The sequence below is a fragment of the Melozone crissalis genome, unplaced genomic scaffold (assembly GCF_028551555.1).
Source record: "Melozone crissalis strain CALT ecotype California unplaced genomic scaffold, PUWL_Pcris_2 ptg000045l_1, whole genome shotgun sequence".
In the NCBI taxonomy this organism is placed as follows: domain Eukaryota; kingdom Metazoa; phylum Chordata; class Aves; order Passeriformes; family Passerellidae; genus Melozone; species Melozone crissalis.
Window position 1 is genome coordinate 16,127,301 of NW_026535823.1, and position 256,452 is coordinate 16,383,752.

The 256,452-nt window shown below is 39.1% G+C and overlaps 7 protein-coding genes and 1 non-coding gene across 14 annotated transcripts; 5 read left to right on the forward strand and 3 right to left on the reverse strand.

Annotated features, from left to right (window-relative positions):
* The first annotated feature begins 3,735 nt into the window (after positions 1-3,735).
* On the forward strand, positions 3,736-10,716 carry F3 (coagulation factor III, tissue factor). Its single transcript, XM_054285712.1, has 6 exons — positions 3,736-4,201; positions 5,053-5,167; positions 6,956-7,140; positions 7,540-7,721; positions 7,833-7,992; positions 9,110-10,716. Exons 1-6 carry the CDS (start codon positions 3,736-3,738, stop codon positions 9,256-9,258), a joined length of 1,257 nt encoding a protein of 418 aa, XP_054141687.1. The 3' UTR covers positions 9,259-10,716.
* Positions 10,717-21,776: 11,060 nt separating this feature from the next.
* Positions 21,777-46,568, reverse strand: ABCD3 (ATP binding cassette subfamily D member 3). Of its 2 annotated transcripts, none has more exons than XM_054285825.1 (23): positions 46,414-46,568; positions 36,641-36,677; positions 35,530-35,631; positions 33,984-34,072; positions 33,040-33,109; positions 32,186-32,283; positions 31,483-31,606; positions 30,498-30,554; positions 29,249-29,391; positions 28,850-28,919; positions 28,349-28,418; positions 28,131-28,228; positions 27,961-28,052; positions 27,414-27,502; positions 27,266-27,338; positions 26,487-26,550; positions 26,068-26,145; positions 25,910-25,975; positions 25,718-25,807; positions 25,382-25,501; positions 24,877-24,981; positions 23,497-23,553; positions 21,777-22,772 (listed from the first exon to the last, which is right to left on the reverse strand). In XM_054285825.1, exons 1-23 carry the CDS (start codon positions 46,524-46,526, stop codon positions 22,695-22,697), a joined length of 1,983 nt encoding a protein of 660 aa, XP_054141800.1. In that variant the 5' UTR covers positions 46,527-46,568; the 3' UTR covers positions 21,777-22,694. The 2 variants fall into 2 exon arrangements, with proteins under 2 accessions (XP_054141800.1, XP_054141801.1); XM_054285826.1 differs by lacking the exon at positions 46,414-46,568 and adding an exon at positions 44,341-44,423.
* A 25,866-nt stretch (positions 46,569-72,434) lies between these two features.
* On the forward strand, positions 72,435-117,586 carry ARHGAP29 (Rho GTPase activating protein 29). 5 transcript variants are annotated; one of them, XM_054285761.1, is made up of 22 exons: positions 72,435-72,766; positions 91,331-91,474; positions 98,644-98,740; positions 99,097-99,169; positions 102,934-102,994; positions 103,487-103,624; positions 103,909-103,973; positions 104,422-104,532; positions 104,632-104,712; positions 105,002-105,190; positions 105,427-105,564; positions 106,834-107,024; positions 108,847-109,013; positions 109,525-109,653; positions 109,823-109,921; positions 111,435-111,598; positions 111,830-112,018; positions 112,162-112,299; positions 113,217-113,449; positions 114,210-114,516; positions 114,683-114,791; positions 115,741-117,586. In XM_054285761.1, the coding sequence occupies exons 1-22, from the start codon at positions 72,505-72,507 to the stop codon at positions 116,634-116,636; spliced, it is 3,981 nt and encodes a 1,326-aa protein (XP_054141736.1). In that variant the 5' UTR covers positions 72,435-72,504; the 3' UTR covers positions 116,637-117,586. The 5 variants fall into 5 exon arrangements, with proteins under 5 accessions (XP_054141736.1, XP_054141737.1, XP_054141741.1 ...); XM_054285762.1 differs by having other exon boundaries at positions 114,686-114,791; XM_054285766.1 differs by having other exon boundaries at positions 111,474-111,598.
* A 6,716-nt stretch (positions 117,587-124,302) lies between these two features.
* ABCA4 (ATP binding cassette subfamily A member 4) lies at positions 124,303-184,247 on the forward strand. The gene is made up of 49 exons (XM_054285760.1): positions 124,303-124,368; positions 126,780-126,873; positions 127,391-127,532; positions 129,431-129,570; positions 132,374-132,501; positions 136,610-136,807; positions 139,331-139,420; positions 139,802-140,042; positions 141,500-141,639; positions 142,736-142,852; positions 143,617-143,814; positions 146,957-147,162; positions 147,915-148,091; positions 150,499-150,721; positions 152,448-152,669; positions 154,008-154,212; positions 156,275-156,373; positions 157,327-157,551; positions 159,933-160,110; positions 161,416-161,547; positions 162,155-162,294; positions 163,248-163,385; positions 163,643-163,830; positions 164,772-164,862; positions 165,453-165,658; positions 166,100-166,148; positions 166,669-166,910; positions 167,329-167,453; positions 168,083-168,181; positions 169,195-169,384; positions 170,115-170,209; positions 171,112-171,144; positions 172,302-172,407; positions 172,499-172,573; positions 173,048-173,217; positions 174,149-174,326; positions 175,716-175,831; positions 176,491-176,638; positions 176,958-177,081; positions 177,795-177,924; positions 178,826-178,946; positions 179,112-179,174; positions 179,286-179,392; positions 180,371-180,512; positions 181,079-181,213; positions 182,389-182,492; positions 182,580-182,672; positions 183,004-183,253; positions 184,125-184,247. The coding sequence occupies exons 1-49, from the start codon at positions 124,303-124,305 to the stop codon at positions 184,245-184,247; spliced, it is 7,002 nt and encodes a 2,333-aa protein (XP_054141735.1).
* Positions 184,248-186,595: 2,348 nt separating this feature from the next.
* On the reverse strand, positions 186,596-208,297 carry LOC128943021 (very-long-chain enoyl-CoA reductase-like). 2 transcript variants are annotated; one of them, XM_054285785.1, is made up of 14 exons: positions 208,271-208,297; positions 202,737-202,853; positions 198,944-198,994; positions 198,384-198,435; positions 198,014-198,058; positions 196,623-196,726; positions 194,441-194,556; positions 194,225-194,330; positions 190,037-190,109; positions 189,902-189,945; positions 188,467-188,524; positions 187,866-187,954; positions 186,823-186,868; positions 186,596-186,723 (listed from the first exon to the last, which is right to left on the reverse strand). In XM_054285785.1, exons 1-14 carry the CDS (start codon positions 208,295-208,297, stop codon positions 186,596-186,598), a joined length of 1,056 nt encoding a protein of 351 aa, XP_054141760.1. The 2 variants fall into 2 exon arrangements, with proteins under 2 accessions (XP_054141760.1, XP_054141761.1); XM_054285786.1 differs by lacking the exon at positions 202,737-202,853.
* Positions 208,298-210,402: 2,105 nt separating this feature from the next.
* Positions 210,403-220,107, forward strand: GCLM (glutamate-cysteine ligase modifier subunit). The gene is made up of 7 exons (XM_054285791.1): positions 210,403-210,578; positions 213,120-213,185; positions 213,545-213,629; positions 214,366-214,422; positions 215,611-215,813; positions 216,034-216,148; positions 217,893-220,107. The coding sequence occupies exons 1-7, from the start codon at positions 210,459-210,461 to the stop codon at positions 218,060-218,062; spliced, it is 816 nt and encodes a 271-aa protein (XP_054141766.1). The 5' UTR covers positions 210,403-210,458; the 3' UTR covers positions 218,063-220,107.
* A 135-nt stretch (positions 220,108-220,242) lies between these two features.
* On the forward strand, positions 220,243-228,079 carry DNTTIP2 (deoxynucleotidyltransferase terminal interacting protein 2). The gene is made up of 7 exons (XM_054285776.1): positions 220,243-220,353; positions 221,016-222,742; positions 223,751-223,883; positions 224,552-224,647; positions 225,024-225,188; positions 226,337-226,446; positions 227,814-228,079. The coding sequence occupies exons 1-7, from the start codon at positions 220,243-220,245 to the stop codon at positions 227,905-227,907; spliced, it is 2,436 nt and encodes an 811-aa protein (XP_054141751.1). The 3' UTR covers positions 227,908-228,079.
* A 3,319-nt stretch (positions 228,080-231,398) lies between these two features.
* TRNAR-UCU (transfer RNA arginine (anticodon UCU)) lies at positions 231,399-231,485 on the reverse strand. Its single transcript is given in 2 exon segments — positions 231,399-231,434; positions 231,449-231,485. It is a non-coding gene; the product is annotated as a tRNA-Arg (tRNA).
* Between the last annotated feature and the right edge of the window lie 24,967 nt (positions 231,486-256,452).

The following is a 256,452-nucleotide window of genomic DNA, read 5'->3' on the forward strand; positions in this document are numbered from 1 at the left end:
TGGAGCTAACACCAAAGCAGTGTTGACAAGAATTTTCAGAGTGGAAAAGGCTCGAAGCCTCCCTCCCTGGGATGCCTGTCCTGCCTCCCAAGCAGGCATCATTTCCACCCAGAGCCCATCCAGACCGAAAGACTCCCAGGAGATCTGGTCCTGTGCTAGTGTCTCTTTCTAACATATCCATATGATAAGGAGATGTGAGGCGATGTGTGTATAGCCAACGTGGTAAAAACACACATTTTGAAAGCAGAATATCAGAAAAACATGCAAATATTCACTTCAGGATTTCTACTATCAGCAAGAAATTCATATTGTACCTGTGATTCCCCTGTAAGATATATCTTCTGCTAATTTAAATTTTCTATCAACTTTGTTTATTCATTACTTTTTTCCAACTAGTGAAAAGAAGATCCATTAATGTCAGAACTGGATTTAAAATTTTAACTAGCTCTATCCCAGTGAAACTTGACTGTTTTCTGTTAAGCTACATGTTGTTTTATAAAATCACAAGGTAACTTCAGAATCACAGAATAATTTATAATAGAAAATCAAGGATTCACAAGGAAATCTTGATACTAGGGCTTTCATTGGTATGGAGATTTCAGGGATAAACACAGCTAATTTTAGGTATAAAAAGTTGATTCTTCACTCCATTACCCTGGTTCAATGACTTTACTCACCAAAGGGAGACAATAGTAACTGAGTTGCTGTGCATCAAAAAGGTAATTTAGTAACTAATATTACAACATTTTACAATTCCTCTTAATTACAAATACTGTTTCTCAGAGGTATTTGTTAGTTTGTGAATGCATTTATAACACAGTATTTGATAAAGCAGGTCTGCAAGAGAAATGCTAAGATATTTATGGGAGCAGGTACCAAAATTACAGGTTGATACCTAAACTTCTGGGGTTTCTAATTAAATATAATTAATTGTATAATTACATTATTTACCCAATCATGTTGATCACTAAGACAAATTAAACAAAGATTTCAATTTAAGACAAATATCAGGAGCAATTTCATTGTGGAAAAATTTCTCAGTGATTTCAAATCCTGCTCACACAAATACATTTGACACTATCAGATATGATGATATTGATGATATTGATGTTCATCATGGAGTGATGAACATTTATAGCAGTACAGAATTACAAACCCTTAATAACTATTACAAAATTTTACCTACAGTCTTGCAAAACCTCCAGCGTAAAGAAACCAATCTGTCACTGATGTCACCTGAGGCATTCCAGTTCAATAATTATATATGACTGTACAGAAAACATGATGTGGCAATTGCTTTGCTAAGCAAAGATTTGTAGCTCTCTCTAAGCAAACCAGTTTAGAGACTTGGCAGGTCATACAGTAAAAATAAATGCATGCACCTCTTTAAAAAACAATGGAGTTTCACAGATTTAGTTTTGCTTGCCTCCTCACTTTTCCCATAATCAATTGGTTCCATAGCAAACATATCAAGGAAAGAAAATCTGTAGAACCTGCTTGCCTTCTGGCAAACCCTCCAAATGGGTAACAACCATGATTCCACCCAGTTCACCAGACTGAAGATGTCACAGAGTGGAAGAGGTCATCTAAACTAAATTGTGCAGCCAGGCTTGCACTCTTGCATGTCTCCCACATATTCTAAACAGTCCCAGCAAGATCTTCATCGCCATCAGTAGAAATGCTCCATTTATTTCAGCACTGAAATAGATTCATTTGACTTGCTTTGGCTGCCTATACTAGAAAATATGTACTTCACCTTAGGAATGAGTTTTTTCTCTGATTCTAAATGAGCACAGGATGACTACATGGGTTAGAGACATGTAGAGACGATGCCTACATTTTGGCATTCCACTATAGGAGCCAAGTACTAAGTTTCTAGACAAATTGCCAGAGCTTTACGTCAGCAGAAGGCTCTCCTGCGTGTAACAACAAATGTTTGAAAAAAGACACAATTTTTCTGTGTTAAATGAGCTGTTGAAATCCCATAAAGTGGACAGGAAATGTGACCAGAATGTCACAGTGAAGTCACTGGCTGCTGAGCAGACTTCAGAGGCCTCAGCCCATGTCAGGCTGTGTGAGGTTCCTCTCCTCTCCCACGCTGGTTGGTGCCTGGAGCCAGGCAGGGCTGAGCAGTTCTCATTCTGTGGTCAAGTCTGCTCTTGGCCAAAGAAGAGAAAGAAGACCAGATGTGGCAGCAGCAGCTCCTCACCTCAGTGCTTCTCCCTTTTCCATCACAACCTTGCCATGCCAACCTGATCAGCTCTGGCAAACTGGTGTCCTCCTTCTCTCATGCTGCAGCAAGGAGGAGAACATCTAAGAGCCTAGTGTTAATGAATATTAAATACCTTGCTGGTAACTGGAATAAGATAGCAGTGGTCACACTGGTTTGTCTGGACAAGGTCTGGATGGTTCCTCACCTCTCTCAAGTGTGGGAGCTCTTGACAGAAGATATGTGAATAAGAAGGAATAGTCAGGAGAAGGGCATCCTGAGATTATCTGCATAAAAACTGGAAACCACCACTGACCGACTTCCCATCTTTTGTGACTGAACTACATGAAATTAAGTGAAATTAAAGCCTAAAGGTGATTTAAATATTTAATATAAGCATCTCTTTCTTTAAACATGTGAGTACTGTTTCTTTCTAAAGTCTTTTGAAAATCAGCTGTGATCTTATAAGGTCACCATCCCGAAAAGCTAGAAACCCCACAAGATCTGTATTCCACACCAAGTTAAAAGCAGGAAGTATTTTTGGCTGAGGTAATGTTAGCATACAGCTACATAAAGACAGTCCTGAAATTTGATGAAAAACAAAGCAGGAAAATGAGAAGGTGTATGGCTGGAATTAATGAAGGTATGTCAATAACTTAAAAGTCAAGGGTTTAGGTGTGCCTTAGAATAATATGGATTCTGATGCAGACTCTGGTTGAATTCATATTGTCATTTGTTCCATATGCATTTATTTTGCATTATGAGAGAGAACTGATTGCTTGCAGACAAGTATGTGTCAATCATGAAAATTAAAGGTAATGAAATATTCAGCTTCTCCATTAGTCTTCTTCTCTTACCTACATGTTCCACGTCCATGGTACCAAGTCAGCATCAAAATGCAAATAAGTCAGTCTGAGACTGTAAATGCGTATGTCCCCCTGAATTCTGACACAGTTCTACTGCACGGTCTGTTTCCCACCTTCCTGCGGCAGAGTCCTGAGCTCCTGCGAGCGCAGCTCCCTCTAGAGCTGGAGCATTACACAGAGGCACAGCCCCCGCCCGGGCAAAGGCCCTGGGGGACACCGCGATCGCCACGCACGGCCCAGGAGCCCGAGCCTCAGCAAAGGCTGAGATCCGGAACGCCTTCTGTCAGAAATTCCCTGCTCCTCTGAAAATGGCATACCCTTCCAATGTGACCTTACAGGAAAAGGGTTAAGAGCCCCTGGCTTATAGGAGAGTGAGGTACTAAGCCCTGAACACCTGAAACTTACTTTCTGTATGGTGTGACCGAAGAGCCTTGACAGGGTCCGCTAGGCACGCTGTGAGGGGATGGAGGATGTGGTCTAGCTGAGCAGTTGTGTCCAATGTCCTGTGTGCCATGGGAAGGACTGACATATTTAGCCCTTCAGAATGTACGGGATCAAAGTTAATTAACCCAACATCGCTTCTGCATGACCAGCTGCCCCACAGAGCAGCCACTTCCGAGCTGGGGTGTCCCACGACAGCCAGCTAAATGTTTGCAGAGGATGAAGTTGGCTATCCAGTGGTGTCCAGTTTCACCAGAATTCCAAGAGGAGAAGGGAGGGGTGGTACAAGGGCCCGATGACACCAGCCAGGCAGAGGGACACGGACCGCAGGCATGTCCAGGTGCGCCCTCACGTCCAGCTCGGCCTGCGCCGGGGGATGCGGTGGCGGGGCTGCATCCCGCGGGACACGTCCGTCTCTCAGCGCCCCTCCCTCCCTTTCCTCGAAGATCCCGCGCTGTGTTTGCTCAATCGGGGATGCCCGAGCGCTTCCGCCGCGCTCCGTCCCCTCGCCCCCGCTGCGCGGCCCCGGGGCGCGGCCTGGGTCCCGCCTCTGCGCGGCGCTGCCCCATATATGCGGCGGCGGCGGCCGTCAGCGGCAGCTCCCTCAGCGCGCCCAGGATGCCGCGTGCCGCCGCCCCGCCACGGGCACTGCTGCTCGGCGCGCTGCTCTGGCCCCTGGCCGCCGGTGAGTGACGGCCCGCGGGACGGGACGGGATGGGGCGGGATGATGTGGGAGGGATGGCGCCGGCGATCGGTCCCTCGGAGCCCCGGGACGGGGTGTCCCTGAGGGAGTCCGGGGAGAGCGGCCCCGCGCTGGCGGGCAGGGGACAGGGACGCGGGCCCTCCCTGCACAGCGCTCCGGCGGCCGGGGCCGGGCGCCACTGCGGGCTCCTCACTGGCCGCGGCATTAATGGGAGCGGGGACGGCTTCGGCGGTGGGCTGCTGTAGAGGAGTCGCAAGATTCCTCCCGTTGTTCCCAGCTCCGAGGTTGCGAGGGATTTTCCCATCCGACTTCGTCCTGGGCATTTCCCCGAAGCAGCTGTGGCTGGCCAAAAATGTGCTTGAGGGGGACACGAGCTCATCCCGGGGTGGCCTCTCTCGTATACTGTAGGTGTGTAGGGTAACCACTGATATTTAAAGAGACTTTATCTTTCCTAAATATGGAAATGGGAATCCAGGAGCTAATGCTTTCTGCAGATTCAGCTAGGGATGATTTTGAACTATGCCTCATTTGGAATTATTCACGAGAATGTTCAAGCTTTTGTACCTTCTGTGAAGGTCTTGGATCAAAAAGGAACTCTAAATTACCTCATCAGTTTCAGAGTTACAAGACAGAAAATAATTGTCTTCTCATTCTTCACTTCTACCAGGACACATTCCTTTAGTAAGAGGAGCAGTCCTTTCCTAAGGGCAGGACTGAACCTTTTCCCCCAAGAAAACGTTTCCAAGTTGCAATTAATGGCAACTGACCAATGACTGCAGGGAAACAGGAATTATACATAATATGACTGATGGCACTCTCTTCTGTATTTAAAGGCTACGAGGACCTACCAACAGCAGTCAATATAACTTGGTCTTCAATCAATTTTAAAACTATACTACAGTGGCAACCAAAACCATCAGGCTACTTCTATACTGTAGAAATACATGGGTAAGTAGATAACACCATGATATGTTCATTAATGGCAATTGAAGAAAATGAAAAGAGAGCATGTTTGAATATTTCTGAAAGGGAATGTAACGGGGAAAGTGCTCAAATACTGGGATTTAGGAAAATTGCCTAATACTTCTTAGTGTCCAACTATAAAAATATCAGGTTTAGACTTCTGGTTTTGCCCACTTCGGAAATGGAGAAATGAGCTTTAGATCAGTTCAGCTCCAGTTCTGGGGTTCGGTGCTGCTCGAGAGAGCCAGCCAGGATACTTTGAAGGAGTTGATACTCAACATGACATACCACATATTAGACAGAACTTATGTCTTCCAAGATGTCTGGACCTGTGTCTTCAATCTTGGGAGGTGTCTAATAAATGAGTCTGCATTTTATTCTAATTGGTGAATCACAGTAATTAATAATTTTGTCTTGCTGGGTAATACTAAAAATTACCTTTGTTCATTTCCCTCTGTCAAGATTTCCTCTGATATTGTGTTTTATGTAAGCTGTAAAATATTGTAGATATAAACATAGCCAGCTTATGTGAAGTGGCTAATACCTCTTTCAGAACTGCACAAAACTTGCCATGAAGTTAAGTAATAAATCTGTGCTGGTTTTAGCTCCCATTTTAATACACAGAGCATTATTAAACATGCCCCAAAGGGAAAATGCATCATCAAACTTCCTACATAGTAATGAAAAAGTGGTACTGTAGTCTCTACTGTCTCTGAAAGTGGCACATAAATGAGTGTTCTCTCATGACTAAAAAGTGAAATACCAGTGTAATGGCTAATGCTCTTTTTCATTCTTTAGGCGTGATTAGATTAATGGACTTAAGAGCACACACTTAGCAGAACACATTTTATGATATTTTTGAATCTGGAGTTTCTTTCCAGACTTTTTGCTTGCAAAAACCTGAAATCTGTTTGCCCGAGGTTCAGTATAGAACCAGGTGTAGTTCTGCAGCAGAGGCATCTCTTTTAACTGAAGTTGCTGTTATGGAGGATGTAGGATTAAATGTTTGCTTTCTTGTGCACGTATATTTACAAAGTACATTTGTTTCATCAAAAAGGTCAAACCTCTATCCCTTTTCAGTGCACTTCTTGTGGCACTGTCCCTCACTGATCTGTGACAAAAGAAATCTGATGAAGTGAGAAGGGAGTTCAGCTGACTCTAAACAAGGAAACTTGATCTACTTTGAGAAAAAAACACTTTGTTAATATTCAAACAGGGAGATTCCAGTTGAGATCACACAATTTTTGCTTTCCTTAATTCACCAGCAAAAAGAGGGAAAAGAATTGAAGGATTAATATCTAATCTGTTTTTTTGTTCCTTCTTGTGAGGAAGTAAAATGAGAAATTAACATTTTTCATAGTCTCATTGCTATTTCACAAGTAAATGGACCTTTCTATCATTTAAAAATCAAGAGAAGTGCATGGTTCATACTTTTTGTCAGTGTTTTTAAATTGCAATTCTGCATTGAAATTTGCTGCTACTGTCTGGTTCTTAGTGGCATTTGCATAAAAGCAAAACCAAATGTGTCCTATGGCACATTTCTGTAATTAATATCAATCATACTTGATTTACTGAATTCTGCTTTGAATTGTGAAATACAGCTGTACAGGATAGTGACTTTTGAGCTTTTCTCCTTTTAGCCTGCAAGGCTGTTCTATTGGATGAGGGAAATCTATACACTTTGAGGGGGAAAATGTTTTTTAATGTATCTAAGTATGTAGTACATATATGTCTGGTTCAAAAGTGTTGACATTTCCTTCTTGCTCTTTTCAGACAGACATCTGACGTGAGGAGAAAATGCATACTGACATCAGAAACAGAGTGTGATGTTACTGATGCACTCAGGAATGTAAAGGAGACCTATACAGCACACATACTGTCTGTAAAGCCTGCGGAGATGGATAACTTTGAAGAGCCACCTTTTGAAGTCTCTGAAAAATTTACACCTTATAGCCAGAGTAAGTAGGATTGTCAATTAAATCTTACTATAAATTTATTTTCAAGATTACTTCTGTTGATTTAAACAAGGTTTAGATTGAGCTTAAATGTTTTTTTCTATAGATTCTTATGGTAACCCTGCTGATACCAGAAAAGAAGGTATTCAGGCATAAAGCTTTCCCTATTGTAGGGGAGGGTGAAAGATTTTAGTTTATTTCTCATTTGTTTCTCACTGCACTGAGCAGACCATTTAGTTAATATTGCATACTAAGTGAGGATACTTGTTTACAATCTAGGCCTTCACTGGCTTGGTAAGCTTGTAATAGATTTGAGAAGGGAAGGTAATGGAGGGTGGAAGGAAAAAGAGCGTGTTGTATATAAATGATGTCATTTTTTAAATTCTAAAAATCTTTGTTTAGCTGTTATTGGAAAACCAGAGATAAAGGATTATTCACAAAAAGGTTCCAAACTGAATGTCGTGTTCAAAGATCCGCTTACACCATATATATTTCCTAATGGAAGCTTTATGAGTATTCAAGATATTTTCCAGCATGACCTGGAATACAAACTCTATTACTGGAAAGATCAAAGTTCTGGAAAGGTACGGTCTAACTCTAGTTTTTGTTCTGTAATAATTGTTACATTCTATATAGTTACACCATCTCTGTGTTACCTTCAGAGTTGACACTTGGAATATTTTTTTCCTTTACAGAAAGATGTAACAACAAAAAGCCATAATTTTGAAGTAAGCGTTGACAGTGGAAAGAACTATTGCTTCTATGTCCAGGGAATCATTCCCTCTCGCAGAGAAAATCGTAATGGCCAAGAAAGCAGGGTGCTCTGCACCAGTGTAGGAAGGAATACCTTAGATGGTAAGTATCAGATTAGGTTTGTCACTCAGTTTTTAATAGTCTAACAAAAAATTCCACATCTTTAAATTCTGGTGCCTGCAATGAAATAAACTCTTTACTGTGTAAGTTAGAATGCACAGGTGGAACATGGAAATTCATGGCAAGACCTCACTTTAAGTAAGTGACCTCTTAAGTAAGAGTCCACCATCTTTAGTTAGTTGGAGCTGGTTTTAGGGTTTTGCCCAACTGTTTTGGTTAAAATGTCTCAGTTGATGACTGGTGTCTGAGGTTCCAGATGTCACCACTAGCCTTCAGCTTCATTTTTGTTTCGAATTGTTTTCCTTGGATCCTTCCAATAGCAGGTGCCATAGGAAGTGCTTGAAGGATTAGCTCTAAAACATCAAAGTGTTGGAAACCGACGTATCCATTTACTTGTAGAATGAACTGACCTTTAGTTATGCCAAAAGGAGATGATGAGAAGAAAACTTTTTTCCTGTTAGGAGGTCAGAGGTTGGCAGATAGGCTTCTTTACTGGTAAATAAGTTAGCAAGTGTAGGTGAATCAGCCAGGCATTTGGATAACACTTTCTTCAATATACAGTCATCAATATTACTTAAATAATATCACATTACTGTACTGTATCTTTCTTCTCCCTGAGTAAGAATATTTGCACTCTAGAAAAAAACTCTTCTAAAATGGCAAATGAACTCAAATTAGCTTTCTTATCCAGAGAATTTACCACAAAAGTGATAAATTAAAATTTCATTAAAATTTAAATAGAAAAATCTTCTCTTGGTCTTTTCTAGCTTGTAACCTTGAATAGATTTTCACTTGGACAGAAATAATGTACAGGCAGGGGGAATGGTTTTACTTATCCTTGTGGTGTTAGCATGGTACTTTAGTGCACTAACTAAACTGGATTAAAACCTAGAGTGAGCAAGGTAGAATAAAACATTACTTCAGTTCAACAAATCCATGTTAAAATCTGTTCAGTTCACGCTCATGTGGTGACTCCACTTCTGTGAGACTAACATATAGAAAGCATTTTTTCATTCAGCGGAATGAGTGCTAAGAGTTTGTAGCACTGTGACATTGTGGGTTCTGATAACTCAATCTTGGATTTTTTTTTCCTCCACAGAATATGGAACAGAAGTCTTTATCATCTTAGCAGTGATAGCAGTTGCAGTCATCACTCTCGCCATTGTCCTTCCCGTGGTTCTGTGTAAACGCAAGAAAGCAAAGAGAGCAAGAGCTGAGAGAGAAAAGGAGCTGCTTAATGGTATCTAAGGAAAAAGTACCGCAGACACTAGTGGCAGAGCCAAAGCAGAAAAAACCCCAACTGTAGGAGTGACGGGGGGTAGCACGGTCAGGACAGATGGAGACGAGAGATCTCTGAAGCCAGGTTGTGGAACTTGCAGTTTATTGCAAAGGGCCTGGGTGCAGGGCCCTGCTGGGAGCTGCCAGCTGCAGCTCGGAGCAGGCCCGAGAGAAGAGAGGGGTAGAGAGGATGAGAGGGTGAGAGAGTAAAAGCATAAAAGGGGTAAGAGCTAAGAGGCAAGAGTAAGAGTACAGAAAGTAAGTAAGCAAGTGAAGCTCCCGTTACAATATAATAAATCATCTCCTATGTTGAATATTCTGATTCTCACTAACCAATCTAGTACAATATACAAATCCTATAGCATTTCCATACAACCTATAAGAATCACTACATTACCATATTGGGCTACATTTTAAACCCTAAAAACTACTCTTTGGACGCCTTCTGCCAAGCTGACAGGGTCTGCTCTGACCCTTGGACCTGTCTGCAAGCAGAGGGTCTTGTTTCATCAAAAGGGCATTACCTTCAGTGGCCACACCATTGTTCAGTAACTAAGGGATCTCAAAGCTTGCTTTCATTTCAATCTCGCTTATAGTCTCTATATTCTCAAATATATTCTTTTGCCAGGCAATCATATTTATAAGGCTTTCCTGTTTCATCTTCCCCAACACCCAACAACAAAATTGGGTAATTGAGTGGACCCTTTTAGGCTCTCTGAAACAGGAATTCTGAAGCCCAAACTTTACGTGGATTAAAAAATCCACTAGACAGTACAGACAAAAAATCCAGATATCAGGAAGCCCTGTGTCATTAGAACATTCTGGTGCTCTGTTACAATCATAGAATTATAGAATGTGCTGAGTTGGAAGGGACCCATCAGGATCATCAAGTCCAACTCCTGGCCCAGCACAGCACCATACCCACAAGTCACAGCCTGTACCTGAGAGTGCTCTCTGACAACTTCTTGACCTCTGCCAGGCTGCTGCTGTGACCACTGCCCTGGGGAGCCTGTTCCAGTGCCCAAACACCCTCTGGGTGAAAATCTTTTCCCTGATACTGAACCAAAACCTTCCCTGACTGAGCTTCTTGCTGGATTTTTGAGTCCTGTCACTGCTCACGAGAGTGAAGAGATTGGCACCTGCCCCTCTGCTTCCTTTGGCAAGGTTGTTGAAGCGTCTCCCCTCGGTCTCCTTTTCTCCAGCTGAACAGACCAAGTGACCTCAGCCACTCCTCACACAGCTTCCCTTCTGGAGCCTTCACCATCCCTTGGACCCTCTCTAACAGCTCAATGTCTTTTTTGGATTGTGGCACCCAAAGCCCCCAGCACTCGAGGTGAGGCCGCCCCAGCTCAGAGCAGAGCGGGACAATCCCCTCCCTTGCCTGGCTGGGATGCTGTCCCTGATGTCCCCAGGACAGGGATGTCCTTCCTGGCTGCCAGGGCCCTGCTGGCTCATGTTCAACTTTGCCTTGACCAGGTCCCCCAGGCCCCTTTCCGCTGTGCAGCCTCTCATTCCCCAGCCTGTGTGTACTCCAGGGCTGCCCCATGCCAGGTGCCAAGCCCGGCACTTTCCCTTGTACAACTCCCTATGGCTGGTGATTGGCCATCTCTAAATTGCCAAGGTCTCTTTGCAGAGACATTTTTCATAGACTGTTCCCAAGCTCCTTCTGTTGTCCTGTCAAACAGGATTCTGAACTAGAGGTACTTTTAACTTGATCAGCATGGCCTTATTGAGCTAGAAGATTTACGGTACTTGTGAGGGGAAAAAACACTACTTTTGAAAAATAGATGTCCTTTACCTAACTAAAAGGAATATTTTTCTGTTTCTATGAAACAAACCCTGTATTTATCTGCCTCTTATCAATATTAACTGGTGAAATAATCTGTTAGTTCAGATACGACAAAACTGCTACTATTATTTTTGCACTTCTTGGATAAAATTAACTTGGTCTGTTTATCTTTGGATGCAGACAAAGGTAAACAAACTGAAACTACTGCACTGGCAACTTGTGAGAAACACTATTGAAGCAGGTACTTGCTCTTTGTCTGGAAAATATATCCAGTTACACTACACCTAGAGTTATACAGATGGGATTCTGATAGTTTCAACTAAGTGTTAGAACAAATACTTTGCAGGCTTTGAGCCAACAGTAACTCACTTCAGCAAGCACTGAATAGGTAGCAGTATTTATTGCATTTGAACATCATTTTTAATTAACAGTTGAAGAATGATTTCTGTGGTGTAGATTCAAATCATCTTGGTGATGGGATTTGGAGATACCTGTTGCTTTGACTTTTAGTATTTATAAATGAGAATTTATATATTTATATAAATGTAATTATATATATGATAAATATATATTATATATATAATTATATTTTTATATAATTTTATATATAATTATGTTTATATTATATACTTATATAAATATAATTATATATATAAATATATATAGATATAATTTTTATACTGGTGTTATCTGTATTTATGATTGTAATTTATACTTTTCTAGTAAAATAAAGGTGACTGGAAACATAAGTCTTTCTTTTCCTTTTCAAAACGTTGTACAGTATTCATTCCAGAACTAAATTAAATATACATTCAGGAAACTTATTTTGGGACAGCAGTGTAGCCAAACTGCCACAATCTAACAGTGTATAAAGCAGAATACCAGGGCACCTGCAAGGATAAAACTAGGAGAAGCCACAGTTCACAAATTGGAGGGTTTGAAGAGTCCTGAGTCACATTTCTGCTGTCCACTTACATGAGCAATTAGTCAGGGTTTGCATTCACAGCTTCTCCTTCCCTTCCCACAGTGCTGCCTGTACTTGTGTTACTGATGTTCATTCAAGGCATTATGGGCCTGCCTCAGAGATGAGAACTGCTAATGATGGTGGTCAGCCTACACAAACACAAAAACTCAAGAGAATAGAAAAAATCACCTTGTAGTTGGAACTAACTGGTGTGGATCTCAACACTTTATACATGCCTTAAAAGAAGATACCCCACTGTATTCATGAGAAGGAATACCTTACAAAATTATTATCCCAATCAAACAATTTGTACGGAATTTTATTTTTATTTTTCATCCCTGCTGTACTATAGCTACCATCTGTGTATGTGTCAAAACTCCTGGGAATGTCTAAGTGTGGTTTATGGGGGGTTTTCTTGGGTCTTTAATTCCTCTTTTTACAGAGGGAAGAAAAATACCAAAATTCCCCCCCCAAAACCCTGTTTACTTCGTGTTGAGCAATAAGTGCTTAATGCCTTTTCTGCTGATGTATAAACCTTGTATGGAGAAGGAATCTTACAACAACAATCAAAAACATGAGAGCTCGTGGGAGTCAATTTAAAAACATTCCAAAGTTGTCATCATTACTTCCCTTCCCCAAGGCACTCTGCTTCCTCAGCTTCATTCAGTGCCAGACTCACAAAAGGGAAGAGTTAATAGGAAAAGGAAAGCGTGTAATTACAGCATAGCATTTATTAAATTAGACCATGCAGTTGCTTGTCATAGACAACACAGTATGCTATAAATCATACTTCATTACTTAAAGAGATTCTGTGTTTGTTCTGAATTTGGGTGGGGGGGAAGGAGGGGAGAAGAGACACCCACAGAAATGCAAACAAGTGCCTTAAATGGTAAAAGAGAGACCCCTGACTGGACCAGTTCTGGAAGTCTGAAGCACTTCTGTTTCCTAGCTGCAGTATGTTATCATCCAACAATGCTGAGTAACCAGAGTCACGGGGCCCACAGATCCTATTTCAAAGAGGGTGTTTTCTGTTTGTGGAGACAGTTGAGAAAGGGGCTTCTTAATTGCAAACTTCTGTAAGTTCTAGTTCTTGGGCTGAACCCACGCAAAATGTTTTAGGCAGAGACTTTCTCAGAGTATTGGGTTGGGCAGAAGTTGTCATACCAATAAATGTGTTGTCACTAGGAAGAAAGAATAGGCCCACACATGTGGCCACTCCAGCACTGTATGGATTTAAGATGAAGGCAGACACACAGGGAATGGATATGAGGAAGGGAAGGCTTTTCCTATGCAGCTAAGTTCCCTGGCTCCTCTTCTAAGCAGGTTTCTGTAAGCAAGCATGTTCCTATTGATGCTCCCTATTCCCCTGTTCCACTTAGGTCCATCATCTGAAAAGGTATCCAACTGTTTCAAGTGGATAAACACATTTACATAGCTCCCTCACACAGTATTTGTGTCCTCTCCTTGTGCAAGTGAATGTGTAACACTGCACACTTTAACAAGCCTGCTTTAAAACCACATTTCTTCTTCACACAAGCAAATAAAGGCTGATGCTGTTCTGCTGCTTTTCTGTCAGCCCTAACAGCAAACACAGATAATAAAATTACTGCCATTACTTAAAATGAACAACTGTAGAGAGATTCATAAGTGTATGATGGATATGGCAGCAAACAGCTTAGCTATTTCTAGCAGACTCAGCTTTCCAGTGTGAGAAGGCGGCTGCTGAGAGGCATGTAATGATAAGAACATGATTATGAGCTTAACTTGGATCACTAGTTATGTGGCAACTCAGGACAAAGAGTTTTCTGCACGAAGTGAGAATAAACAACTGTGATAGATTACCCTGTCAGTTCAGTTTTGTAAAGCTGATTTTTTCGCAGGTTAGTAGTGATTGCCACAATTTCAGAAACCTTGTAATATACATTACCAGATCCAAGAGTCAATTGAATAATCTAATTACACAGAATTTATCCACATACAACAAACCATGCTTTCTATAGTCTATGTTTGTCCTGGTGTGCATGTTTGAGAATGACAGGAAAAGAACAACCTGCTGGACAGGACAGAAGCAGGAACTGGTCAGCTGAAAATCTTTCCACAACCCTTAGGTGTGGTGTTACTCACCGTGGCATATGCTCCCTCACAGACTACGCCCAGCCTGTCCCTTACAAACTGCCACAGAGAGCTGCCCTTCCCTTATTTGATGTGTGTGACTTCCAGTGCACCTACAGCAGAACTTTTAGCAAAGCTCAGGACATAAAGATGTGCTACAAGATCTCTTCCTTACTACATATATTGAGAAATCTTCCCACCAAGAGATCCTGCTGCTTCTTCTGGCACAGGCCCTCATTCAACCCACGGAGCCTCTTGCAGCATCCCCCAAAGGACCCAGAAAGAACATCTTTCTTTTTTAAATTAAAAACTCCTCAGCCTCTAACTGTAGCTGAATTAGCCAAGTTCACAGCAAGATTTCCCTCAGGGATGGTTTCTTCCAGAAAAACCTGTCAGTATCTGGTTATAAACAAGCAGCCACCTTGACTGCCCCCAGGGTTTCACTGCCAGGCTGTCTCAGATGTCCAATTGCAGAGGCTGTGCCCGTTTCTCATCTTGTCAAAAGTGACATATTTGTGTGACTGGCTCCTGTAAGAAGCTCGAAATGCTTCTGCTCCTGGCTTCCCCTGGTTCTTTTGTTGATGTTTTCCTTCCTCTCCTCCATCCCCTACTCATTCCCATTACTTATTTTTCACGAGAGATGAACCCTCTGCCTTATTTCTTCAGACAGGTAGGTAGGATCTCTATCATTTTAATCATAATATAGAATCTGAATAAATCTGTGTCTCTTAATCACAAACAGAAACATATTAATAGCATGGAAGCATTATTTTTTTACCTTCTACAGCTCCCCTTGGTCAGTGTTTTTGAGACAGTAACTTTCAGAACATTCACTAGTACTGCTCCAAATACCTCACTGTGCCTAATTAAGTGTAATTTTTTTAGCATCTTGTTTAAAATAGCCATGAAGTTATCAACATGAACTTTACAGTTCCAGATCTCATTTGAACTCCCTGATGCATTTTCTTCTATTTTTATTTTCAAGTTTTCTACCTTATTGCTTCAAGAAATATTTAAGTAGCAAAGTACTGGCATTGTTAAATTTTAAAAAATATTTTATTAAAAGAGGTTTAATTAAAACTCACCTTCCTTTCAACAGAGAAATATTTTCCCAGTGAGATCACATGGTATTTTTAAAATAAGTTATTCAGTAATTACACAACTCAATTAATCAGCTAATGTACTAGAAGAGCTAGAGTGACAAGTGAGATTTTAAAACCTACTCCAATAGGAAGCACTCCTTATTCAAGGGAAAAATGTGGGTTTGTTAGTTGAGTTTTTTAATTTTAAAGAGTGCATCCTTGATTAACAGAAAAAGTTTTCCCTCTGTTGCCTTCATACTTTACCATTCCTTCATCCCAAATACGTACATCTCCACAGAGATAATACTCAGTCTGATTTCCCAGCTCTCCACTTGATTCTTACACGATCACTTGCTTCCAGAGAGCACCGAGGGTGACCACAGCCGTGTGTCAGCGCTGCAGGACCGTCACCCCGCAGCCGCTCCTCCCACCCTGCCTGCCCCCGCAGCCACCCATGGGAGCAGCGCCCCTGCACGTACAGCCTCTACCCTAAGCCATCGCCTCAGCAGGAATTCTGCAGTCTGCGTCTGCTTTCTGTGCTTCGTGAGCCTAGAAAAGGTGACACCAAGTGGTAAAAAGGGGCATAATCAGCGCATTAACAATCCAAATGTTTCTAAATGATTAACACACTGAGATCCAGTTTAAATCCAGAGTTCACCAAAATTTGGAGAAAAAGGGCACGAGAAAATTATTAGATCCTCTCTTTTCTAATAATGAAAAGGAACAGAGAGACTGAACAGCTCAATAAGAGCTGATATTAAGGGCAGGAACATCTCTCTTCTCCTGAACACATTCCATGTCCTGTACAGTGCTTTCCTCTGACAGCTTCTCCAGGAATCCTGGACTACAATGTACCCTGCGCTGTCAATACTCAAACATTGCTGGAAACAAGGCCCAGTTAACAATCCATCAGTACTTACCTATTGTTTCCAAGTTGGTGTTGAAGCCTGCACAAAACCATACTCCCTTCTCCTGACAAACTTCTTTAGTCTCAGAAACTCAGGAATAGCTCAGAATTAGATTTGCATGCTGACTATTAAGCTTCTTACTAGACTTTCTTCCCTCAGTATCCTTGAAACAGAAAACAGAGTCCTCTTACTGCCCTTTTAACTCTTAGAGGAACAGACTAAGAACCTTATAGAAAGAACTGTAGTCTTCTAGAAGTACTGGGAAATGTTTTACTACTGCTGCACATGTCATAAATTGAGATGTAGAAGCCCTGTGAATTATGCTGACATGCAAGCTATGTTTGGAACTGTGATAACACACTATTCCAGTGGCAAGGAAAAGAAAGACACGGGTAGGAATAGCTGGAGGGCAGCTGTGTTTGAAACTGGGGCTATTTTGGGCCAGATGTGCTTTGAGTTCTACTGAGCCTGTCTTGAAAAAGCGACCCCAAAAACACCTTTTGAAAACAATGACTTTCCATTCCACAGCCAGTGATAGGCACAAGAAGCCCAAACAGGTCTCAGCTGAGAGGCTGCTCTTCTGTACCTGTCTCTCAAGCAGGTCCTTACAGAACAAACTCTGAGACAGCAAAATACAGGGTGCTTGCAGGAGCTACTACTGTCTGTTAGACACAGTCCTACTAAAGTTCCAAGACAACTATTTCCATAATTGAAAAAAATTGAAAGGTTTTTTTTTTTCTTAATCTAGTTAGCATTGATGGGCTGCAATTTGACTTTGACCCTTAATTCCCCACTATGCTCCAAAAAGTTTTTGCACATGGTTCCTGGCTTTTCAGAGAAGTCTTGTTGCAATATATAATATTGCATCCAAGTTTGAACAATCCTCTGGCACACATGCTTTGCTTTTTAACCATTATTTTTTCCCAACACATTAATCCCTCTAGAGATACTTCATCTTTCAGTGTTACCACATCTGTCCCATCAGTTACTTCTGACATAACTGTGTTTAGCTGTTGCTTTTGTGCCAACAAATTCCTGCAGTAAAATACTATAAGTATTTTAAGTATAAGTATAAGTAAATTAAGCTAAAGAAACATTAGCTTATTTTGGGGAGCACCTTTACACTTATCATTGTTGTACAGTGATTAAAAGTAGTCAATTGTTTTTTAGGACCTATTCACACTCAACCACTCAGGGTAAGGAGACTGAGGGTATATTTGGCTACATAGAATGCCTCTTCAATTGCACACATGGATTGTCTTTCAAAGCAGCCTCCCCCAAACTTTCAATAATCAGCATTAAAAAATTAGCTTTGATTTGGGCCAAACTCTTAAATCACTTTAACGGAGAAAATTTGCTTAGTCACGTAGGTGGAGTTCCCTATTTCTCCCCAAGTAAACCAGTCTCAGCATTTTTTTGGGTCTAGACAGAAGTGACCTCATTTTTCCAGTTCTGTTCCATTTTGGTTCATCATGTGTTTCCCAAAATGAGAGATGGGTGGGAAATGAAGGATGTTGGTTTGTAGACAAGCAAAGCAGGGAACAGGGCTGGGTATTACAACAAATGTGTCCTTTCACAGTAAAAGCAATTGTGTTCCATCTTTATGGTCCAGACTTGCCAAAGGTCACTAAGAGAGTTTTCTAAGAGAGGTTTCTAAGCAGTGTAAGAGAGACTGTGATTAAGTCTGGTTTGTGAAAGCTATACCCCCACATAAGTAGAGTGTCCAAGTTTCCCTTTTCTCCCATATAAAAATGCCAACTGGATGATTATTCTTGCATTGTAGCATTCATTGCAGGATTACTGGCAAAATGTCTTCAGTTTCCCAAGTCAATCCCCAAGGAATTTGCTTAGGCCTATTATTCCTATTTAATCCCTGAATTTACTCTATTTTCCAAATTACTCCCTTAAAACAGCTTCTGTCTGTGAAGTTCTAGGCTATTTGTCACCTGACTCTGCTTTTGATTTCAAGCAAAGAAAATTATGCAGAAGTTCAAAGAAGGCTTTGAAGATAACATTTTTTCTAAGATTTTTAACGTGAAAGACAAGCTGCTTTCATAATAACCTAACTTGGTTATATTTCTGTTTCAAGAGGAATGATAGAATGGTTTGGGTTGAATAAAACCAGTTTCATCCTCTGAGTACACGTGACAGGATGGATTTCATCAGAACATAAACAAACATAGGGACCTGCAACGTGCACAGCCACTTTAAACTTCCCAGTGAAGTTTCAGGCATCATAACAAAAACCTGACTGTGTCCAGACCTTGAACAACAACATGTGAAGGGAAAGAAAACCAGCCAACCCACCCCTTCCTGGCACAGCTGCACATCCCTGATTAGTAAAATCAAGAAACCTCCCTCCATGCTCAGGAAAGAGACTCGCACAAACCATCTGGCTATGTCCACCTAAGAAAGAAGCAAATAGATTATACATAGAAATAACTGCTTTGAACAGCAGCCTTGTAAGCAGATTTGAACTTGTACACTTGATTTTCTTGACAGATATAAGTTGTGGTTTATTTTCTCTATAAAACCTTGTCAACCTTTTCACCCCACTATTTTTTGCAGTGGGATTTCAGATGGTCATTACCATGGATGTTTCTATGGACATCTCACGGTACCAACGACAGTTAAATTTGAATTTAAATAATGGATTTTAACTTATACCTTAATGTATCTAAAAATAAATTTATGTATTAAACGTCCCCTCCACAACACAGAAATTGCTTTCTTTCCTCCTCTAACTCATCAACCTAATTGAACAACACTTTGATTTGTAAGACTGCGTTCTTGGTTGAGACATTTTCCTTCAAAGGGAGGTCTACCCTTTAAGAATGCTTTACAATACACTTGTTGCACAACTAATCTCAGGTAAGAAAAGAAAAAGATTCATACTTGTTAGTATTAGAAAACACTGATCACTTAAAAATCAGTCAATTCAAGCATGTTTTGGCTGCACTTTTACATTACCGTGTTTCAAGTATCCTGATAGCTGGTATGTCTACCACAACGAAAGAAAACAACTAAAAATTAAAAATACAATAAATGTGGAAAAAGGTGAACTTACTATCCTCAAAATAAAAAGATTAAGGAGCACTCACAAGAATTACATACTGATATTATGTTAATCTTATTCAGGCCCTTCTAAAATCAACAAAGGGAAAAGAAGTGGCCAGGAGACAAAGGAGAGGCCAGGCTCACAGAATACTGTGAGCTGGAAGGGACCCAGAAGGATCAAGTCCAGCTCTTAGGTCAATGGCTCGTACATTATTAGCACCAGGCTACAGCCAACTGAGCCAATCCAGTGCAGACACAGAGCAGTTAATGCACCTATAATCCCACTGCTCTAAGCATATGTCTTCAAGAACTGAGCTCATGTACTTGGTAAAGCCTAAACTGGATGGCATCACCTGGCTGATTCCAGGGCAAATTTCATACAGCACTGCAGCTTTTCAAAGCTGAACACAAAGACAATCGGCTCATTGAGCAACTCAGCATTTGTTGCATATGCATTTACTACAGAATTCCTAATCACATCATTAAGAAACATGAAAAGCCTAGATATATTTTATCTTTAGATTTTTTATTATTATTATTTCAGAGGCACTTAATGTCTTACATTTACATAGCGCCGTTTCCCCCTCCAAAACACTTTACAGTATTTACACACAGGAATGTTTCCCACCGTTGAAATGCAGCCATCTGACTATTTCCAGTACCATCTTCAAAGCACCAGCAATTTGAGACTGAAAGTATGCATCAGTGTGTTGTCTATTAAGGTAGTTCAGAATTCCACTTCATGAGCTTCCAACTTGTGCTATTAAAGAAACATAACTAAAATACAGTATCACAGTGCAATTCTGCAACAGAACTGAGACATCCATCATTTCCATTAGATTTTTTTTACAATCTCTCATTAGATCAAGTCTATCTCAAACACTTTAATGTAAGGCCTTTCAAGAATATAATTCTAAAATATTATTCTTTTTTATATTTTCTTTATAAGCCTCCCTTACAATCAAGCACAGAATATTTTTTTCCCTTCCAGTATATTTAGAAACACCAAGTCCTGGCCCTAAGGAGATATGAGCATCCTCAGTTTCAACCAACTTCATAGCATCTAAAGGCAAACCTATTCCTCCTTGGTTTTGAAGATGGATTTTTTTGTTTGCTTGTTGTTAGTTTTAAAAATAAATACAAGATTACACAAAATTCTGTTACATCCAGTAAAATTGTAAAGTACAATTGGGATTGGCTGCTGGGGGCAATGTAAGTGTGCTGTGTATGGTTTTACTTGTTAGCATTAAAAACACATTAAAGTATCCCAAGTTCGCTACTCCACTGCAAGACTGCCCTAATCACAAAGATCATAGCAACTTTCTCAGTTTAGAGAATTTTTTCTTTGTCTCTCTAAAAGATTACTAAAACATCCCTCTGAAGAGAAGAAGTTGCATTTGTGCTGAGAACTTTGACACAAAAAAACCCCAAACCAAAAAACCATCCTACACCAACCTGTCATCCCTATTTGTCCCTATGGTTACACTTCGAAAAAGACTACAACCTCAGACACAGCATGCTGCTACCTGCTACGTTATGGCTGATGTGAGAACCTGAAGGAACAGAACCAAGAGATTAGTGAAATCAGGCACCTATCTGCCTTCCTGTAAAACAAGCACAAAAGTTATTCTGGTACCTTATTCTCTGGAATATGCTGTACTTGAGAGAGAAGCTTTTGTGATCTTCATTGACACAACATACTCAGATTCCACTGTGGTCACTAGATTCTTGTACCGGGACAGCTGTTGGCATTTGAGTACTTTGAAAGAATACTGACAAGTAGGGGCAAGAACTATGATAAAAGGAAAAATATTAACAGGTAGCAATTTGAACATGAAAGAAATTTCCTAATTAAACTGGGTAAAAATTAAACAGCAGTGCATCCAAGTACATATTCATTTTATAAAAAGTAGGGGTTTTTTAAAATCTAAACCCTTGATAAAAGATGCACAAAGTACAGACGTATTGCATATTTTATGCATGCCTTCATGTAGTGCATTCCTATATTATATCTTACATGGAACACTAAAAAACTACTAGACCTTCACTGTACAACAGGTATTGTAATTTTTTTGTTTTAAAGGCTAAACAGCAATTCAGTTTGAATTACACCTTCCTATTCCCTGATCACAAAAAACACCTTGCTGTATTTATGCTTGTCAAAGTCAAATGACAACCACAGTAATCATTTGTATGGAAAAAACAACTACAGTAAACTATTGTAATGATTTGGTTCCTTTGAGGAGATTTGGAAGCTGGAACAAGAAAACCAGCAAGGACTGGAAATCCTTACAAAACACAGAGAATGATTAGTAAATAATTTGTAACAGAAATCAAGAAACATCATGACAGTCAGAGAATAAACACGAAGAATGAAAGCATTGTTTCAGGCTTCACAGTCCAGAAGACCAAACAGAGAGTACCATTATCATTTGCTTTCAAATTCAGACATGAAGGGCAGCTAAAACTATAGGATCATCAAATTTTTTTGAAGAGGGAGGAAAGGAGGAACTTGGAAAAAGTAACCGCTGTATTACAGGACTGAACACAGGACAACTGCCTGCTATTTCACAGATTAGCATTTTTGAGCTCATTATAACCTCTACTGATTTCATGAAAGACTGGACCCACATTCTTTTCCCTGTTCCCTCTTGTAGGAGTCATTCGTTTCTTCAGAGCTAAAAACATTCACAAGCTTCTTTGATACAAGGATCATCACTTTTCTTTCCCTCCCATTTTTTTCTTGTGGGTCAGTCCTTTCCTCCCTCAGCCTCCTCTCAACTCTTCATTACCACAATATTTCTTTGTCAGAAAAAGGATAGTTGGGCTGGGAGACAGAGGAAGCTTTTGCTAAATTGGGAGAGAATGAGAGCTGAGCTGCAGAGGGAACTGCATGGACAGACAGATGTTAAAGATAAATCCAAATCCCAGAAAAGAACAACCGTAATTTTTTTTTAAACACCAGAAGGAATTAGTTTTGTCTTTTAGTTTCAGTTCATCCTTTTTCAGCAAGGGCACATTGGCTACATCACAAGGCTTGGACAAGGAAAAGGCTCTTTCATTGAACAGGGCACAGATCTGAAGATGGGACAATGTCCTGCACCATGTGAGATCTCTCTGAAACATGCATAGAACAGAGCAAAAATCCAAGACTGCTTTGCAGGAACAAGAGAGGTAGCAACCCTAATTTTAACAGGGCTTTTCACCGAAGGGAAAGAAGGTCTACAAAAGTCAAATCAGCCGATTTCAAATGGTTTGCATCCCAGGATGAATCAGGTTACACTAATTTAAGCCCAATTTAATTTAGGCAGGTTTTTAAACCACAAGAATAAGGACATTCTTAGTACGTATCAATAATTACACCAACATATACACAATTAGCAATATCCTACATAATAGTAAATGCTTAACAAGCTGAGTAATTTTATGGTACATTGTCTGACATTCTACACATTTCCTGTAATCATCAATTTCTAGCAGTTCAGTTCATGTCTTTAAGATCCAAATTCAACTGTGTCTTCGGTTATTTTCTTGAACTCATAGTTTCCTCGGCCATCCATATGCAAGTAGAACTGAAAAAAACCAACATATGTTATTAACTAAAAGTTACCAGCTCCATAAAGACCAAAATAAATGATATTTTAAATATAATTTTAAAATATATATTTTAAATTTATAATATATATACATAAAATTTTAAAATATTATTTATTCACCTCACATGCCATTAAATTCACCTGTCTCTGTAAAAATGTTAAACTGTATTTTTGCATATCATACATCAGTCTGCTAACAGCCATATCTAGACTTAACACTGTTCTCTTGGATTTTGTGGGGCACAGATTCATCCCCATGTATGAATTCAGAATTTTTATCCACAGGTCTGCATAAAAAGAACAGTAAAATCTTAGTTTGCAATAAAAAAGTCCATGTCTTAGAGACATTTTTTAAAGCATAAATGTATTAGATATAATGAAAGCAAAAAAAAAACATGCTGTTTACTGAATTCTAGTTCAAGGATTTTTTTTTTTTTTGAGTCTAAGAAAGAAGACTTAAGCAAGCCTCTCATATTTTATAGATACATTAAAAATTTTTGGATAGCATTCTTTCATAACTAAAAGCATAAGAATATTTCAAAGTGTAAAATGAGGTTTTGAAAAGTAAAATCTTATAAAAACCCGAATGTAACACAACCTATTAGGATGTAAAATGATAAAACCTCAAATCACCAAGTCAATCTCCTACAGTCAGTCAACAAAACCCAGAAATATTCTTAATAAAGCCAAGATCACATACATCATGATGTTTCCAGAGTGACTTCCGGTGAGAAACAGTGAAGAGAGTGATGCCAACCTATATGACAAAAATACCCACAAAACAGTTAATTCTTCTCATGGCTAAGGTGTTAATAACTTTTCAGTATTGTATCAGATGAAGATCTTAAATTCATAACCACAAACTTCCAGGCCATTATTAACACAACACATACATAGCTTTTATTTAAAGATTTTGCTGGGAGGGGGAAGCAATCAGGAGGGATTTATAATTTTTAATTGATTTCACTATTCTTTTGCTCCTAAAGATTGCCAAACATAGAATTAAGTGAGTAAAAGAGGCAAGGCAGGAAGCAGGTAAAACAATAAAGCTGGTGAATAAAGGAATTTTAACAACAACAAAAAATCCAAACCCACAAAAGCAGTAATCAATTACACACTTAGAGTGACAATTTAAAGTCAATAACCTTCCTTTGTTTCCTTTCAACTTAGCCAACTATTCATCACCAACAAGGGATGCAAGGACAAAATGACTCTGATGATAAAGGAAGATAACATTTTTTCTTTTTTGCAAGGACAGCCTAACCAGGAATTCTATTTTTTCAGCAACATGCACTAGCCACTTGGCAAGCACAAATGAATGTTCATGTTTATAGAATAAGAAGCATATGGAAAATAGGCTTTAAAAATCGTCAGGGTATTGATACCAATGTAGTAAAATGAGTTCATGAAGTAATGCTCCTTCTCCTGCCGAGTCCTCACCTAGTGTCCATTCTCTACTGCAGAGGGCTCCTTCAGTTTGAAGCACATATTTCAGTGGCTGCACAGCTTTGCTCCCTTATCATTCTGGAATACTGCTACTCAATAACTAAGGTCATTTCAAGCCCTTTCTTTCCCAGACTAGGGTGTGAAATTGAATCTTACTGATTTCACTATTGATGGCACTACAGAGAGTCTGAAATGGTGAGTTTAAGACAAGGAAACACACAGCTATATAATCATATCTTCCTAGAGTGCTTGGCTTTTCATATCTCAAAACAGATGGAAATGTGACCTTCCCAGTTTCACTTCTGTTGCCCTGGCCAAAAGAAGCCTTTTGAACAAGAAAGCATGCTATAATTTTAGGTTATTCTAAGACTCTATCTATAAAAGTAAGGTTACTTAGCAGCCAGTAAGAGTTCTGTGTACATCATAGAGGCTACATGTGCATCTAAATTATCCTGGGACTGCAAAATGATTACTGAATTCTAGCATGCATGAAGTTGTATGCCCCTCTAAGCTTTTTTCCAGACTTTTTTTTTTAATTTTTAGTCTGCACTAGGCATAAGGAAGAGTGAACCTTGTACCATTTCAGGTTTATTGTTAATATACAGAGAGATAACTCCAGAAACAAAGAGCTCACCTTTCTGCAGTGGCTGTAAATGTAGCCCTCTACATCCACACTAACAGCACTGGTGCACTCATCCAGAATTGCAAACTGGGGCTTATGATAGAACAGCCTTGCCATCTGGAATGCAAGCCAAAAAAAAAAGGATACTAAGGATACTGTGGATACAAAACTACCAGCAATGGTGCAGTGTTAGAAGTTAAACTAAGAATTAGTGTCCAAAAATCTACTATGGAAAGGGAATTAAGTTGCTACCCAGTGAAACCTGAAAATCCAAAAGCTGTACATTATCTAATATTTTTTTTATTCGAGACAATGTTTAAAAGCCAGTATTTCCTTTTAAATTTTGAGTACAAACCCCACTATTGCCAGTTGTTCCTTCAGTATTTAGGTATTTCAAATTTTGGGGGTTTCTTCTAAGTCAAATACTAATATTCAATAAATAAAAATAGCTTACAGTACACATTTATTTTTTACTTATGTTCTGCATTTGTTAAACATTTATGTTTTTGAGACATACTGCCATTCTCTGTTTTTCTCCCCCACTGAGTACATCCATCCAGTCCTGAACACTGTCCCAGCCTCCTTCACGTTCCAAGATCGGACCCAGCTGGACATTATCCAAGTACTCCTTCAGCACCTTTTATGGAAACAGGAATGACAAATAAAGCTTACATGAACTTAAAACACAAGTGGTTGAAAAAGCTAAAAAGGATTATACCATAACATTATCAATCCTGGTAAATATTAAAGTCCTATTAAATGCAGTGCTTTTCATACCAGTTTCAGTATTTCTGAATTGGAAGCATTACTCATCCTGAGCAAGACAAAAGGTTAATGAACTAATTATCATTACCTGGTCAGAAATCCCTTTCTTTTTCTGATCTTCCAAAGTATCTGGATATATAACTTGATCTCTGAGCGTTCCAAGAGTCATGTATGGTCTCTGAGATACAATTAGAGCCAAAAAGATATGTCAAATATTTCCAAACATAGTCAAAGCATAAAGAAAGAGAACACTATTGGCGAGTAAAGTACTTGGTCTCACCTGAGGAACATAGAACAACTTTCCTCTTACAGGTTTTGTTAAACGCCCACCAAACAACGGCCACAACTGCAAAGGGAAAAAGATTAAAATGTGACAAAAAAGTCCAATTATAACCATGCTCTGCATTCTTCCCTGTTTGTTTTATAAAGTTCCCTTACCTCACCAAGAACACGGAACAGAGAGCTCTTCCCACACCCATTTGGCCCACAAATCAGCACATTTGCACCAGATCGAACCTAAAATTGCAAAGCCAACACATAAAAGGGTAGTGAGAAAGTATTGCTGAAAGTTTCTACAATCAATAGGACAATCTGGTATTATCATATGCTTGTTCACAACTTTCTGACATTACAATGAGCAATTTCCAGCAAAAACTAGGTTTTTTCCCCAATTGGTTTAGCACCAACTGCAGCTGGAAGAAAATGAACTTGTAACAATAAAAACTTTTTTGGGTAAAATACCTTATTGTCTTTTTTTTTTAACTAACATGACAATTTGTTTGTACTTTTCTTATAAACAGGATGACTTTTGAAGCTATCATCTTCTATATTGTTTCCTATGATACTAAAAAACTTACCTCAAAGTTAAGATCTTCAATCAAAACATCTCCATTAGGTGTCACCAATGGAACATGATCAAACCTGTATGTATTGCAAAGTTAAAAAAGAAAAAAACAACAGTTGTCTAAAAGAAGCTAATACTGCATGTTTACTTGAGAGATTTAAGGCACTGGGAAACACCTCACCAGTACTTCATTCACTCTCCCACTTTCCAGCTATGAACAGCTAAGGAAGTTCTTGAAACTCTAGCTTTTAAACATCTACATCTACAGGCTTGGTTTTATCCCCTGTATTTGTTTTTTGAATCCTTCTAAGCCTTTGGTCTCCAAAACAGGAGACCATCTTGTGGATATAAACCTACATTTAAGGATGCATGGCATTTTAAACCTAGTAGTGAAGTGTATCTCACTAGTTCTACAACATGCAATGAATGACTTCTCTGCTCACCTCCCTCTTGCCTGTTTGAATAATATAATAGAATAAAATCCATAACTAATATATTTCTAAGAGGAAATAAGATGGTCTGAGAAGTCATATTCTAAAGGACAGTAGGAATGTTACCAAAAACCCCAAGTTCAGAGAGTAGAATATGTATTCTGCTAATATGAGAGGATAGGACTGGCTTACAGAACAGAAATGCTGAGGTGGGATTACTAATAAATAAAGTTCAACAGGAACTGCAAATTGTAATAACAGGTATTCAGCCCTCTATTAATGGTCACAGAGAGAAAGACTTTTAAAAAGTCTACTTTAAAAATACTGAACTATTGAACTTGAGGAAACTTCACAAACATACTTGATAAGGTTATCACTGTTGATAATTTCTCCAGATCCAGGTATCAAAGACAAAGGCTGCTTTTTATCTCCATCTTAAATAAAGAAAAATGTATTAGTGCCTGAAATGCTACACAGAGATGACATATTGAATATTATATCACATCTACCTTTTTCTTGTGATATCATTGTACGCTGATATTTGCCACTGTTCAAGTCCTTGAGAACCTGCATTAATTCCGTGATTCGAGCTGTGAAACTTAAGAAAAAAAAAAATCCACAGAAGGTCTAATAAGCACTCTGTCAAACTGCTAAAATGACAAAGTTATTCAACTCAGCACAGAAGCAGAATGTTTACATTTTAGAGTTGCACCAGGTTGCCTAATATGCACCATATTTTAAAAGCTCCTTTTCCTGTAATAGCCAAATTTTACTTCTTACAATATAAAAAAAAAAGTTTTGCAAATAACAAATACATAATTGACTTAATAGCATTTGACAAGGTTTCAACTATACATTCAAACTGCATGCTAGCACTATCAAGATGTGAAATTTCCAGTGGACATAATAGCACATCTTCAGATGTGTTTTCAGCATAAAATGTTTTTAATTGCTGAAATTTTAGCATGCTGCAAGGAACAAAGCACATAAGTTTATTTGAATTGTAAAATCAGTTTCTGAAACTGAGATGAGAAAGATTCTTACTATTAAACTTACCCAGCCAATCTTGTCATTTCACGGCCTGCTAGGACTATTCTGCCCAGAGCTTGAGACATTCTCAGTAGCATTCTTCCACTTTGGTAGTAATCCTACAGTAGAAGAAAGTTTCTTTATGTGGACTAACAAAATTTAAAATGTAGAGGTTGTTTTAATTCTGGTCTATTTACCTCCAAAAGTTCTGCATGAGTGCTATTCTGATGGCGGGGATCAGACAGGTTCAAAAATGGACGACTAACAACCAGGTAGCCAACCACAGTGGCAAGGTCTGCAGTTTAAGAATAAATATTAAGCTGCACATTAATTGAAACAGTAAAAAAAGACACTTATTATGTAAAAAGTTTGTTTGTTATTTATAGGAATCCATTAGCACTTGAGACATACTTACATTTGGCAATGATAGTATCAATGAAACCCATAGAGAACCGGAACAGGATGAAATTATGCAAGTGTTCCACCTGGCAAGTTACAGAGGAAAGAAGTTCAAACTCTATCACTACTTGTTTTACTATCTTTTATTAGACATTTGGTTCCAAACAATTATTTTTCAGTACCTCAGATAAATTAACATGCCACTAAAGTGTGGTAAGCACAAGAGTCCCTGCTGGCACAGATTTATATTTGTGATCAAAACAACCTACACATGAAACTAAATAGTGAGAAGAGTAATTGTGGTGGGTGACAAGGAGGTAAGTGGCTAAAGAAAGGCCATTCTAACACAAACTTCTGTTCTGCTTATAGTCTACCAGCTAATTTTTTAATCAAATGAAAGTAGCAGCAAAAACATCAAGCCGCTGTAATTCAATTTTTATGAGTACATGTCAGGAATCATCACAATAGAATTAATTAAGTTTTGCTTAAAATGTTTTAAGAAATAAAAGAGGCTTACCAGCTTACGGAAAGTCTTGTGAATAGTCTGTTTTTCTCTCAAGTTTCCATTATAAAAAGCAATTTCCTCACTAAAAAGAAACAAATAAAAATAATGCAACTTCATTTTGTTAAAGACAGTCTTTGAAAAAGCCATAAAATATGGGAATATAGCACTTTCAGTTACTTTATGAAATAAGGGCTTGTACTTTTTCACAACAGAAGAACACAGAATTATTGTACCCCACTCAGTCTTGACTGTGGAATATAATGTACATACAAATTACTTTACAGTACATAAAGATGCAAACACTTGGCTCAAACCTGATAACATCACACTTCCCAAGTATATTTTAACTCACAACTTCCATTTACCCCACAGTACAGTCACTTGTACCTTAGGAGCCAAGCAAGTGTATACCTGTTTGTAATGAGCCGTGAGTTGACATATCTGTACTCCCCTTCATACTTCTGTTCTATAATAGTCATCTTGCCAATTGGTCTCCTTAAACGCGTAAGGAAAAACCCTGAAATAATCAAGTACGCCATCATGCTAGCTGGACCCTGGGAAAATCAAAAAAGAATAAAAGCTTAGGTGGTCTCAAATGACAGTATCTGTATCCAAAGTGCCCAGAAAGCACGAATCCCTTAGTTCTCACCTCCTATGTGCCTACGCTGCCAAGTCAATTACATTTGCAATTCCCATCATACCCCCTTCTTTGGTGTTGTAGATACTACTTTACTAATTTTACTAATTCTCTGTCCCTAGATGTCCTTCCCACCCCAGCCTTCTATTCATGTTTTTATCACCACCCAGTGTGACCTGTCCCCTACTGTCCTAGATTACTTCATTAATGATTTACTGATACCCTCTCATTTCTTCTCCCTCCTTTCTGCCTACTTCTTTCTCTGTACATTTGCTGAAGTGTCACACAGCAGTCAATATTTCAATCCCACTGTCCACTGTTTCCTGGTCTCTCAAGTAGTCCTGGATCCTAAGTTTCCACAGATGAAGGACAGATGATTAAATATCACTGAGGCATGGAATGGCATAAACTGAATTTGGCATAAACTGAACACAACAACTACTACAGAGAGCACAACAAAGATATCTGAGACTGATAGTTACCAAGGTTCAGTTAAGCCTTACTGCAAGACTGTCTCAACAAAACTTGCACCATGTGACCCACAGTTACTCCTTTTCAACTCCTCAACATTTTTGATAATGCATCATTTCACTAATCTGAAGAATTAATTCTGCAATTATTCAGCTCATTGAGTCTTACAGCTCAATGCAAGAAATGGTTCCCCTTCATAGAAACTGCACAGAAACAGAAAACTTATTTTCACCTTTAAATGCAATCCATGCAAGACATAAACAATTAGAAGGGTGTTGTACTAAATAGGATTTCTAAATAAGTACTAGAAGAAAGTAAAGAACTTTCTCGATCCTTCAAACTGCCTGAAAATACTGGTTTTTATTTTGCTTGCCTCAAAATAGAGGGCACTAAAGCACATAAAACATTAAGTGTAATGCCTATTTCCAGTATAGCCCTTCAAATAATGTAGGAATCCACAACTACCACCTAGAGTTTTCCTCAGATTCCAAACAGGTACAAAGAAGGGAAAATGTGCTTATAGTTCTAAAAAAACCCACTTCTTTTATTTACCTGTGCTCCTATTGCACTTGTTAGCTTGAAGATGTACAAAACTATATCCAAGAAGGGCTGCAAGAAGCATAGGAAAAAAGGCTTAGAACACAAAACCAATATAATACTGTTCAGAAGCCATGTACCACCCCAAGAATAGTTACAGCTCTGTACTAAAATACTGGCTAGTCTATTATACAAACTGAAAGCTAAGACAAAAGGATTCTCAGCCACATGACTTTTTCCTGAAAACACTGGCTCTAGAATTGAACATAAAAACATCATGATCTTCAAATAAATACATACCATATGAAAAGAGTACTTTGCTATTTTAGGTCTGTAATGACACTCTGCTCACTTATCAAAGGTGGACTAGAACCCATAATAACTTAACTGAAGTAATTATGAGAAATACAGAATGAAAAGATAAAGCCATATATTTGGCTATGTACCTGATAGGAAGAATATTCCAAAGTTCTATAACCTCCCTTGCAAAGCTAAAACAGCTGAACTACAGGTTTTGTAGTCAGAAGGTTTTGAACAAAGTAAATTGTAGTTTACATATATGCAGCTTGCATGAAATAGATAGCATCAAAAACATTTAGTCTAAAAATGTCAACAGTATTCTTATTCACTACCCAGTCACCTTAAAATTCTCACCAGAAACAGAGAAAAGCTTATTCAACCACTCCTCCCTACACACAAAAATATTTGTGTGTAACTGAGAGCTAGGCATTGCTTTTCTTCTGGAAACTATCTACCTGAGAGAGCAAAGTCATCACTGCTCATCTGCAAAAGAATGCTTTATGTTCTTTAAAAGAAAATTTAATATGAATTATAACAACTCGCAGCAGTGCTTTGGTCATGAAAGCCAAAAAAGAGTATGAAACACTACAGCATTATAAACAATTTTTTTAGTACCATACTCCAAGCAATTGTTGTGAGCTAACATCCCCATCCTAAATGCCTACAGCTACTACTCAAAGTTCTCTCTCAAAAGACTTACCTTGCTAAGGTTTGAGTACAGGTCCACTACACTATTACAGAATTTTTCCACATCCTGTGTAAGGAGTTGATCTGGATTGGCTATTCTGTTGTCCAGATTTCCCATTTTGTAGTATGTATAAGTTCTGAAACAAAGCAATTGCTAAGTGGCAGGAAAAAAAAAAACAACATTACCTGGGATCTGAAATAACTGGAACACCCTTGGTTCATACAGCTGAGACACTTAGTAGGGCAAACATTAAATTACTGTATGGAATCAACGTAGCTTGTGCTTTTACCTGACTAAACCCACATTAAATGCTGCAGGATTGTTTAGGCATTTAGGCTCCAGGATGTCTGAGCTGAAGCTCAGGCTCATGCTGCACTGCTATTGAACTTAGAACACCCTCACACAATCTACTACAGCCCATCTGACAACCAAATTTCAGTCCAGAAGGAGCTGCTCAAGGTCATGGCATCCCATTCAGTCTTCACCATATGAAGGCACCTGAAGTACTTTGGAATCTGACCCAATCATGGAAGCAGTGCAGTGCATTTTGTCCCCCAATTAAGCCAACTTTACTGTCTTTGTATCTATGGCATATGCAACCTGGATAAGCCACTCACCCTCAACTGCAAGTTAATTGCAACCTTGCAATCTTCTTCCTGTGTACTTAAAATTAATTGAATCAACTTATAAAACCTGTAGACAAGGTGTTACTTACTTAAGATATTCTTCATAGAGGTATCTGGTAAGTCTTACTCGGAAGCAGAGTTTCAGTTCATTTAGACCATACTTCAGGAAGTTATTCACTAAAGAGATCTAAAATAAGAGACAATAACATTTAACTAACAAGAGCAAATATGCTTACATTAATTTGCAGCATAAATTGTGTAAACACTTTAAAACAGATCAATTCTCCCCTTAAAATCAATAATGCCATAAACATCCCTAAGACCAATCAGACAGTGTCTACAGGACGACTGCTTAAGTTTCTGTCTCCAGGTCCTAGTGGATCTCACCACTTAGCATAAAATACATTCAATATTACACATTTTCAGCTCTTCTGATAAACTCTAGACAAGAGCAACCATTTTACAACCACTGCCTTAAATCTGTCAACTAGTTTTAAAATTTATTGCAAATCAGATAGCGACAATTATTTCTATCTGGTGCAGATCAGAGATGTCAACAAACTGAAGGAAAGTTAAAGCATGGAAGAAAGCATAACAAAGCTGTGAAAAATGTAAGAAATATAAAAATTAAAATCTAAAAGAAATCTTCATCCTCAATGGTGCCAAAACAATCCCAAACCGATAGTCAAAATTGCCATCAACAAAACTAACCTGAAAACCTGAACATAGCTGTTAAAAAAATAGTTTCTACCAATAAGGAAATATGCTGATAAAATCTCCCCATAGTGGAGCCAGAAAATTAAATGTGTTTTCATACAGACCTGTATGTAAAACAATTAATTTCCATAGGTTTTAAGACACTCATTTGAGACCTTTTCCTCAAAATCTTAATTTACATTTAAAATACGTTCTACTAATAGGTCAGCACAAGAAAAGCACTTACAGCAGGCATTGCAGCAATGAAGTTGAACAAGTATTTCTTGAAATCTTTTCTGCTGCGGCCAATGATAGCACTGCAAATGACCACCAGCTGAGAGTCAGTTACAAGAGAAACAACAAAGTATAAACTTGCATGTCTTAAGTGGATAAACTCTCAAAGGACCACACAGAGAAAACAAAATCATCATGGAAACCTGTAGCATCAGCTGTAGGATCCAGTCTGACACGCTCTAGTAAGCTAAGTGGCAAGTGGCAGACTGAGCAGTTACCTCCTGTCTGCTCCTCTGAAACTGCCCACATTAAGGGCTCAAAAATTCATGGTCACAGAATACCAGTCCTTTCCCTTCTCTGCTTTCACAGATTCTCACAAGAGAAACAAAGCAGTCCTTCCATTCTACAAAGCACCAAATGTCTCTCCTCAAAACACAGTATCATTTTGAATTCACAGTTCAAGACACATTGTGACTTGCTTCAATTAGCAACAAGACCAGCAAGAATAATCAGAAGTCTAAAAACTGCTTTCTAACATATTAAGACCAAAAGCATTGTTTTTATCAACCTAAAGGGCAAACAGCTCAGTGGGAAGAAATGAAAGTCCTAATAGCCACACAACATGTCTAAGTCTATCACATAAAACGACTATTCTGAAGTACCTTCTTGGACATTCAGATCAACAAGATTTAGAGTCTTCAGTGTACAAAATGTTACCAAATGAATATTTAATAAATAGTTTAAAAATATTAACTTAATAAAATAATTTTATTGATGAACAAAAATAATTTAATATATTTATCAAAATATAGTGGTCTGTCCCCAAATTGCAACTACACCAGTTTTCCAACAGTTTTAAACAAGCAAGCTATAAAATGTCCAAATATATATTCTGATAGAAAACTTTCCCTGTTAAACACATGACAGAATGTCTAAAAATAACAAATGTATAGGTACCTTTCAATGACTGTTCCATTTTGAATCATCCAAATGTCACAGTAAGTTCGGACTACCAGCATCACAGCAATAAGCAGCAAATAACCTGTCTGGTACAACCACAGAAATGTAACAGGTAAATAATGGCTAAAATTCACCATTTTTCAGCAAGTCATCTAACTGTATCTAACAGAAAAGTACTGGTGCCCTAGCTAATGTAATATTTACTTACTTTGCTGGAAATACATTAGCATACAGTACCTTAAATAAAGTACTGACTACATTTTTACAGTGAAAGTTTGCCTTTAAAAAAAGCTGTATTTGGTTGATACATGTACTGGACACACATCATAAGATGGAGGATTGCAGGAATAAAAAAGTTACTGCAATTCTAAGACACCTTTCTGCCATAAGGTTGCAAGAGACCTCTGAACATCATCTACTTCAACTCCCTACTTGAAACAGGGCCACTAGTAACCAGTCACCAGTTAGAGCAAGAGTGCAGACAGTTTTCCATGCACTTCACTGTCCACTCATCCAGCCAATTCAGTTTGGCTGTTATGGTATTAAGGGAGACCTGATAGCAAAGTATTCAGTATCCTCTGTTCTTCCCTTATCCACACAGCCAGTTCTCTCATCACTGAAAGTAATCAGGTTAGTAAGGCATGATTTGTCATTGGTAAATCCAGGCTGCTTGCAATCACTTTTTTGTCCCTTTTGTGGCCAGAGTTAGCTTACAGGAAGTTTTGCTCACAGTCTTGCCAGGAATATGATGAGGCTGACCAGTAAACTTGTTTTCAAATATGGGAGCAAGGTTTGAGTTTTTTTGGGATTATCTGTAACCTCCTCTAATGGCCCTGAGCTTTTGAAGCTGATAAAGGCTAGCTCTGTGAGCACTCTCACAGGCATTTCCATCCATGCTTCTACCTTCTGTGCACCTCCTTTTTGTAGTTGGGCTGCTGAAGGCCCCTGGTCTACACTCTGGACATCACAATTCACTGCTCTTGTGCCTGATATATGTTTAAGTTCTTACAGTTCATTGCTGAAGTTCCAAGCTCAACTAAAGCTTTGGATCTTTTTTCTTTTAGAAGTGCCCTGGAAAGCCTGAGAAAGATGGAGGCACTGATTTCTACACTGCATAGCTTTCCTGAAATGATGCTGAAGAGAACTTTTGACAACTTCATTTTCTAATACAGGTTGGCCTGGCTATAAGTTACTAAATCAAAATAATGAATGAACTGCATCTTATTTAAAGGCAGGAAGCTTTTGCACACAGAAGTGTACTGCCTTGTACAAGACAAACCAAGATGCCCTTTTAAAAGTTATGCTACAACAGTAGTTAGCAGCTGACAGTAAATGGCCTATCTTGTAATTGGAAACAGAACCTTTAGTGATATAACAACTGAGCAAAATGTAGACTTTTATATTATTACATTGCTATTTTAAAATACATAGCACAATTTAGTCCAATTTAAGTAATGTATATGCAGTTTAAATTCTGATGTAATTTCAAAAGAGACTTGACTCCAGCTTTATTTCTTTATTTATTAATGCAGGCAATGCTTACCTCTTTGCACAGTGTTCTAGGGACCATTATTTTCAGGATTCGACATATCCGTGCAATAAACACTCTGTCCACCATTGCTCGCTCCTTCTTTCCCTCCTTCTGCTGCACACAGAACAAAACAAGAAAAGTGAGAATTTTTTGTGTTATTGAACTGTTGATGTGATATTTTCCCTACCCAAATAATTTACAGCTATATTGCTTCTGCAGAATTTGCAATATTTCCTGCCAACTTAAGACTTGCTCAGACTAGTTAAATAAGGAATTGGGAGCTATCAAAACAAACTGCAATAGTACAGTACTAGTAGACCTGTACTTCTAGGTGTCTGCTGTATCCTTTCTGTTATCTTTAGTACAGTTTAGTATAGAATTCTTTTATATAATATAGCATCATAAAATAATAAATTAGCCTTCTAAGAACATGGAATCAGATTCATCATTTCCTCCCTTCGTTGGGGGTCTCAGAAAATACAATGTACACCCTTCTATTTATCCAGTGCAAACCCTTCTATTTTTTAAGTTTTCAGTAAAGATATAAGTACATGGAATCTATTCATAGCATTGTAACACCAGAATCACAGACTCTGCCTTTTGGTCTATTTTATTTGACCATGAAACAAAAATCTTAGCTTAAAGGGATTTAGTATATCCCTTTCAAATAACTGAATTAACAGACACACAAAAGATCAGGGAAATGACAAAACTCCTACCAGATGTTTGAAGTAGTTTCTAATTTAGTAACTCTGAGACTTAACATCTTGTTCCATACATTTTTCTTTCACATAAAAAATAAACAGAAGTTATACCAAATCTACACACAGCTGTTTGTTTCTATCTATACAGAAAATCTTACAACACTGGTCCTTACAAATTCATAGGGCAATATGAGATAAAAGAACATTGTGCATATCAAGAATTGATCATTATGGAGTCAAACTTCAGCCTCTTGTGATTACCCTGATTCTTCCATTTGTTTCACCAATGCAAATCTGAAAGTATCATTCAAACTGTACTTGCACCGTAGCAAAGATGAAACTACAGTGATAGGACTTAAAGTTTTAAAAACTCAGGTTTATTTAAAATTATTAAATATTTGACATGAGGAAAGAATTACCTCATTATTCTGCAAAGCTTGTTTTCCACTTCTTTTACTGCAGAGAAAAGAAAAAAAGTATTTATTTGTTATTAACACACTTTTCTTTGTCTTGATCTCTACACATAAAAGACAGAGAGGAAACCTTGGGATTGTGTTGCTACCTATTTCTTTCAGGGCAATACAGCAGGGCTACCTCCAATGCCAATCCTACATGCTGCTGTTATACAGCACATAATGCCAGTGAAACCCCACTCATTCCAGCAACCAGTTTCACATAGGAAAACCAAGTCTCACCCTTTCATCTCCAAGTTCTGCTTTACCTTGACTTTGTATCATGAACTCCAAGAGTTTTTCTGTTTCTCACACATACTTTACAAGCATGGCTACATGGTTCCACTGACCACAAATGAAAACTACAAGAATGCAGATCCAGCAATCCAAGCAAGCCTACTTTGATGTTTCACACTATCTACATAAGCTAACCAGATTTGTTTTGCATTGCATTTTACTTCAAAAATAACACATTTACTACACAGAGAGATTATTTGTTCATAAACATGTGCTACAGGGGAAAAAAAGCCAGCTCCTGTGAAATCAAGTTCCTGCAAAGATGTCCATTAAAAGGGGAGTTATATTTTAGTCTGTTTTCCTTCCTCTGCATTTAACAGAACAGTTAGTAGAGAAATATTTATCAACTGGCGTTAAACAAACATTCAAAAGCACAACACTATTTTTTTGCCTCTACTTTTAAGAAAGAAAAGCTGAACAGTAAGACAGTTATAGTTTGTCTTTCTTCTTTTTGGAGCACTCAAGCATCAGACAAGCACATGAAGCTGTTTGGAGAATTTATGTAGTTTAGAAGAAGACACCAACTATATTAAAGCATAACTTTCTTAACCATGATATTATAACACTGAGAGCAGGCTGCCTTAAAACTGCAACATTCATACACTTTCAAGGCAGAACCTAGGACACTACAAGAAAGCAGAAACTCCTTCAGTCTACAACACCAAAACAGGAGCAGACTGCCACACAACCAGCTATCCCACAACTTCATCAACAGCACCATTTCACACTTGTGTTTTAGAGCTCTGCCAAGAAAATATCTAGAATGAAACTGTGCCTAATTTAATTTATGATGATTAAAAAGATCTATGAATGTCATTGACCAATAAAAAGAAATAACTTAATTACTATGAAAGAGGCAAGGTAGCAGAAGAACATGAGAAAAGAAGGAGGAGGGAAGGAGGAGACCATGAAAGCAAGAAGGGAGATCCACCAGTTCAGCAAGAACTTAATTAAAGGTAACAGAGACGGAAGTCTGAGAGAAGATAAAAATCTTGTAAGACTACTTGTGTAAAAGACAAAACAAAGAATGAATATGAATGGCAGCAGGGGCCAGATTGGGGGAGAAATAATAAAAGTTCAGAAGAGATATAACATTTAATCAGGCTGTGAGGGCAGTAAATCTGTACAAATGGTAACAGAGTGTAAAGTCTAAGAAACAATGTAGTTGGAGACTACATCCTGGTGATGCGAGAGCAATGCATTTCTAGTACAAGAAACTTCTCAATCCATCTTCTAATTTTACAAAACTTGAATATGGATCAGTCCAATCACATTAGGTTTGGCAGTAGGAGGAAAGCAGTATTCTTAAGCATGACTGAGTAGTGATCAAACTATGTGGTTATTTCTCTAGATGATTCATGACTTGTTATAATGTAAGATGAAAGCATGCTGCTCTTCCATATATGTTGTAATGGTTCCTATAAGCTTTACTGCTTCAAGTTCTGCCAGTCTTTGAAGTCACAACACTCCTAATACACAACTATTTCAGCTTTAAAAGGATCAGAAGTGAATATATTAATAGAGTAATCTATTAGGTAGATAAGGCCCAGAATAATTCTGTCAGTTAGTTGAATATTTTTGATGTATTTATTGATATATTTTTCCTACAGTAGCTGTTGAGAGAAACTGAGCAGCCGAAATTACTGACTGAGCTGCAACTGAGTATCCATTAAAGAGAAAGCAGGATTGTTCAGAAATCAAGATCTTACATTTAATAATAAACTCACATTTAATTAGCATTTATAGTTATAAAGTTTAAGATAAAAATAAAGCATTTGTAAATTTAAAATCTAATAAGAAAAGAGCTTTAACAGTGTTCTGTTCTCTTTTTTCTAAAAAAGTTGTGCAAACTCAAAACAAGACTAATACTTGAAAAAGTATGGAAACAATCTTACATATGAAGTCAAGAAGAAAAAAATATTAAATGTGCCTATATAGCTCTCATTTTATTTGCAAATAAAGACTCTGCCATAGTTCTGCCTGGAATAAAACCTTTCCAGTCCAATACCTGTTGGCACTACTCCTGACTCCACTGTACTACTGTAAAACTTTCGGTGGTTGCATTCTCAATGAATTTAAAGACTAAATAACATTCTCAATTAGTCAGCAAGAATACAGCAAGACTATCTGGTTGCAGCAGAGAGCTCTAACACTTGGAATAGATTCAGGCTCTCCATTATTCCAGACCTCTCATTTACATAATGCTGGAGCATCACAAGGCTCGGTGGTGGAGGAAGGTGAGTGCTACATGCTGGCCAAGTTCTCCATTGCAAGTAACTCCCTTTGTTCCTTCACAGACAAGGGGGGATGACAATGAAAAGGTTTTTGAAAAGGGTTATCCAGAAAACATTAGGAAAAAATTAGGAAAAAATATAGCAGTAAAACATTTCTAATAGTGAATCAAAAACAGTGGAACTTCTCACCATATATTTTCAAAATCTAACTGCACAAAGCCCTCCACAAAGCAGTCAAAGCAGTCAATTCAATGTGTAAAATTTTTTTAAGACCATAAAGAGTCTAGAGGTATAATGGAACACATATCCCCTGAAGAAGTTTCAGGAAAAGCAGCATTTCAGATGTAGCCTGCTACCCATTATTTAAATGCACAGGGCTTTTACAGCAAACACAGATATAAAAAGCAAAGAAAGGCATCAGCAGCACCTGGGATGACACAACTACACCAAACTTGTCATTCACACGTGCATGGTAACTGAATAGCAACTCTCTAAAGAGAAGTAAGTAAGTAATTACTCAGTAGGCAGGAGGCAATACAACAAAACACCTTTCTCCTGCAAAATGAGAAACACGATCAGCCCATACCAGCAAGATGCTTTAAAGAAACTAATGGAGTTTTGGGACTCTGTACAGGCATCTGACAGCTGATCCAACTTCAAGGGCAGTATGGAAGCCCAGTGGGGATGGAGAAATCAGGCAATTCCAGTCTCCAAAGAAGGACTGGTCAGAGCACTGGCTCTTGTGACTCTATTTACATACCAGTGAGGCTATTCTCTCCAAAGAAACATGCAATAACACTGGTTACTCGAACAGAATCATTCTCAACACTACTGAAAAAGAAAGTGATTTGAGAAACTGTGAAAAGCCTCCAAGAGGCCTGAGTCTTCTTACTGAAAGGTCTCAGGCACACTAGTTCTGTGGTATTTGCTAGCAAACAGGAAAAAGTTAAAGGTTTGCTGTCTTTAGAAACACCTGTCTCCATCCAGAACAAAGTTCAGAGGAAGCAATCTACACTGAGCTCAGCACAACAGGGAATTGCAGGTGAAGAGGGTGATAAGCAAGACTTGCTGTTTAATGGCACATTATGAGGAAGTAAGGGCTATAAAGTGTTACACTGTCCTTAACTGAAAAAAAACCCTACAGATTTCATTCACGTCATGCTACCTTCCTTCTGTGGAGTTAGGATGACTTGCATCTGCTCAACACAGTGCAAAGAAAGAGTATCTGGTTTAGGATTTAGTGTAGCATTTCAAAGAGTTGTTACCTCTAGGCAACCTTTGTATCCTGCAGACCTTACATGTTGGAATGGCACCGTGAAGTTTTCACAGCTTCCAAAAATCACACAAAATAAACAATTTTGCAATAGTTCATGATTATTTGTGCAGTTTTCAGGTTAATTTTGGAGTCACTAAGGCATTGTAAAGAGAATAAAATTCAAATGGCTAAAGATGCAATGCAACAGTGTGAAGAAATAACTACAGGGAGAAAAGTCTGGTGTAGCTAACTGGCAGGCAGAGTTTCATAGTGCACGTCTCACACAGAGGGGTAGAGAGCAACAGGACAGATATTTCAGGTCAAGGGCAGCAACCCTACTCAGAAGCCTGGGCACAGTCCAAAAGCATGCCCATTTACACAGTACACTCTGAGCACACACAGAAACCAAGAACAGAACTTTCTTGGCTCTAGATTGGTGGCTAGTTGCAGCTTAACCAAAAATAATGTGAGAGGAATGTGTTCAGGCAAGCAAGAAGGGGACTCAGAAGGTCACAGAGCTGTTACTGCAAACAGGAGCTCTGCACTGTTAAAGCTCAAAAGGTTTCTACAAACCTATGAGAAGAAGACAAAGCAGAACTGTTGGAGAGGAAATTCTAAGTTTCAGTAGAAGAATGCATCTCAACAATATATCTTACACACAAGAAAAACCTCAGCACTATTAATTTTGTCTTAAGCTGTGCTTGGGCCTGAGCTGTGGCTGCAGATCTCCTTCATAACAGTGGAAAAAAAATTCTAGCTAGTTTCCTAAAAAAAATTTTAATAATAATTTTTTAAAAAAGTTATACACTGTCATACACACTTATACTACATCTTCCCTTAGACAGCAAGCATTTTATGCAACTTAATTAAGAGAGAAACCACTAATTAGCTAGCCAGGCCCCAAACAAAGGCTGTCTAAATGCTAGGATTAGGGCTGAGTCATCTGGTTTCTTCTGTCTCCATACCCTCCAGCTGAATTCAGGTTTCCTGAGCCCCAGGCAGGTTTTTCTACAAGACTGCATTTTCAGTATATTTTCTAGTAATCCTATTTGCATATTTAGTCCTTTTTTTCCCCCTCAACGCTAGTGCACTTACTGCAAGCAGCAGACTGAACAGTCACATTCACATCTGGAAAAATTTACTCCAATGTAGCTAGCATAAAGTTGTTTTTGTTACCTGCCACCTTTCCTTCAAGTAACACAGGTTCCCTTTAAGGCTTTTACATACACAAAAGCAGTCTATTAATCTGCAGCAATGTAATTTCACCCTTCCTATCAAACAGCCATGACTCAACTAGAACAGGTCCCTCCATTTGAAGTACACTGGCAAAGCCCACCCAAGGACATTCAGAATCTAGAGAAATTACACAAACTAACAAGAGAGAAGAACATTCTAAATATACACAAATGGAATAAAGATGCACCACCTGTTACAAGCTACAACTACCACTTGCTATATCTAAACTCCTATTTTATGTTTGGAAGCACCTCTGAGCATTTGGACGTGTGTCTGTCACCTCTGATTGCAACGCTGTCACTGTCACGCTGTGCAGCTGAGGACACAAGCAGGGACATCTGAGCGAGTGACACGAGTGACACGTGCTGCCACTCTGTCAGCAGACAATGGCTGAGGAGCACAGTGACAGGCAGGAGCACAGGTTAAGTGTCACCCAAGAGGAACTGTGCAAACCCTATTTGATACACACTGTCTGCAACTCGACATCCCTCCACACAATGAGCTTTCCCCTCACTCTAGGCTTGCCTAACCTCTAAGGCCCCAGGCACTATTCTTGCTTTATTCATTTTTTCCCCAGAGGTGGGACACCATCACAGGGGTTTTAGAAGTTCAGTTTATATTAAATTGTGTCCATGTCTTAGCATCTGCTTGGATTCTAATGAATGCAGCTAGGTGAGAGGAAAGGCCCTACAAGCAGATTCTAAAATATTTTGTCACCTTCTCATTCACTACAAATGCCTTCCTATTACTCTAAACTGTTTATTGCCTTTCCCTAACCTTGCAGTTCCAAACTCTTTACCCCAACTACCTTCTATTACCTCTCTCAATCCCTCCTTCCAGCAGAAAGTTGTATGAGTTAAAGATCTTTTTCAAAGTAAGCCAAGCTCATTCTCTACTTGTGTAAGTACTTTATTTTAAACTACACAGATACTCAGGAAAAGTTCTAATTAGAGGAGTAATGAAAAATATCCAGCTCCTTTATGTAACACCCCTTAAGGCTTTAATTCTGAAGCAATCAAATCTTAAGCAAATATTCTGTAACTTCTTGTTTGAAGCAAGATTAGGGAAAGAGAATAAACAGACTTTTTTTTCCTGCATTATAAACCCAGGATAATGTAGTTTTTCAAAGAACTTCTCATTACTCTAAAAAAACCCAAATACTACAATTGAAGTCATAATTGCATTTAGATACCACAACTTTCCCCTTCCAAGAGGACACACAGCTTTTGTAAGGAAACAGACTTTGTGAGAGCAACTTTGAAAAAGAACCAATGTATTTTTCCTCCATGTTTTACTCCAAGGAAGTAAGATTGAAAACTAACAAGTTAAACAAACAGTTCTACATCACTCTACTTCAGAAGATTTCAGAAAAGTGTAGTAATAAGGTGTTGTAAATTGCAAGTGACACCACCTCTCAGTTCTGCAAAATCAATAAGCAGTGTAATACCTCTTACAGAAAACATCTGTGACTAATCCAGGCAGTACTAATTAAGTGATCTTTGACCTAGTAAGGCAGGTTGGCAAAACACACACAGCTTAATTATTCATACATTACTACTTTATATGAGTTGTACTGAACTTTGCCCCTATTGTTTGACAGCAGAAAAGTAGGTTAAAGTTGCTACTTCTCCTTCCTATAAACTGGTTATTTTATATAAAAACAAACACATACAACATGACAGGCCTGTGACATAACTTTCATGTTATACATTCAAACACACCTGATTTGCTAAAAGATGATTTTCTTTTTCTCAATTTGTATGTTATTTTACTTTCCAAGTTTAACCAGCAGCAAACCTATTGCTGACATTCCAGCAAAACTTAAAAAAGCACACAAAAATCAAACAGAAAAATGGCAGGTACTCCAGAAATACATGAAATAATAGGAAAACATGAAACGTTATTTTGAACACAAAGTATGTACAAGAATGTGTTCTGAAACTATGTGAGGAAGGAAGAAGTTTTGCAGGTAAAGTTCACAGTTGCACGAGAACACTACATTGATTCACCTGAATGTTAAGCCCAGCGTTCTGCTGGTTATATTCAGGTCTACAACATTTACCTTTGCCCTTACAAAGCTCAGAACTAGAATTTCACCTTCCAGAATTCAAGAAGTCGAAATTCACCTCACACTGACATGGCACAACATTTCCAGGCATTATACACCAAGGTTAACAAAGGAATTCACACACAGAAAACTAAATCACCTCACGGATTTTAGCCAGTTAACCTCAAGCAGCAGATACACTACCAGTCCTCTTCCAGACTATCTAGATTGCCAAGTGAAATTCTTCACCCTAGGAATAAGTACAAAAATTTAGGACAGCCATGCGTTCCCAACTTCTTCCTCTTCCCAGAGAGTCAGAGATATAAAACACAGATGTTAAAGGACACACTAGGCCCTGCAGATTTCAAAGGTTGTGCACTTGTTACTATAAGTCAGCATCATATACCAGCACAAGAATGCTGAAAACGTAAAGATGTGGCACAAAGACAATCCTTTTCAAAAGTATTCTCTAATTTACATCAGCAACAAAACATGAAGAAATGAATGATACATGAACTAATGAGACTAAAGGAGGATGAGGCGATGGTAATAACCAGATGCTTTTGTCTAGGCTGGTGATATAGGCAATGTAGCTTACCTACTGCCTAGTCTTGATAGGTAGCATTCTGTAAGGCTCCTGGCAAGGTTTGCCTCACAGGGAAACATGGAGAAAAGAACGAAGACCAGTGGGCAAAAACCATCCTCAAAATAGCATTCAAGCAGCAGCACAGCTATTATTGAAACAACCGAATGTTGGATGTTAGAGCTTGGAATCCATGGCCACAATACAGTAGCAGCAGTAAATAAGACCTAAGCTGTGGAGGGACTCAAAAGTGTAAAACAATACATACACACAAGTGAAAAATCAAATTTGTAAGCATGACACTTGCTTTAGCAACCACATTTCTAATAAATTCAAGAATGCAAAATGACTAAAGAGATTACAGAAGTAAAGGACAAGATATCAGAAAGACTGCAGTACAGAGAGAGCAGAAGGGACAGATCAAGTCAGGCTCTCACAAGCTCGTGCATCTGTTGAATTTGCTGGAATGTAATTCATAAGTTATCCTTCTTTCCCAATTCCCACTAATCTTGTAATAATGCTTGGTCCACCTAATATATCTGAATACCTCAGTTTTTTAACACTATACCTAGCAAAATTTGAGATCCACATAGGAAAGACACATTCCAGAGAGTCTTCAGCATTTAGGCTGACACTTTCCATACACTGACCCCCAAACTAATGCATGCATTGCCACTGTCAAGTCCTGCAGACCAAGATCAGAAGACATGAAAGCAAAACAGTTTAATGAGGACAGCACAGGACCCACACAATATCTATTTCAGGTATAGGGAGATTACTCTGGACAAGTTCTAGCCTGTTTCTATCAAATGAATGCTACTAACAGTGGGAAAATATTAAATGCACTTCAAAACTAAACTGGACCTGCATCTGTTTTGAAGATTTGCTCCAATCTGAATGTTTGTGTGCTCCAAGATCATTCCTCAATGAAGGCAAAGTAAGGTAAGTGTGGACAAGTCACATTCACTTTAGACATTCTTGGTCTAAACTTATAACTGCTCCTGGAACATCTGCATGGCCCACTATTTCTTACAACCACCACTATACTAGGCATGAAAATCTGAGCTCATCATTTTGGTGCCCTTCCATACAGCTCTTCTGCTTTTTGAAAGTGGAATTTCACTAACTTAGGCAGAGATATTTGAAAAAATCACTCCTCTCTATGAGTCTGATAGAAGAGCAACTTGCAGCCAGAGCTCAGGATCTTGTTTTAACTCTCATGCAAGAAACAGTTAAGGTAGCAAATGTACGACTTGTCAGCGGGGTATCAATGTCTGCCATGTTGTGTGACAGTTACCCAACTTCATTAAACTCCCACAGATATTGTGCATGAGTGGACTTAGGTAAAATAAAACTGGATCCTTGCTTAATCTCAGGTATGTTATTACTTAAGTCTGTTGAGTAAGTCCGTCTCAGTATTTGGTAGTGCTTACAAGACACCTGTAGGCACTGTAATATCGCAACACATCAGGTCTTAAGCATATAGTTAACAACTTACAATCTCAAATACAGTAAAACCGTGAAAGGGCTGAGCCTGCGATACATTCTTCGACTGCCACACTTTGCAATACCAGTGCTTTGTACGGCATTAACGAATACACACCCTAGAACCATATACCTGTAAGGCAACCTCACAGAGAACATCACCACATTCGGCCGCTTTGAAATCACTGCCCGTGTATCTTATTGTCACACGGCAGCATTCAAACAACAGCTGAGTCCATTAACGGCCTATGCAGACACGGCCATCCCTAGAAGTGTCAATACTCATTCCTAGGCCGGAAAATAGAAAAAGCCAACATAATTTGGGTAACAAGGCGGCGGTGGTTGGACGCTCGCAAGACGGGCACAGACCTCACGCCGGAGAAGGCGTGGGGAGAAGCAGGCTGTCCCTGTGCCCAGGAGCCGCCTCCCGGGCAGATGGCAGCGGTGGCAGCGCCCTGTGTGTGGCACAGGGGCGCGGCTGCCCCTCCGCCGGGTCAGGGCCGTGAGGGCGAGCATTGCTCCCGCTGCCTCGGCCTCCCGGCGCCGGCCCCGCGGCTCGCCCGGCCCCTCCCGCCCCGCGGCCCGGCCCGGCCCCGCGCTCACCCGTGCTGCGCGGCCGCCCGCCGCTTGCTGAGCAGGCAGAGCAGCGCGCAGGCGGCGGCGGCCCCGGCGATGGCGGAGTGCCGCGCGGTGAGGAACTTGCTGTAGGCGGCCATGGCGAGAGCAGCGCGGAGCCGCCGACCGAGCGCAGCCGAGCCCAGCAGCCGAGCGAGGGATGCCGGGAGGAGGCGGCGCCGCCCGGCCCCGCGCCGCCGGCGGGACGGGCCGCGCCGGGAGCGGGTTGTGCAAGGCCGGGGCGGCAATTACCGCTCCCTGGCAGCCCCTGGCAGCGGGCGGACCCCACGGCCAGGGGAGGGCAGGAAGGGGCGTTTCCTCCCGCGCCGGCGGGGCCGGGCCTGTCGCCGGCCGCCCTCGCCCGGAGGTCGGGCTGAGCGGCCGAGCCGAGCCTCCCCCGCGGCCCGCGGGTTAATGTGCCCAGGCACCGCCTCCTGCCCAGCGGGCTCCGGGCATCCACTGTCCCGGGGCTCTCTGTGTGGAGTACAGTGCGATTCCTGAGTGTGTGCTAGAAATGGCTTGTGAATGTGGTAACGACGGAATAAAAATAAAACTAAAAAAAAAGCATAAAACGTTTTAAAAATTCAGAAAAACTTTGATGTGGGTTTTGCAACACCTTGTCTTTTCTCCTTTTTTTTGTTAGTGCAGTGAGAGGAGCTGCCAAGGTTGGCTGACAGGCAGAGGGTGGAATGAGTTGTCACCTGTGTAAGTACAGGAAAATAATGCCTATAAAGAGCAGAGCCATGCCAGGTACAGCAGGAGATACCAGCTAGCTCTGTCCCACAAAAACCAGTTATACCTGCGCCGGTGCTTTCTCCAGCAGACTTAATAACAGATTGGCATGTCGAGCTATACCAGCAAAACACCCATGCCAGCATAACTGTATTTACACTGGATCTTCCCCTGTGGTCATACCCCTCAGAAAGACGCCTGATAATGTATATGAAATGTCTCTACTTTCTGTGGGAACTGGTTGGTTATATAGTGAAAGCCTGTATTGATGCCATGGTTAACACTGAAATGACAAAACTATTTCTCTGATTACACTTAAACGCAGATCAAAATGCAGGTGGAATCAATGTATTTATTTTTAGTCTTGAAAAATGTTCTCATACAGGCTTTTAAAAACATGTGAATACCTGTGAATGTTGTGCTTTTTTTTAGTGTAGCACAAAAGTGTGCACATAGGTTAGTCCATTTATCAGGTACTCCTATTTCTTTCAATTATTCCTGCCTGGAGTAGGAGGTCTGAAGCTGCCGTTTGAGAGGTAATCCCTGGTTCTTCATTCTGAATCACCACATATGCTCTTCTTTCTTGCTCTCTTTCCCTATGCTTGGTATCATCAGGCATTTTAAAGCAAGTTTATGTTGTGTTGTAAAAGCTGAAGTCTCAAACTCTCAAATTGTTAGCATTCTTTTAGAGCATTAGGGTCACAACTGTTGGACTTAGTTCTCTGCCACTTGTTTTGAGACCTTAGACGCATCAGTAATCTCCCTGCTTTAAAATGCATGCTGTACATTGGTGGTTTTGGTGTGGGTGGGAGGAATTGTCAACTATTTGAAGTATTTCAGATCCTCAGTATATAGCAGAATCACCCAGCATTAATTAATTCATGTTTTATAAGGTGAATGTTTGTGAAAATACTTTTGTTTTTAAAATCTTAGATACTTTGAAAGTAGGTGAGTATGAGAACCTAAAAAAGAGGTACTTTTGGCATCAAAATAAACTTCTTATATTAAAATAATTGCAAAAAGGAAAATTCTGTGAATTTTCAGGTTTATGAATCTTTGTAGTACAGTTTTGCTGGTACTTTTAATCTCAATATCAGCACAGAGATCAGGAATGTTATGATAGTGTCTGCTTTTCTTTACAAGTCCTCTTCCCTCTTTAAGCTTAGGTTGGTTGTACTCTTCCACAGAAGTTGCTATCTAGTACAGCCTAACTTTGTTTCCATGAACTGTCCATCAGCTGGGGCCGTGCTGACCTTTGTTGTTTGCATGTCTGTGTGACTGGTGTTCTGCTGTTTGTCTGCTCAGTGTCCTTAGCCCACTTTCTGACACTAGCCAATACCATGACCCAGTACATATTTTATTTCTCCTCTAACTCTTCCTGAAATGATTTCACATGTGCCTATAATTTTCTGAGAAACTTGTCTAATGCATCCAGATCTCCACTTTGTCTTCTGCTGCCTCGACTCCTGAAAGTTGATTTTTTTCAGAATAACTTTTTTAACATGATTGACAAATAGGCACTTAGGTCAAAACATGAGATTTTTATTGATCCATTATTTCATCAGTTTCCAACAGCACTCATGGCTAAGCATATCCTTGATAAAATCATCCACACTGATCAAATGTTTTTGTGACAAAAGCTCCTTTTTTTTCCCCTTCAGTTTGAGATCTGCTGCATTTCAATGCTTTATGCATTGCAGCCATACTGCTTTCTTGATATTCTTGGTACAAGTCAACTGTGAGGGTTTTCTAAAGTAACAAATAAGAGCAATGTTAATTCAAAGATATCTCAAATATAAAAGCTAGAGGTGGAAAGGTAGCTTGGAAGAAACCAAGAGTAGTAGTTCTGTTGCCTGTACTAATAGTACTGTGTCTAGTTTCTCTGATAAAGCAAGGTCAAATTAACAACCATCTTTTTAATACAGTCCATGGTATCATTCAAACTTCTTACTAGCTAAGTAGGAACATCCATAGCAAGCAATTTTAAATATTTAAATGAGAAAGTGTACTCTGGAAGACTGAAGCATGTAGGAAGAAAAATGTATGTTTACTACTGAAATCTTAAATCCTCTAATGGACATTAGGAGACCTCGTAACAGGCAGTGTTAAGCTGGGCTCCTGTGTCTGAAGTGTATCTGCCTAAGCAGTTCTCCTATTTCACAATTTAAAAAACAAAGTCTAATAATAATAATAATCAGTAACAATATTGCTAAACAGTTCAGATTTTCAGTTCATATCCTCAGCTACTCTTGATTTTAGACACCTGAGTTTTAAGAAGTCAAAGTCAGAAATATAAGAGTGAATATTTGTCCCACTAATAGTTATGTGAATACATTTTACTTAATGGAGTCTCGGTGAACAAATAAGAAGATGCTCCCATTTGGTTTCTCCCAGAACAGGAAGAACCTGTATTAATTGCTGTTGGCACTTGGCATACAACACCCAGCTATATTCTGAGAACAACATGTCATCTAATAATTAAATGAAAAATCATGTTGTTTATTGTAGGTCCAATGTTAAATATAAATATCATGGAGTGCACCTTACAAATGTTGTGAAAGGTGGCAGAAAAATGAGATTAATTTATGTAAGCTGAGGTAAACTGTAAGATGCAAACTGAATCATGTAAGTTCATCAAGTTTGAAGGTGATTTGTGTAGTGCTGGACTCTGTTCTGCAGACTTACATTTGCTTAATTTTAAGCAAATGTATATAAATTCAGTAGGATTGTTAACCTTTTAAATTTTAAGTCAAGTCGGTGGTATTGAAAACTTAATAACTAGTGGAGCAAGAAGGAAAGTTCCAGGGATTGATGTGGTCTCTTTTGTGAAATCTGTGTTATCTCCTAGATATATCACTTAGTAGTAGAATCTGGCATGGTTTACAGGGAAATAATTAAACTGTTCTGTTAATGCAGTCATCAGCACTAAGTGATAAAGTTTTGTCCTTCTGCTGAAGTGTTACAACAGGATATTAAGTTGATGTTTCACAGGAGGAGGTTCTACATCTGAAGTTGAGCTACATTATGTCATGTATCAATTCATATATGTGCAAATGGGTGTATATGAATAATTATACAGATTATGCTCAATAATCTTATTAAGTCTTGTATTAATACAATTTATGTCTGCCAGCTGGTATCATTATATGTTTAGTCACTTCTTAGAACTTCAAACTCCAGTGCATGTAAAGTAGGGTAGATCTGGTATCAGCCACTCAAAGCCTGTAAGCCTCCAATGCTGATTATAATGCAGGTTTGATCTTCAGAGTGGGGCCTACAGGGTGAAATTGAAATGGACATAAACTGTCTTTGATCTACAGAGAGAAGACAAGCTTCCATTTCTTGGTACCTCCTATTTTCTCTTCTTGTTCTTGCCCTTTTCTTACCCACCTGCTGCATGCCTCTTAGATGATTGGTGCTACAGGAACTTTAGATGGGAGAAGGTAGTTTTTTTCTGAGCAGTGAGTAAAATCTGGGAGTAGCATGGGCAGAAGAAGATAAGGGGTGTATAGAAAAAAAAAAAAGATGTACAGAGCATTGGCTTTTAAATTGATGCTTGTAGACCTTCTGTGCCGTTACTACTTCACTTTCCCACTTTCCTACTTCACTTTAAATTTGTAAAGTTGTTCAAAAGGGAATCATATCTCTCTCTCTTCTATTTGGTCATAAGGGTACTTTTCTTAATCTTCATTAACTGACATTGTAACCCACAAGTGCTTAATTGCTACACACAAGTCTTAGTGCAATTCCTTGATTTCTGTCTGTAGTTTTGCTTTATATACTTGGATTTTTTTATGTGACTAGCCTCTGTACAAGCAACTTTTGCCTCTGCTTAATAGCTCATGCCTTTCCAATATAAAAGACAGCAGATTTCTTTTTATAAGCAGAGCTCATAAATTTATAAGTCTGGGTGAAAATGTGAAAATACACAGGAATTATTGTTATTATACCAGACTCAGAAATTATCTGGTCCTCTTCTTCACTTCTGTATGTGAATAGTACCAGATACTCTTAGAGACAGTATAGACTCCACATACCTGCTTTCTTAGTGGATTTTACTCTCTTCAAACACACAATTATTTCATTCTAAAGTATGGTGTTTGACATCCATTCTAATTTTTCATGTCAGTAAGCATAATCACTCATTCTGCTGGACCAGGAAACACACTGGTACTGCAGAGAGAGAAAATACCTGATTTGTACTAAGAACTGTTTTATTTTCCTTACTGTTTTTATTTGCTTTTGTTGTTAATTGGCTTCTGACTTCGACATTTACACAAAGATGTCTCAACTAAGCTGTTCACATTGATGCTTAGAATGCTGATATTCCTTTTGTGAGTCAGTTTAATTGGACAATCTGTGTAAAGTACAGAATTAGATTTTCCTCCAAAATACAGTACTCTGCATTTATGAATAGTTTCACTTATGATTTGGAGCTTCTCTTGCCTACCTTGTTAGGACTAGGTGAGTGGGTAGAAAAATAGAAACTGAAACTGGATGTTCCTGTTTAGCTTGTTCTGAAGTGGATCAGTGCTCAGTTTGATATTGATACCTTTTGGTGATCTGAAAGCCAAGGTATTTCACTGCTCAATATTTATTTCTAGCTTATCTCAAATGTTGTATTGTTTTATGTTTTATTAGATACATTATAAATAGAAGACCAGATATCATTGATGTTACCTTCCTTATCATACCTAGAATAATGCTTGGTTTAAAAAGTTTTCGATTTATCATCCGAAAGTGAGAAAACAGAAGAAATTCTTAAGGAACATTTTATGGAAAAGGCATTCATGAACAGTATCGTGGATCTTTGCAAAGTCAAGCTGTCAAGTTTGATGTCTGAATTCAGTAATTTAAAGAAAGGCATTTAAAATATGTTTACAACTAATATCTCTTTCATAGGTAAATCTCTATTTCTTTTATTGAGATTTCCTCATAATTCTCTTATAAACAGTCTTCTCAGCTGATTATATCTTTGTTCTTTAATGTATTTGCTGACTTATAATGATACAAACTGAAAACTTGCATAAATTTTCTGTCTCAGCTTAGATATCAATTTATTTAATAAAAGACATCATGCCAATGTGGTCCCATTATTTCCCAGAATGAAGCAATGGGAAAGTATGGGTTTTTTCAGTATATTAATAGAATATAACAAGCTTTTAGATCATTGTATTTTGTCACCATGGTTTGCAACAGAATTGAGTTTGGCAGAGACTAACTTATATGAAAGCTTTTGGAAAGCTGTGTCATCATCATTGTTTATGTCATGGTTTCTTCTTATTTCAGGTGATGGAGCTTAAATTTGTAAAGTTGTTCAAAAGGGAATTATCTCTCTCTCTCTCTTCTATTTGGTCATACGGTATCAGACATTAGGTTTAAACCATAATAACTTCAGCAGACCCATCTTCCTGTTTTACAGGAGCTAGGACCACAAATACATATCATGATGACATGTTCTTTGAACAAATATAGTTTGTTTTTAACATTGGTAATGTAGAAAGAATGCTAATAGAGAAAGGATTTTAATACATTCTATCTGCAGATCTATTTGCTTAGTATCAGTAGTGAGGGTCCAGTTTTACACTCCACAGAACTCTTCTCCCTACTGGCATATTACTGGAAACTTGTCTCCTACTTCCTCTTATTACAGGAAGTTCCAAACTATTCAGTATTAAGTGCATGACCCCCAGTAAAGTCCTTGGTAAACACAGTAGTCCTTAATCATTATTTTGCATCAGTATAGTTCAGATATTTTTGAGAATTAAAGTAAAATTAAAATTTCTCCTCAGTATGCAATACTTTGCATTTAGTAACACTCAGGCTCAATTACCATATGCTACACACTCAGCAGCTGAAGAAAGGTAGACAAAGAAGGAGCAGTGTCATAACTTGAAATGGATTTCTAAAACTGAAGTCTTGTCTCCACCCATTATTTCACAAGTTGGCAATTATTATAGCAGCCCTTCTGATTAACCATGTCAAGACACTGAACATTCTAGGAGCCTAATGGTCTGTTTTTATACACTAATAACAGGTCACATATGGTATTCATGTAGCATTAATGAGTAAGTTTTCCGTTTGTTCCTTCACACTAACAAATTACTGGCTTTTCAGAAATAGATTTGTGTGCCTTCTGTAACAGTTCTTGGCCTTAGGCTACCAGCAGTGCTGGAGATTCCATCATGTGTTATGTTCATGTCCCTCACAGCTGCCACAGCTCAGCAGCCTGCACCACACTCTAAAGCAACCATGCAGCATCTGTCTCCTCCCAGCTCAGACTGACCAACCTTACAGGTCATGTTATCCACATTTCTGCAACCTTTCTCCACACAGACTGACCAACCTGTTGTTGATCAAGCACTGTGCAGGCTCCAAGGCTTTTTCTGCAAGGGGTTTTTTGTGCCAAAATGCAGCTTGAAATGGTGACTGAGCATAGTAACAGTTTTTGACTTCCAGAATCATCCTACTGAGCTGAATGCAAGCAGATAAAACCACTTTAGTAATGAAAGGAATGCATTAGGATGAGGCAAGACTGAGTGGAAGAGAAAGAAATGGCTTGACAAGAAATCAATGAAGAAGGGGTACAGAAACTGGAGTGATGATATCTAGGAAATGAATCTGAGCCACGTTGGGTTAGGAAGGCAGAGGAAGGAGGGCCTGGAGACCAGTTGGACAAGGAGATTACAGGGGTTGGACAATGATTCTGGCATTGGGAGGGAATTAAATGATTAGAAAAGAAAAGCCGAGTGGATATGGGTTGCAAAACAAGAGGGTGACATTTAGAACTACTGAACAAAACAGAAAGGAGGGATTTAGAGCTAATTGCCTGGAGAAAAAAAAGGGTGAAAGAAGGCAGCTTAATGAGGTGTGAAATGGAGTGGGCTGGACCACTCAAGTGGTACCTGAGCAACCAATTTTTGGTAGAGGAGGTGGGGGAAACATGGTAGAATTATTTGACAGGGAGTTCAAGTTCAGTTCTTGGAATCATAGAACCATTTAGGTTGGAAAAGACCTTTAGGATCAAGTCTGGTTTTACAAATATAAAAAAGAAATGGTGGAAGTTCCTGTAGGTATATGGATATGTGTGCATATGTATATCTATCTATATCTATATCTATATCTATATATCTATCTCTATATCATCTATATATCTATATCTATATCTATATCATCTATATCTATAAAATACAGAGATTCGCAGATACACATATTCCTTTTTTGGTACAGAAAAAAATTAATTTAATAGGAAAATATAAATAGTGAAGTTTTATCTCATTCTAGCAGAAGAAAGAAAAATATTACTCTTCAGCCTTAAGGGATAAAGTTGCATGACTCTAAACAACGTGAGAAAATTCTCTGTTCCTTCCTACAGGGAGCTACACCCTAAGCCACAGCTGAAAGCTCACCCTCTCTGCCTGCCAGCTAAGGCACAGTTTATAAGGTAGAGCAGGATTCTTCACTCCAGCTCAACAGGACTGAACTCAGACAGTCCATCTTAATGCAGAACATATAAATAGAAGATACACAGTTTAAATATGAAGTAAATAATCATCCAAATTACATCATTCCAATTCAAAACTAAGCTGCCAATTGCGCTGTTATCTGAAATGAGAGTGACTTTTTAGGACAAGTAAAAACACATTTCCTTGTTATTATCACAGCTTAGTTAACGTACTGAATGCTCACATGCCAGTTTGTTTCACACTAACTTGGTGGGAATAGCACAGACAGGCAGCAGAAGTAACCAAATACTCTATGGACCAAACCTCTAGCAGTTGAGTATAACTAAGCAAAAAGAAAAATAGACTTCATCCTCCTAATTATTTTGCCAGACTTAGTTGGGCCAAGTATTTGACCTTCATAAACACCTGTGCCCTAATTTTTAAGATTATCATATATTTCCTTTTGTAATCTGGAATTGTAAATCATAGGGTTTGACTCACATTACCTGGGTAAATGAGAAGCAGAGCAATTGTGTTGTCTGGACTGTATTGTTGAAATACCTTCCAGCCCAAGAAATCCTGAGCAAAGGAGAGTGAATAAAATTGCTAAAAGCAGGCAAGAGATCAAGGCATGCAAGTACTGAGTACTCTTACAGGCACATTTTGCAAAGTTTACTTCAGGTATCACTGCAATTGCTCTTTCACCAACAGGCTCATCTTCTGTGCCATATCACAGCTTAACGAAATTGTTCCAGTTGCCGGGGGACCTTCAGATTTTAAGAAACTTGTGTCTCTGGTTTTTCCAAGGCCTTCTCAGTAAGAAAAATAAAGCATTTTTTCATAATGGAAATAAGGGTTATGTCGCACAACCATAGCTGGTACTCTGTCTGCTCTGAGAAGAGAATATCTGTGAGGAAAAGATCACATGCCTGAATCATGTAGGATCTCACGGAAAGCAGAACACTGACTCCTACACTGGGTGAAGGAGGGAAGCAAAGTAGTAATTGAAATCTCAGAAGAGAAAGTTAAAATGCATAACAAGAGTCTGGAGAAGGAGCAAAGAGAAAAAGAAGGAGGTCTACAAATGTAATTTAAGGTCATAATAGTTTTTTCTTGAAAGTTCTAGAGGTGGATATTGGAACCTCCCATACACAGTAGCAAGTCTTGGTCTGCAAGTTTATTTGATTAAATTGTAGTCACATAAGCAGTACCTCACTGGTTCAAAATAATTTAATTCATCTTCCAGTCTTTTTACACAATAATCCAAACTCACCTTAAGGTTCTCCAAAAATTCTAGATTTGTCACCTGCCTTTTGAACACAAAATGCAATTTCACAATGAACATAGTGGCAATATTTTGAGGGTATTTTCACTTGTGCTCTTTGAATTTGCTGCATTTCAGTAAAATAACAAGTCACAAGTGAGCTATTAGAAAAGTGAGGCAAATGTGAGAATAAAGGTTAAAGTGTACTAAGGTTTGCTCAAAGCTACGTAATTTTTATTCTTCAGAAGTATGATGTTATAGTGTGTCCTGTAGAACTTCATTCCGTTTCATGCCTCAATTTCTTGGAATCAACAATTTTTTCTGCATTATATTAATGTTATCTTCTAATTTATTTTGTCAGTAGAGCACTGGTAACATTTGTGTCACATCATTAATGACAACATTGGATTCACCATTAAAAATCATTCTGTACCTGACCACTTTTCCCCAGTTCTTCCCTGTACTATAATCCTTATAAAAAATATCAACTTTCCCAACTTAATTAATAAATTTCTGAGTAGCTCCATGTGTTTTATTAATGTTCACTTCAGTCATATTGTGTGACAACATTGTGTTTGTCTAGAAAATCAAATATAATCTTGCCTACTCTGATTATTCAACACTTTATTATTTGCCCTAAATTATTGCAGACAACTAAATTCAAATTCAGGGGCTTTTCAGACATGAGTAATTTCTGTCCCTTCCCTTCTTTTTACTGTGAGATACTGTATTGCCTGTTCTCAAGTTACATACCACCCTGACTTTTTTGGAAATACTTCCCACCAAACCGATCCCACAGTTTTATTCTAGTTTGTTTCAGAAATTTGGAATTAATATTTTCAGCCTATCTCAGTAGCTCTTCTTCAAATACCCATCTCCCAAATCTATATTTTATTTGTTTATATCATACTAGCTGTAGATTGAGGTGTATATTTGAATCAATTTTAGAATAGTAGGGAAAACTTCCTTCCCTTGAAACCATTTTCCCTAGAACAAGGTGAAACTCTGCTGGAGTAGCCAGTGTGATGCTTAGCCACAGAACGGCCCATGGAACTGAAGCTCCAGGTGTTCTGGTGGAACAGTCAGGGGCAGGGGACGGCTCTGGATGAGCAGCTGGAGCCGTGCAAGTGCCAGGTGTGCCACAGGATGGTGCCACAGCGTCAGCTTTGGCCGGGTGCAGCGCTGTGAAACCCCAGGGCTAGTGGAAATTGTGATACACGCTTTATGGACAGCCATGCCTGCATTGCCTGTGCTCTGGACAGATAATTTAGATTCTACAGGTCGGGTATTTTCTTTATCTGTACACATCTGATCTTCACCCCCAAATCTCATGTACATATCTGGGGGGACTGTGCACTAAGCACAGGCTTTTCACTGGTGAAACAGCAGAGCTCTCTCTGCCTTCCTAACTTTGGTTTTATGTCATGTCTGTAAAATACATTGTGCAGAAATAATTTTAGTAGCCCAACTATTGAGCTAATAATTTATGTATATCTTTTTTTTGGTTTACCAAAGGTGTATTAAATGAGCATATTCTGTTGTCATAGTGGTTAAGCCACTCTAAGTTACTGTTGGTCTACTTTGGGTAACATTTCAGTAGTTAGGGGAGCAGTGGAAAAGCATATTTGTACAAGAGACCTGAGAAACAGATATTCCATTCTTTTCCTGTGGTATGATAAGGTTCTTTAAATGAAGAAAAATAAGTTCCCAAGAATGCATATAAAACTAAGTGGTTGATGTATCTGGAGAGTGATGTGTGAGATACAATCCAAGTGAATTAATATTGTCAGGTGCTTTTTTGTTGTTTATCACAAAAATTTATCTTTTGAGCTTAAGAATAAAATTATATCATTAACTTCTCTCTCGTAACCTCTGTCACTCAGGTGAAAATAGAATTGCTAACAACTCTCTCGCTTATCATCCTGGTTGTGGTATTGCACATTTTTACGTACTTTGTTCATCACGATTTTCAAGCCTTAGAGGCCTTCTTGTCTTGCTGACTCTTTTTTCATTTCTGCAGTAGACATATGAATGATGAGCTATCACTGGTTTGCTCTGACTTTCATTGTAGTCTGTTGAAATCTAGGCAATATTGTGATAAGATGCTGTCTTATCAAAATTCCTGATATTTTATCAGGCTGTCAAAATGTTGTCAGTTAAAACACTGTTTTCAATTCTGTTCCAGAATGACTGTTAATATTTCACTTCACTTGGATAAGAATCAGACAACACAAGTGAGGTTTTAAAGCTTATTACAAAATACTTCATAAAATATGGTCGAATTAGAACAAGTGCATAACAATGGCAAACTGTTGTTTGAGACCATATACTTAAGTATTTTTAATTTTTTAGTCTAATTGTCTAGCTACTCATTTGGAAAAACAGATAAGCTTGTTGTTTTACTACTGATTTAGTAGTACTGATTTGAAACTGGAGACTCCTCTTGACATTCTGTGTGAATGGTAATATGGAAATGAGAAACTATGACCCAGAATACTGCCTGACAACATTTTGTGACAAGAATTATTGTCTCAATAGCTTAGCCAAATGTCAGCTGCCCTGTGGAATAACCCTGCACACCTGATCATGGATTGTTACGGAAATTTCCCTATTTCACCACCAGTGAAAGCAAACCAGCAACATTCCCTTCTCCGTGCAGACCTTTCATTGTAAGGAAGCAATTAAAGATTTCACTCATAGCCACAACTTATTACAATAAACAGTTCCTCATCTTTCTCATATCTGTTCTAAATCTTTAGGGAGGAATTATGTTTGATGACACTTATAGACTCAAACTTCTATGGGCACAGTTACACCCAAGAAACTCATAAATCTTCATATGCAAATGAACCCATGAAACTGCTTATGGCCATGGGGCTGTGTGCTTAACCCACTTTCATCTGAAAGGAATCTCAGTGCCTCACTCCCTGGGTGCTGCATTAACTGACAGGAACTCAGGCAGTGGCCTCCAGGTGAAGACAATTAAGCTATCCTACCAGATCTGGAATGTGTTGGGAGCAATTCAGTGATTGGCTGTAAAGGAAGGAAGAAAGGAATGTGTCCTGTTTTTCCTTGTTAGGGCTTGCTACCACCCTAGGGATAAGAGAACTGTTTATTTTCCTCCTGAAGGGGTTAAAAAAAAGAGTTATGTTACATGAGAAGCAGGTGATCTGAACAGCTTAACCCACTTACTGTATCATATATATTCAACAATATTCCTTTTTACAACGTCTTTCTCTTTTTTTAATTGTGTAGATGAAAAGTAGGAACAATCTGATCTACCTTATCATGCCTATAAGCTTCTGTGTCCATGTTGGAGGCTACAGGAAATCACTGCTTTACCACTGAAATAACAAGGAAAGGGTAATTTAAAAAGAAATGCATTTATGTTATGCATTCCCAGTGCAGAGATACAGGTCCAGAGTGATCACAGATTCTCCCATATTTGGTAACACTGCTGCTGCACACCGAAAATTGAAAACAGAACTTCACAAAGAGGGGAAAAAAAAATCAGTGGAATTTTAACTACAGCCCTGTGCACTCTGGCACCATGGTAAACCACAAAAAGCACACACAAGTGTGCTCTAATGCATTTTGAACATGTCTTCCTGTGGTCATTTTGATGTTCAAGATCATATGGTGCTGCTATTTCCTTCTCTTTTCCAATTCATTTCAGTTGTTGCACAGTGGCATTGATGGAAAATCTGTTCCTGCAGCTTGTTCTGATAAAGCCTGTCTTCCCAGAACAGGTTCTGTGGCAGGAGCCAGATTCACAAACCCAGACTGAATCTCAGTACAGTAGATTTGACTCTCAAATATCAAAACCAGCAAAGAAAATTTTAAAAATTAGTAATTCTTTGCAGTGTCTGTTTGTAAAGCTGGGAACACCGACTGCTACAGAATGTGTTTGCTAAAAATCAAGTTTCTGGAGAGGATTACAGGAGTTCATGGGAGAGGAATTCACTGAGAATTACTAGATACAGAAGTCATGCATGGTTCAGGAAGTTTCTGAGCTGTAAATAGGTGGAAGCTCAGGAAAATATTCCTGTCCAGTGTTTCATATGTTTCTCAAGCATCCATTCACGGCTATTAATAGAAGCAAGACACTGGTTCTACTGCACTCTTGGTCTTACCCAGCCTGGTCATTCCTATTTTGAAGCCTTACCTACATAAATTCTATGTTCTCTGGTTTTACTGCTGAAAAATGCTTGTTTGAGAGATTAAGTACCAGAGATTATTAAAAATCCTTTGTAGTATTGAGATTAATCTATAGCCTAATTTATTTCTTACATTAATGCCTTTACTTTTGAGTATGCTCGGTCCCACACCTTGGAGTCGGTAAGATTAGGACCTGATCTTTAATGTTTGTGTCTTTCACTGTTACACACTTGCTACACATGATAAATAATATTATTAAAAAAGAAATCCTATTCTACAGTACCTTTAGATATGTGAGGATAGAAGAAAAATGTGGGTACCTGTTATTAGTCTCCTTTTGCAGCATTAGCTGTGTATGCCTATATTCTAAGATAGCAATACATCCACTTTGAAGACAAGATAGCTGTTTCTTGTACAGTATGTGTACATGTGACCATAAAAAGCATATTTCTCCCTTTTATTTCCTTTCCAACTTCTACTCATCAGAGAAAATTTTTCTCTATCCGATTTTGACCAGTTTTGTTGAACTTCTGCATATCTCCTACCTTTGAAGTCCCTTAATATTATCTCTGAGGATTTTCTTTTAGCTTTCCAGCTTGAGCCCTGCAAGACCATTCTCTGACATAGCTTTTGATGTTTTAGTAGGTCACTGACATACAGCTTTTACCTGCCACCAGACTTCAAAGCCTGTAATGTTTGGCAGCCAAGCCTGTCTCGGGCATTTTTCTACTGGTTGGGAGAAGTTACTGAAATTAGATGGCAAATGCTCCAGCAACACTGGAGTCACATTCCTATGCTGAAGATTGCCAGTGTGGCTTTGTTGATTATATGCTGCCTCATGGCTGCATCTGGCACTGGAGGCTCTCTGTCTGAAGAGGAGAGTCTCCAAAGCTGTTCCACACAACAGGGTCAGGGTGATGAGGAAGGAACCAGCCCAGGTTTGTGATCTGCCTTTGGTAAAGTCCTCAGGTTCTAGAACAATGGAATTTTCATCTCTGTAGGCTTTTACCTACTGGGACTGCTCTTCCAAGAGCAGCTGTCAGCAGTGTCTGCCAAAGCACAAGGACTCTACCTGCAGTCATCCTGCCCTGACACAAGGGCTGTCTCCTCACAGAGGCATCCCATCTTCAGTGGGACCCCATCTTTGTGAATCATGGGACAAGCAGGGGAACTCACAGGGCATCCCCACGTGTTCCTACCAAGACAATTTATTCAGAAGAAAGCTGAGGAGGGTCCCCAGTTGGAGTGCATTCTGCCATAGCTCAGGCAGTATTAGCAGCCTTTCCACTCACTAGATTTGCAAACCTACCAACTTGGGTTTCTCATTTGTGCTGTTATCAAACACAGTACCATGCTGCTAACATGCCAATGAACCAGTCATAACTTAGACACAAACAAATAGGGCTATTTATTTGTATTTGATCCTGCAATCTTCTAGTCACATATAGTTTGGATTCCTCATTAAAACTACAGATTTGTAAATAATATTAGCTAAAAAGAAACTCCTTTTGAATAACTATCAGTAAATGTGAGCATTTATGGCTTTTCTCAGAATAAAATGTTAAAATACTGTGATTTTCAATACAGTGAATTGTATTCTATATTTTTATGCTATATTCATAATAAAAAGTAACAGATTCATACATTTTGTTAGCCTATACCTGTAAGTATCACATTGGATTATTTTACCTAGGCAAAATGACAGAAATAGATCAGTCCTATTACTTTAATCCTTCTCTGATTAGTATCATATTTCAAAAGATATGCTGCTCTTTAAGATACACTGTTATTTTCTCAAGTTTATATATATATATATATATACATTAAATAACAATGGTCCTGGTTTTGTACATATTATTCAGTAGAGAGTTTCTGGAAGAGCAGAAAGCATTGCTTCCATTGCACAAGAAAATGTTATACAATACTAAATAACATGTTGTATGAAACAAGTCCAGAGTCTGTTCTCACATCTGTTATTCAAATATTATATTGCCATAGCATCTGCTGTCTTGCAGCTAATCAGATTCATCATTACTATTTAAAGCAAAAACAGGAAACAAAACAAAACAGACAGAGCACTGTTGGTGTTGGATTAGGAATTTTTGGGACAAGACCAGTGAGAGACTGATGAACTAAAGCACTTGGTGTCTCAGCCCATGGCCTACAGGTAATTCTGCATTAGGCACTACACTCCCTTTATTATTAACAGGAAGATTTAGGAGCCTCATTTTAGGACAGCTGAGCAACCTGTGCTCTGGGCAAAGAGCAGTTAAGGTCAGTAGGAAATTCCCTTCAGGAATTCAGGTGCTGCACCAAGGCTGAGAGCCACTCAGGAATTGTCCCTCAGGACCAGGCATCTACAATTGTTCCATAAGAAACTGCATACAGTTCACTATTTTTACTGAAGCTTTTGTACAGTAGTTCAGGGATCAGCAAACTGAGATATGTCAGAGGCATTTAGTACCTTGTCTTTAAAGGGCCCATGCCTATATCTTTTCTATATTTCTATTTCTATTTCTACAAGATCTGTTCACATGGACAAGTCTCACAACTGCATGGCAGATGTTTCTTTCCTCTGTAATTACATCACTTGAGTGGAGATCCAATACTTTGAAAGGAAGGAAATACTAATGGGTGGAAAAGGTCAGTTAGAGTAGAAAGTCTTCTCCCAGAAACTCTGTCTGAAACTCATATTCATGATCAAGAAGCATTCATAATTGTCATTGACGGAGGCGACCAGATTTTTGTTGCTGAGAAATACCACCCACAATTAAGCAAATTGTTATACAGGACTAGGACTACAGCCCTCTCCTGATGCTAGTCCAGAAACATGCCACAGAATTCCCATGACAATTTTGCCACAGGAGACTGATCTGCATTCACTGACACAGAAGACACTGGCAATAGCACTGTACTTTCAAAACCTATGAACACATTATAATCACTTTAGCAACTTCACTGAACAATATTATACCCTCTAGCATCTATATGCACACCAGTGTTCAATAAAGTGTAATGTCATTTTAAAGACCTCCCTTAATACAGGTGATTGAAATGACTGTATCACAAAGCAGACTGTAATACTTAATTTGGTAAGAAGATGTTAGAAAGAACTTGACCTAGATATTCAGGTTACAATGTCCAGGATGAAAACTACTGAATGAGCTCCTTGCACAAAAAATACTTCCTCAGGTAATGTGACCAGCGTAGGAAATTCGGGAAAGCTTGAGATCCAGCCATTATAGCTGGATTATGTTTTCCTAGCCTTGTTAATATCATGGTCAGATGCTGCTTTTGTAGTTAGAAAGAAGAGTAATCACATAGCTCTATTTTAGCACAGAGCTTCATTATGAGCTTTAGTAAAGGGCAAAGTATGTCTTTAGTAATATAGAGTATTAAAGAGTGACCTTTATTTCCCAGTCCTTTTTACTCCTGGAGTACCAAATAGTGCCCATTAGTAATGCACAGGAGAATGCAGCTCATCACCTTTCCCTCACTGAATCCAAGCACTCAGCTCTAGCTGCAGTTGAGATAAACTTGTAACAGCACACAGGCACAACAGTTCAATTTCACCATGATTAGCTCAGTTGTCCTTACCAGCCAATATTGGTCAGCTTTATGCTTTAACTACACTCATTAAACAGTGTTCACTTGTTCACAGCAAACATATGTCATTGTATCTCAAACATATATATTGCCATAAAAACTGAATCTGAAACAGTTTCTTCCTGAACAAGCTGCATAACAGCCAAGGTATCAGCAGTGCTGATCTTTAGCTGAATCTCTCTTTTATTTGTCTAGGCTCCAACATAAAAATATGATCTCTGGCAACAAAACTGCATATGGAAGCCAAGTACAGTCCGTAAGACTAGCACAGAAAACCCTGAGCCACAATGAGAAAAACCATTCCAGCTTCCCCTTAAGCAGGTTGTGAGGTTACAGCTCCTACCGCATCACAAACTAGTGCAGTTGGGTTTGCCACCTTCGAGGCAGGCTGTACTCGCTCTCTTGGCAAAATGGGCTGAGTGAACTGCAAGACCTTTAACCATAGGGGTTCTTTTAACCTAGATCATTTTGTCAGGGCTGGATTTAAACAATCATCACACATCGGGGCAGCAGAAGGAAGGAAGAGGCAAAAGCACAGATCTGGAAGTAGAAACCACTTAATCACATGTAGTGCATTTGATTGCTACTTACGTGCTCTCCCAACCTGAAATACACTGTTCTCCCTGGCAGAGAACTATTGTTAGAGGAAAAATGGAATGTATGTTAAAAATAGTTCTGAAACTGAAGATTAAGGAGTTTATTGCTACATTTGAATTGACTTACTGTTGAGTTAATAATTAGTCAAATTTGGGGGAAAGAGAAGTTTCTAGTGAGACTTTTTTTTTCTTGATTTATCAAATTCTTTAAGTACTAAATACTGTCAACAACATAGAAATGAATTTTTGCTTTGAGGATGAGAGCAGCGACAGCCAGCACTTGCAGAAGGACTTTGTGTGAGCAGTGAGACAGAAACCCAGCGACAGCAGGAGTCCTTGCAGGCCTGCTGTCCTGAGGGCTTCCAGAAACTGGCTAACACTGTATCATCCTGTAATCGACTTCCAGCCTGAATTCGCGTGGCAAAGCCCACAGAAGCTGCACCTTGTCCTGCAAGGCAAATCCAGCAGCGAGAGCTGTGCTTTACCCCTCTCCCAGCTGGTGCTGCAGGCCCCGAGCACAGCAGAGCAGGAGCCTCCCGGCCGGCAGCCATGGGCGGGATACCACCTGTAAGGAGCTCCCCGCCAGCCAAACCTCCTGTCCCTGCAGAAACAGCCTGCTTCCCTACTAACCTTAATTGCTGGGCTTTCTCTGCCTTAAATCCTGCTGGTACTGGTAGGGCAGGTGGGGCTAACAGAGCCGGGGTGGTAGCTCCGGGCCTCCCGGCTCCCACAGCAGCAGGTCGCTGTGCCGTAATTACTGTTGGTTAATAGGGTGTTTGGCAAGCTGCGAACCTTCTGGAAGTCGTTCCCTTCCTGCAGTCTTTCCTTTCATTCCTCACCACCCACTGTTGTCCTTGGCAATTGCTAGTTAAGGTGGAAGTTTGTTAAGAAACTGCTTGTTAAAAATTTGGAAATAGGGTGCTGTATATGCCAGTGGCAATCCTTTTCCCTGCAGGATTAGCAAATGGAGTTGTTCTGTGTCCAGTTGCATTTCTCTCATTGTGCTTCCGGCTTTGCATAATGTCTGAGGAACAGTTTGGGATGTTATGCAGCTCATCTAGAGCAGGGCAGGATGCCATATAAAAGAGGGAAGACCAGAGAATGAGTTTTAAATTAGGTCAGTTGATGTAACTGAAAAGAAAAACTCAACAGTTTGGGGCATCAGTCTGATAATAACTGCTCTGCATTAAGCGAAAAAACAGCTAGATCATCTGAGAGAAAGGCCAGATAATATTTGTGAAATAGAGGAGAGATTAGTGGAGAAGAGGTCTATTAGCAAGGGCAGAGGTAATTGAGTGAATATCTCCCATAGAAAGAGACCTCGTTCATCACATTAAAAAGCATGGAGGGATTATCTTGGGGGTGAATTACAATGAGCCATTAAATAAAACTATCATTATTTAGTACATGCTAAAGCTATTAATTTCATTTCACTTGCTCATCTTTGTGGTCTGCCTTGAACACTAGTGCTGAGAAGAGAGGGATGGCTGATCCCTGTGTGAGTGGCACATCTGCAGGACATGGGGTGCTCCTGTTCTCTATCAGTTGGCTCTGCAGGTTCATACCAGTCCATAGTGGCTGCTGCAGTTTCACCCACATAGCTCCCCTAAGGGCATCTGCTGCACTGACTGAAATGTAGGGTGTTCTAGGAAGTGTGCACTAATCTTTTATCTTGATGGGTTCTCAGGTAGGTGGGTGGTATTTATTACCAAAAGGATCTTGTGAGAGAAAAAATAAATTCTTTTATAAACCGTCAGTAGATGCAGTAGGGCTGGGGGAACAATTTTTTTAAATTTTCTAAGACTTTAAACAAATAATTTTCAGGTTTGCATTCTAGCTGTTCTTCAATAACAGTTCACTTAAAATATACCAGTGGGCAGGTTTTATTTTACTAAAAATGTTGCATTATTTCCTTAAACAGAAGCTGAGTCTTGAATGGTTTTCTGATATACAGATTGTGTTGGCCTTTTGCCGGAGCCTGTATATAAATTCTTGGCAAGAAATGGTTTATGGAAATACTTCTTGAGAGCAGAATGTTACTTGTTGGAATGCAAGCAGAAGGTAGAAACTTCTACCAAGTTATCTCTCTAAGTAAGTAGTTAAAAATTATTTAAAGTGATGCTCAGCATGGGGCCAGAGTTGTGTTTCTTGCTGTTGCTTCACTTGCAGATGTGGCAGGTAACAACAGTAGCAAACATCCAGCTCTGAACTGAATGTTTATTGATTGCATTACCTATCTGCTCATAATTTATGTCTTCCAACTAGTCTAGAAAATCTGTCACTTCTGCACATAGATGGAATAGAGGCAGTGTTTTGAAACTGATTTCTTAACAGAAGTTACTTTCCCAGTTCTAGTTACATGAACGCTGCTATCTAGAAATGTTTCTTCTCTAAACAGTGATGGGAGGCTGCAATGTAGAGCAGCTTTCATCAGGCAGGCATTTCTTTGGATTTCAAAGACACTTCTGTGTGAGTAAAGGAACAAACCAGGACTTGGAGTTTGGGGTTTTTGTTGGTTTGTCTTTTTAAATTGTAATAGAGATATGCTATAGCTTTTATTTCACTGTGTGCACATGCTTTATCAGGAAAAAAAAAAAAGTTTAAAAAATCCTAGTAGTGGCTCTTACAGAGTTGGACATTTCACTGGCTGCTCTCATGAAAATTTAGCATTTTTAATGAAAACAAATTCAATTTTTGTGTCTCTTCTTGGAGACTACATTGTTGAAACACTGGTCTCTTATTGCCCCACTGTTTGCCTAATAGTTCATTCACAGTAAACTAATATAGTTGGATAAAGTACAGAAAAAAATTATTTTAAGCAACCTTTTACCTGCTCAACTTCTGTTTGTGCACTGAAGGCTGCATTAGTGATGCTGTAGACTACACTTGGCTAAAGAGGGGCATTGCCCTGTGGACTAGTAAAGGGTGACCAACATACAGCAGCTGTCAGACCCTAAATCCTCTTCCCAGTTTATCTGCTGCAGCAAAAGTTGTGATGTACGCCTGGCCTTTTATGCAAGGCATATTTTCTTGAAGGTAGATCTATTTCCATTTCTCTTTCATGTAGTATTTTCCAAAGCAGTTTAGGAGGCAATCAGCACTGTACAGTCTGAGAGATGGTTGCAGCTGTTTTGTGCTAGATTTGATTCAGGGGGAGGGCAGACAATCTGTATTCAATTTGGCAGCCAAGCTGAAAATGGGGAGGGAAAAAAGCTCTGAACAATGAAAATGCAAAAGGACAATTGTTTGTTGTTTTACTTTGAGGAAAACCCACAACTTCACTTAACATTCCCATAATGCAACATGTGGGCTCAAACCCTTTTTTCAAAAGATGTTTGAAGCTAGGCCTCCCACAATGTAGAACACTTTTATGTTTCAAATCAAAAGTAACTGAAAAAAAATATTTCAAAAGCATAAAAAACATTATCCTAGTATTTCTATGTCTTTGTCACTCTCAATTTTAGTCTAGAACAGATTATTATTTTTGCTTGCAAACAATTCACCAATACATTTGCTGAACTCTTGTATGGACCCAGGTTAGCTTATGTGGGAGCTGGCATGAGAGAGACAAGACTGTGGAGGTGTCAGAGCATATGAAGTGTATGTCTGCTTCAGTAGAGTATATATGCACTTGAAAAGCTGAGTTTATTCTTCCTAGCATTTTCTAAAATGTGCCTGGGAATGGTGTAATTATGGCAAGATAAAGTCACTCCTATTTTCAAAAAGTGTGTCTGTAAGGAAGAGAGACTGCTGTAGCTATAGGCTTTTCTTTTGAACAAAGGTTTGGCTCACCAAATAGTATCCACTGCTTTGTATTCTGTCTATTGATAAGTATAGGTGGAATTTCTTGTTTATCTTTTTTATTGTTTTTGAACACTTATCTAATGGTTTCAATGACTTTTCCCACAATAAACCTTTCTTTTTCTGATGTTGTGATTGTTGATTGTACTATTTAACCCACATTCTCTACCATACTTCCTTGTTTTCACATTAAATTAGTTTACAATTGTTTACTCTGGCTTGATTTTGACACTTGCAGTATCAATTACCTAAATGATCAAAATCCTTTTGAAGGTTAGAGTATTGTTTTCTTTTTTACTTTTTTTTCCCCATGCTTAGAAGCCTTGAAGAATTTATAACACTGGATTTCTAAATTTACATCACATGTTATTTAGAATTTTTTAAGGTGAAGAAAAGTTTTTGAACAGTGCTTAACATTGACACAAGAGATAAGAAATGTCACAACTTGTTTTAGTTTACTTGTTTAGTTTCAGGTTTTATGAATTCCAAAAGAAATTTAATAAAATTCTTCCAGTAGACGAAATAATGACAAATATGAAAAAGAAGGATGAAGAAAGGAGAAGATTGGTGCTCTAACACAAAATCCTGCGTGGGAGTGGCTGGGAAAGGAGGCTGGAGCAAGGATGGGGAAACTGAAGATGTAAAGCCTGAAATTGCTAGGATTAAGGAACTGGGCTAGGAATTAGATGCTGGGGGATTTGATACATTTTTGAAAGTAAATCCTATTCTAGACCTCGGGCATTGGATCTAAGATTGCTGAATTTAAATGGCCTTTTAATAAAGAGAAATAAAGAGTGGGTTTGTAGTCCTGCCTCTAGAAGATGGAAAAACTACTGCTGCCATCAAGCACTGTGAGATGATGTAACAGAAGTCTGTAATCAGGTCTAAAGGTCGTGGTGCTGCTGGGAACTGAGTTTCTGTATGATGATGCAAATTTCTGCTTTTCCAGCCTCTCTTTCCTCTTAACCAGAAAAAGTGCATATATCTGCACATGCAACTAAATTCAGAAGAGAAATTATGCCAAAATTTGGGCTGTCTGGGTAGCTGAATCCACAGCTATCCTGGGGATACAGTCTGAGTTTATATAGTAATTTTGTTACTGCTTTAATTTTCATTAAGTAGCCCACAGAGCTCATGCAGGAATAAAAGTGGGCTGAGTTTAGTATAAAGTGTGTGTGTGCACACGTTACTCCCTCACAACAATACTGGAAGCTGTTCAATTAATGATAAACTGGATCCAGGAATTCAAAGCGTGGGAGGTTGAGCATGAGAAATTTATTCTGCGCTTTGCCACGGTGTTTGTGTTTCTTGTTGGCTAAATCCCTTAAAAGCAAAGCCTGTTTGCTAAACACCACGTAGCCTGAAGTTGGACTTTTCCTCGCTTTTGAAGCGTGTTGGGCGCACAGCAGTGGCTGCTGTGCGCTTCCTTTCCGGGCGCTTAGCGGGCGCGCGGAGCGGCGGGCGGCTCGGGTGGCTCCCGGTGCTCCCGGTGCCGCCGCACCTGCCCCGCTCCGCGCGCCGCTCCCGCGCACCGGGGCTCACGGGGGCGTGCTCCGTGGTAACCCCGCCCCCAGGAACCGGCCAATGGCGGAGCGCGGGCGGGGTCGGGGGCGGTGGCGGCCCCGGGGGCGGCGGCGGCGGTGAGCGGGGCTCGCTGAGGGGAGGGCGCTCCATGGGCAGCGGGGCGGCCGCGCGAGGGGCCCGCGGCGGCCCGGCTGCTGCCTGCGCTCGGCCGCCGCTCTCCGGTAAGCGCCGGCCGCGGGCACGCTGCGGCGGGAGGAGGGCGGGCGTCGCCTGTCGCCGCCGGGAGGAGCCGTGGGCGAGCGTGGGGCTGGGCGCCGGTGAGCCGCCGGGGGGACGGGGGCGGCCGGAGGGGCCCGGTGCGAGTCTGGCCCCGGCGACCCCCAGCGCCCCGCCCGGCGGTGCCCCGGAGCGGTGCCGGGCGCCTCTCGGCGCGCTCACCTCCGCCCTGCCGCCCGGTACCTGGCGCGGGGAGTGCGCGCCCGCCGCGGGGCCGTGCGGGCCGGGGCGGCCGCGGGGCGCCGGGAATGCGCGGCGGGGGCAGGGCGGAGCGCCGACCCCCGCCCGGGGCACCGACAGCGGCCCTGCCCTCCGCCCGCCGGCGACGTGGCCCCTTCTTTCCTTTCTTTCTTGCTTGCTTTTTTTCCCTTTCTTCCCCTCCCTACCGGGGAGATTGTGCTGGGAGAGCAAATTTTTGAAATATCTGGCGCTTTAGTTTTTCATCTTTTTTCCGTCGGGACGGGCAATGGCTCGCTGTGAGCCAAAGGAGTCTGGAGGCGTTTATAACAAAGCTGGTGGATGCTTTTCGCTTTCAAAGCCAGAGTCTCCTGAAGAAATATGAAACACTTCTCAGTAATGAAAGGCATGTGTTCTGGGAGGGAAACGTTCCCCATCTGCCTTGTAACACAGGAGGAACAGACCTAAGGGCTTACATTTACGAGGAAAAGGTGCCTCTTGTGCTGAGCTGCTCGGTTTTGGTTTTTGCAAGTTTTCCCCGCTTAGAAACACTTCGTCATCACTTTTACGGTTTTCAGAGTGGTGGCATTATTGTACTGCTTGTACCCAAAAAAAGGCAACATTTCTAAAAGAACACAGCTTTAAAAGCATGGGCTTGCCACTGGAACAGGTCTAACACATCGTGCTGCTTAAAAAGTTGACTCTGAAGCTGGCCAGACTTAAAAGAGGCATGTCTTTTAAATAATATGAAAATCTTTCTCGATATAAATAGATATCACACTTGTTAAGAGAGGAGAGAAGGTTGTGTTTTGCCTCTAATTGCAAGGCAGAATTGCAAAGTAGCTTTGTAGCCATGAGAATTATATGTGGGAACAGAAGAAACTTGCTTAAACACTATGTTTAATGTAAACCTCACTTCAATCTACTTGAGGTGTTTGGAATTGCTTAATTATCTGCATTATTTGTATAGTGTGATGAGTGTTCTTATACGTACTGACTTTAAGCAGTAAACAGAAATTAGAGCAGTTAATTTGTGTTAAATTCTGAAGTTTTCTTCCCGCTCCCCCCCGCACATGCTCCCTGGAAGGCTTGCACATTAATTACAAAAACAACTGCTTTGACCACGTTTCCTCTGATATTTTTAAACTGCAAACAGAAATAAAGCAGAAATAATGGAAAAATAATTGAGGTGCATTAGAGTAATGCCTATTGAAATTCATAGTGGGAGTGTTCAAAGTGGTAGAGGTACTACTGCTTCAGTTGGTCTAACCAAATATAAACATATGCAGGAGAACCCGTTTCAACCTGTATTTTTTAGTTTATAACAACTTTTATTTTTAGGTAAAGTAATTGAATTTGGAGGTTTGCTGCAGATGTGTCTGCAACCCACATTAACTTTTTAGCTGTTGTGTTCCAGTTTGGTTTTTGGGGTTTTTTTCTCTTGCGGTGTTTACACTATAGCGTAAACACTGGGAATTTCTCCTGGTGTTGAGAGAACAACAGCAGGCGTTGTGGGAGCTGCTGGAAGTGTACCTGACTCTGCCACCTGCAGTTTGCTTTGAAATGAATCGCTTAACCTAACATGGCAAAGTTTTCAGTAGCTTTCTGCTTTTTTTTTTTTTTTTTTTTTTCCTAAAGGGAAGGAATGCAGGTAATTTCTTAGCTTATACTCCTCCAAATTTGTGCATTTTTATGGTAGAACTTTCAGAGCAGAGCAACGTCATTCAAGATAACTGCCCTGAGACTTGCAGATAAACTTTGATACTAAAATATTTTTTCATTTTCTTCATTTTTCCGTGTCTTTCTTTTGATTGCCTTTCATATTAATGGATAACAGGCTGAAAAGCCCACATAACTTCTTGGAGGATATTTTCCTTTCTGAAACAAACTGTGATAGGCCATGGTTTCTTGCGTGGCACACTACACGAAGAAAATTCATCCTATTAGATCAAGGCTGTGTATTAATAGACAGGATGCTGAATACAACTTGGTGGCTCATACAAGAGGGGATGTTGATCATAATCTGTATCACATCAAGTGTTTCTGTGATTGTATTCAGTTGAAGTAACATTTCATGGTAAAGAATAGGTCTTGGTAAACGCAGAGAATGCAATTTCTAAATATTCATGGAATAAACTTCTCATGAAGTAAGCATGCATCATGATTAGCTTTTGAAATAATTTTGGCATGCCGTTGATATTTTTTTTTAATACAACAATCTGTCTTCGGTACAAATTTAAATAACTTCAAATAGTGAAAGCCTTTCTAGTACTCTGTTTAGCATTTTAATGTAAAGCAGTATCATCTTGAAAGAAGTTTTGGATCTTGTTGGTACAAAAGTGTTGCTTCACATATAATTCTATACTAACCAGCATTTTTCCTTCTCTTCCAACTCCTTCCCCCTCCCCAATTTCTAAGGGTTTCACCTCTGGCTTGCCCGATGGCCGCCAAGTGACAGCGAGTGTTGACTGCGAGCTCTCCAAGCGCGGCGGCTGCTGGGATGTTGCGGCAGAACGGCGGGAGCAACAAGCGTGGTTTGGGATTAGCCCGCCTGTCCACCTCCAACTTCTTCACCATCTCCACTGCAGGAAACTGGGCAATGGGGCGCAGCACCAAGAGCAGCTCTCTGAGCAGCATTAGCTCCAACTCTGACTGCTTCGATTATCCTGTTGTGGATCCAGAATATATCATGCAAGTGGTGAACGATGTCCGAAAATTTGCAGATGTGCTACTATATTTGAGGGAAGCCTTTCTTTCAGAAGGTGTGTCAGTTGTTCTTAATTCTTTGATTTTTCTGAAACTCTTAACAACTCCATTTGTGTGTTTTAACTAGTGTTTGCTGTGGTTGTTTCCCCCTGCCCTTTTCTTTCACCATTTATCCTCCCTTCCTCTTCCCTCCCCACCCCCAGCATGGTGATTACAGGAAGTGATGGTTTTTAGTTTGGGTTCTGCATTTCCTCACCAGAACAGTGCAATCTGTTTCATAATCATAACAAGGGAAAATAAGCTCTTAGCAGGCTGTCTAGGCTGATGCGTAAATTTGTGAGACCATGGACTGATTAGTTTTTTAACCACTTGAATGGTTAAAATGGTTTTTGTAATTCCAAACAATTCTATTACTGTTTTGGTTATATTTCAGTTTTCTAGGCTGATTTGGTTTCTGAAAGTCTTCCAAACTAGTAGTTTGAGTTTTAAGGTAGAATATAACTACAGTCTTCCTTTGCAAGAGAAGTATTTACTGTCTTCTGCCAGCAGGTGGAAACTGCAAATTATCTTCCTTGCAGGAGGTGTGTGTGCACATTGTGTTCCTGTACCTTTCGGGGCAATACCACTAGTCCAGTTTTGGTCCTCAGCAGGAAAGCTTTTATCTGAATTTTGTGAGATTAATATCTGAACTGACAGCCAGAGCAGCTTTGTGTAAGATGTCCTGAGTGCTGAACATTTGCAGTCACCTCTGTGTCCGAGTGTGCCTACAGCTGAAATACTGCTGCTAAAATGTGTGTGAGCAATTCTTAAAAGAGCAATAATTTGGCACTAGTGATCACTATGTCCTCATAGTTTTATGTCCTCATAGTTTTTGCAGAGCACACAGGAGGGTCAGAGTTATTTGTGAGGTTGGGTGTCTGGTGCCTACTGAGAATGAAATGGGCATTCTGTAGGAAAGGTCTGTCAAAACACTGAAGTGTTCCCATTGCCATGCAGCAGTAGTTAACTGCTTGTCAGTTTAAAATTTGGAGGTCAAAAGATCCAAAAAAACTAACATGGCAAACAGGAGTTGTCATCTTATTTTATAATATGGGATAGAATTAATTTGTGAAACTGTGTTGTCCATTTAAAGGATTTATAATTTTTCAAGGAAAGATGTTTCCCTTCCATAGTTGGGAGTTTTCTTTTTGACCTTCATCCCCATAATATAGTGAGCTCTGTAATGCTGGCTGTGCTTACTGCTGGCTGGAGACAACCTCCTAGAAGCTGCATAGTTTGATTTGCATTTTCTCATTTTGAAAACATTCACAATTGTCTGTTCAAAAACTAACAAAAACTTACCAAGGTGGTTGAACAGACTTCTTGCGCATAAAATTGTGGTTTGCATTGCTTGCAGCTTACCACCACCCTGATATTAGTTACATCAATTATTTGAAGGTGGAATCAGTTGCAGGGATAGGAAATTAATTTCTTCCTCTTTGGAAGGGTTGCATCAATGAGTGTTTATATTTGTTTGGTAAGCATGGCTAGAGACTCCCGTAGGTCTTACAGCTTCTAACCTTCTAACTTTTCCCTCAGCTTCTGCATCAGCTATTAGTTGTCGTGTTGCCTCTCTGGCAGATTTGTCTAAACTCTGATGCACAGTGGCTTCAGGCTTGACCGTGTGGCTCCCATTGTCCCCCTTGTGCTGCTGGGCCCTGCAGTGGTTGGCAGCTGATGGCCAGGGGTGTGTTGCCTTCAGTGCCATTTGTACTGACTGATGCTCGTGGTACCTGAGCTAGCATAGAAGAGCCCACCAGTTACCCATCTGTGCTTCACTTAACATTCATCTGATGAATCTTGGATGACAAATCTAAGAGATTTTGGGTTATGACGTGTTTGTGTCTAAACTAGAGCATAAACACCTTGGGGTTACAGCCTTGAGCTGTGTTTTGTTATGGTACCAATGCAAGTTGATTTGTTCCATGAAGGATAAGTTGAAATCTCTTGAGGGGAATATTTGGTAAATGAAATGTTCCATAGATTTCAAGGCTACTTCTCTTTTCATTCCTTATGCTAACATGATTTCATTTCTTACAGTAGTCTCATTGTCATAATGCTGAATAATTTTTTGATACCCATCAACAAAGGGGCACCTAAACCAACAACCAACCAACCAAAGCACCCCAAACCAGCAAACAAAACACTCTGAATGTAACTGTAGAGTTTAAAAGTTTGACAGCTGCTTGGACATGAGGGAGCTGCAGTTGTCTCCTGTGTTGAGTGAAGTACCATATGTTCCATACGCTTCAGTTCTTGCTGTCCTTTAGGCCTTGTACTCATTGGATGTAATATTCTGTTGTTAGTGATCCGAGCTGGGGATCACTACAAAATCCGATACTTTATCATTGTCTTCTTTAATGAAGAGCTCAGGGCATTTTTTGAACCTAGGTCAGTGAATCCAGTGCTGTTTCACAAATTTTGTGTTTAATTCTGCTTGATGCCAGGCTGAAACTGTAGTGGTGGTTAGTGCAACTGATGCAGTCTTGGTCGAGTCTTCAGCTAAATTTCCAGATGAGCAAGATGGTCATGTGGCTAGTACCAGTAAGGACAGTTGTCACTGAGTTTTTGTGTTTGAACTGGAAGGCTGTCTTCAGTTATAGAATTTGTATTTTATGTAGTTAGAGATAATTGAAATTTATTGAGAAATCTCAAAAAAAGTCTTATTTCTTTTCTGATGGGAAGAAAATGCAAACAATTCCCTAGCAATTCCTGCCTGGAAGACCAGACCTGAGACTGTATGTTAGGTTAGTACACAGAAAACTCAGATAATTTCCTACAATTTGTGCTATTCTTAGTGCTGTTCATTTGACTGTTCAGTTTTATGGGTGGCATTGTTTTCCTGATGTGCCCCAGGTTTACTTCTTTCTGTTCTAGTTTACATCCCAAGTACAAACTGTTAAGACATAATGGCTTGAAAGCTGGCTAGTTTTCTCTGTGCTTTGAGTTCCAACAGTAACATTTCAGCTCTTGGCTGAGAGTGTGAGAACCTTATTGTAGCCTTCAACTTAGACCCCTCTTTGCAAGGGTAGGACACACAGGGAAGTACAGTATAGAGGCTGGAGCCAATCTCTGATTTTCAGAGTGGTGGCACGCAGGATAAAAGTAACTTCCTATGGTGAAAGCAGTTTTAGGAACTGAGAAGTTGTTTGCTTCCCATGGAGACCTGCTGTGGGCTTAGATACTTGACCACAGTATTGAAAATATTAAAGGTTTTGAAGGTGTGAGGTGTGTTTAAGGTAAATCCTGTAACTTGAAGAGGTTAGTTCTTGTCCTAAACACGCAGGACCTAACTCTTACAAACTTGTATATGAGAATCTACCAGGTCAAAAAAACATTGCTTGCTGCATTGATATGCAAAGTTGAGTCTATTTAATAGGTGTCTATGTATGAGGTTGGTGACTACAGTCCAAGCTTTTACTGCATATAGTAAATTTTACTGTTGCTTCAAGTAAATGATGTTACTGTGTGGTCTTTGCTCAGATGAGATTCATTTTCTCACGCAAAAGAATATTTAGGACACAGTAAAATATCTTCTAATTATGAGCTGAAGTTAAGTATTTAATCTTTAAACAGTACATAGCAGCTTTTGCTTGTATTGCATTAGAGAGGGAGAAAGCATTCCTGTTTCCCTGCTCTGAAGGTACTTAGCTACTAGTTTTGTGACATCTGCTACTTTTTTTTTCTTTTTAGGAATATAATATATACCATAAGGTCTGCCCTTGAGACTGTGGGAAATGCTGTTGCATTATGAATAGCTCTAAGGGTAAAATTTGCATGGGGTTTAAAAGTGCAGGAATAATTACATTTTAATATGTAGTCGTCTTGATTGTACTTTGGAATTTTTGCTTACTTTATCACAAACTTTGAAGTAATCATCAAAGTGTGATATTGTGTCCTTCATGTGGGTAGTTCTGCATCCTTTTAATGGGCAAAAACTTTCGCTTCAATTTCATCCTATCTTCAACAAATGTAAATTGTAGTTCATTCTAAAATATTAATATACTCTTTTTTTCTCAGGTATCTTAGAACCAGAGTAGCAAGATAAAGCTATTATCTTTCATTACAGGTTTCTCTGAGGTTCAGAATGTGTCTAATGTTTTTAGAGTTTGGTAGACTTTTTTGTTTGGGGTTTGGTTTTTGTTTGTTTTTGTTGGGGTTTGTTGGGTTTTTGTGGTTTTTTTGGCTTTGGTTTCTGTTTGGTGGTTTTGTTTTTTTTGGTTTTTTTTTTTTTTCTAACTGAAGCAGAGGTGAAAGTGCTGCTGAAGCTGGATGGCCTGGTCAGGAATGTTTGCATTCTCTTTACAGTAGCACCAATACTTTCAAACCCATCAGGAATGCTGCCTAACTTGAAACCTATCAGGTTGTTGTTTTTGCAGAATAAGATATTCACCCCAGTGGGACAATTCTAAAGGTGTCTCAAGGTAAACAGTTTCCTCAAAATGGGGAACTTGTAATCTTTAGTGACTTCAAAATTTCTTTTAGCACCACAGAAATTGCTGTTTATCACGTACTGCGCTAAATCCAACAGCCATTTACTGAATATAGTGCCTGAGGCTCAAAGGTGAATGATTTCTCTTCAGCCCTTCCTGGCTTGATAATGTATCTTGTCCCTGTTTTTATATGATTAAGGCACTGCGGTATTATTAGCATTTCATTCATTTCCTTATTTTCTTATAGTCTGAAATACTACTGTCCTTTTTCTGAGGCAGTGTTCTTGAAAGTCAGTTTGTCCTGTTTTGCTAGGGAAATCTGAAGCTCATTAGTTACTGCAGTGATTACAGATTGAATTTATGATAATTTTTAATACTAGGTGTAATTTTGCTGTTTGTTCTTTATTCCAATTTTGATGTTTCTCAGTGAAAGGTGCTGTCTTTGATACACCTTAAACTGGATGTACTTACCTGTCTAATGACACATTATACTATTAATGCTTGGTAGGTGGGCAAACTGCTCCAAACAAGGATCTGATAAAGTATTTATTTTTTTGCAGCAGTTTCTGCAAGCAACATTTGGGAGAGTTTTTTATATTTGTTTTGATTTGGGGGCAGTTGGACTCATCTCTTAGGACTTTTTGTGGAAGATGGTGCTGGTTTTCTGCTGGGTAGTATTTTGTTTGATAAATAAAAAACATTTATGAGAGAAGGGAAAAGAAAATGCTGTCAGGGCAGCTAACTTTTGGGAACTGTGAAAACACAGTGATTATCAAATGTGTAAACAACCTGCTTGTGAATTATTAAATGACCTCTGAGAATTGGTAGAAAAAAGCAGAGGAATCCATGTAAAGTCTAGCACATTGTTTCTCTTATTCCAATGTAGCACAAAAAAGAAGGAAAACAAACTGTCTAGTAACTTATAAATAATATTACAGAATTAAAAATAGTTGAGGAAGTTGAGAAATAGTCTAAAGTGGAATTTTAAGTTTTATCACTTCCAGAATCTGTCAAAATGTGATATGCTTGCAGTATCTGAAAGAATAATTTTGTGATTTATTATTAAAATATATTTCTTTCGTACTTTGTAGCTCTATTCCTTGACCCACAAGGAACTAACCGCATGTTTCAAATGCATTTGCCTATAATAAGATTGTTCATCCTCTTGCTGAACCAAATTAGATGTTAAAAGGTGAATTCTGACAAGTTGTGTTTGCTGCTTTGGATGTTCTGTTTCCCATGGCAGAGTTAGCAGAAGTGCCTGTTTGAGCCTCAGTAGCAGGGAGAGCAGGACTAAACCAGGCTGGGGCAGCTGCAAGGAATAACTTGTGCTGTGCTCCTGCAGAAATTGCCTTTATTTTCCGCTCTCCATCAGCAGCTTAATCGTTGATAGAGTTCTGTAACTGTTTAAAATACTCAAGATCCATCTAAACCTGCTGTTTTTTTATTATAAAGCTTGTTATGTTTGGGGTTTTGTTTTAAACATGTTGATAGTCTATTTCCACAGCAGTTTACAAAGAAACTTCTGCATGAGCTGCTGTGATCTCACTGTTGGCCTTGACACTGGTGCTAGTTCTCTGGTGACTGCATAGCAAGCTGAGCTTTTGGGCAGAGCTACCTGAAAACTAGTCCTAGGAAGAAAGGAACTAGTTTTTAGCTGGATCAGTTCCATGAGCTGGCTGGAAGGTTGTACTGAGTGCCAGCAAAAAGGGAGAAGGTGGCTGGCAAAAGAACAAGGGGCCAGAGGTTAAGGTGGAACAAGACTGTGAGGCTCTAGGCAGAGTTGGTGTGGCCCTCCAGTCTGGCGTCGCAGCATGCACTGCTAAAACCTGTATCAGTTCTTTTGTCGCCTTTATTGAATGCTAAGTTTGACAGGGGTTATTAAAGGTGGGGAGAAGAGCAAGCAGAGGATGCCCTTTGTAGATGACAAATTAACCAGTCACCTTAGCAGTGAGCTTTTGGCACACTTGAATTTGACAGTCATCTTCTAAACTTGCGTTTCTGAAGCCTGCTAAGTACATGCACAGTCATATCTGCTTCCAGTCTTTCTGACCTAGAAATTCCTTAGTACACCCTTTCACATACCTCCAAATAGTAGTCACTGCTAAGTAGAAATGCTATCAATCTGAAACTGAAATTGTCCTTTCACAAATCTGAAATAGTCTTTCAAGCTAAAAGATGTGAAGGAGATAAACAAGGATAAAAACTAAGTAAATAGTTCCTTAAATTTTCTTTAATAAGTAAAGCTATTGCTAAGAACTGAAAGATAGTAGTAGTGACTTTTTAAAAGAGGTTTTCCTGGGTTATTTAATGGCAAAACTCAGAGAGAAAAAAAAAATTATACAGGTTACTTCTTTTAGTGTTGCTGTAGGACCACAGCAAGCCAGAGACCTCCTGGTCATTTTCCCATGCTTCCTTAACTTTCATATTGTCATTTTCTGGTCCTTGGACAGAAAACACTGAGATCCCTGGCCCTGAGTCATGTTCCTGTCCAGTTTCCTTAGAGTTGAGAAGCTAGGCAGAGAAATGTACAGCCTGGATGAAGGCAAACCCATAGCAGATTAAAAAAAGGTATTTTACAGTCAGTTTATGGGAGGCAGGCATAGCTATGAACCATAGGTTTTCCCCAGGAACATTGCACTTAGTCTGGGAGAGCAAACTTCCCACCTTGCTTTTCATTTCGCTCCAGATCATCCCCCAGTCTGTTTTGCCCAAGCCTCCTGTTCTGAGTCTGCTGGCTGCAGGCTTTAGTCAGGGAGTCTTGGACTTGCAGGCTCTGTGAACAGAGCCAGAGGAGCTGGGTATTTTGTTTAGTTTTGCAAGTTTGCAGTGGTAGTGCACTGCTTAATTCATCTGCAGTCCTCTGTTTCCACTATTCTGAGCAAGAGGAAAAAACCAACCTCCTCTTCAAGTTGAGTTGAAGCAAATCTGTCTTCTTCTTAGTCAAAGTGTAAGCTGCCTGTTAAATGCTGGTTGCTAATGTTGGATAGGAAATGCTGTTTCTTCAGGTTCAGAGAAGATTGAAGTTAAATAATAACTTAGTGGACCAGGAGATAAGTTTGTGGCTGATAGTGCTACCCCTCCCCCAGTTGCATACTCCACATTCCTTCAGAACAAATGTTCACTTGTTGCTATAGTGTCTTAAGATCAGCAGTCAGGAGGAGGGGGGTGTCTTGAAGGCTCGTGAGTGTTTAAAATGTAAAATCATCCCTTACGTGCAGTCAGATATTTTGGTTGACTTAAATAATTAGCATATCTTTCTTTAGGAAAACTCGGAGCTGTTTGTAAGAGAGCACAGGCATTTTTCATTCTTATGTTGCTTTTGAAGTGCAAAAAATGTAATACAAGGAAAAACTTCATTCTTACTCCTTTTCTAATGTAAAAAAGCAGCTCAAAACACTTAGAGCCTTAGCTGGAGTGTTAATTACAATTAGCTTTCCTTTCCATCACAGCAGCTAGACTAATGGAACTGAAATGACAAGAACAGCAAGATGAAAGGTCACTAGTGAGGAAGAGGATGAATAGTTGAATTTTAATTTTTGAAAGTAAAACTAGGCCTTTCAACAACAAAAATCCTTCTAATATAGTTTACAGCTTAAGGAGCAGAAACACTTGAACCTAAAAACAACTTGTATCTCTCAAAGAGCTCTGTCATAACATCTGAAAGATAAGAATTGACCCATATTCAGTCTGTGTCTTGTGTTCTAAATAGCAATTTCCATGTACAGGTAGGAGCTCTTGTGTTTCAAAACAAAACAAAAAGCACTCGCCATAAATGAGTTTCCCACTCTTGGCAAAATGTATTATAGCAAATCCACAAAAAAATTCAGTTTTCCCATTTTGCTCATGCATCAATTTATCAAAGTTGCAACATAAAAGAAGAACATCAATACAAACAATTTTTGTGTGCCTGACAGCATAGAGTTAACAGTTGTAACTGTCATCTTAATGATCTTGACTTCATGAAGGTTTCATGGACTAAACCATTCGTTTTCCACCAGTTTTGTTGGAAGTGTTTGTTCTTCCTATTTATGTGGCTAGGTCACAGAACTGAAGCTGACTTGTTGCTTAATTCTGAGCAAATGTTCATCCAATCTGACAATTCTAGTGATTTGGTTGTTAGAGCTAATGTCTTGCTAATGGATTAGATTTGATACAGAGCTTGGACCTTGATTTTTGTACATAGCTGTTTCCCTTTCCTTAGGAAAATAGGGATTTTATGGGGGCTTATTCCTTTGTCTGCCTAAAATGCCCCTTTTTATGGAAGACGGACATGACTCATGTAAGGCTGTAGAAAATACTTAAGTGTGAGTTATACTTTCATCTTAATGGCATTTGTTACAGAACAGTGTAAATGCAAAACCTAGGACTTGAGGAATTTTCTTTTCTTGAGGCTGAGATTTAGCTGAACATAGGATTTTTTTCTTTTCCCCATTTTTTTTCTCCTTTATTGCTTGAATAATTTTTTGGACTAATTTTTAAAAGTATGTAGGAATTCTTACTTGCCAATTACAGTTATTTTTAGTTGATAAACCAGTTTTAATCTTAAGTTAACAAAGCTTACCTCTTCAGTCTTGTTTTCTTTGTCATTACTGAACTACTTCAGATCTTTAAGCTATTTTAGTAATATAACATGTCCCCTTTTTCTAATATGCTGATTCTCTCTGCTGTGTATAACTTTGGTTCAGGGCCTACAGGGGGGTGTTGCAGCAGTTCATGATGTTGGTACAAGTTCTGTTAGTGCTTCTTATCTGTGAGACACACAGTGATCCTGGGATTGTGGAGCTTGCTGCACGTACCTGCTGAAGGGAAGGGGAGGTTCTGATTTGGGAAGGAATCAGGTGCTCTTCTAAATCTTATAATGTCTCAATCTTTCCCTGCTTTTAGAAGTCTGCAAGATGGGAAGGACCTAGTGAGGAAGTTTCAGCAAAAATGCATGAAAAAAATAATGGAAAATGTCAATTGCAGGGTTGTAGATCAGTAAGTTGCAGGAAGTATATTTGTATGGTGGAATTAAAGCACCTTCATGACTTTTCAGAAAGAGGCTTTGATATCTTTAGGACTTGACATACTTAGCATTTCCAAGTTCTTCTCTAAATATTGTATTTAAATTTTCCCAGTTTATGCAGGTGTGATTGTTTTAGGGCTCTGTGCTGTGAGGGAATGTTATATATCAGTTAATGTTCTACTTTTGGACTACAGTTATATTCTTAGCTCTACTTTTAAGCTCAGATGACACTGAAATAGTTATGGACATGGTATTCCTGAAGCATTAGCTTAAAGACTGCTCAGTGTTCACAGATTTATCTTGCTGTTTTAGTGTTTATAGTGGTATGAATGGATTCTTTAGTAGAATGCTTTCTGTGGGGTTTGTTTGTTTCTCCTGTGGACTTTTGATTTAATTCATTTATTGTGTACAGGGTGTGTTGTTATTTTGTTCTGCCACAACTGTGGAACTAAAAGGTCTGTCCAGATGTTGTCCAGTGCTGACAACAAGTGGGGAAAAAAGTGTTCACTGGAATCACTGAAGTGGTGGAGGTGCAGAGCAGTGAGGATTGGCAGTCAGGATGGTCTCAGCTCACAAGCAGAAGAGCAGTTGAGGAGGCAGCTTTTTTGAGAGGTAGTTCTAAATGCTTTGTTCTGTGTTGAGTAAGCTGCAAATTGTTTATCTGAAAGCTTAGCACACATGAATTGTGGTAGTTGAGTGAAGACAGTTTGTGAAGGGCTTTGAGAAAGTGACTGTGATAAACAGCTGATGCCAGTGCTGAAGGGGAAGCTGACAGCAGGGTTCAGACTGCAGTGCTCAGATTAAATGCTTTCTGCTATTCATGTTTAAACTGTTGTGCTAAGGACAAGCAAACAAATTCAGCAAGCAATGGAGAACTCCTTCTAGCTGTAGTTGGCTTCAGATGATGGCTAGACATGAGATTTTGGAGAAGGTGGCTGAGAACTTAATTTGGAAAGAAAACAATAGCTCTGAAGCATATAAATTCTCGATCTAGTATTGACTGCCTGGAATGACAACTTCAGTGGTACTAGGGAGAAACAGATGGGTAAATCCAGAACCACAAAGCAAATTACTTCTGCTGTGTTTCTCACCTTTCTGTTGCAAGGCATTTTAAATAAATACAACTCTGTTAAAAATTAATGGTGAGATGTACAGTGAGTTACTGTTGTATTTTGGGAAGTGCAAGTGCCAGTGTGACATCAGTTGCTGCCTTAATGATAGTGTTACTGTATTTTCTCTTTATCCAAAGATCTTCAAAAATGCTTTGGTGTGAATTAACTGGTATCAAAACATTATATTGCAGTGGAGATTGACTGCTCCTGAGTTTAGTAAATGGAAAGATTTTAAAAGTATTTTGTTTGGACCATTCAAATGGCTCGTCACCTGTGTGAGTTCTGCAGTCAGGTTTTACTCTCTTGGGTGGTTGTTTCAGCAGGACATCAGTGAAGAAACTTCAAATAACCCTTAATCCTTTATGTTCACCAGTTTTTTAGACAACTGATGTTATCAGCTGCTCCTTTAGGGACTTGAATACAACTTTAAATTTAAGTTGATTTTAACGTGTAACTTTTTTCTTTTAATCAATAAACCACAAATGGACTACTATCACATCCTATAGCAGTCCATAGTTGTGTTTAAAAAAATCCTTTAAAATAAATGCACAAAATAACACACCCCTTGTTTAACACCATATTGTCTTGTAATCCTGGCTTTGTGAGGTCTTTAGAAAACCAGGTGGGCAGGCAGCAGTAACATAGCTTCTTCACTCAGTGGCTTGGGCTGAAAGTGGAAGGAGCAGGCAGGTAGAACAAACAGCATTTTAGATTGAAATTAACATGAGTTAAAGGTTAAGTATTGTTTGATCATCTCTTGATGTTGGTTACCAAAGGGGAAATTAATTTTATTTAGAATTAATAAACCATAACTTTCATACTACTCTTTCTGTGTGCCAGTTTGATGTGGTATGATCAACTTGCTGGAGAGTCTTTCATTTTGTGATTTGTTCTTTTTTTAAATTTGTGCTGTAAATGTTGAGTGAATATTACTTCATATACTCTCAGAACTTGGACCAGTATGCAAGGAACATAGTTGCTTAGAGCATAAGAGTTCTCATTTTATTTTAACAGTGTCTTCCATTGGCAGCTGTTCGGTCTAGTGACTGTTTGACTAAGTTTTAGTGAAATATCCTTGAATAAGAAATAAGTAACTAGTCACTATTAGATGTATGGTTGCCTGTCCCAATGGATATGATTTTTTTGTGAACTGTGACTGATTTGACTGATTAGGTTTATTGCTAATGAATTCATACTAAAGGATATAGCCTTATGTCCACTTGACAATTTACAATTTTAGCTTAAAATGTGTCTTGAAACTTCTGAAGCGTTATCCTCGCCTAGATTTATTCTTAATCTCTGGGAAGATTCAGGGAAATGAACAGTGACTAAAATGACCATGTAGTGTTTTCACTCTCATTTTGTCAGAAATGGGTAAGTAAGGAAACACTTTCAATTTTCATTCATTACTGCATTCTGGTCTCTAAATTTTGGTTTAATAAAAGATTAAACTGTGTGGCTGAACACACCTGGGTTAGTTGACTGGAATCTCAAGGCTAGTAGAATAATAAAGTTGAAGGCATGTAGTGTACAGCATATTGAAATAGAATAAAAACTGCATTATGGTAGGTTTTTTTTCTGAAAGACTTCCCCTCTTCAGCAAATGGGGAATTCATCTATGAATCTAATTGTGAAGTAACAACTTTTCTGCTGATGTCAGTTGGCAAACAAACAAAAGGAAAATATGTAACTGCTGTCAGTGTAAGCAGAATTATAAGATTTTGATTATTCTGATGTATTTTGCATATGCACCTATTTTATTAATGTTTGAAAAGATTGTTTTAAGACTTTTTTTTGTAACTTTAATTTCTGAAAATTAATTTAGTCTGGATTTGCTCTAAATATGTGGTCAAGAAGGACTTCTTACAAAAGTTTTGAATTCACAAGCACAGAATTGGCCCATAACTAAAATGGGGTAGGAATGTTAGTCCAGTTTAATGAAAAACAAAACCCAGCACAGCTCAAGGTCACATCAGAGGCTGATCAGCATGGTTAGTGGTTGAATCTAAATGGATAAATTGTATTTTGGCCAGTCCGTAACAGCAAATGACAAATTTGAAAGGGCTATTTTTGCATTTGTGATATATAATAAAAAGTCATCATGCTAGAAAACTTACCTTGGAAGCATTAACTAATGGGGGATAGTTTTTGTGTTCTATTCAGGGGTATTTTTTCTGCAAAAATTGCAAGCTTGCATATACAGGGTGCTTATTTCAAAAAGTAAAGACCAAACTGTTACTGTTCAAATTAAAAAAGCGGTAAGTACCAGGTGCTTTTTTATTTCGCCCTAAATTTGTGCAACCTGACTTTAAGAATAAATTTAGTAGTTTAACAGTAAAGAGACAATTAACTTTCCAAATGTTAAATGCTTTCTTTTATTACAAAAGCATTATTTGTGGAATAACTGGAATCAAAGAGTGCTACTTTCAGTACTGTATTCAGTGAGCTGTTTGCAGGAAGTCTCAATGCATTCTCACTGAACTGGGTCAATATTGCTGTTCTCAAAAAAAAAACCTCTTACAAAACTCTAATGCTTTTATTTCAAATATAGGCATTTGGGTTACTATTTTTGTTACTTTGTTTTCCTCATTCCTAATCAAACTTCACGTGTCCCTAGATTTTCCTCATTGAAATAATTTCTTAACTGATTATTTTCCATAAATTGTAATTTTTTGCTGCAGTATGATGTAGTTAGAGCATTGTTGGAGCACATGCTGCTAAAGACTATGAATTTAGTGTGGTGTGTTTTAATGATGCCATGACAACAGGGGTTGCCATGATACTGATGAACAAAAAGGCTGGGACTGGCTATCTTGCTAATTTGGAAGCTTCAAGCACTATGTCCCTTGACAGAGGGATGGGTAGGTGGCTTCTTACTCTGCATTGTGCACAGGATAGAAAGGTGATGACTCTCCCAGACCCTTCTGCAGCTTCCAGCCTTGCTAGAGATTTTGCAGGAATAAATTCTTCCAGGAATTCTCTGAGTGAGTTTTTCAGTGAATTAAAATATTTCCTTCCTTATGTCTGCAGCATGTAGCCAAATAATGAAGAAATATGATAGCTAAGACTATTGCTTTCTCATCACTCCTGAACTATGACCACCAACAAATATCTCTACCACCATTAAAGGAAGAAGTTTTGTTCATTTTATATCCATACAGTCAATGAAAATCATGTCTAACTCATATATTTACTGCCTAAAAAAAGCTGCTTTAATGGTAGACCAGGTGCAAGGACATAGGTAACTTTGCTATGGTCAAACCACAATCAATGTAAAACTTGCTCACTGTGTGTTTGATTAATTCTTGTGGTCTTTTGAATGTGGTAGTGAACTCTGTTAAATCAAACAAATATGCCAGGCTGTTAATTGTGTTAGAATGGGGCTGACAGAGATAACAGGCAAAAAGAAAATGATGGTTTAATCTGGGACTTTGCCAAACTGCAGATGTAGGAATTAGGTGATTTCCACACAGTTTATGATTGTGTGATTGTTTTGCCTACTCTGTGGTGCTCACTGGGAAGTCTCATAGTCTGGATCAGGTTCAGACCTAAGTGCTGACAGTGTCCTAGTATGCAGTATGGGCATAGATGAAGATGATAATAATGAGATTTTTAGCTAAAATCTGTTTTACTTTGGATCAGCTTCATTCCAATGCTGATTTTTTTTCCCTGCCCTAGGTGGCACAAGTAGTGACGCTGTGTAATCCTTCTCTAGAGTGTAATAAAAATAGGATATAATTTACTTAAAGGTCAAAATGAGATTTTTTAATAAACAGAGTGAATGGTCTCTTAGCCAAGATGTTGGTCTTGAATAGTGAAATGTTTATTACTCAAGCCTCTTTTTTCTGAGTCCTTCAAAGACTGAAAATGATGAGAAGCTGACTGTTTGCATCCTATAAGGTGAAACTTTTTATTGAAGTTCTGGATCCATATATTTGGGAAATTGTTTCCAAGTTTGTGTGCTTGTCCTCACCACCATCCTGCAAGATTATTTGGCTGGCCTGTTTGTCCTGAAAGAGGTTAGGATTCATGGAGAAGATGTGAAATGGTGCCTAAAATTGGAATTCAGATTATTATATTTCACTTGAAGGGTAGGTGAAGTACACACACTTCAGCTGATCCCAGGAGAACAGATTTACAAAGGGAGCTCCCAGAATGAGGACTGGACCTAGTGAGGGTGTTGGCTACCGTGGGCATTTAGGGCTCTCATCAGCTGCATTTATTCTACTGGAAATGTCCAGAGTGAGTTCTCTGTAGATTCTGATCATAGTGAAGGCATAGTGTGTTTATGAAGGTAGATGCATAAGATATTTGTGCAGAACTCCAAGATACCTTGTTTATAGTGAGATTTTGACCAGTGAGGTGAGTTTCTGTAGACTTCACTGAGTCTAAAGAGCCTGCTCTGTGTATATAAACTTGTGGCTGTAGAGGATATGCCCAGCACGTTGTTCACACTGTGTAATGTTCTTGAGAATATTTGAATGCATGACATAACTAACCACATCTTCTTAATTGTAAAAGGCTCCTAATGGAAAGCTGCACTTTTACTTGTTGTGAGCTAGAATATCTGCTTTGACAGTCTCACATGCATTCTGACTCAAGGGATTTTGCAGAGATGTTACTTCTCAGTTGTTTTATCTAGACTGCTACCCTGTCTTTCTTTAGTGAGACCAACTTCCATTCTAAACAAACTGTTAGCCACAGCAAAACAATAGTTGTATTAGTGGTTTCCCTTCTTTGGGGACTGGTGGAAATTGAGTAGTAGAGAGAAAGTCTGCTGCTGTTAAAAGGTCTTAATATTCTACATGGAGAAGCAGAAAGTAGAATTGCATGTACATCTCCTCTATGGGTCTGGAGAGCAGTGTAGTGGGAGAAAGACTGTTACTCTGTATTTAAACTTATCCTGGCAAACATTTGTTGACATAAACAACTTCAGAAATGTTTGGGCCAATAATAAATCGGGTCAGACAAAAGAATGCCAGTCAACTGACACAGCAGTGCCTTTCCCGACTGCGTGTATTGTGACCAGCCCTGACTTGGCAGGGAGGGTGACTGGTGCTCACAAGCTTGATGAGCAAATTTGATTTTGTTATGCATGAATAGAATCCATAGCTGTAAGGACATTATTGCTTAGTAACTTACTAAACAAAGGCTTCCCTTTGAGAAATATGTAAAATTAGAAAATAGGTAGATTATACTTTTACATTAAAGATGTGTGAGCGGTTAGAAAATGTAGTGACCAAAACCATTGAGGACTGAGATGCCAGTGACAATATTGTGCTACTGTGATGACTTGGCAAAGAGACTTTCCAGCTGCTTTGTACTGTCATTCTTGTATATTAGACTTGTCAGCTTTGAATGCATGCTTTTTCACCCTGTTCTTCTCTCTCCACTCTCCTACAGAGTATGCTTTCTTTTGGGAAGCGTTTGTTTTCAGCTCTTGTAAATGACAGTTCAACCCCTAGTGAAAGAAGATTTTCAGACAGGCTACTAAACTCTATACAAGCCTTTTTTTTTTTTTTTCCCTTTTCAGTTTTAAGAGTTGGTTTTCTCCTTTTGAGAGGTAGGGGGCTGACTCATTCCTCCAGGAGATTGCAGGAAACCAGTCACCTGAGTGAACAGCTGAGCTCAAGTGCCCAGATAGGGCCTCTAAGTGTTGCAGGATCACTGACATCATCCTGCTTTAGACTTCTATGGATTTTGCATTTCATGTCGTTAAGCTTGAGAGAGGTTTTAAAACTATATGGCATCTATTGGTGGAGAATTTCCTGCTGACTTCACGTGCATCAATGAATGTGTACAGCAATACAAGGGACAGAAAAAAATTGAAAGTAAATGCTTTTTGTGAGTACTTCAGTTAGATTGAATTGCTGCAGGAACTCATTGGAGGCACATTTCCTTGTGCATTCCTTTCACTGTATTTGTTCTACTGTTGTTTTGATCTCGGCCATTTTCAGACTTCTTACCATTAAAACTCTGTTTCTGTTCATCTGGCATATTTAGGCTGTTTTGCTACCTGAGGTTTCTAAATCTGTCCTGAACAGGGAATCTCTGGTTTAGTGTCTGTTTGGTCTCAGTTATTGTGAATGCAGTGTAGTTGTGGTTCCTGATGCCTTCTGCCCCCACCTCTCCCCAAGCACCACTTGTCACAGACCTTTTGTCTTCTGGAGGCACAGAAACAATGTTTCAGCTATTTTGTAAACAAATGATATAGTGATGGAATACAAAGAAATCTCAGTTGGGTGTAGCCTTTGCTTTTGAAAGTACAAATAGTAATCTCCTCCTTGAGTGCACTATTTTAGTGATAGTGTTCTTCTGGATGGTATGATAAACATTTAATTCAGCTCAGTGGTTGTTTTCCATTAGCATTTCCCTTTGAAGCTTATTACTGGTGTTCCAGACTTGAAGGGACGTGTGTCCACTTCAAGACTTTTCTTTTGTTTTTCCCCTTCTCACTTATTTTGCCTTTCCCACCCAGCTCTGTTGTTCTGGCAAGATATATTATCAAATTTTAATAGTATTGAGTCAGTTCAAAATCATTATATGTAGGTGTAAATGAAGATGAAGCCACAACTGGGTGGTCATTTTTTTAACAAGTTATTTAGAACTTTCCTAATTTACTGCTGACTAAGATGGATTTTCGTAGACTTCTGTGTGTCCTGTTACAGATAGAGCTTGCTTGTCCCTTCCAGCAGGAAAAGTGCCTGTGAATGGTAGATGGTGTTTACCTTTGTGGACTTCCTGAGTCAAGGCTTATTCCTTTGACAATGTATAAGCCAGCCTGAGTTGAAAAAAAAAATCTGATATGTGGTATGTAGGGAAATAAGGCCTGAAGCATGGTAGTCCTTAGGAGACTTGCTATTGTACCTGATACAAATATATAAAATTTGTGTGTAGCCTCCCCACCTGCACACCTGACAGCAGTGATCCACTATACTGATGTGTCATGTTGTACTGTGTGGATTCCTCAGAAAAATTTAGGTGCCTCTAGCCTGAATATAATGTCTTGTATCCAGAAAAAATGGCTCTGAGTTGAAACTATTCTCTGAGCAGCACTGGATCAATTTGCAGTGTACTGTGATTGTCTGTATTGACCTGTTTGTTATCATGGCCACAGACAACACAGAATTGCCCTGCTCGGTGGGGAAGTGAGTCAGCTTCTATTAGATCCTCTTTTTCTTTTTCATAAGCTAGACTTTCCTGAATTTGAAAGCTTTTTACCACAACTTGCAACGCAGCACTCTGGCACATGAGAAACTTTAATTCCATGCACCAGCACCTCTTCTGTAACAGAACACATTGTGGTTTAACCTGTGCTGTGCATGCAACAATAAGTATTTTGTAAAAAACTTAGATGAGGTTGGGATTTAGAGGCACATAGCAAGAGGCATGTGCTATAAAAAGCATCACCATCTTAGAGTGTGTTTGTGAATTTTTCTGATTTGGCCTAATTTAGATGTTCAACTTACTTATCAGGACTGACATGCTTAAAGACAGACCTTTGTAGATCTTTGCTTATATGCTAAAGATGCTTAAGGTTTTGCTGATACTTTAATTAAAAACTAACCAACATTTGCCAGAAATTTTAATTTTCAAACTATACCTACATGGTGTTGAATTTGTATCAGGTGAAGAATTACTTAATGAACAATCAGAATCTGCTTTTGTTGATACCTTTTTTCATATAAATAATTATCAAAATGGTGGTTGATGAAATTACATGAGAAAAAATGATGGTTTGATTTAGAAACCTTAGGGTGTTGTTATAGAATTCCTCCCCTCCTTTTTTTAAAGCATGCTTGCTTCAGTTTTTGTGAGAAATAAGTTTGTGTAAATGATGTACAATATTGCAAGTTTACTATTGGCAGCTGCTGCTATAACTCTGTTTTTAACAATTTCTTTATTTTAAGTAGGCTCAGCTTCCATATGGCTTAGAATTCCATGCAGCTGAATACTCTCAAAGTGTTTTGTAATGTGTCTGGGTGTCAATTCACTGTTTTAATGAAGTTTCTCCTTTACTTTTTTCAGAAAATCATGATGGCCTGCATCAAGTGGTTCATGAACGCCTGGGGGAGTTACTACGTGTTTTAAAAGCAGTGATAAATAAACATCAGACTCTAAATTCAGTTGATATTCTTAGTGCTGCAGGAACAGTTATTGCAAAAGTAAAAGGTAAGGAATTACTGTCTTTCATATCAATGGAAAACTGTGATTGGTGACTTGATTGGCTTAGAATTATAGATAGAATTCTACATATACAGAAGAAACTGAGGGTTTTTAAAGCAGAATGCTGTAATACTTGTTTAAAAAAATGCCTTCCCTAAATGAAAAGTAATATTAAGTATCTTGTTCTCTTGTTGATGTGATAAAATTCTGCTTGTAGGAAGCTAAGTGCAAACCCAATTGAATTCTAAAAGCACAAGCCTTTGATTTTAAGCTTTCTTTACCTGAGTAACACAGAATAATATCACAGAGTAATAAACCTGGCATGTATCTACTTTGAGATTTGCCAAGAATCTTTGCCTAAGTTTCTGAATCTATTGTATTTATATCAGGTGAAGAAATCTCTGAGCAATCCAAATCTGCATAGTTAAGAGTTATAAATTCCACAAGTGCAATGCAGCCATGTGTCAATAAAGGTGTCAATAGCAACAAAAGTGTTGCAGACATGTAAATACTTTCTGTTGTTGATCTTTGCTACTGCAGTTCTCAGCATGCCAGACAAATGCAAATAATGAAACACTCAATTGCTCCAGCCCCAGAAACCTGTTCCTTCCCTGTGTAACCTTTGATTGCAGCTCTTCCTGCTCTGGAGTCTGGTATATTACTGTGGAACCAGCTTTGAGGAGGGTTAAATCTCTCCCTCTTGCCCGTGTTAAATCATGTAGGATATCTTCCTTCAGAGACACATATGGTTTTTCTTCTTTGTCTAGGCCTTCCCTCTTATTTCCTATTTATCTTAGTATGTCTGAAATGTATTGTTGATTCAGTAAAGTGGGGATATCAGTTAAAATGATAATGTGTTTAGCTTCCTGATTCCTATATATTGGATTCTTCCAAGCTTCTTATGGATGCTTCCTATTGATACATGGTTTTGCCAGTTTGTTTGATCTTGGCAGGTAGTAGCAGAGTACTGCTCATTTTCTTTGTGTTACAGTGTTTGTGTTACAGTCTTTGTGTTATAGGAAACAGAGTTTCCTATAGATCTGTGCCTGTATTTCAAATGATCATGGGACAGGACTGTAACTTCTGAACTTGCTTTAGAGGTTTGTACATTACAGCAGAAACACAGAGGGTATCTCTTGTGGGGCTGTTTGCTTATTGGTCACAGGGAAAGTTGAAGTACACACATACAGTGGTGGTCAGTGTTCAGTGAACATGTTAATTGTTTAGTAAACATAATTCTTCCACCTCCAACAAGCTGTTTCCATGCTTAAGTGCTGTGGTAAGATGTCAGTGTCCTCTGCCCTAATTTCAGTGGTCGTAGACAATGTTCAATTTATTTAATTTAAGAAATGTTGAGGAAAAGTGACCTAAGGTATGCAAGTAAATCATATATTGTTTTAGAACCGCTCTCAAGCTTAACAGCATGAGATGCAAAATCCATAGAAGTCTAAAGCAGGATGATGTCAGTGATCCTGCAACACTTAGAGGCCCTCTCTGGGCACTCGAGCTCAGCTGTTCACTCAGGTGACTGGTTTCCTGCAATCTCCTGGAGGAATGAGTCAGCCCCCTACCTCTGAAAAGGAGAAAACCAGCCCTTAAAACTGAAAAGGGGAGAAAGAAGGCTTGCATAGAGTTTAGCAGCCTATCTGAAAATCTTCCTTCACTAGGGGTTGAACTGCCATTTACAAGAGCTGAAAACAAACAGTGCTGCCTCAATATTTGTAGCCATTGATACAAACAAGTACTTTGATACAAAGACTTTGGTAATGCCTGTCAGTGTATTTGTGACACCTCTGGAGATGGAAATGGGGAGATTCAAGACTTCAGGACTCTTTGATGGTACTTCAGCCCTCATTCTCTGTGAACAGCGAAGCCTTTGCTGTATGAAAAAGACTGCCTCCCCCAACATAATCAGTGGTAAATGTGAAGGCAGTTTGCCTTTAGCACCTGTTTGGTTTTTACAGCTGTTCTTTTTCTGAAGATCCTACTGCTCCAAGTTTATATTCAAACTGAAGTGTAGGACAGCTGGTACTGAGAAAGCGGAAATAAAAATGCAGCACATTGTGGTGATTATAAGCATATCAGACCTCAGATTTGCTTACTTTGACCTGTGTGTAACACATGCATTCACATGTTTTCATCTGTGGTTATTTCACCAGAGGTAATGCAGCTTTTGAATAAACAGGAAGCTACAAGAATGTGAGGAGCTGGTAGAACATATCCAGTATCCTTTTTCCTCTGGCTTCCCTGTCTTTGTTAATGTGACATTATGAAAAGTTCATGTGACTCATCTATTTCTTGTCATTGGAGGACAGAACTATAAAAAGATATGGAAGCACTCAGTAGTTGGATTTATGAATAGGAAGAAAATTAACCTGATGTGGAAAATTCTGATGTTTATTTAGGAGACGATGAAATAGAAACAAGCTGAGATTTACACATGATTCTACCTCCTGGTTTTTGAGTCTTTGCATAATGTCAGAGTTTCAAATCCAGGTTTTCTTTGGAATTTCATGAAGTAGTGACATACTACTGTTATAACAAACAAATGCCTTTTGCTCTTCATTAAATCAATTACAATAACTTTGGAACCTTAGTGGCTCATGAAGTCTTAGTGTCTTGTTAAGTGTTCTCCTAACTATGACAAGTTGCACTGTGCTTTAATCAAAATGTCCAGTACAGGTGGACTACCCCCCTTTAGATTAGTGCATGTGTGAATATTTCAAAGGCTAACAAAAATTGGAGTGCATGTGACGCTCCTTCAAGCTTCTTGGCCATTTTTAGGACCTTCAATGGGAATGAGACAAATGTGCCCCTCGTTCTGCTTTGGATGTTCAATGCTTTTCCTTTTAGATAGATTGAAGGAAAAACTAGCTGTATCATGTTACCTGAATCACACTACAGAGAATCATGCTTGGCAGTACAGGTTTGTCAGACTTGTGCTGTTTTGGACTGAGGTTGAGGGAAAATGGCAGTGAGAAGAGTGGGGCATGACACATTTGGTTTCTCTGGTTATATCTTGGACATGACATACCTCACTGGGCCTCTTTGGACTCTACTACTTTTATATGCCTACTTGAGTGCTTCGTGACAAATGTCTTTTAAATGGCACCTCACTTGACCTGGAAGAATTGAGACTTACCAAAGCATCTTGCTTGGAACCTGTTTAGGCTCCCATTTCTGTAAGTCACTTCCCATTCTGGCACAGCATCATGTTCATAGTTGTTATTTTTCCACTCAGTGCCTTTAAATAGTTGATGGCCCCAGAGAACATGGTTCTCCTGATCCCATGCTGAGTTCAAGTTTGTACTCTTCTTCTGCTCTTAATTACACCCTTTGACTTAATCACTAGAATGAATACTGATTCCTGGTAAAGCTGAAAATTATACTTGTAGAAGTTTGCTATTTAAACATAGGCTTTTTTGTAGTAGTTCTGCATCAAAAAGAAATACCTCAAACAAGAAATAAAAAACTGAACTAAAGTAATTGAGTTTTTTTCGTGTATCTGTGATGTTCATTCAGAGCAAAATTTATTATGGAAAGAGTAGGACACAGTTACTTGAAATTGTCTTGTTGGCATCCAGCTCAAGTTGAGGAGGCTGCCAAACCTGGTAGTAAGTACAGGTGGTGAAATGATGTGGCACTAAGAACCAAAAGTAGAACAGTAGGGCTTGGACAGCCTGTTGATCTTCTCTAGAATACAAGAATATTCTTCTGCCTATTTCCAATCTCCATACTATTACTCTTTTTACTGATGTTCCTCTCCCCATTTATTTTACATGTTTTTGAAGAAGAGATGTAATAACAAGAGGTATTAAAGTCTTTGTTTTCAGAGAGGGAGTGGTCTTTTGGTCTCTGTTGGGTTTTTTGTTTGCTTGGGTGGTTGTTTTGTTTTTGACATAGTTCTGAAAGGTTTTTGAAGGCATTGTTGAGAGTTTAAAGACAAAACTGGTTGCAAAGGTACTCAGTTCTAAGCCAGTCAGCTGGTTGCTTACTTCTTAAAAGTCAGCTAGCAAAGCATGGATTGAGGATGTATTCCTGTCTAAGAAAATACATGGTGATGCTATCATATATATCCATCATGTATGAGAAAACTGACCTGCAAAGAGCAAATTCTGTGAGCTTGTCCAGGCTCTGCAGGCAGCTGGCAAGGCAGCTTTGCTGCTGTCAGTCCTGCACGTGTGTGTGGGCAGCAGGCTTGGGGCAGCGAGTGAACTTGTGCTGCCTCCAGCGTGGCTGTGTCCCATGGGCTGTGAGTTCACTGGGAGCCACCCATCACCTTCTGAAGGCCCTGCTTGCCCTTGGGTCTCCACAGCTGGCAGCCTTTCCTTCATGGTTTTTAGAAGCATTGCTCAAATGTCCTCAGGTAATGCTTCAAGTTCTGGGATTCTCACTTCCAAAGCCTTCGCGGCTGTTTTGGGTTCCCTAGCCTGATCTGTGCTTGATTTGAAGAAGTTTTGATGGCATGACCCAAGAGCTGAAACTGCAGCATACTGCAGCATTTTAATGAGATTGCCAAACCCACCTCCGTTTGAAGACAGCTTTAGAAATAGAGATCCACTGCAAGCTAGGCTTGCATTTCTGGTACTGGATTTGGATTTTAAAGTACCACTGTCATATGATTTTTTGAAGTTCATTATGCGTCATCTGAAATCGTGCTTTAAAGGGTTGTCTAGTTGTATTCTTGCTTTGAAATCTGTAGAACTATAGATAGATAGCTGTCATTTCCAGACATGGCAAGATTACTACAGTTCATTGTTGTCAGTAGCTATTGTGTGCAGTCAGGATGTCCTGGGGAAAGAGAGTGCGTGGTTTAAAGTTGACGTTAAGTACATCAGCATTCCAGTGGTGGTAAGCTAGAAAAAAGCTGGTGGTGTTCTGCTGAATTACTAAGAGATTAGATTAACCTGTTTTGGGAGAAGTGAAAAGAAGTAAATCAGAAAAATTTGAGATTTGTTATTCCTTTTGTGATGGATCCTGAAAAGAAAGGATTTCTCTGGCATATAAAGTGTAAAGCTTAACAAAACCCTTCCTGGAACAGGAAGGCAGAGTGAAGCAGACGGCATTTCTTTAGGGAAAGACTCTCTATACTAATGTCTTGTTAGCTAAAAGAAGTGCTCTCTCTCTGAAGACACTGCAGCTAATGGAAATACAAATGTTTCCATGGTAAGTGCTTTGAATAGACAGTTTTTGCTAATTCCTTCTAATTTTGAAACAGTTTGCATTTCATTCCAGCTCTTAAATGATTTTTCCAGTCATTAGGGACTGGTAATCAATAGTTCTTGTGACTGTTGCTGCTTAATGATTTGGAATGCAAAGTTTAGACTTATGCACAACATTATTTCTGCAAAGCTGAGGTTTTCAACTAACCTGAATTTAAAAAAAAAAGAAATCCACTGCTATTTACGAAGTTATTTAAAAAAAAAAAATCTGTGGAGCTTTATCGAATCTCATTTCAAACAAAGGTGCCAGAGGCTTCTTTTTTTTGTAATTACGAAGTGTAGCTGAACGAGGAGCTAGGAGAAGCTGTAATTTAGTAGTGAACTGTGTCAACAGAGACTGGTAACGTTGTTATAATATGCGAAAATTGTTTTTTGCTGTAGGCTTATTACAACATTATTTTGTATTTGCAAGTAATTGTAAAAATAGCCCATGAGAAAAATATGTATTTTCTGTAATGGCTTTGTATGGAAATAGTTGTTATAAAATGTTGATCAAGTCTGTTGACATACTTTGTAAAAAGAAATGGATTTAACTATGTTACTTTACTGGTTAAAAACTTTTCCTTTCACAAAGGAAGTCTAATGGGGGAGCAGATTACTGTACTTTCTTTGTTTGTTACCCATTAGTATTTAGGCACCTGGCAGGAAGTTTGAATACTTTTTAAGATTAAAGCCTGTTAATTTGCTGAGAATTTGTATAGAATGGGCGACATTTTAACATTATTTTAATTTTGTAGTAGTATGTACTTCTATGAGTCATTGTATTCTATTTGTACTTGAAATGTAAGGAAGACAAACTAACCTTGTTAGATTTTGCAAAAAGTGATGTGTGTTGAGTACCTGTATGTGTGTCATTGCAGTACCTCTAAAATAGGTGTGAGCATATGTGACATAAATCTAGAGAATTAAGAATATTGCATTGCTTAAAAAAATAAACTTAAAAAACAGTAAGCTGAAAAAAAGAAAACATTAAAAAAATACTAATGTGAAGTTGTCATTTCTCACAATGTGACTCTGGGAAAAACTTCCTTCCAGAGGATGCAGCTTCAGCTCAAAGCAATATATGCAGCTTTTCTACAAAAGATCTCCCAGTCACCATTGATTAAGGAGTTAAGTTGAAACCCGACAAAAATGATCGTGCTTTTTGTCTTGTCCTTTCTCCCTCTGTCTTCTTGTTTAGTAGTTGTTAATAGAAACTCTGGATGAATCATTCTTGTCTCATTATTCCAGCTTTTTATAGAAGTGTGCTGAATGCTGTGTTGAGTAGTTAAGTACTTGATCACCACTTTAAACCATGTAATTTGTCCAGCAACACTCTTCTTCCTATTTGGGACCACCAGTAGTTACGCTGCATTTCTTCCCCACTTCTAACAGGAAAAACTGAGGGGCTTTTGCCAGACTGTGGAGCTAAGAACTGAAGGGTTTTGCAGTGGACACCACCTTTTGATAACTTTCTGCTTGCCTGTACTCAGGCCAGAAATGCTGGGTTCTGGATTGCATTCAGTTGAGGGGGCACCCCCACAAACTGCTGCTCCTGTTTGGAGTTCTGAAATTTCTACTCAGAAAAGAAACAACTGTTCCAATATCTGACTGCCTTTGTGAGCTGCTTTGTGTGATTTCACTCTGGTTGGTAAATGACTGTTTTTGTTCATGCATTACCAACATTTCCACACAAAGCTGCTCCTTAAGTGGGACGATACAGGAAGTGCAAAAGTAATCTGATTTCATTGTGGGAAGCATCTGGATTGTGGGTGTTTTTTTTTTTGTCTTTAGTGTTTACTTTCTTGCTAATCTTCTTTAAAACCATGTTTTTTCAGTTATTCAGAAAAGCCTAATGTTGCATGTTCTGTAGGAGGCTTTGTGTATAAAATTTGTCTCTAGGCCCAGTAAACTTGCTTAATTGACCCCACCTCTCACCCTTTGGTTTTTTGTTTTTTGGGTTTTTTTTGTAAGCGGTGAACTTCAAAGAAGTTAATGAAGAAAATAAGAGAGAACTCTTCAGTGAAATATTTTCTTCCATTGACAGATTGGCACTCAATTTTGGAAACGTGTAAGTTGGAATCCAAAACAAGTTTTTAAAGAACTCAATGGAGCTGAATCAAATTAAGACAAAATAATAACATAAGCTTTAGTTTTCTTTTGGACAACTATTTTCTGATAAAGTAATTTTAATTAGCTACATCTAGAACATTTTACTGGTTTGGGTTTTTGTCAGTTTGGTTTTTTCCTTAATAAGGAAATCGAGCATGGTATAGAAATTGCAGAGAATATAACATGTCTACTAAAAATGATTTGCAGAGCTTTTCAAGGACTTAGTAACACTATCTGAATTTCTGAATTCAATGTTACAGAATTGCTTGGTGAGGTGAAGTAATGAAGTAACACAATTCTTTGTTTTTCTGGCAGTGTTTCAGACTTCCTTATGGGAGATGTAGACAATGGCTCGTCATTGGGGCTTCCTGTATCTCGGAGAAGTCGGGTAGGCTGAACACGTTCTCTCTGAGTGTAAATTGATATCTGTTAAAGGAGACCAGTTCCACTGAAACCCTCTGCATCATTGGGCTGGGACACTACCAGTCATCTGTGGTTTAAAACAAGGTTTCAACCCAGGAAAAATGTGTATTCAACATTTCAAATGCTTGAATGTATTCTCAATTCTAAATGATAGGGATGACTTGACAGGTCTACCTGCTGTCATTGTTTTTGAGATTTTTAAATTGGTTAAGTGAAAATAAATGGGAAAAAGTAAGATACTTGAATGATTGCTCGCTGAAGTAGTTAGACAATTTCCTGTTACACCTGGAAACCAAAGGTTTAAGGACTTCATTTTGGCTTTTAAAAACTTGTATTTATGACAAAATTACCTTTTCTTCTTTCGTAGCCCAGTTTGTGCTGTAACTGTTTCAGCAACAATTCACTAAAAGAACTGTCAGCTTATAGGTAGTCAAAGAAAAACATCAACATTTTAAACCTTCCTTTAAACACTTTGAAGGTATGATTGAAAAATGCTCAGTACCAAATTCTGTTTTGAATTTTTGTGTATTGAGAAGCAGACTTTCAGGTAAAGGAAATAAATTTAAAAGTTACATGCAAGGAAAATACAATTGATAATTAGTGTGTATTACAAGCTAAGTTGCAGCAAGGTTAAAAATGTTAGATTATGCATTTTTTTAAAGGCTTTGTTGAAACATGCTTAAGACTTAGCATTTCTTCACACAGGCTTGTGTGCAGCAAGCCATGCAGCTACAGCTGAACAGTCTTTTCAAACTTTTACTATGATAATCCATCTTTCTCTCATGTGTGTTATTCTGTAGCTGCTACAAAACTTATCTTCATAAACAATATGGAGGCTACTCAGAAAACCGGCTCCAGCAAACTTCAATTTAGGTCATTGATAAAAAATATGAAATAAAATAGCATAGAACTCAGCATCACATGTAAATTAAATGAGATTATTTGAAGAAGTACTGGTTTATCTAATTCATTCACCAGCAGAAGGAAATTGCTGAATTTGCCAACATCTTAATCTTGAAATGGTTTTGCATTGCCAAAATATATACTTGTGTAAAGAGATGGTCTTATATATTGTATTGTGAAGTGAATGATTGATTTTCCAAAAGATTGCTGTTCTGAACATGGGGGTGAGGAGAAGGCCAAGGAGAGATTTGAATATAGTGAAATGAAGAAGGAATTCCATTCTAGATGTTTCAGAAATCAGTTTATATTTAAAACTTTGCTTTTGTAGTATCTCATGCTTTTCCTAATGTGAAGGTGAGCAATTATAAATTTTGGAGCAGGTAGGGTAACATACTTCAGTTTCTTAGCAATCTGTCTGAAATGCATTTTCATTTAGGCAAAGAAGGATACATTTAACAGGTGAATCATTTCACTTTGATTTACAATTCAGAGAGGAATTTGGAAGCCAGTGAGGAGTTGTGTTAACAGGAGTTAAATGCTAAATATTTAATTTTCTGTACTTATGCATGTACAGTGATATAGCAGCTAGCTGTATTTAAACAGGGCATAACATTTTGGTAGAATTTAACATGTAAATACTCTGAGGGTTGATTAAGGAGAAATATTTTAATTGCCTCTTTAGTTAGGGACCTCCCTAATTAAGCTGATGAGGATGGCTCCAAGGAGGGGGTGGGCAGAGCTGATCTTGCTTCTCTTGACTTCAGGGGAGTCTACATTCTTTACTTTAGGCATTCCACTTGGAAGCTTAAGTTTAATGATATGTATACCCCCTCTTAGCAAATGTAATTGCTCTCATTTTAGCTCTTGTAGTTCAACCAGATGTACAAGGTGGAAGCAAAGATTTTTTAATTAAAAACAAAAGCATTTTAAAATATGGTAGAAGAGACCAGACAGACATGTCTGACCTTTCATTATTCAACAAGCTATTTGAATGCTATTTGATGCTGTGCAGATCTGAGAGCATAATAAAGAAGGATAAAATTTTCAAAGTGTGTGAAGAGATTTGCCTGTGTTAGGGGGAGAGTTGGGTAGTGAGGGGAAAAAGAGGCAGAAGACAGGTTCAAGTTGGAAATGAAAGTCAGGGTTTTCATTTTGCTAGGACTGCTGGGATGAGTCATTGGGTTGCTTGAGGGGGGCAAGCTGCACGGATCACGTCGTGATCAGTTGTAGATAAAAGATTTGACATAGATAAAAGCATTTGTTCATGCTTGCTTTTAAAATTTGGTATTACATATTTACAGTGGGTGAATGTGAAAGAATGAGTGACCTTTGATTAGCTGCATTAACCAGTGTGCCTGATTTATTGGAAAGGAGTGAACAGTTTTCAGGACTGTAATGATTTAGGTCTTATAGAAATGGGAAAGAAATTTTAGGACCAGAACTTAAAAGTGCACCAAGTTAATATAAAGTATGGAGCTTTTCTAATTATTATTTTTTTCTCCCCTAACAATTTTAAATAATCTTGAAGACAGTAATACTTTACAGAAAATCTGAACTAAATCTAGGAATGTTCAAGCTTTCTCTGCAACCAAATATTGATCCATTGCTAAATTCAGACTTTAGGGTTTTTTTACCAATTTAGTTGGGATAGATTTGGATAGATTTCCCACCTGTTCTGGAAAACATTCCATTTTGTTGAAGCTCTCTTGTGTTAGACAGCCACTGTAATAGTAACAAAGGGAGTCTTTAGGCTGTAATTTGATTCTGTTTGATGTCACTGATGATTAATACCTTGCATGTTTTGGTCTTTGGAAAAGCTGCTTCTGCTGTGAAGTAAACAATGATTCTTGAGAGATTTTTGTGTGATTTATGATCAGTTTTCATTTGCGTTAAAAAACACCAAAACTACTTTTATCATTGAAAACTGTGCTCCATTTTAGTGAATGTCTGAAAATAAACCAGCGCCAAAGTTTAAATGGAAATAAGCTGTTCCTGCAAAGCTTGAGGACACTTTGCAGCTATTTCTTAGCCTTTGTTTTCTGTCTGCTTTGTGCTTCAGAGTATTCAAAAGTAGTTTATCCATTTAAAATTATGTAGGGTTTGATGTCTGTCTTTGTTTTGGTTTGGCTTTTAAGGGGGTAGTGGTTACAAAGTCAACTTCTTATTTATTTAAATTTGTTGAGTAGTCAGGTCTACAGCACAGTCTTACAAATAATTCAACTTGCACAATTCAAGGGGTAGCAGAATGCAGTGAGGACAAAGGTAGGGATGACGTGATGTGCTAAATTCCTTTTATTATTGGATTACTTTCTGTCAGGTTGTACTGATTCTCAGGGTTTCATTAGCAAGTGTTACCAGTCAGCTGTTGTGCCTACAGTGCACCACCTGCAAGTAATTTACAAAAAACTTTATTCCCTTGAGGAAGAAATACAGGATTATAATGGCTTGTAAAATGGTGTCTGTTTTATGTATCTGGCATTAAGTCTGTGTGAAAAGGTTTTTAAAAGATGGGTAGGGATTTAAGAAAAGCTGAAGCTCACTTAATTGTTTAACAAATCTGGTTGATATTTAACTCTTTCATCACAGACTTTCAAGGTTGTTGATGTAAAGGTATATAATGATTCCTTGCTATTTATTCTTTTTCATTTGCCAGCAATGGGGGTTTAAAAAATGTTGTGCCTTAGATGAGAGGGAGTGATGCAGTTTGCTTTATCTGCTCTATCTATGAAAAAATAAAGGGGCAGCTAATGCCATTTATTTTGTTAGCTTTCAGTTCCAGTGAGAGATTTGCTTTGCTAACTTAATGTTTTATTTCTTGCATACCAGTCTTTTGAGAATCTTTCTGTGGAGTCTGGGGGTTCACTGCATGAAAGGGATGATATTCAAGGTAGGTCATTCATTTAACATTGATAAACACTGTTTTGTAATCTGTGGGGTTTTTTCTTGTAAAATTGTTCTAAGTAAGTTGCTTGGTCACTATTTTATACCTATGCTGCCTTTACAACTTCACTGGGGAAAAAAAGTTATTGCCGAGGTTTCATTTGTTTGTAAATAACCAGCCCAGGCAGCATTTTTTTTTGGCGGGGTGGGGGGAGAACTAAGGCCTGAAGCACCTTCTGTGTGTTGTCATAGGATTGGTGTTTGTTGGGTCACTTTCTTGAAGAAAGTTATGCTGATCATATGACTACTCCAGATAACATATTATGACCCTTTAATTTGTTCTAAAACCTCTGTCAGTCCTGTTTAGAGTCAACCAGCATTAAAGACCAACTCAAGATCAGAGCTGCTTAAGCATTCACAGTTGGCTAATACTGGCTTTGCTCTCAGTGTGTGGTCATGCCTAAAAATCACTTCTTTGTGTTGGATGCTTTATTTGCAGGACATCTTCGAGCAGAGGAGGTTGATAGCATGCTCCTAAGAAATGACAGTGGCATTGAGTCGGCTCTGTCCTATGCTAAAGCATGGTCCAAATATACCAAGGATGTAGTCGCATGGGTAGAAAAAAAGCTTAGCTTGGGTGAGTGGCTCTTTCTGGCATTTAATCAGCTTTGTCATGATGAAATTAAATCTGTTGTCAGGCCTCTGTGCTGCAGACTGTCAATAATGTGATTTCTAAATTAGTAGCTGTTCCGCTGAAGTGGACAGAGCTATCATGCATTTCCTACAATTAAAGGCCTGTAACAAAGTGAAGGTGGTCCCCTCTGTGGTCTGTTTGTTAAAGGAAGACTGTAAAAAACATTTAGCATGTGTTATAACTGTTGTGTTATAATGTAAACAGTAAATGTGAAATTTTTTTAACAGAAGTGGAGTGTGCTAAAAGTTTAGCAAAAATGGCTGAAACTGCTAAAGCTGTTGTTGGACACCAGGTGAGTGTATACCTTTGGGGCTTTATCTTAGTCTTAAATCTTTATTGGATGGCTTGCCCAGGAGTAAAACTCTGATGTTGAGGGATGAATTTTTAGGCTGATACAGAATTGATTTATATGATAAATCAGTAGTTAAAAAGATCTTCATTTAACAAATGGAAGGATGTGGTGGAAATTGGTATATATAGTATTATTTTTATTGAATATGCAGATCCACAGTATTCTTTTTTCTGACTAATATTTTGTATGCTTTGTGATTGGGGCTTGTAGACTTTTCTCCTAGTAAAATGAATCACAGATGAGTTAGTAATTTTCTACATTCATATCTGACATTCATACTATTTTAGTAAATAATTGACTAAATTTAATTGAAAATCTAGTTCAGTTGTACAGACATTCAGAATGTCATTAACCTGTCTTACCTAGAACATATGCTGTGTAATTTTAGGATTATATGCCATTCCAGTCAATATTCATTAATGCTTTTCAAAATGATATTGAGAACAGTCAACTTTGGCAACAAACAGCTGCTGCTCTCCAGTCTAACAAATTTGTGCAGGTATGTTTAAAAAAAGAGACAAAAGTCTATATAATTACATAGAATATTCAAAAAAAGCCTATATGCCTTTAATGTACTCCGTTAATATTTCCTATTTAGCCTCTTCTTGGAAGGAAAAATGAGTTGGATAGACAAAGGAAAGATATCAAGGACCTTTGGCAGCGAGAACAGAAAAAAATGGTTGGTAATTCTTTATCTTAACTGTTCAGTCTAGAATTCTTCAAAAGGATGAAACTTTCAAACTAGCCTGTTCTGCACTTACATTCACACATAGTCTCTAGAGCTTGGTGAAAGTAGATGTAGCTGTCAATTTCATGGCAGTCTGGCATTTGTAAGAGGTTATCTTTCAATGTCAATGCACTTGGTACTGCAGCATACAGACCTGTGCATAAGCTTCTTTAAACATCATATTAAAATACTGAAAAATTAATGTTGTTTATTCTTCTTTTTCTCTGGCTGCATTCTGCAGCAAGAGCTGGAAGCTGCTCTCAGAAAAGCCAAGTTGCTGTATACCCAGCGTCAGGATGAGTATGAAAAGGCAAAGTCCTGCACTGCTCGTGCTGAGGAGGAGCAGCTTAGCTCAAGTGGAAGCTTTGTGAAAGATTTCAGTAAGCAACTTGAGAAAAAACGGAGGCTAGAGGAGGAAGCTCTTCAAAAGGTAAAGAGGTTTGTTCCTTGCTTTTAAAGTTAAGTCTATACTGGTTTTTTTCATGTTTTCCCAAAGAGAGTATTTGAGTAAGTTGAATTCACATTTTTAATTTTAATCATGCTATGTTCCTTTGGGTTTTTATCTTAAAAGGGAATCTCAAATACAAGCATATTGAGTGGAGTTTTTCTTGCTTCTAGTATCAAGGCCTGTAATCCATCAACTCTTTATACTTGTGTTTTCTCTAGGCCGAAGAAGCCAATGAGCACTATAAAGCAAGCATGGCAGAGGTTGAAGAAAAAAGAAATTATTTGGAAAGCTTTAAAAGTGATGTTTTAACACAGCTTCGGGAGCTTATTTACCAGTGTGATCTTACTCTTAAAGCTGTAAGCATGGTCTTTAAAATACATTTTGCACAGATATTTATATATTGTTAGAACTAAGAGAAGGCCCCATAAGCCCCATTTTAAATGGAAAGTTTTCAAAGGACAGATGTCATGCCAACAGTAAAAGAAGGAAAACTTTTAATCTGTGTTCGCTTTCTAGTAGGAGTTTAAAAACAAACATTGAGGGGGGGGTTGAATGTTTCTCGGTGTTTCATAAGCTGTTGCCTTGCAAGCACCCTGACTGCACAATCCTTAAAAAATATCTCTTCAAAATTTTGGTGGCAGTAGTGTTCCTCTGTTGCTTAAGAGTACAGCTTTCTTAGCTTTGATTAGTACATTAGCAAAGATGTTTGGATCAAGCCCAGCATGGATATTAGCATACTTCAGCCTTGCTGGCAGTCTCAGTTACTGCAGGATCCTTTGTGACTAGTAGATTGTACTAGTTTATGGTGTAATAGGGAAGTGATGGTCAAAACTGCATATGACATGCGCAGTTCTAAAAAAAATCTTGAGGAATGTAAGAAATCATTATGGCAAGAGATGTTTGGGGGCTTTTGTTTGTTTTTTTTTCTATTTGTTTGTTTAGATGAGACAATGAAAATTTAATGCTGGCATGGGGAGGGAAAGTAAAATATCAAACAATGCTGCTCCACAAGCAACCCTAAAACCAACCCCTAAGAGCAGCAGAAAGTATAGACAGACTTGTCAGTTCAAGTATATTTAAATTGCAGACTACTTTGTAACCCAAAAGCTGACAAAGCAGTTAGGCAGTGTCCCCCTTCTCTGGTCCCTAACATGTGATAAAATCTTTTAGAAGTGTTAGGTAATTTAATGAAGAAAGTGTTCACTTAATCTGTCTGCTGGGACAAGACGATACGGAGCTCACCTGGGTTTGGAATTCCAGCTACTTCATTATTGTAGTGATGACTAATATTCACTCCAGATCATGAAAAAAGCTTTTCTGATAGCAAAAGCCCTTGTTGTTTATCTCGATCAACCAAAAGTGAGAGAAAATTGGAATTGCCTTTGCTAGTGGGGAGGATTCAATAACCCAGAGAGGAGAGAAATACTCATGTCTCTATTACAGATGAAGCTTGTTCAAGTCTCCTGAAAGTTGACTGTAAAAAGGAACATGTTACTATTTTCTAGAAGTTTTCTAGTCTTATTGTTCAAATAATCTTCTGCTAGGGTATTAATTTGAGTTGAGCAAAGTGTAAGTGAAATATTTAGTAAATGATCTACAAATAATGAAAATCTTTCTCCCAACAGGCAACAGTTAACCTGTTCCAGCTGCAGCATGCTCAGGTTGTATCTCTGCCAGTTAACTGCCAGTCCCTGTGTGAGAGTGCCAAACTCTATGACCCTGGTCAGCAGTATTCAGAGTTTGTGAAAAGTTTGCCAAAGGATGGTGTTCCTGTTGAATCAGGTTGTTTTGAAACCCAGAATTCCCAGGTTGATGGGTAAGTGCCAAAGTACAGGTGGCAACTACTTGGTTTAAAATGCAACGTTTAGGCATATGTGTTTAACAATAAAACAATATTTTTGGAGGAACTAAAGGAGTATTTTAACATACTTTACTATTCTCTTAGTCTCATCTTTTAAATGGTAAGATTATATATAATTTTTGACATTAAAATCTGCCTCTGAATTCTGAGGCAGAATGTTATTTCATGCAATAATACTTACTAAAGCATTGACAATTGTTGTGCAAGACTTTTTACTATTTTAATATAGATACTGGTTAATATGAAAAGTGTAAGTTTTGGATTTGGTAGGGTTGTGTGGCAGCAGTACTTGAAAATCAGAAATTTAGAAAGTCTGAAGAGGTAGTTTTCCTCTTCCACAAGCCCTGCTGCTGCATACAGTAGCTTCTTTCATACTGTTTACATTTGGCAACTTTTTGGCAGGAAATGTCTCTCGATTTCTATCTCATGCTATGTGCCTAAAAAAAAGCTCAGAGTCCATTTGTAGGGACATGTTATAACTTAATTATTTTTTCTCCAATGTGTATGAAATAGAAATTGTTATTATTAAACTATGAAAGCTCCAGCTAATGTGGAAGTAAAGACTTCAAGATAAAGACAGCTCCTTGTGTCAGCGTGCCAAATGCTTTTCCACCTTTAATTTGTTGTAAAATGGTCATCTTGGCACTAGAGCAGCAGAATATCCATTTCAATCTGTGTGTTTCACAGTTCTACAGGAAAGCGTCGTCATCGTTTTTCAAAAGGAAACTAAAAACAAAAACCCAAATGCTTGAGTCAGACTTCTACCAACAAAAGGCAGGAAATTCAAAGTTAAAGCTGAGATTCTTAATTCTTGTCTGTAAATTTCCTGCCTTTTAAGACTGATTTAGGCTATACTCATAAACTTTGACTTTGGGGGATTTAACTATGTAGCTCCCTGAGAGACTGATGAGCGTGAAATTTCCAGCACTTTGTGTGCTCTCCCAGCTATTTACTGCTTGACATTTATAGGAGCATGTTTTTTCTCCTCCTCTGCCCACCTTTTATTTTCTTTGTCACGGCCTTGTGATTCATCATGTACTTCATCATTTTTATTGTTTGATTCTGCATTAATTTAAGGGACTGTTCCTTGAACAAATGCAAATTTGAACGTTTTTCAGTCTCTGTTTCCCTTAAGCTTGATAGGGTAGAAGTGATTAAGAAACAGCTTCCTGACTGCTAAACTTGGCCAGCAGGCTTTTTTGTCCCCAGGGTGCTTCAGCATTTTATGTTAATTACTGTTAACATTATTCTGTTCTTGGAGTGAGAGTGGATTTTCAAAATGGACTGACACTCTGGCAGCTTCAACACATTTTCTGTGCATTTAAAAAGCACAATATGTGAACATCTGTGTTTATAGGTGGATGGTCCTGATGGCTGGTCAGAGAATCTTTTGGAGGGGAAAGCATAGTCATAGAATACAATGGCTTGTGATTATTCTTACATTCAGAGGAACAAATAGGCTGTTTTTTCAAAGTTTGCAAGATAATGTTTATAATACATGAAGAAGTGGAAAAGATGATTCTCTCTGGGTGTAGAGAAAACACTGGGAAATCTCACATATTTAGTTGAAAATAAATGGCCACTCTTCTTCTAATATTTTTTTTTAATTTTGGAATTAAATTTAATTATGAGAATGACATGTCAAAAATGTATGCTCATTAATAGTAATTAAATGATTAAATGTAGCATTTTTTGTGCCCAGGGATTAAAAAAATGCATTACTTTTCATTAATTTCTGTCTTATTCATTCTTCAAATTATTTTTTTTCTTTCTGAAGGGTTTTTAATAAGCAATCAACAAACAGCGTCCATACATCCCATGGTAACTTATCTCAGTGTTCCGGAGATTTTCCTGCTCAGGCATTAGATGATGTGGGAAGCCCAATTTATCATCGTTCACAAAAGGTTAGAGAGAAGAGATCTTCCAGTAACACAGATATTCCAGGTAGTTCTTCTATATTTGTTTTGGAGCTCAGTCTCTAAATAATTTTTTTTTTTTTTTTTAATGTAACACTGAGGGATTAAAAATGTCTTATAAAGTTCAAAGCCTATAAAACATAATGTACTTGAGCATTATAAGGACAAATGGAAAACTGCCTGATCCTAGATCCTTTGACAAGAAAGGTGAGATACAATTCAAACAGCAAGTACTGTCAAACTCAGTGGACTAAACTCTTCCAAGTGAAACTCTAGCAATTGAAAATCCATTGGTTTTGTAAGTTCCGTGTTGATTGCAGCTCCTCTGCAAAAGCACAATTGTCTAGTTTCTGAAATTCATTTTCTTAGCCCCTGAAGCTTTTACAGGAATATATCCCCTGGGGCTTTTTCACTATATTGCATGTTCATTTAACTTGTGCAGTTTTTCTTATTTTGAATATATTCATAGTTAGTTTTCAGTTTAAAAAATGTAAATTTTGTCTTTGACATTTGGAATTTGTGAACTTTCTTTTCAAAAGCAGTGCGAGGCCCACCACCGTTCAGATCATGGTCAGTTGGCAACCAGAGTGGGGGAATGTGCAGTGACTCTGAAAGTGCAGGGGGGAGCAGTGAGTCCCGGTCCATGGATTCTCCATCTGCCAGCCCAGGTACAGCTGCTCTCACTGCTGTGCTAACCTGAAGTCTTTTCCCTGCACTGTTTCACATTAGTGAAGACACTGTTAAATAAACAAGTATTCAGCAGAGCATGTAATGAAAACTGAACACTTGGGTGGGACTGATATTTACAGCTTCCTGAAAACTTTTCTCATCTGCTAGGGGATTTTAAAAGACGACTTCCCCGAACACCTTCCACTGGGACTATGTCATCTGCAGATGATCTTGATGAAAGAGAGCCACCATCTCCTTCAGACTGTGGTAATGTTGTTTCTGAAGTCCTCAGAAGATGCTTTTTGTTACATTGTGTGGCTTTTCTTTCTAATGTTCTTAAGAAAAGTACTTTAACAAGGTGTGATTGCCAACAGCATTGTTTTTCAATACAATATGCATCCACTTCAGGTTGAGAGATGAAGAATAATATTCAAGTAATTCAAATGAAGTGGTGCAGAATTGCCTTTATATGTTTAGGGTACTGTATGGACAACCATAGGACATTTCTAGTGTTGTCACCCTTTTGAGGTAAAGCAAATGATCCACTAACCATTCCCTCCAGACATTTGCATTTAAATTCAGCTCCATACTGATTTATGTAAGATCACTTCTGAACTTTGACATGAAATGCACAAATGCGTAGAGGTGATATGGTGCAAATTGGGAAAAAAGTGGTACCAAATGTTTAGGGTAGTAACTGAGATTTTCACCCTTTCAGCTAAGATAAATGAGTTCAGTAATGTCTGTCCCAGATTTGACCAGGCCATTTCTAATTTTCAAATTAATTTTGACTGTATAACAACAATGTTGCCTCAGGCATTGAAACCTGAATAACTGGATTATCAGAAATAGTTCTATTGTGTGTCTACAGTACTTACAAACTAATTTTGAAATATTTGTGGCACTTGCTCAGTAAAGCCCTTAGGAAACTGTTTACTTAGCCCTTATTTCCTAAATGTATACTTTGCCTTCTAGGAAAAAACTTGTGGTAAACAGCTTTAATTCAGATCTAGACTTAAGTGTGGCAATGTGTTACTGAATGCAAGCTTTCACGTAGAGTTGTATTGTTTAATCAATGTTTGAGCTTTTAAGAAGCTTTCTGGGCAATTAACTGAATGTTATAATTTTAAGTTATCTGTAAAACAAAGGGGTTTGGTTCACAGAGTTATTGATAGCATTTTAAGTAAATTGCTTGAAAAAAAAATTTGGACACAAAAAGGACCAGTTGCTATTCTTTTTTGTTTTAGAATCCTTTAGAAAATATTTGATGTTGTTACAGCAAACTCAGAATCAGTAATGTTTTTAAAATTTATGAGGCTACCGCCATGAGTGTGTCTTAATTCTTCCTTGCTGCAAAATATTTCTTTTTTAAGCATTTCAGAAACACTAAAGGGCAAAACAAGCTGTCTTTCATCCTCTAGTACAGGATTTTGAAATGTATAAAATTAAACTTCCATGAATTGTTGCCTGAAATGCAGGGCAGTTGGAATTAAATGTCCTAATATTTTCACATTGCCACAATACAGGGGAAAATTAAATACTTAATAAGGCAAAAAAGATTGTTTGATTCTGCTCTTACACAGGATTGTTTGATAGTTAATGTCTCTGTTATGTGAACTGCAACATAGTGTTGCCTCCCTGTGATTAAAATGTTTTTGATTACTTTGATAGTTGCCATTACTTACAGACTTCTGTTCTGCAGCACAATTCTAAAAAATCAGAGTAACTACCACCCCAGTAGTAGATATTAAAATGACTATAACAGGGAAATTCTCTTCAGGTTTAAATGATCTCACATCTGAAACTGCAAATTCTCCAGGACCTTTTAGAAATGCTAATATGTCCAAAGCAGCACAAACACACAAACTACGGAAGCTGAGAGCTCCATCTAAATGCAGAGAATGTGACGGCCTGGTAGTATTTCATGGAGCTGAATGTGAGGAGGTAAGTTGAAAATCAGTTTTAATTGCTGCTTGGGATTTATGTAAAGTTGGGAGTTCTGTTTCTGTATAAAAACTGGAGTTTGTGTCTTGTATAACCACCATGAACTTAAAGCAGAGGCACACCATACTAACAAATTTGTTTTGCTCACATATGGGGTGAGAAACAGCTGGAATATTTCTATGGTGTCAGATTATATCAAGCCATGTGCTTTTTTTGTTTCTTCTCCTGTAGTGTTCACTTGCATGCCATAAAAAATGTTTAGAGACTTTAGCTATTCAATGTGGGCACAAAAAACTTCATGGAAGGCTTCACTTATTTGGAGTGGAATTTGCCCAAGCTGCTAAAAGTTTTCCTGATGGCATTCCTTTCATCATCAAAAAGTGTACGTCAGAAATTGAAAGCAGAGCACTGAATGTCAAGGTATGCTTGAGTTTGTTCATGCTTAAGTTTGACACAATCTTAAAAAAAAAACTTCTCTTAAGATTTTAATGCTGTCAGTATCATCTGTGTTTTACAAGTTCCATTCAAATTGAAATAGAGTTGTGCTTGTCTTTTAATTTTAGGGCATCTATCGTGTGAATGGAGCGAAGTCAAGAGTTGAAAAGCTTTGTCAAGCTTTTGAAAATGGAAAGGATTTGGTTGAGCTCTCAGAACTCTATGCACATGACATCAGCAATGTTCTCAAGCTGTATCTCCGCCAGGTATGGAATTGAGAGGTCAGATGGAAAACCAAAGTGCTGTAGTAAATTTCTTCAGTACAGTACAAAACAACCACTCCTTTTCAGGCACTCCTACAGCAGCAATTAAACAAGTGCCTTGTATAACTGCAATGGCTTCTTTATTTACATGGAGTCTGTGACAAGGGCTGGGAAAAGTGCTGGGATTACAATATGTATTCTACAGGGAAATTGTGCATAACAAGCTTGTTTATCTACTCATAGTAGAGTTTATTTCTAAAACCTTTCTGATTAATGAAAGTGAATTTGCTTGCCTTACGTGGAGTTTAAAAGATTCCCATGTTCTTGCCTCTTCATGCAGACAGATGCTGATATATTGCTGTTAATGCCTGCTAACAAAAACATCATGAAACACTCGTAGTGGTCATGGTGTGTTCATTATGGAGGGATTATCCATCTTTTTCTTCTAAAATAGAGCTTTAAAGCTTCATGAGTGAATTTTCTAAAACAATTTCAATATGTATGTGAAAAAATGAAGCTGTGATGTAGCCCAGTGCAATTATGTTAGCCCTGAAAGGAATAGTCTTTAGCTGGATGGTCCTGTCCTCCTCCTCATGCTGGCTGTCAGAGATGAGCATTCCAATCCTATGATTATCACCATTAAATGATTTTGAAATCAACTTTTTTTCTTGAAATCTTATTTCAATAAATTGTGATAAATGCTCACTCCTGGAGCTACTGTAGGAAAGGGTTAGCAAATGATGTCTGGAAAAAGGTGTGGATTGGAAAAGGGAAAATTGGGGATTGAGCTAATGAACAAGGATTAAACAATGTCATCATCTAAGAAAAGATGCTAGACCAGAAGAAGTTGAAGAAAAACAAGAAGCAAATAGTTAAAATTCAGGTTTAAGTATGTTTCTGAAATGTTCCTATTTCTTCAGCTTCCAGAGCCCTTGATTTTGTTTCGGCTTTACAATGAGTTCATTGGACTTGCAAAAGAAAGTCAGAATGCTAATGAGGAATTGGATGCTAAACAAGCTAGCCCCAAAGCAAAGACAAGACAGTCACTCTGTATTGAACTGAACAGGATCATCATTAAAATTAAAGATCTTCTGAAACAACTGCCTGTACCAAATTATAACACTCTTCAGTACCTTATTGGACACCTTCACAGGTAAGAAAATACTTTAAATGCAAACTGATGTTGAAAACTTAACTGCTGCATGCTAGGAATCGCTTGTACCTTTTTGATGACTGTTGAGGAAGAAGTCACATATGCCTTTGAAGACACTGTTCTGTTGCTGCAGGTTTTTCCATGTAATGAATCCCCAAGTGAGACAAGAATATGAAAGGAAATTAAGCAGGGAAAGCATTGGCCTCCATTATTTTTGATTCTGTGCTAGCATTGGGGTCAGTAGTAATTAGTGTCACATTCAGGGATCTAAATATGATTTAAATTGCAATGTAACAAAGATAGGGCAGTGATTTGATGGCTGTTAACAGAAAATTGAAACTTGTATCATGTCTCTTAATAACCATTCTTCAGTCACATTTCACTTCCTTGTCCTCCAAATGGTGGTTTGTATGATGATGTACTAAACCAGCAATTGCCTATAAAAATGGGTAATACTGGGTTATAGCTGTGTTATTAGTTAGAATGAGAGACATTCTTTTCTCCAACCCCAGAAATGCCAAATAGCCACAAATAACTTTAACAAATAGGACATAAAAACACCCTGTGTGGGAAGTTCAAGCCACTGTTAAATGTGGTCTGCACTGAAGATTCTGCCTGCTTACCAAACCCACTCTGTTTTTTATTGTCTCTTACCCTCTTTAGACATAAGATTTTAATATCAAAAGAACTTCTGAAGTAATAAAACCCTCTAACACTTGGGGATTTCTTTTGGTTTGGTTTTTTCCCCCTCTTTGTGCAGAGTTACAGAACAGTGCGATGAAAATAAAATGTCAGCCAGCAACCTTGGCATAATATTTGGCCCAACTCTGATCAGACCCCGTCAAACCGATGCTACGGTTTCTTTGTCATCACTTGTGGACTACCCTTACCAGGCCCGGGTAGTGGAGCTGCTCATAACGTACTATGAAAAGATATTTGATGTCTCCTTGAAACCACTTCTGAGCGCTTCTCATGCTGAAGAAACAGCTGGTATGGTCAGAGTTGCTTTATCAGCCGACGAGAGGGAGCTGCAGCAGCAGAGGAAATCGTTTGTTGCTGTAAAGGAAGTGAGTGACTCTTTTGCTGCCACAATGTTACCTGTGCCATATTAACTTCTGTGTTAAATTCTGGAGCATTCCAGAGAGTATTTCTAATAAGTCTTTTTGGGTTTTTTTTTGATAAGGAGTGCCTTTTTTGTTGATTCTCATTTACTTCTGCTCTGACTTTTGTTAGCAGGGTATTCAAATAGTTCCATGTGAAAGAGCTTCAGAAACAGCTGCACTCTTTTTGGAATCGAAGAATAGCAAGAATACAAAAGAAGAAGCAGATATATCTCTATCTGGTTAGTATGCTGTTAAATCTGGGTGTGGGTAAATAAGGAGCCCTGGATGCTTTAGATTATAGTGCATGTAGCTCTGCAATATAGACATAAGCAAGTGATAAAACTTGTTCATCACTGTTTGATACACTGTTTATTTTTGTAATAAGAACAGAAAATTAAATCTTTCTAAATGCTTCTAAGAAATCTGTGTTTATGGAATCAGAGCTCAAAGTATTTGGTAAGAGCATAACAGTGGTTAGGTTTCTGCCTTGTTTTAAAGAAAGCAAACAAAAAAAATCCTAATTATGCTGTGACTGATTTCTGAAATCCACTATTAGCTGTAAACTAATAACCAGCAATTTATGTATTTTGACCACTATTCCTCCAAAATATGTATCATTGCCACTCACTTGGAACTACACCAGAAGGCTTTGGAAAGAGTAATTGTCTGACAGAATCATCAGAGCATTTTGGATATCAGTATTTTTGCTTTAAAAATCCCAGGTTTGCTAACCTTATTCTAACTCTGAATTTTTTTCTCTGTTTATCTGCCTATGCTACTACAGGGGTTTGGTTTAATGTAGGTATGATTTAATGTACTTCATTTAGGAGTAACTATACATATTCCCTTTTAATTGTACTGATTTTCATCTAATGTTACCACTTCAGTCATGTCCCATACAGCAACAGCGTGACATCCTGAAACAAACTAAAACTGAAAATATTCAGGGATAGCAAAGCACCAGCCAGAAAGTGAAGTGCCTCTGTTTTCTCTTTGATTACAGCTGCACAGTATGTGTTTTACTGCTAGTGAAATGCATACATTTGTTAGAGTAGGCTGTTGCTAGTATGTATACAAGCTATCCCTAAAAACTGTTATCCCATTAAAATACTAACTAGCAATGGGTCATTGAAGTCTTGCTGATCTCTCTTGGCAAAAAGATCCAGTCACATCTGTTTGTGTCTCTAGGTGATGTTGCGAGTCCAGCTTCAGAGAAAGACAATGATCCATTCATTTCTCTAGGTGAAGACCCCTGTCAAGTGAACTTAGTTACTGTGAAACCCAGCCGTCAGATGGGCAAAGTTCCGTTGCGGGCTCCAAGGACGAAGGCAGCGTCTCGCCCTGTCAGCCTGCCTGTGGACCGAATACTGCCTCCGTGTGTTCTGAATGAAAGGAATTCACGAAATGCAGGGGCAGTAAGTTCAGAGAAGCTGAGCAGAAGCCCCACTATTGAAGAAGTCTCAGAGGTGAAGGCAGTCCCTGCTGTTGATACCTGCTGCAGACTGCCTTGTTATGACAGCCAGATGCTGCGAAAAACTTGGGACAAGCAGTACAAACAGTATGATATCACAGCAAGGACAGCAATGATCGTGACTAACGCGCCCCAGGAGATCCGAGCCCTCGAGAGTGGAACTGCAGGTGCTTTATCATCATCAAGCAGCCTTGGGAACAATCCAGCTAAAGCCATTCTTCCTAATAAGCCATATTCCGTTGTCGGGTCAGGAAGGACAGCAGTAGAAGAGAATGGTCCTGATGTTAAACCTCTTGCTGCCTTTAGGCCTCCAAGAACATTGCAACCACCCCCAGGGACATTTTATAAACCACCCTCTAACAAATCAAAAGAAAATGGAGATGGTTCTTCTGCTAAAGCTTGTGCACCCACCAGTGCTAGCTCTGTGCTCCCCCAGGATAATACTGTGAAACTGGCTAGGAGCTCTGCACTTCTGTCAGGTGATGAACAAAACACAAATGAACAGAAATCTAACTCAGAGGATAGTCACTCCACAGATCTGAAGCCTGCTTACCATAGACTGAGACCAAAAAGGATCCAAGAACTGGAACACAGGGAAGCTCATTTTGTATAGGGTGCAAATTCCTCTTGTACTATATGCAATTTCTTGATGTTGCCCAATGGAGGCTTCCCTTTGCCCCTTTATCCTTTGCCTTCCCTTGAGAATCCCACTTTTGTGCCATATTTGAGTTATTTTTATATATGCAGCATTTTAAAAATGGGGGGAGGCCTGGGGAACTGTGAATTAAAGTCAAACCTTTTGTAGATCAGTAGCTTTCAATAAAGATGTAATACATTCCCAGTCTAGACACAGGGGTTCATTGAATAAGACATTGAGCTTCATTTCATTGTGTGGAATGGAGTGCTTATTCATAGAGAAACAGCTATTTTTCTTAATAGATGTTATAATAAAAATGAAAGGTTTAATGTTCACTGTCTAAGCATAAACCAAAGCTTGTGCTTTGCTCTGTAAAAGCATTTGTTCATTTTTCTAATCTGTGCAATTAAAGCTTTGCTTTTGAACAGGCTTACATACTGGCCAGCATGGCAATAATTATGTATCATATGTGTATATTTTAGGCAGACATGGTTATCTGTTGTCAGTTTTCTATGTTGCCACTTTAATCTTTTCTTTTGTACAGCAAGGATGCATTTACTGAGCTTTACTATTCAGAAGCAGCAGTCAATTCACATCTGGTCTCTTGTATAGCTTAGTGAGTGGGGCAAATGTGCACAACCTGTTTCACTTGGGTGCCATTCTGGACACATTCATTGCCCTGGTGTTGTCTTTCCCAGGTGAATGACAAGGCAGTGTTTTGCTTGCTATAGATCAGTTTTGCCACTTAACCTGGTGTAACTGAAATTAAGAGCTTCGTTTCCAAGTTTCCATGAAACAGATAAAAATAACCAAAAATCAGCATTAGTAGGTGCATCTAATGGTTTTCACTTTGTATTAAATTGTTTTTATGTGTACACTGTGTTATATTTGCTTTAAAATATATTAATGTGTTAACATTTCAGTGACTCTATGGCTTCTATATCTGGATTTCTTCTAACTTATTAAAATACAGATGTTTGGCCTGTGCAATAGTGTAGTACTCTCCTGCATCTGTCTTCTGGGACTAGGGGGTGGCACACTTTTCTTTATGGGATTACAATTAGCATGACCCTTTCCGGCATACTATAGAGTACAGTTGTTTTAGCATGGTACTTTCTACAGATGTAAGCACCAGGATGACTCTCAAAGGATGGCAAAGGTCAAAAATCACTTTTCTGGTTTTTTCAACAGGAAATAGACTGGACTTTAATACACCATTACCTTTGCCAATCTTCCCTAAACACCACAGATAAAATCCCACAGTCTGTTTGGTGGACATAATCTGATTTTTGTTTCTAAAACTCAAAATGTTGGACTTTGATTCCTTGTCACATTTCCACAGAAGTAGGACTTGCATTCTTGGCAAAGGCCATCGTATCACTGAATGGATCTGGCCATTCTTGAGGTAATTTCTTGGGGAGCTGCCTCTTATTACAGAAGACCTGAAAGCCCCAGATGCTGCTGTCTGCCCAGACTGGTGTTGGGAGTTGCAGAACAAAATATATGGAAAGGCTTCTTGACATAGATGGGAATTCGTTCTACTTTGACAGTGGAGGAGTGGACTATATATACCCCACACAACTGGTTAATGAATCATTAAAGACAGTGTAGTGTAACTTCATAGCACAGTTGTGAAAGGATCAATGTTAATTAGGACCCCAAAATAGCAAAATAATCTGTGAATTATCATTAAATTTATTGTCTGGCTATAATTGTTAAAGCATGTCTAACACTGGATATGGTAATGGCTTAAGAAATTAATTAAACGTCTCAATTTAATAATTTATTAATTTAATAATAATAAAGTTGTTCAGCTACTGTGATGGAGGTCTCTGGTACTCCCCAGAGCAGGCTCCTGAGATAGAGAATTACAACAGTGAATACTGACCCGTGAGAAACAAACATTTCTTATTCAAGTCATACTACCAGTTGTTACTGGCTCTTGCCATACTCCTTTTTACATAACATCTTCCATCTTTTGCTAGTCCTGAAGGTTTCTGCACTTTTTAAGGTGTTTCCCACAGCACCGCAGGTGCCAGTGGGGTGAGCAGGGCCCGGTGCCTGTGGGTGGGGATCTGTAGGTGTTTTACAAACCCATGTTATTTCAGGGAAAACATCCATTGTAGAAGATGATTTACGTGTCCCAGCTTTATAATGCCTTCAAGTGTTTTTATGTAATACAAGCGAAGAGCAAGGGCACGACATTGGAAATGGAAACCTCTGGAGCCTATGTAAGTGTTACGGCCCTGCCGCCCGGCGTGGCGGCAGCGCAGCAGCGCCTGCGGGCTGGGGCCGGGGGCTCTTTCCGAGCCTTCCCTCCAGCCCGGGGGCAGCGGGGCCGGCGGGGGAGGCTGGGACACGGCGGCTTCGAGGCCATTCTGTGACTTCTTGATTTGTCAATTTCCGTAAACATTTGCACGGTGGCGTCACGGCCGTGTTGTGTTGGGGCCCGTACGCTGAGGGCTCGCCCGCCCTGTGAGGGAGCGGGTCCGGCGGCCGCCTGAGGAGATGAGGAGGCGGCCGCGCAGCGGAGCCTTACGCCTGGTGGAAAAGACTTGGTTTCCTTTGGAACTAGAAATGTTTCGATTGGCCCCTGTTGTTTCTTTTGGTTCAGATGGAGATTTTCCTCTGTCTTCCTTTGAAATGGCTTCACTCCAGTGGAGGTGCAGCAATCCTACCCACCTGCCCCAGGTGCCAGGCTGTGGATCACACAAAATGCCAGAACCCAGCAGCTTGAACTCTGGGGAGGAAACCTCTTGCAGTCAGATTTGTTTGGTAATTGCATTTTCTGAAGCCGTAATGCACTGCCTCATCCCTCTTAAAGCTTTGGCAGAGTACCGACTTCTGTCAGTCGCTGACCTAATTAGTCATGACAGCTGTTTGTTTAGTAGCCTCTGAGGCTACCAGAACTACCCTTCTGAAACCATCTTCTCAAACAAGGGGTTTGTTCAGATCTGAAGAAATACAGAAATATCAACGTCCTGGTACAGTCTTGATTGTGCTTGGGTAGGTCATATTGGATATTTGTGAGGATTTTTATTCATGAGTCCTTAAACTCGCAGATGGAGCTGTTCTGTATCAAGCAGGGGATTAAAACAATCTCCTTACAACTGAGCAGTGTTATTCTGCGACTGCTAACTGCACCTAAGATGTGTGTTTCTTTGCTGCCAAGCTGAACATTCCTTCAGAAACCTTTCTCTTTCAGCAGTTCTCAGAGATGAGGTAAGCTTTTGTGGTAAGTTTTCAAGGTTTTTGTTGCTTCTGTGTAAGAAGTCTGTGTTTTGCTTGCAAATCCATGAAGTCTTTAGCTTCCGTGTAGCAGAGGCCTAATGGAGCTAATCTGAGAGCTGACATGAAAGGCTCTGCGAAGGCAGCGCACGTATGGTAACGTTGGTAACCTAGCTCAGAGCGTGTTTGTACTTTCTGTGTGACTTTGCTACATACACTGCAGCTCACCATACACAGCAGGCTCAGAGCACAGAGTTAGTTCTATTTGGGTGAACCTAAACTGGAATGTGTGCTTCAGCACCCTACCTGATATGCTGCAGCTACTAGTGTACATTCAGTCTGTGTTTGACAGAAGAAGAGTCTGATTGTGATTGTCTTTGATTCATAGAAATACACCTTTCAAACAGAAGTTCCATGAGGCCTTTTCTCAGTCTCTCTGATGTTTTATCATTTGATCCTGGTTTGACAGAACTTCCCATTCTTGTCTTTCAAGTTACTCCTTATTTCAGAGGGAGGCCTCTGAAATACATAGGAAACACCTAAAAAGCTTCAGCTTGGGTTTCCCCCAGTAGTTTGAGATAGTTGGGTGCAAAAATTAACTCAGAAAGCCTCAACCTGTGTTTGTGTAGTTTTCTTTTCGTACACATAGATAGATCTGTTTATAGGATACATTTATACTCACCCACTCCTACAGTCAGTCTAGGCAAAATTGTGTAGCATTAATTGTGTTAACTTTCTAGTGAGCCTGTGTCGAGGGACATCTTCTATGTGCATAAAAATGTCTCACAGGTCAGGAAATGCTGGAAAGCATTGTTGAACATTAGAAGTGCTGGCCTGTGAGCACACCCAATACAGCTAAGTGTGGATATTTGCAAAGCTATCTTTTCTGGTAATTTTAAAATTTTCTTTATTTTACAGAAATATTTGTTTGTGGTACTGGAGAGATTACTGGGGATATTTTTATAATTTGCTGAACAAATAGCATTTAATCAGACTTAATTTTTTAGTCAAAAGTCAGGAATAAGCCTGGAAATAAGAAAACAAGATTCTGATATTTAAAACAGCTGTTAAAACTATGGCATATGTGTGTGAGGTAAGAGGATATCACAACACACATGCTGTGTGACCCCATGTATTGCATATAGGTGCTCATGAAGCATGTCACTGGGATTATTGTATCTACTGTAGGCACAATGCAAGAACTATCACCAAACATCTATTTCTACTTTCTTTATGGTCTGATATGTAAGTGGAATGTCTCATGATTTGTTGTTGCTGGTAACGAACTACAGCTCTTTAGGAAATAGCTAAGTCCTAGTGATGACTGTGGGTAGAGCTACAGTGAAATTGTGCAGTGTGTTCCATAAGCTTAACTTTATTTTACCCTCCCATGTAAAAGTGATAGGCCCTACATAAGCTTCCTCTGTTTACTTCTGAAGATCCCTTTGTAAAGCTAAAAAGTAGAAATGGGTCACAGATGTAGTTGACCATAGAAAGCAAAATATCCTCTACCATCATCCAATTGTGATGTAAAAATCTAATTAGGAGAGATTAATTTAATCTGTTAGAGCGGTCTTTGAAAACATGTGGATAGCAAAAAGAGATCCATTTTCTTAAAATAACTTGCCTTAGGATTTCAGAGATGAAAAGCTTGTTTGCTGGATAAAACAATTAAATTATCTGTTTGCCTCACACATTGTGGTAGGGCTCAAACCCAGTCTGCAGCTGAGAAGCAGCAGCAGTGCTGGTTTCTCTGCTTTGCACTGCCATTAGTCAGAGTTAGCTTCTATCTGAGTCTTTATGAAGCTTTGTTTCTCTGTCTGGATTGAAGCAGGCTGTGTCTTACCTGTGATATGAACATTTGCTCAAGAGAAATTTGATTAAAGCCACTTTTACAAGAGGAGGTTGCCATAGAACCATAGAATAGAATCATTGAGGTTAGAAAGGACCTCCAAGATCAAGCCCAACTTTTGACCAAAACCACCACATCAACTAAACCATAGCACTAAGTGCCATGTTCAGTCATTTCTTGAACACTTCCAGGGACAGTGATTCCACCACCTCCCTGAGCAACACTTCCAGTGAAAAAAATCCCTCCTGATGTCCAGCCTGAACCCTCCTCTGGCACAGCTTGAGGCCATGCCCTCTTGTCCTATCACTGCTTGCCTGGGAGAAGATGCCAACCCCCATCTTGCTAAACCCTCCTTGTGGGTTGTAGAGAATGGTAAATTCTGCCCTGAGCCTCCTCCTCTCCAGACCAAACCCCAGCTCCCTCAGCCACTCCTCACAGGACTCACTCTCCAGCCCCTTCCCCAGCTCTGCTGCCCCTCTCCAGGCTGGCCCCAGCCCCTCAGTGTCTCCCCTGAGGTGATGGGCCCACAGCTGGGCACGGCTCTCCAGCTGTGCCCTCACCGGTGCCCAGTACAGGGGCACAATCCCTGCCCTGCTCCTGCTGCCACACTGCTCCTGATAGAGGCCAGGATGCCCCTGGCCTTCTCGGCCACCTGGGCACACCTGGCTCATGTTCAGCCGCTGTCAACCAGCACCCCCAGGCTTTTTCCCACTGGGCAGCTTTCCAGATACTCTTCCCCCTGTCCACAGTACTGCCTGGGTTTGTTGTGACCATTGGCAAATGGTTGTCACACTAGCCAATCTGCAGTCATCTGGGACTCCCTGGTTTACCAGGATGGATGATAAATGATGGAGGGAGGCCTGGTGAGCTCTTTTGCCGGTTCCTCCAGTACTCCTGAGTGGATCCCATCCTGCTTCATAGACTTGTGAGTGTCTAAGTGGCACAGCAGGTCACTAACTATGGCCTAATAGATTGCAGGGGAAATCTGCTCCTCATCCCAGCGCAGGGGAGTGGTTGCCCTGAGGATAACCAATCTTTGTGTTGAAGACTGAGGCCAAGAAGGCATTAAATACCAAGGGCTTTTCCTCATCATTGGTTACAATGTTTCTCTCTGCATGCAGTAAAGGATGGAGATTTCCTTTGGCCCTCATTTTGTCATTTATGCATTTATAAAAACACTTTTTATTATTTTTCACAGCGGTTGTCAGTTTGAGTTCTAGCTGAGCTTTTGCCATTCTAATTTTCTCTCTATGTGACCTAACAACGTCCTTGCACTCTTCCTGAGTTGACTGCCCCTTCTTCCAAAGGTTGTAAACTCTCTATTTTTCCCTGACTTCCAGGGAAAGTGCCCTGTTCAGCCAAGGCTGGTCTTCTTCCCTGCTGGCTCACCTTTCAGCACATAGGGATGGCCTGATCCTCTGCTTTGTTATAATTTGTGCCAGAAGCCAGCTTAAAGTGCGTGGTTTAGGTGGCCCCTGTGTGCAGGGGCTCAAAGGCCCAATGATGGTGCTGGGGAAGGTGCAGAGTGCAGTGCTCTGCTGTCAGGGCTGCAGTGGGCTGGGGAAAATCTACAGAGTGTTAAATTCTGTAAAGCAGTTTTGTGGAGGATTTTCAAAAGTGTACCCAAAGCCCTCTGAAGGGGAAAGAAAAGGGCAAGCACTGCCACATGCTTTTAAATTCTTTTTTCAATAATGAAAGCTGGATTGTTGTTCAGCTTCTACTTGGAAGAATAATCACAGGGAAACTGTGGTAGTGCTTATATAGCATCATTGCCCAGCATGAGCACTGGTAGGAGGTTTTGCTACATTGCTGTTTCAGATGCCCTTTACAGATGAAAATCTATAGGGAATTCAGTGTTCATCCAGTTAAGTGTAGTGGTCTTTTTCTGATTTTAGAGGAGTGTTGTTATATATGTAAATGAACTTCTTTTATGGAAATTGAATTTCTTTCAGTGCCTACTCTCTTTCTGATTGCAGCCATCCCAAGCCATCACTGATTTTATGAGCAGGGTGCTGCCTGTAAAGAGTGAAGATAGATCTCCACCATGACTTATCACTCCAGAAGTTCATGTACCTCCTCAGACCAAGTGGAGTTCTCCACACATTATTACTAGGTACTATTCTTTATTATGGTTCTACTGTGCTGTTTTATTATAGTGTTTTTCTCTACTTCAAGTAGTAAAAAATATTTGTTGTGATAAATGATGCAACAATTAACTGCCTTCATTACACGCAAGTCCAAGTTAATAGCCAGATTCAATGTTCATGACTTTTTTTATTCTAAAGAGATGTTCTTCCTCTCTACTGCTTTTCAGTGCTGATAAATGTGTCACAGGAAGTAGCCTCCAAGCAAAGGAAACTCACGATTTTTCATGCATGATAGTGTATGAAAAGTGCAAAATTAAATGGTACAGACAATGAAAGGAACTGATCTCTGTGATAACATAATCTTAAAATAAGAAGAGAAAGCTGTTATTTTGCTCTAAGGTCTGTTTCTGATGTCAGCTAAGAAATGGCAATGCATCCTTTGCCACAGGTAAACCAGAAGTATTGATGCAGAAGAATGAACTTCTTCAGGCAAGTCAGACTTCTCCTCTGGAAGAACTGGATCCTTCGGAAAAGACAAAAGGTAAAGTATTAGTCTTTGGGTTTCAGGTTTGAACCATGCACTCCACTGGTACATTTATCAGCATGCAAAACTCTCAAGTTCCTCAAAGATTCACATGTGATCTTTGTAGGGGTCTGTTGTCTGGCATCTTGTCTGGTGCAGTTTACAAAGCTGCTCTTTACAGACCAAACATAGAATAGCCATGTTGGGATTTTCTTTGACAAATAACGTTGTGTACCAGAAGACCTGTGGTTAGTAATATTTATATGTTTTCACATAAAAAGATCTGTTGTTAGAAAACATAATGATCATCATTTAGCTCAGGAGGGTTTGCTTCCTAATTTTAGATTTGCTCTTCACACTTAGCTGCTCTTAGATGTGATTCTAGTTAGGACCTTACAGTTCACACAGATTGTGTCTTTTTTAGTATGGCTGAATGACATAAGTAAGGCAAAAGCCAGAAATATTTTAAGTACTTTCAAATCCTCTTAGATCTTATGATATTTTTTCTTACAGCAAGACTTCATTGCAGAGTCTACAGTTGATCCATAGCCAATTTAAGCTTGTCACATTTATGTGGTCTTATAACTGTGCTTGCTCCATTACAGCTCTGTCTGGATATTACATTTCTCTGTGCATGTTGCTGGGATTTCTGGCTATTTATCATGTGGTTCTGCAGGATTATGGGCTGCTTTCTGATACTTATAGTGAATTCTGAGACACCTTTTTGTCCTCTGGATAAGGTCCACAGGAAAAAGTCAGAGGTCTGACAGAGGTCTGACTGGTCCGTCCTTACCACACAACACATTGTGTACCAAGTTGAAAGCAAGCTTCCGTTGAGTTTCATACTTCAATCTTTTCCAAACTAGTTAACTCAGACAGAAAGGAGCTACCAAATTCAAGTCTGAGGATTTTCTATTTCCTGGGGGTGAAGAAAGAATCAACATCTGAGCATTAACACAGATTTACTCTGCAGCAAAGGTAGACCAAGGAGTTTCACCAGTTCTTGCCCCTCTGCATTTGAGTGTTTAGTGCTTCTCCCAAATGGATGGCAATGGATATTGATCAGACCTTGTGGACCCTGCTGGGAAGGGTATTCAGAGCTGTGCACAACAGCTGTCAGGTTTCCCTCTCTAATAAATGTGTCATTTGCCCTTTGCTGCTAGGAAGATTTTGTCTGCTTTTAAAAAGATCAGGCATGCATAACTTCCTAGGTGGTGGTGGGTGGGTTTTTTGTTATTGTTCTGTTTTAGAAAGGAAACCCTTAAGAAGAAAACTGTGAAATAGAAAATTGTTGCGTGGTGTAAAGCTTTCTACCCTTTTGCTGTGAGAATATGTTGTGCTTAACTAAAGCTGTTAGACAAAATTAGAGTGGATAAACAGGGCAGCTCCAAAAAACCTGCTCTTAATGATGCTGTGGAGTGCCTTTTGCCCAAAACAACATTCAAATGTGACCCATCTTGTCTTTGGCTCTCCTGCTATGTGCATTATTATCACGTATTTGGTACCTGGTTGGGGAGGAGGGAGCAAAGGTAAAGAAACAAGGAGGGTTTTTCTCTACTACCACCCTGGTTCTGAAGATATTTTGTCCTGGCAGTTACAGGGAGGAGCAAAAAAGTGCCATATGTCTGGACACAAAAATCCCATTGCTGTTCCTCAGAGTCCAAGGCCTGTGTTACAGGATCAAAGGATTGTAGTTTCAAACCTCTGCCAAAACACACAGAGGCAGTAAAACAAACTGAAACACAGGAGTGGAGGAAACAGACTCAAAACCAGGCAGGATGTTGCTCTGTGGTAAAGCAGTGCCCTTGATTTTCTGGCATGACATGGGAGCTGGTGACTGTTCTAAGTGTATTGAAAGGTCTGGACAATAAAGTGGCTTTTGATGGGGTCTTCTGTGTTATTGAATAAGGTGTTTGATCTTAATACATGCATTTCTACAGGTATTAGGAAATTAATAGCATTGAAATGAATAATGACAAAAAGAAGCGAAAGTAAAGGTCAAAGTATGTATATCTTATGCTGCAGTCATTTACTTTTGGGTAAGCAGAGTGTACTGACAGCCTGCTAATGAGCCCAGCAGTGTCAAAGTGTGGATTAAAATAATCCATCTGTTTCTTATATCTAATCCTTGTTGTAGAGTCGTGCACTACCTCCTGCCTCTTTTCACCTCAGTAAGGATGTTTAGGTGTTTCTTTAGAAGAGGTAGAGAAGCCACTGAGCACTGAATTCATAGTGATGCTTCATGGCATTCTGATGAAATCCTCTTTTGGGTTTCCTTCTCAAATGGTGTAACAGGCGATAGATAGCCATGGGCACGTGCTGGGCTTTTCTGCTGTGAGAGGAGGCCTCATGCCTTTAGCCATCTAGTGACTCTACAGTGGTCTATTTGTAAAATTAATTTTTAATTTACTTTTTTCCTTTTTTTCCAGCTTCGTTTTCTAGTGGAGCTTTTATGGCCTCTGTCATTGTTTCTTGCACTCGTCTGGCTGAGGAAAGCAAATCCACTGTATCGCCAACATGAATGTAAGAATGTTTCAGATGTTATCATGATCTGACTTGTTATAAGTTATGGCCAGGTGTTCTCAGACAGAGGTATTGGGATCTGTTTGTGGAGTGTTACTATCCAGTGGTGAAAGAACAGACTTCAGTACAAATAGCTTAGTTATTTGTAGCCATGTAGAATAAGACTTACCAGTGAAGACATAGAAAAAATGTCAAGTTTTCCTGTGAGATGCTTTCTGGTCAGACTTATGTGGAGTTTTAAGGTGCTATCTAGTTTTGGATTTCCATAATTCTGTTACTGAGAAAGTACTATCTCACTACCTATTTAAAAAGTCATTCACATTACTCAGAATTAGTTTCTGTTGAAAATTGCCATATGCTTATATTGGTGGCTTCTTTTTTCTCAGTTAAGGATAAACCTATGTGATTCCTATCACATTCCTTCTGTAGAGAGCCAACTCATAGTGCTATTTATATTCACAAAGGCTGCATTGGAAAAGACACCTAACAATTTCTATTTTGTTTTTTGGTACTCTAGGTCATTTCCCAAACAAGGCAATGCCATCAGCAGGAACACTGCCATGGTTACATGGCATCTTCTGCAACATGAACAATCCCTGTTTCCGCAGCCCGACCCATGGAGAGGCTCCAGGTGTAGTGTCCAACTACAAAAATTCCATGTAAGCAGAGTTGTGTGTGTGAGGCTGGGTTGCAGCAGTACAGGCCTGCTAGGGAACTGCTCATGGCTTGCTCTTGGCACCTGTTGGGCAGTCATGAGTATGAATGACGCAGGGAGAAAGGCTGGAGTATCCTCACCTTGCTTAGAAAGGTCTCTCACCACACCAAGAAATATTTTAAAGAATTGTTCTGTGGGGTGAATGAATAGGGAAGATAATAATATACCAGTGTGCAAACATTGGAAGACAAAAATTTTCAGTTCTAGCACTTTGGTTTCATGCTGCAAATAGTCAACAAAGTTGAAACAGCTCACAGTGGTAGGTTTAGGCCTTTTAGAGAGAGACTTCAGTGCATGTCTCTAGGGAGCACATGTTCACTTAATAAAATCCATAAGAATTTACTTACTGAATGTCTTGGGACAAACCTTTTTGATAAAAGAGCATGGAATACCTAAGCCTTCTTTTCTCATCACTGGAGCTGTCCCCTCTGAATGAGAGCTCTGCTGAAGTAGCAGCAAATAGGAACCTGCACTGCCACTTCTTATGTAACATCTGTTTTGACTATATACTTGTGAGACTTTAATCAGAACATACCCTTCTGATACTAAGCTTGTTTGCAAAATAGGAGGATGGGAGATTTCCAGACTATTACTGAAAAAGGGCTGTTGGAGTGTTTTATTGCATTGTTCATTACAGCTGAGTCACGAAAGAAAGTATAGTGGACAAGGACCCTTGGAGTGAAAAAAACCCTGTCAGCCTAAATATAAAAATGCTTCAAATCTCCCGGTTGCAGAGTCCACTTTAGAGCATCCAATGATTAAAATTCATGAGCTAATATTGTGAAGGCCACTGAAGCCCCTGTCATGTGAAAGACTGTAATGTGGACTTAACTTACCATTTGACCTTTTGTTCCTGGTGAACAGGATTAAAAATAGTTAGCTGAACATTTTTGGTGGGGTACAGTCAAACACACAGTGAAGCTAGAGGGTTCTGGTCTCTGTACATTCTGGCTTTTCTAGGTTGCTTGTAACAGAGCAAACTGTCGCTTTGTCAGTCCCAATGAATCCAGTGCACTACAGCAGAAGTAAATTCATTGTGTTCTCTGAAAGAATTTGGTCCTTCCTGTTTGTTGTTTTCTGTAAGCTAAAATGAGTCATGGGGACTGAGATACACTGTTGCATGCATGGAAAAACATAATACTGTTAAAGAAGTGTAATGGCCTTGCCTGATAGTTAGAATTTCTTATGCTTGTTCATAAACAGAGGGTCTGGTTGCATCCTTGCTTGATCTGCATGTTCTAACCCAGAACCAGTAGTTGAACAGCTGCCTGTGACTATTTGTTACTTGTGTTTTCCTGCTCCTCCTAGAAGAAATATTCTGAAGGGGCCAAACAAATTGGAGGAGACTGATGTGTGAGGTGAAGGATGTTTCTGTTTGTGAATGACTCCATGTCATTTGCTGGGCTGAGCATATACCCAGAGTGGCCCATTCAACTGCTGGAGGTGGGCCTGGGCTACAGCCAGGGCAGATTTGCACTATAACTGTGAGATACAAGTTGTCTGGGGAAGGTCCTGTGTCCCCAGAAGGACCAGCATGGCTAACAAAAAAATATATTAATGGCCAATCTTCTGCAACACCAGTAGCCCTCTTAAAACTTCTGTGGAATTTCAAATCTAACTGAACCCCAAACTATCTGAAACTGAGGACAAGACAACTTATTTTTTTTCCTCATCCCTAATACAGACAGTCAACATTTCCTCTTCTCTTCTCTTCTCTTCTCTTCTCTTCTCTTCTCTTCTCTTCTCTTTCGTTTGTTTGGTTTTGGGTTTTTTTTTTTACTTGAAAGGTTCTCAAGAGTCATCACTCTTAAATTACTGTTTCTTCATTATTTCTCTTTTCAGTCTTGCAAGGGTATATAAAGATGCTCAGGAGCTTTTACTGGAAACCCCTGAAATCCATGACCTTGGAAGAATCTGGGAAGAGCTGATCATTATGACTCAGTTTATGGAAACAATGAGAACTAATCCTGAAAGAATTGCAGGTAATTGTTGTGTCTATATCCTTTAGACTATTTAATTTTTCCTTCTGAGAGTTGGATAGTAGTTACTTTGAAGTCTGGCAGCATTATAATATATTTCACATGTAACTGCTGCTCTGCTTACTGTTAGGGTAAGTTCAAATCTGTTCCGTGACAAACACTTGTCATTTAAGGAAAAGGAGAAGAGGCAGTCATCTCCTACTACAGCCATCTTAAATAACAGTAGACAAAAACTTGAAAAGCATGGATATCTCACCACACAAAGTAAAACATGGGTTAAGAAATGTCATTAATTATCATTAAAGGAAAAGCAAAAGCAGTGAGAAAGTTCACTGGAAGATGCAAAGGAATGAAAAATTAGGAACAATGAATATATGCCAGGAGCATAACACAGAGAAGTGCTTAGAGGTGTTTGGTTACAGTCTTAGCTAAAACAGGTTTGAAACAATGAAGAAGGAAACTCTTCATGATCTATTTAGAAAGCACAGAACACTTATAAATAGAATTGCAAAATCATTGCATTAATTTTTATTCAAAGCAACTTGCCAAACTCAAAACACAGTCCTGGGGAAAATAGGGAAAGGTATAATTGTAAAATTTTTGGACTTGAAGTATAGAATTTGAAAAGGATACTCCTAAAACTAAAGGTTTAAAAATGGTCTGGCTTTGTGAATTGATCTGTCCCATTCTCAAATCCTTTGTCACAGGAATAGCATTCTTATTAAAATTAGTCACTCTCCGATATTTTTAACAGGATGTGTATAAACCATCTGATGCACATGGTCCACTATCCTATCAGAGGTTTATAACTAGAAGTAAAAAAGGGATTATCTCCTTGTAAATAACAGTGAGACAACCAAATGCCCCAGAATGTAAACAAGAACTCGAGTATAATCTGAGCTGTTGTTTGTACCCAGCCGTAGAAATCAAACATGACTAGAGGGGAGGAAAAGCATATCATGCCATGGGTTTGCTGTGTATTGCTAAAGGGCCACACCCCATGGTTTAGGAAGTTGCCTTTGCATCCCATATCAACTTTACTCATGAAATATAGAGTACGTTCCCATGAATCCTGTGACATGAAATGTTAACGCTCCTTCGGACTCTGTGGAGGTTTTGGATGTGTTTTACTTTAAAAAAAGTAGAAATTTGGAATTTCCTTTTATATAAAACACTATATTGTTTTATATAAACACTATAGTGTTTTATATAAAAGGAAATAAACACCAATAAACACAAATAAACACCAAAGTCAGTTCTGAAGCTTATCTAAATAAAATAGGAATTGCCATCTTTCTTCATACAGCAAAAGTTACTGAAAGACTGGCTATTTAAGCTGTCTGTGTTTACAGCTTACTACTATCGCTTTTAAGTAACAATCTTAATTGAATAGCTGCAATGTTGAGCAAGGAAAAATTTGCAAATGCCAGAGTTGTGATTGCCCCTTCTTCTGATTCCTGAAATCAGACCTGCCTCTTGAGTCCTCCTTCCTTGTCCTGGTCTCCCTTTGCTCTGACACTTTTGATGAGATGTTTTCTTGTGGTGTGCTTTTTCCTCCACACTGCCTGGATGCCAGGAAAGGCATCAGTAAGAATATGAGGGACAGAGCCCTGCTATTGTTTTCAGTGTTTACTGCTTGAATAAATATGTGGAGAAACAATTGAAGAAGTTCTCAGACCCTGTAGCCTCAGGCCAGAATATGCTTAGTGCAGATGGAATTGTGGAAGTTAGTTGGCAAACTCTGATAAGACTCAGCTCACAGAATGGAGTGCGTGTTTATTAGAAATGTTGAAAGTTACGTTCCCTATGTCAGTAGGATACACACTGCTCCTGTCAGTTTCCATTGCCTGTTCTAAAGACAAGAAGAATTAGAGCTATTCAAGCATTCTTTACCAAAGTCTGTGGATGCTGTGTGAGTTACCTTTAATAAAGGTATAATTTAGTAAAGTTATAATAAATATTTGATGAACATGAGCAACATTAGGTTTCCAAGCTTTTCTCTTGCACCATGCTGAGGCAGAGTTCTCACTGATAAGATTTGTAACAGAGACAAGTTTTAAAAACTGGAACTCTTTGACTTTAGGAAAGCAGTACTTTGAGTATTGTTACAGACGGTAGCAGGGAAATTGGTGGCCTCTTACATGTGACTAATTTAACATCTTACATGTGTCTAATTTAACAGTGGGTAGTCTCACTGGTTTGCCTGAAGAGTAGTTGTCAATCTAGTTTAATATAGTTGTTAATCTAGTTTATTATGAAGCATAAGCTACACTTTATGCTTCTCCAAAGAAATTGAGTTATTTCTCATGGAAGATTTTCAAGGGTCACATTTGCAATGCTAGAGAATAAGGTTAAGTAACTAAAATTGATTGACAACACTGAGAATTAGTGTAAATGTAAAGGGTTGACTGAAGTTATTTACACAAGGCTCAGAAGAAAGGACACTAAGAACTGTAGCATACTTGAATCTGAACCTTTAAAATAAAGCATTACATCAGAAAAAATCAGACAGTTTCAGATGCAGTCAGGGCTGCTTTCAATGTGTCCATTACTGTAGCCCTAGTCTGAAACATCTTTGAGAGATCAGATATGCAGAGCCAGAACACTCAGCATTTTCTGATTATCATTTCCCAACAAAGGATTAAAATGATTTTGAATTGCAAAAATAATTTTATCCCCAGTTAGTCACGACTAGGTATAAGAGCCAAAGCACATCCTTTTTTGCAGGTTTAAGCCAGGATATGAGCTGTTCTTTAACTTCCTTTGTTTGGTATCTCACTGATCTGTGCATTCTTTTTTCATCCAGGAAGAGGAATACGAATTCTTGACATTTTGAAAGATGGGGAGACCCTCACTTCCTTCTTGCTAGAAAATGTTGGCCTCCCAGATTTTGTTGTTTACCAGCTTATTAATGCTCAAGTGCGCCCTGAACAGGTGGGTAGGGTTTAACAGCTACCAGGTGGTTATCTGTGAGGAACCAATCTCTTGGCTCTATGTGCAAAGTAGCCTCAGTGAAGGCCTTGGGCCCAGAATGACTGATGCCTTATGGGTCGTTTGTTCAATTTCTCCATTTGTTTTTTGTGAATCTAGAGGAAGAGATGTTTGGTTTGTCTTTAAATAACATTTTGAGTATACATTAAATATTAAAAAATCATTAAATAAACAGCAAAATTCTGTTGTTGCACTCAAATAATGAGCATCAAGAAACAGTACTGGCAAGTACTGCATCCATCCCCATGACTGAAGACTTGACTCAAAAACATAAGGAAGCTGTGCATCCTTTTGAGATAATAGTCCTGATGAGAGAAGAACTAATGGAGGTTCTTAATTTATAATTTCTCTGCCCTAATGTCAGCATGATATCTTTTTGGTATTGTCTTACATGAATAGGTGAAAGTGGAGAAACAGACCCAGTTTCTTTGATTCTGATTGAAAAATAGATCTGCTTAGAAAATTCAGAGTGAAAAGTGCGGGTCAAATCCCTCCTGAAGCAGCTAAGCAAGGAACTATGTTTGACCAAGACCAGGCTGTCTCTGCTTCTGCACGTACATGCTGTAAATGCTTGTGCATGGTGGCTGGGAGCTCTCTGAGGAATGCTCTATTAATGAATGAATGTTGCTGAATTGGAATTCTGGAACAATTTCTACACTGCATTAGTGTGGGTGGAAGCAAGTGAATAATTGAGGCTGAAAGACAAAATTCCTCTGTTTCTCTGCCACATAAAATGCAAATTCTAAAACTGTGTGTGGGCAGAAAGAAGGAGGGCATTCATGACTTTTCATGCAGTTCCTTTTGTGCATCATAGGTTCCAGCTGGTGTGACCAGTAGCCAAATTACTTATTTGCTGAATTCTTGATTGGTACCTGGGGAAGCCCTCCCCTGTCCTCACTTTATCATGAAGCAATACCACAAGACCATACCAAAGCCAGTGTAAATTGATACATCCTATGCATTTTCACATTTCCATGTCAGCTGAGATGTTGAAAATTTACTTCCTTGCTGCTTGTGACAAGGAGACTATATACAGATATCTTGCTGGGTTTCTCTTTTCCTATTAATCCCATCCCTCTTCTGCACCAGAGGTCTGCTGTGTCAGGAGAACTGAGTGCTGCTGTGTTAGACTCTATTAGCTCCCCAGTGGCATTCATTCATCTTCTGCTAAAAATTCTGCTTGCCAGTGTATGCAAGACTGAAGTTTTCAACATCATCACCAAAAAATAATTATTGAAACCTGCTGGAATGTGGTGTCTTTCTGCTGTGTTTTCTGTGCTGATGTAGAAAGAGATGTAGTTCTCTTTATGCTGGAAATGAAAGAAATTGAGTATTGGTTAGAGGAAGCCAGAGGAGATGTGGTGTTAAATACCACTTTTGCTGCCCTCTATGCAGTTTCCTTGTTAGCAGTAATTGCAGGGATACAAGATCATCTCACCAGAGCTGATTTACAGCTATGAGGAAAGAAAGTGCTCTGAATACTTCTTTCAGGTGAAAACGATGCAGAAAAACCAATGTCATAATTTTAAAGACACAGCAAGAGAATCATTTTCAGTAGGAATTGAACACTGGCATTTTCTGTGGGAGATGATTTGCTTCGTTCCAATAGCCCTTCTTGATAAGCAAGTTGCTTGTGCTGGACTTCTGCATGGTTGAGGTGGAAGTTTCAGAGCCATGACTGGACCCTAGATCTATGATTGTCTTAATTCTCAGCCGTGATAGTTCATCTCCAGTTCTTCATGCTGCTCCGCCCTCTGTTAGCCTGCTTGTTTCTGTACACCCCTTCCCCCTGCTGCTGATGGCACAGAGCTGATCAACCTGAAAGCAACTTGTTTACAAAAGCCTGACTGTTGCCAACAGCTGGCTGGAGATCTAGGTCTGAGCCGCCTGGGAGTCAGGAAATGACACACAGAGCTGAAAGCTAAACCTGATCAAACAGCCAACTAGCTGAAAAAATAATTTGGACTTCATCTTGCCAGCTTTGGCTAAACAGTGACACATTGATTAAAAAAAAAGTATTGAAGTTTCCCTCTGAGAGCCTGCTTTTTTGAGTCATTCTAAGATAAAGATAAGAAACTGATGTTAAAGCACAACAATAAGAAGTTCAGGAAAGATTGGCAGCAGCACAGCCTACCGGAAAAATTGGAAGGGTGGAGGTTTGGTGTTTTTCTAATCCCATCTGTTCATGAACGTTATTGAAAAGCAGTTACAGTTTGTAAATAACAACTCCTTTTTTTTTTCTGTGTTTATCCTTCTTAATGATGTTAATGTCACTGTTTCCTCATTTCACAAGTCAAATCAAGGTTCCCAGGGTGCCTCCCTGTGCAGCCCAGTTTCATTGCAGTTGACCCTGCCTGATGAGGGCCACACCAAATGAGGCGTGTATGGTTAAAAAATGCTGTTCTTATCACACACATCCCCAGGACTTAAGTGACCCGGCAAATATGCTAATTATTTCACTGACATAAACTAACTTAAATCCAATTCAAATGTTCCAATTTGAGGGAGGGCAGGGATGTGTGGTTTTGGAGGTTTTTTGCAAGACAGGCTGGATCTGTCAGTTGAATTCCTTCTTTTGCATTCTGCCTTTCTCTGCACTGTCAAACTTGTGTTAATAACACCTTTATACCAGTACAGCTGTAGTGATGATAGTGCCTCTCAGATACTTCTAGAAATTCACATCCCTTTTTTGCATCGTAATTCCAAAATGCAATCTCTGTGTAATTCAGAGGCCTTTCTTTTTTTGTCAACTGCTGCTCCATAAGCTGAAGCTCAGGGCAGTCATGGCAGATAAAATACAATGGTTTTCACATATAAAATTTTTATAATGATGAATTTCCTAATTTGCTTAGATAAGAAGTAAATATACATCTCTGTCTGACCTGGTATAGTTGTGGTGTGTTTTTTCAATCCATATGTCTTGAAGACTGGAATGCTCAGCAGATTGTTTTTCTAAAGAAAATTATTTTCCTGGATAGATTTTGACAATTTCTAATAAGAAATTTAATAATTTCTTATTAAATTCATTTAGTCTAATGATATTGTGTCAGTGCATAGTTTTTACTAGTCTGAAAGTCTGTGTTCATCTCAAACACAGCATACATTTGCAGTCATCACAGTGTTCTGAGCAGTGTTTTCCTTAAATTTGCACTGTGAAAGGAGATGGACAGAGGATGGGAACATTAGCTTATAAGCAATTTCCAGGGCTACTTTTAATTATATTTCCATGTACTCTGTATATTATAAAGTAAGTAGAATTTATTCATAGACTACAAAGATTCCATAACAGCAATGTAAATCCCATGTAAATCTACTCATTTCTATAGAGTTATTCTGCATATACATTGGTTTAACTAGAAACTAATGTGTTCCCATTAGTTGAACACTAAAGAGAAAAAATGTGGGCTTTTTCTGTTCTATGTTTATGTTATAAGTGGTAATCAGTAAATGGGTGTGATTTAATGTAGAATGGCTTTGTAAATCCTGGCTATGTGCCTGTGCAGAGTGACAGCGAAAAATGGCTGTGGGAAGAACTGTAGTGAAATAGTCATAACTAAAATAGAATGCTGAGGGAAATCAAGCTTGAGAATGAGAGGTATTGTTTTTGGTTTTTTTTCTTAGAGCAAGTAACAGCAAAAATATAACTAACCTGAACATAAAAGGTAGAGTGATGTAGTACAATCATTTGGTCCTGAGAAAATAATTTCAAGCAAGCTGTAGCTATTCCTCCTTAGCCACAAGGATGGGTGGCATGGCTTCAGGTGTGCTTAGATGACAGTGAGGAAGGGAAGATGACTCACAGGGACTTTTGCAATGGAAGGAAAATCACTAATGAGAAGACAAAAAATATGTCTGAAGGGAAGGTGATCTAGCATAGCATCAAGTGAAGGTGATTCAAGGGTTGATGCTTCAGCTGACCACATCTCTCTGCCACTCATTAAAATATTAGCAGGGGCTGATATCAAACTGTCCACTTTTCATAAATTTTTAATTGTTCCTGAGCAGTATACAAGTTTCCTAATAATAAGTAAAACACTGGTTTTGTTTGCAGTTCGCCTATGGTGTCCCTAGCTTGACTCTGAAGGACATTGCTTGCAGTGAGGCCCTCCTGGACCGCTTTATTATCTTCAGCAGCCGAAGAGGTCTCCCTTCTGTACACAAGGCCATGTGTGCCCTGTCCCAGGACAGTCTACAAAGAGTAGAAGATGCCTTGTATGCAAATGTTGATTTCTTTAAGCTATTCCGGCTGGTAAGTATTAACACAATTAACTCTGCCTTATGTTGTCTTTTTTTTTTCCCTTAAATTTCATTGCTCTTCAAGATTTTTTTTTTTTACTACATCACCAATTTTCTGAGTGGTCTTAGTTTATTACCCCTGCAAATATAAGGTTATGGATGTGTGATTGTTAACCTACCACCAGCAGGACACCAGATAGTTCTGAGTATGTTTTGGAATGAAACAGATGAAATTCACAGTACAGCATAACTAAGAGATTCAAATGCAGTTTTTCATTCAAAGTTTGTGTTGAAATATTATCTGGTCTTTCCAGTCTGTGTAGCCAAACAATGTGTGGCAAACCTATAGGGAATCATGAGGATTCTGGAAATACTGGATGCAGCCCATTCTGTCTTTGCTCTGTCCAGCATGACAGAATTTTACATGGCAGTCAAAGTCACGGTGCAGCTTGAGCTGGTGTAGCCATGTGAGCCATTTTGAAAAAGCCAAACCAACAAAACTCGGAAGTTGTGCTGCCTTTCATCACTCTTTCTATAGAAGCTTTTCCTTACTCCTGTTCATTTTCTTTGCCCTTCTTTGTGTTCCTGTTTCTACTGTGACCTTGCTATGAATTCACCACTTCTGCAGCCTTGGTTTAGTATGGCAATATTATGCCACTCTATATATATGTACAAACATGGATTAATATTATTACTTTAAAGTATATAATAAAATGCAAATTATATAAAATAAATAATTATAAAATAGCATCGTTTTCTAGTATTTCATTTATATTCTGCACACTGAGATGATGCTTTCAGAGAACTATTAATAAAGGCTCCAAGGTCTCTTTCCTCATGATAGCAAACTTAAATGTCCATCACTGTTTATATATCTTTCATGTTTGTTTTCCCTATGATCATGCTTTGCATTTTTCAACACTGAATTTAATTTGCTGGTTTTCACCTTTAATGTGATGTCATGAAACCATCACATTGTCAGTTTGCTTTATAGGAGCGGGCAGGATATATGAAAAACTCCTCAAGTTGCATAGGAAGTATTGGTCAGACTCTTCTGCCACAGCAGTGTAACACTATGATTAATTTAACATGGATTTTGTTCAGCTGTGATTTTCCCAGAACTGGGAACAGAATATACCAGGAACTGCAATTGACACACCAGCAAAACACTGTTTGATTATTGTATTTGATAGTCAGTCATTGTGCCCATGTGATTTTACCAACCCTGATAAGGATTTTTGTTCAGCTTCTGAGACGCTGTTTTCCATTCCTAAAAATATATTGTCTTATGTTTTCATGTATCTTATGCTTGCTGGAAGTAGCAGAGAATTCATACTACAGTATTTCTAAAATAGATTTTTGAGGTATTTGAGGTCTTCGAGTGAATATTTACAATGTGCTGCCCAGCATTTTTTACAGGTTTACAAACCCTGTTCCTCAGAGTTTCAAAAAGACCAGGTTCAGGCAGATGCTCCAAGAACACTGTATAATCTTTGCACAGACTGGTTCTCCTTAGGGGACAAGGAGAAGTGTGTTTTGAAGCCCTGCATGTATTCTTCCTGCCTGAATGTCAAGTGACAGATCAGAACATGCTAACATGAGCTTTCCATAAAAGCTTTCGCCTTTGTGACTCCCTGCCAGGTACCTACACAGTGCAGTTGTCTTCTGCTTTCTTAGCCACCTACTGACTGAAGGGAATGGCAGGCAATCAGCAGGGTGTGTAGGCGTATTGGGGAAGGCTTTTTAGGGCCTTGTCTCATATCACAGTCTAGCTATCTACAAGTCCAGCTTTGTATTTTGTTGTACTAGCAGAAGAAAAGCCTGAGAAAGCCTCAAGGTGCCAGCTCCAAGTGCATATGTGATTCTTTAGACAGCTGACAAAGAAGGATGCAGTGATGCAAACAAAGTGGTATGTGACAGAATACCATGGTGTCACCTGTTTCTTTTAAGTCACTGATAAATTAAATGTTAACTTCTACTGAAAAGGCAGTTTGGTCAGTCTGAAGAAGAAGCCTGGGAAAGTAATGGTTTCTCTCAGGTTTGACAAACACTGAGGATCAGACTGTCCAAAATCCAGGAGTTTCCAAAGTATAAAGTTCTACAAATTATTTACCTCCATGGCAAATGCAGGCTTCTGTGTCAAACCTTAGCTAAATTTGGAAGTCACCAGGAGTCTGTATATCTCACTGGAAGAATAGCCTCTGTGAGAAGCAGCCTCTCAAATGTCCCAGTTACTGCAGACCTCCTTCATCTTTGCACCTTTTGTCATGGTGGGCTTAGATGAGCAGAACAAATCCCCAGATATATTTTAAGTGGCCTGTATTTGTTTCAGCCTTATATTAGAAAGAACATTTGCACAGATTTCTCTGTGTCTTGCACATGGGTACTGGATTTGTGGCCCCATAAGACAGGCTTATAAGATATTCTTCCAAATAACTCAAAGAATTTGAGCTACAGAGATGCCATTTGGATTTTCTTCTCATTGTTTTAACTGTTGTCATGTAGAACGTTGTCCCTATTTTTTATGTATTCACAGCTTCCCTCTGTGTTGGACAGAAACTCACCAGGTGCTGACCTGAAGGCTTGGGGGAGGATGCTGTCTAATGTCTCCCAAGCAGTGCAAAAGGTAAGTGGTCTAATAATAAATTACATCACTTTTCTGTATAGCTCATAGCCCCTTTTTTCCTTTGTTGTTTTTATGTTCCAGTTCCCGCTTTACCAGAAAAAAATTAGAATTGTTGGGGAAGAGCAGATTCCTTAAAAATTCATTCTTCTCTCATTACAAAATAAATGTAGACGCAAGCATTGACAATTCTGAAGTGTATTCTTTTCTTCAGAAAAGATATGAAAGAACAAGAACTGAAAATGGTGCCTGTGACCCGGGCAGAGGAGATGAAAGGATGAGGTTCTGACTGCATTTACACTTTACCTGATGGCACAACTGTGACCTCACCAGATGCTTACTTGCCTTGAGGGCTGCCATTAACCAAGTCTTGTCTTACTGCAGCTGGCCAGGAAGCCAAGTGTTCAGGACCTTTTGAGGGTTCTGCAACCATTTCTACAAGATGGAAGGCCAGAATCCTTGGGCCACTTGGTGAGTTCCCTGTCAGAACTTTTCTGTGGCTACCCAGAAGGAGGTGGATCCAGAGTGCTTTCCTTCAACTGGTATGAAGATAACAACTACAAAGCTTTCCTGGGGATTGACTCAACAAGGAAGAAATCTGGTTATCTTTATGATAATACAACCAGTAAGTTTTCCCACCAATCCATTAAGAAACTCTCGACAGGTGCACCTTATGTTCAAGTACTAGCATAGAATCTTGCTTTTATAAATAACATTTTAAAGCAGTTGATTTAGGAAATTAGAGCCAGGTGAAATTATTTTACTCCCTACTTGCTTCATAGCTGGAAGCCCAGCTATGGAAGCCCAGGACTTGACAACTGACAGAAATACCCATTTTTTTTTAATATGGAAGGCGTAATCATAGCCATGATCATAATTAAGACTGTTCCTCTGTTTTATCTTCTATTATATGCTACTGATATCAGGAAGAACAAGATGTTCCTGAAGAAGGTTCAGGAAAAGACAATATGGCATTCTGGAATTACTTTTCTTAAAGTATTTTTCTAAACTTTATTTTTTCTCCTAACTTGTTTGATGGCCTTGGGCACAGGAATTTAACAATCTCTCCTTTCCAATAATAGTCAATTTGATACATGGTGGCTGTTATTTTCCTGCATAAAAGTGCATCTATTTTGTAGCAGTAATGTTCTACAGCATGATTACATTTTATATAGAAAATATTTCAATTTACCAATTTTTGTTGCTTTTATTTCCTCATTTTTTATTTTCTCCTATTGTAATAGGATATAATGCAAAGAACAACCAATTTTTTACCATTTGTTATTTTGTCTTTTTATTATGTCCCCTTCTGTTTGCTAGTTAGTTTTTCTCTACACTGAGCTCACCAGCAGTTTTTTCTGTACTACCACTCATGTTATAGGTGGTAGCTCTGTGTCCTTTCTGCTATGATAGATATGATTGCATGGTGACAAAGTACAGATGGGCACTTTGCTTACAGAGGCTCATCTTACAGAGACCTTTCACTGTTTGTGTTAATACTTGGCTCTGCTTATGCCTGAGACTTCCAAAGAGGCCCAGTACTCCCTCTCTTCAACCAGGAAACAAATTAATTGAATGCTGTCCAGACAAACTAATTATTTCATAGTGTAGGGGTAAGATAAAAATATTTATATTAAAATATTTAATTTTAAATTATTGTAGGATCCAGTTCTGAACTGTTCCAGAGTTCAACATCCAAGTCCACAGGATCAGCTTTGTATTAGTATCAGCTGCAATACAAAGGAGCTAAATTATTAGGAGTAAAGCAAATAAAGCCCAAACTGCTCAGTCAGTACTGAGCTGTCTTGTTTCCTTCCATTTGAAATACCATGTAAATAACAGCAAATTTCAAATGGTTATTTATGTTTGCTTTTCCAATTTCCATAGCATATTATACAACTCCAATATCTACTTAATAGTCTTTCTGTCCATTCAGTCATTGTACTTCTGCATTGGAGAATGTGCTTTTACTCATTCAGATTCAAAATGTCTGTGCTGCAACTAAAAAGCCCCGCAGGATGTTATGTGTGATAGGATTTTAGTAGGGTTTTACATAAAGACTGTCTTTCTTTCTGTCTTTAGCACCCTTTTGTAATGCATTGATCCAGAACTTGGAATCAAACCCTTTAACCAAAATAGCCTGGCATGCTGTGAAGCCCCTGCTGATGGGAAAAATTCTCTTTGCTCCTGATTCACCTTCTGTACGGGAAATTGTAAAAAATGTAAGTTTTGAAATACAAAAGTGTACATTTCTAAAAAACTGTACCCCAAAAACATCTTTTGAAAAACAGTCACCAGTGACACTCAGCCTAATCAGATTTTCTTCTCAAAACTCCATTTGTTCTGCTGGTCCTGAAGGAAGGACAGGTACTCTGTTTAAAAAACAGGAGACAGATCTTCACTGATTCATCCCATCTTGGTCCATGCTTCATGGTTTGTCCAGCTCACCCAAGCAGCTTTTTGTTGGCATGATTCCACATTTACACCAGTAAGCATAGTAATATTTATTATACAGAGGTAGGAACATGAGCAGCTCTGTGCCAGTAAATATTTAAATGGAGCAACTGTGAGACTTAGATAAGCTTATTGAGAACTAACACTGAGATATTGCAAACCAATAGCAACATCATGGTTTATTATTTCATCTTTTGAATGCATAAAGAATTTTCACTTCATTAAAATAGGATGGAACCTGGACTCTTCAGCAAAATGCTTGAAGTTGGGTGCAATTAATCTGAGCAGTTAATGAAGGTTGCATATGACCCAGGTTTTGGCCACCTCATAAGCAGCAATTCACTACTCCAGAGATCTGTACAAGGCACAGAACTGCTGCTCAGATTTCACGCAGAAAAACATCAGATTTACAGCAGCTCAGCATTTCAGGTCTTAATAGCATGGCTATGGGATTATCTGTCTTTTCCAGCTGCCTTCCATTCATTCATCTACTAACATCATCATCTTCCTTTTTAGTTCTTAATGGGGAGAGATAGTCAATGGGAAAATTCTAAATAATTCTACCGAAAATCTAAGTATTTAAAGGAATAGAAATTAACTAGGCTTAATGTGCAATTGTTTTTTCCATTACATATACTACAGAATTTTATACTAAGTGAATTTGATTCTGTCTGGATTTTGTGGATTCTTTTTCTGATGGTTATTAAAATTTCTGCTATTTGAACAAGTTGGAGAAGTTTCAAAGGTAAAAAATACAGCTGTCTAAGTTAGAGGTTCCCCTGTCACCAAATCCTGGATAGATCATAAATTCTATCTATCTCCTTAGATTTCTAACATTCTTTTCTGCTGGTTTTTTTCCATCAGGCAAACTTCACTTTTGAGGAGCTTGAACGCCTCCAATTGTTGACCAAAGCTTGGGAGGAAGTAGGACCTCAACTGTGGCACTTCTTTCAAAACAGCCTACAAATGAACATGATCCGTGTATGTTATAAATTATCAATGATCCTCAGTAAGAGCAGCCTTTCACCATCTTTTATTTTTATTCATGGAGAAGACAATTAATTGAAAAGGTTTGGCAACAAGCACAGCCTTTGCAGCAAGGAAGCTGTGGCCTTTAAGGCTGTTGGCTGCTGGGCTTGGTTTGAAGGCAAGTCATAGATGCATTACAGCATCCCTATGGCAAAACCTCAGATCTGGGCAGTCAAGAATCTGACTAATGATTTCTTAATAAAGGCAGCAATTGCTGCTTCCCTGCCTCCCCAAAATGTCTTTCAAGAACAGACAACTTGATTTTCTTGAATTCTATATAGGCAAAGAAGACAGTAAGACAATACTTTTCCTGGGCCAGACAGAAATTTATTTTGGGATATTGCTTACTTCTGCATCATTTAGATTTGACTTTGATCAGCTGCAATTACTACCTGTAGTTAAAGTTTATAAAGCAGTTCATACTAGAAAAAAAAATTTGGTTTCCTCATTTTTCTGTATTGTATTAGACATTTATAACATTTATCCTCTTGCTTATAAGGAAATAATGCAATAAATAGTCAAGGAAAGATTTCTTTTCATCCATTCTTCAGCTCACACATCCAGTTATGCAATGACCCATTTGTAAAATTGATTCTTTAGCATACCCTTTTGTCCTTTTTCATGTGTTGAAAGAGTTGTGGAAATGGAAACCTTTCTAGCTAAACAGGGCATGGAAAGACCCATCATTGTGACAAAGCTGTCATATTTTTGTTTAGGACTCTCTGAAGCACCCTACAGTGAGGGACTTCCTGAACAACCAGATGGGTGCAGAAGGCTTCACCGCAGAGCAAATCATCAACTTTCTGCACAATGGATCTTCGAGGAGCCGGGAGAAGGGAATGCCGGACTTTGACTGGCGGAACATCTTCAGTGCTGTAGACCAAGTTCTGCGTTTGCTCAGTCAGTATTTGGAGGTAAATTTATCCCTGCCCCTCTAGTTGTAGAGGAGGTCTTAAAACCAGTTAGGCTGTACTGGGTCTGTGGTAACAGACAAGAAAGTTAAAATCATAAAATATTTGTTTGTTTAAAGTTGAATCTCATTATTAAATCCATGTATTTAGAATAATACAGTGGCACAAGTACATGAATGCTTAGTATTAAAAAAAAGTTCAATTTGATGGTCTTCAAATGCTTTACTCAAAATGCTGGTTGACTGAACACGTTTCAATGCTGAGAGGCCGAAAGTGAATGCAAAACTTCAAAGAATTTGTTTTTTGTAAGTATTAATAACCAACAGGCCACTAATTTCAGCAAGGTCAGGAGCAGAGGAACAAATAGTTCTTTGGTAAGTCCCCTTGCAGATTTTTAGCACCTGATCAAAATTCCATTGAAACCAATGAGGGAGTTTCCACTTGTTCTGTGGTCACTTCTGACAAGATGTCTGTCTTTCCTGCAATCTGTACCTCTCTTCTCTAGCAAGTTGTTTTCAGTGGTGCCTTCTGAGGATTTTTGAGAGAAAATTGGTACCAGTTATAGGCAACAGGACTAAGCCTAACTCCTAATTTCAATCTAGTTCAGTCTAAAAGACCATTTGTCCCTATCAAGATGGGAGGAACTGAAAGTTTATCTGCCTTCCTACAGCTAGTACAAGAAGGAACAATAAAGGCTTTACACAAAGGTCTGCTGATTCATTTAATGATCTTTTTGTATCATGTTAGCAGAATTATTTCTTGTCAAACTGAGCTAAATATATTGTGTGCAGCAGGTCAGTGCTGGAACATCAGTAATACCAGAACAGTTACTGTACCTGGTAATAGATCTTTGTGTCCTAATGTTCTTTCTAATGAGCTTATTCTCTAAAGTCTGCTGTTTACACAGAGTTGTAAGCACTTGAGAACGCTTTCCCACTGTGCCAGACACAATGGCAACAAATAGCTCCCTTTGGGGAATAGCCCGCTCCTTACCTCCATAGTATGCAATGAGGACAGTGTGTTGCCAGCACCTGTCTTTGGCAACTCCAGGTCTCTGCTGCAAACTGTGATGCAGCTGAGAATCCCACAAATTATGCAGTGGCTGCTCCTCCTCACCACCCCAAGAATTTCCTGTTCTTCCCTTTGATTACCTTAGGCCACAGAACTGCTAAACTATTAGTGAGAGCTATGCAGTCACTTCTTATTCTCTGGTTTTAACTTCCAAACCTGTTCTTATTATTTTGATTTCGCTTTTTCCATTTTCATTAGACCATTTTAAATTGTTAAATAATTACTGGGAGCAGATTTGAAATAAATTTCCCCAAGTAGCTGAAGAATTAACTTTGATATAGTGATATTTATGAAGATACAAACTGAGTTCAAATTCACTGGAGGATAAGAAAAGCCTAGGTAGAGCATACAGCCTTTGTTTTGAATGCAATTCATGTTAAGAGAAATAAATTCTAGCTTTGGCTCATAGATTACTATATAAAATGTCTTCTCTCTTTCAAACTGTGTGAATTATTGCAACACTCCCATCTAGCCCTTTGTTCTTATACAAGCTTTGATTTCACTCTACTCGTGGAGAAGATCTATAAGCATTTGTGTTTTGAACACTTGCAGCTTCCTTTACTGGACCCCTGGACAAGAGCCTATGCTGCTCCTCAGCCCACTCCAGGCATTGTCTGTTCTGCAGTGAAAATCTAGACAAGTTCAGTTGCTGTCACTATCATTTGCCAGTATCATTCTCACAGATTCCCCTCGAGAACTGAGTTCTTCTGCAGCTGAAATAAGTATCTTGAAAATAATTCCTCCTGCTAAAGAAACAACAAGTAATACTCCAGACCCTGCAAAGTTCCACAGTTCCACAGGAAAGGTTTGCTTTGCACTCACTGCCACTTTTGCAAGAACTAAAATAATTCCTAAACTCAGCTAACACCATGTGGGATAAATGTATTCCAAAAAAATTAATGCAGTAAGATCCATCGGTCTGATTTTCTTTCTCTTCTGACATGCAAAGTTTTCTGCCTTATTTTGCTTTCTGATATGAAATTTGATGTATGTTAGTTTTCTGAAGCAAAAAGGACAATGAACTCCTACAAACACTAGGAAGAATAAAGCCACAAAATAGTGTTATCAGTTTAAGCACTGTTCTGTTGTGATTTAAAAAATATATTTTCATATAGATCCCATTAAGCTGTGATAATAGAAGTTTTAAGGGAAACATAGCATGATTTCTCACAGGGAAGGGTTAAGTAAAGGAGTCTTTAAGATTAAATAACAAGTACCAATATGAGCCCTTTGATGTAGACTAATTTTTAATTATTGGCTTGCAAGAAATGATCAAGGAGATGAGATCAAACAAGTTAGCCTGTTGGAATTTTATGAAGCAAAGGAATTCAAAAAGTATCTTTCCAATCAGGGTTTATATACTTCTACTCTCTGTTAATATTTTGCCAATTCTGTGGGACAGATGCTAAAATACAAACATAAATTTGTAATTTTACAGACAACTAATGCTAGAGTTTATAGCATTCCCAATCTTTTTTTTTTTTTTGCAATGTCTGCTAAGTAGGACCTAAATGGAGGAACATAAAGGACTTAGGTTTTGATGAATTTTTGTCTTTTTGGGCATTGATAAGAATACAGTTTGTAGTAATGACAGAGACCAAGAAAGAATACCTTTTTTTGAGATAGCCAATAAAAATGACTCACTAACTTAAGTCAGGAGTTAAATCATGCGTCAGAATTCAGCAGGGACATAATATGACCAGTTAGATAAATCAATTACTTGTCTGGTGTTACATAGGAAGGAATGTTGAAATACCTTAGAGACATTTAAATTTAAATGTATGCTGTGACTTTTTCTAGTGCTTCACTTGACAAAATGCTTTTCATCTGAAGTCCACAGCCAATGTTCTTTTCTTACAGATCAGTCATCCTTTAGCTGTCTAGTATTCACTCAGGCACTTCCTGGGCTGAAGAAGGGAGGAGAGAGTCAACAATAGTTTCAACATAAAGCTGAAAATAACAGTTTCAGTTGAACCTACTTTCCTTTTCTGTTTTCAACCACTGCTGTTTGCTTTAATGTACATCTCTTAGTATTTTAATCCCGTGCAAGTTTTCTCTTTGTAATTATTTGTAGTGTTTGACCTTGGATAAATTTGAAGGTTATCTTGATGAAGCTCAGCTGACTCGTCAAGCCCTTTATCTGCTGGAGGAAAACAAATTATGGGCTGCTGTGGTTTTCTCAGACTTAGAACCTACAGCCAGCAGTCTCCCACCACATGTGACATACAAGATCCGAATGGACATAGATGCAGTGGAGAAAACAAACAAAATCAAAGACAGGTATTTACCTGAAAGGGTTTCTCAGTTCTTGCCTGCCATAACATAAATATGAGAGACACAAGGGTGTTGGAATCTGTGTTGGATACACATGTAAAATCCAGCTGTATTTGTTAATACAGTGTAGTGCAGTGCAGAGTCCATCTCCAGTTACCAGGTGCTAACATAAATAGTATCACTCTTGTGACAAGCCAGGCAGTAGGTAGGTGCAGGAATACAAGGCAAAGGGATAATTCTGCTCAGAATCTGTTCAGTAACCTGCTTCAGTTTATAGATGGCCCCACCATTGGGAAAGACAGACTAGAAAGTCCTGCATGGATTGTGACTCATCTCTCCTCCACCTGGACAGCAGAGCTTCTCTGCTGTTCCTCCTCAAGTCCCCACCAAATAGACTCACTTAAAGGGATATAATTTCTCAGGACTGTCTACAGAAGAATATAATGGTATCTGGCAGTTGCAATTCTAAATACAGTTATTTCTATTCTAGAACAGTTATTCTGCTATGGGACTAATTTATGTACATTTTAGGCCAAAATTGCTATTCCAAGTCAGTGTAGAGAAAATAAAAGGGAAAAAAAGAGCCTTCTACTTTCTTAAGCAATATGGTCTGATAGACCAAAGTCTAGAAAAGACAACTCCAGGCAATGTCCCTACAATTTCAGTTGCTGTGATTAATTAATTAATTAATTTACCCCACAACCCTTCCCTAAAGTCACTGCTTACTCAAATAATTTCCCTGTGAATTTTCTTTTGAGGTACTGGGATCCTGGTCCAAGAGCTGATCCTGTTGATGATTTACGTTATATCTGGGGAGGCTTTGCATATCTCCAGGACATGATTGAGCATGGGATTATAAAGACCCAGACCAGCACTGAAGTGCCATTGGGAATTTATCTGCAGCAAATGCCATATCCATGTTTTGTGGATGATGTGTGAGTAAAAGCAGTTTGTCTTAATTCTATTGAATACTTGGATTGCTGGATGGTTTAAGATTCTCAAGTACCAGAATTAGCCCTAAGTTATGAATGTCCTAAGGTATAAATGCAAGAGTAGTAACTGAGACATAGCTGAATTAATTTGTTTTTTTCCTTATCCTGTCATAACTCAGACTCCACAAGCCACCTTTGCCAAGATTCAACCCCTAATCCTAATCCTGGCCTTTGTTTCATCCAGTGTCCAGGCCTAAAATGAACTCAATACACTAGCCTCTTAAAAGCAGCATTTTTTTTCCAATTTCCTTCCCTGTTCACCGTGTGCTTGCTCCAATGCTGCAGTCTGTGATACTGCAGCTGTTCTCTTATACTTTTCACTCAAAAAAAAAAAAAAAAAAAGGCATTAGAGGAATCTTTTCATAGTTTTGTCCATGTGCTCTGACAGCAGGCAAATGCTGCTACTTCTGATAAAAGCAAATTGCAGACACATATATTGGCCTGTCATTCCCATCACTCATTATATGTTGGTCTGACAGAACATCACCCTGGCAAGCCTGCTGTCTAGTTCTTCTCCACTGAGAATATTGCAGAAGCAGAAACCCCATCTGTGCAAAAGTTCTCTGAAGCCTGCAGTGGCCACAGGCAGTCCAGGGTTGGTGTCCAAGCTCAGTGATGGCCTCTGCAGAGATCCTGCTCGAGTGAGGCAAGAGCATCCTCATGGTAACCTGTAGGCTGTGCTGTGCCCAGCCTAGTGCTGGTTACCTGTATCCATCCACAGGCAAAACTCAGTGTGCCCTAGGCCATATCACAAAAGCATGAGTTTGTTTCTCCAGACTAGATTGCTTTTCAGGACATTTTTGGTGAAAAAGTGAAGATTTTCCCTTTGTTTTGAAACTGACATAGCTTTGATATGGCAAAAACGTAGTTCTGTAGGGCTCAGACTTAGGAAGCTGAAGACTTTTTGCTCCTTGCCTTTAGCAACTGTGAGCTTTTGGCCTCTAAACAATCAACACTGGATTCCCCAAACCCCATAATACATAGCAGTGTTAATTAGTAGTATTAAAGTGCACACATAAGGATGAACAAGTACCCTGGGAGCCTGAATAATAAAACCATCCACATCAATTGTAACTAGGGAGAGGGAGATGTATTCCTTCATCTTCTTCACCAGATAACTCCCCCAGCACAGCAAGGCCATCAGTGCCAGGGAGACATTGTTTATGTTAACATGTTCCCAGACTCAGCAAAATGAAGAGATAAACAGTGCAGCTGACAAACTGTGTCCTGTACAGGACCTTGTTAAAAACTCCTGTAACTATTGTGTGCTTAATGGAAAACTGCCTCTGGCTCAGCCTGCACTGCGTGCCAAGGGCTGTGGTGAATTGGCTGTGAGTGGATGCCAGGTGCCCACCAAGCCTCTCTATCACCCTCTTCCTCAGCAAGAAGGGAGAAGAAATTGAGACGGAAAACAACTCATAGGTCAAGATGAGGCCCTTTACTAAAGTTAAAACAAAAAATAACCCAAAGATTCATTCACTATTTCCCATCCAGCTGCTTCCTGGAAAACAGGGATTCAGCATGCATAGCAGTGGCTTTGGAAGACAAATGTTGTAAATATCAAATACCCCCCCACTCACACTTTCTCCTCCTTTTCCTTAGATTTTATATCTGAGCAGACGCAATATGGAATATCCCTTTGGTCAGTTTGGATCAGCTGTACTTGTTGTGTCCTGTCCCAAGATTCTGCTCACCCCCTTGCCTAGTGGTGAAGTGGAAATGCTGGAGAGACAGCTCAGATGCTGTGCCAGCACTGCTCAGCAGCAGGCAAAACACTGGTGCATTCTCAACACCTTTCTAGCTATCCATGCAAAGCCCAGCGCTGTGAGGGCTGCTGTGGGGAAAATTAACTCCATCTCAGCTAGATCCAATACCCTGACTCATGGTTTGTATGAATTTCAGCAACCTTGCTTTTAATCACTAATTTGTTTATTTCTCTTGTCAGTGAATCTTTGGAGCAGAAAGACAGTGACACTCCCATATTGTTAACCTTAACATATGTCTTAAAATATTCTTTGTAGTTCATAGTAAAAGCATTATGGAAATTCACTGTGAAGAAAGATGGATTTTCATGAGACACCAAATATTTTGTAGCCTTCAATAACCCTTAGAACCTCTTTGTAAAATAGAAATAACATTCATCTGACTCATGGGAATGCAGAAACCATTACCTTATTAATATTTAGGATGCTTGTGAGGTTTACTAGTGACATGCTATTGATGTTTGGACTGAGACTTTACAGTTCTGTATTTAATTAATGCACTCTTCCCCACTCCTTTTCCTTTTTGCTTTTCATCTAATATTTCTCTGTTTTACCTAAATTTAATTTATTCCTTCTTGCTTTGGTAGCTTCATGATCACCTTAAACCGTGCCTTCCCCATCTTCATGGTGCTGGCTTGGATATATTCAGTGTCCATGACTGTGAAGAGCATAGTGCTGGAGAAAGAAATGCGTCTGAAAGAGGCCATGAAGAACAGGGGCATAACCAACGGCGTGATTTGGTGCACTTGGTTCCTAGACAGCTTTTCCATGATGGCTGTGAGCACATTGCTCCTCACAGCTCTGATTATGGTAAGGATTGCTACTCTCAAACTCACTCTTGTGTTTGCACTCCTGATACCAGTTTGCTGTTGAGAAGGAATAGTAGCCATTGACAGGGAGATGTGAATGGTGGAGGCCCGTCCTGATCACAGCACGTAGCAGGCACATTCTTCTAAGCAGACCTCATAACAGCATCAGCACTTGGCAGAGACAGAACAATAAATGCACTAGTAAAGATTTATTGTGGGATCATAAAAAATACATCAGGCTGGTCACTCTGTATATCGTATTTTCTGTAGGCAGATGCAGATCTCCCAATAAATAATAATAATTCACTACATGTCATTAATTATTAATATCCATTGCTTCTCTGCTTAGAAACTGGGCAACTATTTCAATGGAAAAAGGGACTGCAAGGACAGAACTTTCAGGAAAACCTAAAAAAAAAAAAAAAAAATCCACCTTTTGCTCCACTAATTCAGAATTACTGTATTTTTATAACTTTTCAGGACAGTTCAGATGTTGTCTCTGGGGACTACCTTTTGTCTCCACTACCTGAGAATCAAGATTTATATTAAGAGCTTGCTGCTATGTTTTATCATATAAATGTATAGCATTTTGCTAAGGAAGAATGCCCTTGCATCTTTTCTGATGTGGGGAGCTGGTATTGGTATAAATGCATAGTTAGGGTTCAAGCTGCTCTGTCTTACCAGCATGTCCTGATGAGTTGTTGTAGTTCCTGGTGTTTCCATTGCAGTTTGGGTGGATAGAGAAAGCTCACTTTATTTGCTACACTGGTTTAATTAAAAATCAGAGGGTAATTAATATCAGAGAGGAATGTGCTTGTACCTGTAATTCACTTTCTTTCCCATATTTCACTATGCCAGTGTGAGGCACCTTTGTAAATATATTCTTATGAGACATTGCATTCCTGTTGATAAAGAAATCAGTCTCTAAGGCCCAGTGGGATGTTGCAACCATGCTGAGACCTATTTATAGCCTGAAAGACCTATTTGAGCATTATATAAATTGACCTAATAAATAGGTCTCAACATTGGTTTTAAAGACTACATAGATAATTGGCAGCAGTCCCTGTTCTTCTTGAGAGAGAAAGCATTTAATCCACAAAAGCTTTAATGAAGAAAGGTCAATAAAAGTTCACCCAGTGGGTCAGTTAATACACAGGGATCTCTGAGAAACTGCACTTGGATTTCTCAGATGTGATATGCTTCTGTTTGAATAACATCCAGGTGCAGAAGCTTTATAATTTGCCTGTGGTTTTATTGTGGGTTTTTTTAAAGATGTGTTTTGTAACACTTCCTTACATTGTCTTTTCTGTACATCAAGCAAGTGGATTGAGGGGATGGTGTGAAGAGATAAATGAAAATTTATTGTAATATTTCAAATAGTTTTATTTAAAATGCATGAGTTTCCAAGGGGGCAGATCTTGCTTGGAATCATTTACTTGTTAAGACAGGGACAGAATGTCTGTTTTCAGTCAGTTATGAATTTTGTTCATTTTGTTGTACTAACCTGAAGTCACAGTCCAAGAACAGGGATAAAGTTCGATGAAGGATTTGTTATTGTAATGACTTCAGTTGTTGAAACTGATACCTGGAAGAGTTAGAAGTCATATTAGGTAAGAAAGACTGGCTTATTACTCTTTACCTGTTACATGTCAATAGCAATTCTGACCTTTCCTGCTAGCAGAAAGGAGCAATACTTGTAAATATTTCTGTTTTCCTTTTGCTTGCAGCATGGACAAGTGCTACATTATAGCAATCCACTTCTGTTCTTTCTGTTCCTACTGACATTCACCACAGCCACCATAATGCAGTGTTTCTTGTTCAGCACCTTCTTCTCCAAAGCAAATCTGGCAGCTGCCTGCAGTGGAGTCATCTACTTCACCTTGTACCTGCCCCACATCGTCTGCTTTGTCTGGCAGGATCGTCTGACTGCTAATCTGAAGATCCTAGCAGTAAGCCTTTCACTGGTTCCATGGCATCTCTGCTCCCCTTCTCACAGTCCATATGTGAATCACAAAGTATTGCACATCTCTTCCTCTTGACTTTTTTGACTCAGGGAGGGAGACCCCTAAATCTCTCTTAAATAATTAAGAATTGCAGGTGTGGAAGCCTTTAGCAGGCCTAGTTCAAGAGATATCTTCATAGCTTTTAGAAAAGCCAATAAATTTATTTTATGTTTTGAATTCCAGGAAATTAGCATGCTAAAATATTTTAAATGTTTTGAATATTTTCTTGTAAGTCAAATCTAACTTCTGTTATGTTTAATAAATATGAAGGCAGTTCACAAAATAGGAACAGTTATCTTTCTCATGTGCTATAACCTACTTAACACCCCATGTCTAAGCATAAGAAGACCTCAGGTTCACATTCCTTCTTTGCCTGAACCATAAAGTTAGGAATTGAACCCCAGTGCCAAAGTTCTGAGAAATACCTTTCATCTAAAGAGTTGTAGACATTCTTCATGCAGTTGGTTCTCTTCCATTTTAGGTAAGATACTTAACAAGTCAGGGGAGCTGAAAACTTCTTGCTGTTTGAGAAGGAACCATGATCTTATAGAATTACTCAGATTGATTTTCTGTTCCCAATGTCAGGAAGGAGAGCAGATGTTTTGAGTCCAGTCTCCCCATTTTTACCAAGCATTTTAACAGCATAGGTAAAGGAACTATCTTCTCTTCTTGCACTGGGAAATATAAGGAAAAAGAAAACAAAACACTTCCAAAGCTGTAACTAAGTGTATAAAGTTATAAATGAAGTATAAACTACTGGTTTATTAGTTTGTTGTGTTAGAATCAGCTAGCAGACATGACAGGGGAAGCAGTTGTAGTTTTCCATATCACGATCATCTGGTGTACTTTCTGTCATGTTACTCATAGTGGCCCTGCCTCATACACTCAGGAAATACTTTGTTTCACCTAGATAATCAAAGGTGTACCCTGTAAACTTCTAGGTGCACCTATAGTATTTTCCAAAAAGATATTAATGAAGAAAAAATTATCTATGAGAGTTTCCTAGTAGTTAAAGCAAGTACAGCCAAGGTTAAATTCAGTCTATACTGAATAATACTGCTTAGAATTGCAGAAAATTAAACATTATAGGCTAATATAAAAGTGAAACAACTTTTCTCATGTCATTTGTTATGCAAGGTTTAAAGTCTAGTCCCTAAAAGTCAGAGGTTTTTTTTGTTTGTTTCGGGGTTTTTGTTTTCTTCTTGTGGTGGGTTTTTGTTTGCTTATTTGGTTTTGGAAAGTGTCCCCCTGTCAGGGCTGAATATCTTTTTTCCTTTATTCCAGAGTTTGCTTTCTCAAGTAGCTTTTGGGTTCGGTACAGAATACTTGTCACGCTATGAAGAACAAGGTCTTGGCCTCCAGTGGGGTAACATCAGAACCAGTCCCTTGGAAGGAGATGGATATAGCTTTCTGTTTTCCATTAACATGATGATTTTTGATGCTTTCCTTTATGGAGTACTGTCTTGGTATCTCGATAACATTTTTCCAGGTACGCCAGTTTCTTATTCATACAGAGTAGTGGAAATTGCTGCAACCTGTGTTAGTCTAATCAGTCTCTGCATATTTCAGTGGCAGAAACAGGGTGTTTGACCTTGTAGACTATGAATCTTATCCAGTTTAGCACTCCTGGTTTATTAAGGACTTCCACTTTTCCCTCTTTCTTTTTTCTCTCTCCTGTTTTATTCCTGAAAAGAATGAAGAAGGAAGAGTAAAAAGGAGGATGTGATTTCTAGTCCTGTTTTATAATTTAAATAGAAAATAAATCTACAAAAACATCATCTGTTAAAATCCAATTTGTGTACATACTTTTCTTTTGAAGAGTTTAAACCATTTCTAGTGAGATTTCTTTAAATTTTTAAAAATATGGATTTGACAGTAGATTAGATTTTCTAATTCACATATCTACTTTGGCCACATTATGCAAACTGTTTTTTAGAGGATGGCACTGTTTCCTAAGACACATGCTGTGTCATTGGCAGTTGTGAAAGTTCCTGTGTGGATTTATTTTGTTTCTAAATGGAAGTCATGATTCTAGTACAAAGTCACAGAAGGACTTTCTTTGTTATCAATTACAAAATTCTGGAACCTTCTGTGGGAAAAAAAATATTAATATTTGTTCTTCTAGCTTAAATGGTTATCTTGCTTCATATTTAATATTGTTGCAATATAATAACTGCCAACTCTTATGCTGTACAAGCAAGTGAGCTTTCTTTTCATCAGTTTGTTACTGCTGCATGTGAACTGCAGTTCCAAATTTTTTTCTGTCAGCACTTTACACAAAAGAAGCATCTTTTAGGCTTCTAGTTAGTAGCTTCACTTGCTCCCAGTATTTTCTCTGTCTTGTCTTTCTGCTACTCTCTTTCAATAGAATTTCTCTTAGCATTTCTCTGTCACACATATGCAGCCCTGCCAAATCAATGCTGTACTACTTGAGGTTAGTACAGGAATTCCCTGGATAATTCCTTGAACCCTCTGGTTCTTGTCCTGCTCACATCTGCTCAGAAACCAGCCACCCATTGGCACAATGGCCCTTTGGCTATTCAAGCATTCTGCTGCATAACAAATTTCACTTGGATTTGCAATCATCCTGAATGAGAAGCTGTTTTTTTTTAGCCACCAGTTTCAGAGGGGAATAATCCAGTCCATAGGAAGGCAAACTGTTTGTGAATGCAGACAGAACATTTCTGTGCATGAATAGGAGTACAAGTGGTTGGCTGAAACACAAGTAGTTTCTCTTAATTCAGAAGTAAGAAGACACTTTCATAAGCAGTGGTTTACAATTAATAAAACTGACCATCTTTTTATGAGCATCACAGATCCCCATGCCTGTTTTGAATAAGTAACACAAGGCAAGTAACATCTTGGGTTACAAAGATGCCAGTTTTAAACATAGAAGCTCAAATTCCTGCATTCTATAAATCAATATGATCCAGGAAAGCAGTGTTGACTTCCAGTAAGTCTGGTCTGACCTGCCAAGAACTGGTAATGTTACTGTGCTGTCTCTTATCCAAACTGAATTAACCTGTAACTAAAAAAGCCCATGATTGTTTAAGAAGAGGATTACACTGTTGTCACTTTTCCTGAAAGTCTGTGTGCTGAAATAACAGTCAGTGTGTCTTTTCTCATTACCAGTTGTAAATTCAGCCCCAGGGTAATAAGTGTAAATTTAAAAAGCTTTTCAGTCATGACAAGCCTCAAGTGTTAAATGGGCATTAAAAGAAAGTCCCTGAGTGAGGCTGGGATCCCACCTTAAGCAGTGAGTTGCTGCCTGGTTGGTAAGGATTCAGGGCATAGCTTTATTCTGCAATTAAGCTACTTTCTACTTAAGACAAGGTAAGGCAAGTCACATTTTTGGAATATTTTACTGCTGTCCAAAAGAAAAAAAAACTGTTAACAAAATCTGTTCTATCAACTACTTGGTACATGGTTTCACCTTCTGATATGCAACACTAGGACTGCAAGTGTTTATATTTAGACTTTGCTTAGATGAATTTGTACCTACTGCAGAATGGGGTTATGAAGTGCACTTCACCTACTTATTTTTATTTTAGGGAACTATGGGCTACCACAGCCTTGGTATTTCCCTCTGCTGGAATCCTATTGGCTTGGCTCCAAAAGCCCAGAAGCTGAGAAAACAGCAACTGCTGATGGTGAGTTCTTTTAAAACTTTGGTTTTTAGAAATAACTTCACTGATCTGCTTAAAGGTGACTGCATAATATTTCCATTATCTGGCCTGCTGCAAAGGTGAGAGACTGCCATACACTGGGAGTCTTGGCAAGTGCTTTTGAACTTGGAGTGGTGTGCTGTCATTAGAGTCATTAGAGGTGAGTCACTGTTCCATCTGAGAGCATTTAAGGCCTGGCTTAACAAGCAGCATCAAATCCTCACTCTGTAACCAACACCTTTTGAGACATTCAAGGAGTTCTTACTGCTCAGCACAACATCCATTAAATGTTAATCTTACACTGAGGTTCCCTACTTTTCTAAACCTTACTCTTTTCTATATAGTTTGACACTCATTTAAGTCTGTTTACTTTCTGTTTCTAAGCAAGATCATAATCTATGCCACCCTTGTACCAATGTGAATAAGCTCAGTAAAGAGCCAGCAAGTTGATTAGGAGCTGGAGCATGTCACGTACAAGATGCTGAGAGAGCTGTGTCAGCTCAGCCTGAAGAGAGAAAGCTCAAAAGAGCTAGACTTGTCAGATGTGTCTAGTGGAAGGATGAGAGGCAATGGATATAAGCTGGAAAACAGGAATTCAGATTCAATATAAGAAAAAAAGTCATTACCATGAAGGTAGCTAGAGCACTACAACAGATTGTTCAGAAAGGTTGTGAAATCTCTATCTTTGGAGATAGTTGCCATGATCTGAATTGGCCATATTTTTTGAGGATTGAACAGGAAGTCTTTGGAAGTCATTTCTGATCTAAATTATTCTATTATTATCTCAAGTAGCCTGATTGTGCTGATTGTTATATCATCCTGTCTTCTACAAAGCCCTTGAAAAGCTCAAGGCTTAGGGCTATTTCTTTTTCCTCAAAATACCTCTAGGGATATTAAATTTTTGTTAATTAAATCTTGATTACTTTTGGTTTATATAGAAAAAAGTCCAGAGTCAGAAGGTTGTGTGGATCAGAAGACCATGGAAAGGGAAAAAAATGAAAACAACTCAAATAAATCTGAAGAACCTGAAAAAACAGAAGAAAAGAGTGACGGCCAGGGGAAGAAGGATGGTAAAAACAAACAATGTAAACACAAACGAGAAAAAGAACCCGGCGAGCAGGGGAAGCCTAAGACAGATGCCCAGGACAAAGATGAAATTAATAGTAAGGAGAGAGAGTAACCTGAGTATTCTGAGATACTGTACTCATTGTACTTCAGACCAAACTAGACATAGCAGTGATTGGAGCCAAGCCACAAGAGCTAGAGGGGACCCAGTAGGTGATTGCATATAACTGCCAGAGCTAAGCACGAGAGAGACATTGACTCTTATTTATTCCTCTACATTCATCATCCCTTAGAATATTTTAGCCACTACACTTAAGACAGCTGGCTCCCAGAAGAGCTCCTTAACTTTTTTTTATCATAAAAATGCAGGACGTTTCTTTGGCAAGTTAGTTTTCTTGCTGAGGGAAGCCTCAGAGCCATATACATTGACTCTTTAAAATTAAACAGAGCCATGACTTCAATAAAAATATGCTGAGGGGAATGTTCTTCCCTCTTAGTACCTCCCCTTTTTTTTTTTTTTTTTTTTTTGCCTATCTTTAGTGTGTTTTACATCAGTAGGAAAGGGCTGGTTTCAAAGGGATTTATCTGAAGCGCTCTGTGTGTCTGTCTGCAGCCTTTTCTGATGCTGACATTAGCCATCACCTAAGAATTCCTGAATGACCTGTCTTGTTTTCAAGCCCCAATGTCTTCTTTTGTGGTGAGCCAGAGGAGTTTTCTGTATGAGATGCTCAGAGGAATGCATGTGGATTCTGTAGCACAAGTAACTGCTACAGGCAGCTCTGAGCCCTTTCTGACTCTCTTGAAAAGCAAGAGATAAAAGTGGGGTCATCAGAGCTCCTCACGTAGGCACTGAAAACATGCATTCAGGGTGAATGGAAACAGGACAGGACTTCAAAGGAAAAAGACAGGCTGAGGTTAAAGGTTATTTCAGCCAATCTTCTCCTAGTGCTGCCTTATCTTTTTGGTGCTTTACTCCTTAGTTCCCAGGTTCCAGCTGCTCCACAGCCACAAAGGAAGGGCTTTCTGCCTGTCACTGCACAAAAAAAACCAAACCTGTCTTCCCTTTCAGCCACCCAGGAACTGGGAGGCATGAGGAGAAGCCAAGAGCAGACCTAGTACAGTTCAATGACAATGAGGATGTAGGATCAAAATAGAGAAATATGAATCACAAAAAAAGGGAGCTCAACCTTCCACCAGTGTCCTTCAGGTGATGCAAAGCAGATACTGGGGGAAATCATCGCAGAATTTGCCTCATAACTTGCCAGTGAGTTTTGCAGACAAGATTATGACACATATAAAACCAAGGAAGGTGCTTCAATTGCCAGTATATGGGTAACTATCTAGCCAGACTCCATGTGAACTTTTGTGAATAAAGAGATGTTTGTATTTGTCCCAGCAAGGTAAATGGAAACCTAGATTCTTTTCACAAGTCAAAAGAAAAGTTACTCATCAAAATAATTTTATTTAAAATAGTGCTACCCATTCTCAATTGATTATTACAATAATACATGTTCTCTCATGTAAAACAAATTTGGAACTTTTTCCTGAGTCCTGCTGGTGACAATAATGACAGTCACATAAGCTGCTGGTGGATGTGGGGCTGGTTTTGCCCAGCTGACGTTGGCTGCTCTCCACACAGGCCTGCTGGGTACTGAACAATTTAAGTAAACTGCAATTGCAAAATAAGCCTTCTACAAAGCCCAAAGCATTCTGTGTAAACAAAAGTGGACAGGGTCTTTAGTTTCAATTTCTCAACTCTCATAATTCACATTGCCCAAGGGCTTAATTTACTTCAAAGGAAGTTTGTTTTGTCTAGAAGCTGGTGCAATAAAATGTCTTAATGATCCTATTTGCAATAATGCATTTTTAATCCTGAGAGAAAGCTATCTCATGTAGTGCTCATGTTAGGTACTATCTAAATCCTGACCTGTTCTCAGCAATGGGGTAAATTTCACCTACCAGGATTAAAGGCAAATTTTTTTGTTGTTGTGTTTTGTTTGTGTTTGGGGGAGGTTTTTTAAGCATCATGGTCAAAGAATGCACAGCTGGGCAAATTATTTGAATGACAGATTTCAGCCCAGCTAGAAAAGCAACCTGCTGCTTGTTTAATGTAATCTCTCTGCCTATCTAAGTATTTCCAGAAAACAATTCCCAATAATCTTCTTGCTACACAATGAGAACAGAAAGCATGTTCAGTTTCCCCTGGCCCAATGAGTTACCTCCCCACAGACCACCACAATTCTGGGCTCTGCTTCTCCTCTCATAGATATGAGGGTAAATCTAAATAAATTGCACTGCAATTAGAAATCTGGCCTTAGTTTATTGCTGGTGCGACTTGGAGAATCTGGCCTTGGAACACAGTTATTATGCTGGGTATGTGCTATTGCTTCTGCATTTACTGATGCGTTGTCATCATCAGAACTAGGATTAAAACAGGTGCTTTTATTCTCTTTTCATTTTTGATTTCTTGCCTTTCAAGTAAATGCCTTCTTTGAGCCCGAGCCAGCAGGATTGATTCCAGGAGTGTGCATTCAGAACCTGGTGAAGATTTTTGCAAACAGGCCCAAACCAGCAGTAGATGGGATAAATATTACTTTTTATGAGGGTCAGATCACAGCCTTCCTTGGTCACAATGGAGCAGGAAAGACAACTACCATGTAAGTCTCTTCTTTTACAAGAAGCAAATCTAGGGCAGTGCTCTTTTACTGGGGCAGTCTTTTCTTTTCACTCTTCCCTTGTCTCTCTACCACCCCTGCAGCTGGCTTGACACACAGCATTAGGCCTTTTCCAGACAGGGAAATGCTGCCCCTAGGCATAAAGGAGATATTCTGGATTAGTTAAAGCCCTGGGAGGGAAGTCACGCATGACACAAACAAGTGAAAGTCCAGAGGAAAGGAAGCAATTCTCTCCCCCAGAATTCATTTCCCATGGCCAAACTACCATAGGTGAAGAAAGAGAAGGATTTCTGGTTGAAAGAAAAAATTTTCAAGCCACTACATTCCACATGTTCTTGGTTTCTCTGACTGGCTCTAGGTCAGTCACATCTATTGGTCTGTGTTCAAAGAAGTATAAAATACAGGCCCTCTTTAAATAAAATGGCTACATGCATGCAAGATCCATGTCCAGATTAAAAATGTTCCTCTAGTCCTAGAAACCAAGCATCCCAGGAAGCTGGACTTCAAGGATGTTTAATTTTCTTTATACAGAACCTTATTTGGCAAGATAGGATTCATTGGTGAACAAGACCTTTTATAAATCTGTGACAAGTTCACCAAATGTTGAAAGAATTAAATGTATTTCATTGTGATTTCTCACAGCAGAATACTTCAGGATTTTTCAATTAAAACACTTTTATTTCAAAGGCACTTTAAATTGCCTCATGATTTTTTAAATTGTTTCACAAGGAATATGTTCAACCCAAAGTAAAAGCATCCTAATCTGCTGGAATGTTTTGTAATTTGAGGGGGTTTATTCTATAAAAACAAATTTTTTTATTGCTTTAAATTTTTTAGACTGAAAAATCCACTAATCACCCAAATCTATTAAGAGATGCCACCCATTTACAACATAACATTTGGTCTTGTAGTTTACAGAAAATAAAGATTTAGGGGATGAGTCAGCATGGCCAGAGACCTCAAACCATTATTCTTTTTTCATCCTGCTGAGCCTACTGATTTTAGACCCATTTATATCTAGGGTTGATGTAACATGCTGAACTAAAACAGTTTCTTGATGGAAGCCAGAACCATCTAGACAGTTGTATCAAAAATGACATTAGCAGATCCATCAGATTCTCTGTAGCACATCAAGAGTGCTTACATACATGCCTTCCACTGGGGTGGTTTCGTCAAGGCCTATGGTAAGAAGTCATCATGCTCCACCTAGTGGAATCATGTAATGTAGCTTCCTTATCTAGCACAGAGAGACAGAAGAGGGGGCATTTCCTCATTTTGTTTTCCCAGGTCGATACTGACAGGTCTCTTCCCTCCCACGTCTGGAACTGTGCTGGTTGGTGGCCTGGACATCCAGACTCACATGGACTCCATTCGGCACAGATTAGGGATGTGCCCTCAGCACAACATCCTGTTCAACCAGTAAGTGTCGCTCCATATTTCCTTCAAGGAGAAGCATCCCAGTCTGCATGTGTGAGAATCCCCAGCGCCAAAGCAGGAGAAATCCCCTGCATCATTTCACTGGGAACAAAGTTTCTTAGGAAAATAACACTGCTCCTGGTGTTTTCTTTTGCATTGTAGGCTAGCAGGAGTTATCCTGGAGGGTCATGCACTATAATTTAGGACCACTAAAGCAAAAAACTCCAAATTGACAGTGCAGTAGCAGGATATTTTTATGCTCATTTCTTACTACCATTCAATCACTTACTGCCTTCTCTGGTGATTTCCAGCTTCACTTCCATTAGTTTGTGTTTACCTCAGCAACAGACTCTCTTACATTTTATTCTCATAAATGGATGGTTTGATACCTGCTATACCTGTTCCTTTAGTAGCAGGTTCTGCTTTGAAAAGGCAAAGAAAGAGACTATGACCTCCAAGTGAAGTGTGTTGATCCCAAAGAAGATCTTTTAGGGTAATGCAACCTCTCTTCCTTTAGCAAGATAAAGCTAGAGTGAATTTATTGCTGCTCGTGAATAAAAACAGTTTATTCATTTAACGCGCCTTCCTGCCTTTTTGTCTGCTGTCACAGCCTTACTGTAGCAGAGCACATCTTGTTTTATTCTCAACTGAAAGGAAGATCCAGGGAAGAAGCTGAACAAGAACTAGAAACAATGCTGGAAGACATGGGCCTCACCCATAAAAGAAATGAAGAATCTCAGAATTTGTCAGGTGCCCACAAGAATTTTCTAAGATGTTTAGTCCTGCTGCCTTTTCTTTGTCTCTCATAAAATCATGGAATGGTTTGGGTTGGAAGGGATGTTAAAGATTATCTAGTTCCAACCCCTTCTCATGGCCAGGAACACCTTCTGCTAGACTAGGTTGTTGTAGCCCCATCCTGGCCTTTTGGCAATTATTGATCAAGTTACATATTTGAGGCCATATTCTGACATATCAATGTGGACTGGGAGGATGCTTTCTTTTCAAGGAGTAAATTGATCTGTACAAATAGTAAAGCTGGCACAACCTGGCCCTAAGGCTTCTATGTCTAATAAATATGCAACAAATTCAAATATACTTGAAGCTATTAGTTTTAAAATAATATAAATATATGTATAAAAATTGATTAATATAACAAGCAAAACAAAATAAAGCCTCCTATTATTTCAAGGCAAATGAAATACTATACTGTCATTCTGCCCCACTGTATGGATCTGTGCTCCATAGTACTGTATTATTTGGTAGGAGTAGTTTCTTCCATTCTGAAGGTACAAATGCACATAGTGTATTTGAATAACTCTCACTTTCAGATTCAAAGGCTGATTTGAACAAACAGCCATCTGTTATTATCCTACTTTGTCCTGATTGCAACTCTAAAAAAAAAAAAAGTTGGTTAGTTTCATGAAAGAACATGAAAACCTCATATCTTCCTGCTTTTGCTTCTGGCAAGAAGCAGCAAATGCGATGTGTAGATGGAAAATATGTATTACTTATATATGTATAAACAACCTGGTTTGAATTTCAGAGGAAAAATTACTATTAATTTATCTTTGCAGAAATGTGTCTTAGGATGGGTTTAATTTTATTTGTAGCAGTTTGTCTGCACACCAAAAAGCAATTTTAATTACATCCCTATGACTTATAGAACTTATCTTATGCTCCTGGCTGTGTTTGTCCTCTGGTAGGTGGAATGCAAAGGAAACTGTCTGTTGCCATTTCTTTTGTGGGTGAAGCAAAAGTGGTAGTCTTGGATGAGCCCACTTCTGGAGTTGATCCATATTCCAGGCGATCTATCTGGGATCTTCTGCTGAAATATCGCCCAGGTAAGATTTGAGAGTAGAAACTGTTTTATTTTTTTGGTGGGATTTTTTAAACTTGTCATAGATGCAGTATGTGCCTCCTGTGTAAACTGTCATGAGTAGTGGGATATGAATACAAGCAAACAAGATTCTTTGAACAGAATGGTTGTGGCAAACATGGGACTGACCTTGATGCAGAGAAATAATTGCCAAAAAGCTAAACACAGTTTTGAGTTCCAGAGAGAGTTCATGCCTTGAATATTCCTCCTTGTTCCTTCTAGGCAGAACTATTATCCTGTCAACCCATCATATGGATGAGGCAGACATCCTTGGAGACAGAGTAGCCATCATATCCCAAGGGAAACTCTTCTGCTCAGGCTCTCCTGTATTCCTAAAGAACTCTTTTGGCTCTGGCTTTTATCTCACCCTTGTTCGCAAAATGAGAACCACAAAAATGGGAAGGGCTACAGTAAGTATGAGTGTAGTATGTTTAATCTGAGTAACACTTGCACTGCACCAAGGTAGAAAGCACTTAAGTGCCTCTTGACACTGTGTACAAAACTGCAGGTAATCATATGATTATATAATTATGAATATCATATTAGCGTGGTTTGGGTTGGAAGGGACCTTAAGGATCATCTAGTTCCAACCCCCATGCTGTGGGCAGAGACACTTTCTACTAGACCAGGTTGGTCAAAGCCCATCCAGCCTGGCCTTGAACACTTCCAGGGTGGGGCATCCACAGCATCTCTGGGCAACCTGTTCCAGTGCCCTCACAGTATAGAATTTCCTCCTAATACCTAATCTAAATCTACCCCTTTTCAGTTTAAAGCTTTTCCCCCTTGTCCTATCGCTACATGGTTGTAAGTCCCTATCCAGTTCATTTGTAGCCCTCTTTAGGTCTCTCTGGAGCCTTCTCTTCTCCAAGCTGAACAGCTCCAGCTCTCGGGTTGCTTTTGTCCATATACAGGTGTTTCTGACTCTTACTTTTGCAGTACACTGATTTTAAATATCAGATAGTCTGGTAATGGCTCAGACACCAGAAAAGTCTACATTTGTCCATAGCTAAACCAGCCTCTCACAGCTTGAAAAGTAGGGTTCTGGGTGCTTTCTGTTGACATAGTGCTTCCAGTCCTAGTGGCAACACAATCTGAACACTCATGGCCTCTGCTGATTGCATTCCCTAGGTATCCTGTAGGCAGTTTAGAGTTGATTTGTGCAGATGGATTTATGTTTCCTGCATTGCTCAATCCAGTATTCAGATGATTTTCAGTATAGTGCATTCAAGATGCTCTGGATATGACATATTTTTCATTGGCTCAAGCTGTTCAAATATTGACAGCCTTTACATCCTGTTTTGAGTGTGTCTGAAGGACTTTAATATTTTGCTCTCTTGCTTGTCCATGCTAGTCATTTTGTAGCTGTGGATCTCAGTGCTCCTGCTCCTGTTCCAGCTGTGTGCACAGGGGTGAAGAAGGATCTCCAGAGCTGGAACTGGATGGTAAGAAGCAGGATGATTCAGCATTCCAGCACATAGCTATGTCTCCTGTTATGCTGCAATCTTGTCTTAAAGATCAATGCTGCAAGGGCCCACTTCTTTGGTCCTTGTGTCTAACGTTTGTATTCTGCTGTAACATGAATTTAATAAGGGTTCTTTGTGGTTTTGCTTGCCATTGACCCTTTTTTGTGTATATGTGGTCTCAAGTACAGATGATGAAATGGAAGTTTGTTTGCTTTACAAGTATGGTGTTGAGTTTTGTGTAATTTTTAAATAAAAACTGAAGCATATCTACAGCAAGGAAATAGACTTTCTCAGAAGAAAAAGTAATTTTGGCTTTTCTGCATAAGATAAGAATTTAAGTAGATATTCCTGAAGATTTGGTTGTGCTTTATTAACAAACCTGGTATAGTTTCCTGCTATGAAGTTCCAAAGCATAATTAACAACATAGCCCAGTCTAGTGCAGAATTAACTGAGGTATTTGTGAGTTATGTAATAGAACAGTACTCTTTTAGTGCAAACAACAGCTTTTGAAACCATGCTCAATATGGTTAAATATTCATTCTATGAACACTCTTTTGACTTTTCACAGGAGATCTAAATGAGCTAGCAGAAGTAATCCACCATCATATCCCAGAAGCAAAATTAATTGAAAGCATTGGTCAAGAGCTCATTTATCTTTTGCCCAATAAAAATTTTAAACAACGATCTTATGCCAGTCTCTTCAGAGAACTGGAAGAAACATTGGATGACCTGGGACTCAGCAGTTTTGGAGTTTCAGACACACCACTTGAAGAGGTAACAGACAGATTAAAGTACCTGCTGACCTCACCATAAGCACCCAAAATGTTTACTGAGGCTATTCCTGTTCTTAAACAGTTAATTTCTAATTCCTAAAATTTCCTTCAAAATCAAGTCCTGTAAGCTGTGGCACATTCATAAAATCTTTGAGAAGGGCCTAGAGAAAGGATCCAGCCCTTAATTCATTGTAGCCTCGTGGAGCCAGACTCATTAGCCTGAAATGCATACTTTTTTTTTTTTTTTTTTTTTTTTTTGTATTTTTGTTCATTTATTTTCTGAGGTATTTCTTAAGAGAGCTGATTATTGATAATAATATGAAGTACTGAAAATATATCCAAATTTTCTTCTTTTATTTTGAAGTATGATGTATTGTGTTCTGAAGGTCAGGTTATTGTAGCTATTCTTTTCCTAACCAGAAAATGCATTTCTCTGTGGCAGGTTTTCCTAAAGGTGACAGCAGAAGCTGACCCTGAAATGCAAAAAACAGGTAGAGATCCACAAATCCATATTTGATTAACTGTTCTTGGGACTGCTTTTTATTCTGAGCACTTTATGAAGAGGAGTTTCAGAACTTTCAGTGTTTATGTGTTCTTGACAAAATAAATTCTGTCAGCAAATATCTGGTTTTAAGGCCTGGCATGATAGCTGAAAAATAAAGATTAGGTCAGCAGAAAGACTTCTATTTAGATTGGATGAGGTTCTTTATGCAAATAAAAGTAGAGTGTCAAGCACCCAGATGTCAATGGTTTTAGCAGTTGTATAAAAAGTAATTTGCTGACTATTAGTCCATAAACTACTTAGGTGATTAAACTGTTCATCCTGCTGAGTAAGAGGAGAATTAACCTATATGATGTCACTAAATACAACCACGATGCAACAGTTGTAATTAAAGCAATCTGGAGATAGGATATATATGGTTGGTAAAATCTGGACCTCATTAAAATGACTGTGCTACTTCATGTATGGAAGATAAAGTGTCTTCTCTGATGCTTCTCATCATAACGTAGGAGATGCTCAAGAAAATGGTTCTGCTCTTGCCAAAACTCCTACTGAGAACAAAACAGCTGAACAAGCAGCCCTGAAAACCAGTGACACCTCTCGAATGCCAGTAGGCAAACCAGGAGATCAAAATGAAGGCAAGGGGTCCCGACAGTATAAAGGCTTTCAGCTTGTACAGCAGCAGATCAAAGCACTGCTCATCAAACGCTTCCACCACGCCTCCCGCAGCCTCAAGGACTTCCTAGCACAGGTATTGACTAACTTGTGCTGTTCCAGGTTCTTTCCCACAACATTCTCAACACTGTCTTTCCAGCAATGATGGCCCTATGGAAAGCAATAGAGGTGCTGCAAATGGGTAACAGTGCAGTTATGATTCCAACTCTTTTGCCTCTTTTATTTCTTTCTGCGTGGAGTCTACCAACTGCACCAAGTTCATGATTCTATTACTATTAGCCCAGTGTTTTATTTTAATGTAATGCAGTTCTATGACAACCAGAATTTTAAGCAAAAGGGCTGGAAATTAATTGTTGATGTTCGGGAGTTAAACCAGAATGGATCTGAGTGCTCCCACTTTCCTTCCTTTGTTTACACGTATTATGGGGCGTGTACAATGTCAGTCTACAATGTTTATACAATAACCTAATGTGAATTTTTTCTGTTCCCTACAGGTTGTTCTCCCTGCTAGTTTTGTGTTGCTGTCTCTAGTACTTACAGTCATTATTCCTCCATTTGGAGAATATCCTGCCTTAACATTACACCCTTGGATCTATGGACAACAGTTTACTTTCTTCAGGTAAGAGCAACACTTAAAGTACATCTGTCACACATACACCTATGTCTCCCTAGAGTTTAACATCATGGGGCCCTGTCTCACTGCTTTTTTCTCATTCTGTGATGTAAGAAAAGATTCACTTCACTGGAATCAACAGATTTAAAATAGCTTGAAATTGGTGCAGCTGGAGAATACAACTGCTAGTACATCTACAAATAGTCTTTCAAATATCTTTTTAACTTCGGTATTCTCCTCTTCCCACCTCATTTCAGGACCTCAACACTTATAGTTACATATCCTATCTAACAGGAGATCCAGGTAAATGAAAATGCAGAATATGTTTTCCATCTTCTGCTGACTGATTATGACAGCACTGAGAGAATAGCAGTGAGGATTCAAGCCTTTTTTGAAGAATGCTGCAATTGGACTTTGTCAGAAGTCAGCTTTAGTATTAGGAGAAAAGAACCAAAGCCTTTCAACCATCTCAGAACATTCCGGGTTTTTACATAAATAAATAAAACAATTGAATGATCAGCACTTGAAGGGGGGCAGTTGGTACTGCCATATGGTTGTCCTCCTCTAGTTGCTATGTGTATTACAGTACAATAGTTGGAAAAAATATTTTATAAAGTCCTATCTTATTCCCTTAGCAATGAACGTCCTGGCAATGAGCAGATGGTCTCCCTTACTCATGCTTTCTTGAATAAACCAGGATTTGGAATTCGCTGTATGAAGAATCAGCCTCTTTTGTAAGTTGCTAGCTAATTTCTCTTGAATGAGATCCTAGCAGGATACTTCTAGTGGAACTCGAGTAGTGAAACAAGAATGTGCTTGCTTGACTGTTCACAAGAGCCAGTGCTTCAGATGTGTTGTTGGCTGTATCTAATATTGGGTCAAAAGTAACAAACAAGAAGCAAGATAACACTGCCACTGGACTAAGAATTATTCACAGTGCTCAATGTGACTGACTAGAAACCAGCTCATGCAGCTTGGTATTAAGAGTTAAGCAACCTTAAATTTATGTCAGTATGTCAGTAACCTCAGGCCCAGATCTTTACAGCTTCCCTGGCCCTTTCCATGTATCAGTCCCTTCTGGTTCTTCTAGTTCCCATTGGTGCGTTTGGAAGCAACAACTTTAGCAATCACTCAGATTGTGAAGTGGCAATAGGACAGTGTCTATGATTTGAAACTGTTCTCATTCTGAAGTGAAGGCAACGTTATCCGAGCTCCACCTTTTGTTGTCCTACCTGCTTACTCTGTGAGTCCTGCTTTGGAGCCATTTGTCACTGGCTTGCTATGCTTTGATATTTGTTCCCATTCTCCTGACACTTTCCCAGCCATGATATCCAGCAATTTGATCCTCCTGGTTGTCCTCTCTTCTTCTGTTCCTCTCCTCTACCCGATATAGCAGAAACAAAGTGGAAACTCTAAAATAAGAAAAGATACTGCATGAGAAAGGAAAATGATAGTTTCTTCACAAAGATATGTTCACTGCAGATTTCCAGTACTAAGGGATCAAACACAATCCCTTTGTTTCTTCACTGTCCTATCTGCAAGCTGAAGGCAGTAAACTTGGCAGAGATATGGGAGGAGATTATATTTATTCATGTGGACCAAATACTTTAAAATATTGTTCTTATTCAAAACTCACAGGATGAGAGCTGAGGGGGAATATCTGTTATGGGCATTGTGGTTTTGTAGATTTGTGAGTTCTTGTGGACTGTTATCTCTGCACAGCTAGAAGCTCTGTACCTGTCCACAGGAACTACCCATGCAATAACATGCCAACTGCCTGGAGCACACCTGCTGTCCATCCTAACCTAAGCAGCCTCCTGCTGAGCCAAGAGTGGAGCCCCGAAAATCCGTCACCTTCCTGCAAGTGCAGCACTCACAAGAAATTCACTATGCTGCCAGAATGCCCTGCAGGTGCAGGAGGCCTCCCACCACCACAGGTTGTGTCCTTGTGCCATAAATCTTTGTAGAAAAGTTTCATGGCAACTGCTGAAAAAGGGATCGGTGTCTAAGTACCTTGCCATACTAATATACATGGAAGGAGTCGAGTATATTCTTTTTCAAGAGAGCAAGACTTGCTGGAATTTGGAATTCAGTTTCAGAGGTATAGGAAGAGCTTGCCCATTTAAATTAATGTTGATTACTATTTTTCATCCAAACTGCAAACTTTTCATGTAGAAGAGAATCATAAAAAAATTGAATTATTTGTCCCATAATTTTAAAAAAATATTTTCTTTTGCCCCAGAGAACAGTTCTATTTAGAAGGTTGCCTTTCTTCAAAGGAGGGAAGGGTGGGAGAGAGAAAGAGAAAAGAAAAGAATGAAAAAAATGTCACAATTGGTTGGTTTTTTTTGACTGGAGCCTGAGTTGATTTGAAATTTCCTACTTTCAGATTGAAGAAAAAGCCTTGAGCAGCCCTGACCTTCATTGCAAAGACCTGTTTCAGTGTTGCATGCATCACAAACTTTTTGATTTCTTCTAAGGTCTTAGTAAAGTAAGGATGTTTAGGCTACAAATGACCCTCAAGTGATTGACCTACTCTCTGTCAGTGATACTATGAACCTGAGCATTTTCTCTGAACCAAAACGACTTTCTCTTCCTGACAAACACTTAAGAGCTTAAGACACTCTGAACTTCTTTGTGATTGATTAGGTTTTTGTTTCTTGCCAGAGAGTGCAACGCAGCACAGAAATTCTTCAAGATATGACCCACAGAAATATTTCAGATTTTCTGGTGAAAACATATCCCACTTTGATAAAAGGAAGGTAGGAATAAATCTCTATTTCTTTTTCGTATTTCGTATTTTGTACCTGGTGATTAAATTCTTATTTAATAATGACATAACACCTGATTTGTCACAGTATTATGTAGATTTGAGCACCATGTCCACATTTCTGATAGAGGACTAGAAGAGGCTGTTTTTAGGGGACTTAAATATTTTCAATTATAACTATTTGTATAATCAGGTTCTCCTTTATAGGCAGAGCTAAGTGTCAGTGCTGATGGAACGCCGTGTTAATGGTGACAAAAATGGTGCCTCTGCAGAGCTCTGGTGAGCTGCCTTGCAGAGATATTACCTTGTCTCCCTGAAGAACTGTAGCCACACTAGTGTGACTGTCTGCCTGAGTTAATTATCACTTGCTTCCCAGAAGTGCTAAAGAGCAGCCAAAGGACAGTGTTACAGGGATACATCCATTCTACTGATAGCTCCTCAGCTGACCTGCGTGGTAATTAGCTGTGCAGTGCCCATGGCCTGTTATCTCTGATTCAGGCCTTGCTACTTTTTCAGTTCCCAGCAGAGTTCCTGAAATTCCCTTTTTAGCTATGTGCTGACTGCCTTTGACTAATTCCCCTTAGCATGTGTCATAATTGCTCTAGATACATCTTTTAAAATCAATTAATTATGGATTAGAATAGCCCAGTATGTGTCACTTCAGGAATCTTTCTTATCTCTGTATGAGTTGAAGATGAATCATGTCAGAAAACAAATAGCCAAAAACACACTGCAAGGAATACCAAAAGTCCTGCCAACACCACAACTCAAAGTAATAACCAGCAGACGGGAGGTCTGCAAAGTATAGGAATTCAACTTTAAGTTTTATTTAAGCTTAGCATATCATTGACTTTGGTTCTGTGCATTGAGAGGGATTCTCTTTGTCTATTTCAGCTTGAAGAGTAAATACTGGGTCAATGAGCAGAGGTAAGGAAACAATTCACAGATTAAGGTAGTAAATAAAGGAACAATGTATTTAACCAGGGAGCCTCACAATGTTTCTGTAAATGGACAGGGGAATTGTGGCAGAAATTGTAAAACAAAGACATGGCTTCAGTGGGAAATAGGCTGGGGATCAGGAAGGGTCTTATAAAGACAAGAGATTGTATTAGTTTGAACTCCCTGCAGGAGATGAAGGCAAGAGGCTCACAATGGAGCTATCAGAGCTTTATTACCTGCAGGAGTCAAACCAATGGGCACCGTGTGGTGAAAAGGTTCGATACAATAATACAGTATACTGTGCTACTGCTGTGACACAGCTTTTTTAGTGCCACAGAAAAAATATAAACCCTCCAAAGAAGGGACCTGAGTGGGATGAAACCTAGACACCAGCCTATCAAATACAGAAGTAACAACCACAACTGCCTGCTCTGTACATGAGCAGAAGTTAGAAACCAGATTCCACTAGTTCTTTTCTTTAGGTAGAGACAGCAGCTAATCCCAGTGTGTGATATCTACTCTGCAGTTACTAAGCTTTGAAAGAAGCTGGTTAGCCTGAAGCACATACTTATTTCATTTTTCACCAGTGGTAGGATTTCACTTCAAAGATAGCAGCTGGATGACTGCCTTTCTTCACAGAATGTCTGCTTCATGTGCAAGCATTGCTTTCTATGGGATTAGACTTCAGTTCCTCTTGTACAGTAGTATTTATCATTATGTACTGGCTGGTACTGACATTGGTGAATATCTGCTCCTCTCAGAGCATCTGAAATTTCAGCTGAGGTCTGTGCTGTCCTTAGTCCTCCATGCTGTCTAAACCATTATATAGCAATTACCTTGATGTAAAGATTTTGTTTTGTAGAAATCACTGTTTTGTTTTCTCCAAATCTTCTCTCTAAATAATTTTCTTAGGATCCTGGCATCAGCCTCTCAGAAACTTATAGAGCTTCTATTATTTGTAGGTCCTAAAAAGACCTAATACAAATTGTTAAAAAAAGAGTAGAAATTGTTATATATTAAATATTTGATGTATAGAAATTAAACTTGCATTAAGTGGGGGTCTTTTTTAAGTGGTTTTTTTTTCCATTAACGTACAGTTATGGCTGTGTAGTATGAATTATTGATGATATGTTTCTCTTTACTAGATATGGAGGAATCTCTATAGGAGGAAGGCTTCCAGTCCTTCATGTTTCTGGAGATCAAATTGTCAATTTTTTAAGCGATCTTGGCCGAATGATGAATGTGACAGGAGTAAGCAAGACTTTTAATTTTGTTTGGTTGGGTTTTGTCGCCTTATTAAAGCATGGTTACTGCAGCATTTAGCTTTTTTGTTTTGTTTTAGGGACCAGCTTCACTGGCTGCTGCTAAAGAAATGCCTGATTTCCTTAAATACATGGAAACAGAAGATAATATTAAGGTATTTGCTGGCATTAGTCTGCTACCTCACAGTCTTTCTTGACATAGACTTCAAATTATGAGAATATTGCTGGTGGTATTCCCAGATGCAAGAAGAGTTGAAATGCTATACTTTAGAAATTGTATTAATGCTATATCCCATAATGTAGGTAATTCTTATTTATAATATTTCATATGTGAGATTCTTTAAAATCATGTTCTTAGTACTGCTTGCTGTCCTAAATACTTTGAGTGATACACTAAATCTTAAAATGTGCTTCTATAAAATCCCCTGACAGTAGTTGTCCAATACTTTTAAAAGCATAGTATGTGAGCTCCTCCTGCAGGACTGTGCCTAGGAACTATGTATTCCTGATGCTGGATTCACCCCTGCTAACAATGCCCACCAGAGCAGACAAAAGGCAGCCAAATTTTCTCCTGTAGTTCAGTGAAGACAGTAACTGACAAATTAATCTGTGATTTCTGGCTCTTTTAGGTGTGGTTTAACAATAAAGGCTGGCATGCTATGGTTAGTTTCCTCAATGTAGCCAATAATGCAATCCTCAGAGCTAACCTGAGGACTGGCCAAGACCCTGAGGAGCATGGGATCACTGCTATAAACCATCCTCTGAACCTCACCAAGGAGCAACTCTCTGAAGTCACTGTGTAAGTCTGCTTGTACTTGTGCTCTGCTTCTGGCTTTTACCACCCCTCTCCTGGCAACTTGCAACTTCCAGCATGCTCACACTCTGAGGAGAAAGTTCAATTGACAGAATGGGGGGGCCCTTCCCTGAAGTTTTATTCTAAGCAAGAATCTATTCATGTCTCGTTACATTCACATGAGATTTCATTCCCATCCCACACAGGAGCTATGACCATTGGATATACATTATTGCATGTTTCTATTGATTCCTAAGCATGAAGATTCTGCAATTTTTGTTCATGCTCCAAATCCAATACATTTACTTCTGAAATAAAACATGTATTAAAAAATGGAATGAGAACTTGTCCATAATTGACTACAGGTCAAGTAGTTAACAGCCCACTCTCTTGGTGCCCAGGACAGCATGCAGGTGGATTTTTCAATGGCATGTAGTAGGGTTGGTGCATTCCCAAATCTGAAAGTCATAATTTCTTGAAAAAGACATCCCTTAAAAGACAAGATTTTCCACTCTCCTATTAAGTTCATAATTCAATGAAACCAAAAACTTTGCATTATAGCACAAAGGCAAAAACTGTGCTTCATCTCACTGTCTCCAACTTGCCTTTTTAAGTTTCTCTTTTCTCTGCTTCCAGAGCACTTTGGCTATTGTGCCTAAATGTCTAGTTTGAGATATCCCACACAGGAAAGGCTATCAAACTGAAATATATAAAGCAAGTAAAAGATCAGGGAGTGGTGCCATATTTGTTAGCTACAGTCCTCAAAACATCTTGGAAAAATACACTAGCACATTTTGAAACTGGAGAAGTCTTCTACTTAAAAAACAGCCTTGCTACTTCTAGATCTTAAAGCACCCTCCAGAGTCCCCAAATGCTAATATAGTGTTGCATTGCATCCATTCCCTTGCTCACACTACCTTCTTGTGCTCTGTTGTAGACTGACCACTTCAGTGGATGCTGTTGTTGCCATCTGTGTGATTTTTGCCATGTCCTTTATACCAGCCAGTTTTGTTTTATACCTGATCCAAGAACGTGTAACAAAAGCCAAACATCTCCAGTTTGTCAGTGGTGTGAGCCCTGTTACCTACTGGCTAACTAACTTCATGTGGGACATAGTGAGTAACTGCAGGTCTGACTGACAACCTCTGCTACCCTGGGTGTGCATGATCTGAGGGCAAATCAGTGAATCAAGTGAAGGTGATTTTAAGCATTGCAAAGCATTCATTTCTCTGAAGTGTTTCTCAGAGACCATGCTAAGGATCTGGCCTCTGAACCAATTACAGATGTAGAAATTAATTCAGGTGCACAACTCAGTCACCTAATGAAGCTGTATTTTTTATAGTCTTAAGATTTCTAGCCATTAAAATTGAATATATATAATGAAGTACAACTTACCACAGCAGGGAAAAGCCTCATTGCCCGGTTGCTCCTGTCCTCTAGAAGACCCAAAACACATTTTAAGATGTTCAAGAAACCTAAGTGGGAAAGATTAACAGCCTGCTGGAACACTATCTAGAGGCCTGACAAAATAGTGTGTCTTAAATGACATATTCATTTAGGTCACTGTATCATAGTCAGTGTGATTCCAAAAAGATTTATACCACAGGTGCAGACTTGCTTAGATAGGGCTCAGCTTCCCTCCAGCCACTTTTTCATAAAAGAGAAAATTCTTTGGCATAACAAGGGCTGGTTCTCTGGCCATGCTTTCGCAAGCAAGAAAGTCGCCAAGGAATTATGCAGTAAGAAAGGCATGAACATGGAATTGAAAAAATTTAAAAGAAAATCAATAATTGAAAAGCCCAGAACTCTTCAGGATTTGGAAGGTGTTCTCCCAGGAGAAGATAAAACAAAGCATTATTTTAGTAAATGAGGGAAAGAAGCAGGTCCCAGAGTTCTTGTTCCCTGCTGTTCACAGCAGCTTCCTTGACAGGAATTCTGCTTGGCTGTTGCCCTTGACAGCATGATGCAAAGGCATGAAGTGATGTTAGCAGTTCAGGGAAATGCTGCCTTCCATGCTGCATGGGGAATTCCAGGCATTGCAGTAGAGTAATGCTGCTAGTACTGAACAGGTGAAGGGAGCAGTGGGCAAGCATACTCACACTTTGGCCTCTTCTCAGGAATGTGGCTCAAGTGACTAGCTCTGCCATCCTTACACAGCCTTTGTTTGCATCACTAGAAACTGTACTTCCCTTGCATGGCCACTTTTTTGGGGAAGCCTGGCAGCCAGACTATGAAATAATGGATTCACAAATCATAATCTAAGAAACAACAATGTATGTTATATTTTTGATGATCGGTCTGATAAAAGATGTCTTAGGAATATGTTTAGTACTAAGCCCCTCATTTCCAGGGACCTGTTGATCCAAAAAATTCAGTGTGACTAGTCTAACTCAAATTCTGATGTTCCTCAATATAAACTCCTTTTGGAATGATGTGTAGGATCTGGATATGCTTGCAGCCCTTCTCAGGTCTCACACATTGATCTTCCCCCTGTGCTGTGGCAGGTGAATTATTCACTGAGTGCTGGGATGGTTGTGGCTATATTTGCTGGATTCAAGAAGAAAGCATACGCCTCCCCAACCAATCTCCCTGCGCTCGTTGCCTTGCTGCTCCTCTATGGGTGAGTGCCCAAGGTTATTGCTGCAGGTGGGCCCTGTATTTCACATGGAAATGATTTCATGTTGCTGAGCTCGGGACTTAGTGGAACCCAGCTTTGAAGAATAGAACTGGGTGGATCTAAGACAGGTTAAAACTAGATTCTTCTATGGGATATTTACATACTCTCTCTGGCTACATGCTGCAAAAGAGATTCTTTTGTCACTGCCTGCCTTGCATTTTTAAGCATCAGATGTGACCCATACAGGAAAATATATTTGTTCAGTTTGCTGATTTCTTCCTTGTACTTTGTGCAGGAATTTAGTGGTTGTTCATTTACTGCATTCACAGTCTTTCAGCATTCAACATTTCTTTGTTTCTTCTTGGTGTACAATTCATTTAAATGTGCAAAGATACCTGGGGTGATAGCAACCTTGCTAGCATTAAGCTTTCTCAATTTCAGCAATGTCTTACGCCCTGCATTTTAATAGCAAAAAACGACTAAGCAGAAAAAAATCTTATGTAGTAACCAGGGAGAAAATACTGTGGTGGGTTGGGAGTTGGTTACACCATTTTGTTATACTTGAGATGAGAAGAAAGCTTAAATTTGTGTTTTCTTTAGGCCAACTGACATGAGAATACTGAGGATTTATCATAGTTTTTTTTCTGTTTCTTGCATGGCAGATGGGCAGTAATTCCCATGATGTACCCTGCTTCTTCTTTCTTCAGTATCCCCAGCACTGCTTATGTTGCATTGTCTTGCATTAATCTCTTTGTGGGAATCAACAGCAGTGCCATTACATTTATCCTGGAATTATTTGAAAATAATCCAGTAAGTAATGTTTTGTAATTTTGCTGGATGCCAGGCACCTCCAAAGCCTCTGTCTCGCTCCTCTCCACTGCTGGACAGGGGAGAGAAATATAATGAAGGCTTCATGAGTTAAGGACTGGGAGAAATCAGTCACCAAATACCATCACAGGCAAATATTAGAGATATTAGTTGAATTTATTGTTTTAAATAGTCTGTTTTCTCTCTTAAGAAAACAGAACATCCAGTTTCTCTGACACGACAAAGAACTTTTCAATTACATTGCTATGTTTTTTTAAACAGGTCTGGTTTAAACAGCTTATGTTGTTTCTGTTTCTTACAGTCCTTACTGAAGTTTAATAAAACATTGAAAAATGTACTGCTTGTCCTCCCACATTTTTGTTTGGGCCGTGGACTCATCGACTTGGCCATGAACCAAGCTGTGACTGAAGTATATGCGAGGTTTGGTAAGTAAAGCCAATAAGAAAAAGTTATGGCAGTGTCACATGTCTTGACCTTGGATGAGATGTTTGGAAGGATTAACTCAGAAATTAGTAGATTTTTCACCTTTTCCTTCATCAGATGGATGAGAAGTATCAAAGTTCACCTTCTCTGAAGGAATCACAGCCTCTGATAGTTCTGCCAGAACTCTGTGGCCCAACCAGTAGTCTGCATTGGAAATGAAGCCATTTTTTCAGTGTCAGACTCTGGTGTCTTTTTATCCTTTGATTGGAAGACCCTAAATCACCTCAGGAGGATGTATTTTTTCATTTCATTTGAATACCTCAGCTAATGTTTAAAGTGGCTGTTGTTCTTCAAATGCATTCTCTTGGGATATGTTTGTCTTTGATATCAGACAACTTATTAAAAGAATGGTCCTATAACAGAACTCCTCTGGTTTAATTCAGCAAATGTGTGTCTTTTCACATAATCCATGCAAGTTTTGTGTAATGATATCCAAATTAGTGTGTATTCAGAGAGATTATTTTTACTCCTATGCAGCAACTGAGCTTGGAAGGCATTTTGTTAAGACTTTTTATAAGACTGGAAAATTAAAACTATTGCTTGATCATGAGCAAATAAAGTACAGTAATTCACTATGATTAGGCTTTTTGTTCTGAGGAGTAGTGGGGTTTTTCAGCAGTATTTCACATTCCTTTTTGGTGCTCTTCCTCCAAAGGTGAGGAGCATATTTCTGATCCCTTTCAGTGGGACTTTGTTGGAAAGAACCTGGTTGCCATGGCTCTTCAAGGAGTTGTGTTCTTCTTTCTGAATCTCTTTATGCAGCACCGTTTGTTCTCCACAAGATGGTATGTCTGGAAGTTCTATTAATGTTCCTTATTAAAAAGATTACTATCTTTGTTATTCTCTATGTTCCTTTTTTCTTCTTTTTGTTCTTAATTTTTCTCTAAATTTGTGGATTTTTTTGTTCTCTATTTACTTACCCAATCTTATCTGAATTTATTGATATCCTGATCCAAGAAAGCATTTACAAATCTGCATTATCTTAAGAGGATTTAAGAATATTTTATTAAAGAAATTAGTTTTATTGAATTAAGATTTTAATGTAATTTTTTTAATTGAAGACAACACTGTAGTAGTGAGATTATAAAAATACCTGGAAGGTTTGTAGTGTTCTCAGTCAGCCTAGGTACTAGCTAGTACTATGTGCTACTAGCCTGGCATCCCAAGACAGCAGTTCTAGTCTGTGGCACAGGACAGCTGTATCCTGGACACTGTTGTGAACTTCCCCTCTCTGCTTTGCCAATGTGCCTCTCCCTTGATGGAAAGAGCTACCTACCAACTGTGAGTGGGTCATTCACTTCTGTTCAAGATTGCCAACAAGATTACTAATTGGTGCAAATATTATAAAAATACTGCCTTGTTGAGAGATCTACTCAAAACTTCTAAGGACCATCACTTGCTACTAGAGTAGCCAAATAGTGAAAGCTGTGGCTAAGGGGCAAGTTATTCTCATATCAGTGACTGACAAGGCATGTTCTTTTGAGCAAGCCATTTTTCGTCCTTTTTAGTGTCTACAGATTAACTTTAAAGGTCAGGGTTTCTCCCAACAGCAGGAGTACTCCAGCCAATTGTGAAGTTTAAACCCCACTGATTCCACCAGTCACATTTTCGGCAGCAGATTAGCCATTGTTTTACACTGTTGTTCTAACTGAACCCAGGACAACCCAGTATCTTGGGTTTTTCTAGGTTTGCTGAGACTGCCATGTCACCTATTATTAATGAAGATGAGGATGTTGCAGAAGAAAGAAAAAGAATTATGAATGGAGGAAACAAAACAGATATCTTACAATTACAAGAACTGACCAAGGTAATATTTTGAGAAGAGTGAAAAAAAAAATTTACTCATGTATCAGTTCTAAAGTTGCCTCATCCCAATAGCATTAAACTAAACTAAAAATTCTGATGATTTTAATTTCTGTAGATGTCTTGAAATAGGAACTTCCCTTTTTTTTTCCTCCCCCCATCAATATAGATTTATGCAGGTCGACGCAAGCCTGCAGTGGACAGACTCTGTGTTGGCATCCGTCCTGGAGAGGTAGGTTGTTCAATAACACTGGATTACATTCCATGGATCAGCTCAGATTTTATGTCCCCACTGATTTACAAGTTGGAAATATTAAAGAATATGATAAATTTTGCAATTTAGTGCTTTGGCCTTTTGGGAGTGAATGGTGCTGGCAAAACAACAACATTCAAAATGCTGACTGGAGATACTGATGTGACATCTGGAGATGCTATAGTGGCTGGCAGTAGGTAAGTACCGTAAAAAAAACCCTGTGACACTCCATTTACCAGCATAGAACTGTCCAGATCACACACTCAGTGATCCAGCAGCTCTATGGCACTGAGATCACAAGTAACATACAATTGCATTTGATACCTTTAACACTTGTAAAATCTGTGGGTAAGTTGTAGTAATGCTAACAGTGGGACAAGGCAATAATATCTAGTGGCAAGAGCTCCCAAACGTAAGATAATCCCTCCAACAGGGTCCTTTGATCTGAGCTTCGGGATTTTTCTCTGGCTGTTTCCAACATCATTGTTTACACAGTGCTGGCATAATGTCATAAGTTATTACAGTGTGATCTAGTATGCACTTATGTTGCTTTACTTCCAGGTTGTGTGCCTTGGCTTGTTAGGTGTAGTTGGGATTTGATTCTTTGTCCATTGATGTGATTTGAACAATAACTCTTTTGTTGCCAGGACATGGTCCTGCTCAGCCTGTTCTAGGTGACTCTGCCCAGGCAGGGTCAGTGGACAAGATAACCTCCAGAGCCCCCTTCCAACCACATCCATTCTGTGATCTTGTACTTTTCCTACTACCATTGACGTATTAGCCTTGTGTCCTGCCTGTCTGTTGCTAGTGACCATTTTTTGAGCTGAAATAACTGCTTCTTTTTTTTCTAGATACAAACACTGTTTTAAAAATAAATAAATAAACCTAAGTGGCTGTTTAAAGAACTTCTCGTTAAGTTAGTCTATACTTTAACAAAAAAATGGGTGAAGGAAAACAGGCTTACACTCTTAACCAGGACTGAGCTGACTTAAGACAACAATATACTCCTTGCTCTTATGAACAGACAGATATTTTTGTAGCATGTTTTATCAGGAAGAATTAATTCTCCTCTTACAAGAGTTGTTGCCCCAGAAAACAAGGATTTTATTCAAAGTTTTCTTCACTGTCTTAGAGCTATTATTACAGAACTACAACTCTTTTCTTTGTTTCTCCAGTATATTGACCAACATTTCTGATGTCCATCAAAACATGGGATACTGCCCTCAGTTTGATGCCATTGATGACCTGCTCACAGGACGAGAACACCTGTATTTATATGCACGCTTGCGGGGGGTTCCAGCAGAAGAAATCGAGAGGGTAAAGTACTCTTTCTTTTGATAATTACAGTGATATTTGGGATTATTAATGGTGCTCTTATCATGCTAAGAGCCAGAATTTCCAAAGTGTGCTCATTATTCTGTTAATTGAAGTCCTGGGTGTGGTTCCTGTCATTTGGACAGTTGAATAACAAGACCACACTATCAAATGCAGGTTCCCAGGTATTAATGGTAGTTGCAAATCTGTGGCACCAACAGTGGAAGGCTAAAGATACAATTGTTGTGGCTCAGAATGGCACTGGTTGCTGTTTTGCTCTTGCCTTTAAAGTTGTGTATGTATAAGGAAGAAAACATGAAGAAGATCCCAGAAGAAAATAATTTAAATTCTTGCACAGATGGAAGTCTACAGCTGAGGCTGCTTTATGGCTTTCCCTCACCTAGTCAGAATGCCTCTCATCATCATCATAAATACTTTGTACTTCCCTGGCCCAGTTCCAAAATGAATGTGCTAAATCCCAGGGGACTGTCATGTTTCTACCAGAAATGTATCAGCAATCCTGTCTGTCTGCAGTTACTGCTGTGTGAAACAGATGGTTTTTCTCACAGGTTGCTGAGTGGGGCATCCAGAAGCTGGGACTCCCTATGTACGCAGACCACCTGGCAGGGACCTACAGCGGTGGCAACAAGCGCAAGCTCTCCACTGCCATTGCCCTGATAGGCTGCCCACCACTCGTCTTGCTAGTAAGTGTCATGGAAACACGGCCCTGGCCAGTTCAATATTACATCTCATAGCACCACATGCTAAAGAGCTACAAAGTCATTGAAAACTCCTTTCTGCCCTCAACTTACAGCTATTTCAATGAAATTTTGAATTAATTTCAAATGTAGTCTGGGATGTGTAACTATATTTCTAATGGACCCCAAGTGATTATAAAAGAAAGATCTTCAAAAAAGAATGTGTTGAGATAAAATCTATAATCCAGAAAAATCTGAATTTAAACTGTTGTTCAGTTTCAGTCTGCCTTTTCTTGTCAAAGTGTAGCCAGTGATGTAAAAGATGGTCTTCCAACATATCCACCTGGCTGTTTTATCCAGCAGAACAAAGGAAGATGCCTAACCTTTTTCAGCCTTTAATATCTTTGGAATAAATTATACAAAATTTATACTAAACTATACAAATGCTGAAATGTAGTTCTTGCCAAATAAAATAAGTGATTAAATCACTGCATATCTAAAGGGAAATTCAGCATGAAATTACTACAGAAATTCTTTATTTAGATTATATTCTACCACCTTAATTTGTATGTCTGTGACTTTTAGACACACTCACTTTTACTTTGTGAAGTTTTTTAATACATATTAATAGCCTAGTTCCTTGTACCATTTAATATGCCTTTACATGTATTCTGCCTGTAGTAAACAGTCAGATAAAATGTTTTCTCATAATTTCTTAAGACAAGATGTTCAATGAAAAATTTTCTATCCTAATTTTGTTTACATTTTTTGTTACTTACTGGGTTAGCTGACTTATGTAGGATCAAATCCTTAGGTAGTGTAAATCAGAATGACTTCACAGATTTCTTGAACTGAACAATGTCCTATATGTTTATGCAAGTCAGACGACCTGGTGAGAGCTCACTGTTGCCCAGAAAAGGCAATCCCTTCCCTGTAGCTGTGCCCCACACAGACAGCTCTGTATTCCTACCTGCAGTCCATGATCATGTTTCCTTTCTGCTTTGTGACAAGGAGTCCATTGGTACCCACTCACTCCTATGCTTCTCAAGGACTATGTGCTTTCTCAAGGCACAGATTACTGTAGAGAAACAATCACACACTATGGTCCAAAAAATGACCTGATTCCAAATAGATTTTCCCTGTTTTATCTGACTCTGATTGCCTTAACATTTCCATTACAGGATGAACCAACCACAGGGATGGACCCTCAGTCCCGGCGCCTCCTGTGGGACTCTATTGTTGGTGTGCTCAGAGATGGGCGAGCGGTGGTGCTAACCTCACACAGGTAAAAACACTTCAAACTCAGACTTTGAAAGCAGCTGAAGTACATCTGTTGGCTTTTATCTCAAATATCTCTTCTCTGTTTTGAAAGTATGGAAGAATGTGAAGCCCTCTGTACTCGTTTAGCCATCATGGTACAAGGTACCTTCAAATGCCTAGGCACAATTCAGGAGCTAAAATACAAGTAAGTAGAATATTTTTATAGTGGTTTTCAATGGGAAAATTTAGTGTATGTGACATGTACTATTCTTAATATAAGCAATTCAATGGTTAACCACACCTATTTCTGGACGCAGCTCTGTTGTATATTAGACAATCTGACGAGATCTCATTCCAAGTCTATTATGCTACATACCACTTCTGCAAGGCAAATACAGGGGCTTCCTAAAAAGCTGGATCTTATGCAATATCTTTCAGATACTGCTATTGTTTTCCTAGCTGCAGAAAACTAATTTCCTTCCTGAATGATGAAACAACCTCTTCAGCCATTTCCTAAATCCACTTGTCCTTCCCAGGTTTGGAGATGGCTACATTGTCACTCTGAAAATCAAAGCTCCAAAGTCTGGGCTGCCTCCAGATCCTGCTCCTGCTGAGAAATTCATACGCATCAACTTCCCAGGGAGTTTCCAGAGAGAAAAACACTACAACATGCTGCAGTATCAGATTTGCTCTTCCTCTCTGGCTAAGATTTTTCGATTAATAATCTCCAATAAGGAAAATTTGCATATTGAAGAATATTCTGTGTCTCAAACAACATTAGATCAGGTGAGTAAAAAGTAAAACATCAAGTAAAAGTAAAAACAGACAAAGCTTGTCTGGTGAGAATTAGGCAACATAATGGGGATGTATCCAAATAACTGAAGGACCAAATTGTTTAGAGAATTATCTCACACCTCTTTCTCAGGCAAGATTCCCAGGCCTCTCATCAAGGAGGGTGTATCAGTATGAATCAGTAACTTATTCCCTGTGTAAATAGGTGCCCTGTGAAAGCTGGTAAGACAGCATTTCCCATATGACAGAATTCACAAAACCCATTCCTTCAGGAGGAACAGTCTGAGCAAGGTCAGCAATGTGGAATGAGACTGAGCTGAGAATAACGTTTTATTCTAAATAAGAGGTTTGGACTGTGTTTTGTCAAAGATACTGTGAGAAACAATTAGACACACAAAACCAAGGAAGTCTATTGGATGTTTTGAAAACATGCATTTGCCAGAGGGTATCGGCCCCATCTGTCTGCTCTCCTAAGTAACAAAGGGTCCACATATGTAAAGCTGGTTTTGGTGGGATTGCTAGAGAGGCATTCCTGGCTGCCTTTCAGCTTCCTACTAAAATACTCTGTCTCCTCTTTCCTATCACAACCAAATTCGTGCTGTGCAAACCATGCAAACCTGGCTGAAGCCATTTCTTCCTTAAGAAAAAGTAGGATTTTACTTGCAAGCAAGTGCATCCAAAGGAAGGAAGTTGCAAGGAAGTTTATGAAAATAAAGGAGGAACTCATGATCTCAGCTGATAATGCAGTGTCTCAGTTCAGTTGATGTCTGTGGATTGCCCTTTCTGTCTGTTTCCTGCAGAGCAGTCATTCCACTAACTCCTCCCAGTTGAAGACATGGTGACATTTTCTGCTTTCCTCACACAGGTTTTTGTGAACTTTGCTAAACAGCAGATGGAGGATGAGGAAATTCCTTTGCATCCGCGTGCAGCTGGAGGCAGCCGAGAAGCCAGGGTGTCCCCAGCTCTGCATCAGCAGGCAGTTGCATAGACTGCTCCTGCAGCCTGCAGGCTTAGTGTGTGCACAGTGCAGGCAGGCATGTGCCATACCAGAGCAGAGCAAGGGGAAAACGAAGGTTTGCGCACTCAGTATTACACTGATTTTTTTGCACCTTTCTGAGCACTGTGCTCTCAACAACAACAGCCCTATCAACAGACAACTTCTACTGCTCTACCAGTAACACTACATAGTGAAAGTGTCAAAGGAAAGGCAGGTCCTTGCTATAGAATAAAATCTTCCTCTAACATAAAGTCCATCATAAGATACAAGAAGAGGAGTCTCATTCCTCCTTGTTGACATATAAATAACATCAAAGATGGATTCTCTAGCTGGCACTTTCAAGCTGGCGGGTTTTTCTTCTTTAACCCTTACGCTAACTGCTGTGAGTCAGCAGACAGATCCCAAGGCTGAGAGCACTGCCCAGCTTAGAAGCAGATTCCTGCTGTGCTGAGTGCACGGGACTATCAAGGTCAGACAGTGCTGGCTGATGGGGCTAGTCCTGGGGGATTGCTTCACTGTCTCACCAGGCTGCCAGTGAAAACAGACGGTTGTCTCAGCAAGAATGGAAAGAATTAATTCAGAGCTCAGACCCAGACAAGAAACTTGCTCTTAAAAAAATATTAATTAAAATGATCTCATACTCATCTTCAAGCTGCCTCAAAGAGAGGCCAAATGTCAAAATGAAGATTAAAAAGAAAGAGAGTATGACCAAATCTGCCAAAAGTTTTGTTTTCTTGCAGAGACATGGAAAGGTCTCTTTGTTACTAAACAGGATCAATTTTTTCTTCTTTCCTGCGACTGGACATTAAGTGGGTGCAAGGTGTGAATAGGGTATGTGCTTTCTACCTCCTCAGAAGGAAAACTTCAACCTGCTTGTACTCCACACTGCACTCAGTGGGAAATCATTTGACATTTAGTTCTTTTTTTCTGGTTAACAGTTTAACTAGTGGAAAAACAACACTGAAAACAAATTCATAATGATGTATTGCTTCAGTTATCTATCATATCTAATAATTTCTAAGAAATCTTCTCTGTGTTATACAGAATTAAAATCTGGGTCATGTTTTTTTGCTTTGAAAGATATTTTTCTTCAATTGATGTAGATTTTTTTTATAAGGACATTCTTGCTTTTTACTATACAAAATATTATGAAACTTCAGCAACCAGCTGTAGCCTTCTCTTTTTGCCATAATTATTTCCACTGGTTTTAAAATAGATTTTATTGCATATTTCACCCTTACAAATAGTTGCAAAAATCTTTCTATACATCTATTATAGATAAATAAATTAATTATGAAACAAATCAGTATCTATGCATTCTCTTCATATTCTAAAATAGCTTCTTTAAAATGTCATTCAGATAGATTTCAATAGCCTTTTTAAACTAGATTTACACAAACCCCAACTAAGTCCCACAGAACATCCTGTGACAAAGTAAACACAGGAAGTCCAAAATGAAGCTGATTTTTCTCCCTGGCTCCAAAAATAGGAAGAGCGTTCTAAGGACTAGCAGTCACTTCATGTATTTACAAAGTGTATTAAAAACTGCTGAGAGAAGCCTGATGTAAAATGCTAGGTAAAAGGTCAATTAAGGAGATGTTATATCAAAACAGGCCAGATATCAAAGATATGGCATAGGTTAGATTGCTTCTGAATCTTATTTACTAGTATGCAACTACTAATGAAGAAGACCAAAAACAAACAAAAAACCCCAGCACAGGATATTACATTCACAAATACTATGAACATTTCTTATTTAAGATTCTTTTGGCAAATTAGGTGTTAGACCCAAATCAGGTTTTTGAGATATGGCCTATTTCTTTATTCCAGGAACTATTCATATTCTTTGGTAATGTTATCTGTTACAAAGCACCTGCCTCCAGGCAGCACACACTCTTCAAGTCAAAGAAGGCAGATCATGCCACTGTCCTGAGGCCAGCTGGCCCTGCGGGCTGAACTGAGGTCTGTAGTTAGCTGGTGTGTCCTCCTTCCAGAGTGCTTCTGTCTTGCAGAATCCCACTGCTAAATTTGGAGCTGCTTTTCAGCACAGACTTCTCAGGATCTCTAATCCATCAATCTAAACAGACTTGTACAGGTTACAGTGAGCTGCAGGGACTTTTTCTTTGCAACTGTGCAATGAAGCCTTATCTTTTAAGGTGCTTCTGAGTTGAGAATTCTTGAAGGTAAGGAAGTGTAGCTTTCAAGTGCATACAATTTCCCTTAGCAGTGGAGATTCAACATGCACCAAAATCCTTTTAATTAATTCATTTATTTGGCAGGATATTTATGAGGTTTTCTTCTTGAAGTTCTGTGCAATATTCAAATTGAGCCTTCTTTTCTTACAACAAAAAGGGAATAATTGGCATTCTATGACTTGGATAATCCTTGAATTCTCTTAAGTAGGTGCAGTGTTTATCCTTTGCCCAGACTGTCATCTGAATGAAGCAAAGCAAGGTGAACAGTCCCACTGGATGGAAGGGGAAAAAATACTTATTTCATTATCAGATTAAAAACATGCTCTTGCTGCTGACATCACTTCACGTTGAAGTACCAAAACATTACTCACCTGGAACACACTGAGTCATGATAGTGAAACTGATCCAGGTCCCCACCTGTTTTGGCCAAGGAAATTGAAAATATTTCTGGTGACAGCATTTGCATTTATGTCTCTATTGATCAAAATAACCTTGTCCTAGTATAAGTAAATAAAAAAATCAAGGTCAGCCAGATCAATTTCTATTGTTAATGACCTTTAGTTAAAAAGGTGAACAGTGCCTTATTATCACAAAAAAAAACCCTTCACATTTGCTTCCACAGCTATTACAATGACAAACTTTAAAGCATTAAAACAGTGTCCTTCCTGTTTCGCTGCCTAATTTGTATTCATCAGACCTGCATCACTCTTAGCAATGGCAACTTTCTATAGTCCAAGGCCCAGTGCTGTTCTCAATAACATCTGTTGATCTCTACTGAACTTCAAACCTGACACTGTCCTTCTGTGCAAGAATGAATGTTACACTGAGTTGCACTGACTTGATCTGCTTTTGAACTCAGTCAGGAGTTAGCTCCTTATTAAGGAATATGAAATGATAAACTGATTCAAGTTTCTAAAGCAGTCACCACCAACACAAGTGATTGCATAACTTAAAATGGGGAAGACGACTTTGGCTCATTTTCTCTATCACAGTATCTTATATTTGTCTGACCACTATCTTCCTGCCTGCAGTGATATTTCTAGGCTCTTACATTATAAATCCACCAGACACCTCCATCTCTCATTGCAACACATGTTCAGTGACAATCTCCCTGTTCCTGGCTGCAGAATTTGTCCTGCTTTACAGTGCATGTCTTGTCTAGCAGCCCCCTAGAAGCACTGACCCAGGATCAGGGCTGTCTGTGTAAGGTTAGTCACATCAGTACTGACCCAAGGGAGGGGAGGAAGAGCAGACAAATTCTTGTACACAACCTGATTTCATGGGGTTTAGGGAAGGAGGGGAAATGTACTGAGCTGAACGGTTTCAGAGGTTTCTTCCATGTAAAACATTCTAAAAGAAACAAAAATGTTTTCAGCGACAGTAAAATCTGAACATGTTATTTGAAAATACATACCTCGTATGTATAGTTTGGGCAAGATACAAAGAAAAACAGCCATGTGAAAGGATTCTTTGTTGGATATGGGATCTTACAGGTTTTGGATCCTATAGATTAGAAAACAAATCACAAAATATTCATATTCCTAAATATATTGTTTTCTGTAAAGACAACCCAGCTCTGCCTACTTCTGTGTCTCATGACTGTCAGAGGGATAAACAGGATATGGGAAGAGAGGATGTCCTCTGGACTCACAAGAGGAGTGGGGAGTGGAATACCTGTGAGGGAACTTTCCCTTGCTCACCAAAACATGGTTTGTAGCAGCATTGTTTCCTTTTGCACTGGCAGTATAACCAATGTAACTGCTCCCAACACAACCCAGGCCAAACAGTAAAGATTGCAGTAAGTTAAGAAATGCTGTTCAACAGTCTGATGTCAGAGTCCTTGCACTGTTTGATTTCCCTTAGAATCCAATCTTTACAGTGCTGAGCAACCTGTGCTCCTACAGCAGTCAGCTGACAGTATCAACATCCCCCAGCATCAGGTCTTTCCTGAAGCAGAGCAACTGAAGAAGTACTGAATGGCTGCACAAAACTGAAAATGATGACGCAGTTTTTACCATTTCTCCGGAGGTCACTGAGTGCAACATGAATGGAAAAATTTCCAGCTTCACACAGCTGCAAGAAAAAGTATGACAGAGTTAAAAATGTTCTTCCCTTCTATTTCTTTTTCTTCCTTTTATTCCTGTTATTTCCTGGGGTTCTTTAAAATATTTAAGAAAAGGAAAATAATCTATTATTAACACAATAAATATCCTTAACTAAGACTACTGACAGAAGGATGAAACATCTCCATTCAAATATGAGTCCATATTATATTCTGTTATATCTTTATGATATTTTTAAGAAACTGTGGACTCCATGTCCAAAGTATCAAGTTTATTACTTACACAATCCCCTTGAAATCTAAATAAAGCACAGGGGATAGAAGTGAACTTGGGGGATACTTGCTTTATTTTTTTGATTATTCTTATGCCTTTAAAAACATCAAAAAACTTATTTGCATAGTCTTGGTTTCTCAAAAATTATTCAAATTCCAAGGAGGATACAGTTTGGTCTCTAAGTAAGTTTTCTTCTCTAGAGTATAATTGATATGAGTCATGAAATATAACTGACCCAGCTTCCTTCACTGGATTTAAAGCATGCTGCCCCAATCAATTATGAAGAGAGTGTATTGAAATGACCCATTTATATGATTATGGACACTTTCCAGTGTCTGCAATGCATAACTATTAGCAAATGACTAGTGGTCAGAGCTCCTGAGTTTATTCCCAGCTCTGTGCTTTCTGTTATGGAGTTTCTCAATAAAATGTGAATAGATTATGACCTCACAGAATTTTCATCTTGGGAAGCTGCTTTGGGATCCTGCAGTCACTGATGATTAATTTGTCAAAGCAAGTGAGTAGCTGATGTTCTGAACAAGTTACACATACATAGGAAAAGCCTTTGGATGGAGGTCCATCTTATTGGCTACACTGACTTTGCTTCTGCATGTATGAAGTGTTCCTAGGAATTGTGAGAATGAACAGTGACTGAAGAATTTTGAATCATAAAGAAAGCTATAAACAGGTTTTGAAGCTCAGCAAAATGAAATTTTATCACTGGAAATTATCAGCAACATACTCTCTTAGTTCTCTGGCCAGTTCCCTGAGATTTATGATCTGTTGTGATTTTTAACGCTCAATAAACAGTTCACAAAACAAACTCACTGGCTTTTAAACACAAGGTCACAAACTTTTAAAGATTATGAGAGATCATCCCAACAGATCAATATCCTATTCTTGGAATGGACATTGAATCAAAATATTCCTTTGTACAAAATCATATTAAAAACCAACAGATTTGTCTGTTTTGCATGCAAGTGGTTAGCTTTAGCAGTATGTCCCAAATGTTCTAGTCCTAAGTATCTGTTTATCCTATTCAGTCCTCCACTTATATGACAAAAGAATCAAGGCAAGATATTTTAGCATTTTATAGAAAAAGCAAGAAACCTACCAGAAACATGATCACAGCAAAATTTATCTGTTTTTTCCCATAAGCTATTAAAAAAAGAGTTTGCATGTCATTAGTACTAGTACAGGAAGTACGTACATAAATATTTAAATCATTGAGGGCTGTTTTGCTACTTACAAGGAGGAGTGTAAAGAGGATGATTGATGTAATATGCAAGCCAAGCTGCAAATCCCCAGTAATATAAGCAGTTCTGAAAAATAAGCAATTTTTCTTTGTTTTAGTACAGTCTTTTAGGCCACTATTTGCTGCAAGGACTATTGATAACAATGGATCAGGACAATCCTTCAACTTGCTGATAATACAACAAAAAATGGCAGTACTAAGTGTGGTAGGTGGGAGCAGGTAACAGGAAATAAGAAAGGAAATGGTACTAATAGAGTTTAGATTTCCTCTAAAATATCTTGGAGCTCTTAAATTTATAAACAGTTTTAGAAAGTATGATCATATGACTGAAAACAAAATTATCTTGTCTGGCAAGCCATTGGGCAAAGTTGAAGAGCATACAGACTGCATGTTAAAGAGAAACTTGTTTTGCTGACCCCTGAGACTGTAAGACCAGATTTGGGCACTGTCCTCTCTGCTGTACTTATTATTTTGCACTGCTCAATCTCCTGTACTCTTTTCCTTCACCCCATCAGTTTCTTTCTTTCCTATGCTTTAACTTTTCCTGCCTGATGCTTTCCTCTACATTTTCACTGTGATTTCTCTAGTTAGTCCCTTTTGCTGCTGTCCTTGTGTTTCTGCCGTGCAGTTTCCACTCTCTAAACTGATAATGAGCTGTCACTAATGGCTGTACTGCCGCATTCCTCACCAATCTCAGTGCTTGTTCATAGGCTTCATCCATGAAAAAAATGACTTACAATGACAACCTTTACCTCTTATTTGGCCTCCTTGGCCCTGCCTCCTGTGGGGTTTTTTCTGACAGTCATTGCTGCTTTGGTGTCTTGGTGACATGCTATTTTCTCCCTCCTTATATATTTGTAGGTGGGAGGGAGGCCTTTTCTTGAGCCCTTCCTCTTCTTTGCTCTGTGCTCTGACCTCTAGACTTTAACCCTCAACAATTCAAACATTTGCCTCTCATCAGTTTAGTCTTCTTTTACCCAACCTAGTCCCTCAGTTTTTGATGTATTTGGGTATGTTTGTTCATCACCTGGACTTCAGCAAGACCACAACTGAGCTCTTTATCTTTCTTTTCTTTGCCTTATCTTTCCTTGCATCCTATTTTCAATTTTAAGCAAAACTCTGATCCTCTTAGTCTTCCTGGTCTTTCTTTTTCTTGGCCTTCCAAATAGGTTCCTATACCTTAGACATTCCTAGGTGTTTCTGCTTTCTCCTTCACCACTTCCTTTCCTGCTCATGCAGGCAAAAATCCCATCCAAGGCTCTCCTGCCTAGTTTAACTTTTTTTGTTTTGCTTTGAATTTTGCAGTCTTTTCCCCCTGTATATACCAGAACTGCATTTCTAGCAATAATACCCTGGAAAAGTGATTACCTCAGCATCTCCAACCTGCACTAGCTGACTGCAGTGTCTGATGGTGCATTTTTCTGAAAATGCTGGTGCCCCCTCATCTGCTGCAAGCAGCTGTATCAAACATTCAGTTGCATTTCCATTTTTTTCTCAGGGTTAATTGAACCACGGCAGTGCCAAGACCTCAGACAAAATGGATACCCTTTTGGGTGTGATGTAATACAAGCACTTAGTATGTCCTTGTAATGAGACTGTGTAAGAGATAACTGATGTAAAAGAGCAAATTATTAACAAGTAATTACAAATTAGGTGGGATGAATGAGCAGAAAAAATAGCTTCCCTGTGATGACTTCCTTTGCCCCCAGGAAATGCAGCAGAACCAAGAGAATGATTCCAGTGAGGAACAGTATAGGTAGTGTCTTATCCATAAACTACTGTTTCCTCCCTAAAATTAGCTTCTTCAACAGACACAAATTACTGACTGCTGTACAAACTTAGATGGAAACAGTTTCTTGTAATCTTGGAATGGCATGTTCAAGAAAACCTTCTCCTAGCTTCAAGGCTTGGCACAGGATGGAACATATGGCAATGGATTTCAGTGAAGTAGAATTAAAAAAATGAATTATCATGGCTCAGTCCCCAACAATACATGTTCTAATTGAACTGAACAAGTGCTAATCACCCAAAGAACATGATTTGCTGCAAGACTATTCCTCGCTTATAAGAAAAGAAACTTCAAGATGAGTGGGGTCTACCACTGCTAAGGACCTTTACAGTAATACTGGTAAATGTCCAGCTGCCATTGAATCCATATTTCTCATACAAACGCCTCCAGTGAGGTTCAAATAGGAACATGCAGACTTCATAAACCCACTTGGAGAAAAGAAAGAGTTTCTGTGAATCCTGAATAATAAAGCTTTACAACAGTCTCTTATAATGCTGCAGGTCAAGTTCAGATATTGCAGGGATCCCAGAAATAAATTATTCCTAAGTTTCCAAACTTACAGTTAAGACTTTCATCTTCTCCACTGCAACTGACAATCCATAGTTCTTAATATCCTGCCTATGTTTACTCATGACCAGCATGTACCCTTCTGTTTGTCTTCTTATATTGTCTAAATAAAAACTATTTAAATACTTTAAATAATATTTATTTAGATCTAATGTTCTCTTTCCTCCAGATGTTTTTCTACAAAGTGATGATATCCCTTCCTTTTACTCACAAAAATGTTCATGGGTAAAGAAAGACCATATAAGACCAATCATGAGACTAATCTTTGAGGAATTCTTCTGGTACTTCCCTATTATTAAAGGTCTGACTGATCCTTTTTTGGCACAGCCATAATTATCTTTCTTTCAATTAGTTCTTTATCACCACACTATTTTTGTATTAATGCCTATTTTATTCATCCTAAGGAGTTGTTTACTAGGTCCAGATAAATCAGGTATTCTACCTTTGCAATGCCTAGAAAAATCACATCTTAGAAAAAATTACACTATGTTAGTATGCTCTGCTTTTGGGGAGGCTGCTGCACTGTAGGGAGTAATTTATTCCTAGTTCCATTTGGGAAAAAGGGATGAAAATCCCATCTCTCATCAATTCCCATCTCAGATTTCTGCTTATTGAGGCTGAAGTATCTCCTGTACCCCATAGCATTCCACTGCGCTTAGGAAAGAAGCTATCTATATCTGCTGTGTATGTGATCAAACCCTGAAAGTAAGAAGCCTTGTCTACCACTTCTATGTGATGGAAAAATGGGAAAAAAAGATGTGATGTTTTTCACACTGGCAGAATTTTGGAGTAACACCACCAAGGCCAATGAAATTATAAAAGCAAGTGAAACCCAAGCACTGCTAAACAGCTACTGTTGTGTCAAGAACAGGAGATCTGCAAGATCTGTTGTGTCAAGAATGAGATCTGTGAACCTTTTAACAACTCTTGCTGCAGGAAGCCCAATAAATTTTGAGGGAGGATTCTTTTGGAGGGTCACTGCCCCACTACAGACCCTCCTTTCCTGAAAGCTATCACCCAAAGGACCAGAGCCACTGGACAGCTGTAAGGAGTTGGCCACAAGGTAGAGCTTCAGCTGCTACAAGTATCAGTGCCATAGTGCAAATTGCAAGGAACTGCCTAAATCCCAAATGCTTTTCCAGTTGATAATCTCTTGTCTTCCTTAGAGTAAGTTGTACTTTTGATTACTGGTGTGTTCTCTTTTACAAACATTTATAAAATAATTATGCATAACCATGCAGTCACTGTACTACTTCTCAGACACCCAGGGAACAGATTCTGCACCCCAAGAGCTGCCCTGTGCCACAGCAGCACTGGTGACATCAGGGAATGCTCCTGTGGAGAAGAAAATGCAGAACAACTGAGCTGCTTTGCTCTGGATCCAAGGTAAATTAACAGTTCCTTAACAACAAAGAGAATTTTAGGGGCAAAGCAGATATAAAATGACTGTTACAAAAATAGATTTTTTTTTTAAAGAAAGCAGCTCTCTCACCATTGTGCCTGCCTGTACTACCTTTAAAGTTAACTTGTTACTAAAATATTCACACCCAAGGATCCCGCTGAGTGAAAAGGAAGGGTATACTGAAGGTTTAAAATTCTAAAAAGTAATGAGACTTCTATAATATTAGTAACAGTATGACAGCATATGGGTTATACAATAGTGACATTAGGAAATCTTCTGAAAGAAGTTGGGGCAGCTTTATGGGTGAGATATGCTGTGCATTGCTACAAAAGCCACACAAAATGTCTCTGGTGCAGAGGCAGAGCATAGGCTGGCTAGGCTGGATTTATAAGGGCAGCTGTGGATAGACTCTGGCACAATTTACCTTCACAATATTCCTCAGTGGCATAGTCCCACGGGAGAATCGATGAACAAATACTGTTTCAATCAACCTTTTGATGTAGTGGAAAGAATGGCAGATACATGCCAAGCTAGAAACAGCAAGACAAAAGCATTTAAGAGTGCTTAAAAAAGCCGTGTGTGGCAAGACATTTGGAATAAGACTACAAGAAATACTGCTCAAGCCTGCAAACAGACTTACTTAACTACTGGGTGTGGACTTGATGTAAACCTCTCATCCAGTCCATAGACAAAATTCATGCGGAAATAAAACACAAAATAGATGAACAATGGACCTGTATATTCTATCAAAAATACCTGCAAAAAGAGAGAAAATCATTAGACAGCTGAATTAGATGATGGTTTTGCTTTGGTCTCTTTGTGACAACTAATGCAGTGGGATAAACACCTCCACATGTCCAGGATGGCATTAAGAGAGGCAGGGAGGTAGTAGAAGGTTTGGCTATGAAACTGGTAGCCATGCACTTAAATATTTTGCAATTATTTGCCTCAGTTGCATTCAAACAGCCATTGCCAGTGCAGCAGACACAGTATGGGTATGAAAAGATAACAATGGCAGCCCAGAGATCATGACAAATATGCATGCATGTTACATTTATGCAGCTCTCACCCTTCTCTTGCACTCAAAAGCTGTTGCTTTATTTTGGTTTAAAATGAAATTTGGTGAAGAATTTGTCTTGAGAAATAGGAGTTTTGCTTCTACTGAATGAATTTTGTTTAAACTCGAAACACAGCTTGTAAGTATTCACAGTGACCCCATCTGTGTGAACAGTTAGCACAGCAGTTGTCCTGGGAAACAATGATTTCATTATATGTTCAAACAAGCTTTAATTGGAATACTAGAAGGAAAATAAAAAGAAAGGGGAAAAAAAGAGAGGAAACCAGAGAAGCTATTTCTCTAACTTGAATTCGTTCAGATAGGTGTGTATTTCTTAGGAATATCATTTTAAATTGAAGTTAACTTTGGACCAAATATTAACAGCTGAATTTTCCACCCATCTATAAGTGAGGAAAGTAGGTCCATACCTCACATACAGAGAAAGAAGGGAAATTGATTGTACTTCTGTCACAAGCAAACAAACAAAAACCCAACAACTAAAGAAAGCAAACAAAAAAGAAAACCAAACAATCCCAGTTCTCTAATGTGTTTAGAGTTGTTTTGATACTCAGAAAAGTTGAGTTACTGACTTCTGTTATGATCAGCATTTTCTCTGGTGAAGATCAGGTTTGCTTGTAGATGAGAAGCTCATCTTTTTGATTTGATAATACTAAACTATTTGTTAGTTTATATTTGAATGAAGTAGCTTGAAGGGTAGGGAGAGCAAAAGATTACGAAATGGTAGCCTGGGGTTACTCTGCCCTGTGATATTTTGGTGGATATTAATGCATGTGTGTCTTGAAATCTACACTGCCATTAGAAGCCTTTGTCTGTCTTCCTGGGTTTTTGAATTGAGTAATAGCTGCTTGATTTATCAGCATTGCATCCAAAGTAAAGATGTGAAGACTCAGTCTTGCAAAACATACTTGACTTTTTAAATTTTACCTCCTATTAACATTGTCTTTGCTATTTGTAATCAACACAGGGTTTTATTAATATCTCATAGCTAATAAATGGTAAATATGTCTTTAAATTATGAGGTACTTTTCCCTTGACATCGTGCTGTTTATTGGAACTAGTGTAATACTGTGCAGCAAGGACCTTCTAGAGAGCTAGAAGGGTCATTGGTCACCTCACTGCATAAACAGCAGTGCTGTGTTGCCTGCCAAGTGAGTTGTGATAAAATTTGCATTTGAGCTAAGACAGTAAATATGCAAGGTCTGTGGATTGCTGCTAATATTGCAGAAATTATCAGCCATCATTGGCCTGTCACTGGCATCCTGGGACACAGTCACATGCAGACAGCAACTAATCTTAATTTTATGCATTTTCTTGCTGAAGTCACTTCAGGTACTGACATGTGAAGTTGCTCCCATGCCTCTTTGTAGGACAAACTCAATGGAGTATAACCCTAATTTTGTCAGGAGTTACACAGGTCTGGTGGAGCAGACTGCCAAAGGCATTTGCATACCTAGTTCATAATGATTTTGCAGTAGACATCTATTTGACAATCTGCATTTTAGTTCTGCAGAGCCAGCCTCCCTGCAGCAGGTTTTCCACTGCTGCTCTCCCAGAGAACGGAATAGGCATTCAATCTGTTACCGCTTTCCCTGATTAAATGAACTGAAGCAATGAGGATTCATTGCCTGCATCCACTATCAGAACAGACATCATGCAGAAATATTGGAGAGAAACAAAAAGTGATGTAAGGATTAACTGTGGAAAACTAGCCATTGAAATGGCTCAGACTTGAAGCAGAGCTCACCGTAGTCCATCCTATCTGTGGCCCTAAATCTTTAAAGTATAAGGTAGCAGTTGTGCCAACAGGGAGGTGCTGCAGGATTTCTTCATCCCTCAGAGCCTTTCCTTCTGAGAAGGAAAGAAGTAATTACATCTTAGTGACATTCAAGTCCACTTTGGAAGCATACTAGCTTTATATGGTGCTTTATCTATGAGACACCTTGATGTGATGTGGGTTTATTGGAGTCTCATTAAACAGACCAAGAATATTTACACTTAATTTTTATTTATCCCTGTAATCACATATAAGCCTGGGTCCCCTATTCACACCAAAACAGTTAAAAGAATTCCCAATCCTATGTGCCTGTCCAGTCTAGTAGACTTTCTTCATCACTGCCAACAGCAGGATTTGTTGATGGGGCGATGCCCTTTATGGCAGTTCCCTGACCTCCTAGTCAGCTGCACCTCTCTCTCTCTTCTGCTTTTCTCATTGCTCATCATCAGACAAACAGAAGATAGGATAAGCTGTGTTTGGAAAACTCTCCTATAGAAATTTTCACTGCCTTTCTTTTCCCAAACAACCAGCTATGAGGTGATTCCACTGCACTTGAGCTTTCAATGCCTAGATTTGGAAGAACCTCCAAAGGCCAGCATTTTCTCATGGCAAGTCTAACTATTTAAATTCATAGAAGAATCTGACAAGGGAGACCTTCAAAGAAGGAAACAAGATACATCTGTTTTCCATGGATAGATTTTACATAATGAGCAAATCTTCACCAGCATACTTTTAAGGGATTATTTAAACTTATCCTTAATGAAAGCAAAGGAAGAAAGTGTTATATTTTAGCTAAGATGAATTAACACAGTTTGGCAATTAGACTTCTGTGGACACAGGCCATGTAAGAGGCTTCTAGTAGCAATACCTACAAGTGTATTAATGAAGTCAGCCAGCTGTCATCAGCTTTGTCAGCAATTGCTATGTCCACAGCAATGTGTTCTGCATTAGCTTCCCTCAAAAGAACTGTAATTCCTGCCTGAGAACAGAGGATTATGTGAATTGATAGCTCAAACTCACAGCCCTTTTTGGTGCTCCAGCTGAGCATCATCATGGAGATCATCTGACTGCAGCTAAGGGCAGTGAATATCTAGATCCTGTGCTGCCTCTCTGGAGAGCAACAGTGCTCAGTAGTTAGAAAGTGCATTGGAACAATGTGCAAACTCCTGAGGTAATTACCAAGCACCAGGGTGTAACTATGTTTCCTTCAAAAGAATTATATTTGTTCTGGATTCTCTTCAGCTTTCACAGCGCTAATTAACATAGCTGGAAACAGATTCTTAAGAGCCAACACCCTTAAGCACACCTTTCCTGCCCGGGCCCCGCTCAGTTCAGTTACTGCAGACCTCACAAGTACTTACTTGGATCAAGTTTTATTGACTGCCTTGCTGGGTACCACCGAGGATCTGTAAAACAATACAGAGTTGTGTGATACACAATGTTCAGTTTAGATCACCCACTACTATAATGAACGCAATACAAGATGAGCTTTGTTTAAAGGTTTTTTTAAATATTTATTCAACACTAATATAGGTGATAATTATGCAGCAGAAAAAAATACAAAGCTGTATCAGGATAGGATAAAATAATTTTGCTGAAATCTCGCTGTGATCACATTCATGTGCAGGTTATCAGCAATATGTGTGCGTACATTATGTTTCAATTATTTAATTTTTTTCCTATTTATGTACTGGATATTCTGATGTGAGCTGCTGCAGAAGTTATACTCACATATTTTATGGAACATCAATCTGATCTCTCTAATTGTAGCATTTGGTTCCACCTAGGCAACAAAAATATTGTAAATATAAGATGCATGTTTTGAATGACAACTACTAGGTGCAAGACTATTAGGCCAAATAGAAATGTGACTTAGACAATGTAGCTATTTTGTACTGGTGCCTAGCCTTGGCATGAAGGATTCAAAGAACTGACAGGAAAAAGGCAGGACAATTTTTGACACCTGTTTCAGAGGCAGCTTCTCTAGCAGTGATCAAGAGTTACTATTACAGCAGTGACAATTTGATGGTTTCTGAGTACCAAACAACAGGCACCCTCTTAGTAAAGCAACTTAGGAAAGGACAACTGAAGTTGTCCTTTTTGTCCAAAAGCTCCTTCTGGAAAAGGGTTGAAATACACTGTTGTCAGTATGAAGCTTGCATAATCATTGCAAGTGGCCAAGGAAAGGCTACCAGAAGATTAAATACTCTTCATAAACACCATATTTACTTCAGAAAAGTTAATAATTTCTTAAAAAGTCACCTAGTCTTTTAAGCAGATTTTTGTTTTACCTTATCTAGGAAGCATAGCTGTTTCTTTGTCTCCCAATCAAGGATTTCCACCTGAGAGGACACAAAATGATAATTAATCATTATTGGCTAAATAATGTGTAAACTCAGCTGGTTCCCAAATTCACAATTTCCTGTGACTCAGAGTGGGACACCGTTTTTCTCTGATCTATGAATTGAGTTCAAAACCTTCTTGATGTTCTCAAGAGACAGTTTCAATCACCAGTTTCCAAAAGCACTCAACTTGGAAAAAAAAAAGCCAAATGAATTGTCTTCTTGGATATATTCAGTAGCAGAAGTAGCTAGGTGTTTGATCAAAAAAGGTGATCTTGGGTATTTTCTTATGCTAGAACAAGTGGAAGAAGTAAGGGGTAGAGAAGTTTCACAGGAATCACTAAGGAACAGTACTTTTATGATTCATAAAATTAGAAAGAGCTTGAGAAAAAAATTAAATGTATATATATGCATATAAGCAAATATTCTGAGTACATAAAGCTTGAAGATTATTGTGTATTATTTCAAAAATATTTTAATTGTCAGGAGAGTGGAAAATATTGGTGGACATAATGAACAAATGCAGCTAAATACCTGGGCTTCACAAACACTTAAACATTTGTTATAGGCATAGTCAGTGTCACTCTTGCCTCTTCAATCATTTGTTTTATAATTACATAATAGCATTTCATATTCCAAGCAGAGGTTTAGCTACAGCTCTGAAAAGAGCAGTTTATTTCCATGATCGAATGGCAGTTTGGCAAAATGTTATGATTTGATCAATAGCCAAGCAGAAAAGTCCCCAGACATTGCAAAGCCCAGTTGCAGCAACTCCCTAAACCACATTGCAGTTGTTGGGGTTTTTATATAAACATCTAGAATTAATTATGTTTGGTATTAACTGGCCAAGAGAATGGATTAATATTAGACTTTAAATATGATTCCTCACTAAAAATAGGAGTCACAGTCCAGTATCTTTCTCAGAGGGTTGCTTTGAAGAGATCACTTGGTTGGAGTATCTTATTTCCTTGTTTCACTTGTCCTAAAGGGTTCTTTTCTGCCCCAGCAATGGAGCACTTGAGCTCCAGTCCCACCTATCAAATCTGATCTCCACAAGGAACAGTAATGCCATGGTGGTTTCTGCCTGTGCACTGTAAGCTCTGACCAGGACACTAAGAGAGATAAGTACTGTTCCTCCTTTGTGATACCTAACAAGTATCTGATGGATTGTTGGCATATGTTTTCCCTTGATTTTTTTATATTTAAAATAACACATATTTACAGTTTTAATATCTGTTTGTGTGAAATCTCCATGGGAAAGCAAATGAAATGGATTCCTTTCCCAGAAGACTATTCTTGAAATACATTATTCTGACACTTGCAGTCCACAGAACAAGTACGGGGCAGAGAGGGGGCTGTACACCACTTTTTTTCCCTTCTGATGCCAAGTTGCTATAAGGACTATTGAAACCTCTGGTGTATCTCAAAGCTCTTTTGTCAATGAATACCCTGCAGACTGCAGCAGTCCCTACACTTTTAGTAATGTCCTTCCCATTCCATACCCAACCCAAATATATATATATATATATATATATATATATATATATATATATATATATATTTTATCAGAATCCCCCAGGCGCAGTTTTAATTTATGGCCTCCAGTGGTTGTATTTGAGAGATATTCTCCAGGTCAATTACAGTGGTTTAAATATCTTTCTACCACTTATGGTATTTTAGCCTGGTTATTCTTGCTAGGCACAAGACCAGACTGAAAGTTACAGAGTTTTTCTTTAGCTCTGTGGTTTTCATGGGAGTGGCTGTACAGAAATCTCTGTAGAATCAGTGTGTAAAGCAAACAAATAAAGCTTGATTCCACTGTTATTTAGTTCTGTTCCAGCACAATTCTTTCAAATGCCAAACTGTCATACCTGCCTATACTGGTCCATGCAAATAGCTAAAGGAAGTCTATAGAGATGATGGATCCAGACTCTTCTTGGAAGTGCACAGAGATAATGGTGAGAGGGAATGTGTCTGGATAAAATAGGAGAAAATCCAGACACAAGAAATTTTTTCACCATGAGCTAGGCAAAATATGAGAAGTTGCTTAGAGAGGATGTGGAATCTCCATTCTTGGAGACAGTTAAAGCTGGACTGGACAAGACCCAATGCCATTTGATCTGGCTGTATCTGCTTTGAGCAGGTTTTCACGATTTCCACAAGGCTCCTGCAACCTAAACTGCTCAATGTTCCTTTTTTTTTTTTTTTTCCCCCCACTTCAAACATTTAATTTACTTTCAATTACTTTCAAGATCTAAGCAAATATCAAACATTCTTTTCCTTTTCAGAAAGATGGATGCCAGAACACAGCTTTAGATTCCACTTCAGTCCACAGCAAATTGTGCAGCAACAGAGTGAAAGCAAGGTGACTGTTTCCTCTATTACACCTCTCAGATTTATCAGAACATCCCCCAGTGCAGGTGTTCCCTGCAGAAGGAACAGAAAAGCCTGATCCAAAGCAAGAAACGTAGTTCCTGAACATGCTGGCCAATCCCATGAAGCACCCTAGCACTGAACACAATGTTTCCAGCCTTGAGGCACAGCACCAAGGCAGTTAATGCATTGGTTGGCAACAGTTTTCAGACACCCGGCAATCTGTTCTTGGAACACTTACTGATGGGTAGCATCTCTTTTAAACATAAATTGTTTGGCTCAGAGAATTTCAATTTCATTGTGTTTTCAAAGCATTTAGCACAATAGGACATCAACTGTTGGCCTGCATTAGTGCAGTAAGACTTACAGTCCATTTATTTGGTGAATTTTTAAAGATTAAAATTTAAACTATAGCTTCTGTGAGACTACTTAGAGTAGAACTTAATCAATAGGCAGATTTGTGTAAGACCTTAAAAACTCTTTTGTAAGTGACTACAAATATATATCTTTGATTAGAAGACAAATTTCTTCAATTGCATAAGGATTAAAGATCAATAGTGTCATTAGTAAAAGAAAAAATCCTGATTATTAATGTTTAGAACAGATTGAGGGTAAAGAATAATCAATACACAATATAAGTAGAGAAAAGTATATTCAGCTGTTAAATTTTTATTCAGAAAATAAAAAGGTAAAATAAAAGTATTCATAAGGGAAAAACAGCTGAGCAAAGTGTTTAAAAAGAGTTTTTAAGATGTAGTGTCTCTGTAATAGGATTACAAAAATATAGTTCACTTGAATTCCTGCAGTTTAAAGCCATAGCTAAAGTGCTAAAGGATCAACAGATCTTCAAAAATAACGTGATAACTATTACGGCAATACTGACACATTTATCCTGTCTGTGCATCTTAGAAGTTTAATTTGAAACCATTTGTAATCAGCAGATTGAGTAAACTTGAGTGAGACTTTATAAGCACTGACATAAGCATATATTGTATTGATTTCTTTTGAAATTACTCGGTTAAAAAAAAAAGTTTATTTCACAGTATAGGACCCAACCAGTCTGAGAAAGAGCAATGAGCAGAATGAATTCTCCCTAAACTGTCAGAATGCTGACATAAATCAGTTTATTTGAATTTTAAAAACCAATCTAGTGGTTGCCACAGTCCTAACTGTGGCAAACTGAATATTTCTAAACATTTTTCCTATAGAATTATTAATTTTCTCTATCTCCTTTGACTTTTCTGGTAGATTGTGCTGTTCCTGAAGGGAGTAAGCATGCCTTAGTGTGATGTCACATTAGGGCATATCAAGAAGTTTTCTTCAAGTCAAGAGTTAAGCCAAAGGGAGATTGCTGTAAGTGTACTTACACTGAAAATTCTGTTTGTGCTGCTGCTTTACAACTGACTCTCAGTCTGAAGCTTCTCTTGCACCAAAAGGTACAAACTGCAGCAGAGGATGGGTCTAAGGATCCATCTAGAATTGCTTTCTGAAACAGCCAGCAGCAGGTGACTCAGAAGAAGCAATAAAACAGGGCAAGAATGTAGTGACTGAGGGAAAGGGAAGACACAGTGATTTTGATTCTCCTGCACCAGAAGTGCTGCCTATGTATTTAATAATTTTTCATGGATTTCTTTCTTCAACTAGTTTATGCATTTGCCTTTTAAACCTGTGTAAACAGTCCTGAGGCAGGGAGTCTCACAGCTTAGCCACATGCTATGGGAGAAGTTCCCAAACCAGAACTAAGCAAATGTTCACAAAGCAAAATTTCATCATCTTACCTGTGGAGTGCTGAGCCTTATTCTCTAAGCAGTCCAACTAAACAAATCCTTACCTCTGAAGCAATGGCTCATATTTCACAAGATTAGAATCTTATTGCATTATTTCACTGTGTATAAAGACATACAGTGATGCTCATACTCAAAGGGTTTTCTAAAATGAATTTTCACTTTTGTAGAATTTAGATGTCTAAAAGGTTCACAAGAGATACTCTAGGTATTTACTCCTCAGCTTCCTACGTTCTGCTCTTCTGCAAGCCAGTGTTTGACCTGTGCTGACACTCATACTGCATTTTTATTTCTTCCACCTGTTTCTGATTTGCTCGTTAGACATGCTCTCATCTAAATCCCCAAGGATATTGATCCAGTAAGCATCTTTATCCCAAGGTCAGCACAATGCACAGCATTTAGATTCTTTCTGAATGAAACTAAACTGTCAGCAAAGGAGATGATCTAGTTCTTCATGCTTTACATGTAATAGTTAGACACACTGCCTGGAAGTGGGAAAATTGCTTTGGAATGTCTTTTGCCATTCCCCATTTCTCCCACAGGCAGACCACAGGCAGGAGAGGAATTCAGTGAAAAGGGCTGTCTCCTACCAAAGAGAAAGCCTGAATTTCTGTCTCTCTGGGCTCCTTTTATCACTGCTCCCTTCCATTGTAATTCTGTTCAGTATTTCTCTACAGCAGATGCCTTCTGGGATACCACACAGTAAAGAGATAAGAGTTGAAGTAAACTTGGATACTCTGACCAAATTGTCCTATCTAACCTTGGAGCTGGGTGCCTACCCAAACGCATTGCAAAACCCAAGTTGCTTTGTGGACCTGGGCCTAGGGATGATAGATCTACAAATGCTCACCCTTCAGAAAGACATGGATTCATAATTGGCAGAGATAAAATGAGTCAGCATAAGAACAGTCAGGAAGGAAAAGGAAGGTCTATTCACTTGGGGTGGGAGGCTGATTTATTTTTCAAGAAAGGAAAAGTCATTAAGGCCTTTACAGTGAATTCTGGCTCTTGAAAATCTATGAGAACTTTTCAGCTTTTACTACTATGAGATCTTGCAGGATACACAAGATGAAAAGGAACCTCCACCAGTTAATACTGACTCAGTGCATATTTACTTAGGCTGGCTAACACAGAGCTGCATGTTGCCAATTTCCCAGGCATACTGAAAAGTCACATCATTCACTGAGTATCACTGTCACTATGAAGCACATTGGAGTGCCTCCATCTGAGAACCTGAGCCAGCTTTGACTCAACACTAAGTAGACATCCAGGTTTTCCAACACCACTGCACAGCCTTTTCCTTGTGCAAGAGAATATTCACTGCCTTTAGTTTATGGTTGTTTTCTACAATGGCAATATTCAGGTAGAAGAGTTACACAAATTCTTTGTGAAATCACAATCATATCTTTGTATAAGCACTGTGTTTGCATTATCAAACTTCAGTATTTCTAGTTTCATTACTACTCATTGTGCATAATTTGCTGTAGGGATGCCAAAATGTACATACAGTGTATACTTTTGACATGGAATTGAAGAAACTGAAGAGGGTTTTTTTCTTTGTTTTTTTACCTAGCAGCATCAAGGATGGGTCTGCTGCCTTTTGATAGCGCAGAAAGATTGGAAACCCTGGGAATTTTAGAGAGCTTATACAGACAGGTGAACTTACAAAACTGGTGGTTTGGTTTTTTTCTAAATACACTTCAAAGAAGCCCATTTTTTTCCTAATATAAGACTTATAATTTCAAATGTAGCCTTCAAATTCTGAGTAGCTCCAGGTACTTCCTACCAATGAATGTTTTACTATCATCTTCTCCTATACAAAATTAAGTTTCTCTTCCAAGCTTCACAGAGGAAAAAAGACAAATTGCTGTCTTCTAAGTAAAGCAGTACAACTGAATGTTGAAGTGTTGGTAAGTGTGGGGAAAAGTGGTGTTAAAAGAGTAAGAGATAATGTTTGCCCTGTCATCTCATCGCTTTCTATGATAATAATCTTTAGTGTTACTTGTGAAAACAGAGCAGATGTCTTCAAACAGCAGGGAAATTTTCAATTGTCCCTTTAAATGACTGTTCAAATATCTGATCTGTGGCCTTGTCTTTCTGGCAATTCTTGGAAGATACAGCATCTTGAAATGTTCTGCAGTTCTGCTTTTAGCACTTGCTCTCAGTGCTCTTACTTGCTGAGGCTTTAGACAGCATAGCTCTGAGAGGGAGCAGCCTTTGTAACAGGAGCTGTGACATCCCAGCCGTGCCAGCCAGACAGCAGTCGCCACCCCCTTACATTCAGAGGGTTTTCATCACAGACAGAAGAGGGAGGGAACTTTAAATGCCAACAAGGGGGGCCAGTATATTATTGCTTTTAGACTGCACTGCACATGTCAGCTCAATCTATCATCAGGGAGTGAAGATTCCAAAACATTTTTGGGTATTGCTGCTCACAAAAGGCACTTACCATCCAAACTAATTAAGGAAGAAAAAGTACAACTGTGGCTCTTGTGATACTAATTCTCTACAGTATGAATATATTTGTTCAAGGATCTTTCCTCTTGGAAGTCAGAACACCATACTATTTTCTTTACATGAAATGCTTTTGAAGACCTAAACCTGTCAAGTAAAAAGAAATAATACAATTCATTAGTCTAACTTCAGAGCTCTACTGGAGACATTTATATCTGAGCACATCACATAGGCATCCCTCATAGGGAAAGGAGGAAAAGAGGCACTGTTAGGATAAACAGTATCATAAGCTCTGAAACAAACCTCAAATTGGTCAGAAGAGTTGTTCTCTATGCAACTTAGAGAATTTAAGACTCCTAAAGAATATTAATCTAAGTCTCTGTCATACATCTCTCAGTCTGGAGTTGAATCTCCTCAAATTATCAGGTGCAGTATTTTCAAGTATATGCATATTTATTTACAGTTGTCCTTGAGAAGCTTCTTCTGAACTATTAGTGATTAAAAAATGAGGTGAAAGTAGAAACAAACCAATATCTGAAGTAAAGATGACAGTTTGGTGATTGTGAAGTGATTTGTGATTCTTATCAGGAAGAACCATAGAAGAACAGTAAAGAGTAAATGGTTTAAAAATGCTTCGGGGAAAGTACAAATTTATACAGTTCCTCAAAGAGGGAACCCTAAAGTTTATAACAACAGTAGAAATTCTGCCTGGCCTCCCCAGGAACTACTGAGAGAAGTGGGATACTCACCTTCTCTCTTTACATAGCTCAGCTTTGAATGTGTGGTGGGGAAATGCAATTCAGGATTCAAAGTCAATGAATTTGTAACAGAAAACAAATCAGGGAGAACAGTGCAGAAAGCAATAGGGAACTGTATTGGTGGTGCTACTTAGGCAGTCTTTGTCCACATCCTGCCCCTGAGACAGCTCACACACGGGATGAGCTGGGCAAATCTCTTTCCACCCATTATCTGCTATAAAAAGAAAAGGACTAAGACGTACAAGGCTGACATGTAAATTCATGAATCATGCTGAGTTTGCTTTGGTGTTGCTTAAACACGAGATCTTGATTTAGGACTCCAAAGACCTGGATCTCCTGCTATTGTCCTGCCTAGCAAGACTGAGCAGGTCATTCAACTTTTGTGTGTTTCCCCATCTGCAAAATCAGGTAACAATAATGATATCCGTGCTTTTGAGGTCTTCTAGTAACTAGTGCTCTTCAGGAGTTCAAATAAGTCTAGGCAGAAGAGCAAACCTGAAGTGACTAAGGGCAGTCAGAAGGGTATTACACATGTGCTTGCTCCTGCATTTGGATCTCACAACAGTTTGAGTTCTACCTCACTGTTAGAAATCCATGAGGCAGTAAAAGCTTGGTTGTTTTTCCTAAAACAATCCTGGGAAGTCAGCACTGCTGAGGAAAAAGCGGGTGCCTACCTCACACCCAAAATAGCTATAGGCAGTTTATTTTGCTGAATTGTGATGTCTGGATCATTTTTATATCTTTGAAAATTAAAACCTGAACTTTTAGGTCATGGTGAGTTACTAAAGGGGTAGATGATTTTCAGATGACTTTGGATTCTATTAGTGTTATAACAACAACTGATTTGTAATTTGCACGGGAGGAGGAACATTCCTCCCTGTGCATTTTTTTTAGGTAAGTTGTGATTGAGAAACCCAAGTATAAGCCTGCAGAAACACATTCAGGATTGCTGTAATTTAGCTTGTACATACCTGTTTTTGTAATACAAGCCGCTCTTTAGATTTTTTGTATTAGCCAGCCTAGCTAATTCTAGCAAAGAGTCGGTGTGGCTGTTTATGTAAGTGGATGAGATGTTACCCTTGAAGCTCCCCAGGTGCACGTTACTCTGCGCTTTCTGTGAGCACAAGGAGCTAGCTGACTGTACTAAACTCCGCCCGGCTGTTTTTCATTCCCCGCTCAAGACGAGCGCTCCGTGCTAGCAGAGGGCTCTTGCCCGTATCCGCCGTCCTCTCGGCCAGGGCACCAACTGGCCCGCCGGTTCCCTGCGCCCAGCCGAGCCGCCCGCGGCCACGCCTGCACCGGGCCGGAAGGCTGCGCGGGACGGCTGCCGGCGAGGGGCACAGCGGCTGGCCACGGGGTTTTCCGAGAAGTTGGGGACAGAAGGTGCCGAGAACATTCCTCGCTCTCGCTCTCTCCGTAGGGCTGGGACGCGCTGCCAGAGCCAGCGCAGGCTGCCCGCGGTGCTGCCCTAGGCAGGACCCGCGAGAAGCCCAGAGCCATTGATCCGGCGCCTCCGCGCACCGCCGGGAAGCCCGGGGATTCCCCCCGCCCCGCTCTCCGGGAACACCGGGGACGCGGGGATCGGGAACGGCGAGGGGAACGTGCCCGGGGAAGGAGAGGACGGGGCGGGCTGCAGCCGCTTTTGCTGCCTCGCCCCAGTGAAACCCCGGGGAGCAGCGTGCCCCTCCGGGCCCCTCTGCCCGGCTACGGCGGCGGTCACTTCCCTCGGCAGAGTCGGGAGCGGCTGGCTCCGGCTCCCCGGCGCTTCAATGCAGATGGAGGGGGAAGAGAAAGGAGCCCGCCGGGATCCCGGGCAGCCCCGTCCATCGGCGGCAGGATGCTGCGGGACCTGGCCCGGGCTCGCCTCGCCTCGGCCGCCCCCCGCCCCCGGCGCCGCCCGCACCCACCTCGAAGAAGCCGGCTCTGCCGCCCATTCTGCGGGCACCGCCGCGCCGCCCCCGCCGCCGCCCGCGGCACCTTCCGCGGGGCCCCGCGCTGCGGCCAATCAGGCGGCGCCCGGACCCCCCGCCCCGCCCGGGCCGGGGCCGCTGCCCGGCCGTGCCGGTGGGCGGCTGCTGGCAGCGCTGCCTGCCGAGTCCGCGGCGCTGCCCCGGGCAGCCGCAGCAGTGCGGGACCGCCAAGTTCTGCAGCTCCCGGGGTTCAAAAACTGCGGGAGAAGAACAATAGGCACCGGCCGCCGGGAGTGACATCTCATTCAGAAGGGTGATTTATTTGTCTTTGAGAATTACTGCGGGAAATATTTTTCTTTTTAAAGAGCTGAAGTATCTTAATGAGATAACTTGAAAAATGCAACTGATCATGAGCTAGAAGACATTCTCCTTTCTTTTTTTTGATAGTTTACCTGATGTTTCAGGAGTGATTGGACTGAAACAGAACTGTACTGAGATCCCTTCTCCTGCGATGTGTTCCTGCCACTGCTGAGGATTACATACGTGGCATAAAGCAGTACAGAGCTGATACTGTTTTTCCTCCACCCAGTCTTCATTACGTGATATCTTTTCTTTAAGAGCTATGGTAATTAAATATCAACAAAATCTACCAGGCTACAAAGGAATATTGCTTTTTCACCGTCATAAAGTTCTATTAGACAGAAAGATTTATGCTATATACTGTTTGAAAACCTATCTCCAAGTTTAACCTTCTTGCACAGATCTATAACCATCAAAGCTACTGAAATATCAAATAATAAATTTCACCAAAAGAAAAGGCCTCTGCTGGAAAGCCAAAAAGCTGATCAGAGAGCCCTAACAGGACATTATTCATTATTAGTGTAAATATGGGCAAATACAGAAACATACACTGCTTCACAAGCTAACCCTGAGACTGGAGAATTAACATTTGGGCCAGGTTAGACATTCTGGATTTTTATGCTGAAAAAAACAGAAACAAAATTATTGCTTCTCCAAATAGGCTGGCATTTCTTTCAGTACATTTAATTTCCACATGCTCTGTAACCATACAGAATCATGAAAACATTTCCCAACATGAAAAATTAATCAGATCACAAATATAAAGAACATTTAAACTAACCTTCTGTACCAGAAAGCGATCAGGCAGTGCTTCAGACTGACAGAAGTTATGCAAATTGGTTCCCTCTACTAGCACAATACAGCTTGAGGAAGAAAAATCTATTAGAAACACAGTTCAAATTCCCAAGCTGACTGCAAAATTAGAATTTGTGGCTCACTGTTCCGTTTAACATGAGTTACAGAAGAAAAAAGCCACCCCCCTCAACTCTCCAGTACAGAAGGATTTTGGTCAGAGTGTGGTGTTCCAGAAGTCTCCTCATCTCAAAAAAGAAAATACTCCCGAACCATAACCCTTCAGGATTTACCCAGTGTGTCTTCACTGGAACCAGCTGGTGTAAAACTGGACTGCTGCCCTGACACTGTTTCACCCAAGTGCAAACACAGCCAGAAGGGGCAAGCATTTGGATGCTTCTTCTGGGCCTTTTAGCTCGGTGTCTGTCAGTGACTACCTGTTCCTGGAACGCGTCATGAGCACAATTCAGACGGCTCATCTCTTTACTGAGCCTGCACAGCAGCCACAGCCCGGCGCGGCCGCGGCTCGGGGAGTGTTACCAAACCCGGGCCGCTACTACCGGGCAGCGCCACGTGTGCCTTGGCTACTCCGTTGGGGGCGATGCCGGGTCGGGCTCCCGCGGCCGCTGGCCCTCGGGGCCGGACCGACACACGGACCAGGGACCGACACACGGACCCGGCCCTGCCGCGGCGCGACGCCCCTCAAGCCCGGCCCCGCCCCCGATGACCCCGCCCTCTGCCCGGGCCCGCCCCCCGGAGCCCGGGCCCGCCCTCTGCCCGCCCCCCGGAGGCTCCGCCCGGCGCGCTGAGGCCCGGCCGCCGCCAGGGGGCGCCTGCCCGCGGCCTCGCGCCGTGAGGCAGCGCGAGGCGGGGCGCGCTCCGCTCCGTGCCGCTCCCGCGCCGGGCCCGCCCCGCTGCCCATTGTCCCCGCGCCGCCCCTCGCCCCGGTGCCGGTGCTGAGTCACGGCCGGCTCGGCGCTGCCGGGGGCTGTAGGTGTCGCGGAGAGTCCCCGGCCACCGCCTGAGCAGCGCCATGGGGACCGAGGGCGCCCGTGCCCTGCTGGAACGCGCCGACACCCTCACCCTGCAGACCGGCAACCTGCTCAACTGGGGCTGCCTCCGCAAGAAGTGCCCGTCCACCCCCGGCGAGGAGGTGAGGGGCGGGCCGGAGCTTCCCTTCGGGGCGCCTCGGCGGAGGCCCGCCCTGGGGCGAGGGGCCCGGGCCGGGCCGCGGGCGGGCCGGCGGCTGAGGGAGCGCTGGGCGCCGCTCCTGGCGGTCCGAGCGTGTCCGGAGCGGGACCCGTTCCGGTGGCGCACGGCTGGCCCGGTGCCCGTCACGGCGAGGAGGGGCTCTGGCTCCCGAGCCATCCGCTTGCGGTGCCCTCGGGAGGCGGGAGATGGGAATGGAAAAACATAGTTTTGCTTGTTTGTTTTCGTGCGTTCGTTGTGTTCTGCCCTGTGGGGAGGCCGGGGCCCCCGGAAGCACTTTGCCCTGAGAAGGAGCGAGCCCAGCCTTCTGATCCCGGGAATGAAGGGATCAGAAAACCCTTACAAATTTAAGTGCTGTCTGTAATGGCAAAGGGGATCCCTTATACTTTTCTAGTTAGATAAAAGTATGCAGAGGTACGAACTTGCGTTACAGATGATGCAAGTTAATTTAATTTCTTCATAGAGGCAGATCTTGGGAAAAGTAGCGGTTGTCTTCTTTGAAGCAGAGAGCTGTCATTCTTTGTTAAGAAGTTGAAAAGAGCTTTTTAATTATCACCTTAAAAGTATTGCCTTTAGCGGTGTGTGTCAGTACTTAGAATAGTTCTCATAAAATGTCTGGAGATGCTGTGGCCATGAACTTCAGAACCACCATATTTGCTGTTTCGTCGTGGCGCAGTAATCTCAGAATGGTCACTTACTAATGAGAAAAACGATGGGTTTGGCTGTTTGTCGCTATGTAGTCACACTAGCGATAACTTAGAAGTTAGCTGGTTGCATATTAATCATGCACTAGTGGAAGAATGGTGGCAGGGAGGATGATGTAACAAGAAGGAATCATTCATCATACTCTTGTTGAGCTGTCATGTGGTTGTAATGTGACCACATAACGTTTTATTTGGCCTGGTTGTTTATTAAACATTCTGTGATCTGTGTGAAATAGGGCTGGATTCTGTAACAAAGACATAGCTGTGTCACGATGGGCACTCTTGTGTGGTGAGTTTCTGGAGGGCTGTTAAGTAAAGAGTGGCCAATGTGCATAACTAATAGTTAAGGTACTAAAATTCACTTGTTTACAGAGGAATCCACTGGCTTTCCAGAGTAGCTGTATTTCCAAAAGCAAATAAATGGGATCATTTGCAATCAGCTCCTCTCTTTGGGGTAGTCAGTTCTCAGTGGCAGAATGTAAGCTAAAATTTTGCAAACTGTGAATGCCAGTGTTAGGAGATGCAGCTGTGTTTGGAAAAGCTGATCAAAGCAGTGGAATGCGCTGCTCTTTGCACATGGCCTGAGGGCAGGGGAGTGGTGTGCTTGGGAGTCGGAGGCGGGTGCATAGGAACCGCAATAGAAATGTGTCCTGTGGCAGCTGCAAAGCAGCAGCATATAAAAATTTAGTACTGTCTCACTTGCCCCCAGAAAGGAAAAGATAACAATATAAATTGTATTAAAATCGGATTAAGAGTTATTTTATTAAAGGGTTATTGTGCTTAGCTATTTACTGGGGCGGTCAATTCTTGCCTTTTGGGTCTAGGGGTTTTTATACTGTTTTAAATGATGGAAGGAATGTATAGTATTTCTGTTCACAAAGTATTGCTCCTGTATTGTCTGATATCAGGCAGGGATGTTGACTTCTAGTTTGTGCATGGTATTAGAGCTCTCTGAGTTGGGTGTCATGGGAAATGGCTGCTTACTGGTACACAAAGTAGGTATGCACACAGTTATAAAATACACTGTGGAAAGCGAAGTAAAGCAGCAGCTGGTGCAAGTGCTCCTACCTGTGGCAGGTGGCAGTCAGACAGTACCTGTGCTTAACTCCTGGGATGGATCAGAGGGAAGCTACAGCTGCAGCACTGGTACTGTATAAAATTAGTTAGCTGCTTTAATAGTTATGTCTTACTATGTTCAAGAAAAGTCATTATCAAAATCTTAGCCGAGTTTATTTTGCATCTGTGGATGAAGGAAAAATGCAAGTGTGGCATAGGATGTGTAGGTTCCCCCTACAGTGATGGAGGACTTAAAAGCATTAGTGGTTTTGCTCAGTGGAGTAGGTAGGCAGTAAAGGGGAAGGGTTGTATGCATGTAAAAAGAGAAGGAATTAATACAATGAGTATTTAGGGGTTGATTGTCAAGTCTAATTTCTGCAGTGTCAGGGCACTTAACTGACTGCTTTGTAACTTAGGAATTTCTGCGCAAAAAACCCCAAACCACCCCATGTCTTAGCTCTTGCTTGCTTAGCATTGTACTTTCCTTTTAAGATGGCATTGGTCTGAGAAATAACTACAGTACTTGTATTACTGCTAAAACTCTGAGGAAGAGGAGAGAAAAATTTTGAGTTTGAGCAAGTTTCAGCTAGAAGCTATGAAGGAAGAATCTTCTGTGGGGTGGTGTCATTAGTTCAGCTGTGAGTCTGTCCTGCCCATCTCTGTACTGTTGTGTTTGTGTGTGGTTGGAACGTACCCACGCTTCAACATGAAAAAATGTTTTGTAGGTGCGAGACTGCATCCAGAAAACACTGACTGAGTGGAGCTCAAAGATCAGCCAAGACCAAAATCAGGTAGGAGAGGTGTTATGCATCTTATTCATCTTCCATGTGAAATCAAAGACATAAATAGTTGGTTACACTTCTAAAACTTTCTACTGAATCTTGTTCCAATAATTCTAAGCAGAAAATTGTATTTTCTATATTAGGGTCATATAAGGCCTTTCATATACGTTCATTATTTTGACGTCCCCTCAGTGATCAAGAAGCCTTGGGTTACTTGCTTTCTGTCTTTGCATTTTTCTACTATTTTTGTTTCCAACTGCAGTAAGGCACTTGCTTTTTCTTTTTTTTTTCAAATTACCTAAAAACATTCTTCAGGAGCTTACTGTCTCCTCTTGACGTTGCTCCTAAGTCTCATGTACTTACTACAGGAAACACGGGAGGTTCTGGAATGTTCTGTAGCTCAAGCTATAGAAAAAATAAATCCTGAAGAAAGGGATGAGTTGAAAGTATCAGGTAAGAACACAGTCAAAAATCCAGTATCATGGAAAGGTTTCATATGAAGTCATTAATAGGATATTCATAGATGGGGTTTTTTGCTCTCTTTTATAATTGCAGAATCAAATTACACTATTGCACACTGTTGTTCTTAAACATTGGCTAAGAAAGTCTTGAATTCATATTTCAGATTTTAAAGCATCTCAGCATTTTTCTAGTTTAACTTGCATCACCTCAAGATATTTTAAGTTTATTTTGTGAATCTTTGACATTTTTGAAGCAAAATATTACAGATAATACTGGAATTAGGAAATAGTATTGGAAGCACATTTATTTGCATAATTTTTCCAGGTTGAATATGATGAACTTGAAGGAAGCAGTCCAAACTAACTCTAGTACATTTTGAGTCTCAGTAAGTTGTGAAGAAGTCTGTTTGTTCTATTAGATTTGGGGTTCTTACACAGGTTGTTACTGTTACTGCTTCGTGTCTTGATGCTTTACAGCTTACTCTGTCCTCTGACTGGATGATTTCTTGTTCTGAGACTGCACAACATCGAAATTTAAGAGAACAGTGTCTTTATTGGGCAGTGGCCTTTCAAAAAACTGGGTTTTTTCCAATTTTTTAAGCAATTGGTGTATATTTTAAAAATCTTTTACCCAAAAACTGATTAATAGTGACTATAGGAAAAGTAAATGGCTGTATATTAGAATATCTGGCTTGTTTAGTTACTGATTACAGTTTGTTTGAAAACAGCAAAGCTTTTCATCGTTGGATCAAATTCTTCATCGATCAGAGATGCAGTTGACCTGGGTAAGTGTGGAACTCAAACTTAAGATTTCTTTTTTACTCTAGAACTTAGATGGAAAAAGTTCTAGTGTTATTTCTAAGAGGTGTATTTGGTCACTGTCACAAGTATATCCTGTTTTCCTATTAAGAGAGACTTAATCAAGTCTGTTTGCACAGTAGCTCCGTCAGTAAACTTATTAAATGGATCCACAAACTCAAATCTGATTCCTTGCTACAAGCAGAAGCAAGTTTCTGTTCTTTCACACAAAACTTGTTAAAAAGTAATTAGCATGTGATGTTTTAATAGCAGTGCTACAGCCATTCTTGCCAGTTCTTGTTAGTTGCATTTAACATCATGAACTTTGCTACTGACTGAGTAGTCTTTCAGAGATTATTTAGGAAATAAAATAATGCTGCAAGTAGCTGGTGAAATAGTTAGGTTTTACTGCAAATGCCATACAATGTCTCTGCATAAAGTTCTGTTGGCCTTAGGTAGCAGTAATTGTGAGCAGCAATGAACTTTACTGTTCTGGAAGTTTGTTGGGCTTTATGGGTGACCAAACAAGAAAGGGCCAGATACCATTATTCTCTATTGGTACCCCAGATAATAGCTTATTTATTGTAATTTTTACCACCATTTGTCAAACATACAATAATGGACTCCTCCTCTTGAAGAAAATAATTAGCTCAGCAGTTGTACTCCGTTCACTGTGCTTAAGAGGCCTCATGACTTGCATTTTTCCTAAAGCTCAGGGAGACTCCAAGACTTGCACTTTTCCCTCACACATATCAAGTGGTTTTCCTAACCCATATCCTGTACTTAAGTTATAGTTCAGGATGAAAGCTACAAATTTTAAAAGAAATTGAGGGTGAAGAAACAGAGACTTATTTGTCATCAGTGTCTTCAGAGAAAAATACAGTTTTAACATTAAAAAGGAGGGAAAAGCTTCATGCTTTTGTTCATTTTCTGATTGTTTTGTTTTTGCTTTCCCAAGACCTGAAACTGGATTGTGGTCTTCAGCTGTATTCTTGAATCTTTGCTAAAAAGGTCGTGTTATTATTCTTGACCTCAGATACACTCAGAGTTTCAAATGGTGAATGGAGAGCTAGCAGAGTGAAGCAGGAGGTGTGGTTTTTGCTAAATTTGAAGAGTCATGCTGTTACTGTTCGTATCTGATAAAAGATTTTGCAGTGTCTGTTCTTTTTCCTCAGCGTGTTCTGCCCTCGGAGTTGCTCAGTTAGACTCAGTCATTATTTCCCCACCTCCTGTTGAAGATGGAACTAACCTCTCCTTGGAATATTTGCAACCTTATTGGAAAGAACTTGAAAATCTAGTTCAAAACAAGAAGATTGTTGCCATAGGTGCCTCCGACCTAGATAAAACACTGTTAGAGCAGCTGTATCTGTGGGCACAGGTGAGAACCAACTTCCTACTCATAGTGGTTCTTAGGACAGAGTAACTGCTTGCCTACATTAATTAGTCATGCAGAATTAATTAGCCTTGCTCAGACTTCAAAGCAATGGTCAAAGACAAATTGTTCAAAGCAAAATTTCTGTTATAATAGAAGGCGTGAGGGAAACAGCTAATATAAGTACATTAGTAATTTTTTCTTATAAAAATACTTTGTTACTCAGGTGAAACCAAGTAGTAATCAGGTGAACCTAGCTTCCTGTTGTGTGATGCCACCTGATCTCACAGCATTTGCAAAAGAATGTGACATACAGCTGCTAACTCACAATGACCCCAAAGGTAAGACTTTGCTGATTAAGTTAACAGAAGACTTCTAAATGCATTTATTCGATAGAAAATCAGGGATATTCTTTTCCTGAACTTCAGAGTTTGTTATATTTGAGGCCTGAACCAAGGATTCTAAAAGTCTCTCCTTTATAAAATATTTCTGTTAAGTTACTGCTGTTGCTTCCTCCCCCCCACCCCTTCTTGAAACAGGCTTCCAGCCTTGGATAATTTTTTGAAATACTTCTTATCAGAGAAAATAAAATTAATAGAAGAACAACCTACTGAGCAATTTGTACTATGTTTATTTCTACAAAATACGGAATTAAATGTATTGCTAGTAAATGAGAAATGAAAGTGCATTTGCCTGGAACACGTGAAATAGATTACACAAAATGTTAATGGCCAGTTGATTTTTGAGTAGTTTAGTAATATTAGATCTGTAAAATTATTATGCTTTAAATAGGATTCTTTCAAAGCCTTGACTTCTTAAAATAACATTATTACAAAAAGAGTTGCAAATTCTTCACTTTTTTAATGCAATGATTTATTTGCTAAATTAATGAAGAAATTAGAGACTCTCCTTTGAGCTGTATAACTGAGTTACCAGTTCTCTACAATATTCTGGGATATAACGTTCATTTCTCTCAAACATCATCAGTCTTCTTCACTTAAGAACACTTTAAGAGAGTTGGACACTTCAATACCTTGTTGGAATAATAAAAAATCTTAATATATATTTAAGTCCTTCCCTACATTCTTGGTCATGACTAATTATTCATGATGATGCTTTTCCTTCCTTCTCCTTTCTTTCCCCTTGATCCCAAAGAAAAAAGTATGTGAAGCATTTCTTATGTCCTTCACATGAAGGACAGAAGTATGTCCTTCATAGTACCACTGTTAGAACTGATGAATTTCATCAGTGCCTCAGCTGGATTTATCACTGCTCTGGCAGCATGCAAGATGAATTTCCATTCAGTCTGACAATTTCCATTCAATTTCCAAGTCCTCTGAAGTCCAAATGCAACTTGCATTTTAATAAATAGTATCCACTGAAAGTCATGAAATTAAGGAGCAGAGGATTTGATAGAAAACAGCACGAGTTGTGATTCCTTTATGTGTTGTTTGCTCAGCCGAACTTTTCTGTAACAGTCAGCTGAAGAGTATCGAGACTATTTTTGGTGGGCGCTCCTCACCAAAGACATTGTTCTTCTGATGAACATTCCAGAGGAAACTTGGAGGATTTGTACTTGCCTTCTTTTGTTTTGTTTTGTGGCATTTAAGCCCATTTTTCTTAAAGCTTTCTGGGCTTATGGTTATTATGAGCTCCCTTTTTTATGGTTATTATGAGCTCCACAATATTATGGGAAATATTGTGAATGTTGACTTTACAGTGACTGCAGAGGTAACTCTGAATGCTCAGTACTTTGCTGATTTCAGCTTTACTCACCTCTGGTTTGTCTAGCTAGCTACTCAAATCTAATTTTCTAATGACTCTGCTGATCAATTCAATTTGATATTTCAGAGTCTCAGTTAGTTTTGTGAGAAATACTTAATGTTGCAAAAAAGTGTCCTGGAGATTTATTTGGTAATATTCAGCTGCTTTTATCCTAAATGCATTCTGGAGGAGTGAATCTGAGGGGTATATGGTACCACTTAAGATCTTGACTCTACGAAAAGGCTTTTCTTACCAAGTGTTGCTTTTTGCAGCTGTTTACATGATACTGTTTTAAGCACAAATATCCCTTTTTAACTTCAGAATTACTTTGTGAAGCAAGTTTCCAAGAAGTTCTCCAGGAAAGCATCCAGAACATGAAAGCCAACAACTGGATTCCTTTATGGCTTCTGCGGTATTCAGTCATTGTTAAAAGCAGAGGAATTATCAAGTCCAAAGGCTATATCATACAAGCTAAAAGAAATGCATCTTAAAACACTGGTTTTTTTGTTGGTGGTTTTTTTTTTTGTAAAGGCTGTTTAAATTTCTTTGGGATGGGGGAACATTGCATTTTTCATAGAAAGATTTTTACAGCATTTATAATGAACTACCAAAAGTTGTAATTATTCAGTGTGATGTCAGTAGGAGTGTCTGTAATATTCTAACACTATTTTTCTTAACTATTGATGGGTTCATTCAAAATATGAAATATTTTGGGGCTTTTTTAATTGAAGATATCTGTAGAGTAACAGTTTAAAATAATTTCCTTTTTATGACCAGTTCACTGTAAAAAATAACATTATATTTTAGCTGCCATTAGGTAGCATGGAGAAATATATATTTTTGGTTTTTTTTTAAAAACAAATTTCTCTTAAATCATACTTACCTGGTGAATACATTTCAAGCATTCAAGGACTAGCTTTTATAGAAAATTGTCATTTTTTTAATGATTCAATACCCCCAAAAATTAAGCTGTTATCTCATTATTTGATATGTATATATAGTCAAGTCAGCTATTTAATTAGTGGGCATGGGAAAATTGGTTTATTTTTAATAGAGTGGAAAAGACCCCTGTGATTTAGAAGAAAATGCATCTTCCAAATTACTTTCTGATTGTTACTTGAATTGCTTCTGGCTTCTTTGTGCCTCGATACGCTTCGTTTAGTGTTCGCACAAGTGTGATGGCATTTTTACTGTTTGAAATAGAAAATGTATCAGTAGTGAATGTTTAAAATAAGATTTGAAAACAAGCAGTGAAGAAATCTGTTCATCAAAAATTGTGCCTGTCTCCTTCTCAACTGTGGCTTGTTTTTTTGATACTTGTGAACTACGCAAGCAATTAGCCAAGTAGAATAGACAGAAATGCTGATGCTGTTCACTAAAATTAATTACTTCTTGTGAGGTTGCCTGGGAAACTTGTTGCTTGAGGGCCACTCAGAAAAGATGAAGCAAGGCTTAGCCTGAAGTTAGGTATCTTTCTGCTTAGCAGCAGATTAGCACATTGGTTTTTTAACCCCAGAGAGATTGCTGCAGCTAAGGCAAGGCTTTTGGTTTAATGTAGTCCTTCTGTCAAAAAGGCCTTTTCCTTTCCTTGGCCTTTAAATGAGAGTAGATACCTAAAGTTCAACTTGTAGTTTAGCAGGAACTTTGATACCAAGTGTCTAAAACAGTAAATTACATTTTGATTTCAGACAGGGGCATGGCCTCATACTGGTGGTAGTCATTAACTTTGTTGTACATATTTTGAGATTTGGACTGTAAGGGAATGACTTTTCACCAACGTCTTTTAAATTCTTCATAGAGGCAGCAAGTGGAATTTGAATGCCTGTAGGTAGTGCCTGGAGTGTCAGCTGCCTATAATCCATTCCACTATGTTTAATGATTAAGGTTTTTCATGGTACCTTAGTCCTCAAATATTGTTTTTGTAGTGGCAAATAGCAGGAAATTTTCTTGGCATCTTCAGTTCTCTTGACAAATGAGACAAACAGGGAATTGAAACTAGTAATGCATCAATAAAAGTTTGGATGTTTTTCTCTTAATAAAAATGAAGTGTTTTTTTTTAATGTTGGGCCACTGTGCATCAGAGTTCAAAATTACCTTAGTTTAATTTTAAACTTCCCTACTAGCTCTGTGCTGTGTGCTTATGATTTAACCACTACCTGTAATCTCTTTGTATTTGACTGAATCTGTACCTTACCAGACTTGCGGGTGTGCTCAGGTTTTTATATTGAAATGCTACAAAACAGGAACTGTGCTAACCCCATGTAAAGGCTGCTCTAATGGGATGATTTATTTCCTTTCTGTAAACTGCTGATAGTTTGCTTGCTGTAGAAAAGTACCTTCTAAGACGTGGCATTTCTAGATTCACCAATAGCATAATACTTTATCAAATTATCACATTATCTCATTCATTTGGTTTGCATCAAGATGGGCGAGAGGGGATTTCCTTCCATGAGAAACCTGAAAGTCTAAGTAAAATTTGAAACCCCCGTAGGCATTTTGGTGCAACATTTTACACTTTTCCAAGTGCCTGCGCCCCGGGACTCCACGCGTCGCGGGGCCGCCCGCACCCTTCTTCCTGCTGCGGGCCCGGAAGGGCGGGCGGCAGGACGGAAGGAAGGAAGGAGGGCAGGGAGGAAGGGGCGGGCTCGGCGGCAGCAGCAGCAGCAGCAGCATGGTGAACACCCGGCGGGCGGCGGCGCGGCGCCGGGAGCCCGGGCCGCGGGCAGGCGGCGGCGGCAGCAGCCCCGGCGATGGCGATGCCGATCCCGCCGGTGCTGCGGAGGTGAGCGGAGCCGGGAGCGGGGCGGGCGGGCGGTGCAGCCTCCGCTCGGGGCGCGGCCGCGGGGCCGGAGGGGCGGTGGCGGTGTCGGTGCGCCCGCCGTGCCCGTGCCTGCAGCCGCCGGAGGTCATTGGACCATTTAGCTTTGGCACTTAGAGGTAGGCTTATTTTATTTGCATGACAGATGTTTTAGCGTTGTTTCTGTCACTTAAAATAATACTTAGCAGATCATACCTTGTTTTGCGATTGCTGAGAGGCCAGCGTGTTCGTAGACCTAAAATTGGTTTTGGACACCATTTTGGGGCACATTTTGATAGTTGATAGTGTTTAGTGGCTTATAGTTGAGGAAGTCTTTGAATATTTCTGAACGTTTTTCCTGGATTTGCTTCCCCTGACAACTTGACAGAACTTTTTGGAATTAGGAGATACTTGTTTATATTTCTTAAAGGATGTGTATGTTTCTTCTCCTGCCCTGACCAAAATACAGTAGAGATAAACAAGGGATGGTTTGTTAAGGCTTCTTCCACATAGGTAGGGCTACACAGAGATGCATGTTGTGAGTTTAAGTAGATTTGTTTTAAAAGTTTGCTAGCGATTTTTATAGCATTCTTTTTATGTATTTATTTTATCTGTCAATACCATATATTTTTTTATTCCTTTTCTAGGTGGGATCTGCTGCAATTAGTACTCCTGTGGCTAGGAGGATGACCAGAAGAACTAAATCAGCTCATAAGCCAGAGGTGATTCAGGAATGTCCGTTTGAAGAGTTGGAACATGCAGAAATGAAATCAGATGTCAGTGATAGCCCAGAGATGCAGATCACTAGGAATGAGAACACAGCTGTCCCATCAGCACAATCAGTTGCTGAGCCACAAGTTGATGGTTATGTGTCAGAAGCAGAATCAAACTGCTCTTCTGTATCCAGTCTCCAGACACCTTTGTTTGTAAGAGTAACACGGAGGCGACAAATTGTAATTCCTTATCAACCAGATTCTGCTGACAAAAAAAGACATGACAGTACAGCTTTTGTAAATAAGTTAAGTAGGATTCAGGATGAAGATGATGTCTCTGAAGCTGAGTCTTGTTCCTCTGCTGTTTCTGGTGTCCAGATGCTTAATGTTCCCACAAGTACAAGGAGCAGACAAAGTAAAAAGAAATTGCAGCCACACAGAGTTCCTGAAGCCCAGAGTGAAAATACTTCTGATGCAGAATCATGTTGCCCAAGTTCTCTTGTGGAACCATGTGCCACTCCAAAACGAATTACTAGGAGCATGCAAATGAAATCACAAGCAGAAAATACTAAGCAGACCGAGAAAAAAAATAGATTTGTTTCGGAGGATGAGAATTTAATTGAGGACATTGTTAAATCTGATCCCATCATAATTTCTGATTCTAGGCCTAGTGCAGAACTTGTCAATGATACAGAAAATGCTTCCATTCTTATTGATGATAATAAAGAACCCAGTTCACCTAAAGGCAAATGTGCTAATGCAACCTGGAGTGAAGATGCAAAAGAAGAGATTTTAAATGATGTGGCATCCAGTCCTACAAAAACAAAACAAAGTGACACTAAATCACCTGTGAAAAAAACAAAAAAAAATACACAGTCTGTTGAGACAGACCATTCAGATACAATATGTGGCCAAATACAAGAAGATCACAGTAAAATACTTGCAAGGAAGGGGAAATTGGAGCATGTGTCTGTTTCTTTGACAGACTGCATGAGTCCCAAACAATTCCTAGAATCCCAAGGACAAGTAACACCAAATGAAAGTAAAAAAATTACAGAATGTGAAAGAGCAGATGCTGAGGCAGATGCACAGCAGTCTTTCTCATGTGATGATAAATTAAGGAAGAGTAAGCAAGCAAGTGCAGTGAGCAGCCCATCAATGGACATGGCTGTTGCCCAGACAACTGAAAGCATTGGTAAGAGCAGGATGCTTAAAATTGGTGTAGACAGTGGTGACAACCAAACAGAAGAAAATGAGGTATCACACAGCAGTGAAAAACCAAGCAGTGATAATAACTCCCTTGCATTGTTTCTGAGCAACAGTGAAAGTGATGACTCTGAAAATAGCGATGTGGCAGACATAGATACAGTTGATGAGAATCTGTGTTATAAAAAGTCAGATGAGAAAACTCCTTCCTTCAAAAAATCTCTAAAAAGTGGTTCACTGCACGTTGAAGGTCTTTTTGTAATTGATACTGAGCCTGGCATGAGTTCCAGCCAGAACTATTATCTGGATGATGTAGACCAAGACAGTGATGCTAAAAGTGAGCATGAAGGAGGTGAAAAAGATAAAGAATCAGACTTAGAAGAGGATGAAGAGGAATTGATAGATGAAGATGAAAAAGATGAAGATGATGATCTGTTGAAAAATAAGGTTGATGTGTAAGTATCTTACTAGGAATAGCTAAAGAATCTGCATTTCATTTAAGAATATGCACATTAAGTGCAGAATAAATAAGGGACTAGTCTTATCACATATGTCATGTTGCTGCAGAAAATGGTGTTGCACATATAAAATATGAATATGGTCCACAAATTTAGGTTTCGGGATGATTTTCAGTTTTGAATATAGTAGGAACAGAAATCTGAAATTTTTTTGGCATTTGGAGGCCTTGTATGTGTTCAGCCTAGAAAACAATGTGGAACTGATCATGCTGACTGAATTGGTTATTCAGGTCACAGTTTTGTTAATTTTTTTTCCAGTTGGAATGTAGATAACGAAAGGTCCAGCAAATTCCTTACACATTGCCTAATTAGATAATGCTTTTTAAATAGTTGCATATAATTTTATATGTCAGTTGTTGCTGTGCTGTGGATGGTGACTCTTCAGGTGAAACCTAGGATGGAATCAGAATAATTTAGGTGGAGTGATACTTCTTGAATTCTTGTAGTCCAGCTGGTGCTAAAATCCCTTCTTGTGTTTAAAGCAATGAATTCTGTTTTCTTCATACTTTTTATTAAGAGTTATAGTATTTTTGCTATCAATATGTTTGGGGTTTTTCTCTTTAGCTAGCAAGCTTGTCAGAATATAAAAGGATGCTAATCATGAGTTCTTCTGGCAAGGTTAAGCAAATTTAAGAATTCTGTTATACAGAAGATAATATATAAGATGAGAGTCCAGCATTAGAGTTAATATGAAAAATTTTGTGGAAGTTATTCCACAGGTTTTTTTTAATAATAAGTCTTATTTCATATAATGGCATGAATTCTCCTGCACCTGTTATTTCAAAACTACATAATCTAGATAACAACACTTAAAATCATTGCAGAACTGAACCTAATTGGGAAAAATAAAAAAAATATTTTTTTCTGTTACTCTTCCTCAGGACAGTAGAAGGTTTAGCTGCATGCATGTTACAATGTTCTAATAATTAACTATTTCTTTTTTAGTTTACATCTTTCCAGTAGCATAGATCCTGGTTTGAATATCAAGAAGCTTGGAGGTCTGTATATCAGTTTTGATGCAAAAAATCAGAAGCCTAGATCAAGTGCAATTGAACCACAGAAGAAGAAGAAGGACCAGGTAATATGTTTACAGTTATTTAGTTATCTGTGACTATAGTAACACAAAGATATTAATCTAAGAAGGTTGGTTAGTTTGATTTTAAAGAAGTATAATTTTCATGGTTCATTGAGAGCTTACATTCTCTTTGACCAGTGTAGTTTTACATTTGCTTTTAATCGTGAAAGTTTAAATATACCTGACTTATCAGAAACTGAAAAACAGTGCAAATTCTAGCATTACCTTGTAAAATAAACTAAAGTTGATTATACCTGGAGTTTTGCCTAATGATACACAAGCTTAAGGTCTGCTGACAAGATATTTAGTCCATAGCCAGAATGAATTTCAGTAAATAAGAGTCTATACCCTAGTATGGACTTAGCAGGTTTTTTTTCAAAAGCACCCTTTGAAGTAAAGGGTATGTGTTCTTTTTGTTGAGACTTTTCTTTGGCTCATCCACAATAGTCCTCTTTACTCCAGAGGATTTGCTGTCTCACCTCCTCCTGGGCAAGTCAGCTGCTTTCTGTTGTTGTCCAGTGTTCTGTTTTGAAGATCCTTACTGCTAATGTATTGCATTAGAATGCTTGTTAGATTCTGCATGATTCCTTCAGTAGGTTCTGTAACTACAGTTAAGCAGTAAAATTGGTATCAATGAGGTGGCCCTCTAATGTTCAAAAAAATTCTTACAGCTCTTGCAGAAGAGTGTAATAACTCCAGACTTTGAAAGAAAGGAATGTGTCCCACCCTACAGGGAGTCACTTCACCAGCTGAAGAAACAGCGCAGGGTAAGTGAAGAGCTGGTAATGCCTCAGATAATGAAACAAGGTGTGGTGGAAAGCTGCGTGCTGGGACCCTGAGCATATCCAGGCCTCACTGGAAATGGAGGGATGAGCTGCAGTTTATTAGGGTCTTCTTTGAGCTGGCCTGTGAAAAGTCATCCTTTCAGTCACAAGCATAGTGAAGTTAATGGTTATAGGCTCAGTACAAATCTGTCATTGATGCAGTACTGATAACCTCCTTTATAATAATCATAAAATACGTGCTTTAGGGGTACATATTTACATTCTAAATGCTTTATCTGTCTTTTGTAGGGAGGAGTTCCCTTTTCTGTCCCTCCTAGTTACTGAATGCAAATTCATTGTTCTTGGTATTGCATCCTAGGCAGAGCGAGAGAAAACAACAGGTGATGGCTGGTTTGGTATGAAAGCCCCAGAAATCACAAGTGAACTGAAAAATGATCTGAAAGTTTTGAAGATGAGAGCTTCGTTGGACCCTAAGCATTTCTATAAGAAGAATGACAGAGATGGTCTGCCCAAGTACTTCCAGGTAAGGAAGCAGCAGAAGGTGGCATTGTACTGCTGAAGTTTAAGGATACCTAATAATGCCTATTTCGTAGGTAGCTTCTGTGTTAATTTCATATCTTAATTATGAAAGTGTTTTGATTGCTTGGCTGGAGTTTGCAACTGCTTAACTTTGTGTTACATATGTATATGTGCTGTCGATGTTTTTAGCTTTGGCTGATCTCATAGAAATGAACAAATATCTTACTGAATCCATATTTTGAACCCTCAGGGGACTAGATTTTCTCTGCTTTTTTGGAGTACTGGCCTTTGTAAACAAGTATGTAGAAAATAATTGGCTTTTATTTTCTTACTAGCTAATACAGTTTAAATGGAGACAGCTGCCTTTGTGATAAGCTGAAATTTTTGCTGCTTGTAGCTCTCAGCTTTGAAATTGTTCGTATCAATAAAGAAATTACTGGGTAAGCTCTAGAAATAGGCCTCCAGAAACTTTGAATAGTTAGCATGCTTGAGGAAAGGTTTTCATTTCTCAAAATATTACCACTTCACTCTGAAGTGTCCAGGGTGTTATATATTGTGAAATTAGAGAAACTTGGACTGAAGTGTTCCACATAAGTGTTCCAGACAGGTTAATTTTCACTGCATGACACATGTACTGTGTGTATCTTTACTGCTGACCTGAGCCATGAGAGCTGACTGACATGCTGGTTGGGAAAATGGGATGTGTTTCAGGATGAGGCCCTTGTATTAGGGCCATGCAGCCCTGATGCAGCCCTGATACAGCTGCTGTGCAGTCATCTAGCAAAACCACCAGGAGGAGGGACTGGAAGAGGTTTAAGGTGGTCATAAAGGTTCCTTTCCCCTTATGTTTAAAATGTTTACAAGTTAGGAACTTTAATGAATTAAAGTGTTGATACAGCAGTCCAGCATTGAAAATGTACAGTCTTAAAGCTCAGGCCTTCCTCTCTGCACTATGCAAGGAGACCAAAAGGGACTCTGCATATAAAACATGACATATTTATTTTGGTCTTTTGCACTTCTATTAGGCAGCTGTCATTCTCATCTGCTCTATAGGTGTCTTCACACTTGTTGCTGGGGATTTAAAAAAAAGGCAAAATAATCAACATCTTGCTGTTCATGTACAGTAAGAATGTTTTCATTTTTGTTTCCTAGGTTGGAACTGTAGTTGATTCTCCCATAGACTTTTATCACAGTCGAATCCCTAAGAAGCAGAGGAAGAGAACAATTGTGGAGGAGCTGCTTGCAGATTCAGAGTTCAGAAGGTATTTAAAAGTAGTTCTTTAATTCTAATATCCTACGTAAAAGAGGATTATTTTTAACTCTATAGCCTTTTCTTGTTTTATTCAGCTTGTAGGGTGGTTTTTAATACTTCAAAGAAAAATTTTTAGTCTTTTAGCATTTCCATAGTACTGCAGTTTAGAAGGTCTACGGAACCTTTACCTAAGGGTACAATTAGAATGAGATAGTGTATATTTCATCTTCATTAAAGGATTTTATCCAACTTCAGCCATCTATTCACTTCATCCAACTATTGGCAGCCACTCTTCAAGACTGATTATTTTTTCTTGGCATAATTGAAAGAAAAGAGCAGTCTGTAATTCTGTGAATGTTGATATTATTTCATTTTATAAATACATCAGTCTGCCACCTGTCATGGGAATCAAAATTGTGCCAGCAGGCTTACCTGAATATTATGATTGGATTCATTAATGTCTGCACATCTTACAGTTTTTGGAGTAGATCATTTCGTTGGTCCATTTTGGTATTGGTTATTACATGATGTTAATACTCACTTCTCCTTTTATATGTTTTCTTTGAAGTGGTACATGGTTTGGGATTATAGAGTTAATTTTGTCAGACTTGTAAATTTAACTATAATGTTGGGAAGGCAAGTTTACTGCATCTATTTCTTAAGTAGCTTTCTGATTTGACCTGATTTATTAGATATTTATTAGCAAGGAGTTTTAAAAATTAATGTATTTGAAATTTGATCAATTAATTTATGTTGTGCCTAATTAAGGGCTTTAATCATATACTTCAGCATTAGTGCAGATATTTGTCAGATTTTGGTGTTGCATTTAAAGCCTCAGCAGTACTCAGTGTGCAGTGTCTGTGGTGCTCATCACTGCAGGTACACAACAGTCTGTTAGAGGAGCTCACATTCAGCAATTACCCTGCTTGTTGCTGAGTATTCACCTCATCTCAGTTGTCCATCTGCAGTAGAGTAAGGTTTATTATCCTGAGTGTGGTGAGAAGGCACTATAAAATGGCTGTAGTTTCTTCATGGTATTGTGGAAATGGCTGAGTCTTCCCCTTGTGAGCAGTAGCAGTGTTTCAGCCAGCTGTCCAAAATGTGACTGCATATGTAATGAGGACACCCTCCCTCCCCCAACCAAAATTAATTACAAAATTCAACAGAATTTACTTCCAAAGCAAATTTACCTGCATTTATCATTGATCCAACTGCTGACTCCCTTTACTTATGCATAAATGTATGAATGAAAGAAACTGATTCAGAAAAGATGAGGAAACTCAGTTTGGCAAATAATGTGCATAGAGTACTGTCCATGTTATCTTTTCCTGAACTTTGGTTTGCCGTGCTTAAAAGTAAATTATCTATTTTGTTCAGATATAATAAAAAGAAGTATCAGGAGATCATGAGTGAAAAAGCAGCTTTTGCAGCAGGGAAGAGGAATCGGAAGAAGAAGAAATTTCACAATTAAGAATTGAAGAAAAATCACAAGCTGGAACAACTTGTTTGTTATAAAACTTTCTTACAGAATGCTTTGGTTGTGGTGTTGTGTTTGGTTTCTTTTAAGATTGCAGGTGAGATGCAAATTGAGGTTTAGGGAAATTTTTGCTGTGAGAATAAAGCTAGGAAACTTTAGCAAATTATCAAGTATCTCAATTTAAATTCATTTCAATTTTAAAATTGCTATTTCTTTTGATTAATATTTATGTAAAGAGATAATGATATGAAAGCATATATTAAATCTGAGTAAAAAATTCAGCTTCACAGATTGTGGTCTTCTCAGGCTTCAGACTTCACATCAATTAATTAGTAAATTCAGTTTAAAGTTATATGCATAATTTATCTTGGCACATATTGTGTGCTAGAATATATTTTTCCTTGACTTGTCAGAGGTGCTGCTGGCCAAAACTGTAATGGAAAGTATTGAAAAATGGTTTGGTTGTGAAGGGTTTATTTCAACACTGACCATAATGGTATAGAGAATGTCCTGGAATTCAGTGCCTACACATACACTTTTATATTTATGTGTGTATACATTATTATATATATATATATATTATTTAGAAGAGACAAATTACATATTATTTAATAAATAATATAAGTAAGTAATATGTAAGTAATATAACTCAGATTTTAACAATCATATTTTGTTTTTATTAATTTTTACCATTTAATTATTGTCTAATGATATTTTTGGAAATAACATTGGCATCCATTATGTAGGGTGTGTTGTGGAGATTGTCTGTTAGCTGCCCTGGAATAGCTCAAGCTGAACAAATAGAGTGAGTCTGGAAGGCCTCTGCTGCCACTGCAGAGCCACAGATGTCACTGGCTCAGTTCCCCTTCAGTGACAGTTCACGACCATCACTTGAGTGTCAGAACTGCTGCAGTGTTTGGTTGGTTTTTAATGACCTGCTCATTATTGCTGTTACAGTTAGGGTAACTTGGTTACTGCCCTGAGGTACAGAAAAGATGGATAGTAGAAGAAATTAAACTGGCACTACATTGTCTTAGGTGGATTGGGTGATTAGGATGTAGAAGTCACTGTCAGAGCACCAGTGGTTGATTGTTTCCTTGCCACAAGAACACCGAAGCTTAAAGGTTGCAGATCTTAAGCAAGGAATGCTTAACTATGTTCTTGACTAATGTTTAACCATCAAGTTTTCTACTGAGAATTAGTTTTTTTAAGGATTAGTTATTTATGATTAAATGAGCATTGTGGTATGTATTGACCACCAACTGATGCTTGAAAGAAATTTTCCTCAGATCCTTTAGGGTGTTTTTTATCATTCCAACGTTGTCCATAATGTTGTACTGCCAGAAACAGACAGGAATCTAGAGTCCTTAAGAAGTCTTCATGGCCTGGAGATGAATGGTGTCAAAGTAAAGTGAATTAATTGGGAAATATTAAACAAGTACAAGTAGAACCACCTGTCCCTAGGTCTCAGTTAATATGCACAGACTATTTTAATGCAATTACATTTAGGCCAGTATCTCAATTTCCAGTAAATGACAAAAAAGCCAATAAAAACAGCTAGGTGTCATGTTCTCTGGCTGAGACATGGAGGCACAAAAAAATGTAAACTGAACACTGAGAAGAAAACAAGGCATCACAGTACATGTCATTCTGTTGCATCCTGGGGTGTTCCAAATGCAACTATGCAAAAGCATCTTGCAAGTCTGAAAGACTTTAAGACAGACATGCAAGCTGTGGTGTTACACAGCAAGCAACAACTCTGTGCCTGTTGCTTGGGCTGCTCAATAGCTACAGCAGTTACTTCATATGCAGCATAGCTACAAGGGGATTTGGCTTGTGCTCTGTATCCTTTCCTTTGATTCTTCTAATCCCTTCTGTTTCCCCCACCTGTGCCCAGAAAGTGCCCGTGTTGTGTGCAGAGGGGTGGGATGTGCAGTATTCCAGGACTGCAGAGGGTGGGATGTGCTGTGTTCTAGGGCTGCAGGGGGTGGGATGTGCTGTGTTCTAGGGCTGCAGAGTGGGATGTGCTGTGTCCCAGGGCTGCAGAGTGGGATGTGCTGTGTTCTAGGGCTGCAGAGGGTGGGATGTGCTGTGTCCCAGGCTGCAGAGTGGGATGTGCTGTCCCAGGGCTGCAGAGTGGGATGTGCTGTGTTCTAGGGCTGCAGGGGGTGGGATGTGCTGTGTTCTAGGGCTGCAGGGGGTGGGATGTGCTGTGTTCTAGGGCTGCAGAGGGGTGGGATGTGCCGTGTTCCAGGGCTGCAGAGGATGGGATGTGCTGTGTTCCAGGACTGCAGCCTGGCACCCACAGGTTGTATTGGCTGGCTTGGCCTGAGCTGGTGCCTCAGCCTGTCAGATGTGGCACTGACGAGAGCACCTTCCCTTAACCTCCAGTTTGCCTGAAAACAGAGAGGCGGACTTTGAAATTGACAAAGGTGAAGGTACTGGAGAGATTAAAACCCAAATGCACCATGTGATTGCCTGTGGTATTAGATTACTCTGGAAACACATAAAAACTTTAATGAAGCTCTGCCTATCAATTTTATAAGTAGTATATTTATAAATAGTATTGTCTTTTAATGGCAGAAATATTTGTGCTAATTTGTAATTGCACTTTTACTGACTCTGATGGTTAATGTGCCTGATGGTGTGGTTCATTTTCCGATTTTCCTTTATTGCTTTTAAATAAGCAGAATTGCAGTTGGAAAAGTCACACCTGCAGAATTAAAAATAATTTATCAAGAAAACCCCACAAATTTAGTAACTCAGGAATAATGAATCAGATTAATTTATTCCATTCTGAGCAAAATCAAGGTGCTTTGTTTATTGCTGCTACTGTTTTGTTTTATTTACAGCAATTTGCTGTAATTAAAATGGCTCTTCATCTTCTGTCGGTAAGTCAGAAAATATTGTGTTAATTCTGGTTTGTGCAGTTTGTGGACTTGTTTCGTTATTTGAAACTAACCAGAAATGTATCACAGTGACCCATCGTAACTGAACTGCCTCCAGGAAAGACGAAGTCTTGGGTTTTTAAGTAAAATTACTTTCGCAGACAGTTCTGGAAGCGTAGCGGCCCCACAGGGCTGGTTGTCGGTTCGGACCGCTGTGGCGGAGCTCGGGCCAGGGGAGCAGGAGCAGAGCCCTTCTCCCTCAGCCTGAGGGCGGCAGGGGAAGGAGAGCAGAGCCCTTCTCCTGCTCCGCCTTCTCGCTGCCGGTGAGGAAGGTTCGTGTCGCCGGGCCGAGCGGACGCGGCAGGTCCGGTCGATGGCGGCTGTCGCCGCCCGCTTCCAGCGTTCCCAAAGCCGCCAGGCACGGCGGGAGGCGGGCCTGGAGAGCCTCGCTGACGGGAGAAGGGCCAGGCCGGCGAACCGGATACCTGCGGCCGTGAGGTAAGGGACAGGGGAGCGCCGGGAAAGATTTCCGCCCAAAAGGCGTAGGGGGCGGGGGAAATTTATTTAAAAAAAAATAAATAAAAAAAAGAGAAGACACGACTCCGCCGGGACTCGAACCCGGAACCTTTGAATCCCTTCAAACCCTCTAGAAGTCCAATGCGCTATCCATTGCGCCACGGAGCCACCTGTTGGAATCTTCTCACCCCGTCCATAGAGCCTGCGCGCGCCGTCACGCGTTAGCCCCGATCGCCTCGGCTCTTTTCGTCTTTTTTTCCAGTTTTATTTTTCCTAAGCAGCATGAGTAGGGTTATTCGTACACGGTGCTGCGTAAACGAGTCCTGCGGCAGCCCCTGCGTGCTGCCCGCAGCCCGGGTGCGGCCCACGGCTTCCTGAGCAGCGCTCGCCACCGGGCTGCGTCCGTATTTCTTATGGAAGACCGACTTCATCAGTAATCACTATAAAATATTTGTGGGCATCCCACTTTGGCGTTTCCAGTATTGATCCTTATGCTCGAGGGATATAATTATAACCCACAATTGGCCTTGTATTGAGGAATTTTTCCTCCAGACGTCCGTAAATACTCTGTAGCTCCACCCTCCCCCATGGATTCTGAAAGAGATTTTTCCTTTAAAGCTGTAATTCTAGCCTGAAACAAGTCCGTGATACCATATTTTTAATAATGAATAGGCAAAATAGAAACCCCAAGAGACAAGAGTAGGAGATATTCTTTCTTTAACCTCGCAAGTGGAGCCTGTGGCCTGCTGCTCGGGGAGGGGCGCTGGGCTGCCGGCCCCGGCAGGGCCCCGGGCAGCGAGGCCTGTGCGGTGAAACTTCGATACTCTCGTGCTGCACTTCATCGTAATTTAAAAGTACAGTTACTCATAAGAGTGGAGAAAAACATGTAACTAAGCACGCCCTAAAATCTAAGGAACAAGGAAGCTAATCACACAGATGTGAAATAAACTGGCTCGGATCCACAATCGCTGAGGTATTGCAGCCGGGGCTGAGATAGCGCGTGTAATGAGTAACCGCGGTGACTCCGGCAGGGCCTGCTGTGCTTCCCAGGGAGCCGAGCCGGCTCCTGCCGTGCCCGTGGCCGGCACTGAGCTGCAGCTCCTGAGCTGCCTGGTGACCCAATAGCTCCTGCAATGCTGCCCAGAAAGGAGCTTGCTGGAAGGGTTCAGCTGTTACAGCAAATACCAAACTGGGGGTACAACCCCCAAGCTAAGAGACTGTTGTTGAGCCAGAACATTTGTAAACAAACCAAGAATCACTAAGCTGGACAAGATTCAGAGCAAGTCTGGTCGAATTTGCCAGCTCTGGGTCTTGCCACAATTTTTCTGTTATGGACAGACCTCTTCATAGTGCTCCTGGTAAAGGAATGCAAATCTGGAAAATTTGACTCCTTAAAGCCCTGTACTGCAGAAAAGAAACAGAAGTCTTGTTTTTAAGAACTGAGTTGATCTTCAGAATAAGCTTAAATTTATGTTTGTGCAATTCAAATAAACCTCTTGTAAGTAACTAAGAATCACTGTAAACATCTTGTAGTTTGTGGACACCTGGGCATGTTCATTGTGGGGTGCAGTGAGTGTTGGTGCCTCATCAGTGTGATCTGGTGGTGTGGCACCTTCAGGCAGCATGGCACTGAGTGGCTGCAGATGGTGAAGAACCATTCTTTTTTGTCGCAAGACTGGAACCGAGACTCTCGTATTTTCATTGTGGATAGTTGGTTTATAAAGGTAGAAAAGGCTGGTTCCATTCATGCGGGAACACTGCGGGAAACGTTCGGAGTTTTTCCAGAAATTTTTAAAAATATTCAAGTCGTTTTGCTTTTTTATTCTGTAGATGTAGTGCCGGTGCAAAGCCCCCCTTTGCGTTTGGACAGCAGATGGAGCTACTGCATGAGAAACAGGGCGGCTCCCGGGTCATGAACTCACGGAATGTGCTCAGAGGCAAAAACCGCCGATCTCATTAACCTTTGCTGCCGTGCGTACCCAGGTCGGTCCTTTGGACTTTGCCTCTTCTGGGATTGTCTGAAGTCCACTTCTGTTGCAAGCTGGTTTTCATTTCAGCTCCTCTTCAACTTCATATTTTTTATCAAGGAGTAGAAGTTAGTTGGAATAGAGTTGTGCTGGGTTTAGTTACCAGCACTCAGAGAAATTTTGCTGAGCTATTTTGATATTTTTTAAAGGGAGGAGGAACTGAGGTAGGAATACCTTGACACAAGACAGGAAATGACTCAATGGAGGCAAAAATTATTATCATAATATAGCAGTCTTCTATTGATTAAAATAAATCTAGACATCATTATTTATGAAATTAAAGTGATCTGTGAAAACTTTTTACAATATGGTTTTCAACATTAACTTCTGTTAATGTACTGTAGTGCTATGTACTGTATATCCAAGTACTTTTGGTAGGATTTGAGCTTTAAAATGAATTTTAATGGCAATTTCCAAATTTGTAGGGCTTCCAGAGATCTTTGTTGGGAGTACCACCACCTTTCTCTAAAAACAAGTGTGATTAATACACTTTGTGCAAGAGCTCAGAGAAGGCTGTAATGTATAGATTACCCAAATTGGACCCTTCACCATCTCTACATTTCAGGGAGGATTATTACAACCCTACTGCTCTAATGATTCATCTGTGTAGTGCAGCAAGAGAAAGCACTCTTCAAACTGGCAGGAAAAAATGCTGGGATGTACAAGGTCTGAGGATACTGGAAAGAACTATTTCAGGGAGGGTTTCTTTTGGTAATTGACAATTAGATTCATTTTTTTTTAATTTATTTTCTTAACATGAAGATAAATTCTCTGCATTGTAGATGCTTCTGCATCTCTGCCTTTTCCTCAGGGAAGGCTGTAATTGCCACGTGACTGTCAGGGTATTGGATGGTTTGTTTGTCAGGCTGCCATCAGGAAGCTGTTAACCTCTTCCAGTTCTCTTATTTATGGCTGTTGTTGGCCTAATGCACGTTCTGCTCTCTTGAATATGTTTGGGTAGACAGGAGAAATTCCAAGAGCAATGCCTTTGAGAAGCTGGGGACACATGATCAGTTATGCCAAATCATCTCTCCAGGGGGTTATAATGTTAATTCTGTGTAGTTCTACTAATAGATCAGGTGCTGCAAAGCCATTTACTGCAAGAGTGCTCCCTGGTAGTGCCAAACCTGAGCAGTCACATGGCACCTCTCAGAGCACTGCAACAGGATGTTTGGAGAAGTCCTGGCTAGTGCCTCTGGCCAAAAGTGGAGTACATCTGATTTACAGAGAGATGGGAGTCTGTTTCAAGACAATTTCAATGTTTTCAGTGTTTTCTGTTGATAATTTGATCTGTTTTTTTCATCCTGGCAGAATTCCCAAATTCTAACCTTGGGTTTGTCTTGGCCCTGAAGCATGGCAAGGCAAGCAGTTCACATTTTCTTGTAGGGTGATATCCAGCTGCAGGACTTTAGCTCCATAATATTTCTATGGAATTGACAACTCTTCAGTCAGTATCCATAACCTTTTAACTGTTTGAGCACATTGTTCACCTTTCTCACTCCTGCTCTTTCACCCCAAGTGTGAAGGGTGTGACTGAGCAGCAGACCCTGCACAGGCACAGTTGTGCAGAGGAGGGGCTCAGCAGCTCTTGGTTCACACACACAGTGGACAAGGAAGGTCATTGAGCACCTCTGCTACAAAGGAGTTACCTGTGGATTCTCTGTGTCCTTTGAACAAAAGGGTGTCACTAGAAGGACATCACTGCTGTCTTGGGCCTCTTGTACCCCTGCATGCTATCTACCAAAAGGGAAACAGATCTCTTCCAATTTCACAAATTGCAGAAAGATCAGAGTGACTTCTTGTGGAAATGAGCATTCTCTTGTACACAGGTAGAAATCTGAAATTATTTTTATAGTAAGAGAAGACCGCAGAGCTTTTTTCTGATATAATTGCTACTAGAGTGTAGATCAGGGATGCACAGGAGCTAAAGAGCTAACTGAGGAAAAGGAGCTGTGGCAGAAGGCTTTGTACCATCAGGAAAAAAAGGAGAGATCAACAGAAAAAGCAGAAGGAATTTGAAGTTTGTGCACAGTTGGAAAACTAAAATGTCATTAGAAATAGAATAGCAGTTACCTGAAATGTATACTTCAGTTATTTATTACTTTGTTAGTAATTGCTAACCTTTTAAAATTCAATTTGATGGTATCAAATGGTTTCATAAAAGAAGATTGATTGCAGAATTCCAGTTATAGGTAGACTGACTCATGGTTAAATGATTTAGTCAAATATCTCTTCCAGTCCCTAGCAGAGCCAGCTCAGCTCTGACTTAGCTATCTGGAGTCCTACTCAAATCTTCTTTTTCTTATTTTCCATCCATAAAATTGTATAATGAGTGTGATTCTGTAATGCAGATAGATTACTATTTTCAGAACTGTTGATCTGCCAAATTTATTGCTAGTTGCAATAGCCTATGCTCATTATTTGACCCAGATTTGCCATCATACTCTCCAAGTTAAAGTCTGGCTAATTTGTATTACAGCTGGAAGACTTAATTTACCATGTGTTGAAGATAAGAGATGTATGAAAGGAAAGTGTAAAAGCAAAGTTAGTTCATACACCACGTACATTAAACTTTGTCCTTGAGAATCTCTGCTGAAATGACTGTGTGAATAGGCAGCTGCCCCTTACACTGGGTATGCTCTAATATTGGTTTGATCAGTGCTTCAAGACTGACAAATGTAAAAAAAAGGAGCTTTGTGTCTGTAAGCACAGCAGATTTGTTTTGGAAGTCATTTAGATATTGTGTAAGTGAATGCCATGTTGCAATCTTGCACTAAGGCCAAAGCAGAACACAAGCTCAGACTCCACTTTTGTAATCTATCAGTAGAACTTTTTCTCTCTTTTAACAGCCATAGTGGAAGCACACTGAACTAGCAAGTGATTTTTATACCTAATCCTTGCATAGTCTTTGCTCCATATTCTCCTTCCAATTTTTGTCTCATAAAACCAGTCATTGAAGTTAATGCAACTTATCACCCAGCAGAAGTTACAGTATGAAGAAACAAAAAGCTGCACATCAAAGAGTCTTCTGTGCAGACAGAGCAGACAAAAGGCTCCTTTGTGATGAATGTGCAGCGTTAGCTCTGCCATCCAAATCAGCAGTGAATTTTCTTCAATTCTAGCATTGAAGTAAAAGAATGTCCTTTGTTCTTGTAGGGGGTTTACTTTCATTTCCAAACTGCTGGCAGGCAGTAAGCATTGCCTTAACACACAAAATTAATTTCCTGTGTTCAGAATTGTGATATACTTTTATAGAGGTGTATCTTGGTTTATTCAAATTAGTAATAGGTACCAGTCATTCCTTCAGTGAAGTTAAACAAGCAGCTTCAGTGATGTCTGGAAACCATAGGAATCACTGCTAACAAGACCCCTTATTTTTTACCACACCCTCCACAGAGATAATGCGCTGTTGTTGTTTGTTGTTGTTATTACAATATATGACTGTAGTTAATTTTGTAAATACCTGAGTTTGCAATCACTAGGGTTTGGAATCCAGGAAAATAGTATAAAAGAGCCAAAAGATATACCATCCCAGCTCTCATCCAAAATGACAGAGATCAGGGGAGACATTTACACCCACATGGAGGGTCAGGGACATTTCATTCAGGTTTCAATACAAGTGGCCTTTTTCTATAAACTTGCTACAAAAATTATCACTTGCTTTTGTTAGTGCTGTGATGACAAGATACTCCTTTGTGTCTAAAAAGGGGAATATGGCTTCTTAATTTACCTTCAAGGACTAATCTTATTCACAGGCAGTTTGGAAGGGAAATAGGCCCTTTTTCTATTTGGTATTAATTGCTATGTAATTGGTATTTGTTACATAGAGGCCTTATGCTTTTTGACTGTGCTTTTTTTTTTTTTTTGTTTGACAGCAAAGCAGTTATCTACTAGACATAGTTGTGTGTTTTATGTTACCAATAAAAATGAGAAAGAGTGAAATAGCATTTGGTGAAAGTGTGAGAAATTGTATCTCTAGGTAGGCTGGACAAGTAACTTTAACACTGGGTTAAAATGCAATAATGGAATCTGGTAGAGAAGTTGCTTTAGAATCCTTAGAAAATCTGAGAGTGTAAGTGAAAAAAAGAGGGGGCAAAGGGGAAACATAAGGACCTGGATTATGGAGAATGAGGTCTCACATTAGCAACCAAAATGGTTGCTAATAAAACTTTGTTAAGGGGTTGGCTTTGGGTAGAGATTGTTTTTTCAGGGTCTTCACTTCTGCAGTGTAGAATAGGTTTAGAGTGAGTGTGCAGCTCAAACATGATAGAACATGATGAATTCAGTTCCCCAGGTGTATTAATTTCCTTCTTCATAAAATCAGAAATTCAGATTGTTTTCTGTCTCTCTGTTAGCAAAGCTTGTGTGACATACATCTGACATGGGAATTTACAAGTGCAAGCCATATACATTTTAACTTTAATATACTTACTTCAATATATACTTTATATATACTTATATATTTTAACATATATATATACTTAGATACTTAAACTTTAATATACTTATAAATGGCAGAATCATTCGTTTTCAGCTGAATTTTAACACTTCTGATGTGATACCTCATTTCCTTTGTGTTATATCTAGAAGCAAATTAGTGACCTGTTGATTTGCATACTGAGATATGGGTTTGTTAAGGTCACACTAAGGAAGACAGACTATAAAATATTGTTTAAAATGCCATTTGTTGTGGCTAACACTGTAAAGGAAAAGGATAGCATAGGTAGTTTTATTTCCTTCCAGATGCTGAGCTGTGCAGTATTGAACGCGTCCCAAATCAGAGCTCAGTACACGGGGCAGATCATGTCCAAGCAAAGGGCATCTGATGTTTTGTTTTTTTGAGCTCTTACAGGATTTTCTTAAGGCAATTCTATTTCTCATGTCCACTGTCAAACATTTCACTTAGTGGCTGTTTGTTGCACTATTAGATGAAGACAAGGACACACAGTCAGTGCAATGAGCAGTGTGGAGTGAGAGCCCCGTGTGGACCCCTCTCGTCCAGCTGGCTGTGTCCTGCGGCCACGGGAGATGTCCCAGCAGAGCTGAGCTGTGTCCTGCAGCCACGGGAGATGTCCCAGCAGAGCTGAGCTGTGTCCTGCAGCCACGGGAGATGTCCCAGCAGAGCCTGAGCTGTGTCCTGCGGCCACGGGAGATGTCCCAGCAGAGCCTGAGCTGTGTCCTGCGGCCACGGGAGATGTCCCAGCAGAGCTGAGCTGTGTCCTGCGGCCACGGGAGATGTCCCAGCAGAGCCTGAGCGCCAGCTCTGCATCAGCACAGCCCCGGCCTGCGTCTCCTGTGGCCGTCACCGATCCCTCACTCGGGCAGTGTCAGTCACACGTCTAGCTTTCGAGAGTACCAATGTTTCCAGGGCAGATATACAGCCTGGGTGGGTGGGCAGTGATCCTAACTGGAACTTTTTAGTAACTTCCATATCATCATCATCATCGTTTTCATTATCATCATTAATGCTACTACTACTAATAATAATACATTATAAAATATAGTGTGATGCCTGGAATAGATAAGTTTACCTCCCTATTAGTTTGTTGAACTCTGGAGTGATGGAGGGTGTTTTTGAGCTTGTCCTTTTGTTAGGAGCAAGGGGGGTGGTGATATTTGGATTTTCTTCTTTCTTCCAGTTTATTTATAAACTTTTTTACAATAATTTTTAAGTAAGAAGTATTTTTTAAGAAGTAGCCTGCAAAACTCTCAGCTGAAAGTAGGAACTTCTGTATTTCATAATGGCTCATTGGTAAATAGATGGCACATTTTTCACATAGTAGAAAAGTAAAAATAATAATTAAAATTAAAGTGCGAATAAGTTTACTCAACACAGTATTCAACTTCTCCCTGATTTAGGGAGAAGTTCTCTGCTCGGCTGTCGTCCCTGTGATTCATCAGCTGCTGTCTCCTGGGCAGGTCTGAGTGCTGATTGGGCACGGAACTCCTCAAGGTGTGTCTTTGTCAAGCAGCTTTTGCATTTTAAGAGCTCACAGTAGACCATGATAGCCTCCTGCTATGGTAAGAACTGTTGTATGTCTATTTATTAACCTGTACAGTCTTACTGTTAGAAACAGTGCTTGGTGTCAGTAACAAATGATTGTGTTAGCAGATGTTTCCAAATCAACTTTTGGTGGGTTTAAAACCTGGAAAGATTTTAATTTTGGATCTTAATTGTGACAGCTATTGCTCAGGATGCTAGTAGTGATTTTTTAAATTCTAAATTAAAGTAACTGTGAACATATAATAGTGAGGGGTATTGTAAAATCCAAAGAGAATTAGATTAAAGCATTCATTGTAATGTTGTAATACTTTGAGGGAGAAACATTTATAATATTTTAGATGTCTGTATTTTTATAAAATTTTTATGTGTCAACTATTTTCAAGTTAAGTAATGCAAGGAAACTTTCTTCTCATGTTGCATTATTTTCAGGGCAATTTTATTTTTTCAGAGTTATGAATTGGCTTTTTTTTGTTGTTTTTGTGAATTTATCAATCTAAATTATTTGAAAGACAAAATTAACCTGATTTTCACATATCTTTTCAGCTGACTTTGAAAAAATAAGGGAGAATCCTGAGGGAAAATACAGGGATATATTAGAAACATTTTTACTTTGAAATTGATAGGTTTATGTCAGCTTAACTATTAAATAAAAAGATGCAATCACAGGGATTGAAAAAAATTGAAATGTGTTACATAGAGAAGTTTGCATGTAAATGTCTGTGATCTAATACTGCTGGAGGATGGCAGAAAAGGCTGGGGAAAACAGCAGCTGTAATAGCCAGCAGGGGAATGTCTGCTCTCCTCCACAGCAGCACTGCTCACAGCTCAGTGCACATGACTGTACTTGTTTCAGCTCTTGGAAAAATGTTGCAGTCATGGCACAAGCACCAACTTCTTTGTGAGGGATGATACCTAGGAAAAGGAGAGTTTCATTTCAATATTACCTAAGTAAAAAATTAATTTTAGGATAATACATAACTGAAAACAAAGAACCTTTAAGGATATGTGATTTAAAGAGCTATTTAAGAAGCAATTCTTTCATCAAACTATCAAAACCACAAGGGTTTTGTAGATATTCAGACAGAATTTTCTTACTATTGAATTACATGGATTGGGTTCTAGTTCCTTGGCATATTTCTTGGGTTTGAAAGATTTTGTGCTTTACAATTTTGTGCTTTAGAATAGTAAGATTCTTTGTTTATGTACTTGAGGAGTGTCTTCACAGTTAATAAAGTTACAGTGGATTTTTTCTCAGAATTTTAACTCTGAGCACCAGTCAACACAAGAGGTGCCAAAATGCTGGTAAAATAGTGTTACATACATAACATACTTTTTCTAAACATGGTTGTTTTGATCTCTCCCAGCCTTTTCTTGTTTGCATATTCACCTCTGTGATACTGTAATGTCAGAATGCCCCTCTTTCTAGGTGTCCTTACAATGACACCAAACACATTCTTCTCAGCAGCAGCTGGCACCATCAGAGAAAGATTTTTCAGTATGCAAATAAACTTATCTACAACAGCAATTTATGTAATTTATGTCATGTTCTTCTCTTGCTTGTGCTGGCTTTAGTTCTCTGTGCAGGGGTCAGAGACTGGTTTCTATTTCTATGTGCCATGCTATCAGCAAAAGAGGAAGACAGTAAGAACTTTGAAATGCATTAATCATTTATGAGCAAGACCCTCATGGTGCAATTAATTTAACCATTCCCTTATTTAGGTGAGTTTTTGTCTGAGCTGAAGCTTTAAGGATCCATGTGTGTCCTACACTTCAAGCTCATTTCCTCAGTCTTGCAGCCAGTGTGCTGCAACAAGAAGAACCAAAGTGCAAGTACTATTGACAGAGGCAGGTGTGCTTCATGAGGTTAGAAATTTGATTTCAAGAAATGAGATGTTGTGCCTTTGTTGCTTGGATGGTGAAATTATAAGATACTCTGAATTACATATTTTTAGGTGGGTTTTGCTTTCAGAAGATGAAGCATGCCATACCTTAGAGTCCCTACTGCAGAATCACCACACTGGATTTCTGGAGTTGGGTGCAGTTCACCAACCAGCTAGAGACAGATACATGTATCTGCTAAAGAATACTCTCAGACAGCATCTGTCCAGTTGGAGTCCCAGAAAATCACTCAGCAGTTCACAGTCATTGTAATGGTGGATGGATCACATCAGTGTCTGCTGTGTGCATGTGCATTCAGTCAAGTGTTTGTAAAAGAGCAAATGCTTATTTGTGTCCTCCTCTTTGGCCACATGCAGTAATAAACTGAGTCAAACAGCAACCTGCTAATCTAAGCTTCATAAAAACAGCCATTAATTTATGCCCATAACTTTTTCTATGTGTCCCAGCAGCTGATTGCAATCAGCAGTGCCACTGTTTGGACAGTGTTTGGATCACATCTGATTTGTTGCACTGAAGTTCCGCATCTCAGTGCATTTTGGTTCCTGCAGTAAATGGCACTTACAAACTGTGCAAGGATTGCAGAATCCTTTGCAATGGATTATATGATTCGAATAATAATGAGATGCCAGGCTAAGTACTCTTTTTGTCATATAAAAGGGTTTCTGAAAAAAAGGAAAATAATCTAGTCACTGTTGGAGTCTTTTCTGTATATTTTTAATGAAAGGCCTGTCACTTTATTTGATTGAGTAGTGTTTTCAGATTAGTGCTGCTTTTTTAACTGTGTCTAATCTCATTTGATTTAAGCATCATGGAATAATAAAAAAAATCAATGTAGCGTAGATTTATTTTGAAGTCAAGCAGGGGGCTAGCAAATCAGTAAACATCAGTTCGTCGTGTTTAATTAGCTAACAGGAATTTTCTGAAACCATTAAACAGGATCTTAACAAACAAATTGGATGTAGGCTTATTAATTTATAGTGAAGCTCTGGTGTGAAACCCAAAACTTTAAATCTGACTCTGTTTTCCTTTACACAGAAATGACGAAAGAGTTTGTCTGTGTAGTTTTAGTAGCTCCTTCAATAATGTGAAGCATTTCTTTTAGTCCCCTTACACCAGCCTATGAAGTTGAAGAGATTAATATTTTTCTCAATCTTTGGATCATTTACAGAACTAACAGAACATAAACAACTCAGAAATTCCTTTACATATCAATATATCAAATGCAAATATGTGAACTGTGCAGTGTTAGAGCAGTGACCTTCAACCAGACTCTAAGTCAAGAATTTCTGTTTCCAAGGCTTCTCATTCTTGCTGAGTATTTTCCTGGCATAATGTATGGATCTTTTGTGATGTGCCGTTTGCTGGAGAATGAATGGAGGCCCTCTGGCTCATTTATCCTACTGTCTCACTTGGGATTTGAACTATTTTGCTAGAAAAGAATGTCTAGTGCTCTCACTTTCAACTCTAATCCCCCCATCATTAGGCTTGCTGTAGCAGTTCCCTGCTGCATAACTATTTTCTCAGCCATAGAGCCTAATGATGATTTTGAAGAGTGACTAAGATTTACAGGATACTGTATGCTTCTGCTTCTGAAGCTCTCCATCATGAACATATTAAATCTAAGAATGAGAAAAAATACCTCTCTTTTGAGTAACTTTATTTCACTTCCTCCATACACTTTTTTTCAGTTTGGTTTGTCTCTTGTTGTACTGTCCTTGTCTCAAACAGTTGAAATTAGGGCCAGCTGAGACCTTGTCATAGCACTGACATAAAAGCTGTAGTAGACTAAAAAGCACTGTGAATTGTTTTGGTTGGGTTTATTGGGGCATGGGGAGTTTGTGGTTTTGTTTAGTTTTTACAAAAAAAAAAAAAACAACCTCACTTTGTATGCAGGCAGATACTATTTAAGAAGAAAAATACTATTATTAAATATGTCTGTCTTGATACCCAAGTTAAGGAAATTACTATAAGATAATTTGGGATTTTTTTTCATTACAATTCCCCAATATTAGTGGTTTTTTTCTTACCCTACAGCTTCTCCGAATATTAACAATTTTTTTTCAAATTGCATACCTCTGCTGTTAATTTTCCCTTAAGACTTGCCAAAATAAAGCTATTAAGAAAAAATGCCTTGAGGACAGCATCACTTAACAGGAATTCAGCCAGAAGACAACATACCAACTGATGCAATTCAACTATGGATTTCTTTCTTATTAATGGAGAAAAAAATTATGTACTTAGAAAATAGAAACCTATTATCTAGGCAACTCTTGATCTACTTCTAGAGCTATTAACATGTTTACAGACTCTTCCACTAGTGAAACTGCACTATTGCTCATGTAACCGTAAGAAAAAAAAAAACAAACAAAGAAAATTTTAGTCATTCTCACGTGTCAGTTTTTTCTCTAATCATGTTTTACTGCAGGCTTTCAGCATTTATTTTGGTCTGAGATTCCTGTTCTCCATTCTCTTTACTCTCCCTACTTAATTCAACTTAAAATTTTCTCAATGTCTTTTCATCTGACTGGTTTTAGCCACAACTTTTCTTCCTCTTTACTGCATCTCACGTTTATCTGTCTGTGCCTTTCTTATTAATACCGAGTTTATTTCCTACTTTTTGAAAATACTATTAGAAGGATTCTCTAGAAGTGAGTCCATGAAACTCTGAGAGGAAAAGTGAAAAGTTAAAGGACAAGATTACTTGAGGAGCAGGATAAAATAGAGTTGTTCAGTTATACCAAGACAAAGAACAACTTGAAAAAAACTGCGATAAAATTTTAAAATATCAGCATTAGCAAAAATGGTCTAGGAAACTAATCATGTTACTTTGCTCATGAAGTTTGGGGACCATCAATAAATGCAGTGCTCTTGATGGGTGTTCCACTGTTTTCTGTGTGCAAGTCCTGTACATCCATGCCCAGCCATGTCATTAGAACTGAGAGCAGAACACTTCCATATAATGTTAAGTATCGTGTGGATATTTCTTCATATTGTAGCTTAAAGTACTTGAGAGACTTCAGCAGAGTTCTCTCAACTATACACTTCAGTACAATGACTACTGTGTTACAGATTGGTGCACTTCCTTCATCAAATGTGTAGATTTATCAGTGGGACTTTTAAAATTAACATAGGTACATGTGCTAATAAAGTGCAGGTTTTACAGTACAGTGCTGTCAGTCTTGAAACTTGCCTACCCTCCTGTTCCAGCAGAGATCAGACTCTCTTCTGCAGCAAGCCTAATGCAGGCTTGCTTGGAAAGCCTGCTATTGAGCAAGCCCTCCAGGACAGGAGATGAGCTGGTTCTGGTTTAGTTCCATTTTGTGGAATACAACTGCTGATGTAAAACACAAGTCTGTGTTATTTTTGCATGCAGATTTAGTTCTGTATTGTAAACACTGAGAATGTCTTTGAAATAGGTGGGGTATTAAATGAAGGCAAATATATCAAGGAAGAGCTGCTGTTAATTCTGCAGAGAGTTGTAACTAAGCCATCTTTGTCTTTTGCCCTTCTAATGTGAATACATAAAGCTTCAGGCAGAGGAAACATTTAATAAGTTAAACTCCAACACTTAAAAGCACTGAAGCTCTCCTTTCAGGTTGCACATGATACACTATAAAATTTGTGATGAGTTTATCTGGTAATTGCAGGATTACAGCCAACACAACCAAAGGCCAAGTAATACCACAGGTAGGAGCCCAGTGCTTCAGCTGCAATGCATTAGGATTTTAACCCAAACTAAGATACACCTGTGTCACTGACCAGGTGTTCAGATATTGCTGCAAATGAAGGGCTTGGCAGAAGCAATCAGCTTTGCTCTGAACCTCAGCTGAGCTCCTTTAAACACTTGAGAACCAAAGTTCTACTGGAAGGTGTCCTACACTGGAGCAGGGTGGATTATCCTGTCTCTGCACTTGTGCTGTTCTTGGAGCAGATTGTTACAGAATATGGTGAGGCAAGGCTGGAGAGTTTCTGAGGAAGAGGGTCAGTGCACAGCACAGTGTTGGGAGGAGCTCTGCAGAACAGAAGTCAGCAGGTAAGGAAAGCTCAGTGGGGATGACTGAGAAAGCAATAGAATCCAGCCTCCATTTAAGGATACTTTGTGCTTTGGATGCAGGAACATTGCATCACAGAGTAGGAGGGAAGCAGGAAGGGACTGGAAAGAAATCCTTTGTGCTATCTGCAGAAATACCAATAAAACTGGTATGTAGACAGATTTGGTAAGGAATTAGGCTTCCTACCACAAAATTAATCAAAAATACTCTGAACAAATTTGAATTGGCATTGCAAGTTTAGACTGGCTCAGCATTTTGTTTTATCTACCTGTGGTGCTTTTTATCTGTCTCTAGTACTCCTGGCACTGCCTATACCATATCTTCAAAGGGAAAGGAAGTAGCTCTTTGTTTATGAGACCTGCCCTGCTTTTAAAAAAATATGACTAGGAGCATTTTTGCATGTAAGCTCAGATGATTCAAAGAAATTCCTGACTTGCTACTAGTATTTTCTCTAACTGGAACCCATGTATTTTAACATTTAAACTTGTTAAATGTTTGGATCCAAAGGTGTGCTACAAACCAAGTTATTGCTTTTTGCATATAGAGTCACATGTAAGTGAATGATCTGACTCTTACAGACAGATTGACTTTCTAAGAAAGTTAATGAGGTTATGACCATCTTTTCCTTAATGGCTGAGCTCTCCTTAAGGCAGCTTCCCATGTATTACCATTTTTAGCCCAAATTTTAGTGATAATTAGCCATTTTTATTGATAGTTGTCTCAGTGCAACTTATATAGTATTGTGAATTCTAAGTCTAACTGCCATGTATACAAGGACATTCAATTTAGAAAACAGAGAAAACATCAATCTGAAATTAAAAATTATATTAAAACTTCATTTTTTACAGCTTTGTGCCCAGTATCTTACAGAACCATTCTCATTGAATACAATAATTTATTTTAATAAACCAGTTTATTTGGTCTTGATTATCTTAAAGGTCTTTTCCAACCAAATGATTCTATGGTTTCTATTTCTAAGATTATATTCTATATCATCTTCAGGAAATACACTACTTTTCTTTTCCTTTTAAATTATGGGTTGATTAAAAAGAAACAAATCAGCAAGTGATTTTACTTTGTGTGGGTGTTGAATTTAAATTATTTTTAATTTCAAAGTTAATTGTTTTTATTGCTTATCATGCAGCATTTTGAACTTGGAGGTAGCAACTAGCATGTTATGTTCTGCTCCTAAGCCCTAAACAGTTCTTATCACTTTGTTGTAAAATAAAAGTTAACAAGAATGAGTGCATAAATAGATAGGAAAATGTACCAGGCATGACTTTGTGCTTGGCGTACCAGACTAATGAGGAGGAGTGAGAGGCAAAGAGTATGAAGGAGAAGACAAATCCTGTTGTTAACTACACAGCTCAGGAGTTTGGAGCAGCCAAGCAGGAAGAACATTTATACACACGAGCAAAGGCAGCTTGCAGGGTAAAAGGGCTCAGGACTACTAAACTCTTGCAGAAAAGGAGAAACCAAGCTGAGATAAACTAAACTTTTTGTTCTAATCAATTTCAATGCAAAATCAGCTTGGCTTGTTCAAACCACATTTGCCAGTGTCTTAATCTAGGAAGACTGATTTAGCACTGGGGTATGTGAGAAGTGCTACCATAGTCCTTCCTTTTGTTACACTGCAAAACCTGCCATGTGGGTGCAGAATGAAGCACAACTTGAGAGCACATTTGTCTGTTGATCATGATTTAGCAAACACACCTGTGATGTATTTTTTTGTTATTTCTGCTGCCAGTTTGATTCTTATCACAAATCAATTTTGGTACATTAGAAAGCACTCAAATCCTAGAGTTAATTAATCATGTGAATGCCTCAGCCTTTAAAGAAAAATAAACTGTGTTATTTGTAGAACACAAATTTATAGAATTTCTTGAAAGACAGACCTAAGTTAACTGTAAAGTTTCAAACAGCAGAAGGCAAATAAAAAGAATATTTTTTTTTAATTGAGGATTTTTTTAGATGTTATGTGTCTCAGAGCAGCCTTATTAAAAAATATGGCAGTCCTACTATTTCCTTCCTATTCTGAAGGGTAGAAGAGCTGAAGAGGAATGTATTAAATGATAAAACATTTTGGAAACCCACTGCAGTAATTAGGAGTTAGAGAACTTGAGACAGGCCATGGTTCTGGATCTGCACTTTTTTTAAAAAATCCAGTGTGCAGGGGCACAATTTTGTGTTTCCAGTAAAATAGGACCATTTCATGTATCCAGTTTAGGATCTGACCACACAAGTGGTAGATTTGGCGTGATGGAGGTGAGGAACTTCTGTGTTGATATGGCTGAGGAATTGAAAGGAGCAGGACTGGAATGTTGAAGTTGGATCAGTCCACAGTAAAATGTTAGCTTAGAATCACAGATGTAAACTCCTTCTTTCGTCATCCCTTCTCCCCACAGAGAGCTTAGCATGCTAGCTTTAATCAGATTTCTGATTATATGGTATATGTATTTACAGTCTGTTACTGTTGGGTGCATTATGGGCTCTGGCTGTTCAAGCTGAGAAGCAGCTGTGGAGTCTTTTCAACAGTGAATACTGGCTCAGTTTCAGCACTGAACTGACACACTGCTTGTGCAGGTAGGATGAACTCCCATCTAGCTACAAAAGACCACACAGACACACAGAAAGAGAAAAGATTTACTAGACAGGAGTGACCAACATTTTCTATTTAAGTGTTTGATTTTCTTCGTTCTATTTATTCATTTGAGTCTGATCATATAAATACTGTTACAGTTAGCTGTAGCCTTCAAAAGATCTGCTAAGTTGCTTGTACTGAGTGTATTTGGAGATTTGTACTAGTCTTTTCTGATGACCTGCTGGGTTCATTAATACTTGATCATCTGATTGCTGTCATATCACCTGCATTAAGCACAAACATTTGCCATTTCTTGGGAATCAGAAAACATACACAGTAGATTCATTTTAACTTTAGACCAATGGCAGGAGAATGTACAATGACAAATCTGGCTGTAGAGATAGGATTCTGCCCATGCACTGGGCCAAGTATTGTTAAAATCTGCAAGAGCAAAGTGACACTTCAGAATTGTTTGAACTAATTTGTACTTGGGGAGCAGCTTTGTGCCACATCTGCATTCTGTGTGCAATGCAAGAACATTTGCATGATGGACCAGAAGTCTCTTCCTAGGACAAACTTTTGCTTATAGAAGTGTTGTAAGAACGTAAGTGTACAGGGATATTTACTACCACAGCTGCAAGTAATTCATCCTGTAAGAGTCTTCAGAGATCTTGATTATGTCTGTCTTTGTTTTAAATAGTTTTTTATTTGTTGTTTTATCTGCATAGACCATCTTTTAAACTCATTTATCTTTTTGCTATCCAGGACATGAGTGACATCATGTTCCCAATTGAATAAGATTATGTGAAAAACCGCTGCTTCTGTTTTAGAACTTTGGCTTACTAATTAAGACTATGTTGATGTTATGAAATGGAGAAAGTTACGCTCCTGTATGTAAGGGAAATAAACGAGGTGGTTAGTCTATGCCTTCCATAAGCTGTATATAAAGAATGATGAACCAGTGTCTTAGTTGTTTCTTGTAAGCTACTGGTGATAATATTGACATCCCACCAAGTAAAAATACCTAGTTTGAAGTCTTACATAAAGATAAAGTAGCTTGATGTCTGTGGCATTTTTTGTGACATGTCTGGCATGAAAATCTGCTATGTGGTTGCTGAGTCAGTATGTATTTAACTCCTGATGGGTACTTTGTAGACTATTTATCTCTACACAAACATTGGCCAGAACAGCATATACAAGTTGTAATGTTTTGTATTTGTTTCTCTGTAGTCTGCAACAGATTTGCTAAATGTTGGATGGGCATAAAAATCCATGTTAGAAGTATCCCTCCAGTGCCTAGACTGCCAACAATATTTATGCTAATGGTTTCTTTTCAAAGAATGTAATATCCTTACATCCTTCGCAACAACTTCTCGAGATTTCACCAGAAATATATTGGACTTAAAAGAATTTGAACAAGGAAACATGAAGCAAATCAGGGACTAAAATAAATTAATTAGAGCACTGATAGCTGTTCAGCATATTACGTGATGCTGCATATTCCTACTAGCTCTGTCTGCTCTGAGCTATTCTGGTAAACCACTCCTCTAGGTTCTGGCTGAACAGCATGTGTAATGTCTGTGACAGTCTGAGCCTTGGAGATGGAATTGGGTGAACAGAGTAGTCTATTCAGATAAGTGTAGGGAACTCATTCACATGGAAATCATTCCTGGCACTGTCGAAACAAAGTATGAGTGAAAGAGGAAACAAAAAGGAGCCACGGCGAGCTGCACTCCCAGCAGCAGTAAATCAGCAGAGCTTCATTGTTCACCATAAATGTAAGTTACTTTGCATCACATCAGTCTCACCCACAGTTTTAAGAGATGGTGGTGACACATAGTCCTGCAGTAAAAGATTGCTTTAGATTAATTTGAAATCTGATTCTCAGCTATGTGTAGAAACCATCTTATACCAGTGTACAGCAAGCTTTAAAGTGAAATTATTTTCACCTTCCTTAAAAGCCCATAGATTTTTTTTTTATTGTACTGAAAAGTTGGATGAGACTCAGTTTAATTAAGTAAAGGGTAGAAAAAGTGCAGAGCTAGCTAGTACCAGCAAAAACCTAGCATGATACTTAGGAAATCTGTATGCTTCTGAATTTTGTTGTGTCAGATGTGCTTCCACTAGGAGTTGTCATCATATCCTTACCCTACGAGATTATCAGACTTGTTTTAATTTAACTCATTTGATGAAAATGTGATCGTTCACAATGTAACTATAAACAATCTATAAAGTTCACCTATGTCTACCTAGCTTGTAGTACACAAACTTCTAATTGGTGGCAATATAGATATGAAAAAAGCTTGCAGCTTATGTCCCACAAGCAAACTTATGTTTGTCATTTACATTGTGGCAAAAATTAAATGGATTTCTGAAAGATTACAATTCATTTTAAATTTTAAGTTTTCCATAGAACTTTGAGAATTTCAGAATCTTAAATTATGTTTTAATAGTCACAGTTAGGGGAAAAGCTTGAAATGAAATTCCAAGGAAGAGGAAAGAAGAGTAAAAGTTAAATCTTATATGTACACAGTCTTAGGGGTTTTTTTAATATATATTTTTTGTTTAAAACTTATGTTGTAAATTCTGATTATGACTTTGAAATGTGGTGGTTTAGAAGTTTTGGTGGGACATTCTTTCATTTGTATTTTAAATTCAATGTAATAGAGCCACTGCTTGAATTTAAGTGCTTGTTTTGATCTGTTTGCAAATGAAGTGTTGCAAGGTAGTGATCTATTTCGTGGTACAGTTTTGCCTTGTTTCTGTTACTGTTTTCCTGTACTCATCTCTTTTCAACAAATCATGAAATATGATTCTAGTAAAATGTGTGTTTTGGTCCCTTTTCAGCAATAGGGAAAGTCCCTTTTCTGCATAGACTCCCATGGGGTAAAGAGATAGAGACCTTCATCAAGCCTGTCCTTTCATTAAGAGAGAAAGGGACTGTTTAAGAATACATCAACTTGGTATGCTTAAAAGACTTTCAGATTGTTCTAGAGAAAGAAAAAAAAAACCTCAGATTTGAAACCTCTTGGGTGTTACAAAACAGAACTGAAATTTTCCATGCAGCTTTATCATTTCTCATGTTCAAGGGCCCTGAGTTTTGCAGTGAATCAAAAAGCTACAGTGACAGAGCTGCCACTCCCTAGAGAATTACCAATCTTTTTACTGGAGTGGCTCCCAGTGGCCAAAGTAAGGAAGTCTCTGCCTCAGTTGCTTTATTTTGCAGTCCAGGATACGTTAAAGGGTTTATGTTTGCATGCAGACTCTGTTCTAGATTACAGAGGTGTCCATAACATATAGCAGGATTTGACTGGATGCTTAATGTCTCAATTTTTCATTTTGCTGTATAAGCAACTCCTTGCCATTGCTTGCTTTGTGGCAGCACAAGGTTTTTTGTGGATGTATAGTGAAGGAAAGAAGACACCTGAGTTGACTTGAAATAACAGCCTCTCTTCCTGGGCAATTTTCTCTACCAGGTCAAGTCTCTCTCACATCTTCTTTTGTGATTTTCTTGTGTATTTTCTACATGTTATAACAGGGATTTATCAGGGGTACCACTTTGATAATTTTATTTCTTTGCTTCATTTTGTCACACCATCACCACTGTAAGAACATAAGCCTTTTTTTACATTATATTCTTATGCTTTCTTTTTCCTTCTTCACCCTTGATGCCCTGTACATAAAGTTTCTACATGGGTCACATTCCCATATATGAAACTTTCTTACTTGGGTAGTTCTTCGCTTAGAGGATGTCTTTTCATATAAGTCTAGAGTTGGAATATGGTTGTACTTATTATTACACAATGAGTAATTGCTTTTCATGCACAGTTAACCAAAACATCAAGGTTTTGCAGATTGTTCCTATCTGAAAAAAAGAACGGAGATCATTTACTTGTGATGTCATCCAGTTTATGTGCAATGTATCAAGCTCTGTTCCTGTGAATACAGAGAGGAAGGAATTTTTGGTCCTGGTTTCCAACTCCTTTTAGCCACAGTCTTTGGCCCAGTAAGTGCTTTCTCTGGACTGATCAGTGTCTGATGCTTTGGTTCTGCTGGTGGATTGCTTTTCAGGTATTTCTGCTGCTTTTGTCTCTTTCCCCATCTTGGAGGTGCCCTTCTCTTTTTGTCAGCAGAAAAGATGGACTTGGCTTTATTACAGACTTTACTAAGTTGCATTACCAGAATTACCAGCCTACAGCTCTATTAGGTTAGCAGAACCTTGTTCAGTTCTTAACTGCAAAATTTATTTAAGGCAGTTGGCTAGAACAAGTGTCATTGAAATTGTGGCAAATTACCATTACTGTAGGAACAAATCTCAGAGAAGAAGGTTACTTTTTTCAATAAAATTTTAACATTTCTGTGGAGATGAGGCAAGCTTTGGGGTCATTGACTGATACCTTCTGGCTTTCCCACTCTGCCTTTAGTAATCCTTTTATAAGACGGTGTCTTTTGAGATTTTTCCAAAACACACAGATTTACTCTCTTAAATTGTAAATCTGTATTGCATTTTCAAAAATTAATTGTACTACTTACAGTATGTCTTACACTTGGCAAATTGTTTAAAGAAGAGAGAGAAGAAATAGAATTATGACCTGGTCTGCAAAAGAAGAGGTAGTTTTTTTTGTATTATGGTGGTAAGATCTCTGAGATGTGACATCACAAGCTTCATGACCACTTCCAATTTTTAAATTTTTTTAAATTTTTCATTCTACAGTATTCAGAAACTGGCACAAAAATGACAGAAAATTCCTGCCACTTGAACATGCATCACAATACAACATTCTTGAATGAATTGCTTAGTTAAGCACAAATAGTTGTGATGAGCAAAGGGAACAGACCTTTGCTCAGTGTTATTACTCAGTGCCACAACACAGGACCTGAGGTGTGCATGATGTTGCATGGAAAGGTCAGATTTATTGAGGCTGTAATTAAGAGGTTTTGTTGATTTCATTAATGACAGAAAAAGATAAAGGTACATCTGAAGTGGAAGTACATTAGAATCTATCTGAAAACAAAACTGATGGGCCTTTCGTTCAAGTTAGGAAAGCATGCCAAGTTCAAGTGATTAAAAACCTTAAGCAAATTTACTCGGGCAAGTGTCCAGTAAATCAATTTATACTAATAAATTATTTTGTCACAGCAGGAGGATAGTTTTAATTTGGAAATACAATCCAAGTCAATTTTGCTGAAAGAGAAAAGGCACAATAAGGGAAATTACTTTCCAGATGAGATGAAATTGCTGGCTCTGCTGACTCACATGAGTAATTTTGTTGGGGACAGGATTATACCATGATATGTGGCTTGAGTCATAGTACTGCCTGAATCCCAAAGGGAGACTGAAAAAGGAGCATGAATTACTGTGCCTGGAATACTTACTATAGTCACATTGTGATTTGGGGTTACTCAATCGTGTACTTTGTCATACACACTTTTTAAAAATTAATGATGCTAATTTGACAAAACCATAGCTGAAGTAGGAATCTGATATTACATATTACTTACCTTGTATCTGCAATATTACAAGGCAACATCAATAGCAGCATCTTTTTAATGGGATAGTGTGATAGAGGAAAGAACCAATGACTTATCAGTCTAGTAAAGCATTGGAGTGTGAACAACTGGATCTAAAAGCTACATATAAAACACCTTTCTCTGTGCATTTGCATCATGTGTGCCCCAATATGCATGACTGCAGCTGTGAGAGAGAATGCAGGAAAGCACTCTGAAAGCAAAAGTTCAGCTCAGTACATCAGAGAGCTGTGCTAGGAATCTCCCATTTTTGCTCATTTCATAACCTTTTAGCAGTAACTTGATTTCATAAAAGCCTCTGAACAGGTGGGGTTCAGAAATAGAATGATACAAACCTAGGTGAGATTTAAATTGTTTCTTTTTATGTGAAAACCCCAGAAATGGTATAAATTATGTGGACAGTTCTGCAAGACTTTCCATGTAAAGAGTCCAGAATAACTTCAGTCTTGAACAGAAGTCTAACTGAAAAATAGAAGCAAGTTATATAGCCTTAGTGGTTCTATCCCAAAAATCTGGTGACCTGACAAAATCTATGATGATCTCTTTTTGCAGGTCCTTAGATGTACAGGAACTGACATTTTTTAGAACAGATAAATAGAAGAGAGATCTTGTATTCCTCTGCAATACATGCTGTCATTTTAATTTTTCTTCCCTTCCTTTCCCTGGAAAGGAAGGATATTAATTTCTTAGTAAGGAAAATATATGTGCCCAAAATCTGCCACACACTTTGCCAATGTGTTCATAATCATATTTTGCATCTTGAAAAATGTTATCATTACCTGCCTTAAGGAAAAGTTAATCCTATTTTCAGAGATAAAAATAAATAATGTAAGAATAGAATAATAGGAAACTCCCTCTGCCTACAACCACATCTCATAGTGATATATTTAGTGGGTTTTACAATTTGTTTTGCAATTCCATTTTACTCTTAACCTTGATAAGGCTATGAATAGATCTTGAGTCCTGACCACTAGGTTGTACCCTGCATCCAATGAACAGTGTACCATTGGTTAAATAGGAGTTATTTGAGTTTATTCACCAAAACTACCATTAGCAGAAAGACCAGAAAGGCAGTAAGTTGCCTTGTGAGAGAAAGGGAACTTTTTTCTCCTTCAGCTGTAGGAACAAATTTTTCATTAAAACAAAAAGGATGAGTCTACCAAGGTGTTAGCAAAGATTTAATGGCATGTGAAAGTGTGCCATAATAATACAAAAATAATCCCATTCAAAGGTGTAATTGCAGTGTATTTGAAAGCAATGCATCTTGTATTTCTTAGTGTCCTATCATACAAGGGCATGAATTTAGTTTTGTATGGGGGTTTGGACAACAGGAGTATTGGTATTTTGGTTTGCATTTATTTGTTGGTTTGGGGGTTGTTTTTTGGTATAAATTAATAACAGCAAATGCAGCTGGCCAAGTAAGATTAGATAGCCACAGTTTATCACTGTATTGTTAAAGAGAATGCTGCTCTATGGAAATTCTAGGATTCCTTTCATGCTTAGTGCAAAATTTTTCTTTGTTCTGGGATGATAAGTGTGATGACTTCTACCAATTACTGCAGATTTAAAAATTGTTATGTACTAATATGGAATCCTAAGCATTCACAATTAAATATAAAATATGTGATCTTAAAAATATGTATTCTTACTGAAGTTGCTAAACAGTTTTGAAAAAGGGTCTTTTATGACAACAAATTTGAAGTCTCTTACTTTAAAATGTATGAACCAGAAAAGAGGTATTTGTCCATAGTTTTATTTATGTTTTAGCCAACCAGCTGTGGTTTTCCTTTTATCTCTCTGAGAATCATGTGTCCTTCGTGCTGATGATCTTGCAATCTGAAAGTACCTGTTTAAAGCAAGCCATAAATGAAAGATGTCAGGGGCTAAGCTTGTCCTCGCCTCACATAAGAATGTTCTCTGTGGCTTTCACATTCCTCAAGGAAATTCTTTTGTGGTGTGTCAATTAAATGTGTAGATTTTCTGGTCAATGTTACTCCACAAAATACTCCTAGTTACTGGAATGCCACAGTTCTTTAGATGCATACTCATTACCCATAGCCTGCAATACTTTCACGATAATGAAAAATCTGCAATAAAGCAAATAACATAACATAGTATTCCAATGGATAATAGAGGGATTTCACAATGTGACTTGCAAATTAGCATTTTTGTTCTTTAACAGTCTATGAAGTGACAAATTCCAGAATTACAGCTTCCACAGTATAACTGTGTATGTGTCTCTGGAGTGCAACCATTTTGACTTTTTTCCGAGGTTGAGTACTGAGGTAAAATTCACAGACATCCAAAACATTTTGTATATTGCTAACTGTTGCTGTTTGAACTGAAATGCTTTTAAAACATTTCTAGGAATGTATTGTCCACTGATACAATTAATACTGCTACTGTGGCCTACCTTTCTGCAGAACGGTATTTTTACGTTTGCAATTTTTATTTTAAAAAAAGAAGAAAGACATCAAAGCTTTTCTAGTGTTCCAAGAATTATGAAAATGCTAAATGACTTTCCCCATCTCACAGAAAGCAGCACTGACTCTTTGCTGACCATAACATGTCAGCCTTTGGGGCAGCTTCTTGTGTGTTGAGAGTAAGCGGCTATCTTAGAATGTGTGGTTTGTAGCTGAAAAGTCATAATTACAGACAGTTTATCCAGAGCTAATGAGCAACTACTTCTTCTCAAGTACAGATGAGAGAAAGATCTTCAACTAAAACTAAAATGAAATAACAAAAATATGCAATTCAATGCACTAGGTGTCTGAACGTGAGCATTTCCTGCTTCTGGCATCAGTGTTTGGACAAAAAATGTTCAGCCAGCCAGTTACAGATTTAGAATTGGGCATTCTTGAATTGATTTAGGCTATGCTCAAACTTGCACATAGACATGTCTTCAGAAATGCAGCAATTCTTGGAAGCTTAAGTATTTGTCTGTGCAGATCTTGCATAACTGCATGCATGGAGCAGTGATAACAAGAGAGTATTTTAAGTCTTTTATCTTCTGATGTCCATCATATGCCCATCTTAATGTCTA

Coding starts and splice junctions, on each gene's coding strand:
- ARHGAP29 (XM_054285761.1), top strand. CDS start 72,505: ATGTTGCGGCAGAACGGCGGGAGCAACAAGCGTGGTTTGGGATTAGCC. Junction 109,654..109,822: donor TTCTCCATCTGCCAGCCCAG/GTACAGCTGCTC, acceptor CTCATCTGCTAG/GGGATTTTAAAAGACGACTT. Junction 114,517..114,682: donor CGTTTGTTGCTGTAAAGGAA/GTGAGTGACTCT, acceptor GACTTTTGTTAG/CAGGGTATTCAAATAGTTCC.
- F3 (XM_054285712.1), top strand. CDS start 3,736: ATGAAGTTGGCTATCCAGTGGTGTCCAGTTTCACCAGAATTCCAAGAG. Junction 4,202..5,052: donor GCTCTGGCCCCTGGCCGCCG/GTGAGTGACGGC, acceptor CTGTATTTAAAG/GCTACGAGGACCTACCAACA. Junction 7,722..7,832: donor AAGATCAAAGTTCTGGAAAG/GTACGGTCTAAC, acceptor TTTCCTTTACAG/AAAGATGTAACAACAAAAAG.
- DNTTIP2 (XM_054285776.1), top strand. CDS start 220,243: ATGGTGAACACCCGGCGGGCGGCGGCGCGGCGCCGGGAGCCCGGGCCG. Junction 220,354..221,015: donor ATCCCGCCGGTGCTGCGGAG/GTGAGCGGAGCC, acceptor TTCCTTTTCTAG/GTGGGATCTGCTGCAATTAG. Junction 225,189..226,336: donor GTCTGCCCAAGTACTTCCAG/GTAAGGAAGCAG, acceptor TTTGTTTCCTAG/GTTGGAACTGTAGTTGATTC.
- LOC128943021 (XM_054285785.1), bottom strand. CDS start 208,297: ATGGGCGGCAGAGCCGGCTTCTTCGAG. Junction 198,059..198,383: donor ATTGATGTTCCATAAAATAT/GTGAGTATAACT, acceptor ATTGTTTTACAG/ATCCTCGGTGGTACCCAGCA. Junction 188,525..189,901: donor TTGCTGTGATCATGTTTCTG/GTAGGTTTCTTG, acceptor TTTTTCTTGCAG/CTGTGTGAAGCTGGAAATTT.
- ABCA4 (XM_054285760.1), top strand. CDS start 124,303: ATGAACTTCTTCAGGCAAGTCAGACTTCTCCTCTGGAAGAACTGGATC. Junction 132,502..136,609: donor CTCAAGTGCGCCCTGAACAG/GTGGGTAGGGTT, acceptor TTTTGTTTGCAG/TTCGCCTATGGTGTCCCTAG. Junction 154,213..156,274: donor TCTCGATAACATTTTTCCAG/GTACGCCAGTTT, acceptor TTTTTATTTTAG/GGAACTATGGGCTACCACAG.
- GCLM (XM_054285791.1), top strand. CDS start 210,459: ATGGGGACCGAGGGCGCCCGTGCCCTGCTGGAACGCGCCGACACCCTC. Junction 210,579..213,119: donor CGTCCACCCCCGGCGAGGAG/GTGAGGGGCGGG, acceptor AATGTTTTGTAG/GTGCGAGACTGCATCCAGAA. Junction 213,186..213,544: donor TCAGCCAAGACCAAAATCAG/GTAGGAGAGGTG, acceptor TACTTACTACAG/GAAACACGGGAGGTTCTGGA.
- ABCD3 (XM_054285825.1), bottom strand. CDS start 46,526: ATGGCCGCCTACAGCAAGTTCCTCACCGCGCGGCACTCCGCCATCGCC. Junction 33,110..33,983: donor AATGGAACAGTCATTGAAAG/GTACCTATACAT, acceptor GGTCATTTGCAG/TGCTATCATTGGCCGCAGCA. Junction 28,419..28,849: donor ACAAGACTTTCCGTAAGCTG/GTAAGCCTCTTT, acceptor GTAACTTGCCAG/GTGGAACACTTGCATAATTT.